At 41.3% G+C, this 276779-nt stretch overlaps 1 protein-coding gene across 1 annotated transcript; it reads left to right on the top strand.

The window, feature by feature from the left end:
• The first annotated feature begins 24017 nt into the window (after positions 1–24017).
• LOC124594358 (esterase FE4-like) lies at positions 24018–182303 on the top strand. Its single transcript, XM_047132726.1, has 11 exons — positions 24018–24074; positions 24179–24316; positions 43260–43391; positions 44083–44233; positions 46052–46237; positions 48818–49017; positions 52107–52266; positions 79047–79228; positions 175622–175759; positions 181831–181962; positions 182133–182303. The coding sequence occupies exons 1-11, from the start codon at positions 24018–24020 to the stop codon at positions 182301–182303; spliced, it is 1647 nt and encodes a 548-aa protein (XP_046988682.1).
• The last annotated feature ends 94476 nt before the right edge of the window (positions 182304–276779 follow it).

Consider the following 276779-nt stretch of genomic DNA (forward strand, 5'->3'; position numbering starts at 1 on the left):
TTAAGTTAGTTAGGTTTAAATAGTTCTAACTAATAGGGGACTCATGACCTCAGCAGTTAAGTCCCATAGTGCTCAGAGCCATTTGAACCATTTCCTAATATCACATTGCCTCGTTTCCTCTTCCCTGTCATCCCCTCACCCATTTTTCCACTCAAATCCATAGATCCGTATATCAGCTACCCCTCTTTCCTTGTCACCCACAGCCACCTCTGTCTCGTCATCACCTCTAACTAGTCCTCAGTCCTCATCACCACCTCTCACCTCTCCCCCTCCATACCAACCTTCCAATTAATCAACAATTTACTATCCCAGGGCAACTACTTTTGCAGTTATAGTGAAAGGGTACAGTGCTCTGTTTATAACGATCAGTGCATGTTCTGTCTTGTTCAGGTTTTAAAAGTGTTCAAAAATGGTCCAAATGGCTCTGAGGACTATGGGACTTAACATCTGTGGTCATCAGTCCCCTAGAACTTAGAACTACTTAAACCTAACTGACCTAAGGACACCATACACATCCATGCCCGAGGCAGGATTCGAAACTGCGACCGCAGCAGTCGCGCGGTTCCGGACTGAGCGCCTAGAACCGCGAGACCACCGCGGCCGGCCTTTAAATGTGTTATTCAAGTATTTAGTGTTCAGTTATTTTTAACCAAGCTGTCTGCCTATATTTTTACAACTGTTTCTAAGCAGTTTATGAAAACAGCATATTATTACTTATGTTGTCCCACTAACATCAAGTCTTAAAATAATTTTTGATTCGCGGTACATATGTGTCTTTCTTCTTCTCAGTGAGAGACAAGTCCTACTGGCTGAGGACTGGGTTGCTTGTACCACTGCCACTCCCCTTTCCCACCCACATGCGGTGGAGGTGATGAAATACCAATTAAAGACGACTCTATCCGCTTTACACTGCAGATACGTCCAAACCACCTCCACCAGTTCTACCTCCTTCAGATACTGATGACTCTGTCTTCCCTCGTCCTTTAACCTACACACCTGAAATCCCAACGATCAGTTCACATCTACCTTAAACAATTTATCTCCTCAAAAGCAACACCTCAGAAACCCAGGCAATAATTATAAAACAAACCACCTAGACCTTCAATGACTTTTACTTTACCATTCTCGACCATCCTATTCAGTTAACTAACATACTAAAATGTCTTGGACTAACCCTCTACCTGAAAACAGCAAGCTCCACAATAGAATAATACAAATAACTCGCTGAATTTTGGGATTACACTTCACCGTTTCTCTCCACACCTACAAAACCTTGATCTGACCCATCCTCTACTATGCAAATGTTGCATGAATCTCCATTCTACGTTCTGGCAGTCCCACCAAATCTTTGAACTCCAAGCACTATGTCTTGCTTTCCACATCCTTTTACTCTACCCCAACATGGATCATCTACCATCTTATGATCCCCACAACACCTCACACACACCTCCTCACACTGAACACCTCCACATTACTTATACCACAAGCAAACTACATTCCAATAACACCATTGCCTCCACTATGATCACAAACACTTGTATGCTGTCGAGGGTCAACATATATGTCTATGTCCCACTGTCCCTGCATCTACACACTCTGTAAGTAGGCTGTTTAGGTTTTAATGTTGGTAACGCCACGTAGCGCTCTATATGAAAATCACTGACTGTACTGTGTGAAGGCTGTGTTTGGTTTGCTTTGTTGGAGTAATATTCGCCATTGTAGTGTTGGTCTGATGGCTGTTAACAGCGCGTAGCGTTGCGCAGTTCGAGGTGAGCCGCCAGCGGTGGTGGATGTGGGGAGAGAGATGGCAGAATTTTGAGAGCGGACGATCTGGACATGTGTCCATCACAAAGACTAAATTTGTAATATTGGATATCATGAACTGATATATATATACGATGACTTTTGAACATTATTAAGGTAAATACATTATTTGTTCTCTATCAAAATCTTTCATTTGCTATCTATGCTATCAGTAGTTAGTGCCTTCAGTAGTTAGAATCTTTTATTTAGCTGGCAGTATTGGCGCTCACTGTATTGCAGTAGTTCGAGTAACGAAGATTTTTGTGAGGTAAGTGATTCATGAAAGGTATAGGTTATTGTTAGTCAGGGCCGTTCTTTTGTAGGAATTATTGAAAGTCAGATTGCGTTGCGCTAAAAGTATTGTGTGTCAGTTAAGTGATGATCAGAATATGTAAAGAGAGAAATGACTGAGTTCGTTCAGTTTTGCTCAGCTGTTTGAAAATCAAATAACGTAAGGGGTGTACCAGCACTGTAATTCATTAATTTTTCTAAGGGGGCGTTTCATATGGGCGCTGCGGTTCCCCGAGCATGATTTACGTCTTCTCAAAGTCTGGCTCGACGAAATTCTCTGCACTGCCATGTTTGTTGAGCCCACAGGTCGACGAAAGCACCGCGGACGCTTCTGAGCTCATAAAGCGGCCGTAACTGCAGTTGAACTCCTTAGAAAAATTAATGAATTACTGTGCTGGTAAACCCCTTATGTTATCTGATTTTCAAACAGCTGAGCAAAACTGAACTTACTCAGACATTTCTCTCTTTACTTATTCTGATCATCACTAAACTGACAATATTTTTAGCGCAACGCAATCTGACTTTCAATAATCCCTACAAAAGAATGGCCCTGACTAACAATAACCTGTACCTTTCATGAATCACTTACCTCACAAAAATCTTCGTTACTCGAACTACTGTAATACAGCGAGCACCAATACATCTACGTCTACATCTACATCTACATCCATGCTCCGCAAGCCACCTGATCGTGTGTGGCGGAGGGTACCTTGAGTGCCTCTATCGGTTCTCCCTTCTATTCCAGTCTCGTATTGTTCGTGGAAAGAAGGATTGTCGGTATGCCTCTGTGTGGGCTCTAATCTCTCTGATTTTATCCTCATGGTCTCTTCGCGAGATATAAGTAGGAGGAAGCAATATACTGCTTGACTCCTCGGTGAAGGAATGTTCTCGAAACTTCAACAAAAGCCCGTACCGAACTACTGAGCGTATCTGCAGGAGAGTCTGCCACTGGAGTTTATCTATCATCTCCGTACCGCTTTCGCGATTACTAAATGATCCTGTAACGAAGCGCCCTGCTCTCCGTTGGATCTTCTCTATCTCTTCTATCAACCCTATCTGGTACGGATCCTACACTGCTGAGCAGTATTCAAGCAGTGGGCGAACAAGCATACAGTAACCCACTTCCTTTGTTTTCGGATTGCATTTCCTTAGGATTCTTCCAATGAATCTCAGTCTGGCATCTGCTTTACCGACGATCAACTTTATATGATCATTCCATATTAAATCACTCCTGATGCGTACTCCCAGATAATTTATGGAATTAACTGCTTCCAGTTGCTGACCTACATTGTAGCTAAATCATAAGGGATCTTTCTTTCTATGTATTCGTAGCACATTGCACTTGTCTACATTGAGATTCAATTGCCATTCCCTGCACCATGCGTCAATTCGCTGCAGATCCTCCTGCATTTCAGTACAATTTTCCATTGTTACAACCTCTCGATATACCACAGCATCATCCGCAAAAAGCCTCAGTGAACTTCCGATGTCATCCACAAGGTCGTTTATGTATATTGTGAATAGCAACGGTCCTACGACACTCCCCTGCGACACACCTGAAATCACTCTTACTTCGGAAGACTTCTCTCCATTGAGAATGACATGCTGCGTTCTGTTATCTAGGAACTCTTCAATCCAATCACATAATTGGTCTGATAGTCCATATGCTCTTACTTTGTTCATTAAACGACTGTGGGGAATTGTATCGAACGCCTTGAGGAAGTCAAGAAACACGGCATCTAAATTGATTGCGTGGCAGCTAAATAAAATATTCTAACTACTGAAGGCACTAACTACTGATAGGCATAGTTAGCAAATGAAAGTTTTTGATACAGAACAAATAATGTGTTTACCTTAATAACGTTCAAAAGTGTTCGTATATATGTCAGTTCATGATATCCAATATTACAAATTTACTCTTTCTGATGGACACAAGTCCACATCGTCCGCTCTCAAAATTCTGCCATCTCTCTCCCCACACCCATCGCTGCTGGCGGCTCACCTCTAACTGCGCAACTAGTGATGGGGAGCTCGCGAATGAGTCCTCCAAATGAACGCTTCACTCCAGTGAAGTGTGAACTAACCACTGAATTTCAATGAACTGGTACTTCAAACTCTTCACAGATAACACACTCCACACTTTTTTCTAGTTCACTCACTCTCTTCCCCTCTCCCTCGTCCCATTACATCGGCGCTACGTCACTCATTCTCCCCTCTACTACCTGTCGACGAATCGCGTGGCGTTTGTGGGAAACGATACGTTTGCGATGGGTTGTGGATGTGAGGGCCAGGGGAAGGCAACGTCAGCTGCTTCCTGCAGTGCTGACATCATTACCCGTGACTATTTGTGCAGTTCAGTTATACTTCGCGTCTACCGGTAGCCTACCGTTGGCAGCGCTTGCGGACAAATGAGTATTACAGATACAAATGAAGAGGCTGACTGTGTGAGCACGCACAGCCAACATGAAAATAAAAGGTTTGTTAATAATACTCAAAGAGGGATTTTACCTGAAATCGTGCTGATGACTACAGGTGACAGTTTACGTTTTGAATCTGGAGAGTTATTATTCTCAACAAAAATAAAATCTACAGGAAAACTTGTGAATCATTACTTAAGGTAGATATATAGACTTTGTGACAGTGGTAAACATACTCATTCTATTTTGGATTAAATTTTAAAAGGAACATGAAAGTGGACTGCATTTCGTTGGTAGCCCTAGTTTTCAGTCCATGAATACAAAAAATAATGTTTCACTTTGCAGATAAAGACTTTTTTGGGCGCTTCATGAGAAAATGTCGAGCAAAATTAAATGTAATACCTTCTTTATATGTGACAGGCTTCTCTGTTTATCTTTCCTTTGTCCCCTTCGACCATGCTCTATTTAAGTTAGCTCAGACTCTGTAAGAGTGTAAAACGTTGCGTGCACGTTACTGCATAGTTCGGCCATCTGTTGGTAAAATTATGAAGCTTTATTGTACGAGCGAGGCGAAGCGAGCGTAGCCGCGGCGAACTGGGCAACTTCGCCAGGCTTCCGTACTTCATGAATGAACTACTTCATTTGAACGCTTCACGGCAAAGAGTGAAATGAATGAAGTAGTTCACGGGAATGAACGAGTTAGACCCATCTCTATGCGCAACGCTACGCGCTGTTCACAGCCAACCGCCCAACACCACAATAGCGAATATTTCAACAATGCCAACCAGCCACAAACTTCACACAGCACAGTTAGTGCTTTTCATATAGAGCGCTACGTGGCGTTGCCAACATAAAAACCTAAACAGCCTACTTACAACTCTCCATATTCTGTCATAACGAAACTTCAACCAACTCCCTCTCCCATACTATAAGATTCGCTCCTATATTTATCCATACTACTGACTTTAACCCTACCCACATAACCCACACCATATCACGCCTCCTCTCTTCCTTTCCCTCTGTGTCCGTCGCCAACCCGTTTATCTTGCTACCACTACCCTTCAACATGCCGAACTCCTCCTCACCCTCTGTCTTTCCACCCTCTTTCTTCCCACTATGCCCCCTGCCCATCACCTGCCTTCACCTCCATTGTTTCCCTACGTAATAGATCCGTACCTTTTCTACACACGTCTCTCAACCCTATGTGGGGCGATGGGGATAAAATAAAATTGAAAAAATTGAACCCACTGACAGCTGTCTATTTCCAGTATGTCTCGTAATTTTTGTGCCTCGTCGCCTGAGTTCCTGCATGTAATTATCAATAACCCTGTATTTTTGGCAGACATATGAAGACTTTGTGCGTTGCTGGAAAAAGACGAAACACGATTTTTTATCAATGACATTCACTTAGTTTGTAGTGGTAATTGTAGGAATTAGAGGTTCATCACTGGGTGAACTGGAAGAAGAACTTTGTAACACAGTGTCGATAACAGTTGAGCTTCATAATGCGACTCTAACAGTAGTAGGACGTGGAGACATGTACTATCTCGCATCAAAACAGAACTTTCTTCCTTGCGGCAAGCCAGAATGTTTGGAAATGGTCTTTGAGTGTGATATATTGTTACCGCTGTGTTATACTAAGGGTGGTGCCACCAGCCCAGTCTTGGAGGGCAGCAAATGTAATGGGCGGTGCTTACGCCGTCTACGGTACGCAGCCCTATACATAACGACGATCTGCAGCTTTGATATCCCCAGACACAGGCTAAAACTAAGGGACGAACCACCCGTAACTTCCGCTTCCATGACTTCTGCCATACTATTTACAACCGTCCTATCCAGTTAACCAACACACTAAAATATCTTGCACTAACCATCGGCCGCCAACTAACGTGGAAATCTCACCTACTAACCATCCAATAGAAAGCCCATACTAGACTAGAACTTCTAAAAGTACTAAGAGGACGAATTTTGGGATTACACCCCTCCACTATTCTCCACACCTACTAAACGCTGATCCTGCTCGACTTCTACCATGAAAATGTTGCATGCGTCTCCATCCCACAAAATTTCTGTAAGTCGGTCCAAATTTTCGAACGCCATGCACTCCGCCTCGCCTTCCGCATCCGTTTACCTCCCACCATATGGATTCTCTGCCATCTCATCAAATTTCCATCCCCTTGTCACCCACATCGAACACCCCCGCATCTCCTATACTACCGCTAACTGGATTCCCGCAACGCCATTGTCCCCTTCACTAACACATCCCTCCATCCCTGCACCTACACACCCTCCATATCAATCCCAACGCAACTGCAACCAACGGTGTCTCACAAGCAATGAGATCCGCCCTGATATTTATCCGTCCAACCGACTTTATCTCTTCTGCACCTATCCCACTCTACATCAGGATTCTTCTCTCCTTTTTCCTCTTCGTTCATCCCCGTCCCTTTCCTTTCTTAACCACTGTCCTACCCACATAAAACAAGTTCTAGCTCTATGTCTTTCCCACAGACTGTATTTCCCAATATCCACCTCAACTCATACCTCTCATGTCCTTTGCTCTCCTTCCTAACAGACCCCTATCTTTCTACTCAAACCCCTCAACTCCATGGAACGTACTCTCCCCTCTGACAATACTTCTCACCCTATGCAAGTGCCTCAGTTTTTAAGTGAATGTCCAAATGGTTCAGCGTTTCCTCATCAGAAGAATTTCACCATCCTGTGACATGTTTTTAAAACGTATATATTTTCGTTTTTTTAACTTTCCATCCATCCATTTAAAATAGAAAATCACCCCAAAATTTGTTTCTAATTTTCATCATACATATTTTTTTAATTCCCTTGGCTGAAGAACTTAATATTATACCTCTGACAGACCACTTCCCGCCCATATGGGGTGAGGGGGATGAAATATGCTAAGAGAGAAGCCTTGGCATCAGTTTTCAGCGGAACCCAGCAGCAGGTGCGTTCTCCTGAAGATGCCGGACAGTTTTATCGCCGAAATATTGTATCATGTTGATTTTAGGATCCGGCAGCAAATCTGAGGACTCTCAAGGCCTATTATGCTGGCAAAGCCTACGAAGTCTGAACCTCTGTTACTACTTCAAAATACAATTGGATTCACTGAACAACAGCAGGTGACCAGCAGTATAACGTTTCAGAGACATACCTTAATGCGTATTCTGACCTCCTTTCTTCCCCTGTCTTTCTCAGTAATCGCGCTAACTGTTTTTGACAATAAATGGATAGTTCAAATGGCTCTGAGCACTATGGGACTTAACACCTGATGTCATCAGTCCCCAAGAACTACTTAAACCTAACTAGCCTAAGGACATCACACACATCCATGCCCGAGGCAGGATTCGAACCTGCGACCGTAGAGGTCGCGCGGTTCCAGACTGAAGGGCCTAGAACCCCTCGGCCACAACGGCCAGCACAATAAATGGAGATAAACCTTGATCAGTAACTACATAAAAGTGTCACGGAGTATGATCTGTGGCGCAATGGAATGCGGAATGCCTCCCCTTGCTTTAAGAAATAAAAGAGCATAAATACGAAACCAAGTTTGTTGATTCAGTGTAAGTAAATGGTTTCCATCATCTATAGTCCACGTGGAGAACGCTAAGTTTCAAAAGTAAACTCAGTCCCAATACAAGATTATGTCTTCTTCAACAAAGGAATTGTCCGCCCTCGGTAGCTGAGTGGTCAGCGCGACAGAATGTCAATCCTAAGGGCCCGGCTTAGTTTCCTGGCTGGGTCGGAGATTTTCTCCGCTCAAGGACTGAGTGTTGTGTTGTCCTAATCATCGTCATTTCATTCCCATCGACAAGCAAGTCACCGAAGTGGCGTCTGATAGAGTTGCACCCAGCCAACGGTCTACCCGACGGGAGGCCCTAGTCATACGACATTTCTAACAAAAAAATTCAGAATTGGTTGCAGCCTGTGTGTGACTCATCCTTGGCAGCTTTGCAAATTAATAAATACTTTGCATACTGATATAATTTTTCTTGTTTCAGCAATCCAACTCCAGAACTGGACTCCCTTCTGACGGAGAAATGGCAAGAGTATGACGAATCGTCCAAAAACTATCTGGTGATAGGAGCTCATCTCAGTATCGGAACTAACGTGTATGGCCCGTACATGGACTTTTGGCATAACCTACTTCCGTCATAAATACAACAGCCTTTCTGTATTTCATTTTAAAGGAGGTTTACCATTCATATGGCTATTATTTCTGAGAGTTGGTACACATAAATTGATTATTGAATGTGTGTCTGATAAACTGATTATTGAGTGTCAGTATTTTACTAAATATTTTATCAATCCCCCCCTTCCGACATGAACCACGGACCTCGCCGTCGGTGGGGTGGCTTTCTTCCCGAGGGCATGCATCTCTACTATTTGGTTAAATGATGATGACGTCCTCTTGGGTGATATGTTCCGGAGATCAAATAATTTCCCACTTGGATCTCCGGGCGGAGACTACTCAGGATGATGTCGCCATCAGGAGAAACAAAAAGGGAAATGTTTATATTGAAGTTGGATACTGTGGGAATTAGTGAATTTCGGTGCAGGAGGTACAGGTAAATATAGGATTATAAATACAAAGTCAAATATGGCTAATGCAATAGTGGCTTTCATAATGAATAATAAAACAGCAATGTAGGTAAGGTACTATGAATAACAGAGTGAGCGCATTATCGTAGCCAAGACAGACAATAAGCCCACACGTACCACAGCAGTACAAGTTTATATGCCAACTTCGCAGATGACGACGAAATTGAAGTAATGTATGATGACATAAAAGAAATTATTCAGATAGTTAAAGGAGACGGTAATTTAATTTTGATCGAGAACTTCAATTCGATAGTAGGAGAAGGAAGAGTATGAAAAACAGGTGATTATTGTGGGAACGGAATGAAAGAGGAAGTCGCCTGGAACAATTTTGCACAGAGCTTAATTTCATCGTGGCTAGCATCTGGTAAGAATCATAAAATATGTTGTATACGTGAAAGAGACCTGGGGACACTGGAAGGTTATATAATGGTTAGACAGAGATTTAGAGACCAGATGTTAAATCGTAAGACATTTCCAGTTGCAGATGTTTATTCTGACCACAATTTATTGAATATGAGCTGCAGATTAAAACTGAAGAAAATGGAAAAGATAGAAAATTAAGGAGATGGGACCTAGATGAGCTGAAAGAACCAGAGGTGGTTGGGAATTTCAGAAGGAGCATTAGGAAACAATTGACTAGAACAGGGAAAATGAATACAGTAGAAGACGAATGGGTATCTTTACGAGATGAAATAGTGAAGGCAGCAGAGGATCAAGTAGGATCCCAAGGAACCGGCCAGCAATATGGACAAACATACCAAACAAACACTAATTCGATTAAACTGTATGTAGAAAAAGACAGTCTGATTTATGTGCCTTAAATTCCAGCAGATACGCCTGTGGACAAAAGTTAAACTTGTTCTAACGCTCAGAACAGACCCACGACGTATACAGGTAACCAAAGTTGGAAAATCATAAAAGAGATACAAAACGAAATGTTTTACTGTGGGTGATGGAAAACTTCGTCCATAACACCGTAAGTGAAGCAACAAAGAATTGGAGAGTATTTATTTAATTTCCTTAAAATAGAGAGGCAGAGAATTCATCGTTTTGGAAGGTACCGGCCCCTCGGAAAGGTACCGGCCCCTCGGAAAGGTACCGACCCCTCGGGAAGGTACTGACCCCTCGGGAATGTACCGACCCCTCGGGAAGGTACCGACCCCTCGGGAACGTACCGACCCATCGGGAAGGTACCGACCCCTCGGGAAGGTACCGACCCCTCGGGAACGTACCGACCCCTCGGGAAGGTACCGACCCCTCGGGAAGGTACCGACCCCTCGGGAACGTACCGACCCCTCGGGAACGTACCGATCCCCCGGGAACGTACCGACCCCTCGGGAAGGTACCGACCTCTCAAAAAGTATCGATGTAATAAAAATATCAAATTGTCCACCTTTCTCTTGGGAAAGTTTACATTTATTGGCTGGAAATTTATGTAACGTACTGAGGTTTTAGTTTCTTCACTCTGTAGAAAATAGAACATTCTAAGTTAATGCAATCGACAAGTAATCCTTATAACTGGTCATCTTTTAGTTATAGAAACTTCAATTACTGACTGCTTGAAGTGCCTTGTAGTTGACCTAGGACCTTAAGATTTTGCACGAGACTAGGTGTAGCAACCACATTACACGAGAAAACGCGAGAAGCAATAATTTGTACTAAAAACTTAACAAAACCTCCCGTTTTTGTCATTTGTTTTCGTACTTACGTAATGCCAGAACAACACATTGCTAGACTTCCTCTCGAGTAAACTAACATTTATCTGCTGGAACTAATGTCAACTGCACGATAAATACCGACCTCTCCAAAAACATCTACCCCTTGTAATCTAAGTGCCACTCGAAAAATATTGTAGTACTGAGAAAGATTGATAACTAGCAAACCCTGCAAAACTAGCAAACCCTGCAAAACTAGCAAACCCTGCAAAACAAGCAAACCCTGCAAAACTACACAACTCAAACATAATATATAGTCGACTGACAATACGACTCGTAACTGATGACCACATTACCGAACATACTGAATCACAGAAAGTGACACAGTTTGTCAAAATGTACTTTCATATTTCAAACACTCTGAATTCACAACCTGTGAAGTAATATAACAGTGTCTTTATGTAATTATTTATATGAGCACCAGATTATGATTTATTTAGAGAAAATTTATCTGATAAAGTCACAGAAAGTGAAATAATTCGTATAAAGGTACTTGCCTATTTTATTTAAAATGTTGATGCCTAAATGTACTACTAAATTCGAGTTACAGGAATATTTGTTTAAGTTATTGACTGTCACGTAATGTCATATGTATTGTAGGCTGAATTCACTACAGATGGAAAATGTGTTTTTTTATGTAATTGTTTAAAACTACGAACTTTTTCTAAAGTCACAAAAGGTGACATATTTTGTCCTTTTAAACGTTGTTGTTGTTGTTGTTGTCTTCAGTCCTGAGACTGGTTTGATGCAGCTCTCCATGCTACTCTATCCTGTGCAAGCTTCATCATCTCCCAGTACTTACTGCAACCTATGTCCTTCTGAATCTGTTTAGTGTATTCATCTCTTGGTCTCCCTCTACGATTTTTACCCTCCACGCTGCCCTCCAATGCTAAATTTGTGATCCCTTTATGCCTCAGAATATGTCCTACCAACTGGTCCCGTCTTCTTGTCAAGTTGTGCCACAAACTCCTCTTCTCCCCAATTCTGTTCAGTACCTCCTCATTAGTTTGTGATCTACCCATCTAATCTCCAGCATTCTTCTGTAGCATCACATTTCGAAAGCTGCTATTCTCTTCTTGTCTAAACTATTTAAGGTCCATATTTCACTTCCATACATGGCTACACTCCATACAAATACTTTCAGAAACGACTTCCTGACACTTAAATCTATACTCGATGTTAAATTTCTCTTCTTCAGAAACGCTTTCCTTGCCATTGCCAGTCTACATTTTATATCCTCTCTACTTCGACCATCATCAGTTATTTTCATCCCCAAATAGCAAAACTCCTTTACCACTTTAAGTGTCTCATTTCATAATCAAATTCCCTCAGCATCTTAATTCGACTGTATTCCATTATTCTCGTTTTGCTTTTGTTGATGTTCATCTTATATCCTCCTTTCCAGACACTGCCCATTCCGTTCAACTACTCTTCCAAGTACTTTGCTGTCTCTGACAGAATTACAATGTCATCGGCGAACCTCAACGTTTTTATTTCTTCTCCGAATTTTTCTTTTGTTTCCTTTACTGCTTGCTCAATATACAGATTGAATATCATCGGGGACAGGCTACAACCCTGTCTCACTCTCTTCCCTACCGCTGTTACCCTTTCATGCCCCTCGACTCTTATAACTGCCATCTGGTTTCTGTACAAATTGTAAATAGCCTTTCGCTCCCTGTATTTTACCCCTGCCATCTTTAGAATTTGAAAGAGTATTCCAGTCAACATTGTCGAAAGCTTTCTCTAAGTCTACAAATGCTAGAAATGTAGGATTGCCTTTCCTTAATCAATTTTCTAAGATAATTCGTAGGGTCAGTATTGCCTCACGTGTTCCAACATTTCTGCGGAATCCAAACTGATCATCCCCGAGGTCGGCTTCTACCAGTTTTTCCATTCGTCTGTAAAGAATTCGCGTTAGTATTTTGCAGCTGTGACTTATTAAACTGATAGTTCGGTAATTTTCACATCTGTCAGAACATGCTTTCTTTGGGATTGGAATTATTATATTCTTCTTAAAGTCTGAGAGTATTTCACCTGTATCATACATCTTGGTCACCAGATGGTAGAGTTTTCTCAGGACTGGCTCTCCCAAGGCCGTCAGTAGTTCCAATGGAATGTTGTCTACTCCCAGGGCCTTGTTTCGGCTCAGGTCTTTCAGTGCTCTGTCAAACTCTTTACGCAGTATCGTATCTCTCATTTCATCTTCATCTACCTCCTCTTCCAATTCCATAATATTGTCGTCAAGAACATCGCCCTTGTATAGACCCTCTATATACTCCTTCCACCTTTCTGCTTTCCATTCTTTGCTTAGAAATGGATTTCCATCTGAGCTCTTGATAGTCATGCAAGTGGTTCTCTTTTCTCCAAAGGTCTCTTTAATTTTCCTGTAGGCAGTATCTATCTTACCCCTCGTGAGATAATCCTCTACATCCTTACATTAGTCCTGTAGCCATCCCTGCTTAGCCATTTTGCACTTCCTGTCGATCTCATTTTTGAGTCGTTTGTTTTCCTTTTTGCCTGCTTCATTTACTGCATTTTTGTATTTTCCCCTTTCATCAATTAAATTCAGTATCTCTTCTGTTACTCAAGGATTTCTACTAGCCTTCGTCTTTTTACCTACTTGATCCTCTGCTGCCTTCGCTATTTCATTCCTCAAAGCTACCCATTCTTCTTCTACTGTATTTCTTTCCCCCATTCCTATCAATTGTTCCCTTATGCTCTCCCTGAAACTCTGTACAACCTCTGGTTTAGTCAGTTTATCCAGGTCCCATCTCCTTAAATTCCTACCTTTTTGCAGTTTCTTCAGTTTTAATCTACAGTTCAAAACCCATAGACTGCGGTCAGTGTCCACATCTGCCCCTGGAAATGTCTTACAATTTAAAATCTAGTTCCTAAATCTCTGTCTTACCATTAAATAATCTATCTGATACCTTCTAGTATCTCCAGGATTCTTCCATGTATACAATCTTCTGTCATGATTCTTGAACCAAGTGTTAGCTATGATTAAGTTATGCTCTGTGCAAAATTCTACCAGGCGGCTTTCTCTTTCATTTGTTAGGCCCAATCCATATTCACCTACTACGTTTCCTTCTCTTCCTTTTCCTACTGTCGAATTCCAGTGACCCATGACTATTATATTTTCGTCTCCCTTCACTACCTGAATAATTTCTTTTATCTCATCATACATTTCATCAATTTCTTCATCATATGCAGAGCTAGTTGGCATATAAACTTTTACTACTCAAGTAGACGTGGGCATCGTGTCTATCTTGACCACTATAATGAGTTCACTATGCTGTTTTTAGTAGATTACCTCCACTCCTATTTTTTTTGTTCATTATTAATCCTACTCCTGCATTACTCCTATTTGATTTTGTATTTATAACCTGTATTCACCTGACCAAAAGTCATGTTCCTCCTGCCACCGAACTTCACTAATTCCCACTACATCTAACATTAACCTATCCATTTCCCTTTTTAAATTTCCTAACCTACCTGCCCAATTAAGGGATCTGACATTCCACGCTCTGTTCCATAGAACGCCAGTTTCCTTTCTCTTGATAACGACGTCCTCTTGAGTAGTCCCCGCCTGGATATCCGAATGGGGGACTATTTTACCTCCGGAATATTTTACCCAAGAGGACGCCATCATCATTTAATCATACAGTAAAGCTGCATGCCCTCGGGAAAAATTACGGCTGTAGTTTCCCCTTGCTTTCAGCCGTTCGCAGTACCACAATAGCAAGGCCGTTTTGGTTAGTGTTACAGGGCCAGATCAGTCAATAATCCAGACTGTTGTCCCTGCAACTACTGAAAAGGCTGCTGCCCCCTCTTCAGGAACCGATACCTCTTAAAATATCGATAGGTCGAAAAATAACAGCACATTGAAAAATGGTTACCACGGAAAGTGTCGGACACTCGAAAAAATCGACATGTCGAATATTACCGACATGTATATTACCGATAACTTGATGAATATCGTTATGTCGAAAACTATCGTTAGCTCGGATGGAGTCGACTACCCTAGAAATTGGTTACCACAGAATGTGTCGGCCACTTGAAAAATATCGATATTTCGAAAAGAGTTCACTTCGCAGAAAATTGATTTTCCTCGGGAAGCGTGGTACACTCGACAAAAATCGATGTCTCGAAAAGGGTCGACTTCTTAGGAAATTGGTTACCATGGAAAGTGTAGGATGCTCGAAAAAATCGATATATCGATCTCTCAAGAAACGTCTACACCTCGACATGCGTCTACACCTCGACATGCGTCTACACCTCGACATGCGTCTAAATCAAGATCGAAATCTAAAAATACAGGGGTAGAACCAAGACTTCACACGTAATTATGCAACCAGAAGAAAAAATTCGGGAATGTGAATATATCAGGGCGCGCCTATACGACCCTTGGAGCAAACCTCACTACTCCACTACTAAGAAATATCACTTGAGACAGTTATAGACTCAGAACCAACAGAAAAACTCGTCATTCTCTACCACCTCACTGCATCATAAAACATCCAGAACCAGCACGTCCAAATATTCATCGCAAGCATACGTGGAAGCAGTTGTGGTGACTCATCACTACACGCTCACTAAGATAGACAATACACCTGAAGAAGAAATTTGTGTAGAGCGTGTAGATAAAATATTTGACTCTTTCACAGAGATGTCAGTCAGTATTCGTCTTCAGGAGTCCCAACTCCATTATTACATTCTGTCGCACATATAAGAAATTACATAAATACTCGTTTTCTAACTCATTAGTATGCAGGAAATCTTTTGCACGGTATATACGCTAAATCTCTTATTACAAACTTGTTCACATGTATGGGGAGCTGTCCAACCATTTGACAGCCGCGTCATTAATTCACATGAAATCTTAAATGCAAAATCTATTCAAACATTACGCATGGAAATCTTAACACATGAACGATCTATCGAACAGAGGATGAATGAAAAATCGTATCACATGGCAAATTTGACCAAACAGGAAAGTATCTGTTTCGAAAATCTGCTCAAACCGGAACACCTCGTCGACACACTATCCACAGAAACAAACATATTCTTAAAACATGGAGCCACAGCAGTCGCGCGGTGACTTCTCTTTGAAACTTTATACTCTGGCTCATCTACTAATACCTCATTCTGACTAATGTACCCGCAAGTATCACATCTGGTTTACTCTGTTAGTCGTCAATTGCGTTACCATACAAATCATTCCTATTTACCGCAGGTAATTCTAACTCACATTCCTCTTTCAGCTCTGGTTTAACGTTCACCATGTAGGCAGCAGGTACACAATAGCCTACTCCTGAACAGCTGTTTCCTCAAGTAAATCATAAACAGGGTTGACAATGTGGCATATGAGCTGTGTTCAGCATTAACAGTCACCTGATTATTAAATCAAACTTCTACTTTCCTCCCGTCTTCGCGCTTTTGTTTATTCGCTTCTTATTCTGTGCAAACCTGTCCAGTTCTTTGCTGATTTTCTTCAGTATCTACATAATTTTCCGTCTTTTCTGCTGGAATCTTCACTCCTAACTTAGCGTCTAGCGTCTGAAATTGCTATAGCGTAAGATCATGGAAGGCCACAAAATGAAATACAGACAAAGACTGTGTGACTACTTTTTGAATTATTTTCGTGGTTACATGCTCAGCAGCCACGTACAAACTCTATATAGCCAGTGCGGGGAGCCCCTGGCCCACATTAATGCTACCATCTGCTTTCGTGCAGTCCGGCCCTGCCCTTGAAGCCTGTGCATCTGGTAAGTCCGGAGATAGTGCTTGGGTTTTCCTATCGCTTGAGTGCCCACGGTTCATTTGCAGGAAATCCCCATTTTTGAGACCTCCTTCGCTTCGCTTTCACGGTCATTACTCGGTGCGCTAAAATTCTCTTCGCAATGTATTTCAAAAAACGTCAGGGACGTCATACGTCTACGCCTATTGCTCAACCTAGAGTACTAACCGAAAATACCCAAGGGTAACTGATCGAGAACACTCACTATTTCAGATACACATATACACGTACACTGAGATCACAATAGTCATGGGATAGCAGTATGCACATGTACAGGTGACTGTAGTATTGCATACACATGGTACAAAAGGGCAGTGTATTGGCGGATATGTTATTTCTACTCAGGTAATTCATGTAACAAGGTTTCCGAGGTGACTGACCGCACGACCGGAATTAGCAGACTTTCAATGCGGAATGACAGTTGAAGCTACACTCACTGGGCTTTCCATTTCGGAAAAAAATAGGGAAATCATTATTCAGAAATCCGAGTTGTCAAAAGTGTGCCGAGGATACCACACTTCAGGCATTAGCTCACAACAGATAATGCAGTAGCCGATAGCCTTCATTTAACAAAAGAGAGCAGTGGTGTTTGCAAGTGTCTTTGGTAGCAGCACGAAGGGCGCTTGTGACTTTGCTCTTTGGGGCCCTCAGCCATTAGGCATCGTCGTCATCAGCTAACAGCACGACTTTGTCCGCAGCGTCTCTCCTGGGTTAGTAACCATATCGTCTGGTCCCTAAACACCCGGAAACCATGGCCTGGTCAGATGAGTCCCTTTTCAGTTGGTAAGAGTTCATAGTAGGGTTCGTGTGGGACGCCGACTCCAAGGAGCCATGGACCCACGTTATCGACAAGGCACTGTGCAAGCTGGTCGTGGCTCCATAATGGTGTGGGCTGTGTTACATGGAATGGACTGGGTCGACTGGCCCAACTTAACCGATCATTGACTGGGAATGGCTATGTTCGGCTACTTCGAGACCAATTGTAGCGATCCACGTACTTCTTATACCCAAACAATGGAATTCTTATGGACGACAACGTGTCCTGTCACCGAGCCACATTTAGTCGTGATTGGTTCAAAGAACTTGCTCAAGTACGCCGGGAAAAAGGAGGTCCGACATGGTGTTAGGACGTATCCCATGACATATCATATCAAGGTATTAAGAACTGTTAAAATTACTACCTCAAAAAAAAAAAAAAATAAAATAAAATAAAAAAACACTAAAAATTAGAGAAATACGTTAATCTTACGACACTGAGACTACACCGCTGTAATCTTTGTGACACAGAAGTTAGATTAATTTTCTAATCCTAGCACATAACGCCTCTCTGAAGATCTGTGGTGTTTGAAAGATCCTTCCAGGCATCACCAGACAAAAGTCTTGTCGGTCTAAAAAAATAGAACAGCAGTTCTTTGGAGGGTCGAAATTTCGACCTGTAACACGGACTTTTCATTGTCACGTTGTGATGAACAAATACAGTACCTAAACATTCTCTGACTACGCCTGCGTGTTAACTCGTCAAAAGTCCGTGAAACATTAAGCGAAATTTATCCCTAGTTTATACGACAAAGAGAAACGCGCAACGTTTATCAGATCGACCGATCAAGTATTGAACTTTATTAATTCTGTACTAGTAACTTTATCTTGCTGATTGCGCGAGATTACCGACTACAGGACTACGTGCTGATCTGCACATTGGGTATAAGTTTAACGAATTAAATTGGTGAACACAACGTATGTACTCACAAAACGGAGCTCACTCGTGAACTTTAACATAGAACACGTATGAAAAATCCAGCACTGTGGTTCTGTAAAGGACAAACTGTATTCCTCGTAGTTATTCAGCAGGGAGTACGATGGCTCAGGAGCAAAACATGGGCGCACACACGCTCACACGTAAAGTCTCAGACATTCACAAAATTACCGAAATTAATATTCACAGTTTTCGATTCAGAGTTGAGTTATCAAAAGGGTCTCCTGCACCCCAACAAACGAAACATGAACATTATCAGAAACTAGATGAGTGAAGTAAATCACATAAGGTGAAGAACAAGTTCTGCCCCATCTCATTTTAGTGAGATGTTAGCAAAATTAGCATCCACGAGAAAGTCATCGCACTCCTCACAAATTACTTTATAAGTTACAGAACTTTCTTAACTGAAAAGCCTCAGCAGCGACATGCCTAAAATCACGCTTTAAGCGTGAAGAGAAACGGAATGGCATACTACTGATAGCACAGCGAATCTACCGCGACTCTACGCCTCAGCGACCCGTCATTTCTGTCGGAAATACAATCTGACTTGCCTCAAAGCACCGAGAGCGAAAAACGTGAAGTGGGAATTGACCACTCCACAACATGAATCCTTAAGTGGTGCCCAGAACCATCTTCAATACGGAGCCAGGAGAGACGAAATTTTACACCAATGAAGTGCCCCAGGATTTACGCACATGCAGGCGTTTGTAATTTAACCCGCTTTCACTCAGTCCAGCGATCATCCTTGTCGAGGACGTGTGGATACAGGTAGTGTGCTGGATGTCAAATTTAGTAAAAATGAGGAAAGCGCACTCAATGTTTGTTCCCAGTGAGATCTTCCTTCCTGGATTGTAAAATTGTGGCAAGCAGAGAGGTGACTTCCTGACAGATTAAAACTGTGTGTCGGACCCAGACTCGAACTTGGGACCTTTGCCTTTTACGGGCAAGGGCTTTCTGCCGACTGAGCCACCCAAGCAAGACTCACAGCGCCACCCCATAGGTTCAATGCTGCCAACTCCTCGTCTCCTACCTTCCAAACTTCTCAGAGGCTCCTCTGCGAAACTTGCAGAACTTTGGAAGGTAGGAGACGAGGTACTGGCAGCATTGAACCTGTGGGGAGGCACCGTGAGTCATGCTTGGGTAGCTCAGTTGGTAGAGCACTTGCCTGCGAAAGGCAAAAGTCCGGAGTTCGAGTCACTGTCTGGCTCACAAATTTAATCTGACAGGAAGTTTCATATCAGTGCACACTCCACTGCGGACTGAAAATATTCTAGAGGGGAGATACTCTACATACCTGATCGAACAACTGAATTACATAACCACATAATTTTACTCGGGGCATTTTAGCTCCGTTCTGCCGTCCTTTAACACATGTTTTGATACACCCATCTAGTACAGAGCCATATTTCAATGGAATAACTGACAATCTCTGTAGCGTGTCTAAAAAGGTCGGAAAGGATGAATAAGTCACTTTTATTGTTGTTAGATCTGTATATTTGTTTTCAGGACTGTCGTCACTGTCTTTATTAGGATATCAGGACGCAGTTTATATCAGTTAGAATGAATGTCCCGAACGTTGTTTATCGCAGAGGTAGTCACCATTTTTACCTAGCGCTCACTATTGTATCCCTGTTGGCAGTAAAATTTTCTCAACGCCCACCGGTTCCACGTCAATGGTAATACACGATGTAGGGAACCAATTTTACATTATAAAATTTGTAAAGAAGAGGTACAGCAACTTAAATCATATAATAATAACTATTGTTACTGCTATTATTGGTTTCTTTCGTGTTCCTCTCGCAGAAAGAGCTGGGGAAGAATGACTATGTTCGTCCGTATGAGTCGTAATCTCTCTTATCTACGCGAGATGTATGTTACCGGCAGTAGGACCGTTCTGCAGTCCCACGCCCGGGTTCCCGGGTTCGATTCCCGGCGGGGTCAGGGATTTTCTCTGCCTCGTGATGGCTGGGTGTTGTGTGCTGTCCTTAGGTTAGTTAGGTTTAAGTAGTTCTAAGTTCTAGGGGACTGATGATCATAGCTGTTAAGTCCCATAGTGCTCAGAGCCATTTTTTTTTTCCTTCTGCAGTCGGCTTCAGATCTCGATGCCCTAAATTTTCTCATTAGTGTTCATCGAAAAGAACTTCGCTTTCCCTCTAGGGATCCCCATTTGATTTTGCGAAGCATCCCCGCTAGACTTTCTGTTGTTCGAATCTACCGGTACCAATTCCAGCAGTCCGCCTCTTACTTTAATCCGACCTGGAGTGGACCTCAAACGCACTAGCAGCACTCGAGAGCATTGCCATTCTATATGCGGTCCGATTTACAGATGAACCACACTTTCCTAAACTTCTTCCAATAACCAAAAGTCGTCCATTCGCCTTCCCTACCACAATCGTCACATGCTCGTTCCGTTTCACATCGCTTTGAAACATTACGTCCAGATATTTACATTTCTACATTTAGAAACATCTGCCATAATTACACCAACAATAAATTTTTTGTAAGCCGTCTTTTACCATCCTACAGTTAGTCATCTACATCTTCCGGTATATCGCAGCACCATCAGGAAACAACCGCAGATTGCTGCCCACCCTGTTCGTCAGATCGTTTAATGCATATAGAAAATAATAGCAGTCCTATCAAACTCCAAACTCCCCTGACCAAGCGAGGTGATGCAGTCGTTAGCACACATGACTCGCATTCGGTGGACGACTGTTCAAACCCGCGTCCGGCTATCCTGACTTAGGGTCTTCGTGTGTCAGGCAAATCTCAGGATGATTGCTTTGAAAGGGCACGGCCAACTTTCTTCCCCACTCTTCCCTAATCCGACGGGAGCTATGACATCGCTATTAGGTTCCTTCCTCTTAAACCAACCAACCAACACTTCTCTGGGGACCAGATTCACTACAGCTTGTCTATGGTATCCTGAATAACATCCTGAAACAGTGAAATTGCCAACTTTTATTAGAATAAAGAACTAAAACGTTTAATCTGCGCTAATCTCTAGAGAATTTTCTGTTCAGTCTCCCTTTATCGCCTCACCAGAGCTGCTAACCTGTTGTTAGATATACACAGCTGATTGCAGGGTAGTTTTCCAAGGAATATCAATGATACGATAATATAAAGCGATAATTTATCAGCTGTGTTCATCGACCGCTTACAAAATTCCCTGTACTGTGGGAAAGAACAGCCTGGTGCTTATATTTCTCTCAGTGTCCACCAGTTTTCGTAGACAGAGAGGTAGGCTACTCTTCGTCACTATGAGGCTCAACGCAGTTGTTCGTCTGCTTACAGTACTCCAACTCTCTTTGGTGCCCGTCTGCATATTAGTAAGTCCTATAACATGCTATACGTCTGTTTTTATGATGTACAATTTCATGTGCTGCATTGGGAGCGTCGTACCGCAATAACATTTCGTAAGCGAAAAGGTTAATTTTTTTAGAGCATCTCTGATAAAATGAGCTGAAGCAACAACAAAAATGAGGACACTGATACATAATGAACTTCTTTATAGTACCACTTTCCCCGATTATTTCCCTCCAAGCGCCAGAAATACTCTCCTGCGTTGCTGCGAGAGAAACACCTCAAACACAAGGGATGCAAGCGAGAGTATTGTCTTATGCCAGGCATCGGCTTCACAACAAAGAAAATTATAAAGTCAATTTGTAATTTAGGAGAAGCCTTGATGCAAAACACACTTTGTTATGTATTTATATATATATATTTATTCCCAAACTACGAGAATAATCCCAAAACTATGATCACCTATTTGTTTATAAGTACACAGACCTGTTTATTTATGCAATAGTTTACATCAGTTTACTGCCAGAACATTTAGCTATTTTTAGACGAAATTATCATTTCTGTCAATGCATTTTTCCAGACGCTGTGTCAGTTTTTGTACTCCCACGTCATACCAGCTCGCCGTCATGCTTTTCAGAAAGTTATGAACCTCTTCTTTCACCTCGTCGTCGGAGCTGAATCGCTTTCCGGCCAAATGTTCTTTTAACCTAGGGAACAGGTGATAGTCACTGCGCGCTAAGTCAGGACTATAGGGTGGGTGATTATGTTCCACTGAAACTGTTGCAGGAAGGCAACGGTTTTCGGAGCAATGTGTGGGCGAGCGTTGCCATGGAGAATGTGTACGCCCTTGCTCAACATTCCTCTTCTCCAGTTCTGAATTGCCCGTTTGAGATTTTTCAGAGTCTCTTAGTACCCGTCAGCGTTAACTGTGTTCACAGCGATTCAGATCCGACGACGAGGTGAAAGAAGAGGTTCATAACTTTCTGAACAAGATGGCGGCGAGCTGGTATGACATGGGCATACAAAAACTGCCACAGTGTCAACAAAAATGGATCGACAGAAATTGTGATTATGTCGAGAAGGCTGAATGTTCAAGCTGTTAACTGATGTAAACCACTGCAGAAATAAAAAAGTCTATGTACTTATAAAAATAATAGGAGACCTTACTTTTGGGATCACCCTCGTAGTTTCAGTGAGAATATTGCCATCATCAGTGGGTTCCTTAATTCTGAAACATACAAATAAAAGGATACTTACATACGTAGTAAAACATTATCACATGCGTACTGTTGGTGTCATATATTGATTCCTGTGTATGCTTTCAGAGTATCTTTTTGTATCCCATTTACTTTATGACACAGCATGGTTTTTACGATTACTGCCGCTGTTTCCTCATACTTTCTTTCTTTTTTTGTTGCCGTTTTTCTGGGCATGTATCATGTCATCTGCAACCGAATGAGTGGTTGTTGATAAACAAATACGAAAACGTGAACTTATGTATGTCAACGTTATATATTTGGAATTGCGGTATTGTTGTGGATACAGTTTTCGTGTGTACTAGGTTGTTTCGTAGTTCGTCACGTACTCAAGTTCGTAGGACGGCTTGCAGGTGCTCTTAAACACAGGGAAGCATAACTTTCGCACCTCCTTTAAAACCTTAAACATTACACCACCTTTGTGTTCGTGTGTGTCGCGAGGAATGTATAGCATATTACGAGAAGATTATGAAAATTTCTCGTGACACGCACGAACAGTAGGGAGGTGTAATATTTTGGATTACGAACAAGGTGCGAAAGCTACGTTCTTCTGTGTCTAAAAGCAGCTGCAAGCCGTCAAACTAACGTAAGTACATGACAAACTACGCAACAATTTAATACACACGAAAACTGTATTCACAACAATACCGCTTTTACAAATGTATAACGCTGACACACCTAAGTTCATGTTTTCGTATTTGTTTAATAACAGTCACTCACACAGTTGCACATGGCATGATCTAAGCTGTCAAACACACCAACAAAGAAACACAAAATATGCCGGAAACAGCAACAACAATCGTAAAAACCATGCTGTGACGTGAAGTAAATAAGGTATTAGAGATTATCAATAAAAAAACAATATTTCGAACGAAAGAGTACACATGTTTTACAACGTTTATAGGTATGCTATTCAGAAGTTTCAGAATTAAAAAAACACATTAATGATGGCGATATTCTCCCTGAAACCAGTTTCAGAGTAAATAATTGAATAACAAAAAGTGTTCTACATCAAGGCGGACCCAGAATCTCATATTGTTGTTTTAATGCAAACACGGACCAATGGAAGAGTTTCAAGATAAAATTAATGAATTTAGAATGAATGAAATGGAGGCAATGGTAAATTAAGACAAGAGTTTTCTATTCACAAATATCTTTAAGTTGATCGTCGTCATAACATCTATTTGCACCACATTCCTTGTCTTCTTTCATCTTTCTTACAGGGCCAAGAGTATGTGACAGTGGAAACGCAGGAAGGTACACTGAGGGGTCTGATGACAGAGACGTACACTAACGTAGCCATGTACAAGTTTGAAGGCATTCCGTATGCAGAACCACCAATTGGAGATCTCCGTTTCCAGGCAAGTTAATTTTTCTTCTTGTTGCCATATAAATAGTTGCGGAGGACAAGAATCAAATTGAGTGTATAAATTTTTTTCCCTGTACTGTAATTTCATACCTTGCCCCATGCGGGTAGGTGTGGGCTGGCAGGGGCACAATTCGCTGCTCTTCAGCCAAGAGGCTGTAAAGTAATACAGGAGAATATTAAAGACAGATAAGTGGATAAAAGCTGAATGTAACACATGATAAAGAGAAAAAATGGGGTTAATATACACAAAAAAGGAGAAGTTTAATGAGGGATATTTGCATAAAGTCCACATATAAATAAAATCGCACTCAACGAAGACGTAGTCCAGAAACACTGGCAGCAGAGGGAAAACGATAAAAAATCTGTGTCTACAGTATTAAAAAGCTACAAGAGGGGACGACACTTAAAACACACTGCACTGAAGTAACATACATGACGAGCACTAAAAGACGACGGAGAGTAAACTGGATTAAAACTGGAAGAATCTGCCAAGGGAGGGAGGGCCAGAGAGGAGAGAAAGTGGTAGGAGAGGTTGGGGTTCGGTGGGAGAAGGTGACAAGAAGGGTCGGAAGCGCGGAGGGGGGTGGCCGAGCTGGTGGCACACCAAGGGACAGGAGACGGGGAAGGTGGGGGTGGGGAAGGGGAAGGGAGCTAGCGGGGAAGGTGCTCAAAGACTGGAAAAGGAGAAACGAGAAAAACAGGGGGAATACATAGAGCTACATGAGAATGCTACATTGCTATTCTCAGAAAGCTACTAGACGAGATGCTTTCCACTTGCATCCACCGGCCTCGTACGTCGTGTGTTATAATGTATCGTTGATGATTTTCACGGGTTTGCAGCCGGGTTCCATCGTCATGACGACAACACGGTATTTCGGCGGACCATCTGGCCGCCATCTTCAGGTGAGATTGAGTGCACAATCACGCCGGAACTGAAGAGACCTCATTTTTTTTTTTTTTACTTTATTGTTATTTTAAAACCTGTACAACAGGCAGGCTGTCAGCAGCACTCTATGCTGCTCTTCAGCCATAGAATACACAATGAGAAAAAACAGTAAGAATACACGTAAGTTACAGAACGGTGGGCAATAAACACATAAAGACAAACATGGAGCTGTTCACAATTGACGATAATCCATACTGCAAACTGTTGATATGACGCACAAACACTGAAGATGGCGACGGCACAGGTGAACGATGGAGTGCGACAGTGAACACTGAACACTAATCACGACGGCACACACGAGACACTGATGGCGATGATCTCCGGCGCGCGAAAGTCCACGTAGCGTGTGCGAGTCTGAGGACCTGCCAAGAGAGGAGGAGGGGGGGGGAGAGGGAGAGGGGAGAGCAGAGATGCCATGGGCAGAGGAGATAGTGGGAAGGGAGGAAGGAGGAGGGGAAGACAGGGGGAAGACGGATGGAAGAAAGGGGATGGGGGGAAAAGGAGAGACAAGAGAGGGAGAGTGCCTAAAGGAAAGGACACAGGAAGTGTGGGGGGCAGGATCAAAGTTGATAGGAGGGGTAGATGGAGGGGAGGAGGACATCATAAGCGAGGGGGAGCTGGCAGAAGCCACCTTGGGAGAGGGTAAGGAGGGTGGAGAGATGGAGACCGGGTGGGACATGGGAATACAGGCGCAGCTGCGGGTGGGGGCGGGAGAGGATAGGCGAGACAAGTGGGTGAGGAGGATTGAGTTTGTGGGAGGTGTACCGGATCTGTATCCTTTCAAGGAAAAGGTGGAGGTGGGGGAATAGAATGAGATCACACAGGTTCCGCGTGGCGGACGGGAGATGGATGCGATAGGCGAGGCGGAGAGCATGGCGCTCAAGGATTTGAAGGGATGCATAAAAGGTAGGGGGGGGTGGATATCCAGGCCGGATGGGCGTAACAAAGGATAGGGCGGATGAGGGATTTATAGGTGTGGAGGGGTCCAGACCCCACGTACAGCCGGAAAGGAACTTGAGGAGATGGATTCTGGAGCGTGCCTTGGCTTGGATTGTCCGGAGATGGGGGGTCCAGGAGAGGCGACGGTCAAGGGTGACGCCAAGGTACTTAAGGGTGGGAGTGAGGGCGATAGGACGGCCATAGATGGTGAGATAGAAATCAAGGAGGCGGAAGGAAGGGGTGGTTTTGCCTACAATGATCGCCTGGGTTTTGGAGGGACTGACCTTGTGCAACCACTGGTTGCACCAGGCAGTGAACCATTCAAGATGGGATTGGAGAAGGTGTTGGGAGCGCTGCAGGTTGGGGGCAAGGGCAAGGATGGCGGTGTCATCGGCAAACTGGAGAAGGTGGACGAGGTGTGACGGCGGCGGCATGTCCGCCGTGTACAAAAGGTACAGAAGGGGGGAGAGGACGGAGCCTTGGGGCACACCGGCGGAGGGGAAAAGGTGTAGGAATCTGTGTTATGGATGGTGGCGTTGGAAGGACGGTGGGAGAGAAAGGAGCCGATCAGACAGACGTAGTTAATGGGAAGGGCGAATGTTTGGAGCTTGAAGAGGAGACCAGAATGCCGTATGCGGTCATAAGCACGTTCGAGGTCCAGGGAGAGGAAGATTGCGGAGCGATGGGAGTTAAGCTATTAAGCCGGTCGGAAAGGAGATGAGTGAGGTGAAGGAGAAGGTCGTCGGAAGAGAAGGACGGCCGAAAGCCACACTGGGTAACAGGAAGGAGGCGGTGCTGGCAGAGATGCTGGTGGATGCGTCGGGTGAGGATAGATTCCAGGACCTTGCCGAAGACCGAGGTAAGGCAGGTGGGACGGTAGGAGGAGACGGCGGACGGCGGTTTGCCAGGTTTAAGGAACATCAGGATATGGGAGGTTTTCCGCAGGTCGGGGTAGTAACCGGTGGACAGGACTACATTGTAGAGCCTGGCCAGAGTGGAGAGGAAAGAGACAGGAGCTTCACGAGGGTGACGGTAGATGACACGATCGTGACCAGGAGCGGTGTTGCGTTTTGTGCGGAGTGTAGCAATGAGATCCTGTGTAGTGATAGGGGCATTGAGTCACGTGTGTGCAATGTTGTCCAAGTACTGGAAACCAGGTGTGAGGGGAGGGACAGAGGTGTCAGTTCGATCACGGACATCCGGGGAAGAGGGAGTAATCGAACTGGGGATCATCGGGGATGGAAAACACATCGGAGAGGTAGGAGGCAAAGTGATTGGCGTTACTAAGGGTGTCAGGGAAGGGGTGATCATCATGGAGAAGAGGATAGTACGGGGAGGGTTTAGTACCGGTAAGGCAACGGAAGGCGAAAAGAGACCTCAGATTCGGCGGCTCCTTTATACCGCGGGTACTGGCCGTTGCGCGTGCGCGAGCAACGGAAGAGCTGCCCTCTGTGAGGCGAAGAATTGCAGCAGCGCCAGCGGTGAAAACTGTCAAAAGCGAGGAATCGCAAAATTAAAATGCGGCCGGTCGGAAACCAGACCGTTGTTGTTTTATCTGTGATAAAATAGGTTTCCACGTCTTACTTAAAGGAAAGCCTTTATCTCTATTAATAATATCATCAGACAGACGTATTTCAATTGATTCTTTCAATACGCAATCCCAGTAACGGGAAGCCGAGGCAATAATTTGCGTCTCATTATACGACATATCGTGCCCTTCGTTAAGACAGTGTTCAGCAACGGCTGATTTTTCCGGCTGGAGCAGACGTGTATAACGTTGATGTTCCACACATCGATCTTGAACTGTACGAACAGTGTGTCCAATTAGGCCTTTCCGCAGTAACAGGGAATCTTGTATACCCCAGGCTTCCTCAGTCCCAAATCATCTTTAACCGATCCAAGAAGGGATCTAGTTTTGGCCAAAGGCATAAGGACGCTTTTAATATCGTATTTCCTGAGGGATCTTGAAATTATCGAAGAAATACTTCCCACGAAGGGTAAAAGAGCAACTGATTTGGAAGTGTCCACCGTTGGTTCTCGTGGGGGTCCAAATTGTAAAGTACGAGTAATTTAGTGATCAGAATACCCATTCTGCCTGAAAACAACCTTCAGGTGATCCAACTCCTGTTTCAAGTCATCGGAATCCGAAACAGCATAAGCCCTCTTGACCAGTGTGCGTAAAACTCCCAAGCGTTGATGTTGTGGATGACAACTTGTATGGAGGTAGCGGTCCGTATGCGTAGGTTTTCGGTATACACTGTGTCCCAAAGTCCTATTTTCTTTCTTGTGTACTAAGACATCCAATAAAGGTAATTTGCCATCTTTTTCAATTTCCATTGTAAATTTGATTCGTGGATGAAGGCAGTTAAAATGATCTAAAAATCCATAAAGAGATACCATTCCATGTAGCCAAACGATAAAAATATCATCGACGTATCTCAAAAAACATGTTGGTTTAAGAGAAGATGTCCTAAGTCGTTACCGTCTGAACGATAGTCATGATTATGTCTACAGCGAAGAGATCTACGAGAGGCGTTCAGTGAATGCAACATTTTTTCCTCGGCCAGTTTCGGTGGACAAATGCGGAATTTGTTGTCGAAATTTCCAGATTCAGTCCCTGAGGTTTCATGAAGTACTGATAGGTGGCGGCGCTATACGTACCCCTCAGTATGGAGTACTAACGGAGGTGGATTCCAAGCAGAGAGCTATCATTGGGTTTTGTTTTGGCGGAAAACCAGAGCTTCGCAGATATCGATAGGCACTTGCAGAATGTCTAAGAAGACCTGGCAGAGAACTAAATTACGCTGAGTCATTGGGTGAGGCGTCTGTCATCAGCGCAAGAAGATCGTGCAAACCTGTCGGATGTCCCCCGTGTCGGCCGGCCTCACACAGCTCCGACTTCTACATGTTGGAACGTGTGGGTGTCACTCAAGGGGATCGACGAATCACACTCAAACTCCTCGTTCCATAACTGGACGTCTCCGCTGATAGTGCCGATATACTCGTCCACCAGTTGGGGTACTCAAAGGTGTGTGTCCGTCTGTTTCCTCGCTGCCTAACAGAAGACCATAAAGAGCAACGAAGGAAAATCTCTTTGGTCCAATGAACGATCTACTCCGCGGGAAGCAGTACGTGGTGGTGTGGAGGTTATCGACACAGCAAGACGTTGGCTCCCATGTCGACCAGTAAAGTGGTGGCATGCGGGCATACAGGTCCTTCCAGTTAAGATAAGTAAGGCCGTCGCATTGAACGGAGATTTTGTGGAAAACTAGGTTTCTGTAGCCAAAAGAGTAGGGAATGACATGGTGTACTGGAGTTCAGAATAAAACGAAGCTGCTTTCAGAAAAAAAAGAGTTGCATTGCTTATCGAACGCCCCTCGTACTCGAGGGGTTATGGTTTATCACACGACGGAAGGATAGGAGAGGGTGAAAATGGTTCAAATGGCTCTGAGCACTATGGGACTTAACAGCTGTGGTCATCAGTCCCCTAGAACTTAGAACTACTTAAACCTAACTAACCTAAGGACATCACACACATCCATGCCCGAGGCAGGATTCGAACCTGCGACCATAGCAGTCGCACGGTTCCGGACTGCGCGCCTAGAACCGCGAGACCACCGCTGCCGGCGGAGAGGGTGATATCCGGTGCTTGCACATAGCGAAATCATTTTGGACTGCAACAAGAGGGTCAACGAGAAAAAATTCGTATCCTATGGACGGATCGCTATCTAGTGTCACAGCCCCTCAAGTAATGAGGCACTGAGATTTTTTGTTTTTATGAGGACATTGGCGCGAAGCATTTTGACAACCGAGGTGACCAAATTGAGGCTCCGAAAATACTGAATTCAGTCAGATTGTTCTCATTTTCTGCGCCTTTCTACTAACATTTCAGACAGTATGCATTCCAAACGAATGAAAATTGAAACGTGGGGTGAATTTTAAGTTATGCATCGAAACTGAAAGCTCCTCTTGTCACCAGTTTATTTGACGATTCGTAAAGTTGGCACTAGCAATCTTGCTGATGACTTCTAACTCGCTCGCTTGCTCGATCGGTCATATGAGTAACTTCTATGGCTTTGTTATGGATGTGGCTTTCTCCACAATTCCGAGAACACGTAAAAATTTCTTCTTTTCAACTTCACGGAGCCACATCTCACTGGCACCTTTACGCAAAAGCATTTCGCATCGATGAGCTGCCTCAACGGCAAATCCGCACTAAGCAGCGTATGGTTTCTTTTATTACTTTAATTTTTTTGTGGACGTTTGGGCGAAAAATAAAGTCGCGTGGCAGTACCAGTGAGTGTAGTGACTGGATACTATGACGTCACATTTTCAATACTGCCAACCGCAACAATCAGACGGTTGCATTATATCTGCTAGCGGAAAGTGTATGCAGTACTAATTAATAAAGCACTTATCGATGAACAGCCATGAAGAAATTCCTCGGCCATCGGGGTCACGTATAATTCCATCTCCCCGAAAAGTCAGGACAAACAAGACATTGGACACAAAAATTACCGATATGTATCGATAGTGGCTTAGGAACTCATTTTAAATCTCCGGTGCCAACATGTTCCAGTGAGTTCAAAACATTTCCCTGGGAGGTGCCGGAACGCCGTCCCGGAGAGTTCCGGCTGAAATTAAGTCTAGTTATTGAAACTGCTAACTGTCGTCTCGAAATGGATAAATAGAAGTCCTGCACGATTCTCAAGGGAATCGTGCACAATTCTTCCCGCATTTAACAATGATGGACGTGGATAATGCTCACGCATCGTTCTATCCAAAGTACACCACTACGACTCAGTAATATCCGTCCTGGACAATGCGAGCTGTGTGAATATGGGCACTACCGTCTTCGAACACAGAATGACCATTGTGTAACAAACATTATACTTCGTGATGGACCTGATAATTAAAAATGGTCACAAATTCGTTGACAATAATGCGCCGCAGTAGAGTAACCATGGGGCCCATACACTGATATGGCTGACATCACCGAACACCGCACTGTTTCACTCTTGGGCTGTAAACTCGCCTAGAATCTGAGGAAGAGTGTGAAACAAGGTTCATCCGACCAAATGACGTTCTTCCTTTGCTCCATAGCCCAGGTTTTATGGCTTTGGCACCACCTTTTCCTATTAAAGCCATTTACATCACTGATAAGCGATTTTGTAATTACAGCACGTCCTGCAATTCCTTGCGTATGGAGCGCCCTTCGTGTTGTTCTGGTGGTTACAGGATTCGCTCGCATGACATTCAGCTCAGCAGTGACTTTTGCTGCTATCGTCCCGTTATTTTTTTCTCTCAGACCTCTTCAATCATCGTCTCTCACAATATTTCGACACATTTCCGTCTGCGTTGTGACTTCGATGTTTCTGCACTTTTCCTGATTGCGGCATAAATCTTAAATTCGGTGCTACTGGAAACACCAAACACTTTGGATTCCTTGGTTGCAGAACCACCCAATGCACGAGCACCACAGAGTCCGCTTTCGAATTCACTTATCTCCAACATAATTCCCTCACAGCTGAAACGAACATTTTTCTGACCACGAGTGACACTTGCAACGTTTTTAGGACACCACACAGGTGCCGATTGTAGTCAAGTACATCGCCGCAGCATGCAGGTTTGGACAGCATCTGCCTTGATGTTCAAGCATTCGTTCCTCGCAGTGTTTCAATATTTTCGTCCAACACTTGTATAGTGAACAGAGACAGATACAAACAATAGTACGCACTGGACCCAATTAACACAATTTGAGTTGTGACTTAACATGATCAGATTTTAGTACATAGAGTTTAATTAAATTTCAAAAATGTGTCTCTTTTACGCAATATCCATAAAATTTTGCATGGTAGCTTTGTCTGACGTACACGAATGGGAAGCGAAAGACACCTGCTACAAAACTGATACTCTACATCCCAAGTGGATATTACAGTCAGAAGCTTTCTTCTGTGTCGTTTGAAAATGTCATAAAGTGAGATTAACTTTTTCAGCTGTATTTCCAATATTATTATTCGCAGATAAAAGACTCGAACCATTTGGTAATGGGCACTGACTGGTTCTGAAGTATATATGAGCACAGAAGCTTAAAAACTTTAGCCTCCAGCCATTTTATATTAAGTGGCGGTTATTCACGGGCCACGTCCGGAAACAGTGGAACGAGCCAGTCTTTACGTAAGGCCAAGCAAGCGAGCAGATCGAGGAGCATGGTAATGGACGTGAAACCGCAGGGGGCCTTGGCTGTTTTGCAGAGGTTGAACTACTAAGGATTTAGAATTATGGGCAGCAGAACGACGGCGGAACTTACGACATGGAGAACATTTCAGGTCTCTAAGTGTTTCGCTCAGGAGAAGTGCAAGGACTTCCAAGATATCCGACAATATTCGGAAAATTGATTCTATTCATATACGTAACAGTTGTGAAATCGGAATTTTAATATTAATAGCAAATGTATCCTCAAACTTCATTTCTGTTTCATAGAATCCTATGCTAACATAAAAATTATTCTCAAACGTCAAACCACGTAACAGCTTTAAATGAAACTCGCGGATGCTTAGGGAGCTCGCACAGGTTACCGACATAGATTGAATGCAGTCTCCCTGCTTACACGTGTTAGGTGTTCATGATTATCTTTTGTTTATGTGATTCAAGCGCTTGATAGAGACTTAGCGCGCTTTAATTTGGGTGAAGCGACGGAAAATATAAACAGAATGTCAAATTAAACACCTCTCAGCCATCTAGCTTTCAACCTTTTTTTTTTGGCAAGTGGTTTCAGTGTTTTACTGCTCAATCTTCAAGCCCCTGACCGACGTGTAGGAAGAATCTACCAGGGTTGTGATTAAAACTGGGGCCAGCAATACTGGCCTTAGTAGATTTTTGCTATAGCGATAATTTCAACCATCATCTGACGATGATGTCCCCTGTTTTGATCACAACCTAGGTAGAATCTTCCTACATCTCGGTCAAGGGCCTGAAGATGGCTTAGTGAAACGCTGGAACTGGTTGCCGAATAAAATAATGTTGGAAACTAGACGGCTGAAAGGTACTTAATTTGACATCCTTATCGAACAGCCGAGTTCAGCAATCATCTCTAAAAAGGTGGACATACAGAGAAAGTATAAACTTTCCCTTACATTCATTAATAGCATCAACAGATGGTGAAAGTGATTTTTGTGTACTATCTGATCAATGGCATCCAGACTCCTATTGATGGACATTAATATGAGATGAGTCCACCTTTTGCATTTATAACAGCTTTAGCTCTGCTGGGGACACTTTCAGTGAGGTGTCAATGTCTGTGGAGGAATGACTGTCCACTCTTCCTCAATATCTGAAACCAGAAAAGGCAGTGATGCTGCGCACTCGAATGTGGAGCGAAGCTGAGGTTGTAGCTCATCTCACTGTAGTCAGATTCATTACACGTTTCAGGAATGTTGTTGCCCAGAAGCACTGCCTCACAGATACTGCGTTATGACAGAGTACTTTGTCCTGCTGATACACTCATTGCTTCCGAACTGTACAGTAAAATTGTTATTGTTCATATATTCTTCCGCATTTAGCATTTTCTTAGAGGGCGGGGGGGGGGGGGGGGGGGGGGGGTTGGACGTCAGACGGGCCGACTTTGAGCAGGAGAGGCACCACAGGACATTTTAATTTCTACTATCTATACATTTACAATTAAATTCATAAAACTTTGTCGGCATGACCAGGAAGGATTCAAGATTCACACTCATAGCAATGAAAGTTCAAAAATAAAACGAAAGTTTTTCACATATGAAATTTCATCATTTTTTACTTCCTATTGGTTTCATTTGAGCTATAGATACATTTTTCTTCATAAGTAATAGAGGTTCTTGGATGAATTTTGTACATCATATGAACCATATCTACAGGTGTATTAAACTCTACTACTTCCACTACTACGAGTGTGAAACCTGAATCCTTCCTGGTCGTGCCGACAAAGTCTCATGAATTTATTTGTAAAAGTATTGACAGTAGAAATTAAAATGTCCTGTGGTGCCTCTCCTGCTGCAAGTCGCTCCGTTTGACGTCCTACCCCTTAAGCGGAATAAACAGACAACACTCCAGCCGCGGAAAACACACCCATACAGTAACACCAACTCCTCCATACTTCACTGTTTCGACCACACATGATAATACGTTTCTTCTACAGGTATTCACCAAACCCAAACCCTTCCAACTGATTACTGCAGGATACAGAGTGATCCACAGCTCCAAAAAAAAAAAAAAAAAAAAAAAAAACACGTTTCCACCATTCCATTGTCCGGAAGCGTCACTCTTCACACCGCTTCATGCGTCACACACCACTGATCAAGACATTTGTGACTTATGAGGAGCTGCTCGACCATTTTACCGCATTCGTTTTAATTCCCCACAACTATCGCTGTGCTAACTAACTCCGTCCGAACAGGCCTTGAAAGGCCCAAGAGTACCGACCGGCCGCCGTCTCATCCTCGGCCCACAGGCGTCACTGGATGCGGATATGAAGGGGCATGTGTTCAGCACACCAGTCTCGCGGCTGTATGTCAGTTTACGAGGCCGGAGCCTCTACTTCTCAATGAATTAACTGCTCAGTTTTCCACAGAAGGGCTGAGTTCACCCCGCTGCCAACAGCGCTCGGCAGACCGGATGGTCACCCATCCAAGTGCTAGCCCAGCCCGACAGTTCTTAACTTCTGTGATCTGACGGGAATCGGTGTCCCACTGCGGCAAGACCGTTGGCTTACTAGACTGCTGGTATCATTTTACAACTCACGAGTGATTTCTTCTGCTGTTTTCACGCGATTTTTCAATTTCCCTCCACAATGATCGACGGATGAAGCATATTTCACGAACCAAGGTCTGCTCAATCGTTGTAACAGGCACACTTAGGATGAGGAAAACTGTCATCTCCATGGATCACAAACACCGTTTCGGTGCTAATGTGTATCCCATGGTCGTCTGATTGGCCCATGTAAACTACCACCAAGTGTAAAGGGCCAGAGTTACTTGGCCTTCCTGAAATACCTACTGGTGTATCATATGGAAGGTGTGCCACTGCATGTTCATTCTGACATGGGATTCCAACACGATGGCGCGCCAACCCGCTTTTCAAACGAAATTCGTTAGCGACTTCACCAAACATCCTACAACAGGCGAATAGATCACAGTATACCAAGTCGTTGGCCACCCCGGTCGCCAGATTTAACAACACTGGACTTTTTTCTGTGGGGCTACAGGACGAGTATTGTTTACGAGTCTCCTGTGGTCTCAAAGGACGATCGCATTGTCCTTGTAATGGCTGTAGCGAAATCATTCAACATACTCCAGGGCTTTTGGACCCTGCGTATGCGAACACTGTTCGCAGGCACACTTTGTGTAACGAAACTGATGGTCGCCACTTCAAGCACACGTTGTAGTTCACGTTGAGAGGTGACAGTCCTGCAGAAAATCTTTTAACCTTCTTTGAAAATCGTTTATCTTCCAAACGGCGCGTTTCCAGGCCTGAGTCCCCTTAACAAGACCTGTAGCTGTGTAATAGGAATTCTAAATCACCCACCATTTTGTTTGGTGGTCTGTGGATCAAGAATTCTTGTATATGCAGCTTAATGTAGCCCAGGCATTATTTGGTGGCTTTGAATCCTTGGGACAAGTAATACACCGACATTATCTCACGTCGCTTGTAAAATTGGAGAAACGTGGCAGACATGGATGTCAAACAACACGACACAGGTAGTGCATGATTGGGTTTCTAATGTTTTTACTTCCATGTCTTGTTGCTAGTCCCCCACTGGGCACTTACTCTGATGGTGGATAGGGAAACGCCTTCCACATCCGGGTGATACAGACAAAACAATTACTTGGGGGGCGCCAAAACTACCAAACTCCAAAATCTGGGATAAAAGTCAATCCAGAGGGAGTTACGCCTGAAAAAAGACAAGCATGTCCTCGTAGAAGGGGTTTGGAGTGGTAAACCTGTACCCATTCTGTGGAAAGAGTTGTGCTTACCTTCAGTCCCCAATACAGGCCTCAGACAAACAATCAACAGGCGATTACTTTGGCTAAGCAAAAGGACAATTTCTATTGCTACTTGGAACCTTAAAGGTCCGCGATCAAAATAGACAAAAGTCTTAACTGAAATCAGAACTGGATATATTACTTCTAACCGAAATTGAGAAGAAGGGCTCTGGAGGACCTATTACTATACTTGTATTGGGGCACCAAAATCCCAACATCCTAGATCACGAATATCGACACTAATACACAACAAGTGGGTGAGATATATGATCAATATAGAACAAATAAGTTAGAGGAATATAAAAGTGGAGATCAATGAATATAATCAGGAGACAACTATTATTGCAGTATATGCAATAAATGAATGTGCGTTGAGTGAGGAGAAGGAACACTTGTTTAATCATTTGAGGAATGTAGAAGAAGCAATGAATGAGCGAGAGGTGACTTAAACAGCAGGGTGAGAATATCTAAAGGAGGAATTGTAGGTCATTTTGAAGAAACTATAGTAAACGACAACGAAAGGAAATTAATCAGTCTATTTAAAGAGCGGGAGTATTTTGTAGAAAAAAAACCACTTTCAGTACAAAGGTACACATAAATGCACATTAGAAGACCCTATGGGGTCCTTACTTAATATAAGGACCTGACGTTTAAGACCAACTCTCTCAGACAACATAGCGCTAAAATTTCGTATCAAAATAGACTTCAGAAAAAAATGAGACGGAAAGGATAGAAGCTCCCATAACTATACACGAACATGATTATGAAAGAAAGTGTTCCAGAAGCAGCAAGAGAAGCCCTTGGAGAGGATAAGAACGAGGAGAAATGCGTAGAAGAGATTTCCAGTGAGGTGGAAGAAATATTTAAAGAAAAGAAAAACGCATATATGAAATGGTTGAGTGACAAGACGTCGAGGTCAAGGGACTTATATCTCAGGATTACGCTACAGATTAAAATGATTGTCAGGATGGAGAGAAAAGAAGATTTGGAGAGGCTGTGCAGGAACACAGGTGGAGCATTAAGATATAAGAACTCTACCAAAATATGGAAGGTTATTAGAAAATGAGGCATTGCAATGAGTGTAAGAACATTATAAAAGAAAATTCCAGCTCAAGAATGGATAGCATAATATTCTGCTTTATTGTAGGGAATGTGGTTGGACTGGTATTAGAGAAAGTTGGTGAACTGCTTATAGATATTGATTCTGACATTATTGGTATATCAGAGCACCACTTCAATAATGCGACACTTCAGAGGCTTTCTTTCGCACGATACAGATTAGCTGGCTGTTTTTCAAGGAGTTGTTTGCGGAGTGGGCGAGTGAACATGTGCGTAAAAAACGGTATTCAACTTGAATCCAAAGATGTATCAAAGCACTGCACTGAACAGGCATTTAAATGTTGTGCACGAGCGGTTACATTTACTGAAACTGAACTTTTAATTATAGTTATTTATAGTTGCCTCAACTTCGAGCATTTCTGCTCAAACTAGAGAGGGTTCTTGGTTTACTTTACACGAAGTACCAAGAAAGTACGTCTGACATCAATATTAATTCTGTGTGTGACTGCAAGAAAAAGATGGAAGATCCGCGGAATTAATATGATCTGATGCATACTATATTTTTTTCCAGCCGGGGTTCTGGGAAACAGTAACACAACCGTAGACCATATTTTCATTTATTCTTCGTTATTAGATGTGCATCCTGTCAGTAAAACAATGAATGCCCTTTCAGACCAGGGTGTACAAATATGACATTAAAAGTTTTTTTACTCAAATAAATGTTATATATATCGTCAAACTATGTACAAAAGCTAATCTAACGGCAATAGAGCGCTTTCTGAGATACGTAAAGGAACAAGAGCGGTAGGATATTTGTGGTGGTGATAACACAGATGACAAATATAATGCTTTCCTTAATACATTTCTGGTTCTATTTCAAAGTTTCTTTCCATTTGAATGTCCAAAACAGGTTACTAACAGCAAAAGGCAGCCTGCATGGCTGACTAGTGAGTTAAGGATGTCATGTAGAACAAAATCGGAATTATATCAAAATGTTAGAATTGGTCACAAACCAGCTACAGTCGAGCATTTCAGTCACTACTGTAAGGTGCTTAAAAATTAATTGGAAAGGAAATAGTATGTGGTACGCAAATTGAATAGCTAATTCACAGGACAAAATTAAAACCACGTGGTAATCGGAAAGGAAATGTCTGGTCATCACCATAAGGTCGAGGATAAAAACCAGTTCGCAGTAAAAATGTTTCTGTTACTGATAAGTCAGATGTATGTACAGAATTTGACAATCACTTTCTGATAATAGGTGGTCAATTACATAAATACCTAGTTTCTACAGGAAATCATGTAGCTCTTTTCGAAAATAACCTTCCGAGACTGATAACTGAAATATTTCTCCAGAATACTGACAAGGGGGAGATGGATTGAGTAATTAGACCACTGAAGCCCAAGGACTGTCATGGATATGAGAGAGGACCTAGCACAATACTGAAGTACTGTGCTGCACATGTTAGCCCTGTACTTATCCGTATTTGTAATTTTTCCTTTCAGAATGGTCAATTTTCTGAAACATTAAAGTACTCAGTAGTAAAGTGGCTTTGTAAAATGGGAGAATGGAATTATGGGGAAAACTGTAGACCTATTTTTATGCCATCAGTGTTTGCTAAAATTATAGAAAGGCTGTGTACGTAAGGATACCCGATCATTTCATTTCACACAATTTGATGTCAAATGTTGAGTTTCGTTTTAGAAGTGGTTTAACAACTGAAAATGCTATATTCCATTTTCTCTGTGAGGTACTGGATGGAATAAACAAAAGGTTTCGAAAGCTAGGAGTCTATTTTTTATTTAGCTAAGACGTTTGATTCTATTCATCACAAAATATTGCTCCAGATATTGGACGATAATCCAATACGACGAGTAACTCAATTAGTTCACCTCTTACTTCCAGAAAAGACAGCAAACTGTCATTCTCCACGGTACTTAGAATGGCGATGATGTAGGGTCAGAGCGTGGCATGGTTAAATCGGTGGTGCCCTAGGGATAAGTGCTGGGGCCACTCCTGTTCCTTATTTATATAAATGATACGCCCTGTAGTATTACAGGTGGTTCTAAAATATTTCTGTTTGCCAATGACAATAGCTCTATAGTAAAGGATGTTGTCTGTAACACTGGCACTGTTTCCAGTAGTGCAGTTCAAGATATGAATTCATGCCTTGTAGAAAATAAACCGACGCTAAATCATAATAAGATTCAGTTTTTACTGTTTCTGACACACAATTCAACAGAACCTGATGTTACAATTACAAACAATGGGGATATGAGTTGTGACACTGAATAGTTGAAATTTCTAGGTGTTCAGAAAAACAAACTGTCATGGAAAGCCCATGTTCAGAATCTTGTTCAAAGTCTTAATGCTGCCACTTTTACAACTAGAACAGTATCTGAAGTAAGTGACAGTTCGACACGAAGAGCAGTCTACTCTGCAGATTTTCATTCGCTTATGACGTACGGTGTTGCGTTTTGGAGTAACTCTTCCCACTCTCAAAGGGTATTTTGGCCTCAGAAACGGGCAGTTCGGGAAATAAGTGGTGTAAGTTCGCAAACCTGTTGTAGATCCCTGTCCATTAGTCTGTGTTGTGACGTTGATACATATATCTTCTTTAATATCGTTTCTTGTTAACAGTATCAGCTTGATGCCAAGAACTAGCAGCTTTCACTGAGTTAATACTAGGCAGAAATCCAGTCTGCATTTGGATAGCAGCTCCTACTTTTGTACCGAAAGGGGTGCAGTATTCTGCTGTATCAGTTTTCAGTAAACTACCAGAAGAATTTAATAATCTTAGCAGTAGTCCACATTCTTTCAAATCCAAACTGAAGAGTTTTCTCTTGGGTCACTCGTTCTATTGTGTCGAGGAGTTTCTTGAAAAATTAAGTTAATTCCTATGTTTAATTGCTGACTGTGTTCATATAAACTTACAGCTGGTTGTCTTTTTAGGATTAATAAATATTTTACCTTATCTGTTATTACTTTTCCATTCTAATTTCACTTGCTGACACGCTCCATCACCACGAACATTTGCTCCTCAATTTCATTCTATAGAGCTATACCTACATAATAAAAGAAAAAAGTAAAAACCTACAAAGGAGAAGTAGACAACACATAAATATAGGAGGAAGATTTGAAAGCAGCGCTGTCTAAAGCATGAGTAAGTAAAGCCCCGCGACCAGGAAATACAGCAGCAGAACTTCCGAAGTAAGGAAAAAGTGTGATAGTAAGACATACATAGAAAATCTTTGGGAAAGTATAAGGGGCAGAAAATGGAAAGGTATTTGCCATTTATCTCCTCGATATACAAAAAATATGACAGGAAGTTCTGCGCCAATTATAGAGGAATAAGTGTTATCCCAGCAACAGCTGGGCTGTCCTCTAGTATTCTGAATAAGGAAATAGAAAATGAAGTACCGGCTTTCAGTGGCTGCGAAGTGGTCTTCGGCTAGGATGTGAAGGAATGAGAAGGCTTAATGTTAGAGAAAAGTGGATTCGCATTGATAAATTTATGCATGAACACAAAAGTAATGATTATGATTGGAAACCAGTTTACTCTAAGTATTTATTTGGAGCAAGCAGTCAATGGCTGGTACAGGAAATGCTCAGGCATGGGAATAAAGACTGGTGATGATAACATTCACTCTCTTTTATTTGAGGATGACCAGGCAATATTCCCACGAAATGAAGATGATATGGAATACACGCAGATGAAACTTAAAAAGGAGTGTAGCAAATGGGATTTTGGAATAAATACGGAAAATACAGTATATGTATGGATTACGATTTGGTGAAAAATAACAAAGGAGAAGGGGAAATAAAATCCTGCAGCAGCTAGAACCTTTTCGATCAATAATAGATAACTGCGTCACATGTGACGAGTATATTAATTCCAGAATACCAGTGGTGAAGAGAACTACGAAAGCAGGCTCGCAAGTTGTATTACTTTCGTGGCAGCAATGTTAAGCCATTGGGCCGATCAATCTGATGTTCCCTGTTAGGCACACGTGCCAAAGGCTACGTGTTTTATTTCTTTATTTGAGCACATCTGCTCTTAATTCTGACAATTGTTTCTCGCAATGTAATTTAACGTAAGTAACCCTTGTACGTCATAATTTTCATCCTTTTCTATGTATTATTTTATAGGGTTTCTCAAAATTTCATCCTGATGAAAACATCCTTAGAGGTGTCGAAACGTAGGTCAATGTAGCAAACAATTATTTGCAACAGTTGGTTCTATAATCCTATGTTGAGAGCTGCTGAAGCTTTGCATGGGATAATATGGAGTAATTATATTCGGCTGGGCACTAAGAAAAGCATATTTCACAGATTGCGGGGACAATAGTTCTGTATGGAGCTGAAATGTGACCTGAAACAAGGAAAATTAGACAGAAAATGAAAACAGTGGAGAGAGACTATATGAGATATGAAGAGTTACAGTGGCATGATAGAATACGGAATGAGAAGGTATGGAGCCGGATGAAAAGAATGTATTGCATAACAAAAACTACTGAGAATAGAGCGCTTCAGGGGTACGGACACGTGTAGAGAATGCCTAATCACAGTTGGCTAAGGACAGGAGCGACAGAGCGAGGTAACGCAGTGGCTAGCACACTGGACTCGCATTCGGGAGGAAGACTTAAAACCCACGTTCGGCCATCCTGATTTACGTATAACGTCATCTTTCTAAATAGTTTAAGGCAAATTCCGGGATGTTCCTTCGAAATGCCACCGCCACTTTCCTTCTCCATCCTTCTTTGACCCAACTGGTGCGCCGACTAACGACCTCGATTTTGTCGGGAGGTTAAACACTAATCTCCTCCTCTTTAAACTGCGAGCCGCCGGGAAGAAGGAGAGGAGGACCAGCGCTAAGTTGGGACAAATACTTCCAGTAATCTATAGAAGACAGAAATAGAGGACCGTGTGACTGGAATGAAGAAAAATCTGGAGGTCGATAACGTCTAACTCTTATGGGGAAAACGCCGATGACGAAACGCTAGACATGTGGTAATTTCCTTTCGAAAACGTTGTAATTTGATTTCTGAGCGTATTTTATCGAGTGTGTGCTCCAGAAACCAAAGCGTCGTCTCTCAGTGCCAGTTGTTAGCGTAACATGGATGATTTAAACATGCCTGCGCTTGATCACCTGTGCATGCAAGAGTTTCGGTGGGTTGTAAATAACAGACAACCGGTTGCAAGAAATTGATTTACTAAACCATGACTATGGTTTCGTCAGTTTCGAAAAAAAGGTTTTCTTCAGCAGATATTGTACGTAGAATCACATATTATCTACATCAAATGTGGGGGTCATTGACTCAGTCTAATACATTTGCGTGTCGTCCAATTAATCATAATTAAAATACATGTAGTGACATGCGCCGGCGCCGTGGCTACCTACACTCTGTACGGGCCGATGCCACGTTTCGTATTTAAACGTATTTAAATGTTGTGGGGTCTTTTAAAAAGACAGACTCTACAGTACGGAGATACTACTGTTAAATCATGTATCTTCAGTGGTGATGATACACACATGTACTAGACAGAATATAAATAGTATGTTATTGTATGCACACTAGCTTCTCAAGAACACAGTTTCAAAACTGTCGAAACAATGGAGAATGTATTGTAAACATATATTCTGCAACTGGATGGCTGTTGTTTCCAGTTCATGGAAGCTATAACATCGATGCATAGTAACATTAATCACTTGTACAGAATCACAATATTGTCACTGCTTGTAAATCGTTAATCAGACGAGACGACATAGAGATGATGAAGCAAATTATTCGGCAAATTTGCAGTTACAAAGAGAATTGCTACTCGTACTGTTCCTATTCTGTGCACCATATCTGCGTTTTCACAGGGTTCAGTCACATGTTCTTTTTGTTTTACTTAAATTTCTCACGCGTTCTCCGGCTGACAGCTCACAATGTACTTTAGATTTATAGTTACATTTCTGTTTCGCCAGCCGCCGGTGCCGAAAGCAGCGTGGTCTGGTGTTCGGGACGCCTTGCAGGTGGGATCCAAGTGCCCACAGTACAGGGATAACGAGGTGTCCGGTGACGAAGACTGTCTGTACCTCAACGTCTATGGACCAGGGGTAGGTATTACATCGCAGTTAAGTACAGTAATTTAGCACAATAACTGCAAGCTACTGTCTACGTCGTAATTTGTGGTAAATATACATAATTTTCTGCCTGTGGCGACGAAGAAATCTATAGTAAATCATGTTGGTGTAGTGGATTGGAGCTTTTATCTGCATACTGAAAATAAAGTAGTCAAGTGTAAATGTACGGTAAATGTTTGAGATGCAAAAAGTAAATAATTTCTCACTAGAGCTACATTTATTTTACTAACTTTTCCCGTAACACTTTTCTGTTCAAAGAATCGGGCATTCTTCATAACCGGGCAACACATTTCTGTTGACCTTTCTTTTGAGGGATGTAGAATGCAGGAGGTAGAATATAAATAGTGAACGCCTCTAGCGTTTCAACGGATATTTATTCTACCAAGTATTCCTTTGTATAGATGTTTTCATACGACATGTAAAGGTTATGGACACTTTCATTATGTGAGGAATCATTCATTTATGAGAGACCTACTATCCTTTGCGTGTTGGGTGTCACCCATCAGATTACTAATGTAGACCTTCTCGATAAATTTTAAAATGTAAGCTTCTTCGGTTTTTAAGACTAAATTATAAGCAAAGTGACAATGAGGACATATGTGTGACATTTTATTTGCATACTATATGATACAATGGAATTAAGTTAGTTTGTATGTTTGTGCAGGATGCCTTACAAAATGCAACTCTGAAACCGGTGATGGTTCGGATTCACGGTGGATGCTTTACAGGAGGATACGGTCACGGAACTATACCTAACTACTTCGTGGACAACGATGTCGTAATTGTCAGCATAAATTATCGTCTGGGACTACTAGGTAACTAACCTAACCTTCTCGTTTAATATTACGATATTAGGAAATCATGCGATTTTTGCTTTTAAATTAACACTAATGAGCCTTGTTCCAGAACAAGTCTTGCACCTCTGAGAATATACAGGACCTGCCGTTATACGAAGCTGAACGTGCTTTCTTATAACGGCTACGTTAGTCTTTTCCGTTTTTTTATATGTTATCGCTATTACTGTTCTTATTTTACGCGAAGCAATGTAGGTCGATTTCGACAGCTGCAGTTGGCCACACCAGTGCGTTTGGACACATTTCCCTTTATCGTGTTCTGTTTACGTGCAGCGTGTTGCGGTAGATGTTTGCTTACATGCTATCACTAAGTAGTCTTTCTTGAACCAGCTGTTCATTTACTTCAACCAGTGTCGTCCATTACTATTGTTTCTTGCCGTTCTTCCCTCCGTCTTCACTTTTAATACACAACCCATCGTCGTTAATGTACTAGTGGTTGAAGTACTACATAAGCCAGATTGTTCATTCAAATCAACACTTCTTTGACTTCTGTCCACTCACTCTGTTCTTAGTATTTCCTAGTTGCCGCTCAGAGCCTTACTTCTGTTATTGTCTGCTGTTCAAATTGTTCCGTTGCGCAACCACTCAGCATTACAGCACATATAAAAGTCCTCACCATATGTATTGCCATGCCCTAAGTTTATTTGATCAGAAATTTTCTGTTTTTCAAAAATGGCAATATCTTAAATTTGTGATGAACAACTAAATGCCCTTTTCCGCATGTAACCGACTATTGCTGTCTTACTTCTCAAGACAGTATTTTTTTCACACTTTTGGAATGATTTCTCAAACTATCAGCATTCCATATTTGCCTACAAATAACGTAATTTTGTTTTTATTTAGTCTGTTTTTGTCTCAGTGAGTATCTGATGTGCTTGTTTCAGACTCTCCGCCAAGAGTATATTATTATCTCCGGAACATGTCTGTTTAATGTTTTCTTAAATTTTTCTGTAGTTTGATGTAAAGCGGTGTGTGTGTGTGTGTACTTTAATCAGGTGATTGTGAGGACCCCTGAATTACCTCCCTTCAGTTTTCACCTGTTCGTTATGCACGCATATCGCAGTTGCGCATTCTTCCCTGTAAAAACTTCAAACAACTCCTCTGTCTTCATACTTTATACTTGTTTCTTTCATTATGTTGGGAAGTTGCTGCTAACATACTTCACTAAAAGCTTTCTTTTAGGCAAGCCATATAAACCTTCTTACTTCTATTAGTTTCTTGCTGTTATTATTATGATGCATGTATTACCTTAGGTCTTAAAGCAAGACTGATCACTGCCAAGATTACCTTCAGTCTTATTTCTTACTGTAGTTAATATTGTAGTAATGAGATTGTTAAAATTATGAAAGATGTGGCTTAACGTACTGTACAGCTTTCATCTGTTCGTCTCAAGTGTCTTCCGTAACATTAAATTTGACCACTATTTGTAGTCAAAAGAGTAATTATAGCTTTCGGATTCATGTGTTAGGTTAACTCAACTGCGGTAATTAGTATAGATTTGAAAATAAGGTAGAATTCAAGCTCCTGCGAAACGTGACCAATGACCTCATATCAGACTGTCATATTCTGGCGAAGAAGGCAGTTGCAACGAACCTCCAAAATTAAAATTTTTGCTTAATTTCCTTATGTAGAACTCTGTTCCAAAAAGTACTCAAGTTACTGCTGTTTCTAGTTCTATAAAAATCTATTTTAAACTTATTATGAGCTGAAGCTGTGGCATTAAATACACCAGTTGTTTCAGCTTATTCTTTCACTACAAGTATTGGTGTTTTGCCGTAGGTTTCCTGAGTACCGGCGATGAGGTGGTCCCTGGGAACATGGGTCTTAAGGACCAGACAGAGGCTCTGCGTTGGGTACAGAGGAACATAGCGGCGTTTGGTGGAGATCCAGATAGAGTAACCATCTTCGGACAAAGTGCTGGAGGGGCATCTATTCATTACCACATCCTGTCTCCCATGAGCAAAGGCATGTAAACTGATGTCCACCATTGCTATTTTGATAGGTTATGGGCTTGAAACCTTTATTTAAAATGTGTATATAAACTGACAGAAAAAGATCGTGACACCAAACGATAATTAATGTGGAGGATTGAAATTGTCGAATACATTGATATAGGTGACATATTTAAGTGATTAACATTTCAGGACCACAGGTGAGTGTGAGATAAGCCATTGCAAAGATGAAATGCTGGTACATTAATAACCGGTGTAACCGCCAGAATACTGAATGCAGGCATGCAAACGTGCTTGCATTGTGTTGTATAGCAGACGGATGTCAGTTTTGTGGGATGGAGATCCATACATGTAGCACTTGGTCGGTCAATGTGGAACTTAATACCGTTTGGGATGACGCTGCAGTTTTCGTCCGATGATGTCTCGCATGTGCTCGACTGGAGACGGACGTGGCGACCGAGCAGGCCAAGGAAACATGTCGACATTTTGTACAGCATGCTGGGCTACAGCAGCGGTGTGTGGGCGAGAGTTATTCAGTTGGAAAACACCCTCTGGAAATCTGTTCGTGAGTCGCAGCACGACGGGTGGAATCACCAGACTCACGTCCAGTTCTGCAGCAAGGGTGTATGGTATAACACGGGAGTGCTACTGTTGTCATACGAAATCTCACCCCATCATAACTCCATGTGTAAGTACAGTGTGTCTAGCACGCAGACCAGTTGTTTGCAGACCCTCAGCTAGTCTCCTAACGAACGCACGGCCATCACTGGTACCGTAAGAGAACCAGTGTTCATAAGAAAACACAATAGACCTCCACCGTGCTCTCCAATGAGCTATGGCTTGGCACGACCGAAGTCGCGAACGACGGCGGTTTGGTGTCAGTGAAGATCACGCTACAGGGCGTCGGTTTCGGAGCTGTAACCGATTTGTAATAGTTCGTTGTGTCAAGCCAACAAGATAGTATTCTCTCCCGGTAGTGCCGCGTGGCCGTCTAGAGCCGGTCTTCTCTCGACTGAACGTTATCGTCACCACCGCTGCCAGCAATCATGGAAGTGGATATATTCCTGCTAAGTCTTTCTGCAATATCGCAGGAGAAGGATCCAGCTCCTCGTAGCCCTATTACAAGACAGTGTTCAGATTCAATGCGCTACTGATAACCGCTTCTTTGTCGCCTTGAAGGCAGTCTTGACTAAAATCATCTCACCGACTCCAATCTCAACGGTGGGTAACGCTCACGGCTTTTACAATGTGTATTTATAACAAACCTCAATTAGATCCTCATAGCAGCGTTAGTAGCGCCACTATTATGCTACTGGCGCGAAATTTTAGTAGACTTCATCTTTCTGATGTAGAAACACGCTTACCAACTCCTCCTTGGTGTTGCGTTGTCATTGTATGTCCGAATGTCTTAGGACATGTTACGGAATGCTCTCTGGATATCGTGGGCAGGCCGTGGTGGCCGAGCGGTTCTAGGCGCTTCAGTCCGGAACCGCGCGACTGCTACGGTCGCCGGTTCGAATCCTGCCTCGGGCATGGATGTATGTGATGTCCTTTGGTTAGTTAGGTTTAAGTAGTTCTAAGTTCTAGGGGACTGATGACCTCAGGTGTTAAGTCCCATAGCGCTCAGAGCCATTTTTTGATATCGTGAGACTGTCAGTATCATAGGGATGTTGTCTCTCACTAAAACTCAACACTGGCAATTAACATTTAAAATGGCACGCCAGTAGGGGCTTAAAATTTAGAGCACATCATCCGAGTTTTGTGACAGTGATTAACGTCTCAGGTGCACCGTTACGTATATTGCCATCACTGATGTGAGTTCGTTTAGCTGTGGCATTAGTTCTGTGTCATTAACAATTCAAAGGAAGAGAATTATTTCATTTATAATTTATACGTGTCAAATGATTTTGAAGTATATCAAGAATGGAATGAAACATACTGCGTTATTTTTTGAATCTTATCCATTTATACAACTGTCATAAAAGATATTGATAAATAAAAGAGCAGTGTCTTTTGAACTATGGCCTATTATTGTCAAAAGAATATTAACCGCATAAATGCACGATATATTTATTGACTTACAAATGCATCATAACATTGTTGTAATTACGTGTTAAACTGAATCTTTGGCACAACTAATTCTTTATCGGAGCGATACACTCTTCATTTTAAACAGTAAACGATCGAAATACACCAGACTGTTTAATATCCATTCTTTTCGGAGTAACGACAAAATAATAAACGTTATTTTGTGTCTGCAGCCTTTAGCATGATATTGCATCAGTCAAAGTCATATGCATACACTATTTTCATTTTTTGTAAATCATCAGTCATTATACCTCTAAAACGTAAAATTAAAATATTTGGTTGATTCAATTTAATTTAATACACTTGATGTAGGGACTATAATACACAAAAATGCATAACTGGATAGGCAGTACAGTAACTGATATTAATATACATAAAAAATTCAGTGTCTATTCATAATAGTCTGTTAGACTCAAAGGAAATGATTTTATTAAAATAAAAGACTGTCTGCTTTATCACTCCGTGTGATTACAACAAGTAATTGGTAACTTTCTTTTCTCATCAGGTCTTTACAAGAATGCTATAGCAATGAGTGGGTCAGCACTAAATCCGTGGGCATTTTCTAGGAATGCAACAGACAGAGCAATACGGTTTGCTCAACATTTAGGATACACAGGGAAAACTTCTAACGACCTACTAAAGTTCCTAAAAGATGTGGACGCATACACACTCGTGTTGGACGAAAAGACTGCTCTTTCGGAAGAGGTATGTTTTTGCTTCCAGTAATTATTTTTGGTTCATTGAGATACATAATATTCCTTAAGTTGTATTATACATCCATATTCTTATATTAAGGAATTTTTTCTGATCTACGAAAAACAGTGCAAAATACACTACTGGCCATTAAAATTGCTACACCACGAAGGTGACGTGCTACAGACGCGAAATATAACCGACAGGAAGAAGATGCTGTGATACGCAAATTATTAGCTTCTCAGAGCATTCACACAAGGTTGGCGCCGGTGGCGACACCGACAACGTGCTGACATGATGAAAGTGTCCAACCGATTGAGTCATACACAAACAGCAGTTGACCGGCGCTGCTGCCTGGTGAAACGTCGCTGTGATGCCTCGTGAAAGGAGGAGAAATGCGTACCATCACGTTTCCGACTTTGATAAAGGTCGGATTGTAGCCTATCGCGATTGCGGTTTATCGTATCGCGACATTGCTGCTCGCGTTGGTCGATATCCAATGACTGTTAGCAGAATATGGAATCGGTGGGTTCAGCAGGGTAACGTGGAACGCCGTGCTGGATCCCAACGGCCTCGTATCATTAGCAGTCGACATGACAGGCATCTTATCCGCATGGCTGTAACGGATCGTGCAGCCACATCTCGATCCATGAGTTAACAGATGGGGACTTCTGCAAGACAACAACCATCTGCACGAACAGTTCGACGACGTTTGCAGCAGCATGGACTATCAGCTCGGAGACCAAGGCTGCAGTTACCCTTGACGCTGCATCACAGACAGGAGCGCATGCGATGGTGTACTGAACGACGAACCTGGGTGCACGAATGGAAAAACGTCATTTTTTCGGATGAATCCAGGTTGTGTTTACAGCATTGTGATGGTCGCATCCGTGTTTGGCGACATCGCGGTGAACGCACATTGGAAGCGCGTATTCGTCATCGCCATACTGGCATATTACCCGGAGTGATGGTATGGGGTGCCATTGGTTACACGTCTCGGCCACCCCTTGTTCGCATTGATGGCACTTTAAACAGTGGACGCTACATTTCAGATGTGTTACGACCAGTGGCTCTAGCCTTCATTCGATCCCTGCGAAACCCTACATTTCAGCAGGATATTGCACTACCGCATGTTGCAGTTCCTGTAGGGGCCTTTCTGGATACAGAAAATGTTCGACTGCTGCCGTGGCCAGCACATTCTCCAGATCTTTCACCAATTGAAAAGGTCTGGTCTATGCTGGCCGAGCAACTGGCTCGTCACAGTACGCCAGTCACTACTCTTGATTAACTGTGGTATCGTGTTGAAGCTGCATGGGCAGCTAGCTGTACCTGTACACGCCATCTAATCTCTGTTTGACTCGATGCCCAGGCGTAACAAGGCCGTTATTACGGCCAAAGGTGGTTTTTCTGGGTATTGATTTCTCAGGATCTATGTACCCAAATTGCGTGAAAATGTAATCACACGTCAGTTCTAGTATAATATATTTGTCCAATGAATACCCGTTAATCATCTGCATTTTTTCTTGGTATAGCAATTTTAATGGCCAGTAGTGTAGTGACACTGAAGGGTCTCAAACGTTTCACGTACATTATCAGCTCCCCTATGTAAGTTTACTACACACACGAGACGTCAGTGTGAATGAAGTTGTCTGTCCAGAAGCAGTAACTGCAGACCAATTTGGTCAGGAAAGGTCAGTGTCTTCGAGCGTGAACTAGTCCTTCGACGCCACTTGAGTAATAGGTCCATCAAGGACATTTCAGCCCTTCCAGAGTGGCACAAGTTCACTGCTGGAAATGTGATTGTAAAACGGAAACGCGAAGAAACAACCACAGCTTATCCAAGAAAAGGTAGACCTCACGTACTGATGGACAGGCACCATACCTTACTGCGGAGGGTGTCTGTAAAATCAGAAGAAAGAATCATTCGTGAGCTTCAAAATGCAACCAGCAGTCCAACGCAATGACTTCGCAACCAGCCCTATGACTGTGCATAGAGAGTTAAAAGGAATGGAGTACAATTGTCGAGAAGCTCCTTATCAGCTGCACATTTCTGTAATGATTGCTGAGAGACCCTTGAATTTGTGTCAATAGCTACGCCACTGGAAAGTGTGGTCACCTTACTGATCTTAAGAAAACGGTTAATGCTGAAGGATGTGAACACATTTTACATCATTACAGTAGAGGAACACATGGGAGACAGTTATTGCGTGTATCAGTATGACAATGCACCTCGTCATATAGTAGCATCGGTGAGGCAATTATTTGTTGACAGTAACATTCTTGAAGTGGACCGGCCTGCCCAGATTCCAGAACTGAAACAATGGAACACCTTTGGAATGAGCTAGAACGTCCAGTTCGGTCCAAAACCCAGAGTGATACATCACTACTTCCCTGATTTCAGCTCTTGTGGAAGAACAGAGTGCAGTTCATCCTCAGTAGATTTCAAGCCGTCGCAAAGCGTTTGATGGGCGCAGACCTGATCAGATAATGTATATGGTTCGCCAGTACAGGACAACGTAGTGTGCCTACCCCTGTCTATGCATGCAGGGTTTTGGAGGGAACAAGGTTGTTAAGGTTTGATGTCCCGTCGATGACGAAATAATTAGAGACCAACCACAGGCTCGACGTGGAGGAAGGATTTAGAAGAAATTCAACGGTGCCCTTACATGAGCTGGACTAAGCAAGGAAAACCTGGTTCTGGATGGCAGAATCGGCAAGGATAGTACTTTCCTCCAGAGTAAGACTCCATTGTCTCAACAAATGTGACACATCGCTCCATTAACCGAGATCTTGAGTGTAATGGTTCTGGTGGCATACAGTGTGTGTTTTCTACACGTTATCCGAGTTCTAGAAAAAGGGAAGCAGTACAGCTAAAGCAAGACACGTGGACGTCATTTAAGGTGGTCAGGTCATTGTCAGTGTAAATACTGGGCATAGGAACACGAGTTCGGCCCGGAGTCATAATTACCCGCAAGAATACTGAAAGAAGCTAACTTCAGCTACGGTCAGTGGAAGATCGACAGAGAGCTACCATCTGGTGGCAGGATCATTATCTTCCCTTCGTTCCGTTAAGACATCGAAGTAGGTCGCCACCCTTCCAGCCCGGAGGCTACGGGAAAGCTTTTGGGTTACTCATCTCCCGTAAATTGTCGGTCGTCGGCTTCGACAGATTGTTCGTCTACACACCAGATGCAGTCAGCTTAGACAAAGGTACACAAGAGTGTGTCGAGCACCATCAGGTTAACTCTCTCTTTTTTACAGGTGAGCCGTAGCTTGGCCTGGAAGGTAAATCAAGAGGCGTGATCACTTTGTTCTGCTGTCGTACGCTTTACAGTTCTTTCAATATCGTGGAAAAAGGAGCTATATGGGAGCGCCAGGTTTCTCGTTTGGGGAGAAGCTAAATTTGGAGCACGTACTACATAATTTCATGTGTACTGAGGTACAGCAAAAGTAGTACACGAGTTTTATTAATAGGGCTGCAAATTAACTGACAATGGTACATTAAAAAAGGATGTAAAAGGAAGATTGACTGCAAGAAAATGAAGTTTTCTGAAATACGGGTTGTTTTTTCTTGCTTTCTATTTTGGTCATTTTTTTCCTACTGGTCTGATGCAGTTCACCACAATTTCCTCCCTTCTGCAAATCTCTTAACCTCAGAGTAACATCTACTCGCAACAACTTTGGTTATTTATTTCTTTGTTGTGCTTATTCTGATCTCTGTCCATCCCTATAAATTTTTTTCCATGCAGCACTGTCTAGTACAGCGGTTCCCAATCTGGGGATGGTTACCGCCTAAGCGGTAAAATGCATTTTTCTGAGAGATAAAATGAAAAGCGATCAGCTGTGTCTCGGTCACGGAATTAAATCATATCTAAAAGATAATTGCAATTATTACTATTTCATAAGACTATTATTGGTTTAATAGCAATAATTACATTTTTTACAAACACTAGTAACGACGTGTGACAATGTGGCGATATCACAGCTTGTGAAACGAACGTACGAACAACATCTTTCTTGCTTAATCAACCCAATACATACATATTTCGTGCCATACATCTATGACAGAGAAACTGAGACACGTACGTCACATATGCTTAAATGTGTCGGTAGTGCAGCTAGTTCCCTTAGTGGACAAGATATTTCTTCATTATCAACTTCGAAAACACACAAACGAACTATCTGACAGCGCAACACAGCAGTAATTAAGTAACGGCTACTACTGTCGTAGGACCTACACATTATACTTACTGTTAGTTCCAGCGGTAAAACACGAAGCACTGGTTGCCCGAAGTCTTCCAGTTTCTGTTAGTTTAGAAGTATAGAGCCCAGCAGCCGAGTGGTTTCAACTTGGTTGATTTTAAGTGGGGAGATATAGTTGCACCAAGAGTTGCTAGTTCATGTTTTAATAAAAAACCTAAAAATCATACACCATTTATCTTTCGTCATTTTAAAAACGGAAGTGTTGATTGAAAACTCTTTTTCATTCTGAAGTCTAGTTAGGTGCTAAGATTGATGATGGTAGGGCGAGGGGGCTGGGGTCGCTAATAGCTAATATCTGATTACACCAATGGTAATGATCTCAGAAACTTTGGGAAGCACTGCTCTAGTACAGCTCTGCAACTGAAGTTATCCCCCCTTCCTTAAAAAATGCCCTACCACCCAGTCCTTAGCGTTTTCGTTGTATTTCTTTCCTAGCCGGTTTTGTCGACAACGACAACGTATGTTGTCCGATCAGTTCACTTAATTTTCCACATACACCAGAACATCAAATTTCAATCGCTTAGAATTACTTGAAAGTGATACTTCCATAATAAAGGGTACTCACAGGCAGAAAGTTGAATACTTTGAAATGTGACGCTGCATAAGAATGCTGCAGACTTCATCAGTGGGTCGGTTACCATATTTTCAGTCACTGAACTGAATTGGAGAGTAAAGATGTTTATATCACAAATCGACAAAAAACAGAGATATGTTGATAAACTACATTTTGAGACGTCAGCTAACAGTACAGTAAATAATGGTGGGAATTAAGGTTGGGAAGGGGGAGGCGGTTTTAGAGAGAGCCTAAGGCCTGACTACAGGAAACAGGTTTAAATACGGATGTACACTGCAGTAGCTCTGGAGGGATGTGGCAGTAGACCAAGGCTCGACTACAGTAAGTGGGTAACAGTAATTAGGCACAGCTAAATGAACTTTCACAGTATGAACTGGCATGGAGAGGTGCAGAAACTACATTAGCAACAATGACGGGGTTAGTACAAGTGGTTCAGTTTATGAGGATGACGTATTGCAAAATTATATGTTCACTTTTCTGAGTGAGTCTGATGCACAATGATGCCTGACGAAATAGTGTGGACTGTCGAGACGAGGATAAGACGCTACACCTAATACGATTGAACGTACGTAGGACGCCATAGGCATCCCACCGCCAACACTGCTACTGAACTGTGGCTTCTAAAGGCGTCGATAGAAGTGGTACTTTGGTAAAGCACTCAGGACGTCGGTTCAGATTTGGATTCTCCGTGGTTTTCATAAAATGACTGAGGGAAATGCCAGGATGATTGCTGTGTAAATAATACGATCAGTTTTCTTTCCAAATGCGAGCTTTACCACGTCTCCAATGACTTCGGCCTTGACCGGGACCGAAAATTCTGATCTAACTTCGTGTTTCATGAAGTAGTTTCTCCAGTAATGGAACACTTTACTGTAAAGCATGTACAGTGAGCTCTCATGTCGAGTTTGCTCCTTCATATATTCGTGTTACTTTGCCACGTACCACGATGGTATAAGGACGTCTCGTAGTGTACCTCTTCATTATATTTGGTGTACCTGGAAGATCCCCCAACGTAGTCACATGAACACAGGAAAAATAAACGTGTACCTGACGGTACATTCTTACAGCTTGTAACCTCCCCACCGAAATTTAAAAGAAATGAAATGACAATATTATATAGTAATGGGAGCCGAGTGTAACCTCCCCACAAAAATTTGAAAGAAAGAAACTTGACAATATTTAATTATGAATGCTAATGGACATTACGCTAAGCGTAACCTGCCCACAATGAAATGTACCGACAATGGCAACAAAAATGTGAAATTCGCAATCTGACTCAAATATAAATTCTTCACCAAAAAAATTAAAGTCCATTCAGTGACAAGAAAATTCAATTAAACCGAAATATCGGTCTTTGGCCCTGTGTAAAACAATCAGAATTAAAGTCTTACCTCAGAATAAATGGATGTCACATTTCTGCTCTTGTTGTTGCGCACCGCTTGGAGGAACTGCATTGCAAATAATAATATTCTCTTTTTTTGTGATTTTAGTGAAATTTTTCTTCAAAAGAAGTGGAATGAAATGGGAAGTGCAACGAAATCTTTAGTTCAATAAAAAATTAAATTTTTGAAAAAATGCTTTTGAAATAAAAATTATTATTGGGGGACTTGTTGGAGAATAATTACAATAAATAAATTTTTACATTATCTAATGATTATATTAATTAATGGTATACCTTATTCACCATCTTGACCAATGTTGCCGACCGCCTACATCACACAACCGCACTGGGCTGCTACTACTGACCGACCGCTCTGCATGACGACTATTAGCGTACTGCACGCGACGACTACTGACAGAGTACTCTCTCAACTAGACAGAGCTACAGACTCGCAACGACTGACTGACTGACTGAGAACCGCTCGCAACACTCGCGCGGTCAAGCGCATACTCTCTGGTCACAGATGCTACAATGCCTCGCCATCGCTGCTATGTTACATACGTGTTTCATAACCCTCCACTGGGGGGGCAAAAATTTGGCAGCGATGGTGAGTCATTTGGACTTGCCAATCGAGGCAAAAATTTTTAATTAATTAATAAACTTCTACAATTTACAGAATATTTAAATGTTGTGCACACGCACTAAGTACAAAATATATCAGACAAAGACAAAATGTGAGTACAAAACATAGTAGCAAATCAGAAAAGTATATACAAATTATTTGACAGATAACAAAGTGCACAGGCACTGAAAAAATTCTTTAGCATATTCAGAACAAATGAACAGATTGGCAAAAAATATTATGTTGAAAAGTGACATGAGTGCACATGCACTGCAATTGAGAACATATCAGCAAATGATGAAATGTATATACAATTAGTAACAAATGACATAAGTGCATACGCAATTAAGTATTGAATATACAGAATAGTACAAATCATATTGAAAAATGAGAAAAGTGCACAGGCACTGAAGTTCAGTAGAAAACATATTAACACCTAACATAAGTGCACATGCACTGTAGTTCAGAACATATCATTACAATAAAAATGTATATACAATATAAAAGACAAGAGTGTACATATACTGTACTTCAGAACAAATCAAAAAAAAAATGTCTTTAGTATTTTCGCAATAAATAAACATAATGGCAAAAAAAAAAAAATCATGTCCAAAGTGCACACGCACTGAAAAAATGTCTTTAGCATTTTCAGAACAAATAAACATAATGGCAAAACATCATGTCGACCAGTGTCATAAGTGTACTCGCACTGGAGTTCAACAAATCGAAAAATGTATAACCTATGAACATAAATGATGTTACCAAAAAATTTTTTCTTTATGTGACAAGAATCAGGATAGGAAACGGAAGGATTGCATCATGGTTGTAGCACTTTAGATTGCACACAGCTGTTCTGAAAGTCCATATCTTTCCACAGAAGTACAACACCAAGTGACACAATTTGAAGCTCTTTTCCCATCAGAATTTATCAGTGTAGCCAAGACACTGAACTGTCGTAGTAATGTTCCATATTTTCATTTTGGCAGTACATTACGTACACCAAACAGTTCGACCATGATAACGTCTTCATCGCTCACGGTGGTGGACAGCATGTCGTGTCAACACCACGCTCTTACAAGGCACACCCACGTAGAATTAGTGCAAAACCAAAGATAGTGCTCCATGATCACTAGGATAAACAGGACAAATGGACATTGCAGTAATTCAGGGTAGTTAGCTTATGAGGATAAGGACATTATGTCACATAATATTGACAATTACAGACTTCATTGATAGTTTGTGGCATTCATAGCCCAGTTATTGAACATTTCTGTACCAAGTATGTAGTATTACAGAAAAATGTTCATTAATTGTTTTACATAGAATCAGTAGCCTTCTTTTCCTGGTTACAAAGTATTATGAAATAATCGCATTCTTTTCAGTTACAGAATATAATTAAGAATCATTAACCTTCTCCTAATTACAGTTAATTAATCATTTGTCATTCCAATAATAATCATTAGCCTTTTCCTAATTACAGTTAATTGATCATTTGTCTAATTACAGTTAATTAATCATTTGCCGTTAATTAATCATTTGTCTAATTACAGTTAATTAATCATTTGTTGTTAATTAATCATTTGTCTAATTACAGTTAATTAATAATTAATCATTTGTCGTTAATTAATCATTTGTCATTCCAAAAGTAAGAATCATTAGTCTTCTCCTAATTACAAAGCATTATTAAACAGTCACATTCCTTTCTGGTTACAAAGTATCAACATTGGAAACAAGAGCTAATCAATGGCATAATTAATAACAATTCGTGGAGTGACATTAATTATTGGCACTCAGTGGCCAGCAAGTATTGAATAGAATCATCATTCAGTATTATTCAGATTATTACGAAGTCATTATTAAAAATCAGTTAATTACAGTCATAGCATTAATAATCACAGGCATTATAAGTAGTATCCTTACAATAAACAGTGGCAGTTATTAGCTGGTGACAAAGCATTATCTTAAATATATACTTTTTTTTTGTCTCATTAAGAAGTCATTACTCAAGCGACATACTATTCAGAGCTAATCAGTATTATTCAGTATTTTCTCAAACTGGTATCACTATTTGGTTTTTTTTTTTTTTTTTTTTTTTTTGCAATGCATTGCATTGGGATCGATAATTAATTGCTGAGACATAACACTATTTGCTTTTGACCTATTGCTGCAAACGAGGATAGGTAACGTCATTCGTCATGAGTCAGCTGTACCAAGGTTATGTAACAAGGCAGTATATGTGATCACATTTATAAATGATAGACAAAAATGGGTAAAATATAAAAAAAAATGCAAGTACTAGAACAGGTATAATAAGTAACAGGTTTAGTAAGTATCATGGAAAACTTCTCCTGGAAAAATTACAAAATGGATTATTGACCTGAAAGAAGAAACGCACACTATGCTGAAAAGTAGTGAACTTCGAATTAACAGGTAGTGAAATGTGTATAAAATATGTTCCATAGCTGTCCTTTCCAAAACTTTCCGTCATCCTACTATGCAATGTAACACCTGCTGTCAAAGCAAACTGCAACAAATACTTAAATAACTACATAGCATAAATACATAACTTCAACATTATCCTCATCTGTAAAGAAAAAGAAAAACTTCATTATCCATCACTTCATTATCCATATTATCATAACTTCATTATCATCATCACCTGTAAAGAAAAACTTCATTATTCATAATACCATTTCCTTCATCATTATTCATCAGTATTCATTATCATCTGCAAAATCACTTCATTACTCATTATACAACTATTCCTTATCTCTAGCATATTTCATCATTAAAACTAAGATGTGTAGTTCAGTCTGACAGCCTGCATCAATCACCTTGTAATCTGAAAGAAAAAATTAGTTAAGACTGCTATTCTGTGATGAGTACAGTATAGTCTTGTTAATGCTTGTTAATCCTGATCCATTTACTCTTCCTCATAAAGTTATTGCATCTCCTTTCGTTTATCCCGTAGGTGAAATTCCCATTTCTGTTGAATTTATTTCTTACATGCATCATTTCTTTCTGAAATTGATGAGCAGAGATTAATGTCTTGCATTTAAATCATATACCCACTAAATAATGACTGGTTTATGGTGACACAATTAACCATACAGCATAACATGACAGAAAACGTAATATGTTAAAGACGTTGACAGTGTTCAGATGCAAAAATGAACACAGAATAATACAATGCAGTAGCAAAAAAAAAATGAAAAACAGTCACGATGTTGAGATATCATAGGGCAAAAAAAAAAAAGTCAAAGTCGACTGGTGTGTGTTATATCTTAACTATTTCACAATACATACAAACAAAACTGGAGTACAATCATATACACAAAAAAGTGGAAAATGTGCACGGTCTGATGTGTAACGACAAGAAAAGCGACCTGCTAACCTTACCTTGCCGGGCACTTGCCAAGAAAAAATACGATAATCATCAGTAATTAGTCAGGTGAATTAATTGCATTAGTAAATGACATCATAGTGTGTTGAATCATACAGTGGTTTCACTCAATAAACGGTTTAATGTTTGAGATATGGTGATTGCCTTTCGATTTTCTGGTTCTCAAAGTTTCGACGTGTACAACATTGGGATGGGGAATGCTGCGAATCCGATATGGACCTGCGTATAGAAGTTCAAATTTACTGCACTTACCTTTTAATTTGCTGGATAAATAGTGTGTACGTACTAGTATCTTCTGTCCAACGTGAAAGTCACGGCGTGTACAAACCTGTTTTTGCTGTCTTCTCCGGCGCTCTGCGGCACGTTTGATGTTGTTCAGCGCAATGTCAATTATTTCGTGGTGTCGTAACCGACGAGATGTAGGAAATGTTATTAATTCTTTAATTTTGTTAGGTGGTTCAGCATTTTTCAGTATAACAGACGGAGATAGCATAGTGGATTCATTTGGAATGGAATTAATTACATCTTGGAAGGAGAGTATGTGTGTATCCCAATCAATATGTTTTTTGTGGCAGTATATTCGGCACAGTTTACCAATTTCTTTCATTAATCGTTCACAGGGGTTCGAAGAAGCGTGGTACTTGGATATATAGATCGGAGAAATGTTTCTGGCTCGTAACATGCGTGTCCATACGCTACTACGAAATTGAGATCCATTGTCAGAAATTACTCTCATCACATGCCCTACATGAGATAGAAAATGTTTTACAAATGCTTTCGAAACAGTTTTAGCAGTAGCTTTGCGTAACGGAGTGAAAGTAACAAATTTTGAAGTGAGCTCAACAGCGACAAAGATGTAGCAAAAACCTCTGTTAGTTCTCGGAATCGGACCAAAAATGTCTACTGCGGCCATGTGTCTTAATTTAACAGGTATAATGCGATATAATGGAGGAATATGTGAAGTGGTGTCTGATTTAGCTTTCTGGCAAATTTTACAAGACGCTAAAACTCGTCGTATACGTTTCTCCATGTTGGTAAAATAACAGTTCTGTCTCAGTATAAGAAAACATTTTCGTGCTCCGTAATGTGCGTAACTTAAATGTGTGTACCAGATTAATTTGTTAACCAGTTCGTCAGGAATGCATAATAACCAATTGTTGCTGTCAGGATGAGAGCGGCGAAACAGAATGTCATTGCGTACAGTGTAGTGGTTTCTAATCGTAACATTATTCTTATCTTGCCAAAGCTGTTTAATTTCTTTCCAGACATTGTCTTTGTTTTGTTCTTGTGCTATGTCCTGTAATGACGATGAAATAAAGTTTTCAAATGCAACTTGCTGAATGTACATGACACTGAAATTTGTTTTGCAGAAGTTGGTTGCTACGTCTTGCTGATTGTTGCCGAGAGAACGCGATAGTGCGTCTGCTATAACATTTTGTGTGCCGGGAATGTGAACAATCGTAAAACTAAATTCTTGTAAATATAGTTTCCATCTACTTAATCTGTCGTGAGTAAATTTAGCTGAAAGCAAAAATTGTATAGCTCTATGGTCTGTGTAAACGGTGGTATGTCTGCCATAAAGAAAGTGCCGAAATTTCGTAAAAGCCCATACAACACATAATGTTTCAAGTTCTGTAACGGAGTAATTTCGCTCAGCAGGTGACAGAATGCGGCTTGCAAATGCGATGTTTTTGATTACTATTGAACCATCTTCTTCAATTTCCTGGAAAATATGTACGCCTAAGGCGGTGTTGGAACTGTCGGTGGCAATGGAAAAATTTCTAGTAAGATCTGGGTGCGATAATAGTGGTGCATTCAACAAAGCATGTTTCAGGTTCATGAATTCAGAGTGTGCTTGCTTATCCCAAGACCAAATACTGTTTTTACCTGTTAATTGGCATAGTCTAGGCGTGTCTAAAGCAGAATGGTGAATAAATTTACGAAAAAAATTAATTAAGCCCAAAAAACTGCGTAATTGCTTCTTCGTCGTAGGAACGGTAATGTCACGTAGAGCTTGAAGTTTTTCCGGATCAGGTGCAATGCCTTCTGCTGAAATCACGTGTCCAAGAAATTTTATCGAAGTTTTGCCAAAGTGCGATTTACTAAGATTAACTGTAAGTCCTTGTGCATGAAAAGTTTGTAACAGTTGTTCAAGAATCAGATTGTGTTCGGACCAATTAGCTTCTGCGATAAGAATGTCGTCTACATACGTCGTAATTCTGTCTTTAAGTTCTGTCGGAAGTATAGTGTTCAAACCGCGAATAAAAGCTGCAGAAGAAATAGTTAAGCCGAACGGTAGTTTGCAAAATTGATAACAGTCGCCGAAACAGAGAAAAGCTGTATATTTCCTGCAGTTCGGATGAAGTTGAATTTGCCAAAATCCCGATTTCAAATCTAATGTAGAATAAATAGCTGTACCGTGAAATTTCTGTAAAAGTTCCTCTAGTGTCTGTGGTCGATCTGTTTCATTAATAATAATGTCATTAATGTGACGTGAATCAAGTACAAGGCGAAGTGAGCCATCTTTTTTCTTAACAATATGTAGCGGGTTTATGTACGGACTAACTGCCGGTTCAATAATTCCTTGGTCGAGCATATCCTGCAATTCTTTTTTAACTTGTTCTCTATGAATATACGGAATAGGATAATGCTTAGCTTTAAATGTATCGTGCTGTTTCACTTGAAATTCATACATAAATCCGGACATAGTACCAGGAACATTGTCAAAAACTGGAGCTTGCTGTAAAAGAATTTTGTGTAACTGCGTTGGTTCGTCGACTGTAGTTGCACTGCTCTCTTTAACCTTATCAGAAATCAATTGCATTACGTCGTAGTCAGCTTCGTCTGGAGTATTATAGTTGTGTACGTACGTATCTGTGAACAATGTGCGATTACAATCTATGTTACGTGTTGCGGAAATGACCTCTGTGCGGTTAATTGTTTGCTCTTCCGCAGACAATGAATGCTGAAACTCTAAGCCAATTGTACATTTTCGTCCTTTAGCATTAAATAAGAATTTTGAAAATCAACCACTGCATCGTGTTGTACGAGAAAATTAGTACCTAAAATTACGTCTGTTGTCAATAAAGGAACAATCCAAAAATTAGAGTGGAAAGTATGACCTCCAATACAAAATGATAAATGCGTCTGTAATTTAACGTCTACACCTTTACTCGATACTGCTCCTTTCACTTTTGTTTTGCCTAAAGGTAACGTCGGATAAGTATTCTCTTTGTTGCACTCGTTGAAAGTCTCCTCATTAATTACTGATATAGGTGATCCGGAATCGATTACTGCTGAAAATTTCGATGAACCAATTTTAATTTCGATAACAGGATGTGAAATGGTTTTCTGAATAACTGGTCTTTCCTGTAAAAGAGTGTCTCTGATGTCGTCAAAAGTAATTACATTTTCGTGAACAACATTTTGCGTGTCAAAGGTAGTGCTTGTGTTATTAGAAGATGCGTCCTGTGCAGTATTTAGTCAGATTCTATCTGACGTGTTATTATTATTAGGAGGATTCTGTGGCATTTCGACTATTTGAACTGTCCTATTACTTCTTCCAGGCGTGTTACGCTCTGGATGGTACCTACTGTCGGGTTCATTCATGAGAATATGTTCTTGCGTATGATTTTGCTGTTGGTATGACCGACTGTTGTTAGATGTTCGCTGAAAATTGTCCTCATTATTTTTACGTCTGTCGTAATAGTCATTCCTATACGGTGCATTACGATAGGAATTGAAATACTGTCTTCTTTGTACGTAGTTGTTTCCTTGCTGACGTACGTTACTATTTGTTGTATCAGGGACTATACGTGCACGCGGCGGAACATTAAAGCCTGGTTGACCTTGTGCATTCCATTGTTGGTTAGGTATGCTAACCGGCTGGTTTTGATGTTGTTGTTGTGAAATACCTCTATTGTTACTAAAGTGCGGTTCCTGTTGCTGAAAATTTTGACGATATTGATAATTAGAATTTTGGCTGTTATTAGAGTTTTGGTAGTAGTCGTTCCTAAAGCGTCTGTTATCTTTCCTATTGAAATTACGTGTCTGATCATAATTGCTGTACTTTTGTTGACCTTGGTTATTATACGAAAAGTTTTTGTTTACAAAAGAATAATCAGATTGCTGTACTTCCAAGAGCTGTAAAAGATCTCTGAACGCTGAAATATTTTCTTTTTGCTGACCTGTTAGAAGTGACACTCGTAATGACCGTGGTAATTTAGAAATGCATAATTGTATAAGTGCGGATTCACTGTACGGTTCACTTAGGTACTGGTTTTGTTGTACCATGTGCTCAAAAAATTGCGTCACACTGGGAAAATTGGAGTTCTCGTAATTCGGCAAACTAATTAACTGATCTTTAATTCCGCGCTGTGTCGTCTTCGACCAGTACGCTGACAGAAAAGCATTCTGAAATTCCTCTACTGAATAGCATTGCCTCGCGATCGGTCTCATACGAGTTGCCGGTTCGCCTTCCAGAAAACTGCAAATAAATTCAAGTTTGTGTGTTACAGGCCAATTCGGTGGAAGAGCAAAGCTAAATTACTGAATCCAATCCAGTGGGTGAATCTGCGTTCTATCGTTTTTGAAAACCTTAAACTTTCTCACTGACAGAAAATGTTTGTAGTCGAAATTATCATCTCTGTGTGATGGAACAGGTTCAGGATCGTACGAGAATCTATTGAACTGTGGTTGATCGGAATCTAAGTCCCGTACTCTCTGTAGATTACCCAAATTATACGCACTGCGTGAGTCTGACACATGTTCATAAAGTGGCGTCTGTTGTGGCATGTTATTAACTGAAATGTTTTTCATCTCTGTTACTTCTTGTTGTAAATTTGATAACTTCCTACGTAACGTGTTGTTAGATGAATCGATCTCATTAATTGTCTGCTGTAAATTTTGAAATTCAGGTGTTTGTATAAATGAAACCGGTGCAGTATCGTCTGATTTATTGTCATTAGTATTTTCGATAACATCAATACGACTGGCCAATTCATCACATTTTTCAGTCAGTATCTTAACCTGATCATCGGTTTTAGAATCAGACGCATTAATCTGTTTTTGCAACTTACGCGTAGTTTCGCTCAGTTTTTTAACATCAGCTTTGATGACATCGCAATCCTGTGTTAGATCTAATTGTTCGAATCTGTCTGTCACTGTTTGAATATTTACTGTGTGTGTATCTGTTTTTGATTTAAGATCAGAAATTTCATCCCGTAATTCCGCGTTCAACTGTTCTATGGTATTAATTTTGTCGGACACTGTAGTAATATTATTGTCTACATACGTCTTCGCTTTCGCGAACATTTTACGTTTGTCCTCTTGTCTTTGTGCAGTGATTGTTTCCATAACCTGACGTTTGACTTTATTTTGATCCTGAATAAATTTGCGGAAACGCGTATCACTGTTCTGTATGTGCTGATTAAAGCGCTCGTTAATCTGAGTGTTCTGCTGTTCGAATTTCGCGTCTATCTTTGCGTCCATTGTGCGCGAAAGTTCTACCGTCATTGCTTTAAACTCGTCCCGTAATTGTGTAGCTTTTTCAGAGCATTGTTTAGCGACTCCGCTAATTTCGTCTCTGAGTGTTTCTGTTGCGGCTGTTTGCATTTCCCTTAATTCTTGCGCAACAGACTTAATTTCTTCGCTATTTTTTTGTGAACAAGCCTCAATTTCCGTGCGCAACTGTTCCTTAGTGTCATGACACTGCGCGGCAACGGCTCTAATTTGTTCACTAAGCTGTCTGGAATTGTCGTCTAATTTATCATTTAAGTGTTGTTTGAGATTTTCATTATCTTGCTTGACCTGTTCACTAAGTTTGTCTTGTTTTTTGTCATTATTGTCAAGTTTTTCATTTAAGTGTTCGTTATCTTCCCTAATTTCATTAAGTTGTTTACTCATTTGTCGCAACAATGCCATAATTGGATTCGACTCAAAGTCAGCATTTCTATTCTCTGTGCTATTTAATGGTGGATCTGAAATTGTCTTGTTTTGCGTGACCATTTGGTCATTCTGTAATTTACAGAAAGGTTTATCAGTCGGATGTACACTGTCAGACATTATTTCGGAATTAAATAGATCCATCGTACTTTGAGTATCCTGTTCATTTTCATTAGACAAATTTGTCTGTACATTACTTGAGTTTTCCGAGTCGGGTGTGTTAAGCTGGGCAGCGCTCATTACAATAGAGCGTTCTGTGTCATCAATTGTCGTCAAATTAACAGAAGAGACAATTGAGTTCGTTTGTTCATCATTAAGATAAAAGTCATCATTATTGGTTGGAATGCACTGATTGTTAGTGAACGCAGGATTGTCATCATTACACTGCGTGTCACAATTACTGTCGGTCACGCTGTTTAAGTCGGTAATTTCATTCAAAATACCTCGCGATATACTATTCACAGTCTTTCGCGGCATTTTTACAATAGTCACAATTTTGCACAAAACAATAAGCACAAATGCAAAAACAACACACAAATACAATAAAGCAACAAATTGCTGTTGACCTGTAGAAAGAAAGTCACAATATTATTAAAAGCGTTGCGCTAAATCCTAATTATATCTAAGCAAATAAGAGCAGATATCTGACTGTCGCTCAAAAGACTCTCAACGAAATACGATCCTGGACTGGGTGTCGCCAAGTGTAACCTCCCCACCGAAATTTAAAAGAAATGAAATGACAATATTATATAGTAATGGGAGCCGAGTGTAACCTCCCCACAAAAATTTGAAAGAAAGAAACTTGACAATATTTAATTATGAATGCTAATGGACATTACGCTAAGCGTAACCTGCCCACAATGAAATGTACCGACAATGGCAACAAAAATGTGAAATTCGCAATCTGACTCAAATATAAATTCTTCACCAAAAAAATTAAAGTCCATTCAGTGACAAGAAAATTCAATTAAACCGAAATATCGGTCTTTGGCCCTGTGTAAAACAATCAGAATTAAAGTCTTACCTCAGAATAAATGGATGTCACATTTCTGCTCTTGTTGTTGCGCACCGCTTGGAGGAACTGCATTGCAAATAATAATATTCTCTTTTTTTGTGATTTTAGTGAAATTTTTCTTCAAAAGAAGTGGAATGAAATGGGAAGTGCAACGAAATCTTTAGTTCAATAAAAAATTAAATTTTTGAAAAAATGCTTTTGAAATAAAAATTATTATTGGGGGACTTGTTGGAGAATAATTACAATAAATAAATTTTTACATTATCTAATGATTATATTAATTAATGGTATACCTTATTCACCATCTTGACCAATGTTGCCGACCGCCTACATCACACAACCGCACTGGGCTGCTACTACTGACCGACCGCTCTGCATGACGACTATTAGCGTACTGCACGCGACGACTACTGACAGAGTACTCTCTCAACTAGACAGAGCTACAGACTCGCAACGACTGACTGACTGACTGAGAACCGCTCGCAACACTCGCGCGGTCAAGCGCATACTCTCTGGTCACAGATGCTACAATGCCTCGCCATCGCTGCTATGTTACATACGTGTTTCAAGCTGAAAGTGTTAAACCCAAATGTCATTCGCAGTAACAAACTAGCTCATCAAACCAACTGAATTATTGTTTTAATGATCCCAGTATTGAAAAGCAATGTGTTCCGTGTTTAATTATGGTCATTTTTTGAGTACGTGGTACCACATCTACCTGATAGAAATCACTCTTCATTTTCCCTGTAAATTACACCTGTTTTATTTTTCCTGATTTGACCAAGCATCAGCTACTTGCTACACCTTTAAACGCTATTCTTCCATTACTGAACCGGGTGGTTATTCGATGGCTCGGTCTGTGGTTACTCTCCTATTGCTGGAGAATATGAACTCAGTAGTAGCAATGAGGGAGGGTAAAGACTGATGGAGTTATGCAGGAAACTTAAACTTTAAATTGCGAATACACTGTTCAAAGATCACAAGAGAAGGAGATATACCTGGAAAGGGCCTGTAAACACAGGAAAATACCAGCTGGATTACATCACGATCAGACCGAGATTCCAAAATCAGGCACTAGATTGTGAGGTGTACCCTAAAGCAGAAATAAACTTAGTTGACAATTTGCTAATGATGAAGAACATGCTGAAGTTAAAGACAAACGTCAGAAAAATAAACGTGCTACGAAGTGAGACACTAAAGTACTGAAGAATGATAACGGACGTCTCAATTTATAGATACTGAGATAATGACTACCACAGTAGGTACTTAGAGAAAAATGCATGTCTATGAAAAGGGCAATCACAGAAGAATAGCAGACATGTGACGTTTTCAAGATGGCGAAAAATTTTAATGGGGTGGGATATTTAAAAATGGCGATGTCGGGAAATCATTTTATCAACCATTAAAAATCTTCGGTCAATCACAGCACTTAAAAATGCCAAGATGCCAATGGTGTGAAATTTTTTTAACATGCATTACAATGAAATAACCAGTTACCACTTATACAATGCTAAAAGTATCAGAACTCTCTGTAGGAAACCTGCACTACTACTTGCACTTTTCAAGATGAAGTGGTCGCCATCTCGGATTGTGATGCCAGTGGTATCGCATACTTCAACATCGCATTCAAGTGCGAAATGCTCCATAAAACCTATAGACATACTAGTCGTGCAACACTGTTTCTTGAAATAGCTGTGTAGACACATTTGTTCCACAGAGCCAGTTTACAACTTACTTACATTATCAAACGACGATAAAATCACTTATTCCTCCACCATCTACGAACCAGCACTAGTATTTTCCCCTTTATCCCTGTATTGTCAATCTATTCTATGTAGTAGTATGAATGTCTGCTTTATGAAATGTATTTATTTCAAAGGAAAGCTTGAAAATATCTTTGCAACGGCTAAATAAACAAAGAAGTTGATAAATAAAGAGAATCCGAGATAGCTGAAAGTATATTATTCATAAAGAGAAATTAACAGAAATTACAGCACATTATAGTTTACATAACGTGACGCCTCTCATCTTCGAATGCAGCAGATACCTGACATAAGTATAACTTTAAAGTGTATTGTTGCACATGAAATAACTGAAAATGAAAGTTTTCTGTGACAGGATAGCGAGAGTTTGTTCCAATGTGTGTGGGTACCAAGTGCCGAGCCGGAACACGATGGAGCGTTTCTGACCGAACAGCCTTGGAAACTTGTGTCTGAGGGACGCTACAATCTGGTACCTTTCATGGCTGGCGACACGGATCTGGAGCGTGTTGCACACACACAGCGTAAGTGAATTAAAATTTTCTCGTTCTTTTCTAGACATACGCATGAATACTGTAGTGAACCCTGTGTGTCAGTTACATTATCAGGAGCTCTATGAAATGTAAAAGTCCTTACACCAGTCACCAAGCGTCAATGACTAATGCAAACAACGACAGATAGTTACATTGATCCAAAAGCACGACTTTCTTCTTTCTTCAACCAGTCTTCTGGCTGGTCTCATCAGCCCGCCACGTCTCCGCTTCCCATCTTTCTCTCAGAGAAGCACTTACATCCGAGGTCCTTCCTTATTTGTTCATTTGTTGTATATAAACCAGTCGCTGTCTTTCTCTCCAGCCTTACCCAACACATCTCCCTCAAGTTCCATGGAAGCTTTTCCTTAATATCTTAGCACATCACCTATCACCATTTCCATTATGCTTGTCGATATTTTCCGTAAGCTCCTCTTCTGCGAAGAACCTCATTTCTTGTCTTATGATTGATCCCAATATTCAACATCCTTCTATAGCACCGCATCTCAAACGCTTCGATTATCTGCTTTCCCAGGGATCCCACAGTCTGTTATTCCCTTCCAAACAATACTGTGCTCCCGACATAACGTAGGCATTTTTTCCTTAAATTCAGGTCGATGTTTGACATTAGTACAATTTTTTTAGGCAGAAATTCCCTCCTTGCCGGTGCTAATCCACATTTTAAGTCCACCTTGCATCGTACGTAATGCGTTATTATACAGGGTGATTCAAAAAGAATACCACAACTTTAGGAATTTAAAACTCTGCAACGACAAGAGGCAGAGCTAAGCACTATCTGTCGGCGAATTAAGGGAGCTATACAGTTTCATTTAGTTGTACATTTGATCGCTTGAGGCGCTGTTGACTAGGCGTCAGCGTCAGTTGATGCTAAGATGGCGACCCCTCAACAGAAAGCTTTTTGTGTTATTGAGTACGGCAGAAGTGAATCGACGACAGTTGTTCAGCGTGCACTTCGAACGATGTATGGTGTTAAACCTCCTGATAGGTGGTGTATTAAACGTTGGTATAAACAGTTTACAGAGAATGGGTGTTTGTGCAAAGAGAAAAGTTCTGGACGGCCGAGAACGAGTGATGAAAATGCAGCACGCATCCAGCAAGCATTTGTTCGCAGCCCAGGAAAATCGACTCGCAGAGCTAGCAGAGAGCTGCAAATTCCACAATCAACTGTATGGAGAGTCCTACGAAAAAGGTTAGTTATGAAACCTGAACGTCAACTACCCGAGGCGATGGATCGGCCGCCAGGCAGCTCGTGACAGAGCACTTCATCACTGGCATCCAAGAAGCCCTGATCTTACCCCCTGCGATTTTTTCTTATGGGGGTATGTTAAGGATATGGTGTTTCGGCCACCTCTCCCAGCCACCATTGATGATTTGAAACGAGAAATAACAGCAGTTATCCAAACTGTTACGCCTGATACGCTACAGAGTGTGGAACGAGTTGGAGTATCGGGTTGATATTGCTCGAGTGTCTGGAGGGGGCCATATTGAACATATCTGAACTTGTTTTTGAGTGAAAAAAACCTTTTTAAATACTCTTTGTAATGATGTATAACAGAAGGTTATATTATGTTTCTTTCATTAAATACACATTTTTAAAGTTGTGGTATTCTTTTTGAATCACCCTGTACTTCTAAAGTAGTAGAATTATTTCGCTTCGTTTGCGTTACCGTCCTCAAATTTAATGTTGAGTTCATAGCTAATCTCATTTCTGGTACTCTTCATTAGACCTTCGTCGGTTTACTCTCAATACATAGCGAATTGCCTTTAGACGACACTTCATTCCATTCAACACTTCCGCAATTCCTCCTGAATTTCACCGAGGGTAGCAATAACATTAGCGAACGTTATCACTGATTTCCTGGATTTTAATCCTACTTATGAACGTTTCTTCCATTTACATCATTGCTTCTTCCCTGTATGGATCGAAAAATGTGCGTAAACGACTGCTTCTGTGTCTTACTTCGTTTTTGAACCGATCACTTACTTCTTGGTCTTCCATATTGCTTCCTTTTGATTTTTGTGCATATTGTATATTACCCGTCTTTCGATATAGCTTAAAAACATTTTCCCGAGAATTTCGAATCTCTTTCACCACTCTTCATTGTCTAAAGCTTTTAATCGGTCGACAAATCCTGTGAAGGTATCTTGATTTCTCTTTAGTCTTGCTTCAATCATCGAGCGCGGAATCAGAACTCTCTCTCTCTCTCTCTCTCTCTCTCCTCTCTCTCTCTCTCTCTCTCTCTCTCTGGTACCTTTGGCTTTTCTAAACCCAAACTGTTCGTCATCTAACAGATTCTCATTTTTTCCACTTTTTGTAAATTATTCTTGTCAACAACTTGGATGCGTGAGATGTTAAGCTGATTTAGCGATAGTTATCACACTTACAAACCTCTGCTATCGTCGGGATTGTATGACGTTTCTCCGAAAGTCAGACTCATAGATTCTACAAACCAATTTGAACGTCGTTTGGTTACGATTTACCCCAAGGATTAAAAATTCCAGAGGAATCTCGTCTGTAACTTCTATATTACTTGAGCGTAAATCATCCACATCTCTGTAGGATTCTAATCAATACTGGATGGCCTATATCTTCCATATCGACTCACATTTCACATACCATGTGTGCTAAGTAAAATACCAATGTAACAAGGAGCTATACCATTTTGTGTACAGAAACAGCAGCAATATGATAAAATGGAAATTATTTTTGTTGTTATACATAGAAATCTAACTACAGCTTACAACATGTAAGGGGCGATCAAAAAGCTTCCGCTTAGGGGCGTTGCTGCAGCGTGTAGCGTGACTCCGAAGCGGATATGTAAGCACCGACCTGTAGGAAAGGGGTTGGTGTGGCGCTCTTGTCTTTCCGATTAGCGTTCCGTAAATCCGGATCGTGGGCGATGCAGACGTTATTACCATGTGCAACCAAACAGAACCATCCTGTCGTTATTCTTTTCTTTGCTGCCGAGGAACAAACACCGGTAACATTATCGGAGAAAGAAGAATGAGAATGGGGGAGCATGTCAATCGTAAGCGACCGGTGTGGAATGATGTGCTAAGTTCCTTGCCGGTCGCGATTCGACACAAGACGCCGACCGATCTGCGAGGCCAACCTCATTCAACTGGTGTCTCCTTCACTGAGGCGCCTCGCCACGGTTCGCACGGCTCTCCCCGCCGGAGGTTCGAGTCCTCCCTCGGGCATGGGTGTGTGTGTTTTCCAGTGGCGTAGCGTGATTGTAAAGGTTGGGGAGACTCTACAGTTATTATAGGGAGACAAAATAGTACAATAAACAATAATTTAAACAAATGAAACAAAATGCATCAAATAAAACAACATCAACAACAACAACAACAACTACTACTACTACTACTAGCACTACCTAGGCCACAAATAATAGTAATAATAATAATAACTAACTTGTTCAAGAAAGGATGACAAATATGTAGATCTCCAGCAGCAAGAGAAGAAGCACTTATATTTTCTTGTACACAAGTGCAATGCGCCTGTCTTTTCTTTACACGAATAAGTCTATAACTCGGTCTACAAAGATCTGATCACTGGATAGCTCTCCAGGTAGTGTCTTTTCTATTGCTAACGTGCTCAAACACGTCAGCCGGGTGTTGGACATTGAATTCCTTAAATAATTTTTCACTCGTTTAAGAGTACTCATGCATCGTTCTATGCTTGCTATAATTGCGGGTAGGGTCAAACCAAAAGCAGGAACTTCGTTGATTCTTCATAAACAGAGTTTAAATCATTGTTGACAATGTACTTTAAGAGGATTCTTGGAGATAAGAGTTTTTTCTCATCAGCGTATATGTTACACAATTCATCCTCAAGTTGTTCTTGTTCGCAAAAAGGATATTGTTCTAATAACTGAAGCAGTTTCAACTTTGGGAATTCTTTTTGATAGTTTGGGAAACACTTTTCGTTCAGAAGTTCAACAAACTGAATTTGGGATAAAGTCTTTAAATCTTCTTTCCATCTGAACACTTTGCAAATCTATTATCTCGTAAGTTAATGCCCTGAGAGGAGTCTTTTGACTGTCACATGATAAGTTGCCATTCAAACACAAGTTGCATTAAATGCATTCATCAACGAATGTTTCCGTTCTTAATTGTCATAAGTTTCTCAAAACAGTTCTTATTTCGTCGTGGCAAGCAATTATACTGACAGATTTTGACTGAAGAACATTAAAGGGATGATCGACATAAACAAATCACCCTCGGTAGAAGCAAAGCAAGTACACAAACGTAGCATCATCCATTCGTCGTTTCACTCCCGCAGCACAGCTCAAAGATTCTGGGTCCCATTGAGAGTCTGTATCATCAGTTATGTAATTAAAAGCACCATATAACTCTGAGAAATGACTAGATATCGTTGAAACTGCCCTGGAACGAAAGTTTCAGCGAGTGTTGCTCGCGTATGGCAGCTTAAATCCTTTCTCAGTTAGCAACACAGTTCGTTTTGATGGTTTGCTGAAAAACGAATGGAATTAGTACTATCACTTGCAAACATGCGTACTTGTCATATGATTTTGGAGGCATGTAACAGTATCAAAATCAGGTGGTGTGCGTAACAATGAATAAACAGCGCATGCAGACAGAACTGCTTCACCAATGTTGTAGTCCTCTTTCTCTGCCCTCCATTACTGAAGCGCCATCATCTGATTGACTAACCACTTTTCCTTCCACATTCCATTCTTTCAATACTGCATGAATAATTTTTGACAAACCTTCAGCAGTTTTATCTCCAGAAACATCGTAAAATCCAACGAATCTTTCCTCAATTTTGTCTGCAATACAGTGCCGGAATATTATCATCGTTTGACTCTTGCATGACGTGTCTAATGTTTCATCAGCTTGAATCGAAATGAAATTGCAGTTCTGAATTTCAGATTTTATTTCCTCATTAACTGCCAAAGTTATCATTTCTATTACATCATTCTGTATATCTGGAGAAGTTCCTTTAAAGGTTGAAGATGATGACAGATGGTCTCGGATTAACTGCTCTCCTTGAGCTAGTAAATCCCACAAATCCAGATAGTTACCGTAGTTGCTGGAGGATTAGTCTTCTCGATGGCCGCGAAAGGCTAGTTCTTGTTTACAAAGAAATACAATTGCGTGAATAAGACGAGCCAATACTCTCCTGTTGGATACAACGTTCATTTTATGTCGTTGCCGTCAGACGAGCGGCTTCAGAAAGGGCGTGCTCAATTCTGCTTTTGCCCAATAACTGAAATGATTCTTTGTTCTGCAGGTGAAGTTTTGATATCTGATGCCTTTGTGCTTTCCTGTCAAAGTTCTTTATTGTAAAAATGCCCTCACTGCACCATTCCTTTTCACCACCGAACAGAAGACATATACGACAATATGATCTGTTATTAACTGCATTCGCAGTCAGCCAAGTGTACTTTTCGTACCAGGCTGTCTGAAAAGTGCGTTTTTGTTTGGCTTCACTTAAAACTACACTGAGTATAGGAATAGGTCGTTTGTCCTTCAATTCCCACTTTTTTCGTTCGTTAATGTAGAAAAAGGCATTTTTAATAAAAATTCTATAAGGTGTTCAGTTGCTGGCTCACTCATGTTGGCGACACAACGAAAATATGCGCTAAAATCACACAAGAATGACTATGAACAAAAACCGCGCGACTGTTCACTTCCGTGCAGCATAGAAGCGGCAGAAACTAGTCTCGACACCTGCTAGCAAGTGCAGCGCACCGGCCTTCGTGGTAGAGGGAAAGTGGAGGGGAGCCGAGAATGCCACTAAAGCGCGCAGGCGCACACAGCCAGGTAAGGGAAGGGAGGCAGAGACTGGGAGCAGTCGAGTCTGAAGCAGGCAAATACACGAATACTCTGGGTGCGGCGTGAGCTACAAAACTGATGTCTTCGCACATTTAGAGCTCTTAGTAGAAAGTTATTTATATTTTGTTATGAATTACTATTGCATCTTTTTTAAGCAGGAATACAGGGGAGACAGTCTCAAAGTCTCCCCTCACGCTACGCCACTGGTGTTTTCCTTAGCTTAAGTTAGTTTATGTTGGAAATTTGTGGTAATTCCTATAAGACCAAACTGCTGAGGTCATCGGTCCCTAGGCTTACACAGTATTTAATCTAACTTTAACTTACGCTAATGACAACAGACACACCCATGTCCAAGGTGGTACTCTAACCTCCGACGGGGGCAGCCAAGCGAACCGTGGCAAGGCGCCCCAGACCGCATGACTACCCCGCGCGGCTAGTTTTGCAGTGATGGCGAACCGTCCGGCAAAATTGCGACAGGGGGTGCTGTTGCTTCTTGACAACGCACGTCCCCTTATCGCACATGTAATGAATAAGTTACGCCAACTCAAGGGCCAGGCACTGGCCACCCGCCCTGTAGTCCTGAGCTTTCGCCATGCGATTACCACACTTTCTGTCCCTTAAAAAGTGCCTTGAAGGGTCGACGGTGCTTGCTGGACGGGGATGTGCAGCAAGCAATTACGGACTTCTTGCAGAGCAGGACATTGTGTTTTACCTAACGAGTATGTTCCACCTGCTGCATCGGTGGTGTGATTTCCTCAGTGCACTCAGTTATTTTGCTTGATTGGCATACCAATTCTGCACCCTGAGTCTGCCGAACGTAAACTTTTTATCGACCCTTATAATACAAAGCTGAACATATTCAGTGAGCCAAATAACATACACACTGGACATTAGAACACTAAATACGTGTAGTGTGGTATGACGATTTTGTATGACGATGCGAGACATCGAGTGCAGTGATGTTGTTTAACCCACAGTATGTGGGGTGTTCAGTTGACGCCAGGGATGGTTCTATGAGGTTTTAAGAGTGTTTTTCTAGCATGACAGGCTCATTTATTTAGGATGTCGTATGCATGATCCCGATTACTTGCTGATGCACCTTCTTTTTCATCTAAATGAGATGCTTGCTTTGGCCGCCCACATCTTCTAAGATGTCGCCAGCAATGTTCACAAGGCTGTAAATAAAAGATCCTGGTTTTACGAACTCTCGCATCCTATCGTACCTCGCCTGGCCCGTTCTCAATTCAATAGGAACTATCCTGATATATCAAAATTCCCACAGACTGGTAGTTCTGTCAGATCTCACCCTCTGTGAATGGCCTCAGGTACAGGAGGCATACCTGAAGAAACTTGTACGGTGTTAATCTGGTATGTTCTAGAGATGACTAACTTTTTCTCAGATTGCCAGCACCCATGAAATCTTCGGCGTGAAGAGCAGAAGAAAATATTTACATAAATTAATCCTCAACGCAAAGTCGATTTATCTCAATATGTTTGTTCCATCGTTCGCGATTCCTTTGATTAGACGGCAAATTGCCCTTGACCTGAGATGGCTGGTACATGTTTGATCTGTCGTCAGACATCAGTGGCACAAGTTCTTCAGCTTACGTTTAAACATATCCATCAACGATTACGGAGTCCCTTTCCTCGAGCGTTTTTCATCTGGAGTCAACAAACGCAGCAGGAATTGTAGAACACTTGAATCAAGATATTATACAGGGTCTTCCGAAACTATTCGTTCAAACTGATACCAGAGGTAGAGAACATCAAAACAAATATATTTAGTCGTGGTACATGTGGTCCCTGACGGCAGTTTCTAATGGTTCAAAAGGCTCTAAGCACTATGGGAATTAACATCTGAGGTCATCAGTTTCCTAGACTTAGAACTACTTAAACCTAACTAACCTAATGACATCATACACATCCATGCGTGGGGCAGGATTCGAACCTTCGACCGTAGCAGCAGAGCGGTTCCAGACTGAAGCGCCTAGAACCGCTCGGCCACAGCGGCCGGCAGAAGTTTCTAATGCTAGGGACTGTTTACGCAGAAGGTAGTTTAGCATGCGAATTACAGAAGAGACATTCCCACGAAATGCTCGAATGAGCGACCATTGGCCTCTATGCACGCAGTATATGGCCGGACCATTGACTGTCTTGTCCATTCGATGATTCCTGGCACGTCCGCAATCGCACTAGCAGTGACGGCAGTTCTAGCAACAAGGTCTTCTGTTTCCACAACGGTTTTGCATCAGATGCTTGATAAGACCCAGTGGAAGAATTCCAGACACTGAGGTGACCTGAGTGGCCACGCCACAGGGCCACCTCGGCCGACCCATAGATTCCCGAAGGTCGCTCTCAGATGATTCCTCACAGCAGTACTGGAATTAGAACCAATAGTTTCAGAACACCCTGTAAATATATTCTTATGAGATACATTACAACTCTTTCACATAACTTATTGCGATAGTCTTCCGCCAGCATATCATGAATTTTATCGTTCTGTGAGTTTTCGGTGTTGCAGCCGAATTACATTTGCATCTTGCCACAATATTCTGGCTGGCTACCGTTCAGTCGTCTTCAGGTGAGTTTTACACTGGAAGATGGCTACATGGTTGTTAGCCGAAATGCTGTGACAGTATGTTGAGGTCATCACACTACAAGCCCAAAACATAAAGGAGTAGCAGTTACGCCAGGAATTCTTCAAGAATTACATGAAGTTATCGTTACTTTCTCCAGGAGAAACATCAACAACGTATCCGGAACGTGTTAAGCTCACAGTATCCATACGCTCACGTTTGAAATCGTTTATCGAGAGATTCTTTGTCTGATGTATTATATCACACTCTGCGTGGACGTAGATAGACTGATAATATAAGTGTTGATAATCAAAATCTTATGAGCGCACGATCGTCACGTTCATCTATTTCTACCATCTTGACAACAGACAATTACGCGTTTCAAGTGTTCGGAAATCTGAATACAACCGTTGAAGGAATCGTTCATATGAACAATTACGTCGCCTAACAAGAGGTTCCACTACTTCACAGAGATCATTCATTTATTAGCCCAATGTCGTTAGTTTCAGGTACGATGCGTCAGCAAGACTGGTGATTGCTGATACAATGTGCACATTCGAAGTACAGAATTAGAACAGAGTGCTACTGTTCCGTATTATACGATCGCGAATTACACCAAAGAGATTCACAGCAGTTACGTGTTTGCAGGGCTTCTGTCCAGAACGTTAATGTGAAAAGGGAACCTTAAGCGAGGGCGTATGTCAATAATGAATCTGGTAGGCTTGGAAATTTAACTCAGCGCGAGCCGCAACTCTATATACCGTACTACAGGATTCTGTTCTTTTAGTCGTTTTGTGGCCCAGAAGACACTAATAAATTTGCCATTTTGGTCGAAGTACTATATAGGACGCCTTCCTCGGTACATGGTGTGATAGACTATTTTGGAGAGGTAAATATCTCGAAATACGTAGATGTATAGATAATACTATGCAAATATTATTGTGTGGAAGACACATGTGTACTGTAATACAGCAAGCGTTAATCTGAACAAAGTACCCGTAGCGTAACACTTATTCTGTGGCGGGATATTTAATGAGATGCAGCGGCAATGGAAATGACTAATTTTGAACTGAAATACGTTTTGAATAAATTTCTCGCTGTAGCTGACTCCCCATGTGTTACTGTTTTCTGGTCCTGTCCTTGTGAAGTCATGCACAGAGATCGCTGTTGGATAGCAGTATGTTGGGTGAAGCGTGACCATATGAAAATGCAATACAGTGCAGCTAAATGGTACAAGAATAAACGATCTTCATATTTAACGCATATCGGACTGCAGGTTTTAAATTAGGTACTTTAACTAAATAAGTGGTAGTACGTGGATAGCGCGCAAACATCACATAACCGAAGTATCGTACGCTTCACAGCGGAATGAAATAGCTGAAACATGTAATGCATCTATGCAGGTAATTAGTGATACATGACTGGTATATGTAATGGATAATAACTCACTGTATGTCAAAGTAAGATTATTATCAGTTAGCTTCAGATTGCTAATATGGACGTCTTACTTTTAAGAAAAAGGTGAGTCCTAAGTAGTTCAAATAAACTAGTTGGTTTTATATAGAAGATGAATGAAAATATTGAGTATTATGAAGAAACATTTCTGGTGGCGATGTAGTGATATCACTACATCGAGATCAGAAACGTTTCTTTATAAAACTCAATTTAATAGATGAGGGTCCATATGCTACAGTGCCCAATCCATGACATATTAAAAATGAAGCACGCTCATTTGGAATTAAACATTTTCGGTACCTTTATCATATTTGAATGTTAATTCACGACGAAGATGATGGTATAAACCAATGTGAGTACTCTACAAAAACTTTACGAGTACCTGAAACCTGTTGTATCTTCTCATTGTTATCCTGCTTACTACAATGCAAGTCAATGAGATGCAATAGATACACAGTCGAACATTGGCTGTAGGTCCATAAATAGTGGATAATAGAGATTACTGGTAATGTCTAATTTTCCCTTAAATAATGAAGTGTTCAACAAGGACAAAATAATTAAAACTCATTATTAAAAGTGAATCTATTGTACTGATGGTACCCATAATATCCATCATTTGAATTTTAGTAATTTACATTACTATCTGGATTATTTGGATTATTTTCTAAAATGTTCACTATTTTCTGACGACAGCTGGAGGACAATTATCAACAGAAGCAGCAATAAAGAATCTCAACGACAACTTCGATGAAATAGTGGGGAACGATCTACGACTTCCGACAAAGGAGGAACAACAGGAAGGTGCTGAATCAATTAAAAAATGGTACTACAACGGCAGCGACATCACGCTGAAGGACAACTACACCACCGCTCTGGTACGTAACGACCGCGTCAGTTTCTCGAATCAGGGTTCCATTTCCAAGTACTGGCGATTCCAGAGTACCCTCTTTCTTCACAGAAATATTCGTGGCGTGAATGTCCTTTTTACTTGTTTAACTAAACATGGAAACATCAGGACCATTCATTACCAATACTTTTCCGATATCTATATTCTGAAAATCAGTACCAAGTGTGTGACCGAGGCGACGTTCTATTGATCCATACATTACACCCTTTTGAGTCATGGATCGAGAGTGGAGGCAGCGACTGCCTGTACTCCTCAGTATTGACCACTATTATTCTAATTTTGTCTTCATGATCACCATAGCATCGGTATACACAAACCTAACATCCGATTCTAAGATTTGTCTCAATATATTTCTGTGTCATTTACTGCGTATTTTCCGAGTGTGACAACTACAATATTTCAGACTTCTGCTACACTTTCTCGCTTATGAAACAAGGACCTGATGACTGAGAACTTTTAACATTGCAGCGTGTCAGCAATAGTGAATAATTCAATGATTATAAAGAATCCGCCTTGATTGAAAATAGAAACAGGATGTTGACCTAGGTTTCGGCGCGGTTACCACGCCTTCTTCACCACCTGATGATTCACGCCGCATTTCTTTGTTCAAACTCGGTATCTCTGATATGGGTTCCATACGCTTTAGCTGTATCCTAGTATGAACCACACAAATCTCTTGTATGCAGACTCTTTCGTATACAAACAGGTACCATAAAGTCGTAACCTGTTCTTTACTTAACTTCCAAGTGAGCCCTGAATATTCCCTATGAATATACACTACACCACTCTTGTGTTTGTATAGCTGGCTCTACATGTGACACTAATCGTGCAGTCAAAAGCTATTCAATTTATAGCACACTAAGTTTTATTTCGGCCACATTCTCACTAAACAAGAATACAGAAAAACGGTTTTACAGGTCGTCCTGAGGAACAAATTGAGGACAGGAAACCATCTGCGGAAGCATAGAAGGTGTAGAGGCAAGGACGTGCCGCTATACCACCATTCAGCAGCAAATGAGTATTTCTGCGCTGACAGACTCCGTATGGAACTTAGCGCAATGAGCGCCACAACTTCCAGGGTGTTAGATCGCGTGGAACAGATCCCGCTAGTAATTAAATGGCCACTGAGAGAAAATCACAAAAATCGTAAGATAGAATATTATTGTACCGGAAAGTATTCCCCGACGTGTTTCTAAGCGATTTTGAGATTGCTATGGTGTAAAATAAATTATAAAATCAAAAAACATAAAACAAATATTGAAATTACTTTTTTGATTCTGCAAAACTAGATGTGACTTCGCTAGTAGTATTGGACATTTACAACCCATTTGAAACTGCCCTGATAAAGATTCCCTCTCGCAAAGAATCCCTTGAGTGTGAGGTAGCAAAACAATCTTTAGTGAAGGTCATTTGTGTGGGGTCTTGCCCACTCGTTGCCTAAAGCGTGCGTGAAGGACGTTGCGTTCTCGGAATGCTATACAACAGTTCAAACAAGTAACATTAGTAATTTTATTTATAGAAGGCAAATTGACAATACTTAACATTAATCACAGCAAATGTCGCTAGCTAGAGGCGACATGAAAACAGTAAAGTTCTTGCTATACACAAAGTCCAAGTAGGCACTTGATGCGGATCACGACAATCTGATAGCGTAGCACTAATGCCCGTTGCAGACTGGGCCGATTTGAGCGGCCGACGCTAGCAGGAGCGCGTTTATATTCACTTCTTCCACGTTTCGCTCTTAGCGCGGCGCGGTTCAATTCCGCGCATTACTGGCCGACGTTTCCTCAGCGCCTTTTCTGTCTTGCGCTCCGCATCTTCGTTCCAGCGCTTGTGGCTACGTCACAATTTGAAAGTGGCGTGTTAACATTTATGACAGAAAAAATATTGGCTGCTAGTGATTCACCACGTGCATCAGGAGCGCGACGGAAAACGAGTTCCGGGAGGAGCAAAGATCAATCATCTATGGGATCTCTGCATTACACTTCACAAAACAGCCATGTACAGCATTCCAGAAATGTTCAAAAGTAGCTGTCAACTTACACCATGAACACCAAATGAAAAATGACGCGTCGAAGTGATCAAAAAGGTTCGCACCATCAAAATCGAAGGGAACCTTTAGGAGCTACAAAGTGTGCAGGATGTTCAACTACGTATTCACTCTTAACGAATCTATATATAATCATATTAGTGTAACGGGGTGATGAGAGCTGACAGAACTTGATGGCCTGCAACCGAAAGGGAAACACACTGTCATGGAGTTCATCTTGAAAGTGGCTGTCCTTTAAGGCGTAGCTGCAGACACGGCGATAATACGTTTTATATGCACGGAAAAAACAAAAATCAACAGGCTGAATCTATCCAGTGGATCCAAATGGTATGAATTTGCAATGTTACACACTTTCCAGGAGACATAGTTTTCACTAAAGGAGTACGATTTTCGTACGTAGGCCAGGAATCAAGTAAAATCAAGTTACGTGGACCATCTATTGGCCAAAATCAGTGCCCCTACCATGGTTCTTTTACTCTCGTTTTCCCACTATTGATTGCTACGACATAAATATTCCCTGTTGCCCTTGCAAGAATACGCACACAAGAAAGAATCGTAGGGGGCTGAGAACCTCAAACTTTCCAGCTGATTTACCGTCCAGACCAACAGTATAATTGTATATTAATGCGTTAAGGCGTCGATGTTATTTGATCTTGATACAGCTCTTTTGGTATCTCTAATTTCCAGGGTTCCTTTCATATGAATTTCCTCTTCAAATCCTGATTGCTCGGTGTTGAAGCAAATTCCTTTCTGTACGATGGGATAAGTTTCTTTATCTCATCTACAAATTTTCGCGACGATTTCGCTGTTTGTTGAGCACCGTCAAGTTGACGCCTTATCTGAAATATCGTTATCTTACGTCTTCTGTCCCCCCCAGAACCATGGACCTTGGCGTTGGTGGGGAGGCTTGCGTGCCTCAGCGATACTGCGTGAAGAGTTTGACAGAGCACTGAAAGACCTGAGTCGAAACAAGGCCCCGGGAGTAGACAACTTTCCATTATAACTACTGACGGCCTTGGGAGAGCCAGTCCTGACAAAACTCTAACATCTGGTGAGCAAGATGTATGAGACAGGCGAAATACCCTCATACTTCAAGAATGATATAATAATTCCAATCCCAAAGAAAGCAAGTGTTGACAGATGTGAAAATTACCGAAATATCAGTTTAATAAGTCACGGCTGCAAAATACTAACGCGAATTCTTTACAGACGAATGGAAAAACTAGTAGAAGCCGACCTTGGGGGAAGATCGGTTTGGATTCCGTAGAAATATTGGAACACGTGAGGCAATACTGACCCTACGGCTTATCTTAGAAGCTAGATTAAGGAATGGCAAACCTACGTTTCTAGCATTTGTAGACTTAGAGAAAGCTTTTGACAATGTTGACTGGAATACTCTCTTTCAAATTCTGAAGGTGGCAGGGGTAAAATATAGGGAGCGAAAGGCTACTTACAATTTGTATAGAAACCAAATGGCAGTTATAAGAGTTGAGGGGCATGAAAGGGAAGCAGTGGTTGGGAAAGGAGTGAGACAGGGTTGTAGCCTCTCCCCGATTATATTCAATCTGTATATTGAGCAAGCAGTGAAGGAAACAAAAGAAAAATTCGGAGTAGGTATTAAAATCGATGGAGAAGAAATAAAAACTTAGAGGTTCGCCGATGACACTGTAATTCTGTCAGAGACAGCAAAGGTCTTGGAAGAGCAGTTGAACGGAATGGATAGTGTCTTGAAAGGAGGATATAAGATGAACATCAACAAAAGCAAAACGAGGATAATTTATTGTAGTCGAATTAAATCCGGTGATGTTGAGGGTATTAGATTAGTAAATAAGACACTTAAAGTAGTAAAGGAGTTTTGCTATTTGGGGAGCAAAATAACTGATGCTGGTCGAAGTAGAGAGGATATAAAATGTAGACTGGCAATGGCAAGGAAAGCGTTTCTGAAGAAGAGAAATTTGTTAACATCGAGTATAGATTTAAGTGTCAGGAAGTCGTTTCTGAAAGTATTTGTATGGAGTGTAGCCATGTATGGAAGTGAAATATGGACCATAAAAAGTTTAGACAAGAAGAGAATAGAAGCTTTCGAAATGTGATGCTACAGAAGAATGCTGAAGATTAGATGGGTAGATCACATAACTAATGAGGAGGTGTTGAATAGGATTGGGGAGAAGAGAAGTTTGTGGCACAACTTGACTAGAAGAAGGCATCGGTCGGTAGGACATGTTCCGAGGCATCAAGGGATCACCAATTTAGTATTGGAGGACAGCGTGGGGGGTAAAAATTGTAGAGGGAGACCAAGAGATGAATACACCAAGCAGATTCAGAAGGATGTAGGTTGCAGTAGGTACTGGGAGATGAAGAAGCTTGCACAGGGTAGAGTAGCATGGAGAGCTGCATCAGACCAGTCTCGGGACTGAAGACCACATCATCATCATCACGTCTTCTGTGGTACTGTTTGAAGTTACTTAAACATCCACTCCTTCCCTTTAAATAACTGAAATCTGTGGGCATAACGTAGTGGGTGACTGTCATGGACATCCTGCATATTGTATCGAGCATCCTTGAAACGCGTGAACGTTATTGCCCCTCAAATATCCGTAGTTTTTCCTATGGAGTACACAGTCATATCGCTGTGGATCTATTCGAAATATATGCATAGTTTTTCTTATGCACTACAAGATCGTATTGCTGCGGATTTATTCGAAATCTTTTCTCTCTCCTTTTTTACATTTTTTTTATTATGCCGCGGATGATCTTCCGTGTACGTAATTATGTTCATTACCAGCTCTTGGACAACGATTGTTCTTCAATATGCTTCACTGTAGACGGGATTTGTGGCTCCCTGTGGGCTCCACACCTGTTTCAATATCACTTTCACCTGTTAAGCTCGTATCGTCATTATTGTGCTCCTCATGTACATCTCCATAAAGTTGATGGTATAATACTCCACACATTCCACTGACTCACCTTTCAGAAACGCTAACATTTCACCTGCAACTTTTTCCTCACTCTGTGAAATTCCTTGTGTTCGTTTCTGACGAAATGTCATTTTCGGCAACTGTTGTTGTAGATATAATACAATGTTTGCTGTGTTTATCATTAACAGCGTTCTGCTTTGTATCAGTACCACTAGCATTGTACTCTTAGCACTGTTGGGGGTTTCTCGTCGACTAAGTAGTTCAACTATGCTCTGTAGCATCATGCTGTGCTCGCAGTTCTTGCCCCTGTTGCCATTCAATATTGCGGCTGCATGGTAGATAATATGTAGGGCTTCGAATTTCATAAACATTATTTGCGTTTTGTGACCTAACGCTCATGGGTTCCTTTGCTAGCGCTGACTGTGCTTGGGAATGCTTCGTCACCGACAGGCATACGTAACGCAACTGAAATTCTCTTGGCATGTGAAATTGTCTACTACTGATTGAACTAGTTATATAAGGTTGTCATGAGAAATAAGAACGAACCGAGGAAACAGCTGCTGCTCCGAAGCTCTCGAGGCAAACTATTGTTCCGTGATCTGAAATAGTAACTAGGGTAAAGTAATCAGAGCCTTACAATTCGTATGACGTGACATCGTCCATGAACAGCTGACAGATTACCTCAAAACTCATAACATCCACGACAAATATCAGTCAGGTTTTCGAAAGCACCATAGTACAGCAACTGCATTAATCAAAGTAACTGATGACATTAAACATGCTATGGACAGACGTGAAGCTACCATCCTAACACTGCTTGACTTTAGCAAGGCTTTTGATACAGTTGACTTTGATATATTACTAATTAAAATGAAGCAGTTGAATTTCTCAAACAGCGCAATACACTGGTTCGACAGCTACCTCAAAAACAGAAGTCAACAAGTCATTTGTGGATCGGAAAAGTCATCATGGAAAAACGTGCTCTCTGGAGTTCCCCAAGGCTCCGTCCTTGGTCCATTACTCTTCTCACTGTACATCAATGATATTTCTTCAGTGATTCACTCCTGCAACTACCATCTATATGCCGACGACATCCAACTGTACATAAGTGCAAGCCCCAAGAACATTGCTGACGCAGTAGCGAGTATGAACGCAGATCTTTGCTCTGTTTCTCGATGGGCACAGAACCTAGGTCTGAAACTAAACCCCAAGAAATCCCAGGTCATACTTATATCTCATCCAAAGTTAATCAGTCGGTACTTTCGCGAAACAGTCCCTCAAATACTCCTCAATGGTACCCAACTACCATACCAAAAAACAGTAAAAGACCTTGGAATAATCTTGGATGAACACCTAAACTGGGAAGAACAAACAGTCACAGCTTGCCGGAAATCGCTCTCCTCCCTACATGCAATTCAAAAGTTTAGAAAAATATTTCCATCCCATGTTAAACAAAAATTAGTCCAAACACTAGTCTTGCCTAATCTTTACTACTGTGATGTAGTTCAACATGGCACAAATAATGAAAATTCGAGATGCCTCGAGCTAGTGATGAATGCTTGTGTTAGATACGTATGCAACATACGGTTGTATGATCATATCAGTCCTTCATACTCCCAGCTAGGTTGGATACGCCCACATAAGGCACGCGATCTCCACACGATGTGCTTACTTCATCGATTTCTTAGCCACTGGTGCCCCCAATACTTATCTTCTCACATTAAACACCTATCATCATTCCACAACCGCAATACCAGATCGGATACGTCTAGCATCTTGGCTGTACCTTTACATAACACAAAATCTTTCTCCGTGTCATTCTCCATCTCAGCCATACGACTATGGAACGCGCTCCCCTGTGATCTGCGTCTTATCCAAAACCATTCAACATTCAAGAGGGAACTTAAGACTTACATATTAGGGACGGTATAGCCACCATTGTTGTGCCCCCCCCCCCCCCCCCCTCATCTTTTTCTTTCTCCTCTCCATCATAGCTTCGAATTTTACCATTCTATTTCTCTTCCTCTAACCTATCTACCTCTTCTATATCTCTTTCACCCCATTCCATCGTCTTATGTCTCTGCTTGATGAGAATAACTTACAAGCTGCAAGAATATAACGAGAAAATTCCCAACTAGCAATAGGACTGACACTCATATAAGAAAAATATGTTTACTTTCATATACATAGTCATTATTATTATTATTATTATTATTATTATTATTCTTGATTGTTATAATTATTTTTTGATTGTTATAATTATCATTGTACTACTTTTATAATCTCTATTTTTTTTCTTTAACATTAATACTGTATAACATGTTATATGTCCTAATTTTCTGTAGACACTGAAATTTGTTGAATCTGAGTATGCCTGGTTAGGTGTAAGAGAGGGCCTGAAGGCCCTAATCTTGCCAGGTAAAATAAATGCATAAATAAATAAATATCATCAAACTAATAAGTGAGGTGACGGCATGAAACCGTTTCCCTAGTTATTCTTACGCCAACGTTGGTGCAAATCCTCATGGTTACTCAAAACTAGCATCTTGATAGATCACACTTCATTTAATTACACTGAAGAAAATAATCGGATAGTCATCAAGATCTGCGATCTTCTGTTAATTTAGAAATTATTGGATCCTGCAAATATTTTACACGGAACTATCAGATTAATTTTACAAGATTGACATTGTACTCCCAGCTCAATCACACAATGACCTGCTCCATAATATAGATTTAGAAAACGTAAGATGAGTAACGTTTTGATGAATGAAATACAGCTACTTCATGAAAATTTTGTATCATTGGAGGAAACATATCTTTATTACATACGTCTGACCAGGCACCTTCCTTTATCCCAATTAAAAAATTTCCCTCAATTTGTCATAGTTTAAGTAGTACTTTGAACTACTCTCACCTTCTGCCTCAAGTCTCAGATCGGTGCTATTGTTCTAACACTGTTAAGAGAGATTAGCTTTCTACTCAGTGCGTCCTCGCGTTCTGTCTAGGTCGTCGTCCTACTTCGATTCTGTCCCAAAAACCGAAATGACGGAGTCATTGAAGTGTTGGCCTCGTGTCTAGACAGATCACGGTTCAAATATCGTTTCCCGTTCCCATATAAATTTTACGTTGTTATTCTATGTCGCTTAAGACAAATACTGCGATTGTTCCCCTTACAAGACGAGACCAACAAACTTCCTTGAAAGTTATCGAAATAAAAATATGTGAAAGTTATCGAAATAAATAAAAATATAGACTGAAGTACTCAGTTTCCGATTTTAAGCTCTGAGCTGAAATAATAAATGAACTGAGGTTATCAATCTTGTACTGTCGTAATGTGAAAGCAAAGCTGCACTGTAGTAATAATTAACTGTCGTAATGAAAAGGGAATCTGATTGCAAGAATTTTGAACAGTATAAACAGTCTGAATAATTCACTTGGCCAATGAACATATGAAACTTCCCCTTTGAATGTAAAGAATGACTGTGCTGGTAAAACTTTTACGTTATGTGATTTTCAACGTCCAGAGCGAAACCGAACGTACTGAGACTGTTTTCTCATTATTTTTTCTGATCATCACTAAACTGATACGCAATATTTTTAGGGCAACGCAATCTGACTTTCAATAATCCGTACAAGAGAATAGCCCTGACTATCAATAACCTATACCCTTCATGAATCACTTATCTCACAAAAATCTTCGTTACTCCAACTACTGCAATAAATCGAGCGCCAATACTGCCAGCTAAATAAAAGATTCTAACTACTGAAGGCACTAACTACTGATAGGCATATAGTTGGCAAATGAAAGATTTTGATAGAGAACAAACAATGTATTTACCTTAATAGTGTTCAAAAGTCGTAATATATATATATATATAAATTCTTGACAAGCAATCAATTCAACAGATTTCCTTTTTCTGACGGACACACATCTAGGTCATCCGCTCATATTAACATCTCAGAACTCTGGCTGGCATCTCTCTCCCCACATCCACAACTGTTGGCGGCTCACATCCAACCGCCCAACACTAAACTCTGGCGTAGTGGTGGGCAGGAAATCGCGTATCTGTTAGAAATCACAGTGATTGAGAAGTCACAGATATCACAATAACAACTTTACAAAATCTAACTGCGATTTTAGTCACAGTTAGCAGTCGCAAGTAGCATTTCACATTCAACGGCGTGAGCCATCTGTTGGCCGAATTCCGTACTGCTTTCTGCGATTTCAGTGACAAGTCGCGGCTATAAGTCGCAAGTAGCAACTAAAAAGCGCAGGTAACCGTGCCATCTGTTGGCCAAAGTTCGTACTACGCTCATCTCTGCGACACGCTATCGAGCCCAACTGCGATTTTTGTGACAAGTCGCAACTAAGAGTCGCAAGTAGCAACTAAAACGCGCAGTTAACAGTGCCATCTGTTGGCCAAAGTTCGTACTACGCTCATCTCTGCGACACGCTATCGAGTCCAACTGCGATTTCTGTGACAAGTCGCAACTAAGAGTCGCAAGTAGCAACTAAAAAGCGCAGGTAACCGTGCCATCTGTTGGCCAAAGTTCGTACTACGCTCATCTCTGCGACACGCTATCGAGTCCAACTGCGATTTCTGTGACAAGTCGCAAGTAGCAACTAGAAAGCGCAGTTAACATTCTTTTCCTAGTGCCATCTGTTGACCGACGTACGTACTCGTTATGAGAGCCTTGTGCCTCACGAGATCGGTGTGCTGTGTGTGCATATGAAGAACTTATTTCATTAGTGGTACAAGTCCATTTTTGTTCATTTTGAGATACAGAGTCGTAAAGTTAAGTGAGCGCTGAAAAATCTGCAGTAGAGATACCAGAAATATTCAAGCATATGGCTTCTTGCTAGAGATGAACCTTTATTTATATTTGTTTGGATCATTAATTTCAGAAGCATTATAGACAGAAAAGTGGTGGTAATGGACTTGTACCACTATTGAAATTAGCCCTTCACATTATATGACGACATGCACATTCAGCATCAGTTATGGTTGGTCGAACACAGCTGTGACTCTGAAAGTATTATATTAATAATAAGCAACATTGCCTTTTTCTCCTGAAAATATCAAGTAACGTAACAAATGTGTTTGAGTCTGCTTCCAGTATGACAGTTTTGCTTAATACTCCACATGGCTACAGGACTTTGCAATGTTAACACAGCATTACTCAGACATCTGTATAAGTGTAGTGAAATGAAAACAGTATTATTGAGTCATATGAATGCCTCACTTTGGTTCCGACAGAGTTCAAGACTCGGGATAAAAGTTTTACACGTGGTGTTCTACATGGCAACTTCACACACAGGAACTTTTTGCCGACACTACTACCACCTACATAAGTAACATTTTCCTGTGTTACTTTCAAGTAATGCACTTAAGCTATTCCTGATTTAACTGTAAGATCTGTACTTGCCACTTCCATATCAACAGCCTCAAAATGCATATTGTAGACTTTGGGATATGTTACAGGTCAGTGTCACACCAAGATTGCGGAGAAGGGAAGGGGGGGGGGGGGGGGGAGGGGCATGTCACTCTCCAACATGTGTTTACCAGTAAATAAGTGGCGGAAAATTATGGGTATAGGACGGCTTAAACATGTGGAAAATGAGATTTTCATTATTCACTAACTGTATTTAACATTCCTTATTCCTTTAAAATCGCACAACAACTTCAATAAAACACAGTTTAATCACTCATCTGCACACTTATTTCACAATTATGTCACTTTTAAACTGCAAAATCTTCTAAGAGCTGTCTTGAATCTTCACGAGTCTCTCTCAACAGCCTTGATGTGGATAGATACGTACAGCAACCAGTAATCAGAGTCATAACCTTTTCATACGGTGGTAAGTCGCAGAAGTAGCAGAAATCGCGGAAGTAGCAGAAATCGCAGAAATAGCAGTGGCGGAGGGATACAAGACCTAGGTTCCTTAACTACGGCTGTTAACTGCGACAGATCACAGTTAAGAATCACAGATACTGAAAAGTAGCATTCACAGAAATCACTGATATCGGAAAATCGCAGTTTAGCCCATCACTACTCTGGCGAATAACTTCCAACAACGAGTCCAACCAGCCACAGATTGCACACAGCGCAGTCAGAGATTTTAACAGAGAGCGCTACGTGGCGTTACCAACATAAAAAACTGAACAACCTACTTACACATGGAGTAATTAGCTTTGCAAAATTTGATCACAAAAACTGTCTCTCAATGACGTAAGTTGGCCCCGATTGAATAAATAAAATACTCATAATATTTTCTCCTTACCCCTGTTCTGCGTATATGTGGATAACACGTTGCGGCACTGCTCTGTCCTGTGCGCCGCTATGCTAAAGCTGCAAATTACTGCATCTACACGGAGACACTCGAGAGGTGCAACGAGTTCCTTGTTAATTGCAAATCGAACTATTTATCGAACATACTTGGTTGAATGATCCATTAAAAATTATTGTAAGAGGTTGGTTTGCAAGAAAATGAAATTTGGGTATAAATGACAACACCAATTTTTTGTACACTGTGAAAAAGTGCTCAAGACGGTTTTTAAATTTAATGAAGTTCTTAACATCCAAACAATGCACTTTCCTATCTTCATTATAACATTTACCTGATATTCTATAAGACTTCCTCCTTCACAAAAAATTCACTGATGAACTGAAACTTTAAATTTCAAATACAATATTGCCATTGCTTCCTCACTCTAACACGGGTTAACATTGTCAGCTTCCTCGCTTTAACACAGATAAACATAATCTGCTTTACTCTAGCACAGCTAAACTTTGACTTCTCTCTCTACCAAAGCTAAACATTGTCTGCTTCCACTGCGCCCTCGCGCACGTCAACGATACTACAGGTCAAAATTGTATATGACACCTATCATCCTGTCCTCTTTTTTCCTTCAGGCGCTCAGCTACCTCTCCAGAACCAGCTAAGTCTCGTAGGCTACGTGTCGATTTCTCTGATATCTGTCACGTGCAGATTTCCCGCCAGTAACACCCTCTGACTAGCCGTAAGCAATTTCGTAATTTCACTTAGCTGGAGCTGTCTTCGCCCTTCGCTACCCACTTGCTGTCCCTACTCGAGCGCTGCGGAAACTTGTAGTGGAATTTGCTCTATTGGATCGTTCGGACTTTCCAAGCTTCCAGACGCAGATAAGACGTCCCTAGCCTTGAGTAGTATCGGAATCAACATCGCCTACTAGATATGTGTTTACACGGTGCTTCGTGGGCTGGATTAAGCAGAACGAATAGCAGGTGGTTGTTACAAGGATTTGGTGTAACATTCATGCCGTTACGTCACAGTCGCGCAAGTACGATTTTCCTCACAAGGGAACCTCCCCATCGCACCCCCCTCAGATTTAGTTATAAGTTGGCACAGTGGATAGGCCTTGAAACACTGAACACAGATCAATCGAGAAAACAGGAAGAAGTTGTGTGGAACAAAAAAAAAAAAAAAAAAAAAAAAAAAAAATAGCAAAATATACAAACTGAGTAGTCCACGGCCAAGATATGCAACATCAAGGAGAGTGCAAGCTCAGGAGCGCCGTGGTCACGTGGTTAGCGTGAGCAGCTGCGGAACACGCGGTCCTTGGTTCAAGTCTTCCCTCGCGCGAAATGTTTATTTTTTTATTTTCTCAAAGTTCTGATCTGTCCGGTCGTTCATTGACGTCTCTGTTCACTGTAATAAGTTTAGTGTCTGTGTTTTGCGACCGCACCGTAAAACCGTGCGAATAGTAGACGAAAGGACGTGCCTCTCCAATGGGAACCGAAACCTTTGATCGTAAGGTCATAGGTCAACCGATTCCTCCACTGGAAAACACGTCTGATGTATTCTATACGACACTGGTGACGGCATGTGCGTCACATGACAGGAATATGTTGTCCACCCACCTAACTTGTACACTTGGCGAATGGGTAAAAAGATTCTTCTACCTTGCCCGATTTAGGTTTTCTTGTGTATGTGATAATCACTCCCAAAAAAGTGATGAAAACATAAGAGTTTGTCACATAAACTGCAACAAATGAATCCAACAGTTCCACAGTCGCACAGTTTTCCCTATGCTCTGTCAAAACATATGTTTTTAACGTTTTCAAATTTTTCCTGCATATGTCCAAGTAAATCTGAACATGTCCTGGAATTTTGGAGAGTGAAGTTGATTGTGTGTGAGTGCCTGAACTTTGATAATTGTCTGAAAATAAAAAAAATTAAGCTTTTCACTCGAGCGAAAACTTGAACCAAGGACCGCTTGTTCCGAAGCTGCTCACGCTAACCACGGGGCGATAGCGCTCCTGAGCGTACACTATCCTTGATGTTGCCTATCTTGCGCATGGACTACTCAGTTTGTATATTTTGCTTATTTTTTTTTCACACAACTTATTCCTGTTTTCTCGATTGATCTGTGTTCAGTTTTTAAGGCCTATCCACTGTACCAACTTATAACTAAATATAAGTGGGGTGCGATGGGAAGGTTCCCTTGTCAGTAGCATTTACCCTCAAGTCTCCACTCTCGTAAATGTTGCATCTACTTTTCTGACGGACTTATCCGTAAATTACTCAACCATTATTATTTCTTCCTGATAACTACCTTCTCAGTAGGGTATAGTACAGCAATTGCTGCTTCTCAGTGCACGCTTCCGTGGTATGATCGAGCTGTTCCTGCTCTAACACTGGTGAATGTGCTGTAAGCTCCCCACAGACAAATAATATGTATAATAACCTCCCAACAGTAAAAAATATAAGTATATAATTCACAGTCAGCGTAACCTCCCATAGATAAATTCCGTAACCTTGGAACAATGAAATGTGACTAATCTCCTAATAAAAAAAATGTGACTCATAGATAACCTTTCAATAATTGACTGTGAATTTAAACTGGTAAATTTTGGACGTCAGCCGTGCTGCGTCATGGCCCTGAAAGATTATACTGAATAAATTGAAAATTCTCACCTCAATGAAGTCGCCGGACGACGCATATACAGGGTGTTACAAAAAGGTACGGCCACACTTTCAGGAAACACTCCTCACACACAAATAAAGAAAGATGTTATGTGGACATGTGTCCGGAAACGCTTAATTACCATGTTAGAGCTCATTTTAGTTTCTTCCACCTACGCTCAATGGAGCACATTATCATGATTTCATACGGGATACTCTACCTGTGCTGCTAGAACTTGTGCCTCTATAAGTACGACACAACATGTGGTTCATGCACGATGGAGTCGAAGTGTTCGTACGCTTCTCAACAACAGATTCGGTGACCGATGGATTGGTAGAGGCGGACCAATTCCATGGCCTCCACGCTCTCCTGACCTCAACCCTCTGGACTTTCATTTATGGGGGCATTTGAAAGCTCTTGTCTACGCAACCCCTATACCAAATGTAGAGACTCTTCGTGCTCGTATTGTGGACGGCTGTGATACAATACGCCATTCTCCAGGGCTGCATCAGCGCATCAGGGATTCCATGCGACGGAGGGTACATGCATGTATCCTCGCTAACGAAGGACATTTTGAATATTTCCTGTAACAAAGTGTCTGAAGTCACGCTGGTACGCTCTGTTGTTGTGTGTTTCCATTCCATGATTAATGTGATTTGAAGAGAAGTAATAAAATGAGCTCTAACATGGAAAGTAAGCGTTTCCAGACACATGTCCACATAACATATTTTCTTTCTATGTGTGTGAGGAATGTTTCCTGAAAGTTTGGCCGTACCTTTTTGTAACACCCTGTATATCTCCTCTTATAATAAATTTTCCTGGCACAGCCCAGTGCAATGCTGGCCGATAGATTTGTCATGTATAAAAGGAAACAACTGATTTTTCTTTACAACAATCGGGATGACCATGGATTGGAGAAATTAGTAAATGCTTTAAATTGAGATGAATGATTGTCAAAAGCTAATTTTTATAAAAAAGTTCATTATTAAGAGATTTTTTTAAACATTTACATGGGACTTGATATAACAATACTACATATGCGCGAGGCTGCTTTCACCTTATATTATATTGCTCAGGCTCCGCCATCGCTCCCCACGACCGGCCCAGCCAACTTCATACACACGACTGCTAGCTACAACTTACTCCTACTGCTGACAACACGGCTCTCTGGTCTGGGATTATCTTATGGCTTAAATATCGCAGGAAGCGCGTGAGCAATCCATCGAAATTACATCTGCTCGAGTGCACTAGCAACAAATTCCTTAATCATGGACCTCTTACAGTGCAACTGCCCAGATTACATTTTACGGTATCTAGCTTCTGCTGTGTGTTCACGGAACTACCATCAAACAAGTAATTTTTGACATGTTTCTAGTATTATGACGCACTGCGCAATTTTCCTGATACATTTTTTACGGTTTACAGTTCGATTCGCATCTGTGCTTCGTGGAAGGGGTGGACGCCATTGTGAGGAGCATGTCTCGCTACTCCTCATACCCGGTCTACTACTACGTATTTTCGTTCGTCGGTCCTCTCAGTGCATATCCCGGTGGTCCAGGTAATAAAAAGCAATCACTAAAATAGTATAGTTAGCAAACTGTAGTATTTCAGAAACTCTTCCTGATTTTTATGTGAAACTACATTTATAATCAATATCAATATCATACCATTGTTTTAGCTACCGTCTGGCAGGACAGTATATATTTTGTCGTATCATACGACGTTCACTTGATATTAGAGAAGGAACTGAGCTACGCAAGCAGACTTCAGCCTCGCGGCCAGCTTATTTCCTCTCTATTACATACATAAACACACACAGACATAGACATGTGAGAACTCTAATGGAACGTGCACAAACAATTGCATCCGGAAACTGACTTACTCAAATTGTTGTTTACGTCTTTGGAAAGATTATACATGAGTTCCTAACGGTACAGCTCGTTATAAGATTTGAATTTCGTATAGGAGTTGGTCGTTGCGTAATATATCCTGTAAGTCGGGTGTGTTATGTTAACAAGATAGACTGTTACTTGTCCTCTGACAGGATATACCCTGATGAGCCAAAGATACTGGCACACCTGCCTAATATCGTATAGGACCCCCGCGAGCACGTTGAAGTTTAAACAGTGCGTTGCAAGGCATCCAGGTATGCTCGATAATGTTCATGTATTTAGAGTTCGGAGGCCAGCGGAACTGTTTAACACAGAAGAGTATGAAACTTCCTGGCAGACTATAACTGTGTGCCGGAACGAGACTCGAAGTCGGCACCTTTGCCTTTTGCGGGCAAGTGCTCTACCAACTGAGCTACCCAAGCATGACTCACGCCCCGTCCTCACAGCTTTACTTCTTCCAGTACCTCGCCTTCTACATTCCAAACTTTACAGAAGCTCTCCTGTGAACCTTGCAGAACTAGCGCTCCTGAAAGAAAGGATATTGCGGAGACATGGCTTAGCCACAGCCTTGAGGATGTTTCCAGAATGAGATTTTCACTCTGCAGCGGAGTGTGCGCTGGTATGAAACTTCCTGGCAGATTAAAACTGTGTGCCGGACCGAGACTCGAACTCGGGACCTTTGCCTTTCGCGGGCAAGTGCTCTACCAACTTAGCTACCTTCCATGAAGTTTCATATCAGCACCCACTCCGCTGCAGAGTGAAAATCTCATTCTGGAAACATCCTCAAGGCTGTGGTTAAGCCATGTCTCCGCAATATCTTTTCTTTCTGGAATGCTAGTTCTGCAAGGTTCGCAGGAGAGCTTCTGTAAAATTTGGAAGGTAGGAGACGAGGTACTGGCTGAAGTAAAGGTGTGAGGACGGGGTGTGAGTCGTGCTTGGGTAGTTCAGTTGGTAGGGCACTTGCCTGCGAAAGGCAAAGTTCCTGAGTTCGAGTCTCGGTCCGGCACACAGTTTTAATCTGCCAGGAAGTTTCATACCAGTGCACACTCTGCTGCAGAGTGAAAATCTCATTCACAGAAGAGTGTTCCTGGAGCAACTCTGTAGCAATTCTGGACGTGTGGGGTGACACTTGTTGATGGCCCAGCACTGACATCTGCAGAAATTTACGGAAGGGGATGCACTTCCGTCGCGTTAAACGATTCTCATCAGTCGTCGTTAGTCCCGTTCTTTCAGGATCTTTTTGCGGCCGCAGCGATGTCAGAGATCTGATGTTTTACCAGATTTCTGATATTCAAGGTACACTCGTGAAATGGTCGTACGGGAAAATCCCATTTCATCGCTACCTCAGATATGCTGTGTTCCGTCGTTCATGCGCCGACTGCAACACTCAAATCTTGATAACCTGCCACTGTAGCAGCAGTGACGGACTTAGCTGCTGCGCTTCTTTTTTTTTTCTTTATTGTGATTTCATTCCCCTGCCCCATATGGGCAGGGGAGGGCTGTCAGAGGCACAATCCGCCGCTCTTCAGCCGAGTGACATGACAACTAAAACAAGAATAAAATGCTACATACATAAGGCGATAAAAAAGGGGAACATAAAATAGAGTAATGGGAGAAAATGGAGGTAAAAATACACTGACATGGAGACGTTCATGGAGGACTGTTTAAAAAGTCACCAGAAAGTTAAGAAACAACACAGTTGGCGGTTCTTAAAACACAGAGAAGGCACTGAAAAAGTCGGCCACAGTATTAAAAACACTCCAGAACAACACACTTAAAACCCACTTGGAGCACACACGACGAAGAATAAAACTGACAGGTGGGACCCGCCGAGGGAAAGGTCAAGAGGATGGAAAAGGAGGGGAGATCAAGGGGCAGCAGGGGAAGCTGCAGGATGAAGAGAGTAGGGGCGTCAGCGGGTACACTAACAAGGGGAGGCCGCCAATTGTGAAATTCAGATTCGATTCATACTGCGCATAATAAAAGCTCATGGCCAGAGGTGTAATGTGGCAAAGCACCAAGATGCACTTCTCAGCCATTGTCGAGAAAATCGACAGTTGAAAGAAACCGTTGCGGTGAAATACTCTCTACGATTAGCAATTTTCCACAGCGTCGTGGCGCAGCAGTAAGCGCTCGGGTTCATAATCCGAAGGTCGCCGGATCGAATCTCGCTGCATGCAATTTCTTTTTATTAGTTTTTTGTAATTGATATATATATATAAACTATTAATGAATTGCTTATGCATGTTGGTGAAGGCGGATCGCTCTCCAATTGTACCGCCTCCATTTTTCCGTTTGTTTAACAGGGTGTACCAAAGCTTTCCCGACCGCACTGATTTTCGACGATGTTATAAGTTGCGCTAGGGACCACATCTACCTTCTTTCGAAGTTAGCAGGCAACTACGCTGTTATACGGCTGCTCATTTCGGCCCATTCAACATCAGTCCTTCAAGTGTGACGAGCGAGTAACGGAGTTTATATTTCATACCTGCCACAGCAAATTTGTGTTCGTAGGGTCTCTGTTCTAATTCGAACGTTTGACTTACGCTATACGTATTCGTTTCGGAATATAGTTTCTACGTCTTCCGTTAACTATACGTGGTTAACATTATGAAGACAATTAATAACATTTGTGAAATACAACTTTGTTTATGGAAAAAATAATGACGTTCGAAGTCGCCAGTTTTTCCACGAGAAACGACTTTCAACAACTTATTATATGCATAATTGTTGCAACTGATTGCCGGGAATTTTATATATATATATATATATATATATATATATATATATATATATATATATGTGTGTGTGTGTGTGTGTGTATACACATTTGAATTACAAAAAACAAATACAAAAAAAAAAAAGTTGAATGGCGCGAGATTCGATCCGGCGACCTTCGGATTACGAACCCGAGCGCTTACCGCTGCACCACGACGCTGTAGAAAATTATTAATCGTAGAGAGTATTTAACCGCAACGGTTTCTTTTAACTGGAGGAGGAGGAGGAGGATACTAGTGTTTAACGTCCCGTCGACAACGAGGTCATTAGAGACGGAGCGCAAGCTCGGGTGGGGAAATGATGGGGAAGGAAATCGGCCGTGCCCTTTCAAAGGAACCATCCCGGCATTTGCCTCAAGAGATTTAGGGAAATCACGGAAAACCTAAATCAGGATGGCCGGAGACGGGATTGAACCGTCGTCCTCCCGAATGCGAGTCCGGTGTGCTAACCGCTGCGCCACCTCTCCCGGTTTCTTTTAACTGTCGATTTTCTCGACAACGGCTGAGAAGTGCATCTTGGTGCTTTGCCACATTACACCTCTGGCCATGAGCTTTTATTATGCGCAGTATGAATCGAATCTGAATTTCACAATTGGCGGCCTCCCCTTGTAAGAGGCAGGAGACACATGGGGCAGGAGACTAAGAGGAAAGACAAGGTAGGAGGGAGTGCAGAGACACTGAAAGGAGTCACAAGAGAGGGAGGGGGGGTAGAAGGGGGAAGCCGCTCTAGAGGACGGAGGGGGAGGAGGCTACTGCGCCAGACGGTTGTTGTCTTATATACGCGTCGCCGAAGGCAGCGCCGTATCTCTGTATTTGAAGACGCGTGCCTGTACCAGTTCCTTCCGCGCTTCAGTGTATTACAGTAACTGCAACGGGAGTGTAAGTAACTTAGAATACATTTGCAATAAGATATGGCTGAATAAAACTCCCACTGTAGCTTATTCTGCGCGTATTACCGGTTCTTTTTATATTGTGTTCAGAAGACAGGCGCGGAATTCGCTGCTGGATAGTGATAAGATGGCTGCTGTGCGATAGAGTAAAACTGGAGTAGAAGGCGACGAAATATATCCCACTGCACGGCAGAAAATTATCGGGCTTCGAATGTAAGGCAAATCAGATTAGAGGCTCTAAAATAAAAGACGTAATTAATTAAGTAAAAGCACGCGGGCGGTGTATAGTCATCACATCACCGAACCTATGCTTCACAAAGGTGAAGTACGGTTGAAATATAAACTGCGATCACACAAATAATCATGGATACAGGACAGATACATAAAATAAATGTAAGCTAACAGTCCGCCAAAAATTATGGTAATTAGTAGAAATTAACTTAAGAACAACAAGATGAGTGTCTTACTTTTAAGACAGGAAAAGAAACAAAGGTGAGCCTTTCTTTTTTTTATATAAAAAAGACGAATTAAATTGTGGGAAAGATATATAAGTGATGCTCTCACAAGGGAATCGATAAAAATGTGTTATATGGTAGTTGTTGCAGTGATCCTATAACAAATAATTGAGTTAAAATAAGAATTTCTCTATTTTTACTCCACATCTCAAAGTACCGTGTTTGGCGGAGGATATATGGTATACTACACCTTAGTCTTCCCCTACCAGTTTCGTGTTTTATTCACCAATAGTATGCCGGAAGGAGTATTTTCGGCACTTTTCTGCACCTACTCGATTCGTTCTCTCGGGGTCTCGTGGTAACGATACGAGTTCTCTGTTGGAGTAGGTAATGCTTTCCTGTGCTGAAACGTGGGACAGCAGAAGATCGCGGGGAAACTTCTCAACAATGCCCAAATGACTTTTTCTGGCGTCTTTGGAGTCTGTCAAGAGTTACCAGCATTAACAATAATAGCTCATGAGAAAAGTCACGATTAATCTTTGAATCTTCCCATTCCTTCCGTTAACAAAACTTTGTGTCACAGTCTTACGTGCAGTAGTGAAGAGTCAGCCGTACAATTCCGCTTCAGATAAAAAAAAAAAACAGTTTTATTTGTGTAAGATATGTGCCGTTCACGTAAAAAAAACTATGCAAGTGCCTCTTATCATAGGTCCAATCATAGACCGCTATTCATATTTACCCACCCTTTATACTAAACACCGTCCGAAACCGCCTCGGAAGGCTCAACGGCACACCGCTCACCCGGCCGTTGTCAGTACTCGCGACCGCGGCCAGTAATTCGTCAGTCAAATAGCTCCCCACAAGGGCTGAGTGCACCAAAGTTGCCAATAGCGCTCGGCAGACCGGCCGGTCACCCATCCAATTGCCAGCCAAATTCAACAGCGCTTAACCTCGATGATCTGACGGGAACCGTTATTGCCATTGCTCCAAGGCCGTAGCCATACTTACCTACAGAGTATATAATATGATTAAAAGTACAACAGGTACTGCAAAAATACAAACACCAACACACCGAGCATGTCTCCACTTATTAAGCACACCTCACGCACGTTCAGTGTGAGTATTTAAAACGGTATTCTGCCTCTTGCCGCACAAGTCATGGTTCGTACAAATCACATCACTCACGCGTTAATTATTGTGGCGTTCTTTGTGAGACTCAAGAAAATTGGTACTGTGAATTTAAGGCCTACTTCTTTACAAAGCTGACGTCATCACATAGTCACCGGCAGTTTGTGCGCAAGTGAAATAAAGTTCGTCATTCTGAAAAACTCAGTGCTGTTTCCTGTACAAATTTACATTGGGCCCATTGGATAAAATCCACCAGACTGCCGGCCATGGTTAATTTACTGGAAAAAGTTGTGTGTTTCTTGCATATCATCAAACTTCTCTGCTGACATTTTCATCTGGGATATTCATCTTACGTAATAAATAATTTTGGTGTATTTGTCGTGCCGCCCTTCTACATCTACATCTACATCTACATGGATACACTGAAAATCGCATTTAAGCGCCTCGCGGACGATTCATCGAACCATCTTCACAATTTTCTATTTTCCAGTGTCGTATAGCACGCGGAAAAAACGAACACGTATATCTTTCCGTGCGAGTTCTGGTTTCCCTTTTTTTTATTATGGTGATCGTTTGTCCCTAAGTAGATCGACGTCTGCAAAATATTATCGCATTCGGAGAACAAAATTGGTGATTGAAATTTCGTGAGAAGTTTTCCCCGAAACGAAAAACACCTTTGTTTTAGTGAAGTCCACCCCAAATCCTGTATCATATCAGAGACACTGTTTCCCCTATTTCGCGATAATACAAAACGTCCAGCCCTTCTTTGAACTTTTTGAATGTACTCTGTGAATCCTATCTGCTAAGGATCCCACACCGCGCAGCAGTCTTCTATTGGAGCTTCTTTCTAAAGTAGCCCGTGGTGAATTTCAACTAAAGCGCAGAATGAACTCACATGTAGCAAATTCACTGAACTGCAGTCTAAGAATGACAGTTATGTAGATAGTTTATATTTAGTTGTTGTTGTTGTTGTGGTCTTCAATCCGAAGACTGGCATGATGCAGCTCTCCTTGCTACTCTATACTGTGTGAGCCTCTTCATCTCCGGATAACTGTTGCAATCTACATCCTTCTGAATCTGCTTAGTGTATTCATCTCTTGGTCTCCCTCTACGATTTTTACCCCCCACACTTCCCTCTAATAGTAAATTGGTGATCCCTTGATGTCTCAGAGTGCGTCCTGTCAACCGATCCCTTCTATTGGTCAAGTTGTGCCACAAACTTCTTGTCTCCCCATTTCTGTTCACTACCTCCTTATTAGTTTCGTACTCTATCTATATAATCTTCAACATATTTCTGTAATATAAAATTTCGAAAGCTTTTATTCTCTTTCGGTCTAATCTCTTTATCGTCCATGTTTCACTTCCATACGTAGCTACACTCCAGGCAAGTATTTTCAGAAAAAACTTCCTAACACTCGAATCTATATTTGATGTTAACAAATTTCTCTTCTCAAGAAATGCTTTTTTGCGATTGCCAGCCTACATTTTATATCCTCTCTACTTCGGTCATCATAAGTTAATTTGCTGCCCACGTAGCAAAACTCATCTACTGCTTTAAGTAGTAGTAGCAGTTCTACGTTAAGTAGTAGTTTTTATAGAGAGATTTTATACCACCGTCCACGTTTGATGAGTCCTGTAACTAGATCGCGTTGGAAACCACTAGTTACATTCATTATAGGCTGATAAATACTGATTAGACAAACCATTATGACCACTTTCTTAGTTGCCTGTTGCTTCATATTTGAAATCTGCATGGCATAGATCCTACAATTCCTTAGTGGGTTTCCGGAAGTATGGGGCATTAGATGTCTAATCACAGAGCTCACAATTTCCGTAAGTTATAAGCTGTTGATTTTTCGGTGCGATGGAGACGCTCGACAGCGTCCAAGATTTATTCAATCGGATTCCGTTAAGCCGAGTTTTGGGGACAATGATTTGTATCTGAGTTCGATATCGTGCTCTTACATCCACTATATCAGGTGTAGCAGGATTTACGCCTTTTAACATGGGCAATTGTTCTTCTGGAAGATGCCACCCCCTTTGGGGAAGATATCAAGCGTGAAGGTATGCAGGTGGTCCGTAATAACGTTCACGAAATCCACAAGGCTGCCTTTGTGTCGTCGAATACTACCACAGATCTCATGGAAGCCTAGTAGTCTCCGCTATGGCATAATACTACCTGCCTCGTAGGAGAACATGCCCCTAACAGCCGTTCGGTGGGTGATCGCGAATTCCGACGGGACCAACGACGTGATATAAGAAGGGACCTGATTCATCCAGCCAGGTGACACATTCCCTTTAATCCACAGTCAAATTTCGATGATCACGCTCCCACTACAGTCGTTGTTGTTTCAACAAGGGAATCCATTGGGTTCGTGTGCTGTAGGACCCCATGTTCAAGAATTCGCGACGAGCGGTGCACTCCGAAATATTTGAGGGTGCATCAGCATTGTATGCTGCCACCAGATCTATCCGAGATAGCCGCGTGTCCTGTGCACATGGCGGAAATACCTGTGACCACCAGGTCTTGTGATAGGCACTGACATCCAACACGTTGTCAACTATATGGGTTCCAATGCGCTTAAAAACTTTCCGTGGATTCTCGCTACTGTAGGAAGTGAACAGCACTCTGTCATAATATTTTGCCTTTTAACAGAGTCGCTTATGCGAGTGGATTTTCCCAACTGTGTCTTAACGTCCCTAGTTTACGTGAACATACCCAAGAGCACAGACACTGGTTGTCAGTTAAGCCCTAAGACGCACGTAGTGTTAAACACAGACGACGCTCGTAAGTTAAATGCTCCAACTTATTACTAGATGAAATGGCCACACCGGCCTAACAGCCTATATGAAACACTGGTGCACACAGTAACGTGTAAAGATGGTATTTCACATCACGAACTGCGAAAGCAGCCAGTTTCTGTTTTTCTAATCGAACCCTTACGCTCTGTTACGCGTGGAAATAGAAGCGAGAAGCATGAGATCGATACATACAGGCAATGTACAAAGGAAACCACTAACCACAGTCCAGAGGTTCATACAGACACGTTTTAATAGCTATTTTTAACGTAAAGGCTGAAGTGCATATAAGCCTTTTCCCTCACATTGTAATAACTGTGAAGCTTAATACCGCGAATTAAAATTAACGCCATTTTCCCCACACAAGGACGCCAATTGTAATAATTGTGAGGGGACTGTAATTCTTCAATAAACTGTCTGACGCATCCACGCACAGGGAAGCCAAGCGCAATGTCCTTGAGGGTACAATTGATGTTAAGTGTAATAGTTTTGGCACTCAATTTTTGTTCAATGTCTATGAACAGTTTCATGACATACCCATTGTAACCCTCAGATAACATTCACTTGGTTGCTGAATGCAACATTTTCCACCAAAAGGATCTGCCAGGTGCAATGAGCACAGTGGATTCCTGAATACAGAATGTGCACCCACATTTCCTGACAGAGTTGTCCTTCCCTCTTCTAAAACGACTCGTAGACCGCGTTTCAATTGGTTTCTTCTTTGCTAGCCACGGTTCACTAACACGCATTCAGCAAACAGTGCATAAGAGTGCAAAATGGAATGTTACTTTAATGAGAACTGCGAGATCTTAGGACGTCAACTAATTTTGTTTTATCTACCAACTGCAAATTTAGAAAAACTACGAGGGGCTTTCAATAAGTACTGCAACACATTTTTCTTCTCGGCCAATTTCGGTTGAAAAAAATGCGGAATTTGTCGGGGGACGTCGTGTAATATTCCCGCTTCAGCCTCTAAAGTTTCATGAAGTTTCGGTAGGTGGTGGTGCTATATGTAGTATTAAAAATTGTGACTATAAAAGAAATGCGTTTCAAGCAGAGAGCAGTCATTGAGTTTCTTTCGCCGGAAATCCAGAGCATCGCAGATATTCATAGGCGCTTCCAGAATGTCTACGGAGACATGGCAGTGAACAAAAGCACGGCGAGTAATTGGGCGAGGCGCCTCTCATCATCATAAGAAGGTCACGCAAACCTGTCCGGTTTTCCGCGTACCAACCCGCCGCACACAGCTGTAACGCGTGCTATGTTGGAACGTGCGGACACTCTCATTCGAAGTGGTCGATGGATCAAAGTCACACACCATGCTTCACAATTGAACGCCTCTGGTGGTAGTGCTGACACAATCGTCCACCAGCTGCAGTACTTGAGGGGGTATGTCCACTGGTTTCCTCGGCGCCTAACGGAAGAACGTAAAGGGCAACGAAGGACTATCTGTGCGGAACTGCTTGTGCATTGCGAGGTTGTTCGTGACAATTTTTTGTCGAACATCATCTTGGGCGACGAAACATGGAACGTGAAACAAAACGGCAATCCATGGTTGGACGCCACACCACTTCTTCTCCGAAGAAAAAGTTCAAAGCCGCATCCTCAGCTGTCGACAATCTTTTGGGACTCCGAAGGAGTCATTCTGTTTAATATCCTCCCACAAGGTGTAACTATCAACTCTGAAGTATATTTTTCTACCTTCTGTCGCCACAAAAATGCAAATGAACTCCTTTTCTCGATGACAACTCAAGACCTGACACAAGACTGCGCACCCGAGATGACGTAACAAATCTTCATTGGACTGTTCTAACTCATGCACCCGATATTCTGGCTGTTGCATCTTCCAACTTCCGTCTGTTTGGCTCAACAAAGGACGCATTCCACGAGAAACAGTACGTGAATGATAGGGATGTTACTGATGCAGCAAAACATTGGCTCCGATGTCGACGAACAGTGAGCTACCGTACGGACATACGGGCCTTCACAGTCAGGTGGCGTAAGGCCATCGCATTGAATGGGGATTATATTGAGAAATAGGATTTTGTAGCCAAAAGATATGATGTACCGAAAATCTAGAAAGAAAAGACAACTTGCTTTCATAAAATATGTGCTTCATTACATACTGAACGCCCCGTCGTACAAATGTAATAAATGATCTTCACTCTCTCTTCTTCATTCACAATTGTGTGTTTTGTTGTCTGATTGATGTAAAATAGTGCGGGTTTTCGTCCATCAACAATTGATTTCTGTTTAATTTAATGCTAGAGGAATTTTAAAATAAGAAAGGAAGACGTATAATTAATAAGTTAATGTACATTGCACAAATAGTCTGTAGTTATACTTACGTATTTAATAAATGAAGACTTGACTTTCTAAGGTAATGCCACTAATAACCACAATACCTGTTCCATATCTTGAAAATTGCTGTGATATATATTTCAGTGGAACAATTGTTTTTAATTACCCTGTTGGTACAACAACATTATTGCGCAAATACTCATAATAATTGTATTTCTTAATATCTTCAGGAGCAGCTCACGCTGACGATATACATTACATGTTTGCCTCAGCAACGTCTCTGGATCCTGACACAGATGGAGGTATTATTAGGGCTCAGATGATAGATATGTGGAGCAATTTCGCCAAATATGAGTAAGTACCTATCTTCGTAATTGCTGTAGCCACTTATTGAAGTGTCGATTACTTTTAAAAATAATAGCTGAAGTGATTCTACATCGATTAAAAGAATGCTATTGTTGTATAGTTTCCTCGCCGTAAAAAGTATTTTAATAATTGCTTTACAACCTGACCAAAATGAGGAATAGCATTTGAAGTTACCATTTACCACGTAATGTATCAACTGAAAAGCACAGAAATATCAGACTACCCAGTCCATCTCATAATCAAACTATGAGGCAAAATGCCTGCGAACAACTATTTGACAGACCTCATTTACGTAAACCATTTCACGCTGAACCTCCTCTTGCTACTGTTAATGTGTTTAAACTGTATGCTCGACATTTCACCAACTGCTCGGACGCTGAAACACATTTTCTCACAATAAAATGAGCTAAATTAGCGCAAGGAAGAGTTTGGAATCCCAAACAGTTCGAAAGATTCTGGGGATCGAAACACCTAAAGCAAAATTGGTACTCTATGAGACACACAAAACAAATCGAAAGTATCTCAGTTCATTTAGAGAGATGTGCTTTAGACAATAGTGGTGGATAAGGACGTGGTGGACAATTTATATGAATGCATCGTCATTTTGGAAGTTCCAGCCTCCTATTTGGAATGATTCCTGTGACAGTGAGTGAACGCTGTTACATTAAATACTTCCATACAATTTTTCAGATACACTTAGTTCCAGCATTGAAAAATATTCCACGACCTCACTATTCATTACTGAATTTCTACCACGCTTTCGCTGGTCTTGTCATTGCGTGAATGCATTTTATGACGGGAAGGTAGACTAACCCTATAACACTACATTTCCGTTGACCGGTAGTACAAGTATTGTGCTCGGCAAACACATGAATTCTCTTCTTTGAATTCACCTCTTTTGCAATATGCTAGTTAGTAAGAGGTCAGCCGGCCGGCCGCGGTGGCCGTGCGACTCTGGCGCTGCAGTCCGGAACCGCGGGACTGCTAGGTCGCAGGTTCGAATCCTGCCTCGGGCATGGGTGTGTGTGATGTCCTTTGGTTAGTTAGGTTTAAGTAGTTCTAAGCTCTAGGGGATTTATGACTTACGATGTTGAGCCCCATAGTGCTCAGAGCCATTTGAACCATTTGAAGTAAGAGGTCAGCCACAAATACTTGTTGATGGATGTAATGTCAAACTGGTGTCATTAAAACCGTACTATACATAAAAACTAAACTCCGCCCGAACAGGCCTGTAAGACCCAACGGTACCAAACGGCCGCCGTGTCATCCTTAGGCCGAAGGTATCACTGGATGTGGATATGGAGGGGCATGTCGTCAGCGCATCGCTCTCTCGGTATGTCAGTTGTCGAGACCGGAGCCACTACCCAATCAAGTAGCTCCTCAGCTTAACTCACAAGGGTAGAGTGCAGCCCGCTTGCCAACAGCGCTCGGCAGACCGGATGGGACCGTATACCGCAGGAAATGCGATACATTTCCGTTTATTATGTCTACCCGTACTCGAGGTAAAAGGGTTTTAAGGGTTGGGTAGACAGATAGACGGTCAAGAAAGTAAGACTAGTAGGGTTCCATTTTTACCGATGTAGTTAACGAAATCCTAACAACGAAAATACCTACGACAGTTACTGAAGATGAGGACCGCATAAATATTTCCCCGTTCTCTTTATTCTAAATGTTCTAGTTGCAGTCGATACATCAGCATATTAATCGTAGCTACGCTTTCGATCCAAATCACTTTTACAGGAAGGCAAATAAAATCCATTTGCCTATACACGTGGTAATTCGGATCCCAGTATTCATGCCACGGCGTTTTAGAAGTGTGTGCATTACCATTGCTAGCTAGCTTAAGAAACACTTCGGCTAGTGAACGTTTTCTGGCTTTGGCGAGCCTAATGGAGAATTCGAAACATTGCAGAATACGTTTGGCAGCTATGTCGCCGTTTATTTCCTGGGGTAGCGCAGAATCATCCTACTAAATTTACTCGCTAATAACAGTATTTTGTTATTTCGATAAACATCCCGAGTGATTGTCACATAAGCGGTGACATAAAGGTATAAAATTCATGTTTTTGAGTCCAGAAAGCTCGATGCAACAGAAACTGCAGATCATTTTGCCATTTTCATTGCGAAATTGCCGGCTTATTCATGTCTGGGGTAATAGTAGAGGGCTGTTTGCCAGGGTTGTCTGCTAGCGTAGCGAAAGGTGTTTGCTACTGCAAGGGAGGTCTGGTTTGTTTTCGGTTCTAATCTCGATGGAGGCAGATACACTACCAGTAAAGCAGTTTTAAGAAATTATCGCGCCCCCAACACGTTATATTGCTACCTTTATTCTGTACCGGTGCCCTGTGAATGTCAATATGAAACTAATGTAGAATTTCATACTTATTACTGCCTACTTTTTCCGCTTCTGTCAATAACTGAATTGACTTAAGTGTGGCATTGAATGATTTTTAACTGAATTTCGTTTTGAATCTTCACGCATTGCTAAGTTTCCACACTTTCATGGTTAGTAAGCAACGGTAATCCGGTGTGACTGGTCTAAACGTTGACACAGACCGTTTTGCGGCCGAATGCGCATAGTATTTGCTAATTCGTAACGATCTGGGGTACTTTGTGTTACTAAAGGTTATGATATCTCGATAAGCTGAAATTCATTTTTATTAGTACAGTTCATACTAATTAACGTTTCTTCTTTCATTTATATCTTATATTTACGTTTTTGTTTAACACACTAATCAGCATTAATATAGTCTTACACATGATAGAAAACAGTCTGAAAAAGTTTTTCAATTCCATGCCCGTGCATAGTATGTTGGTAGCACTTCATCGCCTTGCCTCTTATACTGTGTAGCAGACTTTAAAGCTGTACGGATCAGCATAACGAAAAGGCGAGGGGTCTCGCTCGTTTTGTCCACGACTGTACCTGAACCGCTAGTAGCCAGCTTGTTGTGTACTAATTAGCAGTAATTATGCTCCGCTCTATAAGGTGAACATAAACGAACTCCAGGGACAGATCGCTGACTGGAAATGGAAGAAAAAAGATCCAAAGACCATGTGTTCGGAAATGGGTCGTTGCATCAGTAGATGTTGCTGACGAATGAAATTTCCTTTGACCACGTCCCCTGTATTCCTTGTGTGTTTCATGCTGTTTTCTGACTCAGCGTAGTGTAAACTGCAGAATGATCCGGTATTCTTGTCGGAAATAAGCCGAGGTGATGTTGGTGTACGCCAAACAGATGGATACCGTCGACAAGCAGCACGGTTATACCAGAACAAGTACCCTCATACACACCAACCACATTACACAACATTTAAAGTCCTTTTTGGGCTTTAGTGTGATCATAGGTGTCTCCAGACAAACGAAGTTGCAGGGATATGGCAGACTGTGTGTACAACAGATTTGGAGGACCATATTCTATAGGATGTTGAGACGGACCCTAGTCCGAGCTCTAGGCAAGTAACCCGCCAAAGTATGATAATGTGTATCATGCATGACAATGGCTACTATCCCTATCGCCTGCAACGAGTGACAGGATTATCGGCAGCGGATTTCCCTCCGTGGGTAGGATTCCGTCGATGAGTTTTGCACCAGTCCACCCCAATTAATGGATTTATGTCATCACTTTTCTGTACCGACGAAGCAGTCTGTACCAGAACTGGCATCATCAGTCTACATAATCGTCATCTGTGGGCTACAGATACGGTTCATGGTCAGAGGAATTTTCATTCGTCAGTGCCGTCTACCATGGCAACGATACATTTCTGGACAAATGTACATAGCACCTTGTTCCTCCACTTCCAGTCAGGAATCCGTCCCGGCAATTTGTGGATTATATTAATGTTCACCCTGTATACCGATTATTAGAGGTAAAAATTATCTTTTGTATATTCCTGCTCTGACAGAAAGATGAGATTTCTTCCACAATTATGTTTAACAATTTGTGTTTCTCCACGAACTCTGCAAGCTGTCCGCAAAAATGTGTGGTAGATCTAGGTAGCGATAATAGATTTGCCACTGGTTTCTCGGACGAACCAGCGAAGAGGCTACCGACAATCTAGCCCTGTTAGAAAGTTCGACGTGATGAGTGAGCAACAAAAAACCTCGACGTTAACTGTATTTCTAGAAATTCAGAATACTTCAGGATATGATTATTCAGTTATCATTCTGGCATGTGTCACACATATCTGGTGATCCTTGAACGCTTTTTATTTGTCATCGATACCTTTGCAACTGCAATCAGCAAAACTTAGTTTGTGCAAAGTCATGTGGAAATCTTGGAGTGGTGTTTTGTGTGGAGTCCCAGGGAAGATGAGCTCTATAGATAATGACCGGTGGTTGCTCAGAGAAACTTAATTATTACTCATATATTTTATTGAAGAACAAAATACAACTCTCGTAGCGACAGTGTGGTGGTGGCACCATCCTGGCGTGTGCAGAAGGCAGCGAGTGGGAAGGTGCTGACGCAGCTGGCGGTTCGTGGCCAGAACTGATGCCAGCGGCTCAGCAGGAATGCTGGTGCGCGGTGTATGAGTGAGCACATGTGGCGTCTGGGCACAGCTTTGCAGATCAGGGTAGGATGCACCGGAAGACATCGAACCTCGCCGTGGAGCCCGTGCATGGAGACAGCCATCAGCAGCAGTGCCTGTCCTTCCTGGTGAAAGCAGATGGAGGGAGATTGTCTGCACAGGTGACGGTGGTCTGACAGCTGCATGCCCAGGGCTCAAACAGCTGTCCTCCAGAGCTGAAGTCTGGTGGGTGCTGATGTACCCTCACAGGTGGCTCAGGGGTAGGAAGGCATTATGTCTAGAGCATCGGCCTTAGAGCCAACAGGAGCTCCGACAGCTGCACGCCCTGGGCTCAAACAGCTGTCCTCCAGGGCTGATGCCTGGTGGGTGCTGACGTACGCCCACAGGTGGAGCTGGGTTTGGAAGGCATTATGTCTAGAGCATCGGCCTTTAAGCCAAGAGTAGCTCCGACAGCTGCACGCCCTGGGCTCAAAGAGCTGTCCTCCAGGGCTGAAGCCCGGTGGGTGCTGACGTACACCCACAGGTGGCTCTGGGTTTGGAAGGCATTACGTCTAGAGCATCGGCCTTTAAGCCAAGAGTAGCTCCGACAGCTGCACGCCCTGGGCTCAAAGAGCTGTCCTCCAGGGCTGAAGCCCGTTGGGTGCTGACATACGCCCACAGGTGGCTCAGGGGTTGGAAGGCATTACGTCTAGAGCATCGGCCTTAGAGCCAACAGTAGCTCCGGCAGCTGCACGCCCTGGTCTCAAACAGCTGTCCTCCAGGGCTGAAGCCCGGTGGGTGCTGACGTACGCCTACAGGTGGCTCAGGGTTTGGATGCATTACGTCTAGAGCATTAGCCTTAGAGCCAACAGTTGCTGCGCAGTTTGTGGAGGCCAAATCCCGGGGTGGCTGATTGTGATACCAAGTCGCTTCATAGACTAGCGTAGACCTCTCCTCCTACACGGTGTGTGGCAGACTGTGACCTCTTCGACTATAACGAAAGGTTTTTTACATTGGTTTGGTATGTATTTGTTCTGCTATTGCAGACCGTGGGGTCTTTGCTTTTGTGGTGCGTCGATATTATTTATTCTCCTTGTCGGCGACGTGAAGTAACCTCCCTGACGCTTTGGCAGCCGTGCTCGCTACGTCATTGGGCAGCCCGGTGTAAGTCGTCTGACTTGATCTGCTTCTCGGGCTTCTTGCTTTAGCCGTGCCAAGTAATTTATTTGTGGTGCAACACGTAGAACAAATTCTTGCGGCATTGCAGTGTCATCTGCTTGTTATAAGCTTCGTAATTTTGTGCCATCAGTTTTCAGTGTACATGTATGATGTACCATTATAGCTTATTCGGTAACCGCCAATTACAGAAACAATTATAATTTCTATAGAAACTTAAAGCCTTAAAACTCTGTCGCAGATCAAATTGTGTGAACCCAGAACCTTACACTTCGTGAGCAATTCTCTACTCATCGAGTTACTCAGGCAAGACTTACGATCTGCCCTACACCTTTAGTTCCGGTGGATTCTGAGGTTGTAAGGTTCCAGGTACGTGTCTCGATTCGGAACGCAGTTTTCATCTGCCAAAATATTATTAAAGAGCACATACTCCCCTGCAGAGTGGGTGGTTTATTCTCTCTTTAAGCTTCTTCATTTACAAATGCGTCAGCTAGTCAGTGCAATAAAATGGTATCGCGTTTCTTGCCGCATCAGTATGCAGAGAGTCAGAGATGTTTCACATGGCACGCCCTCCCCTTTGATCTTTTGACGAAGTGCCGAAGTCCCGCAGTCTCTTCCATTGTTTATGAGGAGTACACGGCGAGGGCCATAACCCGATTTCCCAGAAATTTCACTCAGTGGAAGAGGAGGCAAAATAAGTGAACACGTGTCTCGGTTTACCCACAGATACTCGACCGTTCCTGAGAAAGCGCCTGTCATAGTTTTCGACGCAGCGGAAATACCTCTTTGCGGGCGACAAGCTCATCCCCACAGACAAGTCCTTCTCGACAGTCATCGAAAGCAAGTCAAGTGACATTTAAATGTCTGCAACGGCCGCTCTGTACCGATTTAGCCGCCGCCTTATCCTGCGTTGAAGTGGTCGACAACTTCCACTCCCTGACCACTGCTGCCTCAAGAAATGCTGATTTTTGATGTTACACTCTTGCAATGAGCATTTCTAAGAATCTCTGAGAGCAAGCTCCCTACCCCTATTAACAGATTTTATATCAAGGAGTCTCCGTTCGAGAGCGTCGCTGCAGCTTACATGCAATGTAGCGTGACTCCGACGCCGGAATATAAGCACCGACATGTAAGCGAGGGATTAGTCTGGCATTCATTTCTTTCCGGCGTGCGTGTGGTAAATGCTGAAACGTGAACTGTGATCACGTCGTTACCAAATGCATCCAAGTACAAGTGCTATTTCTTTTTAATCTTACGAAGGACAAAAACCGGTAAACATTCATCGGAGAATGAAGAACGAGTGTGGACAGCATAACTGCTTCGAAGGAAGTCCGTATATTGCAAATGTGGTAACGCAGAAGTTACTCCAACTCAAGAGGGTGACACTCAAGCACCTACTTTATAATTATCATCTATTCTCATTCGATTATCACGGCTTTGGTCGCTTAAAAATGTCTTGAAGGGTCAACGATTAATGTCGGACGAGGATGTGCGGCAGTCAGTTAAGGGCTTCTTCAAGCAGAAGATGGGTTGTTGATCTGACGGAGGGGACCAAACAGTGAAGTTACAGGTTCCATCGAATTACGGAAGGACAGGGAAGGAAGTCGGCCGCGCCCTTTCAAAGAAACCATCTTGGCATTTGCCTCAAGCGATTTAGGGAAACCACGGGAAAGGTAAATCAGGACGGCCGGACTCGGGTTTGAACCATCGTCCTCCAGAATGCGAGTCCAGTGTGCTAACCGCCACCTCGATCGGTCAAGCTGAAGGACACGATGTTTGACCGAACGGGTACCTTCAACCTGGTGCTTCGGTGGAATCATTGCATCAATGTTCACAGCGATTGTTCCTAATTGCTGGCGATTATGAACTGCAAGCCCTTCGAACGGATCGCTCCTTATAATATTTCAATTACTTCCCTAAAAACAAGAACCTAGATAACTGATACCGTTTCTACATCGAAAGGGTGTATTAAGCTGTACTGATTTCAAGTTTGTTTGTTTGGACATCCTCAGCAGCAAGCATATCAATACTTGTATTGTAAATAAAACCGCCTTTGCCTGCTGCTAGTTACTTTATTTATCCCATACGCGTTTCAGCTTCTCCTGTTCTAAGCCATCATCAGTGGGATCTACAACGATACAGTTTTGTAGTATTGTTCTTTTGTCACTCGATACAACAATTTCGCCGGATACTGGTTTTCATAACGTAAATATTGCGACTCCACTACGTGTTTCCTCCTCTTTGGTATGTTTACCTATTTGTTGCCAACTTAACAAAGTATATATTCAACACTAACTTCTATTCATGATGTTTATACCGTATGTGTGTATGAGCGAGAGGGAGAAAACTGTCATCAAGGTTTCCTTTAAAAAAAAAAAAATCGTCGGCTCTATTCCTCTTTCTACCTCTCGCTCATACACACACACTTTATAAACTTCATGACCAGAAGTTAGTCGCGAACATATATTTCGTTAGGCTGGCAACAAATACACTCCTGGAAATGGAAAAAAGAACACATTGACACTGGTGTGTCAGACCCACCATACTTGCTCCGGACACTGCGAGAGGGCTGTACAAGCAATGATCACACGCACGGCATAGCGGACACACCAGGAACCGCGGTGTTGGCCGTCGAATGGCGCTAGCTGCGCAGCATTTGTGCACCACCGCCGTCAGTGTCAGCCAGTTTGCCGTGGCATACGAAGCTCCATCGCAGTCTTTAACACTGGTAGCACGCCGCGACAGCGTGGACGTGAAGCGTATGTGCAGTTGACGGACTTTGAGCGAAGGTGTATAGTGGGCATGCGGGAGGCCGGGTGGAAGTACCGCCTAATTGCTCAACACGTGGGGCGTGAGGTCTCCACAGTACATCGATGTTGTCGCCAGTGGTCGGCGGAAGGTGCACGTGCCCGTCGACCTGGGACCGGACCGCAGCGATGCACGGATGCACGCCAAGACCGTAGGATCCTACGCAGTGCCGTAGGGGACCGCACCGCCACTTCCCAGCAAATTAGGGACACTGTTGCTCCTGGGGTATCGGCGAGGACCATTCGCAACCGTCTCCATGAAGCTGGGCTACGGTCCCGCACACCGTTAGGCCGTCTTCCGCTCACGCCCCAACATCGTGCAGCCCGCCTCCAGTGGTGTCGCGACAGGCGTAAATGGAGGGACGAATGGAGACGTGTCGTCTTCAGCGATGAGAGTCGCTTCTGCCTTGGTGCCAATGATGGTCGTATGCGTGTTTGGCGCCGTGCAGGTGAGCACCACAATCAGGACTGCATACGACCGAGGCACACAGGGCCAACACCCGGCACCATGGTGTGGGGAGCGATCTCCTACACTGGCCGTACACCACTGGTGATCGTCGAGGGGACACTGAATAGTGCACGGTACATCCAAACCGTCATCGAACCCATCGTTCTACCATTCCTAGACCGGCAAGGGAACTTGCTGTTCCAACAGGACAATGCACGTCCGCATGTATCCCGTGCCACCCAACGTGCTCTAGAAGGTGTAAGTCAACTACCCTGGCCAGCAAGATCTCCGGATCTGTCCCCCCATTGAGCATGTTTGGGACTGGATGAAGCGTCGTCTCACGCGGTCTGCACGTCCAGCACGAACGCTGGTCCAACTGAGGCGCCAGGTGGAAATGGCATGGCAAGCCGTTCCACAGGACTACATCCAGCATCTCTACGATCGTCTCCATGGGAGAATAGCAGCCTGTATTGCTGCAAAAGGTTGATATACACTGTACTAGTGCCGACATTGTGCATGCTCTGTTGCCTGTGTCTATGTGCCTGTGGTTCTGTCAGTGTGATCATGTGATGTATCTGACCCCAGGAATGTGTCAATAAAGTTTCCCCTTCCTGGGACAATGAATTCGCGGTGTTCTTATTTCAATTTCCAGGAGTGTAGGTAAACATACGAAAGAGGAGGAAACACGCAATGGAGTCGCAATATTAACGTTATGAAAACCAGTATCCGGCGAAATTGTTGTATTGAGTGACAAAAGAACAATACTACTCCACAAAAAAGAGTGAGAAACATGGTGAACAGTGTGAGGAAGGCCAGAACACAAAGTTGTGATTATATGGCAGTAATAAACGTGGTAGTGCGACCTCCAGACCAGATGTGAGGGAACGCAGATCAGCAAATCGTAAATAATTACTTTTTTACAAAAAATGGCGACGTGAACTGTTTAATAATCTAAAACTAACAAAAGTGTATCGTTGTAGATCCCACTGATGATGCCTTAGAAAAGGAAAAGGCGAAACGCGTATGGGATCAATAAAGTAACTAGCAGCAGGAAAAGGCGGTTTTATTTACAATACAAGTATTGTACTGATGTCACTTTTTGGCCAATTCTTACGTTGCATATGTGTTCACTGCAGCGCACTCAGATGCAGCGCTGCGTCTGTCCAATGTATAGCTCATCGTACATACAACGAATTCCATATACTCCATTATACTCCATATGTACGAAGGTCTTCGTTATCTTTCGAACTGCCCTAAGGGTTTCCTACTGTCACTGATGATCTGAACATTGGTTCCATTCCTTTCTCGTTCAGAGATTGGCCGATTCTTACAGAGGCTGAGCCAGGATAAGTTAAGAAGGTGATTCTGTGCTTTTTTTCTGTGGTCTTGTTTCTTCGTCTAGCTGCTCTAGGTGCATATATTCTTAGTTCCAGTTCGTAACGCTACACCAGTTAATGACGTTTAAAACTTTAGAAAACTCGGAAGGACATTTGTCATCAACGTCCCATCGACAGTGACACAATTACGGATGCAGCTCTACCTCGAATAGTAATTAGAATGACGAAGAAAATTTCCTGATTTCTTGAAATGTGTTCTTCAGTTTCCGGAAACGGATGGAAATCGGTGGGGCCAAGTCTGGACTGTATGGAGGAGGATCTACATTGAATCCAAGGCGTCGGATTGTTGCAGATGTCGCAGCGAGCGTGTGTTGTCTCACATTGTCCTTGAGTGGACAAACTCTTCGAATTATAAAGTCGGTTATAGCACACTGTTTCTCACGTACCTACAGTATTACGTTACACACCGACTTGCTACAAGCTAAAATTTGGAGTCCACCAGCGGCAGAGGGCTGCAAATGCTTATTTCAACAGACAACATGTGTCACCAATTATTTTGTGCATTTCGCAGAGGACGCTCATAGGTTCGCAGGTTTCCTGCCTTCTTACTTATGAAGTAGAAGATCTATAGCCTTATGCCAGTTGCGTGAATTTATCTTCTCGTGCTGCATTTAGTACGTGATTTTAGCAGTTCCTTTGTGTTACTTTACCTACAGCCTTAAACATTTATAACGATATATCATCTACAGGTGCCATTTCTTTCTAGATCTGCTTTACACGCCATGCTTTATTTGATGCTACTTCCAGAATGTTATGAGTCTAACTATTAGCATATTAGCAATCTGTGGTTCTTGTATCATCTCTTCAGGAAGTGCTGGCTTACACACGAGGAAATCTTGGCGTAGCAATTTCAAAACATGTGAGACAGTCTAGAAACTCAGATCGTTGACCTCCATTCAGTAGCTTCTGACTTCAGATTCCATCTTTGCTATCTGCCTGTTGCTATTCTGAATATTCTGTAAATGATTTCTAGTGAATTTAGAGAGGACTTGCGGTGTATTTCTCTCACCTTCGGTATCCATCGTAATTACTACTACCTCTCAAACCGTCAATTTTTGAGTGAAAACGAGGCCCCGGGACGAATCAAGTCAAATTAAGCATAACATACAAAAAATATTTCACTAACACAAATACGTATATATGAAATATTTTAACTCGCCTTATAAAACCAAAATGTATACTTAAATTTCTAAGTATCATAGCTAACATTCTTAGGAGAGAATGGGAATTGTTAGGTTTCCGCTCTTTTTGCTCTCGTATGTTGCTTATCCACGGGTAATGTCTTGTTCATGGCTGCCTAAGCCTAATGTGTAGCTTCCAGAAAATGGGATACAGTGATCAAACGACAGTATTAGCTCCTACTGAAGTGTACTTCAATACAATGTGCATCGAAGTTACTAACTAAAACAAGGAGTATGTTAACGTTTACTGGTCCATCTTTCACAGTATAATTTTTAATAGACAACATTTTTCTCTTCCTTAATAACTGTGCAGACTGAGAACATAGCCGGCCGCGGTGGTCTAGCGGTTCTAGGCGCTCAGTCCGGAGCCGCGCGACTGCTACGGTCGCAGGTTCGAATCCTGCCTTGGGCATGGATGTGTGTGATGTCCTTAGGTTAGTTAGGTTTAAGTAGTTCTAAGTTCTAGGGGACTGATGACCATAGATGTTAAGTCCCATAGTGCTCAGAGCCATTTGAACCATTTGAACTGAGAACATATGACTGACTGTTATAATTATTGTAATTTCAGCAATCCAACGCCACAAAAGACTTCCATTTTGACGGAGACCTGGAAGGAGTACGATGAATCCGCTCCTTACTATCTGCAGATAACGAGACCTCTTCGCCTCGGAACTAACCTATCTGAACCATACATGTCCTACTGGAACCAACTACTGCCTTCGTAAATACATACCAGGTTTATGTGTTATATGAGGCTAAAAATACAGTACGCGCTGCTGTTAGATTGTCATTCTACCATTCTAAGTTATTACATTTAACACCAATGCGGTATTATAGAGTAAGAAGTGACACATGTAACGAAAGAATCGTTTCGATTACATAATTGTGTACATTGTTTCTCTGTGAGCGAACTTGACAATAAATAACGATAACTTTCCACAGCCTTCTCATTTGTTCTTCCGTTAGCACATTGTAAAAATCAAGGTGCAGGGAACGTAACAGCCTCCTGCAAGTGATGTATGAAAGTTACCTTTTTCTTTTACTCCATAACTACTTACAGCTCGTAATTTCAGAAGCATAGGAGAACAGGTGTTTTTGGATGTGCAGACTAGATGAAGGGCAAACACTTGTGAAGCGTGTCGTTTGATAGCAAATATTCTACATTGATTTACGGTAGTGACATTCAAATGCTGCTAAGAAGACGAAGGGCTTCGAATCCCTCTCTCCTTTTAGTGAGTTGGTAACAATTGTTGTAGTGAAAATAAAAGTCAAAACAGAGAAAGGTTGATTATAATGGTGAGATGAACGGCGAAGACTGTCTTGTACCTTTGGTTCAAATGGCTCTGAGCACAATAGGACTTAACTTCTGAGGTCATCGGTCCCCTAGAACTTAGAACTAGTTAAATCTAACTAACCTAAGGACATCACACACATCCATGCCCGAGGCAGGATTCGAACCTGCGACCGTAGTGATCTCGCGGTTCGAGACTGTAGCGCCTAGAACCGCTCGGCCACTCGGCCGGGGGCGTATCTTTAACAGGATGATGCGTCACCGTGGGAAGGTGATTAATCAGATCTGTGCATCAGATTTAACTTCTCAGTGAAATGACGGTCATAAGTTGGCATCGGACTTCGTTATCATCTACGTTATCTGGTATATGCTGTGAGCCCTTATGGCTGCGACAACGGCGGCCGATCAGTTGCATCATTCTATTAAGACGAGCAGCAACAAATATTTCCTGAAACACATTAAAAATTATTAGATGATGTCAGAGAGTAAATTAAATAATGCTAGCGAATAAAGTAAATCTTCAGATTTACATAATTGGAACAGGTTGAACAGCAATAACAAGATATTATCTTTTATTGCAGCCGTTCACTAAGACAGCTACGACAGAAGAGATCGAGTACAAGACACTACCATATGTTATAAAACAATATCGTATCGTAAATAAGCAACAGAACACATCTCTGAGATCGGAGAGCTGCGACAGAACTACACTCCTGGAAATGGAAAAAAGAACACATTGACACCGGTGTGTCAGACCCACCATACTTGCTCCGGACACTGCGAGAGGGCTGTACAAGCAATGATCACACGCACGGCATAGCAGACACACCAGGAACCGCGGTGTTGGCCGTCGAATGGCGCTAGCTGCGCAGCATTTGTGCACCGCCGCCGTCAGTGTCAGCCAGTTTGCCGTGGCATACGGAGCTCCATCGCAGTCTTTAACACTGGTAGCATGCCGCGACATCGTGGACGTGAACCGTATGTGCAGTTGACGGACTTTGAGCGAGGGCGTATAGTGGGCATGCGGGAGGCCGGGTGGACGTACCGCCGAATTGCTCAACACGTGGGGCGTGAGGTCTCCAAAGTACATCGATGTTGTCGGCAGTGGTCGGCGGAAGGTGCACGTGCCCGTCGACCTGGGACCGGACCGCAGCGACGCACGGATGCACGCCAAGACCGTAGGATCCTACGCAGTGCCGTAGGGGACCGCACCGCCACTTCCCAGCAAATTAGGGACACTGTTGCTCCTGGGGTATCGGCGAGGACCATTCGCAACCGTCTCCATGAAGCTGGGCTACGGTCCCGCACACCGTTAGGCCGTCTTCCGCTCACGCCCCAACATCGTGCAGCCCGCCTCCAGTGGTGTCGCGACAGGCGTAAATGGAGGGACGAATGGAGACGTGTCGTCTTCAGCGATGAGAGTCGCTTCTGCCTTGGTGCCAATGATGGTCGTATGCGTGTTTGGCGCCGTGCAGGTGAGCACCACAATCAGGACTGCATACGACCGAGGCACACAGGGCCAACACCCGGCATCATGGTGTGGGGAGCGATCTCCTACACTGGCCGTACGCCACTGGTGATCGTCGAGGGGACACTGAATAGTGCACGGTACATCCAAACCGTCATCGAACCCATCGTTCTACCATTCCTAGACCGGCAAGGGAACTTGCTGTTCCAACAGGACAATGCACGTCCGCATGTATCCCGTGCCACCCAACGTGCTCTAGAAGATGTAAGTCAACTACCCTGGCCAGCAAGATCTCCGGATCTGTCCCCCATTGAGCATGTTTGGGACTGGATGAAGCGTTGTCTCACGCGGTCTGCACATCCAGCACGAACGCTGGTCCAACTGAGGCGCCAGGTGGAAATGGCATGGCAAGCCGTTCCACAGGACTACATCCAGCATCTCTACGATCGTCTCCATGGGAGAATAGCAGCCTGCATTGCTGCGAAAGGTGGATATACACTGTACTAGTGCCGACATTGTGCATGCTCTGTTGCCTGTGTCTATGTGCCTGTGGTTCTGTCAGTGTGATCATTCGATGTATCTGACCCCAGGAATGTGTCAATAAAGTTTCCCCTTCCTGAGACAATGAATTCACGGTGTTCTTATTTCAATTTCCAGGAGTGTACAAATGGAGTCTTGAACGATGACGGTCGCATTTAGGTTTGTTCTGCGCAATAACGTCAGGAGTCTCCGACAGAATATGAGCGTTCAATAGTTTTCTGAAAGTTGTGCTGTGAATGTCGAACCTAATTTGAGCATTAAACGTGATCGTAGCCACTTATTTAATGAATTTTATAAATTCCGTTTGTTACAAATTAACTTCGAAGATGGTTCTGCCATACTACGAATTCTGCATACGCGCACGGGAGACTTGATTGGCCGGAAAGATGCTTTCTTCTGAATTTGACAACTCCATTTGACAAGTCACTGTACAATGTATCCCATAGAAAAAGGTTTTCTTTCTTTTGAATGGGTTACTATTCATTTCTTTCTACGTTTCAATGTTTAAGAATGTCAGATTAAGTGACACAAACTGTTTTATCACTGAACGTTGTAAAGGTGGACCTCACGTTTAGGGACGTCAGCTTACAGGAGGCTACAAAGGCTGGTGGGCAGTTCCACTTAGGACAGTCTGACATCCCTGAGTGCAGCCAGACATTAACTACCGTATTAGAGAGAGAGAGAGAGAGAGAGGTCCAAAAAAATGTATCCACTGTTTAAAAGTCCATAACTGGCAAACTAATTGACGGAGTTGTCTCATTTTTGGTAGTGTAATAGTTAATAGTTACGGAAATCGCCACACAAGCGTTGTATTGCGTTGTTATGTTTTGTGAGATGACAGTCGGCAGAAAGTCAGTGTTTTGTTCTTAGTTGCACCCAGTTACTCGAGTAAACACGGCTTGCGCAAGGCTTACATTCGATGAAAGGAAGTCATTTTAAGTACGAAAACATTAACGAGGTTCAACGTCAATGGCGAAATGAGTATCAAACAGAGCATTCGAGACAAATTTGAAGCCGAAGGCTGTGTTAAAGATGTACACAAACAACGATTTGGACGACCTGTAACAGTAGCAAGTCCAGCTAACTCCCGTCGTGTGTTACAAAAATTCACTTTCTCACCACAGAAGTCTGTGAGACAGTGTGCCCGTGAAACTGGAGTGAGTCGCTCAAGTGTTCGGCGAATTTTGAAGACACCAAAGTGGAAGTGCTATATCCCACGATTGCTACACTCAGTGAACGAGGACGACCCAGATCGTAGAATGGAGTACTGCGAGTGGTTTACTAACATGGTGTGCAACGATGAAGAGTTTGCAGAGATGATTGTGTGGTCTGATGAGGTACAGTTCAAACTCAATGGTACAGTAAATCACCACAATTTCATCTACTGGGCCGCCGAAAATCCGAACGTCCATGTAGACAAAGACGTGAATTTTCCAGGAGTAAATGTGTGGTGTGGGTTGTCTTACCGGGGCTTGATTGGGCCATCCTTCTTTGACGGCACAGTTACCGGTGAGGTGTACCTTCAGAAGCTTCAGACATCCATTTTTACCTGCCATCTGAGACTTGTATGGAGACGGAAGAGTTTACTTTCAACGGGATGGAGCCCCAGCCCACTACCAAAATCGTGTTAGGGCATATCTCGACGAAAATCTACCAGGAAGATGGATAGGCCGTAAAGGTGCTGTAGAGTATCCACCACGTTCTCTAGACATAACTCCTCTGGACTTTTACCTGTGGAGAACACTAAAGAACGTCGTTTATCGACAAAAGCCACGCACATTGGATGAGCTTCGAGAATCCATAGTACATTCATGTGCAAATATCCAACTGAACACGTTGCAGTCAGTATTTCGTGCTGCAGTTCGGCGGTATCATTTGTGTGTGGATGTTAATGGTGAACATTTAGAACACCTACAGTGATATCTCCTGCAATTAGTTTGCAAGTTAGGGACTTTTAAACAATGGATACATTTTTTGGACACCTCTGTATATATATATCTGTGTGTGTGTGTGTGTGTGTGTGTGTGTGTGTGTGTGTGTGTGTGTGTGTGTGTGTTTCTTATAATGAATGACGAAGAAATTCACGGTGCATCGTCTATCTACAAGTCCTTCTCAAAAAAAGAAGCTAACTATCCACAGTGCAGGTACACACTTGTTACAAAACACGTTCCTCCTGCATTACCCCTATCCATTGCGGTACTTTCTTGACCTGCACACTACAATCCCACTTAAAATCAAGCAAGTTCAGCTGCGTGCACTATACTTACTGTTCGTAAATCTCTTCATTCCTGCCCTACGTACTTCTAAACTGTCAGAAATTGGACGACTTAAAGCTGTTAATGCTTTGTGTCTAACCACTTTTATAATGACAATGATAAAACTGTGTACAGCTCTATTGTAGCCCTTTTGTTGTTATTGCTGGGCCGTGCAGTCGATTAATTCATCCGTTTGAAGCGAGTAATAAAGCAGGTACTACTACAAATTGGAGGAGATATTTTCTTGAGATGTCTAGCATTTGTTACGTATATGTCTCACTTTTCTCATCAGCGATGTACGGGACAAAGCACAACATATGTGTCTAGTGAGTGGACTATGTGAGGAACTTTTAGCCTCCGCCGCGTTAATGCCACTAATTGAGAAAAAGTAATTATTTATAACTTTTATAATCAATATTAGAGTCTTACAAAATTGGGATAATAGTAATGACTTTCTGAAAATAATTTATTTTTGTGACTGAAGCAGAATCTAATTGTTTAGTTTCTACTCCTCAGAAAATTTTATTTTATCCCACAGAGGGTAATTACTCCCAGGTTGGGAACTACTGGCTTAGCGGAAGGGAATCTAGATGGCGGCTTTCTTGTCCGTACTGTTTCAAATTCCACGCGATCTTAAGAGATTCTACAATTTCCTAGGTGGTCCGCTAAGTTTTATTCAGAGGCGCGAGTTTCTTTTAACCACACAGCACAAGAAGTGCATCGACAAGGTGACATGTTACAAAAATTTGCATTAGGCACAGTTCGTATTTATATTAGGTTGCATTTGGTGTTGATTTCATTTACATCATTTGAATTTTCAAGGCCTCGCTATGTAGGCATTAATCTGTCTCGACAGTCAAGTCTGCTTGCACAGCTGGGACTGTCATAGGGTTCGTGCTGCGCTGGCGCGACAGGTAATGCGCCGGTACTGGTGTAAAGTGGACAGCGTTCTCACGCGATCGCCTTTGTATGGAATGTCTTCCATGATCTTCCAAGGCTACCGCTTATAGCATCATTTGATAAGCTGATTTATCGCTTTCGCCTGTGAGAGCGCAGCATTGTAAATAACATCGTTGACACTGTTAGCGTTCTGTTACTTTGCTAATGATTTTATTTCTGATAGTAGAGTTGACTACGCACGGACATATTTTCAAAGGGGGTACACTTCTACTGCTAAAAAAGACAGCCTCCTTTGCTGCGAGATTTAAGAAAATAGTAATGTTTGTCAGTATACGCTCTTGTAAGAAGCGTAATATACACCGTAAAAGTTGTGCACTGAGGAGAACGTTTTTATGAAATAATAATTGTTATCTTAAAATACAAAATTTTTCTCATTTCTGAAGTGAATATTATGGTCATCTTTCCTCTCCTACTAATTACGATACAAAGTGCAAGAAAGCAGAAGCCGTAGGATATTGAATGCTAGATAGTACTGTGCGTTCCCTGTTTAATAACACGGTCTTTTGGAATGAACAGATTCTCTTTTGTGAAAAGCGAAAATTTGTGGAACTTGCATTACCGACGCAGACTATCATAGTTGTTCAGAGTCGTAGTCGTCTGACTTGCTCTTCAATAAAAGCGTCAAGAATTTTTCAGAGCAACATTACGATGCAGATCTTATAGAAGCTTTTTTCTCACGCTGGCTGCTAAGAAGAACTTAAACATTGAGTTCCCTCGATTACACTCCGGAGACGCCACGCATTTACTCTTATTCAGCCAAGAAGACAGTAATTAAGATCCACAGCACTAAATATTATATTTTTGATGAAATGGTCAGTTTTTCAAAATTCAAATGTGTGTGAAATCTTATGGGACTTAACTGCTAGGGTCATCAGTCCCTAAGCTGACACAGTACTTAACCTAAATTATCCTAAGGACAAACACACACCCATGCCCGAGGGAGGACTGCAACCTCCGCCGGGATCAGTCGCACAGTCCATGACTGAAGCGCCCCTGACCGCTCGGTTAATCCCGCGCGGCGGAAAGGTCAGTTTCAATTTTCATATTCAAAAGTAACACCAAAGGACGGATTTATTCAAATCATTTAAAACTAGGAAGGAAAGAGTGGGGAACAGCAGCTACAATTAATTTTGCAGCGGAAAATTTTGAGGCTGCCCGTCTGTTCTTTTTGCTCGTATCACGAATAGTTAATAATTTTTCTAGTTGCCAAGGGAGGGTCATTAGACCGTCTTCCACATATTAAACTTCAGTCGGCCAGACGTTCACAGGATAAAGCCGAAAGTTCGCCTTCCTATGCTCCCGTGTCAGCGAAATGTTCCGGTTACACACAGGATTTCACTCACGCCTTGTGCTTTTTGTAGATTCTCCACTTAAACTACACTTAAATGGTCCTTTTTCAAAACGTCATTAGTCCACTGAAACTTAAGCCAATAGTTTTTAATTCAAAGCTTTGTCTCTTACATCACAAACTATAAATTGCATCTCGTCCTTGCAGATCTCGCTGTTAATCATGAAATCAAAGATGTTTTCACAATATTTACATAATATAGTGAGTGTTTCACATTTATTATTAAATCTTGTCCTTGTCCTGCACAAGAATGTTTACACTGGACTTTCAAATTAATGAGCAAATATTCAGGTCAGGTTCAGCCAATTTTGCTTTAAAGTTTTCTACTACGCAGGTTCATGACTACTTATGGTTTGGACAACAGGCATTCCCTACACCATGAAATAGAAACATCTACACCCAAGAAACCACAGACACGCGTACGTGCTAAAATGCTCATAAAGCAAACCGAAAATAGAGAACAGCTAAAACTAAGGAACATGACGTGTTAGCACACTTACAGCTTCATACAGCTTTGGTAATGCATCCTATCGCATCCTCCAGCGCAACAGAATAATCCTGCTTTTTCACAGTGCATAGAATCAATGGCATTTCGGATTCCTAATTACCCTTTGTGCGTGGGCTGTAGTAAGCTTGTTGCACTTGCAGGAAGAAAGAAAAGCTTAATAGTCTCCAGACCAGAGAGCGCATGAGTTGCTGGACATATGTCAACAAGAGTCAGTATCTTCCTATTCTGACTTGTCAGCTTCCAATCCCATCGCCTTATTTCAGTTTCAGACAATTCGGAGGTCGTCCAGTACTCTTCTTTTGCATTTTAGTGCACTGATAAATTTTTTACCTACTTAAAGCCGGCCGTGGTGGCGCTTCACCCTGGAGCCGCGCGACCGCTACGGTCGCAGGTTCGAATCCTGCCTCGGGCATGGATGTGTGTGATGTCCTTAGGTCAGTTAGGCTTAAGTAGTTCTAAGTTCTATGGGACTGATGACCTCAGATGTTAAGTCCCATAGTGCTCACAGCCATTTGAACCTACTTAAAACACTTAGAATTTTTTTTGTTTATCTATAACGAGCAATTTTTTCTTCTCAGTTTCATTGCATTACCACAAAACTGAACTGTTCTTCGTCGTCTAGATAACGTGTCACCAATATATTTTTCGCCCTTGAATTTTAGAGTTTTGTCAAGTGTAAATTTAAACAAAATATCAGTCTCGTCTGCATTAAAGTTGTCACAGTCTGCATATCCTTCACGAATTGTAGGCTACACAGTAGTGAGCCAATGTTGGATTGTTTCAGTATTCACACTGTTGGTTTCACTGCTCACTTTGCCAAAAGTAATGCCGTAACGTTGCTTGACTCTGTCAATCCAGCCACTGCTGCACACAAATTCCACATCTAATTTCTTGGAAAATTCTTCTGGTTTCGGAATTAGAAGTTGGTACATTGGCGCTTCTCTGTTGTATAAATTGCATTAGCAGGGCTTGTCCACGTCGCTCTGTTCAGCTTTTCTTAACCACTCAATTTTCATCCATTTTCTTCAAACGCAGTAACAATTTTATCATTGTGCTTCCAAATCGTTTGGACTGTGGAATTTACGAGGCCACATTGACGACACACGTCAACCATTTTAGTTCCATTCTCGATTTCATCAATCAGTTTCACAGTTAAGGCTTTTCTTCGACTGGCGATGCTGTTCTAAATTCCGTGGAGTAAGTAACAAATCGTTATGGAAACTGAAGTTACGCGTACTGTTGATGAGTTCTGTATCTGTCACCAGTAATATGAAAATGAGATGAAGAGTGTGTACTACAACTATTGTTGACGGAAGGGCTGAGAGAAAAATATACCAGACTGCCATATTACAACAATTTCCTTCTACAGTACTTTGATTCTTGGAAAATCTTGTTGCTAACTGAGGCTGAAAATGACATTATGTACGAGGTACACGCGTATAAATTCGTTGTATTCAGCGAGGATGAGGAGTATGTTCTTTACGAGGAATACGGCCGTACCACGGATATCATAATACAGTTCCTAATGTCATTTAATTTTTAAGCAGCATGAAATAACATTCTGCAAAACTCGATCAATACCGCACGTTTCTTGCGGGACAAGACATAAAACATAATGTGTTCTCGTTTTTAGCTAACACAATATTGCAATTAAAAACAAGAGTGATGAAAATTCATAACTACAACTCAGGGTAAGCTTCCTGAGTCAGCTATGTGTGACGCAAAAGTGTATTACAAAGATTTCATTATGTAGTTAAATGTTGAAGCCACTGAAGGTATCTCTTAAAGTCAGTCGTTTGATAAACTCTAAATTCCTTCCATTTTCGAATCCGAGGAATACATTTCAGCACTGGAACTGTCGCCTGCTACTTTCATAACGAGTCGGCTCAACAACTGAATCCAAGAAGCCCACGCAAACGCAGCATTTTCTCCTTTTTTTTACGATGCGCTGTTCTGGATCACGCCATCTTTCGGCTACGACATGTGACATGGCTTCGTGCAGTAGTTGCAGTACGTCTGGTGGTATAAATGTCTGTGTTATTTCTCGCGACGAAACCGCTACCCGTGTCTCCTAATCAGTTCTGTTGGGTTCATATAGCCATGGTACGGTGGCGACTGTAAAAACGCACCACAGATTTTTTCTTTTCCATGTTTCTACGACAGATATCATTCTGGCTCGTGTGAGATCACATCTGTGGAGTAAAACACTAGAAGTGTTTCAAAAAATGTGATTTGATTTTTTTATTTTTGTCCTAAAATTTAATTTTTTATGTTTTATTAATTTAAACCACCTTCTTTAACAATATTTCATAAAATATCACTAACCAAGAATTTATCTTTGTAATGAAAACGAATTTTGCGTACGGTATGTAATTAGAAACAAAAAGACGTGAATTTTTATTAAAAAGGTTATTAGATACATGTTGATTAGCGTATATTTGATGAACTTTAGATTTAAAAGTTCGTAGATATTCCAAATCGAACGAGAAAAAGAAAGAACAAAATGATATGTGAACCCTCGATCCACGAACTGTACCTGAATATAAATTTACAACGTTGCCAAGTCACCTACACATGTCTTTTATACAACGGCTTGATAGTAGTAAATACACTTCCTCGGTAAACACCAAAGCCGATATTTTCACTAGACTTGTGAAAAACATGAAGAACAAGCTTCGTTATCTTTTAACGTTGTTCTACGCGCGTACAGAGCAGGGGGCAGCGTCAGCCACTTTTACACTGCACGTTAACAGCGCGACAATCAGAACACAACATAGTTACAGTAGAGCACAACAGTACGGAAACTGTGGCTGTACACAATTTTTAGAATAAAAAGTACATTACTAAAGAAAGAGTAAAGGAAACATTGATAGTTGTTAATACATTAGAATATATTGAAATTTCGTTTACCTTAACTTAGTAATAAAACATCTAATACAGAAGTAGGACCAAGAGCTTAACACCATTGTACGTGTGCTACGACTCCTGACCAATCATCGTGTTTGTGTTTGTTTACATCAGGTGTGGCTTGAATTCAAATAAATACGAGGGTTGGAACTTTAATAGTGGCAACTATTTATTTACAGCTCGTACAAAATAGATACGTGTGTCAAAGTTTTACTGTCCTTCAAATTAGTCACCAGCTGGTCGTAGGTTGTGTACCAAAATTGAACAGCATAGAGACAGAAGTGATGTCACTTTGTGCAGGTCCTGACCATCATTTTACAGGACAATGCTCATGCACGTAAAGTGCAAGCTGTTACTGATTTGTTTGACTGATGGGGCTGCTAAGTGCTACACCACCTTCTGCACTCCCCTGACTTCAGCACTCGTAAGTTCAACACGATTTCTAAACTGAAGGAAACACTTCACGGCATTCGCTTCAGAACAGCTACAAATTCGTCGGGCAATAGACAGCGCCCGCTCGAACTGTCAGCACAACTGGCACTGCTAAGAGTATCCTACGACTTCCACATAGCTGGCAACGGGTTATACACGATACTGGTGACTACTTTGACGGTCAGTAAAACTTTGAAACACGTACCTATTTTGTAAGAGCTGTAAATAAATAGTTGCCACTATTAAAGCTCCAACCCTTGCAGTATCGACAGCAGCTGAGAGATTTATATCAAATAAATTAACAAACGTTGGAGCTGATCCCCCATGGTACACAATACAGGTCAGAAAACTGTTGCAGAACCAACGAAAAAAGAATGCCAGATTTAAACGAACACAGAATCCCCAAGATTGGCGATATTTTACGGAACCTCTAAATTTAGAGCACACTTCAATGCGAGATGGTTATAATATTTTCCACAAAGCAACTCTATATCGAAACCTGGCCAAAATTCAGATTCTGGTCGTCGGTAAATATGCGAACAGAAAGACTCCATCAATGCCTTCTCTGGGCAATGGCAGTGAAAATAATATCAATGGCAGTGCTGCTGAAGCAGAGTTACTAAACACAGTCTTCCGAAACTGTTTCACCTCCGCAGACAAGGCAAATATTCTAGAATTCGAATCAAGAACAGCTACCAACATGAGTAACGTAGAGGCAGACATCATCAGAATAGTGAAGCAACTTCAATCACAGTAAAAGAGACTCTTCCGGTCCAGACCGTGTACCAATTAGGTTCCTCTCGGAGTATGCTTATGCAGTGTCTCCTTGCTTAACAATCGCATAGGTCACACCAATATTCAAGAAATACAGTAGCAGTAATTACAGGCCCATATCATTAACGTCGACATGTTGAAGGATTTTGGAACATATATTGTGTTCGACTAATAAGAATTACCTCGAAGAGGACAGTCTGTTTACACACACGGATTTAGAACACATCGTTTTTGTGTAACACGACCAGCTCATTACTCACACAGTGTTTTGAGTGCTGTCGACAAACGATTTCACATTGATTCCACATTACTCGATTTACAGAAGGCTTTTGACACCGTATCTCACAAGCGGCTTGTAATTAAATTGCCTGATTATGGAATATCAGTTAAACGACTGGGTTCGTGCTTTCCTGTCAGGGATGCCACAGTTCGTAGCAATTGACGGAAAGTCATCGAGTAAACCAAAAGTTATTTCTGACGTTCCACAAGGCCTTGCCATAGGCCCTCTGCTGTTTATTATCTATAAAAAGGATTTAGGTGCATCGATGCCGGAGATTTGATGTCTTACCGGAACCCTGATATTCTTGGTACACTCGTTAAATGGCCGCATGGGAAAATCCCCAGTTCATCCCTACCTCGGAGATGCTATGTCCCATCGCTCGTGGGCAGACTGTAACGCAACGTTCAAACTCAATTAAGTCTTTATAACTTGCCTTGCAGCCGCAGTAACTGATCTAACAACTGTCCCAGGCACTTGTTGTGTTATACAGGCGTTGCCGACCACAGCGCCATATTCTGTCTGTTTGCATATATATATATATATATATAAGATGAGGACTATGTAATTTGGACACCCATCGTTCCCTCGAGTACCATTAACATACGCCAGGAATGCTTTGCGGACTATGTAAGAGGCCAAACCACCTGGCTCTGTGATGAACAGTAAGAACTAATAGTTAGAGACTGTTTACGATACGAACACACACACACATATTTATATAATGCTCAAACCACCCCTGGCGTATGTTAATGGTACTTCATAGAACGGTGGCTGTCCATAATATATTGTGTGCATATTATGCAAGCGTCCACATCTCTCATATTGCCCCCTAATTCAATATACTGTTCTGACTCTACCACGACCAGACCGTGGTTATAACACTAATAACAAAACGTTCAGTACAAACACTTTAAAGAACATAATGCTATAACGTTTGCAATAATAATAGGTCAGTACATAGGTAAAAATGTACATGCAATAGTTCTGGAAGATATAAATGGAAACAGTATAATGTTAGCCACTGCAAAGTGAGTCTTTTAATAACATTAGAAAACAAAGGAAGTGGCTAATTCGCACTGTCTGATTTCTTCTGCCCGGTTGACTGCTGCTGCTGGCAGCATTACATGCTGGACAAAGTACAGACGGGAAAATGTTGAGGCACACACAATTATAGAAACTAATGTAGCTCGAAGGATTGGAGGGCTCTAGTTTGCACTTCACTGGCAGACAGAACGATGATGTCGACGAGCGGCGGTGAGGTGTGGGCAGAGTGGTGGCGTGGGCGTGGTGTGCTGGATTGGGATGCCTTCATAGGACAGCGACGCAACCATGTCAGACTTTCTGGAGCAACGATGTCATGACCTTGGTGCAATTGTCTGGACACATTGATGTCAGAAGTCCATGAACGCTTGAGCGGAATATATCCAGCCCAAATGCCTGAGCACCTGATGTGGTGATGTCAGAATTCCTGGAATATGAACTAGAACATGTAGTGAAGTATACCTCCCTTATTGCAGAAAAATGATTCGTGCAATGTAAATTATAAGCGGCCTGATGTTAAGTATAGGTCTTCGGCCAAAAGCGCTCAAGAAAGAGCTAATCACAATGTGGCATGCTCTCAAAGATTCAGAAGTACGTGAGTTGCGACTGTGGATTACCGAGTGTGTATGGTAGGGTATTTGTTCGACATAATATTTCTATCACACAGCTTGCATATTTGCTGTCCTTTCACACATGTATTTCTGTCGAGTCAGTGATTGCTAAAAGTGTTGACTGGGTATTTTTGCACGCCCCAGCTTGACAGGATGCATATTCTGTCTAACGGAGTGCATGCAAACCAGAAACTGTGCCACAACGCGTTAGCTACCGCTCTACGGCTGTAATTATTTAACGAGGAAATCCAGACACTGTTGTGTCACGTCCCATACTATATAGTGGCTCCATAATTGTGTGTTAAGCTTCTCGACTCAACACTACAGCATTTATCCAACGGAAACAAGGAATGAGATGTTGTACCACACAACTGCAGGTACATCGAAAATGACGTTGGTATCTCCACATGTTGCCCTTGTCAACTGTGATAAACCATAGAAAATTGCGTGTAGGCACAAAAATATTGGTACAATTACCTGCCTTGTGTTAATATTACACGCCACCTTTCTGAGTGATTGCATATCTGCATTTAACACGATTAGAGGAAATGCCTCCACTGTACAGAAAGTAAAAATTTTACTGTCCACCATTGAGTCGATGTGTTGTCAATAAGCATTACAGTGCATGACCACCACCTGTCTTTTACACCCTTGTAAAATGAAGCAATACGTATAGCAAAAAGAAGTTAAGTCTAATTGCAGTGAACTTCCCCAGATCAGGTGACACCCACAATACATACAAGGATGCATGTCGTCGACATCAAGACCACCCCTCTAGTCAAAATTACTAGCTGAGCTATCAAATGTAGAGGGCCCCGACATGGATAAGAAAAATATCTTTTCTCGTCTCAGGATACTGGAGTAACCCACATCCTACATCCATACATTTGACAGCACCACATTTTAATACATGACTATATATTAACATAGAGCGTGAGACTATCGCGCTAAGATGCCAAGTGGATAGTCATCCAGCTCTATACTGGATGTATTTCGCAAGTCACCGCATTCCTCTGCGTGTCTCCCCAACTTGCCAGCTACACTGCATGCTATGAGAGATGTCACTAGCCTTGAAGATGCATATCAGAAACCACCTTAGGCCGTTACGAATCTTGATGCAGAAAGCATTTTCCCACATGAACACCGTCAGATCAGCGTGTCAGCCTGCAATAGATGTCAGGATCGGTGATGTACAGAAATTCTAAGTACAGGAGAGAAAGAGAGAACTGTGCAGCAACAGACCTCAGATTGGCAGCTTGCGGCAAATAATAAAGAGCAATTAATTTATGTCATTGGTTTGTAAAACTATTAACGAAGCAGGGGAGAAACTGTTGCAGTATGTTCCAATTATAATAACTTTATCACCCTGCTCTGTGAAATTAAGACATTCGACTACTAATACACGTCACACCCTATCTCTGCTCTGGAAGTGTCACACGCGACATGTCGATGCAGCTGGCCGGTGCTGCACTCAGCACTCAGTCTTTCTATTTGAGATCGACAAAGGCACACACACACACACACACACACACACATACACACACACACACACACACACACATACACAAAGTTTGCACCTACAGTCACCAGCGGAAACGTTGGCCGTCGGGAGTTAACCAACCAGCGCCTGCACAATGCACTCGCGATGTATGGAGAGACGACGCGGCAATTTTCTTTTTCTTTCCGCTGTAGTAATTGTTTCTGGGAAAGCAGCCAGCCATCAGATATCATAGATATAACGTGTGTTTTCCGATTCGGAAGATCAACATGGACGTATAGTTTGTACAAGGGACGAAGCTGCAACATATTTTTCGCGGTATTTCAACGTCCGTCCGGCAACGAACACGTCAAGTCTGCCCCCACCTGCCAAATATGCCATACAGACAGTCAATAAAATAAAATGGCACACCCACTTCTCATTGCAATGCCAACAGAACACAATATTAACCACTAAAACAAATACTGCGTAGCACCTTACGTGCTCATTTTAGCGTGGGAAGGTGGTAAGGTGTTTCACGCATAGTTGTGAGTGCCTAATCACTAATACTTCTAGTAATAATAATAATAATAATAATAATAATAATGTTACACATGTTCTTGATTCTACAGCAGTGTCGAACCACAGTAACTTAACTGACAAAATTGATTTCCACTCCATTCGGCTATTAATAAATGATCCATTAAAAATACATTAAACATGTCACATGCTGATTTAGAAATGACGAATAGAGAAAAAAACATGTCAGTTTCGCTGTTTGCCAGTTCGTTGTGTAAGAAGACGTCAGTCCTAATTGGCAGGATGATGCTGGTTTCTACGCCATATGAGTCTGTTTTGGCATTTTTGTAACTGGAAGACCAGCTACATTAAATCACTGCACAGTAAAGCAAAAAGTAATCTATTTCCAACATACTCAGTGTCCATGATCCAGAATTAGAGATGTGTAAGCATTAGAGTCTAACATCTATTTGTATGCACACTGCTATTCTGTAACACTTAACACCTAATTAGGTGTTTAGCTGTTTGTTTGACCGTTGGAACTTGCATGTCCCTGCACCTACCCTCAACCAGTAAGGGGACCCCAACTACTCATCAGCACCAATTTCGTCAAAATTTATGGTACATGAGTGGCTTGTTCTAAAGTGAAAGTGTCTGTAGGGGGAGCTCCAGATAAGCAGGGATCAAGCGAGACACTGGCCATTTATGTTAGTGTAGCTTCCAGGTGGCGGATGGTTCAGCGCAAAGAGTAGGGAACGGTAATCTGAGTATCGTGTGGTCGAGTTCTGTCACAGGATCTCTGTTTCTATTTTCCGTTCTGACGTTGTTTGCATTACAAAAAGCCTAAATAATGCAGAATATACTGTATTGGTCGATATTTTCATAAAAGACACGAAAAGCAAAGGAAAAGAATCTTTGTAACAAAAAATTTATTACCAGGACCTGGTTGTAAAACACACACGACAAATCTGTATATAAAGCTGGACACTTTCATTGTCTTACATTTGATAATTTATACATGCAAGGACGATTTTCTCCGTAAAAACAGGAGAAGCAGTAGTTTCCTCGGCATCTTCATGTTATAAACGCCGCATTTTTACAGTGACATAATTATTTTAAGGTTTCTATAGAAAAACAATGCTTTCAAATAACATTCTCGAAAAATTCACGTTACTCCGTCGAGAGCTAGCAAACAAATCGACTGCACACCCATAGACACCGTTGTCCCCAATGGCCAATTGACCACTTCAAGCTTTTTCCGTTAGAGGGTTTAAGGAAATACATTGCATTACAAATCGAAATAAGTTAAGAGTAAAATCAGAGTTCACTTCTTTTCACTGTAGACTTGCTATCAATATTTGTTTGCTAGTATCGATCGCAGGATTGTCTCAGTCGTTCGCCTTACTGAACTGAAGCACTATCACCTTTACACAAGGTCTATGATAGCGTATAGTTCAACAAAAGAAAATGCGGAAACCAGCTACTTCAGTGTCTAGTCCTATAATACTGTGGCTGCCAAATTTTCCGCGCTATACAACAGATAGAAAAATTACGTAATGCTAAGCATGGCTTTTAGTTTCTTCTGCCATTTGGGAATTGCGAATTTCTTTTCACGTCTTTCGACCCCACAGTATTCGTGAAGCACGTTATTTTGTAAATATTGTTTAAAATTAAAATAGACTCAGGTTTTTACTTTTATAACTAATTTTTAGCTGCTTAGCTCAACTTTGATATAAAAGGAAAGTGAACAAGGAAAAAATGTCATATCTATAGCACAAAGCACAAATATTTTTTTTTAAATAATACACAGGTTTCGATTTCTTAAAAGTTTTGAGCTGTAACAAAAATCTACTCAGTCACAGGAGGCGATGAAAGCTAAATTCGCTAAAACGTATTGTATATTTATTTTATTTTATTTTGCTGCAGTTAAATACCCTTAATGAAACCAAATACTTTTTATACCCACTTCATCATAACGTTACCTATCTTTCTTGTATTAAGTTTCCAGCGATAAAAAGTGCCATTTAACTAAGCAGCAGATGGAGTGTTACGTAAGGTAAATGAAGAATGGTAAACAAACTTGAAACAAATGCTTTTAACTAGGACACCTGGAGAATCCACAAAAAGAACCGATCCTTCGATGATTTGTGTCGTAGTCTAATGGCAGCGACCATCGCTTTTAGAAAACAAAAAAAAAAAAAAAAATACCATTTTCAAATGTTTTCTTGAGAGGTACTGCCAATCAGTCTGTTCCAGCAGAGTCAACGTTACATAAAAATTATGTGCATTCATCTTACACTGACGCACTGCACAGAATGCACAGATATTGGAGAACCTTGCGTAGGGGATTTCTGTTGCTGACACTACTGACAGTCTTGGCCGGTACACTGCATATCTGGTTGTTGGGAAGTTGGACCCAGATGCACCATCCATGGCTTACTTGATTTCTTCAAAACAACTCCAAAAGACCAGACAGTAAACGACTGCACTCTTTCTTATCAATGGTTGCTACATCCAAAATTTACAGATGGTAACAAGGTGCTTCTGGCCTTCACTGATGCCACCCCACACATGGTTACAGCATTTCGACTGGTTCATGTGTTCTACTCTTTGATATGCTACATCGTAACATGTGTAATACACTCCTGGAAATGGAAAAAAGAACACATTGACACCGGTGTGTCAGACCCACCATACTTGCTTCGGACTCTGCGAGAGGGCTGTACAAGCAATGATCACACGCACGGCACAGCGGACACACCAGGAACCGCGGTGTTGGCCGTCGAATGGCGCTAGCTGCGCAGCATTTGTGCACCGCCACCGTCAGTGTCAGCCAGTTTGCCGTGACACACGGAGCTCCATCGCAGTCTTTAACACTGGTAGCATGCCGCGACAGCGTGGACGTGAACCGTATGTGCAGTTGACGGACTTTGAGCGAGGGCGTATAGTGGGCATGCGGGAGGCCGGGTGGACGTACCGCCGAATTGCTCAACACGTGGGGCGTGAGGTCTCCAAAGTACATCGATGTTGTCGCCAGTGGTCGGCGGAAGGTGCACGTGCCCGTCGACCTGGGACCGGACCGCAGCGACGCACGGATGCACGCCAAGACCGTAGGATCCTACGCAGTGCCGTAGGGGACCGCACCGCCACTTCCCAGCAAATTAGGGACACTGTTGCTCCTGGGGTATCGGCGAGGACCATTCGCAACCGTCTCCATGAAGCTGGGCTACGGTCCCGCACACCGTTAGGCCGTCTTCCGCTCACGCCCCAACATCGTGCAGCCCGCCTCCAGTGGTGTCGCGACAGGCGTGAATGGAGGGACGGATGGAGACGTGTCGTCTTCAGCGATGAGAGTCGCTTCTGCCTTGGTGCCAATGATGGTCGTATGCGTGTTTGGCGCCGTGCAGGTGAGCGCCACAATCAGGACTGCATACGACCGAGGCACACAGGGCCAACACCCGGCATCATGGTGTGGGGAGCGATCTCCTACACTGGCCATACACCACTGGTGATCGTCGAGGGGACACTGAATAGTGCACGGTACATCCAAACCGTCATCGAACCCATCGTTCTACCATTCCTAGACCGGCAAGGGAACTTGCTGTTCCAACAGGACAATGCACGTCCGCATGTATCCCGTGCCACCCAACGTGCTCTAGAAGGTGTAAGTCAACTACCCTGGCCAGCAAGATCTCCGGATCTGTCCCCCATTGAGCATGTTTGGGACTGGATGAAGCGTCGTCTCACGTGGTCTGCACGTCCAGCACGAACGCTGGTCCAACAGAGGCGCCAGGTGGAAATGGCATGGCAAGCCGTTCCACAGGACTACATCCAGCATCTCTACTATCGTCTCCATGGGAGAATAGCAGCCTGCATTGCTGCGAAAGGTGGGTATACACTGTACTAGTGCCGACATTGTGCATGCTCTGTTGCCTGTGTCTATGTGCCTGTGGTTCTGTCAGTGTGATCATGTGATGTATCTGACCCCAGGAATGTGTCAATAAAGTTTCCCCTTCCTGGGACAATGAATTCACGGTGTTCTTATTTCAATTTCCAGGAGTGTACATAGCGTCAACCGTATGGCAGAGCAAGTAAGGCTAGAACTCGATCAGGTAAATAAATTTATATCCACACGAAAGAAAATTTTTGTTAAGGCACAATCAAGCATCGAGGCATTCAGAGAATAACTTCCAGATGTCGCTTTGTCACCCAAACCAGTTGTTATCTGCTGGGGCTCTTCGTTAGCAGCAGCGTAGTTCTACAGCAAGCATCTTCCAACGTTCAAGAAGGTAACTGAGCCTCTGTAACTTCAACACGAAGGTAATGAAAGATCCCTCAATCCAATACGACTTTGCTTGTGTTACAGCCAACTACACATTTATGTCAAGAATATTTTCTGAATTATAGGCGTCAAGGAGACCTATCTACGAGAACATTTCTTTATTGGAGGGGGCTAGATGGAAAAGTAATGAAGTGCAACGTGAAGTGGAAGAAAAACACAGGGAAAAACATAAAAAGTTTTACAGAAGTATTCCTGTCTGAAGGACTAGTGCACAGCAACATACATACTTAGCAGAAAAGTCAACTTCTCTGATTGCAGCATTCCTGTCCCACATGTGCCGAAATCGAAGTATACCGCTGTCGCATCCGTTGATGTAGAACGTTGTGAGAATACCTAAAAAGATTTTTGTTATGTGAAGCCAACCATGTTCTGAATTTTTGAAACCACTAGTTTCTCCAGCATTTATTAAATTAAATATGAGACATATTTCGACACATAGTTAAATGTGTTTTATTCTGCACTTATATCGTGGGAAAAATAAAGGGGTCTGGGATCAGTTTCAGCACTAAAGCACTGTAATTCTTGCTGTGTTGTGCAATTTGGCACATTTTCTTTTTCCTTGTTAGCGAATAATAATATGCTCATATACTAACACCATGTATTTTACATTATGTTCCATTATCTGTATAATACATTTTAGGACCTATTTTAGGTTATATATAGCCTAAATGAGGCAGTGAAAGAGACTGTTTTAGGCGTCTAAAATCCACTTTTTACGACCTAAATTTCCATGCTCTATTAATTTCATTTGTTTCCTTTAAATCGCTCATTAGTCTTCTGATTGGTCAAGTCATTTTCACACTTGTATTGTCTACTAATCATTTGTGACTATACATTATGTGCAGTATACCTGAATATAGATCAGCTGATGATCTTACATTACGTACATACTGGAATTCTAATTTAGACTAGTGCAGTTAGATCATTATTCAGGTGTTTCAAATAGATAATTGTAGTATACCATAAAACTCACTTATTTACTTAACAAATGTAAAACATATAGAAACATTTATCATCATTGTATGTACTTTTCCAAATCTTTGGTAGTGAAGGTACAACCCTTTAACGTTATTTGATCCAGGGAAAGCTAGTAAGTAACTCCATTTATTTGGTTTCTAACTATCTCAGATGGTCCATAACACAGGATTCCCACTTCCAATTTTTGGATATGTCCTTGTAAGTGTTTTTTCACCTGCCTGGAATGTTTTCGTTTCGGTCACCTTGTATCAATGTAAATCTCTCTCAGATCAGCATTTTCTGTTAGTGAAACCAAGGTTTCTGTATGTTTTCTTCCCAGCCCTCATTTCTTGAAATACCAGGAAGTGGATTTATACATTCATTTCTTTCTTTCTCTGTAAACATGATTTGAACTGGTGTATCTGAGGTAGAAACATGTGGTAGATCAGTTATTGTCTGTTAGAAACGCCCTATATATTCAACCCACTTAGTGTTATGATCAGGAGCATAGGTGTGCATAAATATGTTAAATTCTCTGGGTGAAATTCTGTGATTAAAATATGTTTAATTTGTTCTTCATTACAGAATGACTTTCTATTTGCACTAGTGACTTAGATGCACTAACTGAGAACATAGTATTAGGCTTACCAATACTTAGTAGGTAGTCATTGGCGATTCTCTTGATCACATTGACTGTTGTGACTGTTTCTGTTGTATATAATCTGATACATTTTGGGCAGATGTTATATAATGCTACTAAATACTTCACTCCACCATGGACTTAAGATATGGAGCCAATGTCGTCTGAGGGGATCAATGTGTAGTATTCTGATTGGTAGGACTAAGTGACAGAATGTATTTAATGGTTACGCTTTTGACAAATTACACAAGTTCTCAAAAGTTGGTTTACATGTAAATGCATGTTTAGAAAATAGCAAAGGAGACCGATATTACTTGAATATTTTATAATACCTAAGTGAGGCAATGCAGATTAGCTTGAAAAAGCGGAAGGAATACATACACACCAGGTATCGGATTGTGTGTTATGACTATAAAACAAGACCTTTACAGGTCTTGTAATGCTGCAATAGTTTATCAGAAGAGCTTTGCAAGAACAACTGCTTAACATTACGACGTCTCCAATTAGAATCCTGTATGGTCTCCATACTTCTGCAGATACGTAAGTAATAAAGTAAGGTCTTTTATCAGTAGAGCTTTGAAATCTGATGTTTGCTCAGTTAATTCAGAATATTCAGGTAGTCCTTGACGAAGGCAAGATATGGTATCTGCAACTATGTTGTCTTTTCCTTTAATATGAATTATTTCATAGTTTTACTCTTATAATGATGGAGAGCAATGTGTGAGGAGTGCATGGACTGATTTTCAACTTAAGAGAGGGCTCAGAGATTGATGGTTGCAGAACACTTTAACATGGTTACCATGGACATAGTAATGAAATTTCTTAAATGCCCATACTACTGCAAAAGCTTCCAGCTTAGTGCCAGAGTACTGCCTTTTGCATTCAGCTAGAGCGTGGTTAGAAAATCCTATTGATTTTCTGTCAATTTCATCAATTTTGAACAGAGAAAAGCCTAAACCTCTACATGAACTCTCTGTTCCAGTGCAAAAGTTTTTACACATATCTGGACGATGTAAGATTTTAGAAGTTACTGAAGCATGTTTCATAGTATCAAAGGCGGTCATGGTGGCCGAGCGGCTCTAGGCGCTTCAGTCTGGAACCGCGCGACTGCTACAGTTGCAGGTTCGCATCATGCCTCAGGCATGGATGTGTGTGATGTCCTTAGGTTAGTTAGGTTTAATTAGTTCCAATTTCTAGGGGCTGATGACCTCAGATGTTAAGTCCCATAGTGCTCAGAGCCATTTGAACCGTAGTGTCAAAGTCTACTTGGCAATTAATTCCACAAAACCAAGGAGGGTTCTTCCTCAACAACCTTAAAAGTGCTTTACTTACTTGGCACCAATCATCAAACAATGAGCCAGAAATGCGTGAAGTTGTTCTTTTTTGTATTAGATGGATGGTAATCCTTTATAGACTCATGTTCTCATGATCTCATAGTATCTTGTCGATGAGATTACAACACCTATAAATTTAATTCTGTCTTTGTCAAATTTTGATTTCTGGGTAACTGCAGTTACCCTGGGCTCAAGAAATATTTTTCGGTCCTTTCTCTATTAAATTAAGTAGCTCTTCCCATGAAGATATTGATATAAGCAAATCATAAACATACAGAGTTACCTTGGGTATTAGTTTGGGTCCTAGGACTGTGCCTAGGACTGTTGAGGAAGCATTTACATTTATATGTAACCCAAATGGAATCAGCTAATAGGAGGCCTTAAAATTAGTGCTAGTTAGAAATTTCACTCCATTGAAAAGCTGTTTATATGCATCTAGGTTTTCTGATCTTGTGTGAACAGTAACGATGATTTCATTGCTTGCTCAGGTATTGAGCACAAGATGAACACTGCTGCTGGGCCTGGCTGCTACCAGTAAGAGACTATTATGTGATGACAATGACAATTCAGTTATGTTCCACTGCACACCTTAGGAGTTTATTTTGTGACTGCCCCTCTTTTCGACCACAGGTCAGCGTAAATGGTACAACAATAAGTTAAGTGAGGAACTACCTCCATATGATATACATATACTCTGAAAATTCCTGGTTTTTCAGCTAATACATCTGTGTACTTTGATAGTAAATCAATTAGTTCTGCTTGCTGATTTAAGTTAAGATACAAAGATTGAGAAACCTCCTCTTTGATATGAGCCTCATTAGGTGGCTTATCATTATAATGATTATGATTCATCACTATTGAATGAGATGAAGGAGTGCTAATATCAGCACATACGTTCCAATAGCCATTTCTTTTACCTTTTGACATAACTTACCATGCTTGGCCTCTGTTCTTATCAAATCTATCTAAAGTCTCCACATTTGCTACAAGAGAGATCAATTTTAGCGTTGTTTCATGTAAAAATTCAATGCTGGGAATGCATTTCTTCCTTAAGCTTTTCACTATAAAAATGTGTAACAAAACCTCGATTCGTACATTTACATTAACTTGTGTTTGCACCCTGACATTTTGTGACTTGTTATGAATAGCATCTCTAATTTGACAATTTTGAATTAGCAAGGTTGGTATTTCGGAAATCTCATTAATTTTTTAAAATAAATCAATGGAAATTGGCATTCAAAGTAGCTTCAGTATATAACAGCATTACCTGGAATGTTTCCTACCACAGAATTAACTGCAGGTGGAACTAAGTCTCCATACTGTCCCTTATACATAGTAGGATCAGTACATAACTTTTCTCTGCTATCCACACCATCATTATACCACAACGAGTTGATTAGTTCATTTTTGTTCTCCCTTCTCTGGCCTGGAACCAACGATTGAGGGTGAAATGAGATTGCACTTAGCTCGCGATTTCGATATGGCTGGTTGACCACATTATCCCGCTTCAACTACTCTACTCGTGGGTTTTGTGTGCACCTATTTCATTTGTTTGTACAATATTATGTTATTATATTATCATGGTTAACTATAGTCAAATCTGGTTGTGTGGAATTTCATAAATTAATGTTCGGTTGGCTGTGATGGTACCCAGGATAGTATCTGGCGTTCTGTCGCCTCCGATTATCAAAGTAGGACGAACTGTGGTCGTTTTGTGCACACCCATCAAGGTTTCTACCAGTGGCAGCACACAGATTACACAACGGTCATTATTTCTGTTGTGACAGCTACCTGATGGAGCAGGCTGGCCGATATCATTGCCCTTACTCACGTTCGAGTCTTCAAGTATCAATTCAACACAATCTAAAATTCATATAAAAGTTCGAAATTAGTTTCCGTGATATGAACTAGCTTTTTCCTAACGTCAAGAGGTAGCTTAGCTTTAAGAATTATTGACACACCTAAGTACGAGTTTGGCTCGTCCCAAGACATTTTTTTGTTTTGTTTGGATATCGTTCAAAATTTTTGCACAAACTGCCCTTTTCACTAACGTGCTACTCAAAGTTTAAAATATCCTTTCGAGGACCAGTATTTGGACCAGAAAGCCCTTTCCAATTGTCCGTACGATTTACAACACCCCGCAATTTCGATTGCCCATAGTGCCGCATTTCCTTCTATGTAAGCTGTAGTGGATTTTATATTCTTTAAATCAATACATACTTTAGGCAATACTCTCTTGCAGGGCTTTATGGAAACTACAGGCTATGTTGTCTCTGTCTGGTGAAAAAACCAGTAATTGCCTGTGTTTTAATAATGTTTCTTGTAAAAGAACTGACGACAAGGTCAGACCTTCTGCTATCACGTATCAGTACTATAACATAGTTTCAATCATAGTAACTTGGGTAGTGCAATATGGTTTCAGTTAACAAAGTCTTAAAAAATAACTTCACTGGAATATTTCAGTTTCTCTGACTTGATTTTATGGGTGTCTGATTTGTTATTTCACTTCCATTTTTCCAATTCAGCTTGTCTCGGTGGTTTACTGTAGAACCTGAACGCCAGATACCATTCTCACAAAATACAAAATTTTCCACATACATATAACTTAACGATGTTACAAAAGGGATGCGTCCTGGAAACTGGTTTGCATTCGATGTTTTTCCTTCTGTGCTACAAGTTAGTTTCTAATGTGATTATTAATTTTAAAGCACAAAACAAAAGGATTCACTTGAACATTGATGGAACACAATTTCTTTATATTTGGAATTCAATGAGCCTTTCAAATAATTTACTTTCTTAAATGTTTTAATAAGGTGTTTTTAACATTTTAGTTTAAAAACTACAAATCAAAGTTTGATGTTGGTCATCAATGTCCTTGGTAACATCTAACAGCGAAAGTAAGTTAATATTCTCACACAGATAAAACATTTTATAGAAAAATATCGAACTTCGTAGTGAAAATGCAAGTTCACACTTAGTAAATGAATAGCTAACGATAAAGTGCTAATGGCTCTTGATCATGGCAGCAAACAAACCACATTCAACTCGTTTAAAATGGTCAAAAAGCACTTCGATAATTGAATTAATATGTACAATTTTGGTAAAAAATTTTGGAATACAGTGATCAATATATTATTATATTTTGACTAAAGTTCAGTCTTGATCACACTGTTTATGTTTCAATGACATAGGTAACCGGTTTCGCTTATTTTTACACAACCATCATCAGACCCATGGCGCCCTTAGGATGGTATACGGAGCTCTCCTCAGCTGCTACAAAGTCAACTGAATTCGTAGCAGCTGAGGAGAGCTCCGCATACCATCCTAAGGGCGCCATGGGTCTGATGATTGTTGTGTAAAAATAACCGAAACCGGTTACCTATGTCATTGTAACACAAATGGTGTGATCAAGACTGAACTTTAGTCAACATATATGAATTAATATGAGTGGAACAAAAGGTTGCTTGGTTGACCGAAATAAAAATGGGTTGAGGTTAAATATAACATTATTATTCACAAAAGTGACACAGTACATTGAACTTGCAACCACGCTAATCAGTGTCCAGGAGGGGAAGAAGGATAATTAAAAAACAAACTAAGAAGGTTTCTCTGTTACAAAGATAAGTTTCGCTTGGAAGGACGACTGACACAACGTCGCTCTATTATATATACTTTGGATTGATAAAACAGAGTTACACTGTGCGTACTATGTACCACTTGCATTGCACAGTAGCTCACAGACAACGCTTTATAGAGTAATATTGTCTGACAGTGCATCAGTCTTCGATGTGAGGCGGATTATGACAAAGAAACGCTGAACAGTTTGCATCAGAAGTTCTACAAAGTTGCCTAGGTGGAGTGTAATGTTCACTTGGAGCTGACATCAGGCATAAGGGCTTATGCCTTACGATAAGACAGGATTTACTTTTTGACATGGATGATATCCAGTTGTAGAGTGAAATATAAAATCAAGATATATGTCAAATTGCAAGCCCAAAAGTGAACAATGTTATGAGTAGGCATGTGTTTGACTCTGTCCTAGAACCTACATGTGTTTTAAATGAGAACTAGTGGTGTTTACAATGTATTTACATATGGTGTCAGTTAATGCATAACTTGTGGAACAGCTGCTGTGTGGGTTTTACCAACCCTCTTCATTTGTCTGCTGGTGTACAGGTAGACCACCCAGTCAAGATTATTATTAACTACATTCTCCTTCGTACAGTATTACTGAGTATCGCTGACTGCAACAAATAATACACAGAAGTGCTATATTAAAGCACGAAAACCATTGTTCTCCTTAATGCACGGTTAAAGTAGGACTGGTACCCACAAAAAATGTTACTATAGCGATGCTACGTTTCCTAAGCATATAATTTCTTGTCCCACCATCTTGACAAGTCCAAACAAGTAGGAGCTTGTGAAAGTGATTAGTCAGATCACGTTCACTGACTAATTGGATATCTGCGTTTGTGTTTCTCAGATTTGGCTGTGAATAGCAAAAGTGCTTATTTTAGATTTATGCTGCCTAACCGACAAATATTCTACAATTTCAAAGTATGAACGCAAACAACACAATGTGTCCATCGCTCAACGTCATATATAAACTGCCTGGAGCACTATCATTACTTTAGATCATTTTTCAGAATTTATTATTGCTTTCCACATACACAGTAATGTCAAAGTATCATAATTTAATATTAGCCTTCATGTTGCAGAATATGTCTACATATTGCAATGTCACAGTGGCTTACTTTAATGTTAATTACCAGTTTTTAAGTGTGCTGTTAATGGTGTTCTCACCACAACGTACAAACCTCAAAGTACAATTGCAATAATAAAAAATTAATTAGTTAATTATTACTGGAACACTGTAACAGAGCTCAGTCGGTACTAACTGAGGCCAGGAGCAGGGAGACACATGTATCACAGGTCAAGCCTGCAGCGAAGTTGCCCTCTTACACCGATGGACATTGTCGTAGATAAGAAGTGTGCATACAAATAAATGCTGGTCACAGATGCTTGAAGATCTCTGACTGCAGATCAAAGATATTGAAATTTCTGGAAATAGATTAAGCTTTCCTTACTGGACAATGACGTAATATAGATGAGGCTTCCAGTTACACAAACACTAAGACAGAATCACATGCAGGCGATATCAGCACCTTCCACGGAATAAGGATTGATAATTCTTTATATAAATTTCAAACAGTGATCTAGACATGGCTGGGTCTTTATTCCTCATTTCTAAATCAGCATGTGGTGTATTGATTGTATTTTTACTGGAGCATTTATTAATGGTGAGAGAAGGCAGAAATCGTTATACATGGGTTACTAAACAGGATACTGCTGCAGAATCAAAGACTATGTGTAACAGGTTTATTACTGTCATCAAAGTTATTTTTGGTGCTAGCGATTATGCGCTTGACACTATGCTTAACAAAGACACCACTTGATTATAGTAAAATTAGAGCACACACTGAATTTGCAGAATAAATGTGGGATTTGGCAGTTAGTATTGTGTTGGAATTGTATTACAACAGGCGGTGGGTGGGCTCTTTTAGTTTATCAGCTGTCTATATGACACACATGGCAAATGCACACCAGTGCGACATGTTCTTTGCTGAATGAGATTTTCACTCTGCAGTGGAGTGTACGCTGAACCAGTTCGACATGTTCTTTGCTGAATGAGATTTTCACTCTGCAGTGGAGTGTACGCTGATATGAAACTTGCAGGCAGATTAAAACTGTGTGCCGGACCGAGACTCGAACTCGGGACCTTTGCCTTTCGCAGGCTTTACTTGCACTTGCTCGCGAAAGGCAAAGGTCCCCAGTTTGAGTCTCGGTCCGGTACACAGTTTTAATCTGCCAGCAAGTTTCAAGTTCTTTGCTGTCCAAATGCTAAAGTACTGCGAAAAATATGTTGCAGCTGTGTTCCTTCCACAAATTGTGTGTACACTCTGTATACCCCAATTTAGAGACAAGAAGCTAAATATATAAAAGCACGCCATTTCCATAACAGCACATTCTAGTTGTGGTAGCGTGAAATCTGATGGTTGTTCTTTGCCAACTACGATAACAATGTACAGTGACTGAATCAGGATGCCTTTTATACACTACCAGCAAAATGCCTCACAATGACGGTGAGATACTACAGTTCAACCCGCCCTACACATGGTTAGTGGTATGTTAAGCTCCCAGCGAGTCTGATCCTACAAAAAGCCTTCAATCAATATGTTGGATATTTCAGTCAGTCAAGAGCCATATGTCTATCGCGTGTCTGAAATATGGTCTGTGTTACAGTAAGCACGTTAGTATATGAACATGATGTGATGTGTGTGTCAGCCCATAAATAGGCATTATAGGCAGAATCGTTAGTCTACAGAAATTGTAAGCTCGGGACAGAGACACTGTACAGCAGCTCAACTTTAAGTGCAGCTTCAGGCAGTTAATACAATGCAATCAATTGCAGTATGTTCCAATAATAATATTACTTTTATAATGAAGGCCTGTGAAATCAAGATATGCAACTGGCCATATACATAATGCCTTCTCTTTGATTCGGAAGTGAAGCGCAGCGACCTCTCCACCCAGCACTTTGTCTTCCAGTTTCCAGTTGTCACATAAAAACAGACATGCCACACATCTCCCGCCTGTGTGGATGCCGGCTGCAGCGAGTCAACCTTGCGTCTCTTACGTAATGCTCTTGGAATATACTGCGACACGCCTCAGCAAATTTTGGTTCATGGTACGAATAATTAGTACCACGTACTGAGACGCGCCACAGCAATTTTCTGTCATGGTACTAATAATTAGTACCATGAAAAAATTTGCTATGGCTTGTCTCAATACATTACAAGAGCATTACGCTAGAGGCGCCTGGCTGACTCGCTGCAACCTGCATCCACACAGGTGGGAGGTGTGTGCTATATCTGGTAAGAAAAAAGTGACTCGCCAATAGTTTGATAGGATGCCAGATGTGGAAATTGCTAGGAAATTGATGCTTTGATGCGACACAACAACTGGAAATTCATGTAACACCAAAAAATACCTAACGCAGAGCAAGGGAGTTTCAGAAATACATTTGTCTAGGTAACATATTTCAGTGATTAACATTGCAAGGCCTCAGGTCAATGTAAGCACAAGATTAGACATTACAAATGTGAGATGTTGGTATTTTAATAAGAGGTGTAACTGGCAGAATGTTGAATGCAAGCTTACAAAAGTGCATGTATGGCGCTGTACAGGTGCCGGATGTCAGTCTGTGGGAAGGAGTTCGATGCCTTTTCCACTGGGTTGGTCAATACAGGTACGGTTATTGCTGTTTGTAGATGACGCTGGAGTTGACGTCCACTTATGTCCCGTACATGTTCGATTGGAGACAGATCTGGTGATTGAGTAGGCCAAGGAAATACGTTGACACTCTGTAGAGCACGTAGGGTTACAAGAGCGGTGTGTGCACGAGCGTTATCCTGTTGGAAAACATCCCCTGGGGTGCTGTTCATGGGTGACATTACAACAGGTCGAATCACAATATTGACATAAAATTTGCAATCAGGGTGCATGGGATAACAACAAGAGTGCTTCCTGCGTCACATGAACTTTTACTACAGATCATAACTCCAGATGTAAGACCAGTGTGTATAGCATGCAGACAGGTTCACTGACGCTGGCACTGAGGCAGAACCAGCTTTCATAGGAAAACACAACAGTTGATTGTGTCACTGTGGTGCCAATTACTGCTCAAGCTGCTGCTGCCTTCGCAGTATGATGTGTGAGAGCCGTATGTTGAACATGATGGTCTTCCCTCTCACTACTGCTATTTGTCCCTCTGGAGCCCATTGTTCTTGCTACTGTACGTTCTTGTGATCACTGCTGCCAGCAATCATATACAGTTGCTACATTCCAATAAAAACTTTGTGAGGTGTTGATAATGGCATCTTTTTCACCTTGAAGGAATTCCTGACTAAAATCAAGTTAACCTTGTCGATTCGTAGATAACTTACGCTCAAGACAGTAACAGTGTCTATTTCAAGGAAACCTGATTTGCATTCTCATAGTTGTGATACTAGCACCACTATCATGTGACTGGAGCCAAACTGTAATAGATGATGTATCATCTTTCAGATGTAGATATATGGCTACTAACATTCGTTTACGTCGCTCGTCTCCTTGTTGGTGTTGCGACTTTTTTTTTGCCGTCTGTGTAGCGTACAAATATATTTCTCGCAAACTCCGTCTGGCTATTACTTATTTCCTCTTCTTTGCACGGCCAGCCACGCACATTCACGGCAGTCGGTCGTCAGGTGCTCATTCATCCTACATATGACCCACACCGCACCCTCCCCCTCAGTATACATTGTTGGCACTCCAAGGTACGTTGGGTGTCCAGATTACATAGTGTGCATCTTACGATCGCAGGCCACCGTCCACCTCTCTAATATTGCCTCTACATTCTATAAGCAATTGTGACTCTACCATCACTGCAACTGCGCTGTAACAATAACAACTAAGCTGAAGTTTATGCGCCTTAATTAAGGGAATATCATAATGTTGTTAATTTATCAAAGTAGGTCAGTAAAAATACAATAGCCCTCCCCAACCTGTGCGGAAGCAGTGTAACATTAGGTACTGTTCTTATGCAAATTGACTTGGTAATAACAAGAAAGAAATAAAAAATACAAACTCTAGGACTTCTTTGCCCAGTTAACTGCTGCTGTTGAGAGGGCGTTTCTTGCTGGACGAAGTACACACACGGTCAAATTGTAAAAATTAGTATTGCTCGAAGGGCCTGTGGCCGAGCTTGCACGCCTTTGGCAGGCAGGACAATGAAATCGCCTAGCTGTGGCCTGGCTGCACTGGGCGGAAAGGGAGAGGGGGTTGGATCGCAAGATGTTGGAGGGGAGATCGGTGGGGAGAGTGTGGCCCTCACAGAACAGTGACGCTATGATATCAGAGTTTGTATAGCGGTGATGTCATGGCCTTTGTGCAGTTGTCCACACGCTAGTAGGCCGAGACTTCAGCAATGCCTCTGTGAAATATAATAAGCCCAATTGCCCGAGCACCACTTGCGATGTTGCCAGAACCAAACGCGACGTTTTATTGAGGAATAACCTTCTACAATCATAACACAAAGCACTAACTTCCTCCAAATTTTGCCAGTACTTTCTATACTAAGTTACAAATTGTAAATAACGTAACACACTGTGTTGTAAGTCTTTCAGTGCAAATTACCCCGCAGTGTTGGTTAACTTCCATCATTTTTCATTTTCTGGAGGTGGATGTTGGAACTGAGAGACTTGCATTCCACAAACATAAGTCGACTGCTTCTCAACGATTATACCTGCAGTACAATAATATTAAGGCACAGCAAATAGTTTAAGTCCTGCATTTTAAATGATTCCGATGGGAAGAGAGTAGCGTGTGACAAGGGAACTAAGACTAATGGGTATTACATATGACCACAGCAGTTGAGTCCCATAGTGCTCAGAGCCATTTTTGAACTAATAGGTATTAACTGATTTTATTTCCGGGTACTGTACCCACAAGTAATTAATAAAATCATTCACGCACCATGGGTAAAAACACGGTTGCGGAGTGTAATAGAACCACCAATACTCTTTCGAAGATGTCGTGATTACGATTGTCTGCAGATGATATTTGGCTAAGATGTGCACAGGTGCTCAAGACCTGGTGCTTCCGCGGCAGATTTCATCCAGGTGTAGACCATCTCCATGTGGTCAATCCGCAGCTACATCGTGAAACCAATGGTAAGGTAAATTTCACTCGACAACAAAGGGCGCCAGGAGGAAGAAGGCCTCATTCTGAAATTCGATCTTGAAAGCCTGAGGTTTTTGGTCATTGTACTCTTAAAGTGATTACTGTTTTTCCATGTACCCCTAAGGATTTTCGACCTGTTTTGTCCTTCTTGCCTCGTCTACGTTCTCGGGGGAATTTCGTTTCGTACATTTTCTATTATAAACGTTCATTTTATTAAGAACGTATAAACTTTTTCTACATATATTTTTATTGTAAAAGTCCATTTTATTAAGAACGTATAAACGTTTTCTACATATATAGCTGTAGAGTCTCAAGTTGTTTAGCGCAATTTCCAAGTTTCATTAATGTAATAATCTGATGTTCTGGTACACATATGTAAGAATATAAGGATGCTCCCATACACTGATAACTCTTAACAACGTTAGATCAGTCTGTCAGCAATTGAAAATACTTAGCGGGAAGCCTTGGGTTGTGCAACCGAGTTGTTGATTATGTTATGAAATGGGATGGACGACTCTACTTAATATACGAGAGAATACAATCGCCCCGAGAAAATGTAAGAGATACCAATAAAAATTGGCTCTGTTCAACTCACATTCACTCGTCGCTGAAGTGCGGATAATTACTCGTCGTACTTACCTGTATACCCTGGTAAATTTACACTGAAGTGCCAAAGAAACTGGTACACATGCCTAATATCGTGTATAGCCACGCCTCAACACGACGTGGTTAGGACTCGACTAATGTATGAAGTAGTTCTGGAGGGAATTGACACCATGAATCCTGCAGGGCTGTCCATAAATCCCTAAGAGTTCCAGGGGATGGAGATCTCTTCTCAACAGCACGTTGCATGGCATCCAGCACGTTGCATCCCAGATATGCTCTATAAAGTTCATGCGTGGGGAGTTTGGTCGTCAGTGGAATTGTTTAAACTCAGAAGAGTGTCCCTGGAGCCACTCTGTAGCAATTCTGGACGTGTAGCGTGTCGAATTGTCCTGCTGGAATTGCACAAGTCCGTCGGAATGGAAACTGGACATGAATGGATGCAGGTGATCAGACGGGATGCTTACGTACATGGCAGCTGTCACAGTCGTATCTAGACTTATCAAGATTCCCATATCGTTTCATCTGTACATGCCCCACACCAACACAGAGCCTCCACCAGTTTGAACAGTCTTATGCTGACATTCAGGGCCCTTGAATTCATGAAGTTGTCTCCATACCCGGACGTCCATCCACTCGATACAATTTGAAACTAGACTCGTCCGACTAGGAAACGTGTTTCCCGTCAACAACTGTCCAATGTCGGTGGTGACGGGCGCAGACGAGGCGTAAAGCTTTGCGTCCTGCAGTCATCAAGGGTACACGAGTGGGCCTTTAGCTCCGAAAGCCCATATCGAATGTTTCGTTGAATGGTTCGCAAGCTGAGATTTGTTGATAACCCAGCATGAAAATCTGCAGCAATCTGCAGAAGGGTTGAATTTCCGTCACGTTGAATGATTCTCTTCAGTAGTCGTTGGTTCCGTTGTTGCAGGATCTTTTTCTGGCTGCAGCGCTGTCGGAGATTTGATGTTTTACCGGATATTCACTGTACACTCGTGAACTGGTCGTAAGGGGGAATCCCACTTTTTCTCTACCTTGGAGATCCTGTATCCCATCACTCTTGTACCGACCGTAACACCACGTCGAAACTCACTGAAATCTTATAGCCTGCCATTGTAGCAGCAGTAACCCATCTAGCAATTGCGTCAGAGACAAGTGGTCTTATATAGGCGTTGCCGACCGCAGCGCCGTATTGTGCCTGTTGTAATTGAATCCGAATGCCTGTACCAGTTTCTTGGGCGCTTCGCTGTATTTTTAGTATGCTCCTTTGCAGCATTTCGAAGCGGGAATACTACTCACCATTGTCTTTCGACCCACACCTGCTCCCTCGACACACTATTTTTTCCCTATCTATTATGGCGACACGGTAAATGTCATACTAGATTTGCTTCCGTTTGAGAGTATCCAGTGTCTACTTCCCTTTTGACCATCCATTTCTGGTATACAATGATTTCCCCAAAATCACTTGCAACGAATTACAGGATGGTTCCCCTGAAGAGGATAAGGTTCAGTTGCTTATTGTCTATCTTTATCGGATACGTACTGGTATTTTCGTAAGTATTACGTTTTGTTAACTAGTGTAGTAGTTATCTGCTTCAATAAGATTTTAAAAAAATGTATTTCTAAAGCTCGTAAAATCAATATCGACGCTTAATTACTGAAATTTAAATATTACTTCATAAGCGCTTTATTCTGTTATTTTATTTTATTTTATATCTTTTATCCTTAGAAAAGTATATTCGGCGATGCACCTCGTCTGCTCACCACACTTGCTATTAACTTTACCTCTTCACTGCGTGGAAGTTTCCACAGGTGTATAATAATGAGATAACTTATCAACTGGTTGCCACGGCAATTGGGCGATTTTCTTAAGATATAAATTAAGTTGTCAGGTGCCCAAATGTCGGACAGATTCCCACAGTCACAGTAAGAGGAGAGCAACACCAGTCCGCTATGCAGCTTATCACAGTACTTGAATTAACCGGTTTACTCCACCTCTCTCTATCACTGGGTTACCTGTTGGTAAGTCTGTTAACAAGCCTAGCAAGTGCTTCTATTCGTAGAGTAACATAAATATTTCCCCGCAAGAATTATACAGAAACGGGTGTGATGTCACGCGAAAACATGTAATAGATAAGCTTAAACGTCAGTAGCGACAACTGGCATCATAGGATAGTTTAGTTATGATACTATTTGTTGAGTCTGCATCCTACTTTCAAAACTATTGGCCCATTTTCCTTAAAACTATGCAATTTAGATTGTACAGTTCAACCAAAGGTTCAGATGTATGTAGATGATTTATACTTAGTCAGTAAGGCATAACATGAAAATGTAATTCATATTACTGTCAATAAAAACGAAGACGAAAATCAAACACCGAAGTAGTAATACAAGTAGAATAATAATAAAAGTAGTAGTTGTAGTAAAATAAGAATTCCAACTAAACGTAGCCTTACCTCACTGAGTTCGCATTAGTCAGAAAAGTGCCTCGCACTGGCCTTGCGTTCATTACTTGCTGAAGTCAAGCATGTACGTTAATAGTAGCCGGTGGTACAGAGCCGCCATCGCCGAGTTCGAGGCTGCATCCTATTATACCGCTATAATAACCTACTTCCCATTATTACTACTATAGTAACTTAAGTGGTTCACCAGTAAATACGTACTTGTTTGACGGAAGTCCGTATTACTATCTGCGGTAACTGATGTTTCACACAAGTCCACAAACAGATTCACAATGTGAGTTGTTTGCGAAATTAGTTCCTCACCTTCACCTTGGGGTTCCATTTCGATAGCTGGGGCTTCCAAATTAACTACTGTGAGGAAAGTAAAATCGCTGCCGTTGGCTTTTGAATAGCGATGACTATGTTCAAGAGATTCCATACTTACGACCTGGCCTATTTTTACCGTACATCAAATGGTTAACGTTATTCTACTATATTTACTAAGAGCATTTCAACACGATAATAAGTTCACAGTATTAACTCATTGAATGAATTTACAACAAGAAATGCACAGTCTAGACAAACAAACTGACAGCATAGCTCAATATCACACATGTGAAACAGCAAATCAGCCACTTAGTTGTAAGTTATATGATGTACCACTTGACTATTTAACACAATATAAACACGAAATCTGAGATATGTCATGCAATATGAACCATCTATCGATATGCATTAAAATTTTAGAAACTGGAAAGATACGTGCACAAACAATTGTATGCTTACTTTCAGTACTATAACATAGTTTCAATCATAGTAACTTCGGTAGTGCAATATAGTTTCAGTTAACAAAATCTTAAAAAAACACTTAACAGAAATATTCCAGTTTCCCTGACTTGATTTTAGCGGTGTATGGTTTGTTAGTTCATTTCCATTTTTCCAGTTCACCTTGTCTCAGTGGTTTACTGTGATTCCTGAACGCGAGGTACCACAACTTATCCTCATAAAATACAAAATTTTCCACATACATATAACTTAACGATGTTACAAAAGGGATACGTCCTGGAAACTGGTTTGCATTTGATGTTTTTCCTTCTGTGCTACAAGTTAGTTTCTAATGTCATTATTAATTTTAAAGCACACAACAAAAGGATCCACTTGAACATTGATAGAACACAATTTCTTTATATTAGGAATTCAATGAGCCTTTTAAATAATTTACTTTCTTAAATGTACTAATAAATTATTTTTAATACTATAGTGTAAGAAATATAAACAAAAGTTTGATGTTGGTAGTCAATGTGCTTGGTAATAAGTAAGAGCGAAAGTAAGTTAATATTCTCACACACATAAAACATTTAATAGAACAATATCGAACTTCGTAACGAAAATGCAAGTTCACACTTAGTAAATGAATAGCTAACGATAAAGTGCTAATGGCCCTTGATCGTGGCAACAAACAAATCGCCTTCAACTCATTTAAAATGGTCGAAAAGCACTACCATTATTGAATTAATATGAGTGGAACAAAAGGTTGCTTAGTCACCGAAATAAAAATGGGTTGAGGTTAAATATAACATTATTATTCACAAAAGTGGCAAAGTACATTGAACTTACAACCACGCTAATCAGTGTCCAGGAGGGGAAGAAGGATAATTAAAAAACAAACTAAGAAGGTTTCTCTGTTACAAAGATAATTTTCACTTGGAAGGACGACTGACACAACGTCGCTCTATTATATATACTTTGGATTGATAAAACAGAGTTACACTGTGCGTACTATGTACCACTTGCATTGCACAGTAGCTCACAGACAACGCTTTATAGAGTAATATTGTCTGACAGTGCATCAGTCTTCGATGTGAGGCGGATTATGACAAAGAAACGCTGAACAGTTTGCATCAGAAGTTCTACAAAGTTGCCTAGGTGGAGTGTAATGTTCACTTGGAGCTGACATCAGGCATAAGGGCTTATACCTTACGATAAGACAGGATTTACTTTTTGACATGGATGATATCCAGTTGTGGAGTGAAATATAAAATCAAGATATATGTCAAATTGCAAGCCCAAAAGTGAACAATGTTATGAGTAGGCATGTGTTTGACTCTGTCCTAGAACCTACATTTGTTTTAAATGAGAACTAGTGGTGTTTACAATGTATTTACACATGGTGTCAGTTAATACATAACTTATGGAACAGCTGCTGTGTGGGTTTTACCAACACTCTTCATTTGTCTGCTGGTGTACGGGTAAGCCATCCATCCTGTCAAGATTATTATTAACTATGTTCTACTGCATATAGCTTTATTGAGCTTTGCTGACTGCAACAAATAATACACAGAAGTGCTATATTAAAGCACTAAAACCATTGTTCTCCTTAATACACCGTTAAATTAGGATTGGTACCCACAAAAAATGTTACTACAGCGGTGCTACGTTTCCTAAGCATATAATTTCTTGTCCCACCATCTTGACAAGTCCAAACAAGTAGGAGCTTGTGAAAGTGATTAGTCAGATCATGTTCACTGACTAAGCGGATATCTGTGTTTGTGTTTCTCAGATCCGGCTGAGAATAGCAGAGGTGCTTAGTTTAGCTTTATGTTGCCCAAACGACAAATATTCCACAATTTCAAAGTATGCTCCTCTAACATATGAACGCCAACAGCACAATGTGTCCATCACTCAATGTCACATAGAATCTGCCTAGAGCACTATCATTATTTTATATCATTTTGCAGAATTTATTATTGCCTTACACACACACACTGTAATGTCAGAGTATCATAAGTTAATATAAGCCTTCATTCTGGACAATATGTCTGCACACTGCGATGTCACAGTGGCTTACTTTAATGGTTATTACCAGTGTTTTAAGTGTGCTGCTAATGGTGCTCTCACCAGGGCGTACAAACCGCAATGTGCAATTGTAATAATAAAAAATTAATTAGTTAATTAATACTGGCACACTGTAGCAGAGGTCAGTCGGTACTAACTGAGGCCAGGAGCAGGGAGACCCATGTATCAGAGGTCAAGCCTGCAGCGAAGTTGCCCTCTTACACCGATGGACATTGTCGTAGATAAGAGGTGTGCATACAAATAAATGCTTGTCAATATGCTTTAACATCTCTGACTGCAGATCAAGGACATTGAAATTGCTGGAAATAGATTAAGCTTTCCTTACTGAACAATGACGTAATATAGATGGGGCTTCCAGTGACACAAACACTAAGACAGAATCACATGCGGCCGATATCAGCACCTTCCAGGGAATATGGACTGATAATTCTTTATATAAATTTCAAACAGTGATCCAGGCATGGCTGGATCTTTATTCGCCATTTCTAAATCAGCATGTGATGTATTGAATGCACGTTCAAAATGGTTCAAATGGCTCTGAGCACTATGGGACTCAACTGCCGAGGTCATTAGTCCCCCAGAAATTAGAACTAGTTAAACCTAACTAACCTAAGGACATCACAAACATCCATGCCCGAGGCAGGATTCGAACCTGCGACCGTAGCGGTCTTGCGGTTCCAGACTGCAGCGCCTTTAACCGCACGGCCACTTCGGCCGGCAATGCACGTTCACTGTAGCATTTATTAACGATGAGAGAAGGCAGAAACCATTATACACGGGTTACTGGATAGGATACTGCTGCAGAATCAAGGCTATGTGTAAAGGTTTATTACTATCATCAATGTTATTTTTGGTGCTAGCGATTACGCACTTCACACTATGCTAAACAAAAACACCACCTGCTCATTCTAAAATTAGAGCACACACTGACTTTACACAATAAGTGTAGGATTTGGCAATTAGTATTGTGGTGGATTTGCATTACAACAGGAGGTGGGTGGGCTCTTTTAGTTTATCAGCTGTCTGTATGACATACATGCCAAATGCACATCAGTGCGACATGTTCTTTGCTGTCTAAATGCTGCAGTACTGCGAAATATATATTGCAGCTCTGTTCCTTCCACAAACTGTACTTGTACTCTGTATACCCCAATTTAGAGACAAAAAGCAAAGTATATAAAAGCACCCCATTTCCATAACAGCACATTCTAGCTGTGGTAGCGTGAAATCTGATAGTTGTTCTTTCCCAACAACGATAACAATGTATAGTGACTGAATCAGAATTCCTTTCATATACTACCAGCAAAATACCTCACAATAACAGCAAGATACTACAGTTCAACCGGCCCTAAACATGGTTAGTGGTATGTTAAACTCCCAGCGAGTCTGATCCTACTAAAATCCTCCAATCAATATGTTGGATATTTCAATCAGTCAAGAGCCATATGTCTATCGCGTGTCTGAAATATGGTCTGTGTTACGGTAAGCACGTTAGTATATGAACATGATGTGATGTGTGTGTCAGCCCATAAATAGACATTATAGGCAGAATCGTCAGTCTTCAAAAATTGTAAGCATGGGAGAGAGACACTGTACAGCAGCTCAACTTTAAGTGCAGTTTCAGGCAATTAATACAGTGCAATCAATTTCAATATGTTCAAATAATAATATTACTTTTATAATGAAGGCCTGTGAAATCAAGGTATGCCACTGGCCATACACATGATGCCTTCTCTTTGATTCGGAAGTGAAGTGCAGCGACCTCTCCACTCAGCACTTTGTCTTCCAGTTTCCAGTTGTCACATAAAAACAGACATGCCACACACCTCCCTCCTGTGTGGATGCTGGCTGAATCGAGTCAGTCATGCGTCTCTAGTGTAATGCTCTTGGAATATAGTGAGAATCGCCAGAGCAAATTTTGTTTCATGGTACTAATAATTAGTACCACGTACTGAGACGCGCCACAGCAATTTTTTGTCGTGGTACTAATAATTAGTACCATGAAAAAATTTGCTATGGCTTGTCTCAATACATTACAAGAGCATTACGCTAGAGGCGCCTGGCTGGCTCGCTGCAACCTGCATCCACACGGGTGGGAGGTGTGTGCTATATCTGGTAAGAAAAAAGTGACTTGCCAATAGTTTGATAGGATGCCAGATGTGGAAATTGCTAGGAAATTGATGCTTTGATGCGACACAACAACTGGAAATTCATGTAACACCAAAAAATACCTAACGCAGAGCAAGGGAGTTTCAGAAATACATTTGTCTAGGTAACATATTTCAGTGATTAACATTGCAAGGCCTCAGGTCAATGTAAGCACAAGATTAGACATTACAAATGTGAGATGTTGGTACTTTAATAAGAGGTGTAACTGGCAGAATGTTGAATGCAAGCATACAAAAGTGCATGTATGGCGCTGTACAGGTGCCGGATGTCAGTCTGTGGGAAGGAGTTCGATGCCTTTTCCACTGGGTTGGTCAATACAGGTATGGTTATTGCTGTTTGTGGATGACGCTGGAGTTGACGTCCACTTATGTCCCGTACGTGTTCGATTGGAGACAGATCTGGTGATTGAGTAGTCCAAGGAAATACGTTGACACTCTGTAGAGCATGTAGGGTTACAAGAGCGGTGTGTGCACGAGCGTTATCCTGTTGGAAAACATCCCCTGGGATGCTGTTCATGGGTGACAGCACAACAGGTCGAATCACAATATTGACATAAAATTTGCAGTCAGGGTGCATGGGATAACCACAAGAGTGCTTCCTGCGTCACATGAACTTTCACTACAGGTCATAACTCCGGATATAAGTCCAGTGTGTATAGCATGCAGACAGGTTCACTGCCACTGGCACTGAGGCAGAACCAGCTTTCATTGGAAAACACAACAGTTGATTGTGTCCCTGTGGTGCCAATTACTGCTCAAGCTGCTGCTGCCTTCGCAGTATGATGTGTGAGAGCCGTATGTTGAACATGATGGTCTTCCCTTTCACTACTGCTATTTGTCCATCTGGAGCCCATTGTTCTTGCTACTGTACGTTCTTGTGATCACTGCTGCCAGCAATCATATACAGTTGCTACATTCCCATAAAAACCTTGTGAGGTGTTGATAATGGCATCTTTTTCACCTTGAAGACATTCCTGACTAAAATCAACTTAACCTTGTCGATTCGTAGGTAACTTACGCTCAAGACAGTTACAGTGTGTATCTCAAGAAAACCTTACTTGCTGATGTGAACTATGTACGTTAATAGTAGCCGGTGGTACAGTGCCTGTATTGCCAAGGTTTGAGGCCACATCCTCGTACACCTTTATAATAATCTACTTCCCATTATTACTGCTATAGCAACTTAAGTGGTTCACCAGTAAATACGTACTTATTTGACGGAAGTCCGTATTATTATCTGTGGTAACTGCTGTTATATTTTCTGTATTCCTTGTAACAGTTTCTGCGGATGCTGTCCTAGTAGCTAACAGGTAATCGGAACTTGCTCACTGTTGCTTTACGTCGGCAGATGCAGCAGTGCATCTCCACTACGCTGTCGTTGGCGTAGTTGCCTTATGAACTTGTAGACACAAAAACACTCCACTGCATCGATACAGCCCTTAAGGTACTTCATTAACAAGCTCCGTCATCACATCGAAAGCATAATAGTGTGATAGTACCCCTCTACCTGTCTCTGTCCGGTATAAATTATGCGAATATGTACTGAATGAAATACTGTCGACAGGTTAAAGCAACTCAACGATTCCTCTGCAATACTAATTGTAGGATTGGACCGAAATATTGTGAACATGGACCGTATCCTGAGGTGTAAAATGATGAAGAATAGGATAGCACAATCCGTGATTGGGCTCGCCAAGCAAAACCATATATGAACAAAGGAATCCTAGTGAAAACTGGTAAACGACTTTCAGTATGCAGTCTGTAACGAGCGGAATGTGTAGAAATCCGTTGACGATGGGAGAAAGCAGAGGTCCGACTGCACCAGGCTTGCTCCATACTGTAATGTGGTTTACCGTGGCGAGCTCACTAGCGCAGGGATCAACCGTCGGAAGTAAGCAGAGGTTCATCATTCACAGAGACGGTCACTCGACACGTCTATGCAGCTATGTGTGCCCAGAACTCCTCTCTTGTTAAAACTCGAAAACCATTGGCCTTTATTTGGCTGTTGGGATCAGAGACGCTCCTACACTGGCTCCTCGCGTCTTACACAGCTTACTGGGGGTATTGAAAATCCCCGCAAGTTCAAAGAAACTAATTTTTTCAGGAGGTACAAAAAGCACACCACGTGTTAACATTATGTTGAAATTTCGCTTGTCTTCTCATTTTTCGTTAAAATGAATGTAGACTGGAGATGACAATGCAGTGCAGACAATCATGGCACATTTTCGTGACGCTAAGCAAAAATTTATTTAGTGAAAGTGTGGGCTTCCTCAATGTTTTGTAACACATAATCAAAGGTCATTGCCTGAGTCATACATTACTGGACCAAAATCAAACAAAGTATTCCGATTTTCCATTCTCTTTAGCATGTGTTTCATTCTTTGACATATATTGGTCAGTTGTGTAGGTCAGAGTAGAAATTCTGGATGATTACTTTTGTTAGTGGGAATCGTAGACATCGTCTTAGGTCATTCATTTTCATCTAATTTATAGGCCCATGATCTTGATAAGCCTGTACGTACAGGTCTTGGTGGAATTACGGATGGATCAGCCAGTTATAATGTGTGCTTTTCTGCTCCATCAATGAAGGGCCTAACTTTAACAACATTAAGACTTTCATTTCAATAGGAGAACTTCATGAACTGTGTTACATGAAAGTATTCTTTGTTGTTTCTTTGTGTACATGTTCCTTGAGTTTTAACCATAATGTTGTCATTTTGGCACAAGTATAGCTATCATTGATAAAAATTTTGCATCTCGTATCATTTTGGTATTTTTACTTCAAAATTCATCTCTGTGCTGAACTCTTATTAATTTTGCATACTCTTTCCGCAAATACATTCTATCCACTTTCCTAATTTTCCTTTTCAACATGTTGAAATCTCTGTTACGTAGAAGCTAGGTGTGGTCTCTTAATGGAATGTAATGGATAATGAATTGAAATCTTCCCTGTGCCACAAGCATTAAACAAAATCTTATCATTGCATAGTTTTTATTGTTGCCTCTACAAGAGCCAGAGAACAAATAAAGACGTCCAGCATGTTTTCCAATATTTTCATTTATATAATCAAGAACAAATGAACACATTTCATCAAGGCTTTTTCGTGTTATTTCTTCATGATAGAGGTAAAACCTGGTTCTTCCTTTCTGTAAGTTATGTACATTAAAGGCATTTACTGAAAGCTGAAACAAGTAAAATATGTCTTGCACTGGCATCTGGGACATTTGCAGGTGCTGCTTAAAATCAGACAAGAGGCCTCCAATGATATTTTACCACCAATAACAACAGTAATCGATTAAACCAAAATGTAAGAGAAAATATCTATTATTCTCTCTGTTTATAACAGTGTTCACAACTTAAAATTTTGAGAAAAAACGTATGTTTTTTGTATGTGGGGTTTCTCTTCGGTAAATGTGATACAGTGGCTACATAAAAACGCAGAAAACGTCAAAACATAGAGATTTTCACTATATCGCGATCGACTTATATTTTTAAAGTACAAAATCACAGATAACTCAGTTTTTTAACTAAATGGACGTGTAGGGTTTCTCAGTATTCCCATTCAGTTGGTGTTGACTGCATCAGACATTCGTAGTAACTGTCCATTTTGAGAATCACACAGAAACGCAAACAAGGGCAATATGTCACCAAATGTGAACCATCTTTTTCCTTCGCCACCTACCTCGCTCAATTATCTCACAAATTCAGTATATAGGTAAACATATTATAAAGAGCGAGCGACCGAGAGAGAGAGAGAGAGAGAGAGAGAGAGAGAGAGAGAGAGAGAGAGACAGAGAGAGAGAGAAAGGGTGAGAGGGAGGGGGAGGTCCCAAAAACCGGCCCTCCATTTTGTTTCTGATTTTGAAAAGATAGGAAATAGTAATAAATTATGTTCTAGAAGCACGTAATATTTGCACTGTAACTTAGTGCACCATTCACATTTTACTCTTATAAACTATTATTAAAAGGTATCAAGGGAAACAAAAATAGAAAACATTATTCATAGCGAGTTTGAGAAATAGTCACCAAAATTGGAGCACTTATAAAAATAATGAAAGTAGCACTAAATATTCGTAAAATTAGAAATAGGTTTCAAAGCAAAGGAAAAGTAATGTAGCTTCGAAGTACGTATAGGATATCATCTTCCAAAGGGTTACAGAATATCTCGGCGTGTCCTTTGCTACAGATTGTTCCTGAAGCCTTTCTTTCTAACGGTTTGCTCTTGTCACGCTTAAGAAAAATACTAGTCCGCTTTTCCGAGCAGTTTAGTCTTTGAAAGTGTGTTCAATTATACTTCCGTTTTTCAAAACTCATTACGAGTAATCTCAAAGGGAGAAGCTTCCATAGCAAGACAATACTAAATCAGCTCTCCTTCAAGATGTTAACCCAAAATATGCGAAGTGAACTGATGCAGGACAGTTCAAACCATCATGCTGTTTGTTGACTGTGTGAGAACAAGCCGCTCAATCCAGAACAACTCTATTCGACTTGTAGAAAAACTGGTTCCAGCATCACTTTAGGTCAGTGAACTTTGTATGAATGTCAGAGAAGCACCGGTAGCCACTATTTCTGGAATCGACAAAATACTAGCTAGGTCTTTGTGTGGAGAACTGTACAGTCCCAGTGGACAAGAGGAAAGACCACGAGTCGCCGTCATGCACTATAACTTATGAAATATGCACAGACGAGCAACCAGTATTGATTACACGGCGAGCACTGCACAAATTATGACGAACGTTGCGCGTAATTACGACCATCAGTAACTATCCTCTAGTAGCTAGTGAGCATGGGAAGCGCTTTGAAAATTTCGTCTCGCAATACGTCACCACACAATAAAACTCCGATGGTCTAGCAAAAGTAATGTATGATGACGAGAGCTGAACTTGCCCCTGCGTTAGTGGTAGTTACCCATTACTGCGCTGAGTCGAGCAGCTCCACATAGGACTAAACCTGAACATCACAGAGAAGGGAGCAATATTGTTCAGTGAGTCTTCACATATGTTGCTTGCTGAGGGGACAGTGAAAGTTAACAGATTTGTCTTCCTGTCAACTGGCGTTCCTCCCGTAAGGTAACCTCCCTGTACACAACCCATATTTTCCACAATGTTTTCTCCAGAAAGTTCGTCATTTGCACTGAATAGCACTGTGACCAGACCGGTTTTCCGTTCAGATTGTGTAGAACGTGTCTAGCTTAGTCTACAACACTACAACATTCCGTGACCAGTTCTGAGAACAACTGAAACGAATCAAAGATTCTCCTTCGCATCTACGTTTACTTCTGTACTCCGCAAGCCGGCCGCGGTGGTCTAGCGGTTCTAGGCGCGCAGTCCGGAACCGCGCGACTGCTACGGTCGCAGGTTCGAATCCTGCCTCGGGCATGGATGTGTGTGATGTCCTTAGGTTAGTTAGGTTTAAGTAGTTCTAAGTTCTAGGGGACTGATGACCACAGTAGTTAAGTCCCATAGTGCTGTAACAGAACATAAGATCGTGTATGTCAGTAATTTTCGTGTATGTCAGTAATTTCTTTACGTGTAATGTTTTATGTAAATATAGCCTTTGACTGCGAGTTTAACGACTAAGAGACAGTTATCTTTGGACATGCGGAAAGGAGGTCGATCTTTGGGAGAGGTGGTTAAAGGACTTTGGAGAGAAAGCGTGGGCTAGAGGAGGTGGGAATACAGATGTGGTGTAAAACAATGTCTTATTGCATATTATTGTAGAAGTGTTAAATGTGAATAAATGAATTAAATAGTGATTTGCAAAACTAATGTAACGTTTGCTCTCTAAAAATCAAAATACCACATCGCCCTACAAACCAGTTAGTCTCATCCAAACACAAAGAAAACCGCGGGAACATCGCAGTGGAATCACCTCTAGACTTCACGAAGACAACAACGCAGCCATCGATATGAGTTAAGTACCAAACTGTTCGTACTTGTTAACGACCTCGGACTATAAATTTGAATCTCCTGTAGTACCTGAAGTCACCATGTGGACAAAGGAGTAGGACAACTTATATACAGTGGAAATCATAGGAAGAGGTCTGTTAAAGTGCTCAGAGCCATTTGAACCATTTTTTGTACTCCGCCAGGCGCCCTATGTTGTGTAGCAGAGGATACTTCGTGTATCACTCTCACTTTCGTCTTTTTCCTGTTCCAGTCTCGAATATTGCGTAGGATGAACTACCGTTGGCAGGTTTCCACATATGGTAGGATCTCTTATATTTTTCCCTTCACGGTTTTTTATAAGATATTTGTTGGAGCAAGCAGTATGTTTGTTGACTCTTCTAGGTACGTACGCCCTTGGAGAGTTAAAAGTTGATGCACAAAGCCTCTCATATAGCATCGGCCGCTGGAGTTGGATGAGCTCCTCTGTGACGATTTTGGTACTTTCTAAACGAAACCGTAATGAAACGTGCTGCTTTTCTTGGGATCTCTTCTATTTCATGTGTCTGTCCTATCTGTTAACGATCCCAGACGGAGAAGCAATACTTTAGTATACAGGGTTACCCAAGATGAATGATCAATATACAAAGATATGACAGGAACCATCGTTTGAAGCAAAGAAGTCTAGTAAACGTGAGTTCTAAAATGCATACCTTTACTGCTATGAGCTCCCTTCATCTACGGTATTGTAAAAAGAATCTCTTCGACTGCAAGGTCTTTCCTTTCAATGATTTGGAATGAACTAGTAAGGACCAAAACAATTAAGAATAATCTAGTAAACATCGGCCCTACAATGCATACATAAATAATTGTGAGCAGTTCTTCGGTAGAATATTTATGTTACACAGTAGCAGAGATGAACAAGTGCCCAAAAGCTCTTAGGGTGTACAAATTTGAGCTCATGTATACCGAATGCCTTTTTTCTTGTTTTAGTTCACATTGTCATTTCTCAAAATGCAGAAAACAAAAGCTTGCATTAGAAGAAATTTGTTTCACAGCATCGAAGATGAGGTGGTGTTCATAGCACTTAAGGATACAGGGTACTTTTCCGACTCAATATTATGTAAAAATCAACACCTATTTTTTCAGCCACTGTTTATAGTGTATATGTTTTATAGGTTTTTTGTTGATATCAGGTAATGCAGCACACTTTCTAACAAATTAGAAGTATTTTGAAAATTTTTGAACCTGCTTAGAGTTATTAAAAAATTACAAACAAATTGATGCATTTTTTTCCAATATGCTTCCTCAAATGAGGTACCATCTAATCCAGTGTTATACATTTGAAGGAGATCAAATTTTTGCCAGATATGCATGACATGATGGCTGAGGTACCAGACCTATTTAATTCCACCCATTATGTATATTACAAGGATAAAAAAATATCACATCTTACATTTTAATTTTTATAATTTTTTTCCTAATAAAAATGTTATTTTTTCTGTTATTTAGTTGATTCTGCAATAAAGCTTAGGTCTACTAGATAAGAATGGACAATTGCAAGTTACATAAAAGATTAGAGCAATGCTTTATAAACTTTAGGAAATATTTGCACCTGAATCCTTAAACATACAACTTGTGGGAAATTGCGAATAAAGATATGAGTCCAATTAAACTGTGCCTCAGAACATTCCTGAAGCATAGTCTTCATCCTGCAGCATTTCTTCATCTTCAGGCTACCTCTTGGCATTCCGTTTAGCACTTCCTGCTTCTTTGGTAACTTGAAGAGCGAATCATTCAGCTTCATGCACCCACTGTCGATCACACGCAAGCAGTTGGCCTTCCATATTCGAACCACATTTTATGCCTAAATTTCTCATGACTTCCAACCTTCCGATCACTCCATCATTGAAACATATCACTGCATCTAGTACAGCAATGTATTTAGTCGTACAAAAACATTCTTGGGTAATCTTTCCCATATGCAGTGGTTCAAAATTTCATTTGTATTCTGAGTGCCCCAATGAAGACATTTACTAAGCTAAACAGGATCACTCAGCTCTCTAAAAATTCGTTTAATTTCATTCATAGCAGGCTTAGGAAGAGAATGCTTATGATGGTATATTTGACCACTTTATTTTGCTTTTTGGTAATCACACCAAGAATCTGCTCCTTTAGGGCACAGTCTGCAAACAGGGTGGTCATCTGTGGTCAACTTATGAAGGTAGGTGGCCCATACAGTTTTTCTCATTGCTGTAACATCATTCAGAGATGCAGTTCGTCTAATGGTCAGTCAGTAAGAACTCTGAAGATTGTCTGTTTCAGTTTCTGCCTCGGACAGACAGAGATTTTCCATCAGATAGCAACTTCCCTTTCATTTCTCTTCGTAGCTTCCTCAATCTAGCACCCATCCTCTTTTGCACATGTCCACAACACTCTAGTTTTGTTACCAAGGCATCACCATAAGCACTGAACTCATTAATTTTATTGAAAACTTTAGAATCCCCATCACCAAGGTACTTAGCATATCTAACGTCATAAACGGGCACCGATCTCTGAATTATTTTTAGAGCTCCCTCACACTCAGTATCTCTACTGTAACAGTCATAATTCTTAGAACACTGACGTTCAATATGTCCTTGAGTGTTACGATGGCAGGTGTGGCAGTACTTAGATACGCACTCAACATCAACTACTTTTCCATTCTCCAGTGAAGTAGCACACCATTCAAGGAACGATGTCCTCGACGTTGCCATGTCCCATCAAGTGCAACAGCAATGTCCCTGGTTCCACTAATATTTACAGTTTCTTCTACTGCACGTTTCATAGATGCTTTAGACAATACCGTCAAGGCTCCTAAAAGTATTTTTATGTACTTTCTGAACCTAGTGGTAGGAGGAGGAAGGTCCATCAAACCACAAAACGTTCGAGCAGGCTTTTTTCCTTTTGCTATTGCACGCATTGCATACATTAACTTCAAATTCACATCATACAAATAATGCCCAATGTTTGAAGTCATATTCGAGGTCGATTTATTGCAGGATCTACACAGAACGACTAATTTTGACGCTAAACCCTTCCTGCTACTTTGCTGTTCAGTTGTTTCCAGGCAGCCTACACCATCACATTGTTTACATTTCTCCACTTTCTTTAGCAAAGAAGATAAGATGCCCACATCAACAACAACAAATCCACTACAAACGGCGTCATTGTTAACACAAAAATTTTAATCACCAGGAGGCACCCCATGTGGGAGATTCTTCCCTGATGAAAATATACATAGGTTACTTTCAACAGTGTGTCTCTCTTTGTTTGTGAACTGGTTACCATGGAATAGTTCGTATTTACTGCACACTGCAGGATATGCACTTCCACAAATCTACATAGCACTTCGGTAACAAAAATTCAGTAACACGTGAACAGACTGCTTCAGCAAAATAAAAGAAAATATATAGTAATGAGAATCATTTACAGACACTAGGAACCTGCACTGTTACCAACATATACAATGTATTATACATATAGTTGCTGGAAACAGAAAGATCACAGTTCTTTCCAAAATAATACTGGTTTCTGTAACAGAAATAAGGGGGCGCTTGGCGGCATACATGACTGTAGCTTTAAAATTTGGTATTTGTAGGTCATTTTTCGCTTGAAACCCTATAATGTATATAGCATTCTAATCAGGAATCAGGAAATGGTATAGAATTTAATGAAATCATAAAAAATTCGATTTTTTCATCGTTTATAAGTACCCTGTATCCTTAAGGTACGCTATTTAGAGCCCATGTTTACTGGACTTTCTTCCATCGAATTATCGTTCGTGTCGTATCGCTGGTTTTGACTTTCTTCAATGGGCCAAGACTACTGAATAACGATATAGGCTTTGTCTTATGGGACATGACTTTTGAATCACCCTTTGTATATAGATCTCTAAAAGTAGCTAATGCTCTCTCAGTGTGACATGTGAAATTGAGTCTTATCTGCTGACGATTCAAGGTAGTCTTATCTCTACTGACTGTACTATGCAAGACACAGTTAGGATTGCTGGAGGTTTCCGATACTGTGATTTGCCAGAGGCATTTGGTTGCGTAAATCACAACATCTTGTTAAGCAAATTAGAATGCTGTGAGTTCACTGGCAGTGCTGAAATATTCCAGTGCCTTGCAAACTAGACACAAATGGTGTCCCTGCCGGGACTAGTAAATTAAGCTATCGCTAATCATCACGCTGGGACATAATTGGAAGTGGTGTCCCATAAGGACCACGGTTTCTCTTTTGTACATTAATGACTTATCATCAGGTAGTAATTCAGGTTTCAGTACTTTACTTTCACATTTATAATGCATTATTTTATCCTTTTTTACAGTTTCAGGTATCCATTCTGATATCTTAAGAGAAGGTATTTTACAGTACTGACTTTCTGTAATTTTTGTACAGGACCCTCTCTTGTTAAACACATAGCATCGCTTTCACAACCCGCCCCCCTCTTAACGTAACTTACTTCCTTTGACTACTCTAAATGATTCGCTCCATTCTACAGTTTCAACATTTTATGCCCTTTACATTTTACGTAACTGTTATTCTACATTATTTGTATTTCAACGAGAATTTTTATATTATTGTATGTTCTATGATTTTAGCTCGACGTCTCTTATTAAAGTCATCACATCCCTATAATCTCCTTCCTGCTTCCTTTGCCCTTCCAAAATCATCCTCACTCCATTTCTCCTTACCCTTTCCACCTACCACCGACATATACACTGATTTAGCTCGACTTTGTATTAGATCTAAAGATCATCCAGAGTGATCGAAACATGTAATTTAATTAACAATGTGCAACTGAGTCAGAACAATAAACGAGAATTATCTTAATTGTCTGAACAATTGCTCGAGCTCACAAGACGATTATGTCGACTATAACGAGAGATTATTTTATTTGCAGATGAGTGCTGCAATTATTAGCAGGTCAAGCATAGTTTTAGATAGGGCTACTACTAACAGTTTCATAGACATTAATAAATGGCTTACAGCCAGCTTATTTTCGTTAAACCTCGGAAAGGACATGTGCTGTTCAGAACATGTAACAGGTTCCCAACCAGCACAAGCATAAAGAACGAAGAAGTGGAGGTAGAAGAGGCTGACAGTGTTAAATTGGTGTGGTAGAAACATGATACTAAATTCAGTTTGGAGGAACATTCCACAAAACTACTCAGACGTCCAAACAAATCCTTGTTTCCAAAGCGAAAGTTATCAGACATCCCATTATCTCTTAACTTATCGCATTCTGAGATAACTTTTCTCGTAAATCAAAAGTTTTCAGTGTTAAAAAGCGTGTAATACGCATTATTTATGGTGTGAGTTATTGTAGACCATGCGTTAGTACCCTTAGGTTCTATTCATTGCCCAGGAAATACATGCACGAGCATCTCAAATACAGATAGCTGCTGTATTGGAGAGAAAAATGCTCTAGTCGACATGACGAGTGGCATTCAATGCGCTGGAGACTCCACCTCCTATGGAGTGAAGCAACTACGATTTTCCCCATATGACCATGACGGTAGGCGGGAGGGGGGGGGGAGCATGGGGGGCAATGTTTCTCTATTGGAGGTAAACTCGCGACCGTCACAGCTACCGTCAGTAACAACGATTTGCTAACAGGGTAACCGTCGGTATTCGCTTATTAGAGAACAAATAGAACACAGCACATAAAATCAGAGTACGACAGGAAACCAAGCGGCAGTACAATTAGCATTTTGCCGTGGGGTACAAAAGTCTACATCACAAGTGAGGAACTCTCTATTTTGTCCAAATGGACATGGTGTCATTAATGCTTCTAACTACGAGGGCAGTTCAATAAGTAATGCAACACATTTTTTTTCTCGGCCAATTTTGGTTGAAAAAACCGGAAATTTCTTGTGGAATATTTTCAAACATTCCCGCTTCGTCTCGTATAGTTTCATAGACTTCCGACAGGTGGCAGCGCTGTACAGAGCTGTTAAAATGGCGTCTGTAACGGATGTGCGTTGCAAACAACGGACAGTGATCGAGTTTCTTTTGGCGGAAAACCAGGGCATCTCAGATATTCATAGGCGCTTGCAGAATGTCTACGGTGATCTGGCAGTGGACAAAAGCACGGTGAGTCGTTGGGCAAAGCGTGTGTCATCATCGCCGCAAGGTCAAGCAAGACTGTCTGATCTCCCGCGTGCGGGCTGGCCGTGCACAGCTGTGACTCCTGCAATGGCGGAGCGTACGAACACACTCGTTCGAGATGATCGACGGATCACCATCAAACAACTCAGTGCTCAACTTGACATCTCTGTTGGTAGTGCTGTCACAATTGTTCACCAGTTGGGATATTCAAGGTTTGTTCCCGCTGGGTCCCTCGTTGTCTAACCGAACACCATAAAGAGCAAAGGAGAACCATCTGTGCGGAATTGCTTGCTCGTCATGTGGCTGAGGGTGACAATTTCTTGTCAAAGATTGTTACAGGCGATGAAACATGGGTTCATCACTTCGAACCTGAAACAAAACGGCAGTCAATGGAGTGGCGCCACACCCACTCCCCTACCAAGAAAAAGTTTAAAGCCATACCCTCAGCCGGTAAAGTCATCGTTACAGTCTTCTGGGACGCTGAAGGGGTTATTCTGTTCGATGTCCTTCCCCATGGTCAAACGATCAACTCTGAAGAGTATTGTGCTACTCTTCAGAAATTGAAGAAACGACTTCAGCGTGTTCGTAGGCACAAAAATCAGAACGAAGGTCTCCTTCTTCATGACAACGCAAGACCTCACACAAGTCTTCGCACCCGAGAGGAGCTCACAAAACTTCAGTGGACTGTTCTTCCTCATGCACCCTACAGCCCCGATCTCGCACCGTCGGATTTCCATATGTTTGGCCCAATGAAGGACGCAATCCGTGGGAGGCACTACGCGAATGATGAATAAGTTATTGATGCAGTACGACGTTGGCTCCGACATCGACCAGTGGAGTGGTACCGTGCAGGCATACAGGCCCTCATTTCAAGGTGTCGTAAGGCCGTAGCATTGAATGGAGATTACGTTGAAAAATAGTGTTGTGTAGCTAAAGGATTGGGGAATAACCTGGTGTATTTCAATGCTGAATAAAACAACCCCTGTCTCAGAAAAAAATGTGTTGCATTACTTATTGAACTGCCCTCGTATATCTCGTCTCCCACCGAGCAGTCTCAGTAATAAAGAGCTGAATTTTGGACATGAAAGCAAAATGTAATGGCTTGTCGATTTTTCCCACAGCCTCCAGAGTATCTACCATTCCCATCACCATTGAACCACCTATGTACGAATTACTGCATATCAGATGTATAGAAAGGAAATGTTATCATACATCAGGAGGTGGAACAACATAAAAGCATCGATGTTTCCAAGTACTGAAGTGGGTCAATGTTTTGAAGCATTTACTATGAAAATACTAGTCACGGCAGACAAACTACAGACCAAGTGAATTGGCGCCAAAGTATTGAACTCGACATTTTCAAATTTCGGTTTAATCATCCAGAGTTAAGTTTCTCGTGATTTACATACACAAATAAAAGTGACCCCTACAAGTGGATACGAGTGGACATTAATGTATACATATAACCATGCCTCGTTGTGTGCACAGCACGAGTACGCCCGTCACATGATCCACACTGGCTCAGAGCATAGTATGGGCAGTGTCAGTGTGAGTGGAACGGTGCAATGAGGCGATGGTACTCACAATAAATCTGTGATTGTTCGTTGTGGAAAGTTATGTGACATCAAAGTCGTGGGAATGGTGTGGGCAGTTGTTCGCTGAGAAGTTTGACGCTTAGTCCGAAAAGGGCGTCACACTGAATCTGTTTTGAACAAGTCAAAAAAGTGTTCCAAACCAAGGCCGGAAAGTGCCCCAAGAGATGACTGGTAGTCACTTTCAAAATAGTCTGTAGTCAGGTTAGTATTGTATTTCCTTTCCTCTGCTGTGTTTCTCTTTACCCTGGAACTCTGTTTTCCAGACCACTTTTATTTGTCCCAGATTGTATCTCTTAAGGCGAATTGCTGGATGGCTCTCCCCAAAGCCGAAGTTCGCTTTCCTTACCGATCCCTCTCCAACATGAGTTTGTGGTCTGTCTAATGAAGTTGTTGTCGATGAGAATTTAAAATCTAATCTTCCTTTCTTGCTGGAGTTAGTGCTGTTTGTGAAGCAACATGATGATTTATTAAGCAATGTATGCACTTAAAGTCTAAATAGAATGAGTTAACGTTAATCAGGAGTTCATCATTAGTTTTCTAAAACACATTTTAAAATACATTTATTTCGGAACTGTGGTTCAATTCTTTGTTACTGCATGCAACCTAAAGACCATCGCATAAACTGAACCATCACATAAGGTGTAATTATACTTATGGAAATCAGCTCTCTGAAACTGGTAACATATTGAGACATACCCTCACAGCATATTCATAGTGTAGACTATATAGTTACTGTTCCCTCAGGCAATGATGGTTAACAACTGATATTTAATATATCAGTACATCATACCATTATGAAATGCAGCAGTAAAACTTAGGTCGGTTCTAACATCGAGGTCTAAGAGGTGGATACAGTGCATTTATCGAGAATAAAAGTAGCTCATTACAGGAATAAGAAAATCTGCACACGATACATCATGCAATACCTTATTTCATTACCAGTAGCAAGCTAGTCATTTTAAAATTAATTAACTTGTCACATGGGAATTTAGTGGAATGGGGTTGTGCAGAAGTGGGACATATTGAACAATATTATTTTATTTAACAACAAAATTTCAACACAACATTAAAGCCCTTATAATAAAACATACATACATTTTTTAGGCCAAAAGAATTTCAAGTATGGCTAAAATAACTAACAGAACAATTAAATATTTAGCGTTAACATAAAAAACTCAAACGTAAACCAAATTCAGTCTTGCACTCTTGTGAGCAACTGGGCAACAACACAACAAATTGCAATGACAATTGAAAAGCTTACAGTGTGAATGACTAGTTTGTATTATTTTGGATCAGTTCGATGACCACTATACAGACTTAATCTACTATTGTTACTATATCCAGACAACTAAGAAACTAAATACCAACAACACTGCCAAGCTACCAATGCTTATGGCTAAATAACTTTTGATACAATTGATATGTGAGAGATGATTCATATAAGATAATAACAGAGTAAAATCCTAATACACAGGATTGAACCACTGGTTCAATCAAATTAACTCAATAACACAACTATTACATCCACTTGAGAAAGAACTGATCCATGCTAATAGCGAAAAACGAAACTTGTGGTTCATATATTTAGTCCGCCCCTGGTAGATACAAAAATAGTTATGCTTGCCCTGTCTGGCAAAACACACTGCCACACCTCTCATATGCCACAGATACAAACAACTCTATAGTCTAGACTCATAGTCTCCCATGTGGGAAGTTGTGTACAAGTGGCTGCATTCAGTGCACATTTGCATCTAATGTGGTGCAGTGCCTTGCTCATAAAGCTAACAGGCTACCACCGTCAGCTGCGAAAGCCCTCAGGTTGTGCTCCTTATGACCAGCAGAGCGCACTCTTCGACTCCTCTTAAAATTCTGTGTGTCAGTACAGGTAAAGGCAGTAACCATTAAGCTTCGTTGGCACCATAACTGCCCTCTAAACACTACAATGATTGCTGACTATGCACCACAGGTTCTGGCCACAGACAGGGCACTGGCGCTGCTGCAGTTCTCTATCCGCCACAGTGACTACTGACAACAGATTTCACGTGTGAACGCAGTGACATGGTGTTTGCTTCTTTGAGATCTGTATTTGAAGGGGAACAGGTCAATGCCGTTCTCACTACTTGCGCTGTCCACCATACCTTAAGCCGTCACCATCAGCGCGACAAACGTGGATCACAGCGCTTCTTGCTGATTTCTTAGTACTAGAGCAACGCTGATGTGTCTGGCTGGGTAGGGTGGGAAATTAGGAATGCTATGAACTATAGATTCATGGCAATACTTGGTTGTTTTGTATGATCCCATGAATCCACAAGTTAAAAATGTCACCTTTTGAGAAAAAATTATGTGTAGCTAAAAATAAAATCCAACTTTGACAATTCTTTTTCATTTTAATTTTTTTACCGTTACCAATACCTATTCTAAGAAAACAATCAGTACATAATATTACTAATATTAGAAGTCAAATCAATGTTTACAAAGAATTAATGCTTGTGGTAAAAGGGGATGAAATACGTGGTTTCACATTTGATCAACAATTTTCCAAAGCATATCACTAGTGTTAAGAGGAATATTTTAAGTTTGAGAGTGAATTTATGTGCCCTGTGTTTTCCAGTTACTTGGACTCAAACGAAAGGTACATGCACAGGGCACATAAAACTTAAAACTCATACGAGATTTACTGAACATCTGTAACAATATTTTTCCTGACAGCTGCAGCTATAATATTCTATAACATTTTAATTATCAGATACATTCTACATAAAATTCATTTCTTTGACTTCTTCATATACCCCAGAGACATCACTGACTATACTCTAAGGGATTGTGGTATGAAATAGAATGTAATGTTCGCTAGATTAAGACACTATATGAAAAACAGAACTTTGAAGATAAACTTAGAAAGAGACTTTATAGGAAATTTCACTTTTTTTATTTTGTGACACATTAATGTTTATCTTCTGGTCGGCACTGGGTTGTTGGGTAATTGATACATAATCTTGCTTCATTACCTTATTTCTGTGAGAGGTTCATTAATTTTGTGTAACAGGTCTAAATTATGCAGTCCATTTGTCATACCTTAAAGTACTTCTTCCACTTTTCAAATGTTCACAACTCATCTGTTACTTCATTTTTTAATTTTCTTTACATTTGTTACAGGCTCAAGAGTATGTAACAGTGGAAATACAAGAGGGCACCCTGAGGGGTCAGATGTCGAAAACATGGACAGACATTCCCATGTTCATGTTTCAAGGTATTCCATATGCTGAACCACCAGTGGGAGATCTTCGCTTCCAGGCAAGTATATATGTTTCTTTTTCCTATGTCGTATATACAAGTAATGGTACTGAGTACATTCTGGCACTGTCTCCATTGCTGCTAGATTTACAATGGCATCATCCTTCCGAACTGTCAAATTTCTTCCTTCCCATCTGTCAAGCCATCCCCTCTCCCCCAATCCATCCCTCACTCCTATGATGTCATAGTGGCCACAGACCAACTGCCCTGCGTGGAAACCACAAGAAATTCAAAAACTGATGGGAAATTAAAAAACACTGTGTTCTTCTCAACCTTCTAATGTCACAGATCAATTGTCCTAAATATAACATTTCGGGAAGTTCAAAATTCAAAGGTGGACAGTTATCCCACAGGTGTAAAATGAAAAAAGTATCCGATTTGGCGACCCAGCATGGCTGACCTACCAACACAGGTGGAGCCACAATGATTGCCAGGTTTTCCGTCAGATCTGTCACATCTAAATATTAGATGATTTACCTGAGGATACTGCCTTGGTCTTACAACATCAGAATCCATGATGGTGGACCTGAGAAGGCTTGTGCAGCTTGCTTGGTTGTCAGATTTTCCAGCTGAACAGCGCAGCCTGCATACTTGCCATGCCACTTAGACTAAGCTTAGAATCTGGCGTAAGTTTAAAATAGTGTGATATTCAGAAAATCATTGCTTTTCTTTACTCCTCTCATGTCCCAAATTTAAAACTCACTCAACTTTCATGTTTAAAGAATTTCAATCCTGATTTTGCAACCCAGGAGCTGACTTGCCCTAAGTTTAAGACTAGTTGTACTATGCTCATATTTAATATTGAAACATGTAGAGTAAGATGGGAACAACTAAATCCTTATTTAAAGAAAAAATGCAAAGGGAGTCACTACAAAGACTCCAGCCACTACACAGCTCTGCATCACACTCTCTAGCAGCCAATCACTTGTGAAGCACTGTGCCATGTCATCCACTGTGAGTCATCAGTCACTGTGACAACCACAGCAGTCTACTGTGTGCAAGCTGACACTTTGGCAGTGCTGCTGCCTCTTCCTACCTCTGCCCAGACCATGTGATGTTAGATTGCCAGCTTACCATCCCACCCCACTGTATGCAGTTGGTTGGCACCTGGCACTGTCTGACATGCCCCAATGGCTGCGACAGGGCACAACAGCTACGTAGTGGCGTTTAATCCACTACTTTTTGCTCTGCCGAATTAAGAGTTGTGTGACATACCAAATGCATGAGTCTGTCAGTGTGCTGATGCCTATGAGATCACAGTCATAGTCCAGTCATAATATCCAGAGAATTTGTGATATTATATATACCTAACGCAAACATTATTTTTCTCATAGACAAATTGAAACCTGTAGCAAATTCCAACTAGAAAATGCACGGAGACATGCTACTTCTGTTCTACAGTTAGTAACTTGGAGGGATGCCAGCTCTTTATATCTGACCTGTTTTCTAGAACAAGAAAATCCACTTAGTAGGTGCAAACACGTTTTTCTCCTCCAGGCAGAAACCTGTAATTCACTCACCAGTAGTTGCAATCGGGAGGACGACGGTTCAATCCCGTCTCCAGCCATCCTGATTTAGGTTTTCCGTGATTTCCCTAAATCGTTTCAGGCAAATGCCGGGATGGTTCCTTTGAAAGGGCACGGCCGATTTCCTTCCCAATCCTTCCCTAACCCGAGCTTGCGCTCCGTCTCTAATGATCTCGTTGTCGACGGGACGTTAAACACTAACCACCACCACCACCACCACCAGTAGTTGCACATAAGAAAGCCCTTAGACATGCTGTTTCAGACTTACAACCTGCAACACTACTTACAGCAGATACACGAAACTTCTCTCATCAGGAATGTGAAGCACTACTGTCAAGTTACTCCTCACATACAACGGACGAATTTGGATACAATAAACACAAGACAATTCGAAAAATAATAAATGGAGGTTGGAAACATTCCATTGAGGTAACTAACGAATACTTTGCTTAGAAACTTGTGAAATTCAATGAGTGAATAAAGAAATCTGGAAATAATAATCGTACATTAACAGCTCTCTTCTTAAACCATCACCCACCTAACAATTCATAAAGACCTGTAGTTTGTGTGATGCAGCTGACATGTTTGTAGTTGTAGATTCATTCCACAGTTTCAAAGAGTAGGAACCACATAGATTTGTGGTAGTAGATTCAGTCCAAAGATTTCAACTGTATATCCCCAAAGTTACCTCAAACACATCAGCCACACCACATTTTTTCTACACAGTTACCCACATTGTACTGTCAAAATATTACGTTATCAGCTTTCTTGGAGTTCAGGCCAAGACTAATTTGTTTATACAGTCTCCACAGTAGTCTATTCTATGCAACCTCTACTGCAAACTATGTCCATTTGAACCTGCTTACGTATTCATGCCCAGAACTCCCTCTACAACTGAAAGTTCCTGGCAGATTAAAACTGTGTGCCCGACCGAGACTCGAACTCGGGACCTTTGCCTTTCTCGAGCAAGTGCTCTACCAACTGAGCTACCGAAGCTCATTCTGGAAACATCCCTCTACAACTGTTAGGCTCCTCATGTCCCTCCATTACTAAACCTATTACTCCGTGATGCCTTAGGATATTTCCTGTCAACTGGTCCCTTCTTTTAGTCAAGTTGACCACAAACAGCATGTCTCCCCAACTCTGTTTAATACGTTCTTATTACTTATTCTGTCTACTATTAGCATTCTTGCACATATATAAAATCACATTTTAAAAGCTTGTTTGAAGTTTGAACTGCTTATTGTCCATGTTTCACTTCCACACAAGGTGACAATCCATATAAATACTCTCAGAGAATCCTTCCTAATAATTAAATTTATATTACATGTTAAAAAATTCTTTTTTCAGAAATGATTTCCTTGCTGTCCCCAATATGTGTTCTGTACCCTTTCTGTTTTGGCCATAATTAATTACTTTGCTGTTCAGTTACCTACACTCTTCTACTACTTTTAGTGTCTCATCTTCTAATTTAATTTCCTGATCGTCGCCTGATTTAATTCCTCTATGTTCCACTAACTTTGTTTTACTTTTATGACTATTCATTGCATTCAACTGCTCTTCCAGTTCCTTTGCTGTCTCTGTCAGAATTACAATGTCATCGGCAAACCACAAAATTTAGATTCTTTCTCCATCAACGTTAATTCACTTTCTTTTCTTTTACTGCATTATCTGCAAGGATTTCATTTATTTTGTTCAGTGAGCATAATATTATGTCATCAGCAAAGAGAAAATTTTCTTCATGACTGACACTATTTGAAAAGTCATTAATGAATGAACCAGAACTCCACCTACAAACTTTCAGAGGCTCTTCAGGTAAACCTATGTATTTTGGTGTAGGGGACCCACAGTCTTCGAGGGTTGTTACAGATTTGGGTTCCTTGCCCCAGTTAACTTTGTACGAGCGTCTGCTTCGCACTGAAATGAGTGCACAACAGTGCAAATGTCAACGGTATGCGTTGAGTGTCTCGTTTACATTAGTTCACAGTACCTGCTATTGCCAACAGTGACGCCCTCTTTAACTCGTTGCCCTCAAGTGTGTATTCAGTACTGCTATGTTCTGTCTAGGACTTTGTTTTTCCGCAATGTTAGTTGTGGTTTGACAGTGATAGAGAGCAGTGCTATGTCTAGGCTTACTGATGAAGAGCTGACAGATATGGGCTTCGTTTATGGGCTCATTAAGTACAATTGCAGAGTGGCATAACGGTTGTATGCTGAGCTGTTCCCGAACCGACGGCAACGTTATAGTACTTTTGCATCTCCTGAAGATTGAAGCATTGCAGTTTGTTATGTGTTGTCGGTATTGGTGATCGAATATTACAGATCCTTTTAAGATTGTGAAGTTATTTTAACAGAAACAAGCGTGACTGCGGTAGCAAGCCAATTAAATAATAATTACATTATTACCCCGCAACGAACTGCCGGAGACCGTAGATCCGTTGTACCTAAATACTTAGAAGGGTTCCCTGAACAATCTCTGACACTTTGTCGATGGAGTTCCGGTTCACCCTGTATGCTTACTGTTTGTACCATATCTGCTGTCCGCCTGCTTAGCTGAGTGGTAACGTGCTTGTCTCCCAAGCACTGGGCCCGGATACGATTCCCGATCGGGTCGGAGATTTTCTCCGCTCGGGGGTTGGGTGTTGTGTAGTCCTCATCATCATTTCTTCCTCATCATCGGCCGCAAGTCGCCCAACGTGGCATCGACTGAAATAAGACTTGCACTTGGCGGTCGAAACCGAATGGGACTTCCCGGCCAACAATGCCATAACATCATTTCATTTCATTTACCTAGTCTGCTAATTGTGACTTAAACTAGTTGTCAGCTACAACTCTGTTGCATAGTGATTCTAGCTTATTCAGTAGAATATTATGGTCAGTACTATAATCATCCTTGGAGAAATGTAAGATTTTATCTGTGACTTACTCAACCTTGTCTAGAGTATCCAGTGTCACTTTTGTCAATTCTACTACGATTGACTCTGCTGCTTCTACCACTTCTGAACCCAAGCTGCGACTCACTTATAGGGTTCTATTTACTCAAGCAATTTGTCAGCCTGTTTATCGGATACATTCTTCCATTTTTCATAACCAAGACAGGAAGAAAATAGGACCCTGGTTTTCTATGTCTACTCTAAAGCAAACCACACCTTCGAACAGCTTCGTTTAACAACGTTATTATAACACTGAGGTGGCTAAAGTTATGACATAGCGACACTGACTCTGTCTGTATCGCATGCAAAAGGTATGAAAGGGCGGAGCACTGGCAGAACTGTCGTTTGCACTCAGGTAATTTATGTGAAAAGGTTTCCGACGTGAGTATGCCGCACGACGGATATAACAAGACTTCGAACGCGGAGTGATGGTTGAAGCTAGGCGCATAGGACATTCCATTTCGGACATCGTAGGAGAATTCAATTTCCGCGATCCACGGCCTCAAGACTGTCCCGAGGGTACCACATTTCAGTTATCACCTCTCACCGCGGATAACACAGTGGCCGATGGCCTTCACTTAATTACGGAGAACAGTCCCGTTTGCGTAGAGTTGTCAGTGCGAACAGACAAGTAATACTGCGTGAAATAACCGTAGAAATCAACGTGGGACCTACAACGAACTGATCTGTTACGATAGTGCGGTGAAATTTGGCGTTAACGGGGTATGATAGCAGGTGACCGACGCGAGCGCTGCCTTTGCTAAAAGCACGACATCAACCTGCAGCGCCTCTCCTGTGCTCGTGAACAAATCGGTTGATCCCAGACGACTCTTAGACAGTGGCCTCGTCAGACAAATCCTGTTACCAGTTGATAAGAGCTGATGGTAGTGTTCGAATGTGACGCAGAGCCCACTTAGCCATGGACCCGATTTGTTAATAAGGGACTCTGCAATCTGGTGGTGGCTCCATAATGCTGTGGGCTATGTGTATATGGAATGGAATGGGTCCTCTTGGATGCTCGACTACCATTGTGGCCATACATGGGCGTCGTTTCCCAAACAACCAAGGATTTTTTATGGATGACAATGTGCCATTTTATTGGACCACAGTTGTTCGTGACTGATTTGAAGAACATTTTTGACAGCAAATGGTTTGGCTGCATAGATTAGCCGACTTGAATCTCATCGAATATCTATGGGACATAAGTGAGAGATTAGACGGTGCACAAAATCCTGCACCGACAAGACTTTCGCGTTTATGAACGACTATCCCATCGAACATTTGTGGGGCATAATCGAGAGGTCAGGTCACACAAAAAAGTCCTGCAACAGTAACACTATGACAGCTATAGATTGCTATAGAGGTACAATGGCTCAAAGTTTCCGCAGTGGACTTCCAACGACTAGCTGAGTCCATGCCACGTCGAGGTGCTACACTACGGCGGGCAAGAGGAGACACGACACGATATTAGGAGGTGTCCATGTCTTTTCACACTTCAGTGGATGTTCGTTAATTCACTGTTGTTGTTAGCTATATGTTCGTTATGCTTCTTAAGATTTTCTCTAAGGTCAAACAGATATTTACGTATAATGAAACTTTCGCTTTTCTCTAGCCACCAGTGAGTAAAGCTGCTTGGTCTGGCGTTAGAGATGCACTGGCGGTAGGATCGATGTGTCCTCAACTTGACAACAATGCAGCGTCTGGGGACGAGGACTGCCTCTACCTGAATGTCTTTGGTCCAGAGGTAGGCATTATTAAATAAAAAACGGCTACTGCATAAATTACTAATGTGATGAAAAACCGACTGAGACTTTAAAAATAATAACTAAACAAAGTTATGTCAAAGAATTCCTTATAAGATTTTTGTTTCTCCTCTAACACGACTCACTACGATGATTTTCTACATTTATGCAGACAGCCCTGCAGAAAGAAGAACTTAAACCTGTAATGGTATGGATCCACGGTGGATGTTTCACATCAGGCTATGGTCAGGGCGCGACACCTAATTACTATGTGGACCAAGACGTCATCCTCGTCAGCATAAACTATCGTCTCGGACTGTTGGGTAACAAATATTTTTATTGACGTTACCTCTTACATGAAGGATAAACATATTACGAAATGATGTTTAGTTACACGTCTAGGTCAATGAACAACAGAGTTATCCGTTTGTCATTAATGATTTATTTTGTATTTTGTGATAAGCAGTGTTTGTGAAGGTCTTAATTAGTATTTATATACAAAATGTCTTCTGTGTGTGACTTTTTTTTTGTGAAATGCTTGGTTCCACCTTACATCTAAGACTGGTATTATTTACCACACATCATAGAAGTAATACTATTCTGGTACATACATTTATTCTTAGCTGTAGAAAGCACTAATATTGAAATTGCTGCAAAAGTGATCTGAGCTACCTCTTTTAGCAATTTCACTATTCTCATTCTGTTCATTACCTCACTAAATATCGTTATGTTATATATCGCATGCTGTGTTTCTAAATACATCACAGACAAAAGAAGAAAAATTTCGTAGGTTTCTTAAGCACAGGGGACGAAGTCGTCCCAGGAAACATGGGCCTTAAAGACCAGACAGAAGCACTACGCTGGGTACAGAGGAACATAGCAGCGTTTGGTGGTGACCCACAAAAAGTAACCATTTTCGGCCAAAGCGCTGGAGGAGCATCGATTCATTATCACGTCGTATCTCCGCTGAGCACGGGCAAGTAAAACTTTTCGAATACTCTACTAATTTAATCTCTCAACTGATCGAGGTTTTCAAAAATTATGCCTTTGTGTTAACTACTACGTAGTCATTAAAATTATATTTATTAATCACATCGAATTTTGGGGCCGTAGTTTCCTCTCCGACTAAAAATCGTCCATGTTATCTCGCAATCATAGCTTTCACGAACGCAGCACGGCAACGTAGTCTAAAACATCAATTAAAACTTCCGAGCAAAGACGCCGTGGTAGATATATAAAAGCATTCCTTGACTTTTCCTCTCCGACTGCACAAGACATCTCACCGTTTTATCTCCGATGATATCTCCCACAGTCGGAGACGGAAGTCAGGAAATACGTTCGTATATGGACCAAGGCCTCTTAGCCCCGAAGTTTTAACTCAAGTGAATACCAACCTAAAAGTCTGTATCGTATGAATAATCTCAAACTATTTAAATTTTCATTAGATGATGTACTATTAGATCGATTTATTACAGAAATGTGCTGCTTTCCAAGAATAGCTCCTCAAAGCCTTACACGTTAGTTCCATACTGGCTGTAATTTAATCCTGCTACTCTCTGTAACAGTAGTAAAAAACTATTGGGTGACAGTAACAAGTATCAAAGACGATAAAATGTTTCATCAAATTTTAGTATCTATCATTACTGTATAGCGCAGTGACTATAGTTCTTACGTATTCTACTGTAACATACCATGAATACACCTAGAGTCACAACGTAAGTGTATTGTGTCACGTAGCACGTAAAAGCGTCTGACATGGAACTTAAGTAATTAAATTAATATCATTTTAATTATCTTTCATGATAAATTACTGTTGTAATTTACATTAGTGTAGGTACTAAATCAGTAGATTAAGCATCTACAACAATTTCCTTTTCAGTTAAGGCCAATTCATGTACTGGCTACATCCTGTGCACGAAGTTCTTGGAAGGGATTGCTCTCACTGAAGTACGCTATTGTTTCTGTGCACTAAATTTTGGTTTGGAATATAATTATATTGTACTTTACAATGGCTTCAGATTTCAATTGCGTCCTAGTTCCAGGCCTTTCGGCTGCATGTAGAAAGCTAAGTTTATCGTCTAGGTTTCTATTATACGTCGATTATAAGAGGTAGGATGCAACTCGTGACGTGTTGGCTAAGTTGCTTCGGCCAAGTGTTCGTTACGTCTAATGCTAAATCCCTTTCACCCCCCCCCCCCCCACCCGCCGCATGTTTACTCAGTGTGAAAGCCGTCCACAACTACTTTGAACTGAGAACTTCAGTTCCACACAAGTTATATGAAAAAGAAGTTAATGACCCTTATGTTACTTAGTTGTGAAGCTGTTGCTCTACGAAAGATACTCCACAAAGACTGATTTTTGCCTGGCACAGCCGGTAAGTCTGCTCAGTCACTGTGTCGTACAGCGATTTTAGCTACTTGAGATATTAATGCAGTATTTTCCCGCTGGCCACATGTAAAATCGTTTATCGGTATCAGGTCTGGAGAACGGAATTATCCAGCACGTCGCACACTGCAGTGTTTCGAATAAGTTTTGAGTTCTCAGGCGAAAGGTAGTCACGTTTGGTTTTCGAATTTAGCAGGAAGGAATCTATCTTCGTTTCCTTTAATGTCCAGTAGATAACTCATAGTTAGTATTAGCCCGGGCTACTAATACTAGTTCATTTATATTATTCGTTTCAAGGCGAATAAGAACTGTATGAACTGCTTAAAATAGAACACAAATTTGAAAGACGAGAACTTATCTTTCTTCGAGAGATTCTGTCAGTATTACACTGCCGGTTGTGACGTGCACGTTCGTAGGGTCTTTTGTCCTGTCACCAAACTCATTTCTCCTTTCGTTGCCAGAGATGTGATCTCGGGGAACATAACCAGTTGATTAGGCACTTATGGGGGTGGGAAGGACTGGGATCTTACGTCCTTGCGACAACGAACTAAATAGTGTTGTCTTAAGAGATCTGGTAGGATATAAAATTGATTGTGTCTTATTCATGAAACTGTCACGTCTTTCTCCTTTTACGATCTGTACCAGCGGGAATAGAAGCTAAACTTTAATCAGTGGTGCTGCTCGTCAAGCCGCTGCATTATCATGTAATCTGCCTCTGATGAATTATCAAACAAGGGACGAATGCCGCAAAGCTGTCTTTGGTGGTGAGGTCAACGATGGTCGTATAAGCGTGTAACATCGAGCAGATGGGTAGGTAGCGACACAGAATATCAATTTTGCTCTTGTGGTCTGGTAAGAAATTAGCCTCCAGTCATTGATGGTAGGCAGTGGAAGACATATCATTTATATCACACTGTGGTCGTACTTATAATGACAGGGAGAATGCCCTCTTATCAGACCAACACCCACGCTCATAATTTTCACATTACACAAATCTCTCTCCAAGGTAACACTCACTGCAAGAACTGACCCCATAGAAAGTTGGCGCACATGGTTGTACGGAGCAGGACAAGGTTTTCATTTCCAGCAGGTTCTATTGCTCTTTAGTATTAGCACTTGGTAGGACTGTGGAGCACTATCTATCGGGATCATGTATGATCGTAGGTATGAACTACAGCAGAATCAATTTGCAGCTAGAAGTCGTTGTGCAAGATGCCGAAAGCATTCTGGAAGAAAAACTGGTCTGAGCTGTGTTGTTATCGTACAAGGTCTTACGAACCACTACAGTTAGTAAATACCATATAACGAGGGAACTTTCCTCCTGTAATGCCTGGATCTTGTCCAATTATACTGCTGGGAAAGCCGTCCGGGGTGGCCTAGCGGTTCTAGGCGCTAGAGTCTGGAACCGCGCCACCGCTACGGTTGCAGGTTCGAATCCTGTCTCGGGCATGGATGTGTGTGATGTCCTTATGTTAGTTAGGTTTAAGTTGTTGTACGTTCTAGGGGACTGATGACCTCAGAAGTTAAGTCCCACAGTGCTCAGAGCCATTTGAATTTTGAACTGCTGGGAAAAAATGCTAAATAAGACACTAAAACAGCTTCAGTTTTGCTATCTATCAGTTCCACTGCATAATACTGCATCCCATTTCTTATGTTGAAACTGCAGCAGTGCACGTTACATCTGTGAAACTTGCTGCAGAGGGTTTCGAAACACATACTTCACTGGAAATGGGTGTCTGGTTTTTGTGTTAGCATTGTGTGCGATTACAGCAACTCATTGGAAAATTTTGTCCCTCACCAGGTCTGTTCAAGAACGCAATTTCGATGAGTGGATCATCGTTAAACCCGTGGGCGTTTTCCAGAAATGCAACAGACAGAGCAATTCGATTTGCTCAACATTTGGGATACACAGGGAAAACTTCAAGTGATCTTGTAAACTTTCTGAAAAATGTGGATCCCTCAACGCTAATAATGGATCAAAAGGTGGCTCTTTCGGAAGAGGTATGTATATGACTTGAATTGCACTGTTTCACTCAATAAGATAGCTTCTGATATCATCGTTGATTATTTTAGGCACAGATAAAAGGGGGGAGTACAGAACAATGAAGAGACCAAATATCTTAACAAACAGTCATACACACTACATAACATATAATAAATAATTCATTAATAAACTTAACTTGATTGGCATGATTTTCGTTGCTACCGTAGTGAATAAAGAGTAATAAAACTTATAATTGCAAGTTATAGTGGTAATGCAAGGCCTAACCTAGGTTTAATTACTGTCATGTTCATGTCAAACAAATCCGTCAGAGTGCTTTCATTGCTCGAAGTCTTATATGGATGACGTCGCTATACACTTCCACCGTTTCGAGGTCAGCCTCATCATGAAGTGTTTCTGAAATACAAAGTAAGACAATATTTGTAACCCACTCCCTTAAATAATTAAAGTATTTAAGAAACAAAAATTAGATTCTGAATAATCAGATCAAATGATAAAATTAGCCTACCTAGCAATAGTAGGACCTCATGTCCATGACCAAGCAAAAAGCAGATAAACATTTAGCGTTTGTGAACCGTCGTAACCCGACATAACTGCTTCACTTAGAGGGATGTTGAAGAACTATAAGCAATGTGTCCCTCTCCGGCCAATTTTTAATTCTATAGGACGTCCAGGTCATGAATTGACTAGATACCTTAACACCGTCCTCAGCCATCATTATTATTACTCGCAGCGTCATTTGGTTAGGAATCGGAAAGAAATTATACAGCTCTTGCGAGCAACTAGGGTTGTTCAGAAAGCTACGTTTAGTTCTTTCGATGCTGAGAGCATGTATACTAATATCCCCATACATGAGGTTCTGGACTTACAGACAATAATTAAGTAATTAGTAATTAAGAGGAAGAATATATTAAAGAGCGTTGGAAGAAACTCACACTGCTGTTGAAATATAACGATTTGAAGTTTGGAAAAGAAGAAGGGCAGCGGAATGTAGGTTTGCCAATGGGCTCTCCGTTAGCCACTACGTTAGCCAACGTTTAACGTCACACTTAGGTGGGAGATATTATTTGATAAACACCCCTCAGTACAAAGACATAATTGTGCAATGTAGGAGGTATATCAATGACGTTATTGTCGTTTTTGATCGATTACAGGGACCAGCCTTTAGATCTGCATAAGGTCCTAAATAATCAAGTACATAACACAGATTTACTATGGAGTTCTCACGAGATGGTACTTTCTTGTATTTCGATTTGTTACTTACTTTCCATAATGAGAGGATTATGTTTAACATTTATTGGAAACCAGCCACCACGGATACGTTAATCAAGTACATAACACAGATTTACTATGGAGTTCTCACGAGATGGTACTGTCTTGTATTTCGATTTGTTACTTACTTTCCATAATGAGAGGATTATGTTTAACATTTATTGGAAACCAGCCACCACGGATACGTTGATACATAGCTCCTCCATGCCTGCTAGAGTACATAACGTCGTGGCCTTCGTATCTATGCTTCACAAGTTACATGAAGTCCCACTAAATAAGGATGTCTCTATCGTGGGGCTAAGACCCAGAAACCGAGGTACTGTTAAGACTTAGGTCAGTAAAACAGTATGCCTCGAGATGACTGGGTGTTTATGTTGTCCTCATCATTTCATCATCATTCATGAAAGTGGCGAAACTGGGCTGAGCAAATGTTGGGAAATTTTACGGGCGCTGATAACCGCGCTGTTGAGCGCCCCACAAACCAACCATCATCATCATCATCATCATCATCAGTAAAACAGTAACAGAATTTTACACCTGTGGCGGATTTGTTGACCATGTACATATTGCTGAACAGTTGTGGATGTCCCACAACAAAAATTTATGCAATTTAATTATTTCGTCTAAAAAACTACTTGGAAAGCTTCCTTCTAAGTCATTCACCGACTCTTAAAGTCTCATTAAGTCATTCATCTCACAAGTTTCCATTAAACCTATCTAGCAAATTATAGTCAGTCACCAAATTTACATCAATTTTATTGAGCATTCCATTTATTTATTTCATTTTGTGGCAAGGCAAGATGCATCAGTTCCTCTCTTACATCAAACATGATTTCTAAGCATTTTAAATCAGTTCAGTATGACACACACTTTATAAGAAGTCCTACATATGCTAATCTTGAACATGACTGTTAACAGCAACTGTAACTTTCCAATTTATGAATTACACAGTCATTCAGCTTCCACAATTTATTTTATTTTAGAACTCAGCCACGTTTCGATAAAGCTAAGGATATCTTCATTACACAATTTTTTTTTACAGTAAAACTGGTATCTACCTCCCACCTATGAATACAAAGCTTTAAAATAAAAACTGTTTTTTATTTTCGTACAAACTTTGATCTACAAATATCTGTATAACGGAATTTTGATTTCTTCTATTGATACAGTTTTACATCTCTTGAAATTGCACCAGATTTTGGGGCCTTTCTCTTACATAAATGCCTTAATGTTGAATTATATGAAAATTCTTTCCTCTATAATATTGACAAATTGTAACGCGCTGTATGAGGAGAAGTTTTATAAAGTTTCCAAAATGTAGCTAAAATCAAAGATTTGGCACTTTTTATTAGGCCTTTCCTCATGTGGGTGAACTAGTACAAACCAAAAGTATATTTCCCTTCAACATGAAGCAGACGTTTCTTTTTTTTACTTTATGTTTTTTATTTTCAAATGGAGTGGAAATAGTGCCAGCTGCATCAATTCTCTTCTTCAATCACTATTAATGAGCTAGTTTCCAAGATGTCGTTATGGCGTAGAGAAGGACTACACTCCTTTATCCTTTTGAAAAGTTTACTGGACCGAAGCATGCTGCAGACGGTAATAACAAATCTACATAAATCTTTCGTAAAAGTTACTCCTTTGCAACCACTTGTAAACAAACGCCATAAAGTAAAGAATACAACGTCACTAGCAGTGATGCTATTCCGTAGCCTTTCTGATGCGCCACACTAACATTCCCCGCAATGTACTGCGTAAAACTGTAAGAAAGCGCCTTAGGAATAAACAAGAAAGGGGCGTGGCTACTTGGAAGCTTTTGTCATTAATAATTTTTATCACACTTACTAGTGAAATTGGAACATAATGTTCAGGAATTTAAATTTCTTTCCACGTAATAAATGAAGAGCAAAAAAATTCTTCAAAATTTTGATGGCTTTCACGTACGTCCGCCCTTAAAGAGGTTATAGTTCCTCAATTACAGTTGCTCGTTTAGAAGGAGGCCACCTTCCTTTACCGTGTGTCTAAAATCCTTTGTTCCCTCCGATGTATCCGCCACTTTCTTTTTTTTTAATGCAAAATCTCATTTTCTTCTACTCTTTTCGGATTATGGCCTGACGTTCAGGAGTGCTCTGTTTCAAAATTAAAATGCACATGACACACTTTCTTTAATTCCAAAAGGATATGACAAGCCTTTTCACTAAGGCTGTCTTTCTTTATGAATAGTTCACATATTCTCTGTATGCCCATCTTTTCAGAAATGGTTGCGGGACCCGGCCGTTCTGCACAGAATGTCAAATCAAACACCTTTCAGTCGTCAAGTTTCCAAACTGTTATTTTACTGGGCTACCAGTTTCGGCGATATATTGTGCCATCCTCAGGCTCCCTGGTCGAAATTCCAAACTCGGTTCCGCTCAAATTAGGGGCCAGCATTTCGGCAGATAATGTTTCAAGTAATCGCTGTATCAAGCAGAAATCTACAGTTATCAGTCTTTGAGTGATGGTCCATAATTGGACCGGAACCCAGATTGGAATCTTCCCACATGTCGGTCAGGGGGCCTGAGAATGGCTTAACATATCGCCGAAATTGGTAGCCAAATTTGACGGTTGAAAACTGTTTGATTTGACATTCAGTACACATTCTCTGAGATTATTTGCTGAACCAGTTGTTCGGAAGTGTTAGGGTATTTCACCCACTGTTTAACATTTTAATAAGGTTTTATGTGGTTCGGTAGTAGACCCATTTATTCAAAAGGTCTATTGGAACCGATAGCCATACCTGTGTAAAGTACAGGGTGATTATAATTAAACTTTCAAAGCGCTGTAGAAATAACACCACTTGTCAGAATGACGTCAATTTGCAACGAAATATTATCGGAGAAGAAAAAATTAGTGTGAAAATTGATCAATAGATGGTGCTGTATGTGTCAGAATACATAAATGAAATCGCCTGTCATGCGCACGACCCACTGAAGTTGGTATAAACACGCCGGGTACACGGCTCTTCCTTCGTACGCCATGACTGTCTCAATGGAGGATCGCACTCTGTAAAGCTGTGTTAGAAGAATGATGTCTGTGCACACGTCGGTCTGCAGAAGTTCCGGACACTGAAGGATTTGAAAAAAGGCGCTGGTCCGATAACTGCCGTGGGTCTGGAGAAAATGATTCGGAAATTCTAAAAGACGGGTTCTTTTGGTGTGCAATTTGGTAGAGGGAGGAAACGAGTTGATTCGACGTCAGTGCAAGCAGTGGCCACAGCAATGCAGCAGGAGACGAGTGGTGGTGCGCAAACGTGTAGTGCACGGAGAATTGCCCAAACATTGGACATATCCGTGAGCACGGTGCGTAAAATCCTATGAAACATCCTTCTTAGCTATCCATTCAAAATTACCCATGTGCACGAGCTGCTTCCTGTTGGCCTGCCAGCGAGAGAGACCTTTGTTTAGAATTTCTTGCTCGCGTGGAAGTGGACAATCATTGGCTGTGGAAGATTTTGTGGACAGACGAAGCCCGCTTCCATCTGACAGTATATGTCAATACCCAGAATAGTCGAATATGGGCAACGGAAAATCCACATGCAGATCAACCAGTAACACTTCATCCTGAAAAGGTCACTGTGTGGTGTAGGTTTACGGCATCATTTATCATGAGGCCATACTTTTTCGATCCTGTTACCTGTATTGTCACTAGTAAGCACTATGAGTGCCTTTTGCGAAACCACGACATTCCAGCTCTCCAACAGCGTGGAAGTTTGGATGGGATCACTTTAATGCAAGATAGGTCACGTCCGCACATTGAAAATGTGACGTCACTTGTGCGTGTCCGTACCGTACCCATGATGTCACAAGCCGTATGCATGGTACCAAAATGCCGATTCAGAATATTATGCCAGAGAAAATTGCTAAATATGGCATAAAGGTCATATGTCTCATAGATGCACATTCACCATATTTATATAATGCTTATTTTTATACGAGGAAAGACAGCGATGGAGCAACACTATGGAAAGAAGAGAAAACGTTTCAAAAGCCGACACAGTCTGTGATTCGTCTTTCCAAATGTATACATAGAACAAACAGGACTAGCACAGCAGGCAATTGGTTTTTCTCACTGAATCGTGTAAGGAACTGTTTAAAAACAAGTATACATATGTTGAAACTCTAGAATCCAACGATAGAGAAGTTCTGAAAGAGTTTCTTCCCGACACAAAGACAGAAGTTGGCTCAGCTGTTTGTGGTCCCAATAAAGAAGTTACACTATAGTCTTCCGTTCAAAAACAAAAGTCTAATTCATTTACAATTCTTTCTTCAATGAACCACTCTGCATATGCCGATAAAAAAAAAGAAGAAAACAGAAATAATTAATATCTATAATGTCAAGAAATCTGGTGTAGACGCTTTAGACATGAAGTGTAGCATGCTCAGCCCACTACTGAAAGAGGAGGTGTCCACTGGCAGTAGTTTACTTTCTAAAATCAGTGAGCTCAGCAAACGCCTACGGTATGTATTTACGTTAAGTGTACAACGTCAACATTTGACTTCATGAAGAGCATAGGAATGAGCTTCATCAGAAGGCATGAACAGAGCAGGCTATAGGTTCCAAAAGTACCTGTTGGATTTAGGAAAGCAATTTCAAATACTTTGGGGGATCGAAAAACAGAGAAAAATAACAAGCCAGAAAATAGAAAAAACTGTCGTTGCTGTCTCTACACTCAACAGAATGACGGCATACAAGTGCGTGAAACGTGATAAACCCAACTGCTTACAGTGCTACATGAAAATATGTAAAATACGAGCGGAAAGTTTGCAATTTTTTTCTTTTGTATGTATTGTATTGCATGTTAACTGGGGACCTAGAAACGACGGCGAGGCACCGTCCCAACCGCAGCCGCAGTGGTCCACAACCCCACGACGACTACCGCAGTCCACTTCACCCCTTCGCCGCCCCACACCGAACCCAGGGTTATTGTGCGGTTCGGTCCCCGGTGGACCCCCCAGGGAACGTCTCACACCAGACGAGTGTAATCTCTATGTTTGCGAGGTAGAGTAATGGTGGTGTACGCGTACGTGGAGAACTTGATAGCGCAGTAATCGCCGATATAGTGTAGCTGAGGCGTAATAAGAGGAACCAGCCCGCATTCGCCGAGGCAGATGGAAAACCGCCTAAAAGCTATCCACAGACTGGCCTGCTCACCGGACCTCGACCCAAGTCCGCCGGGCGGCTTCGTACCAGGGACCAGGCGCTCCTTCCCACTCCGGAAAGCAGTGCGTTAGACCGCTTGGCTAACCTGGCGGGAAATTTTTTTTCTTTACTTCCCTATATATCAAACTATTTGAGAAAACACGTCAACCTAATAAACTTATTTCAGAGGAAATACTGAAAGTTGTTCAGTTTTACAAAAGTATAATCGAGTTTATAAACTATTTCATGAAGAAAATATTTGCAATTGTTGGATACTGTAGGGCAAAACATGATTTAAACATGATAAAAATACCAGTGTCAATATTTCATCAGTCCTTGAAACTGCTATTCACTTCCGATGTTCACTAAAATGGAAATAAATTTCAAAAGTTTGTAATCTTAGTCTCCCAGACTGATGTTACCGTTAGCGCACATTTTTACATGTTACCAACTAAGGGTTAAATCGTAATGTTTTTGATCCACCGTATCCTCAGATTGTCCTCAAATTGACTGGAATTTTGCTCAGCATCTATGGCATGTTATTTTGGAGAAAATGTTCAAAGTTAAGTAGTTGGTAACTGTTAGAGAAGGTGTTTCAGTCATTAATGTCGAACTTCTTTGGAACTGCATCGGAAGAGGGCACAGTATCTGATGCCCCCAGTCTGTCACAAAGTCCTGAACAACCAGTACGTGTTACCTGCTGCTCCGATTGTTCTTGAGAAGTGACAGAACTGCGTCCGATATTTATGAGGAAGCAACATAAGTGCAACAACATGTAGTCGTGAGCTAGACCTCCTGATTATGTGTGAAATGCTCCATTTACTGGGAGGTCAAATAAACAACAGGAACCGGGCTATCGCATGTTCAGCGGAATTACTGTTATTTAACTCGTCTAGTAGATTACGAAATGAGACATCGAATGTAATAGATGACAAGGAAAGCGTTTCAGAAGAACTGAAATTTGTTAACATCGCATATAAATTTAAGTGTAGCAAAGTGTTTTCTATTGGTATTCGTCTAGAGTGTAGCCTTGTACGGAAGTGAAACACAGACAATCAGTAGTTCAGAATAGAAGCTTTTGAAATACGATGCTACAGAATAATGGTGAAGATTAGGTGGGCATATCGTGTAACAGATAAGGAGATACTGATCAAAACTGAGGAAAAAAGAAATTTATGTCACATCTAGACTGAAAACAAGATCGGTTGGCAACACACGTTTTAAGGCAACGTGAAATCATCAGTTTAGTATTAAAGGGAGTTGGGAGGGGGCAGGGGAGGCGTATAGAGACCGAGGGTTGAAAACAGTAAGCAGGTTCATATGGATGTAGGTTGCAGTAGTTCTTCGGAGATGTAGATGCTTGCACAGGATAGCGTAGAATAGACAGCTGCACCAGACCTGTATTTGCACTGAAGGTCACAACAACATTCAAAGTTAATGACTTAACGAAACAGTAATGTGTGGTTTACATGTCATTATCATTAAAGGTACACTGTAGCAAATTAAATGGTTAATAACGTATCAAAATTATCTGTGACAGGACAGCAAAACATTGTTCACCTGTGTTTGGGTGCCCAGTGCAGAGCCGGTAAATGATGGGGCTTTTTTGACGGAAGAGCCGTGGACAGCTTTGTCGGAAGGGCGCTACAATCTGGTTCCCTTCATGGCTGGCAACACTGACCTAGAGCGAGTTGGACACACTCAGCGTAAGTAAAATAAACCTCTCTCATAATTTTATTAGATACATAGTTCATTCCAAAAACTGATATTTGTTAACGTGGAACATAATTTTAACTTTATTATGTCTTTCCCAAAGATATTAATTTCAAATGTAGCCTTGTACAGAAGCGAATGATGGGTGATAAGAAGTTCTCATCAGAGGAAAAAGAGGAGGTTCTGAAACGTTGTTCTACAAAGGAATGCTGAAGATAATTATAATTGCGTGTAGGTGGCCGAGTACGAGTTTCGCAACTGGACGACATTTCGGTGACTTGCATGTTCCTACACAGCCCGTTATTGAGTAGGGGAAATAGTACCTAAAGTTTAACGTGGAATCCGAATCAATTGTCGGTCCTCGCGACACCCCACATTGTGGAGAGGCGAAGGTTAAATTAAATACAGACTGAATACTTCCGTGGTCCGAAAGCGACCTCTCAGTTCTTAAGCACATACATTACCACTAGGCCACCAGACCCAACAATGATGAAGATTTGGTGGGTTGATCAAATGACTAATGAAGAGATATTGTTATGATACAATTTAAATAAAAAAAGGGATGGTTCATGAGACACATGCTATGGCATCAGCCAACCCTCCACCTCATTATCGTGTGAACTGTATAAGCATTTGGTAGGTGGGGGGCTAAACACTGAAGGAGATCAAGACTGAACTAGAATAAGAACGTTAAACTATATGTTTGTTGCAGCTGAGCTAAAATTTATATTGCATTTTATCTGTTGAAAACTTTATAAAACTCGAAACATCCACTTAGAAAAATTTATAAAATTACTGTGCTGGTAAACTTCTACGTTATTTGATTTTCAAACAGCTGAGCAAAACTGAAAGTACTCAGACATTTCACTCTTTAATTATTCTGATCCTGACACACAATTTTTTTTTAGCACAACGCAATATGACTTTAAATAATCCCTACAAAAGAATGGCCCTGACTAACAATAATGAATCACTTACCTCACAAAAATCTTCGTTACTCAAACTACTGCAATACAGCGTGCGCCAATACTGCCAGCTAAATAAAAGATTCTAACTAATGAAGGCACCAACTACTGATAGGCATAGTTAGCAAAGAAAGATTTTGATAGAGAACAAGCAATGTATTTACCTTAATAGTGCTCAAAAGTCATTATATATATATATATATATATATATATATATATATATATATATATATATATATATATATACCAGTTCATGGCATCCAGTTTTACAAATTTCGTTTTCTGACGGACACACGTCCAGATCGCTCTCAAGATTCTGCCAGCTCTCTCCCCACAATCACCACTGCTAGCGGCTCACCTTCAACTGCGCAACACTACGCGCTGTTCACATCCAACTGCCCAACACTACAATAGCAAATATTCCAACAATGCAGATCAGTCACAGACTGCACACAGCACAGTCAGTGATTTTCATACAGAGCGCTACGTGGCGTTACCGACATAAAAACCTGAACAGCCTACTTACAAACTAAGTCAGATTCTATATTTCTATAGGGAGGTGGTAAAAAGTTAGTATGCACTAATAAGTGTCTTGTAATTCAACATAATTTTTGTGTTGGAAGTTTTCGGTACATGAGCTCTATTCAGTTATCCTGTACAGTGGAAAATTCTTACGCCGACATATGATCTGAACATCATTTTAGAAAGAATTATGAATTTCGTTATGTTATGGCGATTGCAAAATAACTTCTTAGCGTTCGAGGGGGTGGGAAACTTTTCCTAGCCCTTTACATGGCACAAGAATTTTTTTTATCATTTACTCGAAGGTAACTATGCTATTTCACATGCCATTTAAGTCTTTAGATACAATATCGAAGATTCTGTCATCAGCATTATTGTTTCTGACCGAGAGACTAAGGTAGTGAAGAGCGATGAACTTATATTCTTCAATATATCTTTTTCATGTTTAATAATTATGGACATCATTATTCTCTCCGAAACTTAGTCGACTGTTGACAACAAATTTCGTGAGCTAGTACATGAAACGTGATGCTGTACTTCGAAAACCTAATATTTATGCATTAGTCTACAATATGATCTGGGGGGTGGGGGCGTGGCGGGGGGGGAGGGGGGGGGGGGTTGGAATACCAAATGTTACTTTTGTTGGTCGCTTTTGTGCTGTAGAAACTTGCTTCCTTAAAGATGAGCTACTTGATAATGTAACTATACAACACATTAATCAAAAATGAATCTTAACTTACAGATTTCTTTCCTCTATGAGACTTGCAAATAGCGTGAGATGTAAAAATGTCTTAAAGGATTTATTTAGCAAACTATAGATTGAAGAGTTTTATGATTATGTACACCAGTCATTTTAAACAATTTCCCTTAATATTTACTTTTTGGCTGACAGCGGCGGATTTAAAAATTTTGCGCCCCTAGGCACACCATATTATATGCGCCCCCTTCCCCCCCCCCCCCCAAAATACACGTTTTAAATAATAACTATTACCTGATCACTTCACAATTGCCGTTTTGGATGGGAGCTCTGTGACCTGTTTCCGTACTCTGCTATTCATTGCTCTCAAGAACGCTTCAGCAGTCTAGTCACGATCAGTCAAAACATAATATGGTTCCTGAACTGTACTTGGTGTACGGCAGCGGATAAAACTTAAAACTGCATTTTGTAAACACATTATTCTGGCGAAAGACAACAGAAACGAACACAAGGAAAATAACTTTTCCTTTATGGCCTAAAAATTCAGCATGGTGTGTAGGATACAATCGATTTTTGTTATACATTTACTTTTAATATGTTCTTTTACACGAAACCGTTGAAAATGAAAATAAAAAATTTGTGTTACAATCTTAAAGTTGAAGCGAACATTTCATACATTAGAAATTAATACGTACTTTTACAGGGATGCTTTCAAAATTAAAACTAAACTGTCGTTTTACGATCTAATAACTAGAATGTGTAGTAGATAAAAAAAACACGTTCGCTTTTAATACATGAATCTATAGGAAAGCGTAAGAAATGAAAAAGAAACAGAGATTTCGGTGCACGAACTAATAGTTAAATACAGACGAACAAACACAGAACTGTATTTGCAATTACATAATTTTACAGACTAGTGTGGAAAAATCAAATTTGTTTTATAATCTAATAGTTAATGTGTAAAGCATTAGGGTCTGTGTAGAAAGATGCTGAATAATAAGTGTACACAATACCTTTAATCCATGTAAGGGCTGAACAGGTTTGTGCTGCAGCTAATGCTCTCACCATAGCTTTTTCTAACTGTATTAGCAAAGGTTTTACTTATTTATAGACAGAACTGAACTACGTTATTTATTAACACTTTCTCATCTGAGCGTACTCTCCGATAACGTATATTTCCGCGATAACTATACATTTCAGCAGACGCCAAGAATACGAATCAGTTGTAATATGCTACAGTATCAGCGTGACTTGACTGTACTGTGCAGAGCGGCCTGGGTCATTCGAGTATTGTTTAGTGTTGTCGGGGGCCTTCGGTCACGTCTGCAGTTAAACGAGATAAACAGGTGATTTAATGAACGTGCTCTACTTTGTAATAAAAATAAATTAACAATCTTAAATTTTTAAAACTAATATGAATAAACAAACAATCTCACCAGTCATCAAAGTTTGCGTCTGTCTTTGACAGCAGAAAACTCGTTGATCATATGTTTATAGTTCACACCGTTATCAGTTAGGAGGTCGGCTTCGATGTGAAGAATGGACAAGGCGTTCAGTCTCTCCTCAGACAACGTAGAATGTAGGTACGACTTCAGTCTATTAACAGCCGAAAACGAGCGTTCTGCTGAACAATTTGTAAGTGCCATACATAGAAATATTCTAAGAGGAATGTCAACATTTGGAAACACGCCCTGTAACCTCTCTTTTCGTAAAAATTTACTCATTTCGACTGGTATATCACTAATCTCAATCGATTTCAAAAGTTCCGCGAAATATACACATTCACTAGGGAAGGAAGGCTCTAAATCTGAGTCATATGATGCTTGGAGCTTTGCTGTACGTTCAGCAATATCGTCAGGTGAACAGTACTTAAATTACTGAAAACTGTGAAGGAGTCCAACAGTGTTCTATAGCTTTCCTTCCTCTCCACTAATTCGGCGTACTTATCGAGTACTGGGAGAAATGCTTCGACTCTAAATTTTTCCCTTCGTTGTAGCTTTGTTTTTTACAAAGATATGAACAGCGGTATGACTTTTTTAAACGGCACCCCGTATTTCTTATTTGGTAATTCATTTCCTCTCCTAAAGACGTATTCAAAACTGTATCACAGTGTACCCTTCACTGAAACAGAACGTTATTAATTACATGACACAACATTGACTTTGAGCCCGGGATCACAAACTCATCCACTTGCTGGAGTTGTCAGAAAACAAATGTAAACCAAGTCAAAACATAACACAAAATTGACTTTGAATATCCTGTACCATTGCCCACGAGTAGAACATTCAAAGGTGCTCAATGGTGACCCCGGACACCGATACACTGGTGAACTCGTTGAATGAAAGAATTATTTACTGCTTCCAGTGTTGCCTGCTGAAGAGAATTGCAAGCAAGCACGATACGTTCCTGCATGTCCTCTAGAGTTGTTGGAATATCGCGAAAGACAATGTCTTTAATGCATCCTCAAAGAAAATAAATCCAAATTGTTTAAATCAGGAGACCTAGCAGGCCAAGTAACTGTTCCTCCTCGACCAATTCATCTGGCAGAATACCTTCGGTTCAGAACACGGCCTGCACGCAAGGCATTATGTGCTGGACGTCCATCGTACTGACACCACATAAGCATTCTGGTTCTTAGCGGCACTTCATCCAGAAGAGGAGGGAAATTCGTCTGTGGAAGTTGGCATACACTGTTCCATTTAGACTACCATTTATGAAATAAGGGCCAATAATTGTAGTACCAAGCATCCCACACCAGACGTGAACTCTCCACTGAGGCTCATGTTCCACCTGTGTAAGCCATCGTGGGCTGTCGCTGAATCAATAATGCATGTTCCTTGTATTTACCTGTCCTTTGTTTGAGAAGGAACATTCATCGGTAAATAGAACACTGGAGAAGAAGTTCGGGTTGGCGAGGATTTGCTGCTGTGCCCACGGACAGAACTGTACGCTTTTCTGGAAATCCTTCACAAGCAATTCTTGATGTAGTTGTACATGGTAAGGATGGAACCGGTGACGTGTAAGAATTTTATGTACATTGATTTTAGGAATGCCAGTCTCGTGTCAAAGCTGTATTGTGCTCATGTGTAGATTCATAGCAACGGAAGCGAGAACAGTAAATTCGGCAGCTTCGTCTGTGCGAGTGATACGAAGATTACGTTGTCGTGGGTTGAAACTTCCCCTTTCCTGAGGCGTCTCAACAAGAAAAGAAAACACCCGTCGGGAAGGTGGGTTCTTGTCCGGATATCGCTCTCTGTACAGTTCCGCTACCTGTGTAGCATTTCGCCTACCTTCAACAACAACAACAACAATAACAATAAAAGAAACGTTATGTCGATGCAGTTTGTAGGAAGGATAGCCTTCACTGTATGTCTACTCTACACAAAAGTATTTAAAAGGACTAAACTACTGTAATAAATGTACCCGTACATAAGAAAACAGCATTGTGATTACTGTTATATTAACTTACATTCCCAACAGATAAGTAGCATTTCTACCTTCTCGCTCTACTCACAAAACTCTTCAACTGACGATGGTAGACGGAATCACTGGTGTGCATTCTATTTATGTTTATATTTGTCCCCTGTCAACGTCAGCTCATGGATGTGTTCCATTACCCCCAGTACACCTGCATTAAGCGCTGGGAGCGTCAACGCCAATGTTGCGTTAGTAATTAATAACGTTGTGTTTCAGTGAATTGTTCACTGTGATACATTTCTGGATAGGTCTTTAGGAGAGGAAATGTATTACCGAATAAAAATTACCGGGTGTTATTTAAAAAAAGTCATACCGCTGTTCATATCTTTGTAAGAAACAAAGCTACAACGAAGGCAATCATCGGGTAAAGAACATTTGCTTGAAACATTTTGTAATTTGCATCTGGATAAACAGTTACTTAGAGTGCTCAAGATAAATGGGACACCCTGTACACACTTGGAATTTCAGATTTACACTATTAAATCTCTGGAATATATCCTTCCAAACTGCCATCAAGAATATCCTTTCTAGTCTGCTGAGTTGATTCAGTAAAGCTGAAGCCACATTTCGCACAAGTGGTTTTCAAGCATTTTATTGGCTGTATGTGAGGGCATTGATACCGCCCTCCCAGTTTCCATACAGACTTACACTCACTTTCTCTCTTGCTGAACATCGTGTTTTTGACAAACTTTTTACCGTTTTTCTTCCTCCTTTCATGAAAGAAAGAAGTTTATCCCAGCGCTGTGTATAAGGAGAGAAAAAATTATAAAGGTCTTGCACTGCACTGAAAAATGAACATGCTTCCCGACAAGAGCTTGCAGCACTAGTGCCGACTAAATTCAAAGATTGTGCTGCACAAGGCACATAATGCGCTTTCGGATTTCGTTCTTTAATGCGTGCCTATTAACCAGTGAAGGCTCCTGACATATTGCTTGCGTTGTCATATGACTGGCCTCTACGGCCAGTAATATCAATGAAATTTGTAGACAGGACTTTTAGTACGGCCTCAGCTAAGTTTTCGGACCTGTGTCCCGGGTTTGGTAAAAACAGAAGAAAATGGTCAACAGGTTCACCATTCTCGTTCACATATCTTAATATGAAAGATAATTTGTCAGTATATGAAATGTCAGTAGTGGAATATGCTATTATATAGAAACGTTTGCCCTATTTTATTTCACTTATGATAATTCTTGTTATTCGTTCAGAAAGTATCCAGACATCCCCAAAAAAATACGTTTTTCATATTAGGTGCAGCGTGCTGCCACCGACTGCCAGGTACAACGTATCAGCGACCACAGTATTCATTAGAGATCGCGAGAGAGCATAATGGGGCTCTCCGCGGAACTCACGGGCTTCGACGGTGGTCCGGTGATTGGGTGTCACTTGTGCCATACGTCTGTACGCGAGATTTCCACGCTCCTAAACATCCCTAGGTCCACTGTTTCCGATGTGATAGTGAAGTGGAAACGTGAAGGGACATGTACTGCACAAAAGCGTACAGACCGACCTGGTCTGTTCACTGACAAGAGACCGCCAACAGTTGAAGAGGGTCGTAATGTGTAATAGGCTGTCATCTATCCAGACCATCAAACAGGTATACCAAACCGTATCAGGATCCTCTGTAAGTGCTATGACAGTTAGGTGGGAGGTGAGAAAAACTCGGATATCATGGTCGAACGGCTGCTCATAAGCCACGCATCACGCCGGTAAATGCCAAACGACGCCTCGCTTGGTGAAGCAGCGTAAACATTGGACAACTGAACAGTGGAAAATCGTTGTGTGGAATGACGAATCACAGTACACAATGTGGCGATCCTGCGGAAACGTGTGGGTATGGCGAATGCTCGGTGAACGTAATCTACCAGCGTGTGTAGTGCCAACAGTAAAATTCGGAGGCGGTGCTGTTATAGTGTGGTCGTGTTTTTCATGGAGAGGGCTTGTTTTGCGTAGCACTATCACAGCACAGGCCTACACTGACATTTTAAGCACCTTGTTTCCCACTGTTGAAGAGCAGTTTGGGGATGGCGATTGCTTCTTTCAACACGATTGAGCACCTGTTCATAATGCGCGGACTGTGGCGGAGTGGTTACACGGCAATAACATCCCTGTAATGGACTGGCCTGCATAGTCCTGGCCTGAATCCCATAGAACACCTTTGGGATGCTTTGGAACACCGACTTCGTGCCAGGCCTCACCGACCAACATCGATACATCTCCTCAGTGCAGCACTCCGTGAAGAATGGGCTTCCATTCCCCAAGAAACTTTCCAGCACCTGATTTAACGTATGCCTGCGAGAGTGGGAGTTGTCATAAAGACCGAGACTTTTTTTCGTGAAGCTCGAAATCAGTAACAATTTGCTTCTCTTCATTTTTAACTTTTGTTTCGTCCGCATTTACTTCTTTTACAACAGCTGCAGTGCCAGAAATATCATTCGTATTACTTGAACACGAAGTCGAACCAGCATGGTTTTTGGAAAAAATTTATCTACTCTGCCAAGCCTTTTTAGAACATTGGCTTGTCGTTCGTGTCTTTCCTTCGATAATTTCCGAAATGCCGTCCAATTTAATTTTGCACGTTTGTTCTTTTCACTGTTATTCATGTTAAGGCATTTACAGAATTGTCAACCAACAGTAAAAAAGAAAAAAAGAAAAAAATTGTAAAAGGAAAAAAAGAAAGACTGTATCCAGTTCGAATCGTACTACACCGCACATGAGCACAAAGCTTTTTTCTTTAAACACGGCATACGATCACAAATATTGTTCCTTTGAACACGGAGCGATGAACTGACCAATTCGGATTACCCAACGTAACTGTGCTATGAAAGAACGACAATGCACAATAGTTTAATTTCATTGTAGCCTGCCGGCAGGAATTCGTCTCGTAAAGAAAACAGGACAGTCCCTTTTTTGGTTCTGTTTCCCGCGTCGCCGGAATTTTTACTGGGACGCAGATACGTTCTAAATATTCTTGACATTGTCGTTTTAATTTAAAAAGCAAATAATTTTGGCAATTTCTTGCAGTGAGGTGTGCTGAATCGACTCTTATGCCACTTTTTCACATAACATTTTAGCGGTTTCTGTGGCAGACTACGAAGTTTAAGTAGTCTTGTAGGAAGTTGATGTGGTGTGTTGTCATTTGTGTGAACACTGATGTTATGTTTATAAGCAAATGAACCTTTTATTCCAACATAAAATATAAATAACATTTCTTCGAAGAAAAAAAGCTTGGTTAAGGAGTTTAATATGAAATTTGCAATGTCTCGTACTATTTGATTCCACTTAGTGGAAACTTTGATATCATGCAGGCTGCAACACAATAAATGAGACAAACGAAAGTTTATTTCTTATTCTTTTTTCTAAAAAAAAAGTAACTAAATAAAAAAATAAATAAAATTTCTAAACTGTTGTGGGGCGTATTTCACACATTATTAGATATTCTACTTGTGTTATTTTCGTATAAACAAGTGTTTAAAAATGTAAAACATTCCAAGTATCAACATGTTTTGTTAAACGGGTGTCATTAAATCAGATGTCAGATATTGAAGACCACAGAGCTTTCACATTACAGTAATGGAGGGTTGACTTGATACTTAATCGTAAATTATACAAGAAATTTAAGCAGAGTCGGGTTTTACATACTGAGGCCCACACATGTTACAGTATTTAAGAAACTGCTGATTAGTTTATCACAGCTTTTGAGGGGTCTTCGTATTTTCACATGGAAAATATGGTAGGGTTAAGTAGATGCCGACAACATTCTCGGGACAATAACGTTTCAAACATTGGATTGTAGATTGCCATCCTGACAGCTTATTTCAAAATATTTTGAACAAACATGAAGATGATACCCGACAGAAACCCAATGCTAAATTTCCGTTCAGTCACCAAGTAAACTATGTATATTTCCAAGCTTGTACTGCCGAATTTCATTCTTAAGGCTTATTTAAACTAGCAAGTCGTTTAACAATGTTAAGAATTTTTGTCCTTTGTAAGTGCAGTTATTTTAAAACGTAAAGGATTAAAATGAGTAGAGAGCAAAACAGGCCGCCCCCCTTAAGGGAGGGCCATAGACCCGTGCCAAGTGGGCCTGTATGCAAATCCGCCACTGTGGCTGAGTAGTAATTTTGTGAGTACTGTTATACCATTTAATACGCGAACCTGTACAACATGTGCCGAAAGTAAAGCACAATACGAAGACTGTTTTGAACAATACAGTGGTTTAGTGGAAACGGTCCTGCTGGAGATGGTATGCCTTTGAACTGACCTCCCGGCCAGTTGGAGGACGCCTTACAGTTTAACGTGGATTCCGAAGTACGGTACAACTCAGCATTTTTCGCATCAACATACATTGCCAGAGATGAAGGGAGTAATAAGTCCCGCATAAGATTGAGCTTGGATCTAACCTAATACCATCGGACTAGAAGTATGGCACTTAGCCATTCAGCCACACAATATGTGTTTGCCTTTGCGTAGCTTTCTTTAAGTGAGAATGTGATCATTTAAGAAAGCTAAACAACAATTACTTCAAACAGGCTGTTTACAATTTATTTTGTTGCTGTAAATTTACTTGAATTTTTTGAAAATACGTCTCACAAACAAAGATAACTTTTTACTTACTGTGTGTAGGTTCCGCAGATACAATTGTCGTTCTTTCTGTTGTTGTGTGTCGATGGATTACATGTTTTAATCGGTATTTTGAGTGATCGTTCTCAATTGTACTTGTCACCGATAGAAGTTAGTGTTTACCAGTGTATTCAGGCAGTTCAGATCATAAACATTATCGTGAATTAATCATTTACTTTACTATTTGGTAAAGAATTTACAATCGTGGTCCCAATGGTCTCTTAATTCTGTAAGGGTAATATAAAGGAACAGGAAGCCAAATCACTAAAACTTACAATAGAAGTAGCGTAACCGAACCTCGATTCTAAGCAGAAGGGAGTTTCTTAAAGAACGATTAGTTGTAATTTCAAGATGATAATTCGCACAAACACATGGCTGAAAATACCCAAGATCGGTAAGAACGTGAATGAAATAACAGCGCTCACATGACTACTACAGTCGACAGATTAGATACATCCACTTATTCCGACATATACAGGAAGAACTGAATTTTTGCTTCTTGAAAAAGATGACAATAAAATGGAACAGTTGCTTTTTCGTGGAGGGGTATAATAACTAATGGATCATCATGATCAAAGTGATCCATTGACATTAACTGACGGATTTTAGTGTGCTCTATACTCTTCTACACATTACCGCTTTAGAAAAAAATACTTCTTCTTTCTGCTTGTTTTCTAATGAAACGAACCAATTTCGGTCTTCCTGAGGTCATGCAATCCAGTTCCATTAATCTTTCATTTGCATACTTATATCTCTCCGGACTTCCACTTCATCTTCATTGCGGTCATAATTACGTCTTTCATTCCAGCCTGTTTCCTTATCCCTTTCTATAATTAGTATACATGTCCCTTTTGTCAGCTTAATAGTTCTCATTCTGCAACTGGTATTCATGTTAAAAGGCTGTGTCTCAATTTCATGAATGAAAACATATACTAATCAGTGAGTGAAACTTTTAGATTTCAGATATGTAGGTAGTTGAATTATGAAAACAAAATGGTTAAAATGGCTCTGAGCACTACGGGACTTAACATCTGAGGTCACCAGTCTCCTTGAACTTAGAGTTACTTAAACCTAACTAACCTAAGGACATCACACACATTCATGCCCGAGGCAGGAATCTAACCTGCGATCGTAGCTGTCGCGCGGTTCCGGATTGAAGCACCTAGAACCTCTCGGCCACACCGGCTGGCAATTATGAAAACAATATTTACTAGTTGTTTACCAAAAGCACTGCAAACCAATTCTATTCTGCTCTTTATATCTCTTATTGTCCTTCCTGGCACTTTTTCGAATGCGCTAAATAAGAAAGCTGAACTGGTGATACCACTACATTGTTCCTTTTCAGTATTTTCTTTAAGATTTGGTTATACCTCATTTTTGCATAATAGTTATTTATTTTCAAACCTCGGCTGGTTTCAGATTTGCTCCATTAAACTCTACTATTCGTTATTCAAGTGTATCTGCTCCAGAGGCAAACGGTTTAATGTTATCAGCAAAGCGAAGGTGACCATAAACTCAGTAAAAGCATACAAACTGCCTAACTAGCACTAAAGGATCACAAAAGACAGCGAAAAAATCGTTACAGATCATGTCACGCTTCCTTATCGGCTACAGAAGATTTTAATAGGTAAGATTAAAAAATGTGCTGCTCTGTACATAAAAACCCTGTGTTTTTTGTTGATAGCTGGCGGTTCATTATCCACGGAGGCCAAAATAGAGAACCTGAACGAGAACTTTGGCGAAATTGTGGGCTGTGATCTACGACTTCCAACAAAGGAAGAGCGTGTGGAAGGGGCAGAGTCCGTAAAAAAATTCTACTACAACGGCAGCGACATCACACTCAGGGACAACTACACCACCGCTCTGGTAAGCCACAGCAACTTACATGTGAGTAGGCGCTCGAACATTTTTAACTGTGCCGATCTTCACTATATATTTCTTGAATCGTACTGGACTGGATCTCATTTATGAGTTTAATGTATCGACATCACTAACTTACCGATAATCCTGTCTGTCTCCAGAAGAATTCGCCATTTTCACATGCCCCTTCAGGATGATTTAAATAATTCTATTTGATAAAACAAGTTCTCCACTCTTTGTAGTTACTTTATTTCAAGTGTCCTAGAAACGTGATCAAAACTCTTGGAAACTGAAAAGATGTGATGTATCTGTTACGGGAAGAGGAGAGCAAACTCCATAATGTTAATGACGTTACATATATCTGCCAAAAAATGAAGCAAAATGCAGGAAGGCCTGCTGAAGATAGGCGCTGGAAACAGATATTGGCAGGTGACATACGACATGAAGAAATGTATCGTATTGCGAATAACTAGACGAGAAGACACGCTATTGTTTGATTACGCGACTGCCGAACAATCGATGAAAACAACTCCAATACCTGGATAAATGTACACGAAAAGACTTAGTAGGAACGACCACATAAATCTAACAGTAGGAAAGGCACATGCCAGACTGAGGTTCATTGGATGCAGTTTCAGGGAATGTAGTTCATAGATGTTCAGCACATCATACAGGGCGTCCGAAGAGGAATGAGTAATATTCAGGGACAAGACAGGAACGATCATTCGAAGTAAAGATGGGCTTTAAAATTAATACCTTAAGACCTGTGAGCACTTCTTCATCTTATACAATGAAAGAAATCTCTTCTGCTTCAAGCTTTTTGTTTTCCATACTTTGGGAGGAGGTAGTATGGACAAAAACAGCAAAATCACGTCAAGTAGACATCGTCTCTAATGTGAATTTAGTCATCTTCGCTGCTAATAGCTCTTAAAGTCTGTATTTTAGAGCCTATTTTTGCTGCAATATTTTTTTTCTTTTCATCCAAAGTACATCTACATCTATACGGATACTCCGCAAATCACATTCAAGTGCCTGGAAGAGGGTTCGGCCGGCCGGTGTGGCCGTGCGGTTAAAGGCGCTTCAGTCTGGAACCGCGTGACCGCTACGGTCGCAGGTTCGAATCCTGCCTCGGGCATGGATGTGTGTGATGTCCTTAGGTTAGTTATGTTTAATTAGTTCTAAGTTCTAGGCGACTGATGACCTCAGAAGTTAAGTCGCATAGTGCTCAGAGCCATTTGAACCATTTGGAAGAGGGTTCATCGAACCACCTTTCCAATAACTAGGTGTTTAGTTGAATTTACACCTTTTAGATTAGACTGATTTATCGTGTAACTGAAGTTTAACGAGTTCCTTTTAGCACCCATGTGGATGACCTCACACTTCTCGTTATTTAGGGTCAACTGCCACTTTTCGCACCATTCAGATATCTTTTTAATATCGTTTTGCAGTTTGATTTGATCTTCTGATGACTTTATTAGTCGATAAACGACAGCGACATCTGCAAACAACCGAAGACGATTGCTCAGATTGTCTCCAAAATCGCTTATATAGATAAAGAACAGAAAAGGGCCTATAATACTATCTTGGGGAACGCCATAAATCACTTCTGTTATACTCGATGACTTTCCGTCAATTACTACGAACTGTGACCTCTCTGACAGGAAATCACAAATCCAGTCACATAACTGAGACGATATTCCATAAGCACGCAATTTCACTACGTGCCGCTTGTGTGGTACAGTGTCAAAAGCCTTCCGGAAACCCAGAAATACGGAGTCGATCTGAAATCCCTTGTCAGTAGCACTCAACACTTTATGTGAATAAAGAGCTAGTTGCGTTTCACAGGAACGATGTTTTCTAAACCCATGTTGACTGTGTGTCAATAGACAATTTTCTTCGAGATAATTCATAATGTTCAAACACAATATATGTTCTAAAATGCCGCTGCATATCGACGTTAACGATATAGGCCTGTAGATTAGTGGATTACTCCTACTACCTTTCTTGAATATTGGTGTGACCTGTGCAACTTTCCAGTCTTTGGGTACAGATCTTTCGTCGAGCGAACAGCTGTATATGATTGTAATGTATGGAGCTAATGCATCAGCATACTCCGAAAGGAACCTGATTTGTATACAGTCTGGATCAGAAGACTTGCTTTCATTATTTGATTTAAGTTGCTTCACTACTCCGAGGGTATTTACTTTACGTTACTCATGTTGGCAGCTGTCCTCGATTCCAATTCTGGAATATTTACTTCGTCTTCTTTTGTGAAGGCATTTCGGAAGGCTGTGTTTAGTAGCTCTGCTTTGGCAGCACTGTCTTCGATAGTATCTCTATTGCTATTGCGCAGAGAGGGCATTGATTGTTTCTTGCCACTAACATACTTCACATACGACCAGGATCTTTTTGGATTTTCTGTAAGGTTTAGAGACAAAGTTTCGTTGTGGAAATAGTTGTAGGCATCTCGCATGGAAGTCCGCGGTAAATTTCGAGCTTCTGTAAAAGATCGCCAATCTTGGGGATTTTGCGGCTGTTTAAATTTGGCATGTTTGTTTCGTTGTTTCTGCAACAGTGTTCTAACCCGTTTTGTGTACCAAGGAGAATCAGCTCCGTCGTTTGTTAATTGATTTCGAATAAATCTCTCAATTGCTGCCGATACTATTTCCACCAAAATATGGAAGGCAAAGAGCTTCCTGTAGAAGAGATTTGTTACACAGTATCAATGATGATATGCTCATAACTCTTAACGTATGCAGTTTAGAGCCCATGTTTACTAGACATTTTGGCTTCGAATGATAATTCCTGTCATATCTCCCAGTATTGTCCATTCACGTTGGGAAACCCTGTGTACTTGGTGTTGCTTGGTCTCGAACCGTTAACAGTTAGAACTGATATAAGAAATGGAGGAGGTCCGAAGACTAGCGGCGTGTTTCTTTATGGGATCGTTTAGAAAGAACAAATGCGTAACAGAGGTTCAGATCCAGATGCCATAAGAGAGTCTTTGTGCATGGAACTTCAGATTTCCAACAGTGTACATACCTAGAACAGTCAACAAACATATTACTTACTTCAACATACATATTATAAATGAACCATGAAGATAACAGTATAGAGATACGAGATCGCGTGGAATCTTGTCGACAGTCGTTCGTCCTATGCTTCATTCGCGATTGGAAAGGGAAAAGGGCAAAGTGAGAGTGATACTCGAAGTATCCTCTACTACACAACTCAGGGTGACTTGGGGCGTACAGGTGTAAATGTGGGTGTAAGGGTGTAAGACAAGGCTGTAGCCTTTCGCCCCTACTCTTCAGCCTGTACATCGAGGAAGCAATGATGGAAATAAAAGAAAGGTTCAGGAGTGGAATTAAAATACAAGGTGAAAGGATATCAATGATACGATTCGCTGATGACATTGCTATCCTGAGTGAAAGTGAAGAAGAATTAAATGATGTGCTAAACGGAATGAACAGTCTAATGAGTACACAGCATGGTTTGAGAGTAAATCGGAGAAATACGAAGGTAATGAGAAGTAGTAGAAATGAGAACAGCGAGAAACTTAACATCAGGATTCATGGTCACGAAGTTAATGAAGTTAAGGAATTCTGCTACCTAGGCAGTAAAATAACCAATGACGGACGGAGCAAGGAGGACATCAAAAGCAGGCTCGCTATGGCAAAAAAGGCATTTCTGGCCAAGAGAAGTCTACTAATATCAAATACCGGCCTTAATTTGAGGAAGAAATTTCTGAGGATGTACACCTGGAGTACAGCATTATATGGTAGTGAAACATGGACTGTGGGAAAACCGGAACAGAAGAGAATCGAAGCATTTGAGATGTGGTGCTATAGACGAATGTTGAAAATTAGGTGTACTGATAAGGTAAGGAATGAGGAGGTTCTACGCAGAATCGGAGAGGAAAGGAATATGTGGAAAACACTGATAAGGAGAAGGGACAGGATGATGGGACATCTTCTAAGACATGAGGGAATGACTTCCATGGTCCTAGAGGGAGCTGTAGAGGGCAAAAACTGTAGAGGAAGACAGAGATTGGAATACGTCAAGCAAATAATTGAGGACGTAGGTTGCAAGTGCTACTCTGAGATGAAGAGGTTAGCACAGGAAAGGAATTCGTGGCGGGCCGCATCAAACCAGTCAGTAGACTGATGACCAAAAAAAAAAAAAAAAAAGGGAGAATCTTTGACTACTTCCATTTACATTTATTCTCAGTGTAGATCACGGAATGTTGTGGTGATGTAGACTGGCCTCATCATCTTTTAGACAATCTCAGTGGGAGAGTGATCTGGTCATCGTGCTAATCAGTGTAAATAACGAACGCCCTGGAGATAACCTCGTGGAAAGTGTGGTGTGTGTACAGTGCTTTACCCTGCTGTAGGAACACCAGTTGAATGAACTGGTTAACATTCAAGATATACCTTGCAACATTCACTGTTCCCTCAACAAGCATCATATGTGCACAACCGTTGTACGAAGTGGCTCCCTACTCTCTGATCTTCAGGTTCGGTCCTATCTGGAGCTGTTCGATATCTCCAGTAATGGGTTGTTTTCTGGTCGACGTTGCACTCACAAGTGACTATCGCCAACGCATGGGCAAGTTCAGCCCTCGTCACTAAATATTACTTTACGTCTTTCACTACACCATCGAAGATTTGCTACGCGATGATGCGTTGCGAAAGGCAATTTTCATTGAGGTTCTCATGTTCATAGTACATATGTAAGTGAGTAGTTACTCATGATCGTAACTGGGAGCAAAGTTCGTAGCAATTTGTGCTGCGTTAATCGTTTAATCAATAACGGCTGTTCGCATGTGCGACATCCCACAAGTGATTGCGTATGATGACGAAACGTGCTCTTTCTTTTTGTCCACCTGAACTGTACAGCTGTCCACACTAACGCGTCGCTGTTATTCTGTTGAATCCAGCAACTGTGGCTGTCGGCGTTTTTCTACAAGTCGAATATAGTTTTTGCGAGCTCATATTTATCAGGAGATCGCCGGTTTGGTTCCTGATAACGACTTTTTTTACGATGGAATGGTATGGAAGAGGCTTTCCCAGCATTGAGAGTGAATCTAACAAGCTCCTAATCAAAACGAGCAGTGTCATTGATTCACAAGTCGCCGAAGTTAAATTAAATTTCACACTGTGTATTTGGCTTTATACCATTGTGTATTTGTTTAACGCATTACCGAGGTTACGGGTATAGTTCATAAGTGATAATGATAATGATTACATGCCAGAAAATCAAATGGCTCCAAGCACTACGCGACTTAACATCTGAGGTCATCAGTCCCCTAGACTTAGAACTACTTAAAGTTAACTAACCTAAGGACATCACACACATCCATGCCCAAGGCAGGATTCGAACCTGTGACCGTAGTAGCCGCGTGGGTCCGGACTGAAGCGCCTAGAACTCCTCGGTCAAAAAGGGCGGCCGTACATACCAGATATACACTGCAGTTTCGATCTCTAGTTTCCTATTTTAAGTGCCTAAATGCGCAAGCCAAAGATAATCGAATGGGAGTTACTCGATGCAAAAGCCGATGATGGAGAAATGTCAATGCCGTATAAGAGGAGGAGAAGTAACAGCAAACAGCCCTCATTACAAATCCTTCCTTAAGCCCCAAACGATAGCGCAATTTTGAGGCCGATTTATACGACGTAACATTGTAACATAATCAAGGGATATGACCGATTTGATAGTTATCAGTGGGGAAACTGACATCTCGAGTAGCGGCGATTCTCTTATTAATGAGTACTGAGATGACTGGATTTTACTAACAACTGTCCCAATCTCTCGTTCGGGAGCACTTCATGAATAGCAAATTCTGGTTGAGGGAATAGTCTATACAACAGGGGCCTGACACACAAAATATCCGATCATGCGCTACGGATGTGGCCCTAAATGGGCATCTGACTGCCTGCATACATACAGTTCGTCCAATGATTACAGTTCAATGTAGACGAGTAAAAAACACCAAAGAGTAAAATAGTTCTCTCCACTATGTAACATTCATTAAATGACTGGGAAAGCTTCACTGCACTGTGAAATGGTAAATTAATGACCACATAATTTCAATTACACGTCCATCCTTCCAAAAAATAAAAGACCTTTCTTGAAACTAAACTTGTTGAACATATTCTGAATGAAGATTTAAGATTTACACTCAATGTGGCTTGTGTAGACTGACTGTAATGTATGTATCAAACAATATTAAGATCATCTCAATGTTCAAAAATCTGACCTGGCACAATAAGGAATCAGAGCAGGTCCAAAAGAAAAAAAATATATGAAAAATGCATTACAATATAACTAATGTCTTCTTCTTCTTCTTCGCTATCTCTCTCTCTCTCTCTCTTTTCTCCAGATTGCCAACACAGCTCACGATGCGTACGACCACAGACGTTTCCCCGTCAGGTTGACATTCTACGTGGGGGCCTGTGCTTGCATGAAACATTTTTCAAAAATTATCATGCCCACTCGCTGCTTTAATTCTGTAACTTAGAAAACGCATTACAATATAACTAATGTCTTCTTCTTCTTCTTCGCTATCTCTCTCTCTTTTCTCCAGATTGCCAACACAGCTCACGATGCGTACGACCACAGACGTTTCCCCGTCAGGTTGACATTCTACGTGGGGGCCTGTGCTTGCATGAAACATTTTTCAAAAATTATCATGCCCACTCGCTGCTTTAATTCTGTAACTTAGAAAACGCTTTTGCAGCAACGCCTAGCATTATCACCTTGTAGGAGAAAATAGAAAGAGGCATGTACTGCCGATGCGATCGGGTCGTTACACTGTTTTTGACTGACGACGGGAGTAGCGGAGGCGGTATAAAATTCTCGACAACCAGCCTCTGTGCGTATACCAAACCTCTCAGCTGTGAGTTATGGAGTAAAGAGAAGCAACAGTTTTGGATTACAGTACAGCTGTTGGTTTCAATTATCATTATTCAAGGACACCCAAAGGGGTCTTGCTACGAAACCAAATGGCACCGAAAACAATTACTCTGCTGTCGGACCGTATGGCGGTTGACAGTCAAGTTGGTATACCACCGCCCTCTGGAGCGTCTCTACACACGTCTACGCTGGGCTTCGGGGCTCAGTACGAAGTGGCAGATTCGAGGGGCTTGCTGCTGTACAATGGTCAATGGTAGTTGGGGCAATGGGCGCCATGATCCCAGCCCCCTTTCGTCGAGCAGCCTATTAATGGTCCTTGTGGTCACTGAAACACCAGTTGCACGTCGGATCGATGATAAGATGAATCCGGGGATCTAGTGCCTCTCTTCCTAACGTTCTGCTGTCTGTCTTGGTTGACACCGTCTTCGGCTATGTCTCACCCATTGCTGCCAACATCGTCGAACAGTGTCATTGCTTCTGTTCAAACGTCGAGAGATTCACTGATTTATCCAAACGGCCTCTTTGGGCCCAACTACACGTCCTCTCTCAAATGATGACGCCTACGTGTATTGTTCACGCACCTTTCTGCGAGGCATAGTTACTGTCCAACTGAGTACACGGAATGAAATTCAGAACGACTTTATGGCCTTAGCATTGAATCGTCCGCTCTTTAGTGTTTGCTATCATTTCCAGCTGTGCGGGTGGAATTGCACTACAAAGTCACACTATCACGCATCGTGCACCAAAGCTTCTTTTTTAAAAAGAAAAAAAAAGATGTGGGGCGTGTATTTCACGTAAATTCACTTGGTTCCCTAGTCAATTTCGTCCTACAGTTTCCATGAAACTCGAAGTTTATGAAGTAGTATCTTTTGAACCTATCGTACTCTGAAATAATTTTGCCGGTAAATTCAGTGATATATGCAGATACTGTTTGCGAAATCAGTTGCGAAGAGAGTTAGTAACACAGAGTTAATAAATGATAACCAGATTTTTTCATACGTCTCAGTGCTTATGACCCCATATTTTATGAACTATACCTCGTACATTAATATACTTTGGCAGGTACAGTCAGCGGTGCATGTGAGTAGTGCGTGAAAAATGTATAGCGAGTGGTGTTAGAAGTAACGAAGTAATAAATTAAAATGTCAGGCCTGGTGCGGCAGTTTTAGTGCTTGAACAGCGAATGTGTAAAAAACGATAAACTTTTTTCCTTTCACCAAAATTTGTGGGGGCTTTCAGCGAGAAGAAATCTCGCAAAGACTTGGAATTATGTGAAAAGTTGGTTTCAACTCACGAAGTGCTCCCATTCTCAAATGGGGGGTTGAGTAAAGTCTGGTTATCTGACCATCTGAGCTACACTCATTTTTTACCCCCACATTCATTCCGTTGAGAGGTACGTGGATCTTACACGCACACTGATTATTCCCAAATAGTGAATTACTTTGAAATCGATCCAGTGTTTCAGGAAGAGATGTGCAACATGCAGACATATATCCATTTTTATAACATGTATGAATTAATGTTAACAGTGGCCTTTAATCGTTTTCGGTGATCACTGAAAAGACGTTTATTTATTTTTACTGTGCTAAATTCTTGAAATATCGAAACTAAATTTATCTTTCAATTATGTCCATTTCCTCTACATCTTCCGAGTAATTATAATCGAATAAGAAGACTGCATGTGTATTTATTGGCTTCTGACTACACTACAATATTTACGATGCTTTAATTACATTTTGCAGTTCGACTCGCACCTTTTCTTCGTGGAGGGACTGGACGCCGCCATAAGGAGCATGTCCCGGTTAACCTCGCAGCCTGTCTACTACTACCAGTTTTCGTTCGTCGGTCCTCTCAGCGCGTATCCTGGCGGCCCAGGTATTCAAATAAAATAATTAGAAATTTCTCTCACTTATTATCATATTTAGTAATGTAAGGTGTTTCACCACAAGAAAGTAACTGCCATTCTGATAATTTTCCTAATACGTTCTGAGAATAATACCATGGAAAAGACAAAAAACACAAAAGTATTTTTCTTTTCGTATCGACTAATCTTCACTGACAACAATGCAGTTCTCGCAAGTTTAGACAGTTGCTTGAAATTTTCGGCGAAAGCTTCTTTTCCCAAAACGAATCCCTGTGGTTACATGTTTGAAATGCCCCTCAAAATGTGATGAAGACAACAGTGATCTGAAGTTTTGGTAGCGACTTCATAGAAGTGGTAGTAACTACAAAAAAAAATGACATTTCTTGTTGTGGCGTAACAAGACAGCTACGCCACACTGAAGTAGCCGGAAGGCACGCGTAATCTCACGTAGGCTAGATAGAGGTCTGAAACAGGATACGTAATGAATGGTAGCAAGAAAAGTACGTAGCTGCTATTATACTTAACTTTTAATCCTTGTTGTATACATCGTTCTTGATGAGACATTTCATACGATAACTATGAAACTATGTAAGGCTAATGGCGCCTTGCTAGGTCGTAGCCATGGACTTAGCTGAAGGCTATTCTAACTGTGTCTCGGCAAATGAGAGAAAGGCTTCGTCAGTGTAGTCGCTAGCAAAGTCGTCGTACAACTGGGGCGAGTGCTATATCGTATCTCGAGACCTGCCTTGTGGTGGCGCTCGGTCTGCGATCACACAGTGGCGACACGCGGGTCCGACATGTACTAAATGGACCGCGGCCGATTTAAGCTACCACCTAGCAAGTGTGGTGTCTGGCGGTGACACCACATTTCTGATACTCGATTCCTTCAACATCACTATTAACCCTAGGACACCTAAGGGGGAGGGGGGGTTCGTTGAACCCACAATTTTTTTTATGTCCCCTGATTTTGCCCAAGTAGCTTTCATACTACATATTCCCTTTGAGTTATTGTTTGTCGGCTATTTCATGAAATGTTAGTATCAATATACTTCATAGAAAATTCCTGCTTTGAAAGAAAAAATAAATAAACTTATTATGGGTCGAACAAACCCCCCCCCTCCCCCCCTTGGGCTTCCATGCTATAGAAAATTTCCCTTAGTAGGATTTCGTATTTCTCATCTCTACAACAATGCAAGTTAGTTCCTTGTTGGTTGGTATTCTTGATATTCACAACAATTGGTTTACTTTCAGAGGAAGTGATTTTTTATGTCAGTCAGCTGTTATTTAGCTTGTAAACTTGCAGTGAGTTAGTGCAGTTCGCTACTGTTCACACCCAGACTTAGAAATGACTGAAAGAATACGTGACTCGTCTTTAGAAAGAGTTCTGAATGAAATTTTAGATGAAGATTCTGACTCGGGGAGTGAAAGTGAATATAAGGATGGTGTTTCGGAGTATGATTCAGATCGGGAAAGTGATGTGGATGTTAAAGAAGATGAAGATAGCGCAGCTTCAGGCAGTGACCATCAGGATGTTATTGTGGCCAAGTCTGGAAGAAGGTAAGTAACTACACAGCGTAGAATTCCTCGGAGGTCTGTTGCTAATATAGTAAGAGAGCAGGCAGGAGTAACTCCAGCTCGTGTTTGCCATTCACCTGGAGAAGCCTTGAAGTTACTTCTTACGCCTGACATCATGGATGTTATAGTAAAACATTCAAATGAAGAGGCAGTTAGGCGAAATGTTACTTTGACTAATGAGAAAGAATTGTATGCCTTTATAGGAATCCTGATACTTATGGAGGCAAATAAGGACAATTCTGTCAGTGTACACGATCTTTGGTCAGACCTAATGGGTCGGACAGTTTACAAGGGAATTACGGCAAGAGAACGTTTCAAGGAACATATTGCACTCATAAGGTTTGATGACAAGAGTACCCGCCAGCTAAGAAGGGAAGCAGACAGGTTCACAACAAATTGTGATGTTTTCAACAAAGTGAATGATAGGTTTCCACTATTGTATAAACCAGGGGTCCACCTCACCATTGATGAGATGCTCAGCTTGTTTAGAGGGCGCTGCCCCTTCAAAGTATTTATGAAGGATAAACCGGGCAAGTATGGCATCCTTATACGCATGATGTCCGATGCAGTTGACCGATACGTCTTGAATATGGAACCCTATGCAGGCAATGTTCAGAATTTGCCGAAAGAAGAACGGGGTTCACCAGCAGTCGTCAAACGTCTGGTAGCACCTGTGAAAAATACTGGTCGAAATATTATTACAGACCGATACTACACATCGGTGGATTTGGCGGAAGAGTTATACCAAGATTACAACGTTACTACAGTAGGAACTCTCCAGTCAAACAGGAAGCATATTCCAGACATAATGAAGAAAACGTCAAATTGAGAGCTATATTCATCAATGTTCTTGTTCACAGACCCATCAACAGGTAGGCCTCCAGTAACTTTGGTGTCCTACATAGCAAAAACGAAACCAAGAAAAAACTTACTGAGGTTGTCTACAATGCACCAAGATAAAGGCACTGTTGGAGGAGAGAAGAATAAAACCGAGATAAATGCATATTATAATTCCACTAAAGGTGGAATTGATACCATTGATCAAATGGCGCGTATGTACACCTGCAAGAGGGGAACAAAGAGATGGCCTCTATCTGTATTTTACTCTCTCATCGACATCTGCGCTATCAGTGTAACCACCATATTCATCCAGCAACATCCAAGATGGAATGAAAAGAAACACAACAAACGGAAACTTTATGTTCTGCAACCTGGGATGGAACTAGTGAAATTGCAGGTAGAGGAAAGAAGTGCCAATGCAAGAGGGTTATCTAACCAAATTGTTCAATCAATGGAGACAATTCTACAAAATAAAATCAAAGAACTGACAACAGAAGCACGTCAGCCTCCTGCAGGGAAAGGTCGGTGCCATATTTGTGTAAGAGAAGCGAAAACAAAGAAGCAGAAGTACAACAATCTAAGTAAACCAAAACAGTATTGTGGACAGTGTCATAAACATGTGTGTAACACACATTCAGAAAAAATTGTGAAGTGTGTCCCTTGCCTTAAAGTTGATGACTCTGAGTAGTCTATTGTATATGAACACATCTGTATTTTGTATTGTTGTATGTCAATTTTTTATTCACTTAATCCAATATTTATAACAATTAACAACATTTATGAACCGATCCCTTAGTTAAAATACATAAACCATTTTGAAAGTTGTAATTTTTCGTCAGTAAACTTATTTAATACCTGTGGGTTCGTCGAACCCTCCCCTTAGGCATCCAAGTTAGCAAAAACGCTTGGGCGTCCTGGGGTGAAAGGACTTTTTTCCATCAACTGTAACGCTTGGTCGACGTTAATCTGTCATTATGTGTGTTGGCGTTTGATTCAAACGAGGCTCATCAGCAACAATGTTCAGACCATTCTGAGGTGTTTGAGCCAGCCACAGAAATATTTTTTCCTCAGGAATATGTTTCACATTCTTCATCATAACTTCCTTCGTCTTCGCGACAGTTTCCCCATTCTGGAAAGATACATGGTGTTCATCTATTTTCCCAGTGAACTAAAAAACCACGCTTCACACTCATTGCAAGTACTCGCACATTCGACTGCCAGCAGCAAGCAACTCCTGCCCGGTATATTCAACGCTATCGGGTTTTCCGGATACATTTTTTGCTTATTGTGGTAAAAATTTTGTAGCTCCACTATGGGAACCTATTTTATGTGGTGATTTTTCGTGAGACAGCTTTAGGAATTTCATTTGTGTACCAACGTTGATCGATATGTTACGCTACCCAGCTAAAGGAGCTGTTTCATATTTACTACGTTTCTCATGTACAAATAGAGTACTTAAGGACAGCAAATTGTAGCCAGACTGATAAAAGTAAATCGTTTTAGCGCAAAACTTTCACTCAATAAATTAATTTTGTTTATTGCAATCGCTGCAGGATCTTATTTAAAAAACACCAAAACAACACTTAGTTGATACAAACTGTGTATTCTAACCATTGATGAATTTATGATAGTTCACAAAATCGGAGTTGTTCAAACCAAAACAACTAATATCTTCCTATAAAAACAAAAATTTGTAAACAATATAATGTCGTTTCCATTAAAGGTGGTAAAGGGTCATATCCCCGGGTGTTACTTATCCTGACTTTGGGACAAAATGAACATGGCTTTCATGCAGTATCCGGCAGACCGTAGTATGTACAGGTGTATGTGGAATACCTGTAGCCATACCAAACAGGACCAGATATCTAACACCAGTTATTCTCATTATCATCATTTATGGTGACTACCATCATCCACAACGGTCATTCAGTTCAAGCTAAAACACGACACGTCAGGTGCAGCGGAAAAATGATCAACAGCAGGAGTGCATAAAATTCTTGCATTCTGCAGAAATTTGTCCTTTGTATGCATTTGCATTAGATGTCTATATCAAGTTTAGAGTCCCGCAAATCGTAAAATGTGCTAGCAATTTTCATTGGACTTGAGCAAAGCACTCTTAACCCTCGTGAAAAAGTGCACACGTTTAGAAAAATGTTCCTTCTGGAAGTACTCCAGTGTATAGTTTGTTTTTCCATTTCACTCCCAGGATCTGCCAGTTCCGTATCTCTTTTGAACCTGGTGCTTGTAGCCCTTAGAGCAGTGGTTCCCAACCTGGGGTAATTACCCCCTGAGGAGTAAAATGAAATTTTCTGAGGAGTAAAAACTAAACGATTCGATACGGATTCAGTCACGAAACTAAGTTATTTTCAAAATATCATTACCATTATCACAATTTTATAAGACTCTAATTTTGATTTTATGAATCATCAGTAATTACTTTCTCTTAATTAGTAGCATTAATCAGTCAAGGTCACAGGTTCTTCACACTGCACATCCGCTAATACATATGTTCGGCTTTGTCACATACATTACTGACGATAAAAGTGGGGCAGAGCGGTTCTAGGTGCAACAGTCTGGAACCGCGCGACCGCTACGGTCGCAGGTTCGAATACTACCTCGGGCATGGATGTGTGTGATGTCCTTAGGTTAGTTAGGTTTAAGTAATTGTAAGTTCTAGAGGACTGATGACCTCAGAAGTTAAGTCCCATAATGGTCAGAGCCATTTTGATTTGATAAAAGTAGTTTGATGAACCCTCTGCCAGGCACTCAAGCGTAAATTGCAGAATAGTCATGTAGGTGTAGATTTAACAGATGAATAAGAAATTTAATTTTTCGGTAATTGCTTTTGAGTGGAGCTTCATTACAAATTTTAGTTTCCTATTTAGATGTGCCTAAAGAGAAGAGCATGAAGGCAAGTAAGAATGGATCTCACAGAAAAATATTGCACCAGATGTCTCCACTAAAGCTGTTCTAATGGTGCTGACATTTCTTTAATATTGTCGAAAATTCAGAGACCATTGTGCATAGCGAACCGGACGGAGATCTCTCACTAGAGCAGTGGTTCCCAACCTTTCTTAGACCATTACCCCTGAGTGCAATCACACGTTTAGCTGTACCCCTGGCTACCCCCTGCCATCTGTTACCCTCCTCCCCCACATTATCACCAGCTTTAGCACCTGACTAAACTGTAGAACGAAACACTTTTCTTGGAACACTTTTATTTTTAAAATGATACCGTTCCACTCTCGTATAGTGCACGGGAAAAATGAACACAAATCTTTCCATGAGAGTTTTGATTTCTTTTATTTTACACTACTGCCTATTAAAATTGCTACACCACGAAGATGACGTGCTACAGACGCGAAATTTAACCAACAGGAAGAAGATGCTGTGATAAGCAAATAATTAGCTTTGCAGAGCATTCACACAAGGTTCGCGCCGATGGTGACACCTACAACGTGCTGACATGAGGAAACTTTCCATCCGATTTCCCATACACAAACAGCAGTTGACCGGCGTTGGCTGGTGAAACGTTGTTGTGATGCCTCGTGTAAGGAGGAGAAATGCGTACCATCACGTTTCCGACTTTGATAAAGGTCGGATTGTAGCCTATCGCGATTGCGGTTTATCGTATCGCGACATTGATGCTCGCGTTGGTTGAGATCCAATGACTGTTAGCAGAATATGGAATCGGTGGGTTCAAGAGGGTAATACGAAAAACCGTGCTGGATCCCAACGGCCTTGTATTACTAGCAGTCGAGATGACAGGCATCTTATCCGCATGGCTGTAACGGATCGTGTAGCCACGTCTCGATCCCTGAGTCAACAGATGGGGACGTTTGCAAAGCAGTAACCATCTGCACGAACAGTTCGACGACGTTTGCAGCAGCATAGACTATCAGCTCGGTGACCATGGCTGCGGTTGGCCTTGATGCTCCATCACAGACAGGAGCACCTGCGATGGTGTACTCAACGACGAACCTGGGTGCACGAATGGCAAAACGTCATTTCTTTGACGAATCCAGGTTGTGTTTAAAACATCATGATGGTCGCATCCGTGTTTGGCGACATCGCGGTGAACGCACATGGGAAGCGTGTATTCGTCATCACCATACTGGCGTATCACCCAGCGTGATGGGATGGGTTGCCATTGGTTACACATCTCGGTCACCTCTTGTTCGTATTGACGGCACATTGAACAGTGTACGTTACATTTCAGATGTGTTACGACCCGTGGCTCTACCCTTCATTCGATCCCTGCGAAACCCTACTTTTCAGCAGGATAGTGCACGACCGCATGTTGTAGGTCCTGTACGGGCCTTTCTGGATACAGAAAATGTTCGATTGCTGCCGTGGCCAGCACATTCTCCAGATCTCTCACCAATTGAAAACATTTGGTCAATAGCCGGCCGGAGTGGCCGTGCGGTTCTGGGCGCTACAGTCTGGAACCGAGCGACCGCTGCGGTCGCAGGTTCGAATCCTGTCTCGGGCATGGATGTGTGTGATGTCCTTAGATTAGTTAGGTTTAATTAGTTATAAGTTCTAGGCGACTGATGACCTCAGAAGTTGAGTCGCATAGTGCTCAGAGCCATTTGAGCCCATCTGGTCAATAGTGGCCGTGCAACTGGCTCGTCACAATACGCCAGTCACTACTCTTGATGAACTGTGGTATCGTGTTGAAACTGCATGGGCAGCTGTACCTGTACACGCCATCCAAGTTCTGACTCAATGCCCAGGCGTATGAAGGCCGTCATTACGGCCAGAGGTGGTTGTTCTGGGTACTGATTTCTCAGGATCTATGCACCCAAACTGCGTGAAAATGTAATCACATGTCAGTTCTAGTATAATATATTTGTCCAATGAATACCGGTTTATCATCTGCATTTCTTCTTGGTGTAGCAACTTTAATGGCTAGTAGTGTATTAAGGTAGTCATTTCTCCAAATATATGTGGGTGTCAATAAACTACTGTCGCACTCGGAGGAAAAAGTTGGTGATTGGAGCTTGGTAAGCCTCAACGCAAAACGTCTTTATTTTAATGATTGCCACCCAGCGCGCGTGTCTTATCCGAGACACATTCTCCACTGTTTCTCCGTCAATCCTATCTGGTAAGGACCTCATTATCACATCAGTACTGTACCAGAGGAGGGACAAGGGTAGTGAGGACGGACTCTTTAGTTGATCTCTTGCATCTTTTAAGGGTTTTAGCAATAAAAGGCAGTCTTTGGTTCGCTTTCCCCAATACATCTTCTATGTGATCGTTCCAATTAAAGTTGTCCTAATTGTTATCCTTAGGTATTTAGTTGAATTGACAGCCTTTAGATGTGTGGCATTTCTCGTGTAGCCGAAATTTAGCGGATTCCTTTTATTACTCATGGGGAAAACTTCATCATTTAGACAGATATCTTGTCTAATTCATTTTGCAATTTTTTCTGACAATCTGATGACTTTACAAGTTGACAAATAACAGCATCATCCGCCTATAATCTAAGTGAGCTGCTGAGATTGGCTTCTAAAACGTTTATGTAGAGCAGGAACAGCTGAGGGCCTGTAACATTTCTTATGGGAACGCCAGATATTACTTCAGTTTTACTCGAAGATTTTCCGTCAGTTACCACGAACTGTGACCTTTTTGATGGGAATGTACGAATCTAGTCGCACAACAGAGACGGTATTCCATAGGCTACCAGTTCGATTAGAAGCTGCTTGTGAGGAACGGAACCGAAAGCCTTTTGGAAATCTAATGCTGAAATTTATCAGCTACCAGAATACTGTATTCTACGTATATTAAGAACTAAAACAGCGATTCTTCAAGGAAAATAGTTTCCTTCATAGTATCAGGCATGCGTTCCGATAGAACTGTCTATCTTAAACCACGGGCGTAATTTTTACTTCCACCTTCTCAAGATTAAGAATCAGTATCATCAAGTGTGCTCCATTCCATCTGAGTTAGGCAAGTTTCTCGGTCACATCAACTATTGCTAACTAACGTAAATACGTTATTGTGGTATACTTACCCACTACGATGGCTGAGATCGTGAAAGTGTGGACTCTTTTGTAATTCGATCACCCCTGACTATGAAATAGAAATTGTCATCGTAACTGGGAAAACGAAGTAATCAGCTGTGAAAGCAACAGACAGTGTGCGAGTGCCTCATGATGAATCCTTGATCTACTATAAAAGACGGATAATTATGCTGTTGTGGAATATTTTATAATGTTAACTGAATCTTCCGTCAGTTCTTGGTAGAACAATATTAGTGCTTTTCATTTGTTATAAACGCTTGATCTCTTCATAATGTAGTACTGAACTAAACCTTCACATACTGTTGACAACAACTTGGCTATTGATGCGAGTCCTTGTGGTACATACCGACAATGGTGAGGAATAGCCTGTGCAGAGAGCGTGGTGTGTCCAGTTCATCATTCTGCCAGCAAGAACACGATCATAGCAGTATGGCGAGCAAATACTAAACACATTTTCCTAAGTAGTAGAAACTCTCAAACGACGATTTGGAACAACGAAACAAACTGAAGTTGATCTTGTGCAGCATAGATGTGGGGGATTGCTTCATTGTCCTCTACCAAAGTTCAAAATATAGCCCAGCCAAGTGGTGCTCAAAATAGTCGTTTCCGTAACAGAATTGCGGAAGTTTTTAAGTTTTTCTTTATGATGTTTGGGGTGCTGAATCCAAAATCCATGTTTGCTGTTTTCTGGAGGTCGGACACATAAGTAAAAACGCGAAAACTTCAAAAGGATTGCAAATTTTTCATTTTTTCGCTTATGTCATCGGAAACTATGTGTTTCTCGAAGATGATCACTCTCAACAAAATTAAAGTAGGCAGAATTCACTACACAGGTCACTACTCAGGTTTGATTTACTGAGGAGCGGATCGGTGCTAGAGCAACTGCAGACCACTTTCTTTTTTATTCTGTCTTTCTGGGAAAACGTGGAAAACGCCCGCTCCCAACCCTTAAAACTCGAAAAATGTACACGTTATTAACATAAACACTCAACAGCGCGAATGAAAATTAGAGAAACTACAAGAGACGTCTGCAACATTCAATTTTTGCAGGAGGAGGAACGGAACAAAGCGAAAATTACGAAAAGTACCTTCTGCACCCTACAGAGGGATGGTCCCTTCCACCTGTCCATCTTTCATCGGCGGTGTACTTTCTGTGTAAGTAAAAACAAAAGAAACAAAAAATTAGGCCAGCGCTAGGAAGAAATGAAGGAAGAAGAATAAGGTTTTACGTTCCGTCGATAACAAGGTCAAGACGAAGCACAAACTCGGATTATTTTTATTTATTTATTTTTAAAGAATGAGTAAGTTTGGCCGTATCGTTTCAAATGAGCCATCCCGGAATTTGCTTTGGGGGATTTACGGAAATGTTGAAACACTGGGTGGCCGGACGCGGATTTGAACCATCTACCTTGCTAGCCACTGCGCCACCTCGCTCGGCTATGGACAAAACTAAGTATAAGAAGCGACATATCGATAGGACAGGTATTAAGACTCACGAACATTACTGGGATGATACTAGAGGGAGCCGCTGAGGTCACAAACTGTGGGGGAAGACAAAGATTGCGACATATACAGCAAACAAAGAAGAACGTCGGATACTTTGCTCTGAAATGGAGAGTTTGGGGCTGAAGAGGAAATCGTGGTGGGCAGCATTAAAGTTATTAGACACGGCCCTCCTCTCTCCTGATGCGAGCGGATACTGAGACTACACAAAACGTAGCGCTAGTAAGTCAGCCACGGTTTAGTTCCATACCGGTGAATATTTGTACCGTGTGACTCGTGTCTTCTACAGCAACCAAGTTGCGTACCTATGAAGTATTGTCCCAGTTGTGCTACTGGATTCGTGATTTCCTGTCAGAAAGGTCACGGTTCGTAATAACTGACGGAAAGTCATCGAGTAAAACAGAAGTGATATCTGGCGATCCGCAAGGAAGCGTTACGGGACCACTGCTGTTCCTAACCTATACAAATGATTTAGAACACAATCTGAGCGGCCCTATAAGATTAACTGCAAAAGATGGTGTCACTTACCGTCTAGTGAAGCCGCCAGAAGTTCAAAACCTGTTGAAAAATCATTGAGATAACATGTCCGTACAGTTTGAAAAGTGGGAATTGACCCTAAATAATGAAAAGTGTAAGGTCATTCTCACGAGTATTAAAACGAATCTGTAAATTTCGATTACACGACAAATCCCACAAATCTAAGTACTGTTACTTTAACTAAATGCCTATACACAAAAATTGGGAACAATTTAAACTGGAACGATTGCATTGAAAATATTGTGGATAAGGCGAACCAAAGACTGGGTTTTATTGGCAGCATCCTTAGAAGATGCACAAATACACTAATGAGACTGCCCTCACTACGCCAGTCCGTTGTCTGCCAGGGTACAGCTGTGCAGCATGGCGGCCTCTGCAGGTAGGATTGACGAAGGACTCGAAAAATTTCAAAGAAGTGCAACTCGTTTTGTATTATCGCTAAATAAAGGAGAGGGGGTCAGGAATTTGATACGCGAATTAGGGTGGCAATAATTAAAACAAAAGCGTTTTCGTTCTCACACATTATTTCATATGATACTTCGATCGCCAAATTTCTCCGCAGAATTGATTTCTTGACACCCACTTCTAGAGGGACAAATGATCATCGTAATGAAATAAGAGAAATCGGAGCTCGCACGAAATGATTTATGTGTTATTTTTCCCGCGCACTTACCGAGTTTGGAACGGCAGGGTCTGCGTGATACAAAGGTATGAACTGCAGAGTGATTATGCGCACGTAGGTGTAGGACTCCTCCCGCGTCTATCTCTGAAGCGACTAGCATGTTGGCATTAATAAATCCAAATGCTTAGTCGTGGAACGAGTCAAGAGTTCGTTCGCTCAATTGATGTGTTAGCGGAGGAAAGTGAGAAGCTGTACTCCTTTGTAAACTTGGTAATAATGTTGTTCGCTCCATAGATTTAGAGCTAAAACACATACGGATCATGAACTATGAAATTATATGCAAATAATTGCAAATATTCACTAACAAAAAATGAGAAAGCGTACTGATTGCTTCCTTATTGAACAAAAATATGGGACCGATGACCTCTGCAGTTTGGTCCCTTTCATCCCTAAACCAACCAACCAACCAACAAAAATATGACGTGAGCCCCCAACAGATGATGAGGATCTTCGTAAGAGACTCTAGTTTCCAGCGTAGTGATGAAAACAAGAAAGTTACTTGGAACTAGAGTCGAGCTGCATTTGGGATGTAATGTCAACAAGAAAAAATTAGTCATCGGACTAATAAGCACTGTTTATATATCTTACGACTACCAACGCGCTTGTAAAAAGGCAGGAATGCTATTGTGCTAATAGATTGCACTAGCATACCAATTAAAAACCAAAATGTATATGGTGACAAATAAGTCTACGGAAAAGGAAATGCTAGCTTGAACGATCGAGCTTCTTAGAAACCAAGGGCGTGGTACTACCGTCAATATAAATATCACGACTCAGTTAATAATTCAAGAATTTTGGGAAATTTTGATAAATACAGTACTACAGCCGGTACCACTGCAAATGCACTGTTTATTTAATCAGCGGATTATAGAATAAGGAAACTGATTGCAAGCTATAACAGTCCTTAAACATCAGAACAGTCACCCAGCAGTGCAAACAGAAATAAGGTGAATAGCAGAGAGAGTAATTTCGGTCATTTTTCCGTGTATTTGTCTGTACAATGTGCTAAACACGTTCTGGACGAAAACTTCAATATTCCGAAAGCGGGGGGCATGGTGGCGTCGAGGATTAGCAGCAGATGAATCCTGCGAACATAACGTGTGAACAGAGGCCCAGGAGAGAGTGTTCTCAATTACATAAAATTTACGAGAATTTCATTATTAAACATGTTCATTGCTTCATACTCAAATAACCACTATAATTATTTTTAAGTAAATCTTAATTACATAATTAATGACTGTTTCACAGTATTATTGTTGATCTAAGCAAGATATACTGTATCTAATGACAAGGTGACCCAAGAATACCAACAATGGACACAAACTACTATAACCTCAGTGGATTAGATCCAAAGGCCTATGGGGTAACTGCGGTGGCACTTATCACCAGATGATATACAGACATAATTACATTGCTGTCGTCGTCCCAAACCATTAGCTTACTTCGAAAATTTCCTCACGGAATTTATCAGTATAAGCCATCAATAACTGTCATTTTTAAAGAAAGGAAATTTGTTTTATAGAAGTAGATCTCAAAAATTAAAATACTTTTCACTACGTGCTTAGTTAGTTATACAACTCGAGCAAAAAATGTCTACCTGGATATTTTCATTCTTTTTCTTTCCTTTAGGAGCAGCACATGCCGATGATGTGCACTACATGTTCACATCGCCCATGGCTCTGGATCCTGATACGGATGGAGGTATTATCAGAGCTCAGATGATAGAAATGTGGGCTAATTTTGCCAAATATGAGTAAGTAATTTTCTTTTAATTTTTAATTATTATTTCGCTCTGAAAGTACCTCTAAGTTCATGTGTCGAGATCCAAATCACTATTTCTTAGATAGTTTCATTGTGTGTAATGTTTAAAAGATTCATGGAGTGTTGGTGATAACCTACGAGTGGCCTTTAATTCTGGGCACCCACAATGAATGTTGTCAAATCTGTGTGTTTAGTCAGTCTCGCGATAATACATTCCAAACGTGTAGTAAAGAAAACTGCAGATTGCAAGGTTCGTTAGTAATAAGGAGCCATTAGCTGAATTGGTCGTTATCAAGTTCATAGCTGTCAGGTGGAATCAGAAACAGTCTTAAGAGTCCGAAATTCTGTCCTTACCATAAATGTCAACCGTGAAACAATTGGTATCCAGTATGAGGGGGCACATGGAAAGTGAGAGCACAAATCACAGAAAATACTGATTAATTACGGTACTGCACTGGAAGAAAAAGCGAAATAATCTCAAGTACAATATCACTTTACTGACAAGTGAGATGATAGCTATTTTATATTGTAGGAGCATATGACAACAAATTCAGACGAAATGAAACACACGTGACACAGTAAAGACTGCCAGACAATCGCATCAGTACCCAGTGTACCACTCTGTGGTTGCAACGCAGGACGGTATTCACGCATGCAAGCGCTCGTAAAGATGTCGAACGGCATCCTGCGATAGATTGTCCCAGGCTTCTTGGCCTGTTCTTGCAATTCGGTAATGGTTCGTAAGTTCCCGTTACATCATGTCCCATTCGTGTTCAACTGGCTAGAGACCTGGTGATCTTGCTGTCCAGGGCAGTTGCTGCACTTCACGAAGCGCGTGACAGCGGCCACGTATGGACGTGGATTGTCCTCCTGAAAAAGCACATCGCCTTCCTGCCGAATAAATGGCAGTTTCATGTGGATAGCAGCCTATACGAGGTATTGTGCACTAGATACGTTACTCTGCACATACATCAAGTATCACTACGAGCTATAACTGTTGGGCCGCCCACACCATAATGCGTGGTATGTGTTTGTGCGTTGTGGGCGAATACACTCTGGAATAGATAGCTCAACAGACCTACACTATACACTCGCATAAGGACAGAACCTACTCTCATCACTGAAGAGAACAAAGCGCCATTCCACTCTCCAGCCAACTCTTTCACGACACCAGAGTAGCCATACTTGATGGTGTCGCGCTATCAGTGGACATATGGGACGAGTCACACGTGATCCTAATACTGGGCTAGCAGATGCTTTGCGGTGGTCCCTGATGACACAGTAGGTGCTACATGTACCCGGATTTCGTCGCTGGATGATGTTCGGCCGGCCACCGCATGTTGGGTGCAACGCGTCGAGCTTTACGTGAGTCTGTACAACGCGAATGTCTAAAACATGATTTGCAGGTGTGGGGAGCTTTTGACAACCACTGTTGAAAGCAGCGATGCATCACCGATATGTTGGGCCCAACATGTGCAACAATCCGTCGATACGTCCATCCAGCTTCCAGTGAGCCCACAACGCTACCTAGCTCAGACGATTGAAGCTGTTCCACAGAAGCACGTTCTCGCCAGTGGGGCATGGTTGTACCCTACTGTTGTACTTTTCACTTCGAAACTCAGCACAGCTGCTGCCTGCAAAGTAAAAACAGAGGGTCAGTGGACAGCTCACTTGATCGCCGATGACCGAGACAAATGAATCACTGAACTAAAACCCCTCACAATGCACATACTCTAAAATCATTTAACACTCTGCCGTCAAGTGTGCGCTGGTTTCAAACCTTGTAGGACATTAAAACTGTGTCGGACGAGGACTCGAAGCTGCGACGTCTGCCTTTCACGAGCGAGTGCATGTATTACTGACTAAGCTACACAAGTAAGACTCGAGTCGTGACTCGTGAGACATGCTTCGATGGTCCAGTCAGTATTGCACTTGCTCCCGAAAGGCAAAGGTCACAGATTGAAATTTCGGTTCAACACACAGAAACTTTCACATAATTTAAATGTGTGTCACACGGACAGGTAGTACGAAAATTTAAACTCTGTTTTATGGAGCAACAACCATAATCATCCTTGCCATTACTTAGTTTGAATATTAACTTTGCCAATTTTTATTGGAAAAGAAAACAAAAATGACTGTGTATGTAGCCTACAGTTTCTGTACGCTGGGCTTCGCGTGTCTATAAACCGCTTTTGTAAACGTCTCTACGGCAACGCCTGTTCATAACTTTATACACGGCTATTGTTTTCGCATAAAGCCGTCTGTGCTTCTCAGTTCAAAGCTGTCAAAAGAGTTGACACGTGTCAGGTATTTCCTTAAGTTTAGTCGACTGTAGGAGCATGTTAGGCGCAAAGAATAAACATATTAAATTTCATGCATGAGGCGGAATTTTTTCACGGATCTCACTGTTTATGGCTCTGAGCACTATGGGACTTAACATCTGTGGTCATCAGTCCCCTAGAACTTAGAACTACTTAAACCTAACTAACCTAAGGACATCACACACATCCATGCCCGAGGCAGGATTCGAACCTGCGACCGTAGCAGTCGCGCGGTTCCGGAGTGAGCGCCTAGAACCGCGAGACCACCACGGCCGGCCTCACTGTTTATGTCATCGCATCTCTTCAATTATATGTATTTGGTAGGTACAGTCAGCAGCTTACGTGGATATTGTGTGCGAAATATGTTAAAAGTCATGAGGCAGCGTTAAACGCATCTCATCGTTTATCACCCGAACTGTGATAGGTAGATGGTGCTTACCCCCACAGCAATTGTTGCCTAACATTAAGAGACATATGTACAAGTTTGGTTCAAATGGCTCCAGTGGATTAGGAGGAGAGGTGGAACGTACATACACGCATGCGAGACTCGTACATACACCCAATTTTACAATGTGTATGATTGCCAATGCTTGCAGCCTTATACCCTCAGCTGCTGCGTGAATTATGCTCTATAGTTTTTCATATAGATAGGAAAAATTTCATCTTTGACAACGGAAGACTCAACCACATATTTGTAAATGAGTATATAATTTAAATGAGCTGCCAAGAATTACTGCTGATGTCCTAATAAAATAAGTATAATTAAAAAATTTTCTTTATATTACAGACCACTGATAATGCCTACCACAAAGAGGCGAAACATATTTGGTAGACACAGATACAACACTCATCTGCAAAAAAGCAAGTTTCCTTTTCTATACGATAAACGATAATATGTGCATGTAGTTCCTACTTCAAGGGAGTGATAAAACAATTGATTACTAAATTGCGCTGCAATGTCAGTGTGAATCGCTGTTGGTATCAACTGCGATATCCTCAAGAATAAGATAACTTCATTCCTCTGTACACAACAAATATTATTCAGAGCATTTCGTACCACATCCTGCCACGTCGACTTACAAAGCTAAACAAACAGCCTGGTGCTAATATGTCCAAAAATAAAGACAACAACTACTTCGAATGCCGTCGTCAACAAGATCCCGAGGGCGGCAAACTAAGAACCGTATTCGTTGACTTTGAAACTGTCCCTTGGCTGTCTTTTTTGTTTCCGTTTTTGCTTACAGTTATTTAAATTTCCCACGCAGGTGAAGGACACGAAGCGGACAAAAACCGCTCTTCAACTAAACGTTACATGTACTTAAGAGATGGTTGAAACACATAAAAAGATGACAAGAGCAGATGATATTTGTAAGAAAACACGTTGGTGAACGATGTTTAAGACTGAAACTTCCTGGCAGATTAAAATTATGTGCCGGGCCGAGACTCGAACTCGGGACCTTTGCCTTTCGCGGCAAGGGCTCTACCACCTGCAAGAAGTAAAGCTGAGAGGGCGGGGCGTGAGTCGTGCTTGTGTAGCTCTGTTGGTAGAGCACTTGCCCACGAAAGGCAAAGGTCCCGAATTCGACTCTCGGTCCGGGACACAGTTTTAATCTGCCAGGAAGTTTCATATCAGCGTACACTCCGCTGCAGAGTGAAAATCTCGTTCTGGAATGTTTAAGACTTTGGCGTGGAAACGGATGATAAACGAAGTTGTTGTTGTTGTTGTTGTTGTGGTTTTCAGTCCTGCGACTGGATTGAAGCAACTCTCCATGCTACTGTATCCTGTGCAAGCTTCTTCATCTCCCAGTACCTACTGCAACCTACGTCCTTGTGAACCTGCTTAGTGTATTCATCTCCTGCTCTCCCTCTACGATTTTTACCCCCCACGCTGCCCTCCAATACTAAATTGGTGATCCCTTGATGCCTTAGAACATGTCCTACCAACCGAATCCTTCTTCTAGTCAAGTTGTGCCACAAACTCCTCTTCTCCCCAATTCTGTTCAATACCTCCTCATTAGTTATGTGATCTATCCATCTAGTCTTCAGCATTCTTCTGTAGCACCACATTTCGAAAACTTCTATTCTCTTCTTGTCCAAACTATTTATCGTCCATGTTTCACTTCCATACATGGCTACACTCCATACAAATACTTTCAGAAAAGACTTCCTGACACTTAAATCTATACTCGATGTTGACAAATTTCTCTTCTTCAGAAACGCTTTCCTTGCCATTGCCAGTCTACATTTTATATCCTCCCTACTTCGACCATCATCAGCTATTTTGCTCCTCAAATAGCAAACCTCCTTTACTACTTTAAGTGTCTCATTTCCTAATCTAATTCCCTCAGCATCACCCGACTTAATTCGACTACATTCCATTATCCTCGTTTTGCTTTTGTTGTTGTTCATCTTATATCCTCCTTTCAAGACACTGTCCATTCCGTTCAACTGCTCTTCCAAGTTCTTTGCTGTCTCTGACAGAATTACTATGCCATCGGCGAACGTCAAAGTTTTTATTTCTTCTCCATGAATTTTAATACGTACTCCGAACTTTTCTTTTGTTTCCTTTAGTGCTTGCTCAATATACAGATTGAATAACATCGTGGAGAGGCTACAAGCCTGTCTCACTCCCTTCCCAACCACTGCTTCCCTTTCATGTCCCTCGACTCTTATAACTGCCATCTGGTTTCTGTACAAATTGTAAATAGTCTTTCGCTCGCTGTATTTTACCCCTGCCACCTTTAGAATTTGAAAGAGAGTATTCCAGTCAACATTGTCAAAGGCTTTCTCCAAATCTACAAATGCTAGAAACGTAGTATTTGTAGAAAACACATATCTGGAAAATATGAATAGTTCTGTTAATTGTTTGACGATTTTATGTCACTTAAAATATAGTCACTGATGAATGTGGATGATTCATTGGTGTAATGGTGATGCTGCTGATGCATGATAACAACTATCATGATGAAGGTGTAATCATGAGTATGATTATGGGGCCCTGTAAAACTGCAGGTGGTGACTAAAAGTCATCCAATTTGAGGAAGAGGCAAGGGTAAAGTGGAAGGATGGTGTGAGGGTGGACGCTGTGATAAGAGTTGATAGGGGAGATATATCACGGGACGGATTTCATTGTCGAGGAGGGGGAATTGGTTGAAATTCCGGCAGTAGAAGATGGATAAGGCATGGAGGTGCATGAAAGTTGAAATGAGGATGAAGTGGTGCAGCAGGCCATCTGGCTTAGTGATTGGCTTGTACGCAGAGACGTTATTTAAAGGCAGCGGTCTGGCAGTGACTGACTTGAGGAATCCTGCAGGCGATTTCAGTCTTGTCACCACTGTGCGTCCTGCGGCTGCCGGATCTTGTGGCGTCTGTGATGCGCACCGCATTTGAACGCGAGCGGGGCGCGACACTGAATACACGGGTAACCTACAGTGCATACGACTTTATGCAAATATGATGTCATTTTGACGTCACACGTGCTTATCGAAGACCACAAGAAATGCTACCGACTTTCATTAAAATTCGTTGTTCAGTGCTTGGGATATTAGGTTTCGTAATTTCGTATCACAACTTGCGTGCTCTGGAAGTATGGTATTTCAAGGCAATGTCACACTGAAGATCTATTGAAAGACGTCAGTCTTGGTACGAACTGTTACACTCACATGTCACAAAATGACGTACCTATGAATGTAAGTCATGGTTTCCCGCACCATGAACCACGATTAAACAGTTAACACAACGCTATACCATTCATCAGCAGTATTTGATTCCTGGCCACAACACCATTCCCATCACAACCGTTTTTTTTTTTTTTTTTTTTTGTGGTGTTGACGACAGTTTATGCTTGGAACGTTAATCTCCTAGTCCAGATGCTGTTAGTCTGCGACGAATGGTGCGAGGTGAGACAGAATATTGCAGGGAGTCAATGATTTGTTCTCGGATTTAAAGTACACTGGGGAAGGGGTTAGAATGAGCTTGGTGCTCAATATGGTGATCCTCTCTTTTCATGGTGAGACTTGGAGACCGATAACTTGACCATCAGTATGCCTGCCTTCACATTCGCAAGCAGTCGAACATCAGGGCAGTGTCACATCCGAATGCACCACAAATATGGGTATTGGAGAAGTGACCCGCCGATCAAATGGAGACCCACAGTAAGGTTTCTTTCAAAGTCTGCCAGCTGCTGATAATGCTGTGTCCTTGTCAGTGATCACTCAGCATCTAACGTCTTTCACGCCCCTTCTGCCGTATCCCACTTCTTTTCGTCTTAGCGTTTCTAAAAGCTTCTGGGACTTCTTTTTTAAGCTAATAGAAGTGTTCTCCTCCTGTAATATATGATGTGTACAAAGTGCGATTTCTCTCTCTCTCACTCAGTTCTGAGCTCCCACTCTCAATAATTTACAGATTCAACATGAGACACGCCACTGAGCATAAATACTCGCTTGTTGATCATCTGGTAAAGCAAACTACCAAAAGAAAACAGAATTAAAAGAAAACCATGTCTCAGACATCTATAAACTGTATAAAACACAGTTTACGAGCTAGTTCTTTTAGGACGCGTGCCGCGCAGGATTAGCTGAGCGGTCTCAGGCGCTAATGTCATGGACTGTGCCGCTGGTCCCGGCGGAGGTTCGAGTCCTCCCTGGGGCATGGGTATGTGTGTGTTTGTCCTTAGGATAATTTAGGTTAAGTAGTGTGTAAGCTTAGGGACTGATGACCTTAGCAGTTAAGTCCCATAAGATTTCACACACATTTGAACATTTTAGAACACGTGTTTTCCAAAGAAACGTCTTCAGGTAAAGTACAACAAATTATTCCATTGGCGACATCTTCTCGGTAAATCTTAATGTTTCGGTGTTTCTAAAGTGCATTTATTCATGGTACGTAAGATAAATGAACTTTTGCTTTAATTTGTCTGCTAGAAAGGCTACCCACTCTTTCTAATTACAGGCCAAGTCATAAAACTCGTTTTCAGACTTTTTTTGTTGAGACGCGTTAATGAACAGTTTTGAAGATACACAACACACTTTACTGGATTGAATGCTGACTGGCTTCATCATTTTTTTAAAGTCGTCTCACTTTCGGGGTTGATGAATGGGTTTTAGGAAAAATACTTAGTACAACTTTTTCAGTAAGCTTCGGAATTAAATTTTGTCATCACGTTAATCTCTCACTCATGCACAGCCCAGTTCACAAGAAAGGAAAGCTTTACACATTTAAACACGATGTATTAGCCAACCACAATATTATTGGATTTGGAAGTGAGTGCACTTCGGACTGCTTATCGCGAGTTTTAATCGTGATATTTCACGAGGACATGCTGAACAACTGGAAAATTGTCCTGAAATCATTCACAATGCGGGGTATTTTCCTTTGTCACGACTGTACTTGTGCACTGTAATGTCACCACGTGTTTCCAGTAACGGCCACGAGAGGTCAATGCAATAATAGCGCGGTCACTTAGCAACTATGAGATGAACGCACCCTGCAGTAAAGAATAAAAGGTAACCTCCTCCAGTTGAAGTGAATGTTATTGTTTTGGACGTCACGTTCGCCTCGCGGGTTCTGAACCAAACGATCGCGAAAATCAACAGACAGCTCTTTACGTTTTCGATACAGCGTGTAACGTCAGAATAACATCACGTTTACACGAAGCCTTGTGAACGTTAGGTTGCTCTTGCCTCGATCTCCACACCGGCGTTATTGTCGGGCGTATAGGCTATAGTGTAGTGACATCCTCATAATAAAGAAACTTCATGTAAATTTTGCCAGCCGCCTTCGTTATCTTAAATTCAAGTAATGCGAAGAGTATTTGCTGTTAGCACATCACTAAATTAACAATCGTAACGTAATGCTGTAATTAATGTCGTTTCAGCAATCCAACGCCGGAACAGACTTCGCTGCTGACGGAGACGTGGAAGGAGTACGACGAATCTACCCCATACTACCTGGAGATAACGAGACCTCTTCGCCTTAAAACAAGCTTGTTTGAGCCGTACATGAACTTCTGGCTGAACCTGCTACCGTCGTAAACACACATCAGATTTAAGCGTTGTGTGAATGTAACAATTCAGTACGAGTTGTTGGTACGTTCAGTGTCATTCTTTTAACTGGAGTTATAAAATTTAACACAACTGTGACATTAAAAAATTTATACCACGTAACAAACGCACCATTTTGATTGTAAGACTGGATATTGTCTTTCTCTCTAAGCAAACTTGACAATAAATAATTAATGATAATTTGTGACACTCTTTTCGCTTCTTCTTTCTATAAGTACGTCACAGAAATCAAGTAGCAGGGATCTCAAACGCTTCCTGCTAGTGATACATGCAAGCTCATTTTAACAAATATTTTTGGATGTTGAGGACTTCACTTGGACATTTATCTGTATGTACGTAAGTTTCCAAGTTTTCCAACGAACATACCGATTTGAAGCACGAAATTTACATAGAAATCGGCATTGACATTTTAGAGAAACAAAACGAATAAAAAACACATGACATTCAGAAACTACCGGTTATTCGGCATTTCCTCTTATGAACATCTAGGAGCTGTAGTGGGTAGAGAGTATAAAATATTTTCAACAGGAACCCACAGTAGAATACTGGGGAGTGCAAATCAGTCTACAAAGGTGATTGCTTACAAATCACTAGAGCGACCTGTTCTAGAATATTGCTCAAGTGTGTGGGACACATACTAAATAGGACTAACAGATTGAAACTTTCTGGCAGATTAAAATTGTGTGCCGCACTGAGACTCAAACTTGGGACCTTTGCTTCTCGTTGGCAATTGCTCTACCATCTGAGCTACCCAAGCCCAACTCAAGACACATCCTCACTGCTTTAATTCTTCCAGTACCTCGTCTCCTACCTTCCAAACTTCACAGAAGCTCTCCTGAAGACATTGCAGGCTAGCACTCCAGGAAGAAAGGCTACTGCCGAGACATGGTTTATCCACGGCCTGAGGAATGTTTCCACAATGAAATTTTCACTGTGCAGCGGAATGTGCGCTGATATGAAACTTCCTATCGGATTAAAACTGTGAAGACATGTCCTGACTCGTGCTTGTGTAGCTCAGATTGTAAAGCACTTTCCGGCATAAAGCAAAGGTTCTGAGTTGGAGTCTCGGTACGGGACACAGTTGTAATCTGCCATTTATATGGTTTTGGCTAATCCTTTCTTCCCTACCTCGTCGATTTTCATCACGCAAGCCACAAGAAGTCCATGGCCTGGGTGTGAAATAACCGGGTCATAAACTCGCTTTGGGTTTGACTTTCATGCCATGTCAACACTATTGGACTCTTGATCTCTCTGCGTGACGACAACATGAAGAAATCGCCTTGGCACCTCGCTAGCAGTACTCACCTTGAAAATTTCTCGGGTAGTCAGCCGGGCAGCGTCGTCCAACGCCTGAAGATGGCAAGAAGTCGGCTTACCGAAATATCGCGCTTTTGGACGATGCTACCCGGCTGAATACCCGAAACATTTTCAAGATTTCTGCACGCCGGTAAAACCTCAGATCACATATCAACTACTCACCTTGTCAGTAGACGCTTTTGGCGAAACTTCGCTCAGTCATCTAACTTGATCTGTTTTTCTGTCGGAGGGAGATATCTCAGTTTTCTCTATCTGGGCCAAGTGGATCATGTTACAGTACAATACATGTACACCGATCAACCAGAACATTATGGCCACCGACCTTCTATTGATGTAAACCCGTCCAGGCGGCAGCAGCGTCACCTAACGAGGAATGACTGCTAGTCAGACACACGCGCGGTGCATGTAGTATCAGTGAGTGCGCTGTCCGTGTGTAGAGTGGAAAAGGCGCGCGATCTACATGAGCTTGACGGATGGCAGATTGTGATGGCCCAGAGGTTTGGCACGAGCATTTCGGAAACTGACCGACTTTTCGGATGTTCAAAGACTAGTGTGATGAGTGTTTTAAATACGTAACGAAACCATGGTGAAACCATGTCCAGTGTCGTGGGGTTGGTGGCCACCTCTCATTACAGATGTCGGATGTCGTAGGCTGCGCAGACTGCTAAAGCAGAACGGGCGGCTAACTGCGCGGCAACTAACATCAGACTGTAATACTGGCCAGAATATAAGTGTTTCTGAGCACACAGTGCACTTAATATTTCTAACGATGGGCCTATGCAGCCGACGACCCATGCATGTGCCAATGTTAACACCACTACAACGGTAGCAATGAGTGAAAAGGGCACATAACCACTGGTACTAGACGTTGGCGCAGTGCCAGAGTGTTGCATGATCTAATGAATACCGATACGTTCTTCATCATGCCAATGGGACGGCGCGAATCTGTCGGGTTCTAGGGAAAGAGCTCCTTGATACCTTTACTATGCGACTGAGACAAGCTGGCGGAGGCTCCATCATGCTCTGCGGGACATTCACATTCCAGTGGAGCTCGTGCAACACACCAAGACAGCCAAGGAGTATCGTCCACTGGTTGTTGGTCACGTGCACCCCTTCATGACGATAGTGTTTCCCGATGGCAGTGGCATTTTTAACAAGATAATGAGGCATGGCACAAGGCCAGGAGTGTGATGTAGTGTTTCGAAGAACACAGTGGCGAATTTAAATTGATGTGCTGCCCCCCAGTTCTCCAGACCTGAAACTGATCAAACACACCTTTGGTGTGATTGAATGTTATGTCAGAGTTCGCGCCCCCGTCCCGGAAATTACCGGAATTAGGCGACTTGTGTGTGCAGATATGGTGCCAGTTCTCTCCATCACCCTACCAAAGCCTCATTTCTTCCACGCTACGACCCGCCAAAGGTAAATACCCGTTATTAAAAAGGTGGTCGTATTATTCTGGCTGATCAGTGTAGCCCTAAGGATGCTACTTACTAAGTTACAACTCTTTCGAATTGTATTTGAAATCTCATCAACACCATATTCTTTTTTGTGACAACTTTTATAATTCTATGAAACTTCAGCGAAGGTTGTGATTCTATTTTTGGAGGCTTAATCTTTAGTAAACTGAAATTTTTAATCCACTGTCTTACTGCTTCGCTGAACCTTGTAATTCTATTCCCACTGTTATACTATAAAACGATTACTAAAAATACTCGCGCTTTCTGATTTATCAGTCACAGTATTTTCACATAGCATAATTATGATTTTCCTGAAACATTACAGTGTTTTTGGAGTAAGCACGTCACACCAGTTCATAGCTTGTTCTGGCCTTTGTGTGAATACCTCTTTTCCTCTTAATCCCTGTAACTTACTTGTTTTTGAAAGACCTCCTGGATGAAAGTTACTTAGAAATATAGACAATAATTACTATGAAATATAATACCTACCGAAAGGTGAAGCATGCGGAGGAGGAAACGAAATGAATCTTCACAGTTTGAGAGGCCATGTGATGACAGAGATCGGTTTAACAAGTTTGGAATGCTTCAAGGATGGGAAAGGAAATCGGATGTGCCCTGTAAAAGGAGCCGGCCGAAGTGGCCGCGCGGTTCTGGCGCTGCAGTCTGGAACCGCGAGACCGCTACGGTCGCAGGTTCGAATCCTGCCTCGGGCATGGATGTGTGTGATGTCCTTAGGTTAGTTAGGTTTAACTAGTTCCAAGTTCTAGGGGACTAATGAGCTCAGCAGTTGAGTCCCATAGTGCTCAGAGCCATTTGAACCTGTAAAAGGAACCGTCCTGAAATTTGCGTCGAGCAATTTTAGGTCACGTAAGGCCCCAATTATGATGGTCAGGCGCAGATGTGAACCACGGTCATCCCGAATGTGAGCACTGTATGCTGACTACCGTGCCACCTATCTCAGTTTGATGTCCGAGCTCGCGTCACATATGTTCTACTAGTATCTGAACAGATCCGCGTATCATACCTGTTGTGACTTAGCAAGACAGCCAAGTCACAACGAGCGGAAGCCGAAAGGCACGCGTACACTCACGCAGATTGGCGTGAGGTCTGGAACAGTTAAAAGGAAATGAGAACTTAGAAAATGGACGCAGTTGCTGTAATACTTAACTTTAATCCACATTTGTAGAACATCTCTCGTTACGGTACATGCTTCATAATATTAATTATCAATTGAATACGGCGCCTTGCTAGGTCGTAGCAAATGTAGCTGAAGGCTATGCTAACTACCGTCTCGGCAAATGAGAGCGTCTTTGTCAGTGAACCTTTCCTATGAACGTCGGCTGTACAACTGGGGCGAGTGCTAGTACGTCTCTCTAGACCTGCCGTGTGGTGGCGCTCGGTCTGCAATTACTGACAGTGGCGACACGCGGGTCCGGCGTATACTAATGGACCGCGGCCGATTTAAAGGCTACCACCTAGCAAGTGTGGTGTCTGGCGGTGACACCACAATACCGGTGGCTGTTCCACCTGTGTCAAGCAACTGGAACCCTAATCACTACAGTGGTCGATAGCCTGCAAATAGTCCATAGAGATACGTGCCACACATGGACAAACCTTGTCCTGTTGAAAAATTGAGCTATGGTACTGCCTCAAGAGAGGCAACAAATAAGGACACAGTATTTTCGTGAAATACCGCTGTCTCGTCAGAGTTTCCCCAATGACTACCAACTGTAACAATAAGTCATGGTTTCCCACACCATGAACCACGATTAAACAGTTAACACAACGCTATACCATTCATCAGCAGTACTTGCTTCCTGACCACAACACCACTCCAAACACAACCGTTTTTTTGTCGTTTAGACAGTGTACGCTTGGAATGTTAATCTCCTAGTCCACGTGCTGTTAGTCTCCCACGAATGGTGCGAGGTGACACAGAATATTGCAGGGAGTCAATGATTTGTTCTCGGATGGCAAGTACACTGAGGAAGGGGTGAGAATGTGCTTGGTGCTCAATATGGCGATCGTCCTTTGTGATGGTGAGACTTGGCGACCGATAACTTGACCATCAGTATGCCTGTCTTCACATTCGCAAGCAGTCGAACATCAGGGCACTGTCACATGCGAATGCACCACAAATATGGGTACTGGAGAAGTGACCCACCGATCAAATGGAGACCCACAACGAGGCCTCTTTCAAACTCCGCCAGCTGCTGATGATGCTGTGTCCTTCTCAGTGACCACTCAGCATCTTACGCTCTTCACGCTCCTTATATAACCTACCAGGCCTCGTAACAACCCTAAACAAGAACAACACTAATGCTCTTTGATGGCTCGTCCACCTGTCACAAACAATTCCAACTCTCATCACGACAATAGGGTATACTCGTTCAAAGTTACTTTAACATCTGGATGATTCACGTTGTTGGCCATGGTATGTTAATTTTCACTTTATCTCTCTTGCCATGTAAACCTCGTGCCTTTTAACTAATTTTTGGCCTGATCTAGTACTTCAGTTGCCTCACCGCTACATTTGCCCCAATTAAACGACCATTCACAGTCCTGAGATTTTTCTTCCGGACTGGCTAACTAATGACATCCGCATTAAGCACTCATCACAAGGGCACTACTTCAACTTAAACCGAAAATTATGAATGCACACTTGAACTGCTACAAAATTAGAACTAGTGAATACCTATTCCCAATGAATTACAGAACTAACTTTCGCACTACAGGGGGAGACGTTAACACGAGAATGTACACAACACACCGTTATTCACATAAGGACAGTTTTACGTGGTGCAAGGAAAAATATGATTGAAAACCAGACACCACATGTTTTACATGCTATATTAAACAGACACCATCAGGAAATTATGAGAAGCATTGTAATGGACCCAAAACAACCTGTAGCATCCTGCGTGGCCGGTGCCTATATCAGAGCGCCTCGAATGAGATCGCCGACTATGATTGCCAGCTTCTTCTTTGTCCTGCGACATACAGCGCTGACAGAGGTAGAGAAATTGTACAGTTTCTCGCAAGGTGATTTTAATTTTGCCAGAGAGAAATGATAATCTGTTGTATTTTACATATAGATTAAAAAAGATTTACCCTACGCCTGTCCGAGGGTTCACTGGAGTATCATGTGAAAATCTGAAGTAACCCATAAATAAGCTCGTAAATGAGAAGAGAGTTGGCAGTGTCACTCCATTTCACCGAAATTAATTTTTGCAGCATTCGAGGAAGTCTTCAGATCATTAAAGTGGAATGAAGAAGGTAAATCCATTAACAGATCTTATGCAAACAATCTACTATTTGCAGACGTGACTTTTGTTTTCTTCTGATCGAAAAAACTCCTCCATACGAAGGAGGTGTCCAAAACAGTAAGTATAAGAGAACGCTTGAATATTAATTACAACAGATGAAAATAATGTTCGAACAGTATACCTATAGGAAGATAGTAAAAGTAAACAATGAAGTTGTAGAGACAGTAGAAGAAGTTGTATGCCTAGGATGAGTAGAAACAGCAACCCGATGGACACCTAAATTCCCAACGTACCATAAATGGTTAGATTGCAACCAATTTATACAGCCATTACTTGCTTAGGAAAGATAAACAAAGACGCCAAATTCGCAAATAGTCCATAAATTCAAGATTGCAAAACTAACAACATGAAGATACATGCAGAACATAACAAGAAGGAACATAAAGGTGAACACTCGAATAACGTTAAGGCCTTAAGTTGGGGACGGGATTGAGATGGTTACGGAGTACAAATGGAGATGCTGGATACTTGGCGAAAAGAAACAATAGGAGATGTACGAAGAGATTCTGTGTTGCAGCTCGAGTGACAAGGAAAGTCCTAGAGAACGACGACATAAAGAAATAAGCAAGACTACTTGGATGGGAAAACCTCCAAGTGTTTATGAGTGGACAAGTCTGGAAGATAGCTGTCTCCAGCACTGCATGATGACGTTTGCTGATAATCCTCTACGACTTCGATCAACGAGCAGTCACCTCCTGCAACTGTTCTCAGTACTCTCTGCACTAATATTTAGATGGCAAATAACACAACCCGACGCGATTTTAGGACTTCCAGAGTAACTCATTCACAATGCTGCTAACTTCCATAATTTTTAATTTTATGGAAGAAGATTTCCATATTGAGAAACATATATTTCAATTTTCTGTACCTATATTGAGTATTTTTCAGTAATTACATGTGCAGAATGATTTATTATGCCACAAAAATAACGGAGTTGCTGCATTTCAGATATTAAGATAGAAAGAGGGCGTAGTGTCACAAAAGAACTAAGGCCGAGAGGTAAAATGTGATTTTTATTTTCGACTGCTGGATCCACAACGCAGTTGGGAAAATCAATCACATATTTTGAGGAAAACCGCTATTGACGAGTGTAGTGGAAACTTCCGAAATTTGTTAGGGGACGTCATGATTACGACTGACTGAAGACGATATTTCACTAAGAAGTACACAAGCGCTGGAAACCTGACGTTGCCGCGGTAGATTTCATCCTGGTGTGGGCCATCTGGTCAAATCGCAGCCCCGCCGTGGTTGCATCATTTCGGCAAGTGATACTGTGAGTGTGGGAAAGTCTTATTCTGCAATACGGTCTTGAATATCTGAAGCGATTTGTCCGTATTCCTAAAGGATTTTACCTCTTTGGCTTGTTTTTCTTTTCCAGTCTATACTCTCCGCGAAATTACTTGTTCGTAATTTTTCTAATATATATGTTTAGTTTATCATGAACAAATAACTAATGTCAATGTATACGGTTTCAGGGTCTTACCTTGTGTAATACATTTTTGATCTTTCATTGTGTTTATATAACGATGTAAGAAGATATGGGCAACTAACTTCACAAACCATTACATCAATCAAGTCAATCTGTCGGGTACATGAAGTTATTAGATGGCAGTCGTAGGATATTTATGAAATGCAAGATGGAAGTGATGGAAAATTTTAAAATGGTTCAAATGGCTCTGAGCACTATAGGACTTAACTTCTAAGATCATCGGGTCCCCTAGAACTTAGAACTACTTAAACCTAACTAACCTAAGGACATCACACACATCCATGCCCGAGGCAGGATCCGAACCTGCGACCGTAGCGGTCGCGCGGTTCCAGACTGTAGCGCCTTTAACCGCTTGGCCACCCCGGCCGGCGGAAAATTTAAAAACATGCAAAACACAGTAGTGAGAAATTTAAAAACATTGAAGACAGCGGTGGTGTGAAATTTAAAAAAAAAAAAAAAAAAAAAAAAAAAAAAAAAAAAAAAAAAAAAAAAACGGCAAAGTGTTCGGAAATAGCTCAGCTGTGCTAAGTGTATAATGGTATGATTTTCTTTAATGTTAAAGAGGCCAGAACTAGCCCATAGCTGCGTTATAAGGTTGAAATACCAGCCTTGCTCATGGAGTTTCAACGAAGCTCACAATTTCCACCATTATTCCCAGAACTGATCGTGGCCTTTTGGTTCTGAGTCACGTATAAGAACTGAAACAGAGACTTGCAAGGTTCTGGGATAAGCTAGTCTGCCACTTCCTGGAGTTGCGCCTTAGATTTGGGAACTGTAGGGTCTCCCTAAATCGGTCAGGTGTGGACTACGCATCAGAGAACGCAACTAAGGTAGCTGACTGTGTGTGGGGTGCACACAAGGCGACTCTCCATCCAATCCACATAACGATAGCTGTAGAGAACCCAGAAGTATCAGTGTAAGATCGAAAGCCATTAATCCCGCAGGTGAGATTACTAACAGCATAATGGTAAACTGCCAAAGCATTCGCCACCAATCGACGGAGTTTGAAGCGCTCATGAAAAGCAATGAAGCTCACATAATACTAGGTTCAGAAAGCTGGCTGAAATCTGAACTTGATAGAAGTGAGATTTTGGCGGGAAATTTTAGTGTATAAGAATAGGCAAGTGAGAAATGGAGGTGGTGTATTTGTCGCAGTAGACAAGAATGTCAGATCCACCGAAGTAGAAATAGAAGCTGCATGTCAGACTGCTTGCTCAAGACTCAGTATTAGGGGTAGGCATAAAATGATAATTGGATACTTCTATCGCCCACCAGGCTCATCTCCTGGTGTAAGCGAAAATTTTAGAGAAAACCACAGTGCACTTCTACGTTCCCCAGTCATACTGTAATAGTCGGTGGAGACTTTAATCATCAAATAGTTAATAGGAAAAATTACAGTTTTGTTAGTGGTGGGCGTTATGAGACATCCTGTGAAGCCTTACGAATTGCCAAATGCCTTCCCTAAAAACTGTCTAGAGCAGATACTTAATAACCCTACTCATGATGGAAATATATTGGATCCAATGTCAACAAATAGACCTAAGCTCTTTCATGACGTACACATCGAAACTGGAATCATGACCATGACGCGTTTGTGGCAAAAATGATTAACAGCGTACAAAGGACAGCTAAAACAAACAGAAAGACATATAGCTTCAGGAAACTAGAAGAAAAATTAGTAGTGTCATATCTCAATGAGGAACTTCAAATTTTCAGCACAGGGCAGGAGCATGCGGAGGAACTCTGGTTCAAATTCGAAGGAATAGTTGACCATGGACTGGATAGATATGTATCCAGTAGAACAGTTCGTAATGGGAGGGAACCTCAGTGGTATACAGTCACTGTAAAGAACCTTTTAAAGTAACAGTGATTACTGCAATAATAGGTGTAAAACAAAGCGTAGAGCTATAGTTAAAGAGATGTTGAATGAAATGCGTTTGGCTGTCAAGAGCGCAATGCGTCATGTCTTCAATGACTACCGTAGAAAAACATTATCAAATGATCTTTCACAGAACCCAGAGAAATCCTGGTAGTATGTAAAGGCTGTTAATGACACCAAAGTGTTCAGTCCCTAGTTAATGAGACAGGAACTGAAATTGCTGGTAGCAAAGAAGAGGCTGACATACTTGACCCCCAGTGTCAAACATTCCTTTATAAAGAAAAACCCACGAGAACTGCCCTAATTTAATCCTCGTACCACTGAAAAGATGAGTGAAACAAGTATTAGTGTCAGTAGTACTGAAAAATAGCTGAAATCGTTAAAATTGAACAAAGATCCCCAATCGCAACCCAGTAATTTAACGGCCACTAAAACAAAACAGCCACTCAGTCCCAAGGATCTCCATATTCAAAAGTATCTGAACTACTTTTGACGCCGTTCTCAAAAAATATTATAACGACCAGCATCTTTCATCATAATGCAAAGACGTTGGCCATAATGGTTTAAAGTACTGTAATTCCATATCCGAAATGTTTGTATTATTAATCAATAATTGGTATGTCCAGAGAAGGATTATAGAAGACAAATGTTTAATGCACCATGTAAACTTATTTTTACATTAAGTGAACGTTTCAGACGTCAAGTGTGAGTTTTATCGCACTCTTTCAGTAACTGCCACAACACTGCAGCTAACTAGTGTTTATAGAGCAATAACTGTGACATTTTTTGATGTGCTACTAACACTGACTGGTCCCTTGACATAACAGGTGTAACGCCTATCTACTTCTACGCCATATTCCCTAAGCTACCAGACGGTGTGTGGAGGAGGGTACCCCTTGTACCAGTACCTGACCCCCTTCCCTGTTCCACTCGTGAATGGCACGTGGGAAGAATGACTGTCAGTAAACCTCTGTATTAGCTCTTATTTCTCGAATTTTCTTGTCGTGGGCATTTCCCGAGATGTATGTTGGGGTATAAATAAGGATATATGTTGGAGGATCCCCTTCACATGGGGTGGCTTTTGTGCTTCAGCGATATAGTACTGTAGGTGCAACCATATCGAAATGGTATCTGTTGAGAGGTGTAAAGAAATTATATAAAACATTTTTTTATGAATATATAGACACCAGTTCAACTACCAGAGATTAATGCGTAAAGCATTTGCTGAACAAAAGAAGCTTAACGGCGTACAACATTTAACGACTGTCGACCTCCGTAGTTCGTACTGGCAAATTCCCCTATCACCTGAAAGTAGGAAATGCACAGCATTCATATTCGCTGGGAGCTCCCACCAGTATTGCGTTTTGCCCTTCGGGTTAAACGTGAGCGCTTGTGTTTTCATCACTGCACTCGACACCGTGTTAAGGCCTGACCTCTCAGAGAAACTCACAGTGTATATAGACGACATCTTAAGAGCAACACCTAATTGGGATGAATCTGTAGAACTTTTAGACAGGATGTTACAGAGGTTTCCAGGAGCTGGTGTTACAGCGAACCTTAAGAAACCTAAATTTGTACGAAAAGACATCAAATTTCTCGGTCACATAATTTCGCCCGCTGAGATAACGCCTGACCCTGAGAAACTATTAGTAATAAAAAACGTTCCAGCCCCTTGCACAAAGCGACAGCTAAAGGCATTCGTAGGCTTGTGTTCATTTTTCCACCGGTTCGTTCCGAACCAATTACTCAATAGCCCTGCATTAATAGACCTATTAAAGAAGGACAAACAGTGGAACTGGCCGCAACAGTATCAAGCTGATTTTGATAGTATAAAACATGCTTTGTTAAACCCCAATATTTTACGACATCCTGAAATGAGCTAAGATTTTTGTATAGCGGCAAATGCTTCGTTTTCGGGATTAGGAGCCTGTCTGTTTCAGCTGGACGAAGGTGGGGGCACAGACAATTATAAAGTAATTGGTTTTGCTAGCCGCACACTATCAGAATGTGAACGCAGATATTCCACCACAGAGTTAGAGGCCCTTTCTATTGTGTGGCAATTCAAGAAATTCAATTATTATCTATTTGGCAAACATATACGAGTCTACAGTGACCACCGGGCATTAAGCTTTTTACTCACATGTAAGTTATTACATAATCGCCTTGCGCGGTGGACTTTGTTTCTGCAGTCTTATGATTTTGAAATTATATATGTGAAGGGCAAAGACAACGTAATCGCCGATGCACTGTCATGGTTACCCCAAGGATTACCCGAGTTTGAAGAGTTGATAGAACAATACACAGAACTTAGGGTTATGCTCATAAAAGACACTAAATTTAGAAAATATTTTTTGGATATGTGCAACAACATGGCGAAATTGCAGGAAGAAGATGAGCGGTACGACAGCATTACAAGTTGTATAAAGATGTGTTATTCTATAGGAGAAACATAAGCAGCGATTTGTGGTGCGTTTGTGTACCCGAAGCGTGTGAGAAAAGTTTAATTTGGCATACTCATTTCACTTGGGGACACTACGGTGCCCGCAAGTGCTGTAAAAAGTTGAATGTGTACTGCTATTTTGCCGGACGGTGTGGCCAAGCGGTTAAAGGCGCTACAGTCTGGAAACGCGTGACCGCTATGGTCGCAGGTTCGAATCCTGTCTCGGGCATGGATGTGTGTGATGTCCTTAGGTTAGTTAGGTTTAAGTAGTTCTAAGTTCTAGGGGACTGATGACCTTAGACGTTAAGTCCCATAGTGCTCAGAGCCATTTGAACCATTTTTTTGTACTGCTATTTTCCCAATATGCTTCGACGCACACAACAAATTTTGAAAACTTGTATTGTTTGTCAAAAGGCTAAGCCTGTGAATCTGAACTGTGAGACAGAGTTACATCATATTTTACCAAGAAACGCTCTAGAGCTGGTATGCATAGATGCTGTGGGTCCTTTACCCTCTGCAAGGAGAGAGGTGAAATATACAGGGTGTTACGAAAAGGTACGGCCAAACTTTCAGGAAACATTCCTCACACACAAATAAAGAAAAAATGTTATGTGGACATGCGTCCGGAAACGCTTAATTTCCATATTAGAGCTCATTTTAGTTTCGTCAGTATCAACTGTACTTTCTCGATTCACCGCCAGTTGGCCCAATTGAAGGAGGGTAATGTTGACTTCGGTGCTTGTGTTGACATGCGACTCATTGTTCTACAGTACTAGCATCAAGCACATCAGTACGTAGCATCAACAGGTTAGTGTTCATCACGAACGTGGTTCTGCAGTCAGTGCAATGTTTACAAATGCGGAGTTGGCAGATGCACATTTGATGCATGGATTAGCACGGGGCAATAGCCGTGGCGCGGTACGTTTGTATCGAGACAGAATTCCAGAACGTAGGTGTCCCGACAGGAAGACGTTCGAAGCAATTGATCGGCGTCTTAGGGAGCACGGAACATTCTAGCCTATGACTCGCGACTGGGGAAGACCTAGAACGACAAGGACACCTGCAATGGACGAGGCAATTCTTCGTGCAGTTGACGATGACCCTACTGTCAGCGTCAGAGACGTTGCTGCTGTACAAGGTAACGTTGACCACGTCACTGTATGGAGAGTGCTACGGGAGAACCAGTTGTTTCCGTACCATGTACAGCGTGTGCAGGCACTATCAGCAGCTGATTGGCCTCCACGGGTACACTTCCGCGAATGGTTCATCCAACAACGTGTCAATCCTCATTTCAGTGCAAATGTTCTGTGGCTGTGTGTTTCCATTACATGATTAATGTGATTTGAAGAGAAGTAATAAAATGAGCTCTAACATGGAAAGTAAGCGTTTCCGGACACATGTCCACATAACATGCTTTCTTTCTTCGTGTGTGAGGAATGTTTCCTGAAAGTTTGGACGTACCTTTTTGTAACACCATGTATAATTGGTGTATATGATGTATTTTCGAAATATGTGAAACTGTATGCCACAAAAACAACCGCAGCTAAGCCTATTATTAGACGTATGCTAAATGATTTCTTTCCGTCTGTTGGGAAACCGGAGGCGGTCTTACCAGATAATGCAACCAATTTTACATGCCATGCTTGGAAACAGGTTCTAAAAAGGCAGCAGGTGAAACAAATTTTGATATCCAAATATAGTCCGCAATCCAATCCGACAGGAAGAGTTTTTCGTGAACTGAACAGGTTTATGAGGACATATGTAGCCAACAAACAGTCTAAAGGGATTGAATGCTCAAACGTTTTTGAACAGGTAGTAAATAATCTTCCGAATTACGAAACAACAGTTACACCGTCGGGATAAATGATCGTATGGCATTGTAGGCCAGGAGGTCCACGTGGGGAAGTTCGGCCGCCGTATTGCAAGTCCTTTTTAGTTGACGCCACTTCGGCGACTTGCGAGTCAATGACGACGAAGAAGACACAACACCCAATCATCACAAGGCAGAGAAAACCCCTGACCCCGCCGGGAATCGAACCCAGGACCCCATGCACGGGAAGCGAGAACGCTACCGCAAGACCACGAGCTGCGGACTACACCACCCGAATTAATATACAATAGGAAGGAAAAGAATGAATTGGTTAACCCCATCCCATCCGTTCCAAGACAACCTGGAGATTTAAATGAAAAGGTAAGACAGGTATTGATCTCTATTACAGAACAAGCTCAACGCCGTAAGAAACATTTTGACAAACAGCTACATGGTGTTACCAGATTTGTGATTACAGAAAAAGTATTACTTAGGACCCGTGTGAAATCTTCTCTGTCAGCCAAGAAAAACGCTAAGTGGCAAATAAGATATACTGGTGCGTATATTATTCCACATATTCCGCATGACGGATGTTATTTACTTGTGTATCCTCACAGTGGAAAATCAAAGGACTCCATGCACACAGAGACTTGAGGAAATTCCACCATGTTTACGTATCACATTTTATATCTATCTATGCACACAAGTGAAATAAGTAAACTATGTTAAAAAAGTAGAAATACGATTAGGTTAAAGTAGGTATACCTTCCTATATAACTATGTGAATCAGAGCATTTCACTACTTCTGTTTACATTTGTCAGTGATTGTGGACTCAATACACAAGCAAGCTAGGACATACACGTCAGTTTACGACAAGCTATGTTAACATATGACATACTTGGGATGTTGACTGAATAGTTTCTGATCACAGTGGTATTTTAGTTTTAAGTTTGTGTACAAAGGATTCTGGAGTGAACAATTAGCACAGACCTCGGAACAAAGTACATGTAAGTTTTGTTTTCCACTTGTGTTTGAAGATCGTAAGGTACAGAGTAAGTTACAGAAAATGTTGGACTCCCCAAGGTACATAAGTATATGGTCACGCAAGTACATGCCATGATTGCAGAGAGAATATTTTTGGTTTGACGTGTCCACACCACTAGGCTTTATTTATGAATATATCGAGCAAAACGATATTAAATGTTTTTTTATGCTCCGATGATGATATGATTTCTGGCTGCTAATGAAAGTTTACCGTGTTATACACCATATGCACGACAATCTGATCTAAGTAAAGTGTATCCAAAGATAGAATTTAGGAAAACAGGGTGTATACATGGACGAGGAAAAAAAAATTCCCCAATTTTTCTCGGATTTCCTGGTTAAAAATACAATTTCTCCCAGATGAAAATAAACTTTTTACATTTTAAGTAACAATATACTTTTCCTCGAAACTGTAAAAGTTATCAGTCCTTTCAATGGTTGTGGTTTTATACACCGGTGTAGAATTTCCCGGCACTTTAGGAAACGAAACACAGGGGAAAAACAAGTTTTGGAAACATGTCTGATGTGCAGCAACATGTACGCTGCATTTCTTCGTCTTATGGAGGTATAAATTCGAATTCCACCAAATACCGCATTTTAATTTCCGAAGGATTGAAATCGCGATTGCGATGCGATTTTGTAAGCCAGTAGTAGCTCATGTCAAGCGATCTCGCCAACCGATGACAGCGGATATTCAGAACTTAAGACACGTGATGTAGTGAGCCAATAGCAACGTCACTGTTAAGTAGCTCGAACACACAAATAGGAAGAGGTAATCGTTTAAATTAATATACTTACTGTTCTACAAGAAAAGAAAAGCTTTCACGTATAATATTGGTCTCTAAGATTAATAAGCTGCAAGTGAAGCTAAGCTTTCACACATAATGTTGATCTTTTTTGCGCGTGTTACACTTTAAGATACATCACACAAATGTGCCAGTAAAATTTTTAACAACATAAATGTCTGATCTTCTGTGATCGAAAATATTCTAAATGGTTGTACTCAAAGATTTGATTTTTGAATGAGTGTCAAACGCTTTGTGATTTAAGAAATTCATCAGACAGTCACGCACAGAGATCATCATGTGTAAAAGGAAATTTAATTTACTTGAAAATAACGCTTTTCAAACAACCATTCGGAATATTTTCCCGCGACCTGTTAGAAACAGATTCGTTTCAGCAGTTGCACCAGATGACAGGCGTCACCGCGTTTGCGCAGCTACGATGACGCAGGAAGCCCGTACGTTCATACGTGCAAAACATTAAAAGATCTTACATTATGTCATAAAAGAAACAAGACATACTCCAAGATCATGGGAATTTTGTGAACCGTACTAAAATGCATAATTCGGCTTAAAGTGCACATTCGTATGTCCAGATTCAAATGAAAATTTTCTCGGAGTACCAGTACAGTATTATCTCATGTTTGGTTCTTTATTATGGCATATTACCATACGTGCAAGAAGATGAAAACGTGAACTTGAAATGTAGCGAACAGTTGAAACTAGCCTATTGTGTGGAATTAAACATTTCGTTTGAAATAAATTGGCCTCAGCAGAAAAGATTAATAAAAGTCATTTTCTTTAACAAACCGACAAAAATAACCTCATTGTTCTGCAAGGCGATTAACGCTTGTCTGTCAGAAAGGTGGAAACAAAATAAAATCTGAAACTAATAATATGTTTTAGCCTTCCATAATTATGTGAATGTATTTTAATTCACTTGATAGCTCCCAGCCACAGAAATCCGTTTTGTTTACATCTGACATGAGAGCAATAAACGAAGAGGAAACAACAAAACCATTTAACGTAACCATGGGTCACGTGAAGACTACCACCTCCCCACTACAACTCAGACTGCTCTGTGCATCAGGTACGGATCTACGATATTTCCGAACCGGGACAATATTAGATAGTGGCGCTCCCCCTCCCTCGAGCGTTTGAGGTAGGACGCCAAAAATTTAAAAAAATTGACTTTTCAGAAATATCTTCATTTTGTAGCGCACATCTTTCTGAAGAGTCTGATACATAAAACATATAATTATGTTCGAGGTAATGTAAGATTTTATTTGGTCATAAAGTGTGCCGAAATGCAGTGCCAAATCTCTTCACACAGCATTCTTCCATCGCATGTCTCTGTATTTCGCTCCGTGGAACTCAAACGTGTAATAGTTTGTAATTGTTGCCACCAAACTATATTCCAACCAGTGGAAGTTACAATGTCCTGTGGTGCCTCTCCTGCTCCCAGTCGGCTGGTTTGACATCCTGCCCCTCTTAAAAAACAATTAATACTGGATGGGATTATTTGCAACCGGCAGAACAAGAAATCTTCATAAAATTTGCAGTCTGCCTATTAGCTAATAACTTGCTGTTTTGTGTATCATAAAATTAAATATAGGATACATAAAACGAGTAAAGAAAAGAGTCAAGCAAGACAGTACCTATTTCTTCAGTCCTTAAGACCTAGCTTTTTTTCTCTCTCTGATCTTGCCACAGCTTTTTATGGCGTACTTTTTTTCTGGGAAAGAATCTATTACCTCATCAAAGTACCTCAACATTTTGCTATTTGAAAAAAACGAAATGTCGTTATCTAATACTAGAAAAGCTGTTAATACAAATAGTACCCAAGACTGGCGTGGTTTCTCGATCTGATTACGTGTATTTTGTAACTGTCTGCTAGATAAAACGAAACAGGCCAGACTAATATTGCATCAATTGTTACACACACCAAATAAACGGGATTGTTTTGGTACAAATGGTTATTTTTATAACACGACAGAATATAATTCACGTAGTACCAATATCAAATGCCTATTAGGCCTGCTACAAGCAAAAAGCTTTATTTTAGGAAATAGTTTCACATTTCTTTCATACCCTCTAGCATCTGAGGCATGAGATCGAAAAGTAGTAGTACGAAATTTTTATATGAATTTGGAATCGTCATATTCTTTCGCAATTTGTGTGAGTCCCCGTTTCTTCTCCTTCCTCGTTCTAGCAAACAATCTTGTTATTACTAATTCTGTAACTATTCCTGCCAGTGTCAACATTTATTCTCTGGTTAACTTCACTAACCCTGCCAAAATCGCCGGTTTAGTTATCCCGCCATTTACTCTCCGGTTAGGCGTTATTACCTGTTCGTACAATGCGTTTTCCGCCCTACTCCCAGAATAGAACTTTAGAAGCTGGTAGCCGGGGATTGTATAACTGGCCCTTAGTAATGTAGCGGTCTGGCCAAAAATTTTCTGTCAAAATTTCATTTTCTTGGATACACGGAGAAGAAAATACGTAATCTTTGTTGTCTGTTATTCCTGTTAGTCGTTTATTTCCACTCTGGTAGTCTGAATCTAAGGAATTCAGACTAATTATAACAACGCTGATCATTTTCGAACCCAGTCAACTGCACAAACAGCGATTGTCATTCACCCTTTCGGCCTTATTCGCTCAGCTCGTATAGACCCGTCCACTTTTGTCTGCAGGAAAGTTTATTTCTAGAAGCGCCGGAGTTCCTCTGGCAGAGACATCACGTACACTATCCACACATTCAAAAATCAACTTAGAATTTGATCAAAAATGTTCAAAAACCAACAGGTATGCGTTCAAAATCATATGAATAATCGCTAGACCAACGTGCGCTGGATGCTAGGCGGTTTGTGAAACAAAGTCTTTTTGTCTTTTTCCTCAGTAATATGAATTTGCACCCCCTCCCACCCCCCCCACCCCCCCCCCCCCCCTGAAATTGCCGCCCAGGACAAGACGAAAGGAATATTCCAGAATTTGAAACACGAACAGCTGCTAGCATGAGTTTCTTAGAAGTAGATACCTTAGGGGTTGCGAAGCAACTCAAATCGCTTGATACGGGCAAGTCTTCAGGTCCAGATTGTATATCGATTAGGTTCCTTTCAGATTACGCTGATACAATAGCTCCCTACTTAGCAATCATATACAACCGCTCGCTCACCAATAGATCTATACCTACAGATTGGAAAATTGCGCAGGTCGTACCAGTGTTTAAGAAGGGTAGTAGGAGTAATCCATCGAACTACAGACCTATATCATTGACGTCGGTTTACAGTAGGGTTTTGGAGCATATACTGTATTCAAACATAATGAATCACCTCGAGGGGAACGATCTATTGATACGTAATCAGCATGGTTTCAGGAAACATCGTTCTTGTGCAACGCAGCTAGCTCTTTATTCGCACGAAGTAATGGCCACTATCGACAGGGGATCTCAAGTTGATTCCGTATTTCTAGATTTACGGAAAGCTTTTGACACCGTTCCTCACAAGCTACGTCTAACCAAGCTGCGGGCCTATGGGGTATTGTCTCAGTTGTGCGACTGGATTCGTCATTTCCTTTCAGGAAGGTCGCAGTTCGTAGTAATAGACGGCAAATCATCGAGTAAAACTGAAGTGATTTCAGGTGTTCCCCAGGGAAGCGTCCTGGAACCTCTGCTGTTCCTGATCTATATAAATGACCTGGGTGACAATCTGAGCAGTTCTCTTAGGTTGTTCGCAGATGATGCTGTAATTTGCCGTCTAGTAGGGTCATCCGAAGACCAGTATCAGTTGCAAAGCGATTTAGAAAAGAGTGCTGTATGGTATGGCAGGTGGCAGTTGACGCTAAATAACGATAAGTGTGAGGTGATCCACGTGAGTTCCAAAAGAAATCCGTTGGAATTCGATTACTCGATAAATAGTATAATTCTCAAGGCAGTCAATTCAACTAAGTACCTGGGTGTAAAAATTACGAACAACTTCAGTTGGAAAGACCACATAGATAATATTGTGGGGAAGGCGAGCCAAAGGTTGCGTTTCATAGGCAGGACACTTAGAAGATGCAACAAGTCCACTAAAGAGACGGCTTACACTACACTCGTTCGTCCTCTGTTGGAATATTGCTGCGCGGTGTGGGATCCTTACCAGGTGGGATTGACTGAGGACATCGAAAGGGTGCAAAAAAGGACAACTCGTTTTGTATTATCGCGTAATAGGGGAGAGAGTGTGGCAGATATGATACGCGAGTTGGGATGGAAGCTATTAAAGCAAAGACGTTTTTCGTCGCGGCGAGATCTATTTACGAAATTTCAGTCACCAACTTTCTCTTCCGAATGCGAAAATATTTTGTTGAGCCCAACCTACATAGGTAGGAATGATCATCAAAATAAAATAACAGGAATTGTGGTTAGATGAACCCTCTGCCAAGCACTTAAATGTGAATTGCAGAGTAATCATGTAGATGTAGATGTAGATACCCCGGTTTGCCCCCGCCCCCTTGTTCCAGGCCTGTTGCGCATACGTAAATCTGGCAACTGAGGAGCACCAGTAAAATTTTTCCGGATAGCATCTGGCTGCTTGCTGCTGTTGCTTATACAGCTAACTGCCACACTTCTGTGGCCAGAAGAGGAAGAAGGTACTACTACTCATCTGCATTTGCGCATAACCTCGCTCCCAACCGCTCCAACGAATTTAGTGTAAACAGTTGTGACGTCACTCTCATCGGAGGCAATTTATTGTTATGAAACATTGCATAGTCTTCCGAAAGCCTTTGATGCATTTTGCTGTTGGCAGAGGCTTGTATGAGCACTGTGTTTTGTTCTTTTATATGGTGCATTTTCTTTGCAACTTAAGCTTTATTTTCGTTTCTTTTTCCTCTCGTCCGTTTTTTTATTGCTACAGTGTTATTCTGCAGTAGCGAGACACAGTAATATTCTTTGTTAGAGTATTGGTTTTTGCCAGTCAAAGTTACAAAAATTTAACCAAAAACTAAAAAATGAAAACTTCCCGGAATTCTAAAAAATTTACTGGTTTTTCCCGGTTTTATCCCGGATGAAAAAATTCCCGGGTTTTTCCCGGATCTCCATGATGTCCCGGGTCGTATACACACTGGAAAAAAAAATTAGTGTGATCTTACTGAAATACAAATAATTTTTCAACTTTATACACACGTTTGAGTGCAAGTACACTGCTCAGGAACGATTTGTAAACATGATATGAGGCATACTTAATACCGTCTCTTCTAGAATAAGGTAAAAGAAATATGTACGAGGTAATTTACAGGAAACTGACGGGCAGAGAAATTGGACAATGCCGAAACAACCTGAATTCTTTACAGGCGGCGTTTATCGAGATGCTACGATACTTCAATCGGCGAAGAGAAGCAACTATATTACCCTTACGTCACTACGACATACGATCTACGTTACAGAATAGTACCAAGATCACTTAGAAGTACTCTACTTGACACTCAGTAACACCAGAAAGATTTAATAATTGGTCTTACCTTCGGCATGAGGGTACCAAGAATCTATGCTGACTTTAGAGCAATGTATGCAATGATTTTCTCTTATGTTTACAATATTTTGTCCAGTCCGAGTTGGAAACGTTTTGTGAACAGAGTGTGTACGTGGACAAGGAAAAATATTCCCGGATTTCCCGGTTGAAAATACACTTTCTCCCCGGTGAAAATACACTTTTTCTGTGTTAAATGATAGTATATTTTTCCTCGGAACTGTAAAACTTGTCAATCCTTAGAATGTTTATGGTTTTCTACACAGATGTAGACTTTGCCAGCACTTTATTAAACAAAACCCAGGGGGAAAAAACACCTTTTGGAAGGATCTTTGATGTGCATCAACATGTACGCTGCATATCTTCTTTTCACGGAGGTATAAATTCGAATTCCACCAAACACCGCATGTTACTTTCCGAAGCAATGAAATCGAGACTGCGACGCGCTTTTGTAAGCCAGTCATAGTTCATGTCACGTGATGTCGGCAGCTGATGACAGCACAGGACACGTAGTGTAGTCAACCAATAGCAAGATAACTCATAAGTAGCGCGAACACACAAAAAGAAGAGTTAATGGTCTAAATTAATATTCATAGTTTTGCTAGAAGAAAAATGAAGCTTTCACAAATAATATTGGTCTCGAAGATTAATAAGCTGCAAGAGAAGCTAAGCTTCCACATATAATGCTGATCATCTTGCGCGTGTTGCACTTTAAGATACAGGGTGTTTCAAAAATGACCGGTATATTTGAAACGGCAATAAAAGCTAAACGAGCAGCGATAGAAATACACCGTCTGTTGCAATATGCTTGGGACAACAGTACATTTTCAGGCTGATAAACTTTCGAAATTACAGTAGTTACAATTCTCATCAACAGATGGCGCTGCAAGTGATGTGAAAGATATAGAAGACAACCGTAGTCTGTGGGTGCGCCATTCTGTACGTCGTCTTTCTGCTGTAAGCGTGTGCTGTTTGTTGTGTCTAGACAAGACAGCCTAGACACAATGAGAGGAAGCCGAAAGGCACGCACTAAGCTAAAGCAGGATGGCGTGAGGTCTGAAACAGGATACGTAATGAATGCTATAAAGAAAAGTACGTAGCTTCTGGAATACTTAACTTTAATCCATCCTTTTGGTACATCTGGAGATTGTGGCGATACAAGCGAGACTCTTTAGATACATGCAATGTTACTAATGGCGCCTTGGTAGGTCGTAGCCATTGACTTAGCTGAAGGCTATTCTAACTATCTGCTTTGCAAATGAGCGAGGCTTCGTCAGTGTGCATCGCTAGCTACGTCGTCCGTACAACTGGGGCGAGTGCTAGTCAGTCTCTCGAGACCTGCCTTGTGGTGGCGCTCGGTCTGCGATCACACAGTGGCGACACGCGGGTCCGACATGTACTAATGGACCGCGGCCGATTTAAAGCTACCACCTAGCAAGTGTGGTGTCTGGCGGTGACACCACACTGTTCACAACGTGCAAGTGTGCTGTAGACAACATGGTTTATTCCTTAGAACAGAGGATTTTTCTGGTGTTGGAATTCCACCGCCTAGAACACAGTGTTGTTGCAACAAGACGAAGTTTTCAACGGAGGTTTAATGTAACCAAAGGACCGAAAAGCGATACAATAAAGGATCTGTTTGAAAAATTTTAACGGACTGGGAACGTGACGGATGAACGTGCTGGAAAGGTAGGGCGACCGCGTACGGCAACCACAGAGGGCAACGCGCAGCTAGTGCAGCAGGTGATCCAACAGCGGCCTCGGGTTTCCGTTCGCCGTGTTGCAGCTGCGGTCCAAATGACGCCAACGTCCACGTATCGTCTCATGCGCCAGAGTTTACACCTCTATCCATACAAAATTCAAACGCGGAAACCCCTCAGCGCCGCTACCATTGCTGCACGAGAGACATTCGCTAACGATATAGTGCACAGGATTGATGACGGCGATATGCATGTGGGCAGCATTTGGTTTACTGACGAAGCTTATTTTTACCTGGACGGCTTCGTCAATAAACAGAACTGGCGCATATGGGGAACCGAAAAGCCCCATGTTGCAGTCCCATCGTCCCTGCATCCTCAAAAAGTACTGGTCTGGGCCGTCATTTCTTCCAAAGGAATCATTGGCCCATTTTTCAGATCCGAAACGATTACTGCATCACGCTATCTGGACATTCTTCGTGAATTTGTGGCGGTACAAACTGCCTTAGACGACACTGCGAACACCTCGTGGTTTATGCAAGATGGTGCCCGGCCACATTGCACGGCCGACGTCTTTAATTTCCTGAATGAATATTTCGATGATCGTGTGATTGCTTTGGGCTATCCGAAACATACAGGAGGCGGCGTGGGTTGGCCTCCCTATTCGCCAGTCATGAACCCCTGTGACTTCTTTCTGTGGGGACACGTGAAAGACCAGGTGTACCGCCAGAATCCAGAAACAATTGAACAGCTGAAGCAGTACATCTCATCTGCATGTGAAGCCATTCCGCCAGACACGTTGTCAAAGGTTTCGGGTAATTTCATTCAGAGACTACGCCATATTATTGCTACGCATGGTGGATATGTGGAAAATATCGTACTATAGAGTTTCCCAGACCGCAGCGCCATCTGTTGTTGAAAATTGTAACTACTGTAATTTCGAAAGTTTGTCTGCCTGAAAATGTACTGTTGTCCCAAGCATATTGCAACAAACGGTGTATTTCTATCGCTGCTCGTTTAATTTTTATTGCCGTTTCAAATATACCGGTCATTTTTGAAACACCCTGTACATCACACAAATGTGCCAGTAAAATGTTTAATAACGACGTAAATGTCTGATCTTCTGGGCTCGAAATTCTTCTAGATGGTCGTCCTCAAAGAGCTGATTTTTAAATGTTTTTAAATGAGATTCAAACGCTCTGTGATTTAAGAAATTCACCGTACATTCTCGCACATAGTTCATCTTGCGTTAAAGTAAATTTACTTTGAAAGTAACACTTTTCAAACCACTATTCGCAATATTTTTCCGTGACCTGCCAGAGATCGCCAGATAACAGGCGTCACTGCGCCTGCGCAACTACGATGACGAAGGAAGCCCGCATGTTCGTACGTGTAAAATATTAAAAGATCTTGCATTATGTCATAAAAGAAACAAGACATCAGAGGATATTTCAGGAGCATTGGAATTTCGTGAACTATTCTAAAATGCATAATTTGGCTTAAAGTGCACAATCGTATGTGCAGATTCGGATGTAAATTTTCTAGAGTACCAGTACTGTATTATCTCATGTCTGGTTCTTTATTATGGAATAATGCCATACGAGCTAGCAGATGGAAAACGTGCACTTGAAATGCAGCGAACAGTTGAAACTAGCCAACAATGTGAGTTTAAACACTTCGTTTAAAATAAACTGACTGCCTTAGCGCAAAATATTAAGAAAAGCCAAATCTCTTTAGCTAATCGACAAAAATAACTTCATTGTTCTGCAAGGTGATTAATGCTTGACTGTCAGAAAGGTGGAAATAAAACCTGAAACTAGCAAAATATTTTAGCCTTCTGTAATCATGTGAACATATTTTAATTCATTTAGTAGCTCCCGGCCACAGAAAATCGTTTTGTATTCATTTAATGTGAGAGCAATAAACGAAGAGGAAACAGCAAAATCACTAAACGTAAACACAGGTCACGTTGAGACTACCCACCTCCCCACTACAACTCAGATTGCTCTGTGCATCAGCCCTGGATCTACGATATTTCCGAACCGGAGCAATTTAGATAGTGGCGCCCCACCACACTTCTGTAGAAGATACTACTCATAGGCGACTCAACTGTGCATGCGCAAGAGCGCGCCCGCAGCTGCTCAAATGAATCAAATGTAAGCAGCTGTCATGTCACGCTCATCGGAGGCAATTTGCTGTTAGGAAGCACTGCGTATTCTTCCTAAAGCCTTTGACACACTTTGGTTGGCAGACGCTTGTATGAGCACTGTGTTTTGTTGTTGTATATGGCGCTTTTCCTTTGCAACTTAAGTTTTATTTTAGTTTTTTTTCTCTCGTTCATGGTTTTTTTTTTTTTTTTTTTTCTGCTGCAGCATTATTCTGCAGAAGCGGGACCCAGTAATATCCATCGTTAGAGTATTAGTTCTTACTAGCCAAAATCACAAAAATTTAACCGGTAACTAAAACAAGGAGAAGTTCCCGGAATTCTAAAAAATTCCCAGGTTTTTCCCGGTTTACTCCCGGACGAAACAATTCTCGGGTTTTTCCCGGATCTCCCGGGTCGTATACACCCTGGTGAAGAATTACAGTAAGAAAGGACTTAGGTCACGTTCGATAAAAAAAAAAATAAAAAAAAAACCACGTGCCAGTGATACAATGACGCACACAAGTAAACATGATCAAACACAGACACAGACTCGGAAAGCAGTATAGGGTATAGCGGCCAAGTTTCATTATCAATCTGTTGTTCATACTGGCTAACATTTTAATTTTTCTACTTATGTATGAATTTTAGTATAGTTATTTATTTATTTATATGTTTTTTTTTTATTTCTTTCTACTCGTTCTTGATGTGTACCATGCGTTGTTACAATCTTGGGTGACGTTAAGATGAAATTCTTCCCCCACAGTAACTCGCGGGTAGTAAATGAACAGATTTTGCCTCATTTGGAGACACTTCCTGTAAGCACTTTTTGTGCTTTCATTTTTTGTAGTGTCATTTCAATTTCTATAGCACGATCCTAAGTTAGGGAAGTGCTGTTGTTCACGAAAACGTGTTCTCTCATGCCCTGTGAGATGTCAGATAGTATCGCGATAGCGAACTGTGTTACTAGAAGTATGTATGTTCTGTGAACACATTCACCTGCAAACTTCTATAATGAAATATTTTGAGCAATATGTACCCCCGATGAAGTTTTGAAAGAGAATACAGGAGCAAATAACGAACGTGGGCATAAACTACTAAAAACCAGCCAGTGGTCTCATGAACAATATATATATGTATATTTTTTTTTGGGACAGAAAGAAAATCAACGGGACGGTGTATAGTTACCCAACGACAGTGAGTTTCTCAGTGTCAGTGACCTCTGAGATGTACGCATAGGAACCAGTGAGAATACTATTATACCACAAGCTTTTTCCTTCGAAATAAAGAAGACTTGGTTAATCGAGAAAGTCTGTTACGTCACGAGTGTTTTTGCAAAGTATACGACAGTATGTGAAGCTAAATAATAAAGTACAGTACTTACCTTCGTGCAGTGATCGTAGGAGGTGCCCTGTGGTCATTTATCACAGCCCAGGTGTACGACGAGTGGAAGCAGATGCAGTAGTTTCGTAAACGCTACGAACGCTGCAAAAAACACTTCACGGAAATGTATTGATCGACGCGCGCAACATCGCTATCCGGCGGTGTTTGCACGACTACTGGACTCCAAATGGCGCGTAGCTTACCTCCAGACTCATTGCTGCACTTGCGGCTGTTTAACTGACGCATTATCGACTGACAGCGTGAAGCTGGAGGGAAATTGAATAGGAAGCAAAAATCTACGTTCAAATGGACGCTCACCGTAGCGCAAAGAGGCGTAGAGACTCGATTTACTGACCTACTAAATAAAGTCTTACCACTATAGGTCATGATTTACGAACCACATTACAAAACAAAATATAAAGAACGACACCCATGTTCATTGAACAGTACCCATGTTTGTGTATATGTTAGTGTTAAGCTAGAATATGTACTAATCTCTGTGAATTTCATTTGTTACATGTTTATCTTGCCCATGATGAGACAATTATGAGACCCAGAATGGACATTATCAAACAGATCCTGGTAGAAAAGAGGGAGGAAGTGGAGAGCATAAGCAACTATAAGGAAGAATTTCTCCCACTTACTACTCCAGATACCCTTGCAGCCATACAGCCTGGATCGACACAGTAAAAAAGCGACGTTCTTGTAAAACTTTCTTGTTTACACAAAAATGTAACTGCAGAATCATAGAAAAGACTTGTGAAATGTATTGTTATTGTCAACGTGCGATTGAAGATGTTTTTTGTACGTAGGAACAATGACACTGTGAATCGTCGTACTGAACTGAACTATAAATTTGATCTAAAAGACGATGTAATGTAATATCCATGTATTTGATCTAAAAGACGATGTAATGTAATGTCCATGTATTTGATGTAAAAGATGATGTAACGTAATATCCAGGTATTTAATGTAAATGACGATGTGGTAATTTTTGTATCTAGTATGTGAGCATTTTGTATGCCCCAGGGTGTACGTTTTGTTTTCCTTGCTAAGAACCAGTGCCAGCACCAGAACTATATAAACAAAGGGATGAAGAGAACTCCATTAAAGAAATGAACAATGCCATTTAAGTACGTGTGTAGAGGAGTCAAGAACTACCAGTGTGTAAAGTGGTTGGGCTCATGGCTCGGAATTTGACATTTCTTCGGACAATTCGCCCAAGGGGGCAATGTAAAGGAAAAATATATATTTTTTATGAATATATAGACATTAGTTCAGCTACTAGAGATTAATGCGTAAAGCACTTGCTGAACAAAAGAAGCTTTTCACTCTTCGTTTATTAGTTTTAGAAGTTACCTTTCGCTGTCATCCTGCCTTAGTGATAAGACGTGTTATGCCATTTCTTAGTGATAGTTGGGTTAAATAATGAAAGTGATTTTGAAGCAGAGCGATATCGTCTTTTGTGATACCATGGGTCCCAGCTACTGAAATTCTGGAAATTTATTAGTATTATTTTAATTTTATGCAGTGAATTTAGATGGAGGCGACGATCTTCACGGCGACGAGGCTCAACAATAGAGGAACGTGAATGTGTTCACCTTTTTCCTTTCGTGGCCGCTACCGTCAATTTCAATACATCTGCCGCGACATTCAGAACATGCACTCTTTCTTTTCATTTAATTTCGAAGTCCACGCGTTTACGTTCTAAGATGAATAAACGCATTTAACTGTAATTCTTTTTATCCAGGCCAAGAGGGATGATTGCACTCAAAATGTACGTGCTCTGTCCCGTTCGTATGTTGCATACATTTCTGTGTGTACAAGTGTAAAGATATTTAAGACTCATTTCCTACGCAGTATTAACGTTTATTTATTTATTTACTTATTTTGACCACTCATTCGCGAATTTACGTGCCCTCTTATTTGAAGTAGTCAGTCGGTCGTATTCTTTAATAACATTATTTGTAATATTCAGTGGCTTAGTTTCCACAATTGATCTTTTCCCGTTTCGCAACACCGCTTCACGCAAAATATTTGTTACGCGACATCCACAATAACTTTTATTTTATAATTTCGACGACCGACTCAATAAATATATTTCTAACAATAACAATAGCAAAATATAATAATATAAGAGGACGCGTTACAGAGGCCAGACAAACGTAAGGTTTCTGAAGAGGGCAACAGCAGCCTTTTGCCGGCCGCGGTGGCCGAGCGGTTCTAGGTGCTTCAGTCCCAGACCGCGCGACTGCTACGGTCGCAGGTACGAATCCTGCCTCGGGCATGGATGTGTATGATGTCCTTAGGTTTGTTAGGTTTAAGCAGTACTAAGTTCTAGGGGACTGATGACCTCAGATGTTAAGTCCCATAGTGCTCAGAGCCTTTTGAACCACTTTTTGAACAGCAGCCTTTTCAGTACTTGCAGGGCCAGCAATCTGGATGATCGACTAAACTGTCCCCTTAATATCAACCAAATCGGCATTGCTGTTCTGGTACTTCGGATGGTTGGAAGCTAGGGGGAACTAAAGCCGTAAGTTTCCCCAATGGCATGAAGCTCTACTGCACAGTTAAATGATATACATATAGTAGAATTACTGGAGTTTGGTGGCAGCAGGACTAGGACTTCTGGTTAGGTGAATTCAGGACTATAAATAGAAAAATCAAATAGAGGTAATACAGGTGTTGGTTTAATAAGGAATAAGAAAACAGGAATGCGGGTAAGCTACTATGAACAGCGTAGAGAACGCATTATCGTAACCAAAATGGACATGAAGCCCGCACCTACCACAGCAGCACATGTTTATCTGCCAACTAGTTCTGCAGACGTTGAAGATAATGAAGAAATGTATGATCATACAAAAGAAATTATTCACAGACTTAAGGGAGACAAAAATTTAATTGTGATAGCGGACAGGAAACACATAATGGGAAAAGCAAGAGAAGAAAAAAATTTAGGTGAATATGGACCGGCGGAAAGGAATAAAAGAGGAAGCTGCCTGATGAATTTTGCACAGAGAATAATTTAATCATCGCTAACACGTGATTCAAAACCATGAAAGAAAATTGCATACGTGGAAGAGACCTGAAGGCACCGGAAGTTTTCACATTTATTGTATAATAGCAAGACACAGATTTCAGTACCATATTTTAAACAGTAACACATTTCCAGGGTCTATATGGACCCTGACCAAAATTTACAGTTTGTGTACCGTAGGTTAAAACTGAAGAAATTAAGGGGATGGGGCCTGGATAAGTTGAAGAAGTCAGAGGTTGCTGAGAGCTTCAGAGGAAGCAGTGGGCAACGACTGACTACAGCAAGGAAAGGAATACATTAGAAGACGAATACTGGCTTTAAGAGATGAAATAGTAAAGGTAGCAGAGGATCAAGAGGTAAAAAGACTAAGCCAATTATAAATCCTTACACAGCATAGAACACACTGAATTAAAGTAATGAAAGTAAAAAAAAATCTAAATGCATCAAATGAAACAATTGAAAAGGATTACAAACGTCTAAAAATGGTAATGACAGGAAGTGTAAAATGGCTAAGCAGGAATGGCTAAGCAGGAATGTAAGGATTTAGAAGCATATATCACCAGAGGAAAGATAGATACTGCCTACAGAAAAATTAAAGAGACCTTTGGAAAAAACAAAAACAACTGTGTGAATATACAGGGCTCAGAAGGTAAACCAGTCCTAAACAAAGATGGGAAAGCTGAAAGGTGGAAGGAGTATATAGAGGGTATATACAAGGGAGATTAAATTCCAGACAATATCATAGAAATGGAAGAGGACATAGATGAGGAAATGATGGAAAGTACGATACTGATAGACTAATTAGAAAGAGCACTGAAAGATCTGAGTCGAAACGAGGCCCCGAAAGTCGGCGACATTCCGTCAGGCCAACTGCTAGCCTTCAGAGCGCCAGCCACGGTGGAACTATTCCATATGGTGTACAACATACATGAGACAGGCGAAATAATCCCATACCTCAAGAAGAATGGAGTAATTCCAATTCCAAATAAAACAGGTGCCGACAGCTGTGGACATTATCGAACTATCTGTTTATAAGTCATAGTCGCAAAATATTAACACGAAATTTACTACAGAAGAATGGAAAAACTGGTAGCAGTCGACCTCGGGGAAGATCAGCTTGGATACTGGAGTATTGTGAGCACTTGTGAGGCAATACTGACGCAACGACTTATCATAGAAGACAGTTAAGGAAAGGCAGACCTACGTTTATAACACTTGTACACTTAGAGAAAGCTTTTGACAATACTGACTTTGACTGCTCTCACTGAAATTCCTAAGGTAGCAGGGGTAAAGCAGAGAGAGCAAAAGACTGTTTACAACTTGTACAGACGGCAGCTACAAGAATTGAAGGGCATAAAAGAGGAGCAGTGATTGAGAAGGGAGTGAGGCATGGTTATAGACCCGCTGATGTTATTCAGTCTGTAAATTGAGAAAGCGGTAAGGAAAACCAAAGAAAATTTTGGAGAAGGAATTAATGTTCAGGGAGCAAAACTAAAAATGTCTGAAGTTTGTCGATAACAGTGTAATTTTGTCAGAGTGAGCAAATGACTTGAAAGAGCAGTTGAACTAAATATGCAGTGTCTTTGAAGGTGGGTTTAAGATGAACATCAACAAAAGGAAAACAAGGACAATGGAAAGTGGTGGAAGAGTGCTGAGGGAATTAGATTAGGAAAAGAGACGCTTCAAGAAGTAAATGAATTTTGATATTAGAGGCAGTAAAATAACAGATGACGATTGAAGCAAAGAGGTTATGAAATGTGGTCTGGCAATGGCAAGAAAAGCGTTTCTGAAGAAATTTGTTAACATGGAATATAGGTTCAAGTGTTAGGAAGCCTTTGCTTAAAGTGCTTGTATGGAATGTAGCCGTGTATGGAAGTGAAACATGGACGATAAACATTTTAGACAAGAAGAGAATAAAAGCTTTTTAAATGTCGTGCTACAGAAGAATGCTATAGATTAGATGTGTAAATCACATAACTAATGAGGAGGTACTGAATAGAATTGGAGAGAAAGCGATTTTGTAGCACAACCATACTAGAAGGATCAATTTATATGACTCATTCTGAGACATAAAGGGATCACCAATTTAGTACTGAAGGACTAAAGACCACAAAAGCACGTTGGAGGTAGTAATATTTTGTCTGTATCTTGCTGGAAAATGCACCCTCGAAATTTCAGTAGCTAATCTGTCAGTGATGTACAACGCTTTACTTGTGGTGTCTGCCACTGGAATTTATTGAGCATTTCTATAACGCTCTCGCGCCGACTAAACGATCCTGTAGAGGAACGCTCCTCTCTTCGTTGGATCTTCCCTACCTCTTGTATCAGACGCACCTGGTAGGTATCCTAAATTGATGAATAGTACTCGAGAATCAGTCGAACAAGGCCTATTATGCCACTTCCTTCGTGGATGTGTTACATTTCCTTAAGCTTCTTCAAGCCTGGCATCTGTTTTTCGTACTACTTGTTTCATGTGGCTATTCTACATTAGGACGCTATGGAAAATTAGTCCTTTTTACCATGGATACTGTTTCCAGTGGTATGTCGTCAATAGTGTATTCGTATAATAGTGGATTTCTTTTCCCATGTATGCCCCCAGTGTTTTACGTTTATTTACGTTCAGTGTCAACTGTCAAAGCCTGCGCCATTCGTTAATCCTGGTTTAAATGGTTCAAATGGCTCTGAGCACTATGGGACATAACTTCTGAGGTCATCAGTCCCCTAGAACTTAGAACTACTTAAACCTAACTAACCTAAGGACATCACACACATCCATGCCCGAGGCAGGATTCGAACCTGCGACCGTAGCGGTCGCGCCGTTCCAGACTGTAGCGCCTAGAACCGCTCGGCCACTTCGGCCGGCCGTTAATCCTGTGCGGGTCGTTCTGCAAATCGGTACTGTCTTCTGGGGTAGCTACTTTATTTATAGACAACCGTACCATCTGCGAACAGTCTTCAAGGATCTTCCGAGCTTTTTACTAGATTATTTACATATATCGTTAACAGTAACGGTTCTACGACACCTCCTTGGGGAGTCCGGTAATTACCTTTACACCTGCCGCTTTTGTTCTGTTAGGAGGCGCCTGTTGAGTTCTGTCTGTAAGGAAGTCTTGAATCCAGTAACAAATCTGGTCCGAAGCTCACTAAGCTCCTTCTTTTTTCACTAAACAGCTGCGCGAGGTGGGGTCAAATGCCTTCCTGAAGTCAAAAGTCACGACATCAAACCTGAGCCCCGTTGTCTACGGCGCTGTGGATATCATGGAGAAACAGAAAGAGCTGAGTTACGCAAGATTTCTGTGTGCCGAACCCATGTTTATTTTTATTCCCCAAAACGGTCATACTTCCTGAATTTAGAACATGTCCCATAATTGGGTTGGGTTGTTTGGGGAAGGAGACCAGACAGCGAGGTCATCGATCTCATCGGATTAGGGAAGGACGGCGAAGGAAGTCGGCCGTGCCCTTTGAAAGGAACCATCCCGGCATTTGCCTGGAGCGATTTAGGGCAATCACGGAAAACCTAAATCGGGATGGCCGGACGCGGGATTGAACCGTCGTCCTCCCGAATGCGAGTTCAGTGTGTCCCATAATTCTTCAACAGGCTGACGTCATTGACATAGGCCTATAATCATGTGCATCTGTTCTACACCTCTAAGTCCTTTCTTGAAAATGGGAACGACCTGCGCTTTTTTTCAGTCGCTAGGTACCCTTCGTTGCTCCAACTATCTACGATAAATTACTGGTAGATGAGGAGCAAATTCTTTGGCATAATCTTTGTAGAATCTTGTAGGTACCTCATCTGGTTCTAAGCGATTGTAACTGCTTTTCTATTCCGGCACCGGTGATCTCAGTACCTGCCATTACGACGTTCATACGAAGACTTTCAGGAGGGGCCGTGATAAGTTCTTCCACATTGAATCGATTTCGGAAGAACGATTTCAGTATTTCGGCTTTCTCTCTGTTAGCTTTAGTTTTTCGGTGCCAGGATTGACACTGAGTGAATGAATACAGGATTTGGAACCGCTTACTAATTTTATGTAAGACTATAACTTCTTGGGGTTTTTACTCAGATTAGTTGACAAAATTACTTTGAAAATCACTGAACGCTTCTCTCATCTCTGTCTTTATGCTCATTTTCGTTTCGTTCAGCTCTCTAGAGGACAGAATCGCGAATAGCCCGCTGTACCTCTTGAGGCAGACAACGAGAAGTACACTTAAAGAGGACCCTAAGCACTTAGCGAAATTTAGGTATCGTTTCAGACTGAAACTGGCATGCTACCTCCTTCGTGGTTGAATTATTTATTTCTGACATTTTCAGAATGAAGATTAAACAAAATTTCACATTTAAATTTACAGAACAAAAGCCATAAATATATCTGACAGATTGAATTTTAGTAATAATGTGAACCACTAATCGTATTTGCTAAGGTACTTATACTAGTAATGTAGTCTGTAATTTCTTTCTGTTCAACACTAACAGTTGCAACAATGGGTACGATGTGTGCATGGTGTGTGCAGATGCAGGACGAGCTGGTCGTAGTTCGCGAAGAGCTGAATGAGCTTTTGGCTGAGGTCAGCCACCTTCAGTCTGCTTCCTCAGGGTGTAGCAGTGGCGAAGAAGGGATCTCACGTGATGCTTCGGAAACAAGTGTACTTCTCCACGCGAATTAGTAGATGATAACTGACTGGTAGAAGCTTATTTTAAGAATCCCGAAACTTTATAGATTTTGCAGTAACATACTAACAGTGGAGAAATGATTTTTAGGCCATCGACAGCCAGGTGCTTTGAGATGAGTGATTTATTTGAACAATATGTTCTTCCAGTATAGTGTAGGTCTGCTGTTTAGTAGTCTTAGCAACCAAACAAAATTTTTATTTTTGTGTTTTGAATACAGAAGAAGAATGTGAGTTACACACATACTGACATAGAAAGTATAAAAAATTCCATGTATGAAACACATTCAGCATAGTTTTCGATGATTACTTGCTTAGTAGTTAGCAGACACTTATCCTTTTTTCATAACTACCACTTTCAGACCTCCCTGTATAATACCTGTCTATTTCCAATAATGAAATATGTGTTTCTTAACATTTATTTCTAGACATATACTGTCATTATCGTCGATTTATTCCTGAAATTTCAAGCACTTTATCAGCACTGGAGCCCCCTTCAGTGTTTACAGATGCACACACTGAAATCCCCCTTATCTGGCCAAGACACTTGCTGTTAACTGTGTGTCTTTTTTTACTCCTGGCTAGTTTCCTCAGCTACATGATAATGAAATGAGATAACTTATCAACTGCCTGCCTAGGTACTTAATTTGCCTGGTGTCAATATTTCGAACAGATCCCTGCAGCGACAGTAGAAGGAGAGCAACAGCAGCCCAATATGGAGTTTACGATAGTATTTCAGTTAACCGCTTTACTTTACCTGTCTTTATCACCGATATGCCTGTTGGTAAGTCTATTAATACGCCTAGCAAGTGTTCGCTATCTGCAAAATTGCTTATATATATATTCAATACAAACTGCCTGATAAGAAAATTAAATCACCCAGTAGACGTGGTCAGTGTAGCTTTGTACACATACATATCATCTGGAGGATGTAACTAATTAGAATTGTAATGCACTTCGACAGGTACAGAGGACACCAGCGTACATTACTGTTTTTCCTGTTCAGTGTTGTTTCCAGGCTTGGTGGTCTATACATGGCGTTTGAACAGCGTCAGGTGTTGAATGATCACTGTGAAAGACGAGATGCAATGTGCTCTAATGAGCGTTATCAGCTCCTGACAGAGTCTGAAATGCGTCTCACTATAGGCTACTACACTACTGGCCATTGAAATTGCTACACCACGAAGATGACGTGCTACAGACGCGAAATTTAACCAACAGGAAGAAGATGCTGTGATATGCAAATGATTAGCTTTTCAGAGAATTCACACAAGGTTGGCGTCGGTGGTGACACCTACAACGTGCTGTCATGAGGAAAGTTTCCAACCGATTTCTCATACACAAACAGCAGTTGACCAGCGTTGCCTGGTGAAACGTTATTGTGATGCCTCGCGTAAGGGGGAGAAATGCCTACCATCACGTTTCCGACTTTCATAAAGGTCGGATTGTAGCCTATCGCGATTGCCGCTTATCGTATCGCGACATTGCTGCTCGCGTTGGTCGAGAACCAACGACTGTTAGCAGAATATGGAATCGGTGGGTTCAGGGGGGTAATACGGAACGCCGTGCTGGATCCCAACGGCCTCGTATCACTAGCAGTCGAGATGACAGGCATCTTATCCGCATGGCTGTAACGGATCGTGCAGCCACGTCTCGATCCCTGAGTCAACAGATGGGGACGGCTCTGAGCACTATGAGCACTATGGGACTCAACTGCTGAGGTCATTAGTCCCCTAGAACTTAGAACTAGTTAAACCTAACTAACCTAAGGACATCACAAACATCCATGCCCGAGGCAGGATTCGAACCTGCGACCGTAGCGGTCTTGCGGTTCCGGACTGCAGCGCCTTTAACCGCACGGCCACTTCGGCCGGCTAGATGGGGACGTTTGCAAGACAACAACCACCTGCACGAACAGTTCGACGACGTTTGCAGCAGCATGGACCATCAGCTCGGAGACCATGGCTGCGGTTACCCTTGACGCTGCATCACAGACAGGAGCTCCTGCAATGGTGTACTCAAAGACGAACCTGGGTGAACGAATCGCAAAACGTCTTTTTTTCGGATGAATCCAGGTTGTGTTTACAGCATCATGATGGTCGCATTCGTGTTTGGCGACATCGCGGTGAACGCATATTGGAAGCGTGTATTCGGCATCGCCATACTGGCGTATCACCCGGCGTGATGGTATGGTTTGCCATTCGTTACACGTCTCGGTCACCTCTTGTTCGCATTGACGGCACTTTGAACAGTGGACGCTACATATCAGATGTGTTACCACCCGTGATTCGACCCTTAATTTGATCCCTGCGAATCCCTACATTTCAGCAGGATAATGCACGACCGCATGTTGCAGGTCCTGTACGGGTCTTTCTGGATACATAAAACGTTCGACTGCTGCCCTGGCCAGCACATTCTCCCAGACCTCTCACCAATTGAAAACGTCTGGTCAATGGTGGCCGAGCAACTGGCTCGTCACAATACGCCAGTCACTACTCTTGATGAACTGTGGTATCCTGTTGAAGCTGCATGGGCAGCTGTACCTGTACACGCCATCCAAGCTCTGTTTGACTCAATGCACAGGCGTATCTAGGCTGTTATTACGGCCAGAGGTGGTTGTTCTGGGTACTGATTTCTCAGGATCTATGCACCCAAATTGCGTGAAAATATAATCACATGTCAGTTCTGGCATCTGCATTTCTTCTTGGTGTAGCAATTTTAGTGGCCAGTAGTGTATTTGACCAGCTGGCCGAAATGTGCAATATCAAGAGTTCTGAGGTGTTCGGATGTGACAGTGTCCAGATGTCTAACACCATGGAAACGTGGAGGCAGCCATACTCGTCGTCAGGATTCTCATCGCTACGTCCCGTGATCACAAATAAGGATCACTTTACTGTGTACCAAGTACACCATAACCTCTTCGCACCTTCACTTGATATCCAAGGGCAAATAATGGATTCCCTGCAACATTCTCTGACATTCAACTCTATCGGTCGGAGATCCGTAGCAACTTGCCTGGGGGATTACCGTCCCACTCGGAAGCTGCCGTAAACACCACAGAACAAACGGCTGGGTTTGGGATCCATGGATTGCTGATGAATGGCGCTTCACTGTGTTCAATAACGTATCTCAGCTCTGTGCTGTCACACATGTCCGACATTGATGCCTATGATGGAGACGTGGGGAGCTGTTCCATTATTATAATATTTTGGAGAGACAGAGCGGTGTTACTCCGGAAGTTATAGTGAGCGTAGCCATCGGGTATAGGCTCAGGTCAGGACTGGCAGTATTTGACGGAATTCTGAGGGCACATGATCACATCACGAACAAGCTATTTCCTCAGCTGACAGTCTCGTGGTGCCGGTTTTCAATGAGACAGTACTTCATCCACACATGGCACTTTTCTCTATGAATTGTCTGCGTGTTGTCTGGGTATTCCTGTGGTCAGGAAGATCCGTCGATATGTCCGGGGTAGAACATTTGTGTGACCATCTCGAACGTCACTCCATTCCAGTGCCAGCGTCCAGGATATCAGGGACCAGATACAACAACTACTGACCGCCTTGCCTCAGAGGGTATAAGAAGCTTCATGATCCCCATTCCAACCGAATCAGTCCGTGCATAGAGGCCAGACGTGGTGTAACGTTATACTTGTAATTTTTTGAATACCACAACAGCCTCTGACCGCAAATATTTCTTTATGCAATTCGCGGTTTCTTTCACTATGGTCGTCATCTAATTGATCTAAAAAGAGAAAATTTCCATAATATAAAAAATGTATGTATTAGTGCGCTACCAATTATTACTAGCGGTATTGTAATATACATAACCTGGAAGACGAGCAAACATACCTCTCTTTATGACGTTAACAGAGTAATCATATAAAATATGTGTTCATGAATGGCACCATGGCATAGAATGAAATCATGATAAAATTGATAAAAGTTATGGCCCCTAACGTCGGGTCGTCACTGGCGTACTGTGTCTACAACTAAGGTACGAACAGTTGAGGGGGCGTGGCCGCTAGATGTCGCTGGCCGAGCGCAGTTTCCAACGGCCTGTTAAAAAGTAGAAATATTATCTGCATAAAACTAAATCGAATACACTAAAATATACTTTAAGAAACAGCTAGAGTTTTAACATGGGTCCAAATAGAAATATTAGTTTCATTTATAAAAAGGTAGCTGCAAACATGCGTCTGTGAAAAAGTACAACAAAATTAATTGACAGCAATATGTCAAAGGATAAGGAAGTCACATGCACAGCGGGCATACTACGAACGGATCTAAGAAACCGCGGACGGCTAGGGACCAAGACATAAAGCAAATGGACAGAATAAGAAACACATTTAATAAAAACTGTAAAGCTTAGACAAAGATATCATAATAAATGATCATTTAAAATTATAAAACCTAGTTGCTAGTGGTTGTCTGTGACGCAAACAGTGCACAATTAAGCGAAATGAAAGCAACATAGCAAAACACGATAAAAAGGCTGCGTGCAGAGCGGGATCGCTCAAACCAACACAGGAAAAAGTGGGCAGCACTGGGACAGGAGAGAAACAGAGTTCCACTAGTACATGAGACCGACAACACCGTATCATATAATGAAAAGAAGGCACTGGGTGATAATTCATTAGGTTCACTAAGAAGTTTAGAAGACTGGCGTTTCCTATTCCCACAAATCTCTGTGTCTTTCGAAAGATTCAATGGCCGTCACTTAGGTGCAGTATATACTATCTTCAACTATCTTCATATTGCAGTCTATGCTAGTTATGGTATGCTTGTGCTCGATGAAGTGCTCTCCAGATGCAGTTCTGTTTCGTGGACGTGTGGATTCCTGCAACCTAATGCTAAAATTCCAGCCCATATGCCCAAGATAAAACTTCTCACAAGCAGTGCACTGTATTCTAAAGGCGACTGAATTCAAAAATTTATTTAGTTTGAAATGTCCCCTTAGAAAAAATTATTAATTACTGTGCTGATAAACCTCTTACATTATTTGATTTTCAAACAGCTGAGCAGAACTGAACGTACCGACATTTCGCTCTTTACTTTTTCTGATCAACACTAAACTGACACACGATATTTTTACCGCAACTCAATCTGACTTTCAATAATCCCTACAAAAGAATGGCCCTGACTAACATTAACCTGCACCTTTCACAAATCACTGACAAAAATCTTCGTTACTCGAACTACTGCAATACAGTGAGTGCCACTACTGCCAGCTAAATGAAAGATTCAAACTACTGAAGGCACTAACTACTGATAGGCATAGTTAGTAAATGAAAGATTTTGATAGAGGACAAACAATGTATTTACCTTAATAGTGTTCAAAAGTCATAATTTATATAGAAAAATGGCTCTGAGCACTATGCGACTTAACTTCTGAAGTCATCAGTTGCCTAGAACTTAGAACTAATTAAACCTAACCAACCTAAAGACATCACACACATCCATGCCCGAGGCAGGATTCGAACCTGCGACCAGAGCGGTCGCTCGGCTCCAGATTGCAGCGCCTAGAACCGCACAGCCAAATATATATAGCAGTTCATGACATCCAGTCTTACAAATTTAGTGTCTCTGATGGACACACGTCCAGATCATCCGCTCTCAAAACTCCGCCATTTCTCTCCCCACATCCACCACTGCTGGCGGCTCACCTCCAACTGCGCAACGCTACGCGCTGTTAACAGCCAACTGCCCAACACTACAATAGCACATTCCAACAATGCAAACCAGCCCCAGACTGCACACAGCACAGTGAGTGATTTTCATATAGAGCGCTACATGGCGTTACCAACATAAAAACCGTAACAGCCTACTTACAAGTTTGTCACATATCTTTCGTCTAGGCTGCATTTTTGGTGTTACTTATTTTTAAACCGCATCTGACGGTTGCATTCTTTAATTGTTTCTATAAGGGCTAACAAAATTGTCCGTAATATGTCATCGAGTCTAATTTTTTCTTACTGTTTACTGTTTTCTGTGGTTCTGCTCTTTTTTTCTTTATTTTGTTGTATAGACGGGTGACAAAGATTTCCTTGT

Source organism: Schistocerca americana, chromosome 2, assembly GCF_021461395.2.
Source record: "Schistocerca americana isolate TAMUIC-IGC-003095 chromosome 2, iqSchAmer2.1, whole genome shotgun sequence".
NCBI lineage: Eukaryota > Metazoa > Arthropoda > Insecta > Orthoptera > Acrididae > Schistocerca > Schistocerca americana.

Excerpts from the sequence above, each read along its gene's own strand:
- LOC124594358 (XM_047132726.1), top strand. The coding sequence starts at position 24,018 with ATGGAAGAGTTTCAAGATAAAATTAATGAATTTAGAATGAATGAAATG. Across the intron at positions 46,238-48,817 it reads CCTGTCTCCCATGAGCAAAG|GTCTTTACAAGAATGCTATA; the intron begins GCATGTAAACTG and ends TTTTCTCATCAG. Across the intron at positions 181,963-182,132 it reads TGAATGTCTTTGGTCCAGAG|ACAGCCCTGCAGAAAGAAGA; the intron begins GTAGGCATTATT and ends ACATTTATGCAG.